Genomic DNA, 288,358 nt, shown 5'->3' with positions numbered 1-288,358 from the left:
TAACATGTATCAAGAGTAACAAACACTAGGAAAGTTTTGTTGTCCAGATTTGGACAGATTCAGTCTTCATACTTAAAACATCTATAACCTTAGCTTTAGACTACCAAAAAGGATGATCTAAGACTTTTCGGAAAACTTAGTAAAAGCACTACATAACTTTTATAATCACCAAGAAGTGATTCTATGTTTAACCAAATCAAACAATACAGCTTTCGAAATCTGTTCAGATAGTGGACAGAATACAACAATCATCTTATAAAATTCATAACTCTCAAACTATCGGGTTTATTGTCATGAAAATTTAACACAAGTACGATAAGTAAATTATCTATAACTTTCCTATAATTGAAGGACTGATTCTAAACTTAACTTAAGCAAACAATGCGATCTCTGAAATCTATGCCGAAATTGGACAGATTCAGTTACTGAACTTGTGAAAAGCATAGCTTCTAAACGATCAGACTTATAGATGTCAAATTTTAACACAAGTAAGATAAGAAAGTCATCTACAATTTTCTTGTGACCATCAATAACTGATTTCAACATTAACTTAAGCAACCATTGCAATCTCTAAAATCTGTTCAGAAATTGGATAGATTCGGTTACTGAAATTGTGAAAAGCATAACTTCTAAACTATCAATACGAAGATCATGAAATTTTAGGAAAACCTAGATTTTGAAGTTAACTACATCCTTTGTATAGAACACGTCTCCCTAAAAGATAACATGCTTTACTAAATCATCAACACAATAGAAAACATACATGCAGAAATTTCAGTTCATGGGCAATCCTACTTAACTTAGCTACCAAACAAGATTATGGTAAAGCACCACAAATTCTTTGCTCTAAACTACCATGACAAAACCATAAATTCTATAATTGTTATCAAGGTACAACTCAAGCATTCAAGAGTCACACATGATTTGACTTATTCATATTAAATGTTATTTTTAGCGTATAAATGTTATTTTTGGGTGGTGTCGTAAACATCTCATTTGGACTCCACATTATTACTAGAAATAGGTGATAAACAATCATGACAACTGTACAAATTTCACATGCCCAGGTTTTATATATTAATTTCGAGAAAAAGAACAAATTGTTAATGCAATAAAGCATGTGAGAGCAAGTTAAATCTAAAACTAATTATTTTCTGTGGATGCATGACCATATTAAGTTCTCTTAGGCTACTATAATATCATGCAAGGACAGTGGAACATCATTTTTCATTTTTACATTCATATATTATTTATAAATCATTTAAAACTACTTAATATGCATCAAAAAAGTTAAATAACTAACTCAGTGATACATCGACCATAAATGATGAACGTTTTACCAGTCACTAAGCATCACACAGAGGGTCTACTGTAAAAAGTTCAATCCATTTGGAGCACAAGAGCTACTGATCCAAAAATAACAAGCAAAACAATCATCTTTTTCCTATTTAACATATTTTAATTAACACACCAAGAAAACAGTGAACAACATATAAGTTTTATATTTTTCTTAGCTAGAGTATGACAATATCTAACTAACAAAACAAGTTTCATTATTTTTGGATTTTCATAATTAAAACTATGGAGAGAAGCAAGTTCATTTATTTTGTAAACCAGTTTCTAAATACGAAGTTCTACAGAAAAATTTTCCACTAAAACATACCAACATATAGATCCACTGCAAAGAAAATTTCTCAAGGATTCCAAAATGTTCTTATTTACCTTTTTACGATTTTTATACAGTTTTCTACGGATTTTCAAAGTTAAGCATAAAATCTGGAATTTGTGCACTCTTCAACTCACCCGAGGGCCGACATGTCATGGTCTCATGGTGCCTTCTTCCTCCTCACGAACAGCAGGGAGGCTGGTTTATTTTTTTGCCATGGCCGAGAGGGAAATGTGAGTTTGCTTTGGAATAGAGGTGAGGGAGAGTTGGGCACCGAGCTTAGCAGAGTGGAGGGTCGCACAGGACATGGCCCCTGGCAGCAGCCACGGGGGCGTCGGCCACCAGTGGCTCACCGGCCATGGAGTGCTAGGTGAGGAAGGCTGTCGATGCTTCCTACTGCTGAGCACTAGGGAGGACAGGGAGGGGCGTCGGTCTGCTGCTGAGCCATGGATGGTTGCTCTCTGCGTTGAACATAGTGGAGGGACGAGAGGTGGCGTGGGTGAGGGAGAAGGGAGAGGGAAGGTGCTGCCATTAATAGAGCAGGAGCTCTGGACATGTCAGACAACTCCAACAGGTGGCAGGTGGAAAAGTGTCGATATTTGGCGGCCAATTTTGGCATTTTCCCCTTAGATTCCGATCTCGGTCAGTGTACAAGATATTTTTCTTGATCTATACTCTACAATTTTTGTACAGAACTTCAGGTGATTCGGGAACTGGTTAGAGAGATAAAGACCCACGAAAAATGGTTTGTTAGTGGCTTAGAAAACAATGGAAACTTGCGAAAACTAGGTGTCGAAGCATTTTAAACAGAATCGAATGAATGCCATCTTTTAACATGTTGTGTCTCTATTAGTTATTAACAACTTTTATATTTGGAGAAACTCGAGTTGTTCAATAAAAATTTGGGAACGTGAGACGTCAACCCGAACGACACTGATTTCCGACTTATAAGGATTCGAAACCTCAAATCAAAATTTTATTCTGTCTTGAGGGCACTGTTTGAGATACTTAGAAATTGAATCAAGGCTAGGTGTAATTATAAAATTTGTTGTATAACACAGGTTCTACAACTTTTATTAAATCTCAAACCTCGTATCTTGAATATAAATTGAAGTTTCACTTTGGTCAAAGTAGTATCATTATAAAGCTTCAAATTATATTTTTAAGGCAATTAGGGTATTTTCTTGACATTTTCTTGGCATGGACCCTTAATAACTATTGTTGTAGAGTTCATATAGAGTTGTTTAAGCAAGATTGCAAGGCTTTGTTGAATTTTAGAATTTGCATTTGTTCAAACGAGCAGTTTCAAGCAAGCATATGATTTAAGTATTTGGTTCAAACTTTGAGAAAATATATAGAGTACACTTGATAGATAGAGATGAATGATGATATAGAGATAACAAGTTGATTTGCATAAGAATTAGTTAGAGGTTAACACAACAGAGATTCCGCTGGAGAATACGGATTCAGATCATGTATTTGGACATAGACTGAATATCAAGAAATCGAATTCAGATATAGATCAGATAACAACTGTCGAGAGTTTGAATAAATGAACTTTAGACGAGATTAGCAAGACGAGATTGACGTTCGAATTTACATTCATTTCAAGAAACAAAAGTTTTAAAAGGCTCCAAATTTGGCATTTCTCGACATCGAATAACTCCAAATTTGGTGAAACATTCATGAGTAACTTGATAAATGGAGACAGACGATCAAGAGATAGAAATTTTCACTGAGCGTCCGAGCTTAGGACAAATATCCCTACATAGCATGAAATAGACACCTGGGGTGTCACAAGGTACCTGCCCTAAAGTGGTGGGATCAGGGTGAAGCATGGAGCTATGGAGCGAGGGGGCTTCGTTCATCAATGTAGTTTAGTCCTAAAAAGTAGATGACGCAAGGACTGGTATGTGGAGAGGGTTCTGATGCTGGTGATGGGGGTCTTCGCCTTGCATATCTGCGATTTGTTGTTCTAGCTCTTTGGCTTTCTGCTCCTCATCTAGTATCATTTGTCTAACCTTGTCCTACATGGTGATGCGCTGGCGCTTGACTGCTAGTATTTCCTTTTGCTTCTGTAGGTGATTGTTTTTTATGCAAAGTGCGCGTAACTTGAGCTAGTCCTCAACTAAGATGCCTAGGACTTCATTGCCCTCGACTATATTGCCAGCCTTTGGGGGTGAAGCCTGGCGGAGGGGCCCGGGGTAGTCCCTCAGAGTTGCATGTGCGAACGGTGCCCTCTAGGGTGGGCGGATTCTCTTGGCGGTGTCGCTTGCTATTGACTGCCCCATCCTTGAGGGCCTCATGAGGGACGTCGCCAACAAGGGCTGCTTTGCCCTTCCTTTCAGCGAGAAGGGCTGCCTTCGATGTGTTATCGATGGAGGTGGTAGCCTTCGAAGTTGCTTTCTTGGGAGCCATCGCGAGAATGGTTTTTCGGAGCACGAACGGTGGGCGCCAAATGTTGGAACTCACAAACACGTGGCCGAGTGGGTCCAAGCAGTGGGAAACAGGAATACTTTGATGCTTAACAACACGATGGATTAGAGCAATAGTATTTTTCAACATGTCCCATCAGGTTACAGTGCGGGGGTATTTATAGGTAACCAGGGGACAGTCTCACCGTCGTAAATAGAGTTATGCCCTTGGTTACCTATGTTATCCCTAGAATATTTCCCCCTCAAGGGTTATTACAGGTCATTACAGTGTGGTTAAGTATAACCCGGACTGACACACCATCAAGACAGAGGCTTACATGTAGGGTCAAGAGATCCAGAATGCTAGCCGCACGGGCCCGCTTCAATAACATGTTCGGGTAGTGAATGCAGCCTTCGTTTTAGGGCGCCAGGTCTTCGGGAGCCGGCAAGGCCTTCGTGTGTTCTAGTCGATCCCTCTGTTCCAAGGCTTTCTCTTGGTTGACGTAGACTTCGCTCTCCATCTGTTGTGACATGTCCTGTTCACATTATAAATGAACCGAGCGAGGGGGTGGGCGACCTTTGCTACAACATATTGGTTTCCTAGTCAAACAGTGTCCAAACAAGTTCAAACTTCACTCAAGGTTTAAAACAAACATATTATGTCTACCCAGAAGCTTTTATGGTTTTTGGGACTATTAAACTATTTCTAAAATTCTAAGAGGCTCTACTTAAGCACCTTTAAATGCTACATAATTTATGGTTTGAAATAAAAATCTTGAAACTAGTTTTATTAAATACTATCTGATCTTAGGAGTCTAGTAAAATTGGTCCTATGATTTTATCATTTTTCTACTATTTTAAATGAATTTCATAAGTTACCAGTAAAAAGAAAAGAGAAAATAATGAATAGGACTGGGTCGAGTTCATCCCAAATCGGCCCATGGACAGGGAAACGCACTGTCACGGAACCTATCGAGATATTAGGCCCACCTACAGATGTCCTTGTCCCGAAGACCTTAGATAGTCATGCGGGTGCACCCATTGGCTCAACACATGTATCTCCTTCCCATCGCCCAAGAGCGTTCATCCCATATCGCAGACATTACATACCATCAGAGTAAAAGCGGAAAGAGATACAATAACTTAATATAGAAAGAGTCATTATTACATAACCAGGTTCGAGTGGTTGAATTTATTACATCACGGGAAGGTAAACACCCTTCATAAGTTTTTCTTATTTTTCTTCCTCCTGCTTTGGGACAACCTTGGAGCAGAAGCAGCAAAACTCAGCAGTTTCTTCACCTACAACAACATGGGTTTGGAAACCCTAAGTACGGAGTCAAGGTAAGGTTTAGCAAGAACCAATGGCTCAGTTTGCACAAAGCTTACAAAAGTCGGTCCTTGTGAATTCATTTTACTTGTTAGGTTAAGTATTTACCTGCATCTAGATTTCTTTCTATTCTATATCAAACACTTGTCCTATACTAGCCATCTTTTATCACCTCTTGAGTGCACTTGTCACTACGTGTAGGTCAGTGACCAAGTCTTCATATCCAAGAAGTAACAGCAATCCGAATCGATTAATACCAAGCTAGGGATCTTCAACCACACGACATATGTAGAACTTAAGCTTTGCATATGTCGACTCGCACCCGGGTTTCTCAAGGCCAGAATGGGTTCACGCCAACCGAGAGTATAGATGCTCCACTGTCAAGCCTCTTGCCACAGAGGGTACACGCTACTCTTGCCATCTCTCCACCCCCATTGCGTGGTAGCCTTTATGGTATTGGTCCGACAGAGGCAAAGCTTACCCATGATGAGGCATTGCGTGGTAGCCTGCATCGGCTCGGTCCTTAAACGACTCAAACGAAGACAGTACACCAAGACTTTCTTCTCGTTCAAGTCACCCAACTGGTCTCATCTTTATCATTTAAAACCCAAAGTTTGGTACCTGACAGAGGTACTCTTTTCAGATGTTGAACCCATCACGGTCGTGATGGATTCACCATCATAAGTCCTTTCTTTGTAAAAATCCACATCCAGTGTGAAGCATCATCTTTTGAAGAGAAAACATTTTGTTTTTCTACTCAAAGCTAAGCATCATAAAACTTTTTTGAATAAACCAGGTAACAAGGAATGGTATTCAAGTTCTCAAGAAATGCATCAATAGTTTACAACACAATTCCTATCACCTAATGCAGGATTAAAAGTTGGTAAGACTTTCAAATACAAGGAAAGGTAAATGCACCGGGGCTTGCCTTGTGTTGTAGGGGCTTCTGCCTCCTCACCACAGATGTCGAAGAAAAAGTTATTTTCTGCTGGAGGATTCTCGGTTTGAGGGACAACCTCCTCTTCTACTATGGATTCTTCTTCATGTTCTATACATGATAATACATGTACATGAATGCTGATGCTATGCCATGAATATGTAATTATATAACCAAAAATATAGTAAGTTGTACCTTGAATACAACTTTCCTTCATGGTGCTAATCAACCACTAAGACTTTCTAGTTAAATACTCTTCTAGGATTAACCTAGTTAGTATTAAAATGATTAATCAATGGAGCTATTTAATGGTTTTCTGGTCAAACAGTGTCCAAACAAATTCAAAATTTACTCAAAGTCTATAACCAACATTTTAAGTCTACCAAAAAGTTTTATGATTTTTGTGATTACTAAACTATTTCTAAAATTCCAAAAGGCTTTACTCAAGTACTTTTAATTCTACATAATTCAGAATTTGAAATAAAAATATTAGAAGTATTTTTAATAAATATTAATTGATTTTAGGAGCCTAACAAAGTTGGTCTCATGTTTTTACCATTTTTTACTATTTTCTACAGATTTCCCAAGCTAGTAGTAAAAAGAAAAAAAATAAAACTATGAATGGTACCATGCTAAATTCGGCCCAGTCGCCCCAAACCTACATAGAAACCACGCGCGTCCGTGCCCGCGCATGACTTTGCACAAAGGCCCTAGTGTTTTGAACATCCAGTAAAGTATCCTTGGGCACTATTCATATTTCTCACTGACAAATGCACATACGCCCTCCCCTTCTCTGGTCTTTACAACTCCATGCCCCCGACGACAGCGCTCTCTCGCTGACCACTCCTCACCGGGACACGCTACAAACGGCGACGACCATCGAACTCAAGCACCTAGTCATCATCCCTGAGCCAAGGTGACTCTAATCCATACATTCATTGAACTAATCAGGCTCGGATTCCTTCTGCCCATGACTGCGAAGAAACACCGAGGATTGGCGAAGCCGTTCCCGTCAACCCAGTGCGATAGCGTTCAATTACCAAGCATGGCAAGCCTCAGTGGCTCATAAGACTATTGTAACAACCAACGACATGACCGGAAAGAAGATATAATTAGCCGACCACTCTAAGGAAGGCCATGGCGGCGCATAAGGACAGCGAGGTAGTGTTCTCATCAATATACTATGGTAGCATTCAATCGAATGGGTTTACAAGCTATCAGGGACACTAGAGATACTTAGACATGAGTCAGAGAGGGGTGAGATCACCTAAGGAGCTTTGGCCACGGTGAAGCACCTCACGACGGAGATGGTGACCAGTTTTGGCCTTTGGGGAATTCCGGTGACTGGGGCTATGGTGCACGAGACGGGCTAGCTGAGGGTGGGATGGGCGCGTAACATAGAGGTGGAGTAGAGGGGAGTGCTCAGTTTATAGATATCGGCCATGGGTGCTACGAATTTGGGCAAAGATGAGCTCAGGGTGGTGAGGAGATGAGTCACCGGAGTTCATCTACCGTGGCGCTCGATGGGGTAAGGTCTCGGGGCAATAATTAGATGTCCACCACGACCTACCACGACATGGTAACACCATCAAGTATGTGGCATGATCGCGAGTACCATTAGCTCACGCGATGGTGAGTCTCATAGAAAATGCAATAAAGATGAAACCACAAAATAAAGTACTTGAGTTATTACATAAATCGGAGATTTGATAAAGATAGCATTGCTCTTAATGTTGCAGCAGATGATAATTAACGTCGATAACGAGGAATAGGGCAAGGTTTGGCCCACTACTTCTCCTGATCCTCTCCTGCCGAGGCGGCATCCCACCACTCGACCGTCCAACCCGGTTGGCTGGTCAAGTCACACCATCAACCATGTCTTGCAGTGAACCTGTAAAAATGATGCCACAAGCAAGGCTGAGTATACTAATACTCAGCTACACTTATCCAGTGTGAGGAGTCTACTCCTCTACCTCTAGACCATGATGATGTTTGGCTGAGGGGTTTTGGTTTGCCACAAGCACTAGTTGAGTCTAAAACAAGTTTTAGCTTTTTAAGATCTATAATTCTCTGGAGAACTAGGTTTTCTCCTTTGCATACATGGTAACAAACATTTAGTGCAAACAATATATTATCATAAGAAACCTCATTTGACTTCTTACTCGATATAGTAGCATGTATCAAGCAGTCTCATTAGCTGTGAGAAGCAGACGATTTGAATCGAGTTTTAACCTTGAAAGCTAAACTTAAACACACGACATGTAGGGGCACTCCGTCCCCACACACATCAACCGTCCCCATCGATCCCCTGTTCGCGGTCAGGGCTCACCGCCTTGGCATGCAATGCCCCACTAACCCTGGCTGCCGCTGTGCAGTGGCTGCACTTGCACCCACCATAGCTAGCATGGGAGACCATGTCTCAGGACAAGTGAGGGGAAAGTCCGCGCCCAGCTTCACTTAGGTACTAGGCTTACCGGTTACCATATTTCCCGACATGTGTTTAGTACATTCAAACGCTTGACACACGGTAGCACACATTAATCCTTATTCCAATTTCTGTCTCGTAGATAGGGCATCCCAATGGATCCATGTCCACCGACAAAATAATTCTGGTAACAAAGCGGATACAACTAATTCCTGATCTTGCGCGAGCGCTGGAAAAATCACTCAACTTCTACCGAGATCCTGAATTAGTAAATACTCGACCTAGCCTTCTAGTATCCATCTCAAACGGAGTCCTGAGTTCATGCAACTAGGGTTTCAAGCAAATCCTAAACTTAAGTGCACGATACAAACCTAAAAACAATAAGTGCAGTAAAATAGCATATATATAACAGTTATGCATAAAACCAGGCTTGCCTTCAAATGCGGGTGCGACGGAAGGTTCCTCGACGACAGGCTCTAGAGCTGGTTCCCGGGCTTCTTGTTGAGTCTCTTGCTCTTGGATCAACACGTACTCTCCGTCCGCGAGATTGCAATCTAATGAATGCCAATGCATAAGGATGTACGCAATATATAAACCCTTTGTGCATGCTAGGAATTAAAGCCTCTTTTTAGATAGTTGGTTTGTAAAGCTCCTTTATTGGTTAGCTCGGGAAGGTTCTTAAACTAGGTTGAGTTAGGAATGAAGGTTGAGGTCTTTAGATGGGTGTGGATCTCTTTTCCTTAACCGAGGGCTACTTAACTGAATCCTTGCTTCCCTCAATTTAAAAGGTTTTAAGGGCGGGTTGAACTATGCGTTTGCTCTAGATGTTCCCAAAAATTATACCGAAATTATAGTGGCTTCTTACTATCCCAATTATGTTTCTCTAAAAATTTGGGACGTAGAGCAGAAGCGGTTTAACTTGTACAAAAATGACAAGGTCTGGGGCAGAGAGGGCACTTTGAACTACAACCCTTGTGTAGAAGTGGCTTCTTCCCTAAGGCTCATTTTAGCTGTTGTTTATGTGTAATATTATGCCTCTATGCCAAGTTTTACTCCAGGAAAGCTAGTGGTTATTTAATGGCGATTTTCTAAAGTTTGGGGGTTTGGAGGCGCTTACCACTAATACTCCTTTTGAAAAATGTCAAACAACAGATTTCTCAATTTTTCTAGTTTCTTCTTTGCGCAAGAGAAATCACACTACTACAGATATGCTTATTTAAGACACACATTTTAAGATGGATATCAGTGCATTTTATAGAAGCGACTTTTATCATATGGTGATGTGTAAGGTAAGACGGTTTGTTGGAGATCCGTCTTTAATAAAGAAGTGCTTTGAGACAGTTACATCATAAGAACTGTCTTATATGGATTTAAGACAGATTGTTATTGGAATTTGTCTCAAATAAATATACCTTTTGAGTCATTAAGATTGCAAGAATTGTCTTAGATTCTGGTTAGTATATTAGACATTTCTGTATATGAAACATCTCAATTAAAAATATTATTAGAGTCACCATAAGAACTGTCTTTGATGTTAGTGAGTATACTAGACACTTCTAAATATGAAACCGTCTTCGTATGATATTTCTGATAAGATGTATTGTAAAAAACGTAGTAAATAGTGAATTCATCTTAGTTTGATGATATATATGATATAAAATGTAAAATTTAGCTCTGTAACTTGATATAGATGATAAATAGACCCACATGCAAACCGATAATTAATGTGTCACACAACGGACCTAAGTAATCATTTTGTTTTATTTCCTATCATTTAGTTACCAACTGTTGTATTTCCTATGATTTTGCTTTATTGAGGTGTAATTTTTTATTATTCTAATTCTTATTATAATTTCTATCATGCGCGTATATGTTCTAATAAATAGAAAAGTGTGAACATGTGGCAGAGTCTAAGTAATTCCCTATACATTATGTCGTGGGCCTATGATTGAATTAGAGAAATAAAGTCCAACCCTAGAAAACTCTGGCATCCTCATGCCAAATCAGCCGCTAGGGCTGCATTCATCCACCTCGTGCTTATCGCCTACCCTAGCTCTGACTCCTGCTCATCGCTTGCCGCCTCGTCCAGCTCTCTCCGCCCCTCCGGCCCAGCCTAGTCCCTCCCGCTCACCGCGTCGTCTCCAGAATCTGGCCTATGACCGTTGACGGCTGGTGCCCCCTCCGGCAATCGGCGGTCGTGGTCCGTCCTTGCTCACCCCGTTCGAATCAGCTATGCGCGAGGCGCAACTGCACCTATGGTATTCCTGTCTGCTCCCTCCCTCTCTACGTGCGACACGCCTCTCTAGGTTCTACCGGCGTCCGTCAGACCAGCGTCGAGCACGCCTTTGTAGGCTCCTTTCTCTGCCTTCAATGAGTGCATTTGGTGAGTGGTGACACAACTAGGTGGAGTGGTGAACTAGTGATTGATGCGCTTGCCGGCGACTTGCGAACTGGGTGAGAATCAGCTTCTCATCTTCCTATCCCTTCGTGTGATACTACTACTATGTATGTGGCAAAAATAATTATTCCCTGGTTTAATATTATCTCTACTACTTCTTAAGAATATAGTATAGCCGTCCATAGTACACGGTTCTGCCCTCTCCCCCGTCCCGCCGATCCGCCTCCCCCGTCCCACCGATCCGCCTCCCCTTCTCTAATCACGCGCCCCCTGCCTCGGCGATCCGCAGCTGCCGCCCCCTATCCCGCTGATCCGCGGCTGCCGCCTCATCCCTCCCCTAATCACGCCCCCTGTCCTGTCGATCCGTAGTTGTCGCCTTCCCCCAACCCCTAATCACGCGTGTCTCGCTCCCGCCGATCCGCGGATCGGCTCTGCTACAACCCTCCGTCCCTAAGATGCAAGCGAGCAAAATGGGGGATTTCTCCCTTGAGGTGTTGCCTAAGAGGTTGAGCATGCGAAAGGCAGCGTAGCACCCAGATTGCAGGTCGGAGAGCGAGTGGGACGGGAGGGCGAGCACGCGGAGCTCCCGCAATGCTGTGATGGTTGGGGACACCGTAGAGGAGGGGTCCGTAGGGCGGTCGTGGTCGCTGGCGCGGCTCCACGCGCGGAGGGACTTCTTGCGCGTGACGGCGTTGGTCACCGAGCGTGCGTTCCAGTCGCTGGATGCGCTCCTGGTCTTGGAGAGGGTGCTCGCCAAGTTCCTCATCATGTATCCTAACTACGCGTCCGCCTCAGATGTGGACCGCCTCCGCGCCGATGAGTACCTGCACTTGGACAAGGTATGCCTCCACTGCGGCTTTGGCCTCTTCTCCTACCTCTAAAGTTGCAACTCTCCAACTCGTCAGCTGAATTCACGCTCTCAGAATTCACCGCCAACCTCAGCAACCATGCACTCTACAGCACCGCTAATAAGGGCATCGTGGAGCACAACATCAAGAACTGCCTTCAACCTGAATTTGGTACCTGGCCATGCACTAGGGCCTAGAAGAAATAGGTATTCAAGAAATAAAAAACCAGTTGTCCATCAACCCCTCACAAAAGGTGCAGTTATGCAAGTATATATGGTCCCTTTCTGGCGCTCATATATGCCCAGGTAATTCATAAATAGTAGACGCATATCTGTTCCTGATTGTTTAGTTTTTTTAAATGTATAATGCACTTGCCTCTTTGATTTTACTTTTACTCCCTGCATCCGACCATGTTTGTTTTCTGAAAAGTGCCCATATTTGATTGTCCTGATTCTAATTTTCAGGGGCTACAAAAGGTTCTTTCGGTGTACTGCTCTTGAACAATTAGATTTTCTTAAAGATGATTGCTTCAAGATAAACCATATTGTGGGTGTTGTAGTATAACATATGGATTATTCTAGGCCACATTCAATAGAGGTTCCAGAGCCTGACATAGGCTATCATTTTGGAACGCTTTAAGATACTCAGTGTAGATGTTATTTTTAGTGTAGCAGGAGAGAAGTTTCATGCCCATAAATTAGTATTGGTTGTCCATCTCCCTTTTTTAGATTTGATTTTTTCGACCATGAATTGGGTGGAGAGAAGAATGAAACTGATACGATGACTTAAATCAAAGAGATCGTTATTGATAACATGGATCGTGTAGTGTTCAGTATATCTTTATATTTTGGTGTTAATGTCATCCATTCATTTCCCTGTCGAACAAACTTTGTGAGGGGCTTGTTTGATTAGACATTAGGAAATTCCACTTTCGCTTTGATGCATGATTTACCTAGGCTTGGTATGGCAAGTGCTTGCATGCTTGCCAAAATTCTGCGGTGCCCTCTCGTTCCAGAGTAAATTGCACGTACGATATGGCTCTTTTGTTATTCTTAGCATAAATGTGATAGTACTGTGCAAAAAACAGTACTGATGGTTGTGGTTATTGGATTATGAGTGATGATAACTCTCTAAACATAAGTCATTTCTTACTTATGTTTGCTCTGTCAGTAAATTTTGTGAGTATATTTTAGCTCGATCAATATATTGTGTACTATTTTTTAACTTCGCCCATTTGTTGCATGGTGGTGTTAGTGCCTAAATAGGTCTGTCGAGCTGTGTATAACTCTGTCTGAATGTAGGGTCAGTAGAATATGGGTTTAGGAGGAGCTGGTTCTCCAATTCACAAGTTCGAGGGGCACAAAGCTTCAGTTCTTTGTGCTCAAGCACTAGGCATGTAGAGGTATTTTTTGTTGTTATTTTCTCTTTATGTGGATGTGGTTACAAGGCTGTTGACAAAATATTACTACTCCATCGTCCTCCCTCTCACCCATAAGGTATTTGATATATTACTTTGTCCAGTCGATGCAGCTTACAAGGCTGTTGACAAAATAATCCAGGTTTGTTGGCACACTTTTAATCTTTCTTGTACGGGCACACTTTTAATCATATGTAGTTCTGGTGCTAATTTCTCTTCTATTGTTCAGGTTACTGAAGAAAACCTCGCAGCACTATTTATAAATTGCGGACAGGTACAAATTTATGGGACAGTTGTAAACCCTCTAACATGTATTTAGTTCCCCATTTGATTTTGATCCAACTGTGCATAATCTTGGATATGCTCTCTAAAGGTTGTGGACTGTCGCATGTGTGGGGACCCAAATTCAGTCCTTAGGTTTGCTTTCATAGAGTTCACTGATGATGGTAATATATCCATATCCAACCATGTTTCAGTTTGCTTACTATGTGTAATGGATCTACAGTTTATCGAGTGAAAAACATCGATGTCCAAGAGGGTGCAAGGGCTGCTCTGAATCTGTCAGGAAACATGCTTGGATATTATCCTGTCAATGTTCTACCGTCAAAAACTGCCATTGCACCAGTCAATGAAACATTCCTACCCAGGGTATGCAAATCTTCTAGAACCAACATGCATGTCTTAAGTTCATGGCTCAATGTTCATGCTCTATCTGATATGGTCTCTAAGAAAGTTGGTCGATTTTCTGTGCTCTCCAGTCTGACGATGAACGTGAAATGTGTGCAAGGACTATCTACTGCACAAACATTGACAAGATGGTTTGGTACCTGCACTCATGCTACTACCATTAGGTATTCATTATGTCATGGTTCTGTTTTAATACACGCAGGTCGCTCAAGCAGATCTAAAGTTATTCTTTGAGTCTATATGTGGTGAGGTTGGCCGTTCTTTACTCCAAACACAATCTCCCTTCTGTACAGCTAAAATTTGCAGAAATGGCAATTCAACCAACACAGTATATCGTTGGCTCATGGCAATGGCTGCTAACAGGTATTTCGGCTGAGGTTGCTTGGCGACTACCATCATTCTACCCGCATCGCTTTTGTGGAATTCGTGATGGTCAGCTAAGCATACCTTCGCCTTCAAATTTGTGCAGCTTCTTTTTTTAGGGAAGTATTTTTTGCGCAAAAGTTGCCTGGCTTTTAGCATCGTTTGATGGGTGAGGTCACACATCACCTCCAAATACTAGAACGCTAGGGATATTTGTTCTCTCAAATAATGCTTTACCTGTTATATTATATAATACTTCCGTAAGAAGAGCTGTTAGTGGCTGGAGTGAATAGATTTGGTTGGTTGGTGCCTCCAAGTTGTTTGGTCTGCCATTCAAATGCCTTATTATTCTTCGAGCTGTTTTAAGACTGGGCCTCAATTTTTTTTCCAGGCAGAAAGTGCTACTGCCGCTCTCAACTCTAGCGGTGTGGTACTGGGATCCTTGCCAATAAGGTAAAACTCTGACTGATCTTCTTACGCTTTGCATTGAGGAAGGAGCTCTTCTGGACGGTTGGATAACAGAGCCGTTCTAATGTGTTTTCAGGGTGAACCCGTCCAAGACGCCCGTGCGTCCCCGCGACCCTCGCCAGCTGATGTCATCCTAGGTATACATACAGGAGGTGCTGACAATGGCACTGCTCATATATAAGTAATAGAGATAGACATGTATGAAAAGGGTCTTTTGTTTTCAAGTTGTGGGCTCGACCTTTTTTTTCTCTCTCTCCTTGATTCACCGTTGGTCGAAGCTGTTCTTTTTTTTACCTTGCACATAGAGGAGAGCTTCAGGTTGGTCTTTTTTTTGTAGGCTCCCAAGCCATCTTCTGGACCTCACAAGTCCAGGGAGTGCCGGCCTCTGATCCTCATCATCAGGAACATTGACAGTTGTATGTTAGTTTAGATTTAGAGTACACTTATGTATGCGTTGTTTGACAATGCTTATTTATGATATATTGAATGGTACTTATTTATCTCTACTACTTATTAAGGCGGTAAGGGGTAGACTGCCATTCCGTGTTCTGCCATTCCCATTCCCATTCCTGGCTGTCATTCCGTGTTCTGCTAGTGTTCTGTCATTCCCATTACCCCCTCCCCCCCTCCCCGCAAATCCCATTCCCATTCCCACGTGCATCCCATGCCTAGCTAAAATTAAATTAAAAAAACAGAAATGTGGCCCCAATGGGATTCAAACCTGCGACCTCTCAAGCAAATGTGCTTGTAGCTACCACTACACCACATGTGTGTCTATGTCAATATCTGTTATAGTAAAAATATCTACTACATCTCTCCCAAAGCCCACCTGCTACCTTTGCACAATGTGTAGTAGTAGATAATTATCAACAAGATTCCTGAATTATATTTTTGGATGGAGGGAGTAGTATTTCAAGAAGAGTCTTGCATGCAATTTCTTTTGTTTGAATAATGTTTTCAACTTAAATTCTTTTTTATATGTGTGATATTTATTCTCCGTAATATTTTTTCCATGGATCTAACTTGTGAGTCATTTTCATAAACCAACGCCAAAGATGAATCCATGTTTCTTACTTGGAAACCCCGAACAAACACCACTGGCAGGAGGCGCTCGCGTTGGCGTTGCTCATCGACGACGAGAAGAAGCTTGGCGACTGCCAGTTCGACCTCTGGAAGCAGTACTACATGGCCACATGCGTCGCTGTGTTCGGCAAGCTCCGGGGCAGCCACCGCTTGGACGAGGTCTAGAGCGCCTGCACCGCGCTGTCCATCTTCAAATAGGGGGGACCTCATGGTCGTCGCCAACACCGGCGACTATCTGGTTGTTATGGGCGTCGCATCCGACAACGGCGCCGTCACACCGTCCGGCTCATCATCCACCTGAAGCTCAACCTCCCACGTAAGTCACTACTGACCGACCATGAATTCTTGTGCGCTGGGACGACGGCCGTTGCTGACATTGTGTGAGTGTCCTCCAACAAGATTTATGTAGAGGAGTAACACATCCAGTGGTGCAACGGCTAGGTATACTACCTCGCTGATGAGCCCAGGGTGCACTTCGTTTGGCAGCCCAGCCAAGAGTCATCGGTACTCGCCATGTCATGCGCGTTCGACGACTACTATATCAAGGACTATGGCCTCATCTTGGCACTAGAGGTTAGCAGAAGATGACCGACAGTAATGATCACTCGCCATCATTGGGGTAGCTTTTGTGTCGGCCTGCCTTTAATTCTCTTCGCAATCACATACAATTGCTTTTTTGTTTAAGCAAGCGTGTATGGTGGTGTGTACCTGATGACTGACAATGTACGAGGGAACTTCTACTGGCAGGTGTGACACGTGCTCTTCAATCATGAGACCATGCAAATCGTGGTATATATCGAAGTCTGCATGATACTGATGGTTGCAATGTTTATGTATGGCTAGGATTACAAATGAATTATGAAATATATTTTTATAACAATATAAGACACATTTTGTATATAAGTTATTATGTTATTATATGTTCCCTTTGCAACGCACGGGTACTCACCTAGTATTATATTAATTATAATGTTGTTCAATATATGTGTATGTATATTTATCTTTCAAATTATTATAACGTGATATCTGAAAAAATAATTATAAATTGAAGAATGTACTTCCATTTAAGTCATTTCGTTTAATTCTTAATAAGACGGTCACCAAAATGTCTAATATCAGTCTCCTAAATAAGACGGTTTCTAAAACGTCCATTATTAGTCACCTAAATAAGATGGTTTTCCTATTGTAATCGTCTATTATTGTAGGATATTGGAGACAGTTTCATAATTACTTTATGACTTATAATGTTTGTATTCTCTACGGTTCTTTAGAAGCAGTGTCTTAAATAAAAACCTAATTCAAGACGGTTTATCAGACAAAATCTCTACTACTTATTAAGGCGGTAAAGGGTAGGCTGCCATTCCGTGTTCTGCCAGTGTTCTGTCATTCCCATTACCCCCTCCCCCCCTCCCCACAAATCCCATTCCCATTCCCACGTGCATCCCACGCCTAGCTAAAATTAAATTAAAAAAACACAAATTTGGCCCCAATGGGATTCGAACTTGCGACCTCTCAAGCAAATGTGCTTATAGCTACCACTACACCACATGTGTGTTTATGTCAATATCTGTTACAGTAAAAATATCTACTACATCTCTCCCAAAGCCCACCTGCTACCTTTACACAATGTGTAGTAGTAGATAATTATCAACAAGATTTCTAAATTATATTTTTGGATGGAGGGAGTAGCATTTAAAGAAGAGCCTTGCATGCAATTTCTTTTGTTTGAATAATGTTTTCAACTTAAATTCTTTTTTATATGTGTGATATTTATTCTCCGTAATATTTTTTCTATGGATCTAACTTGTGAGTCATTTTCATAAACCAACGCCAAAGATGAATCCATGTTTCTTACTTGGAAACCCCGAACAAACACCACTGGCAGGAGGCGCTCTCGTTGGCGTCGCTCTTCGACGACGAGAAGAAGCTTGGCGACTGCCAGTTCGACCTCTGGAAGCAGTACTACATGGCCACATGCGTCGCTGTGTTCGGCAAGCTCCGGCGCAGCCACCGCTTGGACGGGGTCCAGAGCTGCTGCACCGCGCTGTCCATCTTCAAATAGGGGGGACCTCATGGTCGTCGCCAACACCGGCGACTATCGGGTTGTTATGGGCACCGCATCTGACAACAGCGCTGTCACACCGTCCGGCTCATCATCCACCTGAAGCTCAACCTCCCACGTAAGTCACTACTGACCGACCATGAATTCTTGTGCGCTGGGACGACGGCTGTTGCTGACATTGTGTTAGTGTCCTCCAACAAGATTTATGTAGAGGAGTAACACATCCGGTGGTCCAACGGCTAGGTGTACTACCTGGCTGATGAGCCCGGGGTGCACTTCGTTTGGCAGCCCAGCCAAGAGTCATCGGTACTCGCCATGTTGTGCGTGTTCGACGACTACTATATCAAGGACTATGGCATCATCTTGGCACCAGAGGTTACGCAGAGGAGGACCGACAGTAATGATAACTCGCCATCATTGGGGTAGCTTTTGTGTCGTCCTGCCTTTAATTCTCTTCACAATCACATATACTTGCTTTTTTGTTTAAGCAAGCGTGTATGTTGGTGCGTACCTGATGACTGACAATGTACGAGGGAACTTCTATCGGCAGGTGTGACACATGCTCTTCAATGATGAGACCATGCAAATCGTGGTATATATCGAAGTCTGCATGATACTGATGGTTGCAATGTTTATGTATGGCTAGGATTACAAATGAATTATGAAATATATTTTTATAACAATATCAGACACATTTTGTATATAAGTTATTATGTTATTATATGTTCCCTTTGCAACGCACGGGTACTCACCTAGTATTATATTAATTATAATGTTGTTCAATATATGTGTATGTATATTTCTCTTTCAAATTATTATAACGTGATATCTGAAAAATGATTATAAATTGAAGAATGTACTGCCATTTAAGTTATTTCGTTTAATTCTTAATAAGACGGTCACCAAAATGTCTAATATCAGTCTCCTAAATAAGACAGTTTCTAAAACGTCCATTATTAGTCTCCTAAATAAGATGGTTTTCCTATTGAAATCGTCTATTATTGTAGGATATTGGAGACAGTTTCATAAATACTTTATGACTTATAATGTTTGTATTCTCTATGGTTCTTTAGAAGCAGTGTCTTAAACAAAAACCTAATTCAAGACGATTTATCGGACAAAATCTCTACTACTTATTAAGGCGGTAAGGGGTAGGCTGTCATTCCGTGTTCTGCCAGTGTTCTATCATTCCCATTACCCCCTCCCCCCCTCCCCGCAAATCTCATTCCCATTCCCACATGCATCCCACGCCTAGCTAAAATTAAATTAAAAAAACACAAATGTGGCCCCAATGGGATTCGAACCTGCAACCTCTCAAGCAAATGTGCTTATAGCTACCACTACACCACATGTGTGTTTATGTCAATATCTGTTACAGTAAAAATATATACTACATCTCTCCCAAAACCCACCTGCTACTTTTGCACAATGTGTAGTAGTAGATAATTATCAACAAGATTCCTGAATTATATTTTTGGATGGAGGGAGTAGTATTTAAAGTAGAGCCTTGCATGCAATTTATTTTGTTTGAATAATGTTTTCAACTTAAATTCTTTTTTATATGTGTGATATTTATTCTCCGTAATATTTTTTCCATGGATCTAACTTGTGAGTCATTTTCATAAACCAACGCCAAAGATGAATCCATGTTTCTTACATGGAAACCCCGAACAAACACCACTGGCAGGAGGCGCTCGCGTTGGCGTCGCTCATGGACGATGAGAAGAAGCTTGGCGACTGCCAGTTCGACCTCTGGAAGCAGTACTACATGGCCACATGCGTCGCTGTGTTCGGCAAGCTCCGGCGCAGCCACCACTTGGTCGCGGTCCAGAGCGGCTGCACCGCGCTGTCCATCTTCAAATAGGGGGGACCTCATGGTCGTCGCCAACATTGGCGACTATCGAGTTGTTACGGGCACCGCATCCGACAACGGCGTCGTCACACCGTCCGGCTCATCATCCACCTGAAGCTCAACCTCCCACGTAAGTCACTACTGACCGACCATGAATTCTTGTGCGCTGGGACGACGGCCGTTGCTGACATTGTGTGAGTGTCCTCCAACAAGATTTATGTAGAGGAGTAACACATCCGGCGGTGCAACGACTAGGTGTACTACCTCGCTGATGAGCCCGGGGTGCACTTCGTTTGGCAGCCCAGCCAAGAGTCATCGGTACTCGCCATGTCGTGCGCATTCGACGACTACTATATCAAGGACTATGGCATCATCTTGGCACCAGAGGTTAGCAGAAGATGACCGACAGTAATGATCACTCGCCATCATTGGGGTAGCTTGTGCCGGCCTGCCTTTAATTATCTTCGCAATCATATACACTTGCTTTTTTGTTTAAGCAAGCGTGTATGGTGGTGCGTACCTGATGACTGACAATGTACGAGGGAACTTCTACCAGCAGGTGTGACACGTGCTCTTCAATGATGAGACCATGCAAATCGTGGTATATATCGAAGTCTGCATGATACTGATGGTTGTAATGTTTATGTATGGCTAGGATTACAAATGAATTACGAAATATATTTTTATAACAATATAAGACACATTTTGTATATAAGTTATTATGTTATTATATGTTCCCGTTGCAACGCACGGGTACTCACCTAGTATTATATTAATTATAATGTTGTTCAATATATGTGTATGTATATTTCTCTTTCAAATTATTATAACGTGATATCTGAAAAAATGATTATAAATTGAAGAATGTACTGCCATTTAAGTCATTTCGTTTAATTCTTAATAAGACGGTCACCAAAATGTCTAATATCAGTCTCCTAAGTAAGACGGTTTCTAAAACGTCCATTATTAGTCACCTAAATAAGATGGTTTTCCTATTGTAATCGTCTATTATTGTAGGATATTGGAGACAGTTTCATAAATACTTTATGACTTATAATGTTTGTATTCTCTACGGTTCTTTAGAAGTAGTGTCTTAAACAAAAACCTAATTCAAGACGGTTTATCGGACAAAATGACTTAAACAAATACCGTTTTCAGATGGTTATAAATTAAAAATTGTCTTATTTAATATCTTTTAAGACGGTTTATAACCATCTTAAATTTGGGACATCTTTTACGACTCCATCAAATTTGGACACTTCATAAGCGTCTTAAGAACTAAAAATTAACTGTCTCATATAACATGTTTTGTAGTAGTGTCATTCCCAATGTTGGTCATTTTTACTTATAGGGGATGGGCTATTGATTTCTCAAAGTTTTATATACTTTCTCATGGGGTAGGGGTGGGGCATGATCTTCTGTGCAATTATATCATTTTTATATTTTTTTTCTCCCAAAGTATATGACTTAGGTGTTCAGGGAAAAAACAAGGTTGTCCAATGCTTCCAACTTTTTCTTTTCTTTTTATTTTCTAATGATATTTGCAAAAATCCTAGAGTCATTTGTTTATCCCACTCACCTTACTGTTCTGAGGTGGCTAGTATTTTTGTAGTGGTTTATCCATGGTCAAGTAGCTACCAAAATTTTCTTAACCTTAGTGCATAGGTCCTATTATTTTTACCATTATCTTCTCTTAAATACTTAAGATCTAAATTAAATATTAATTCTAGAAACTGTACTAGACTAGGGATTTTCCTATTTTTCCTCTAAAGTTCAACTCATACAAATCCGAATAAAATTTGTTTGGTTGAATTTGCTAAAATATTTCTCCAGTTCCTCCGGTGAACTCACTTCCACGACCGCGACAATGACTTCGCAAGGCAACCAAGTTGTGGCACATTCGGCTACGAAGTTGGTGCTCCCAATCACAGGCGTCTCAAGTTCTGAACTAGCCAATAAGAAGCAAAAGAAGAAAGCACAGAGAAGGGTACAACATGTTGGATTGGAGGGACCCTTCATTAAGTCCAACTGGTCTCATATACCAATCACCTTCTCCCTAGAAGACCTTTAGCTCAAGGATTATCCCCACAATGATGCAATGGGTTTATGGTTCACAACGTCCTTGTAGACACAGGCAGTGCAGCATATATCATCTTTGCAAAAGGTTTTAGGCAGATGCTGGAGCAGGATGACAAGATACATGATGCAACACACCCCTTGTGTGGCTTCGGAGGAAGGCAGATAGTGGCACTCGGGAAGATAACAATGCCAATCACCTTCGGTTTTGTTCACAACACAAGGACAGAACAAGTTGTTTTTGAAATTGTTGATATGGATTATCCCTACAATGCAATCATTGGTCGAGAGACATTAAATGCCTTTGAAGTAATACAGAATCCATCATATCTATGCATGAAGATACCATCTAACTAGGGTCCCCATCGCTGTGCATGGAAGTCAAGAGGCTGCTAGAAGGGCCGAAGGGAACTGGATAGATTCAAAGGCCATCCATAAAATAGATGAAGTCGAAGCTCATCAACAGTATAAACATAAAAGGGATAAGGCTGCCTCAGCAGATCAACCAAAGCCCATGCTTCTGTGTGAACACATAGCTGAGCAGAAGGTGTTGCTGGGGTCCCAATTGTCTGGTGAATAAGAGAAAACTTTGTTGAAGTTCCTGTTCAACAACAAGGATGTCTTTGCTTGGTCAGCCAATGATCTTTGTGGTGTCAACAGAGATGTCATCGAACACTCACTCAATGTAGATCCGACTATCAGGCCAAGGAAGCAGAAGCTTCGGAAAATATCCGATGACAAAGTCGAAGGTGCAAGAAACGAAGTCAAGAGACTTTTGAGTGCCAGAGTAATCAGAGAGGTGACATATCTAGAGTGGCTAGCCAATACGGTGATGGTGAAAAAGGCTAATGGGAAGTGGAGAATGTGCATTGATTTTACGGATCTCAACAAAGCGTGTCCAAAGGGTGAGTTCCCCTTGCCAAGAATAGACTCCCTTATGGATGCAACAGCAACTTTGGAGCTCATGAGTCTATTGGATTGCTATTCAGGCTATCATCAAATCTGCATGAAGAAGGAAGATGAGCCTAAGGCAAGCTTCATAACCCGTAGTGGGACCTACTGCTATCTTCGGATGCCCGAGGGGCGTGAGGAAGCTTCAGCAGAATGACTTCCAAAGTCCTTAGCTCTCAGATTGGTAGGAATGTTCTGACATATGTCGATGACATCATAGTAAAAAGCACGAAGCAAGAAAACCACATTGCCGATTTACAAGAAACATTAGCCAATTTTAGGAAGGCCAGCCTCAAGCTCAACCCAGAGAAATTTCTTGGGTGTCTTGTGTCAACAAAAGGAATTGAAGTAAATCCAAACAAAATGGAAGCTATACTTCGGATGGAGCCACCAAGCACAAGAAAGGTGCTTAAAGATTAATAGGAAGACTGGAATCCCTCAACAGATTCATCTAAAGACCACCAGAAAGGAACTTGCCATTCTTCGAAGTGCTAAAATCAGCCGAAGTCTTTCAATGGGGACCAACTCAACAAAAGGCTTTTGAAGAGCTGAAGCAATATCTAATAGAATTGACAACGTTCATCTCCACCTTTGCCAGGAGCCCCATTGCTATTGTATGTAGCTGCTTCTCATGTTGCAGGCAGTGCAGCGTTGCTACATGAAAAACAAGATGGCCAAGCGAAGAAGCAAGTGCCAGTATACTTTGTCTCTGAAGTACTTAGTCCATCAAAAAGAAATTACACAAAGCTGGAGAAGGTGTTATATGTTGTATTGATGACCTCCAGAAAGCTAAATCAGCGGCACAGGCGCTCCCACTCCCTTTGGAAGTATTCTTTGAAACTATAAATCAACGGCACAGGCGCACCTTCAGTCGAGCTCATGGAGCGAGCGATGTTAACAATCTCACCAGTACATAGTGAAGATTGGAGGACTGAGATTGTATCTTTCTTGCAAGACAACTATCCTTCAGATGACGAAGTTTAATAAAAAGAATGCAAGCTAGGACAAGGCCTTACATGATCATAGAAGGAGAATTGTATAAATAGGGAGTTTGTTCTCCATTGTTGAAGTGTTTGTCTAGAGCCGAAGGCCAAGAACTAATGAGAAATATACATGCAGGGGTACACAGAGCTCATATTGGGTCTAGGCCATTGCTTGGAAAAGTTTTCAAACAAGGATTTTATTGGCCGAAGGAAACTTCAGATGCAGCGGATCTGATTCAAAATAAGAAAACTGCCAGAAGTGTGTTAGAGACCAAAAACAAGCCTCGTCTTTAACTCAGCTAATCCAGCCTACTTGGCCATTGCAAAGGTGGGGCCTAGGTTTATTAGGCCCACTTCCACTAGCACAAAGAAATTTAAAATATGTTGTGGTAGCGGTGGAGTATTTTTCAAAGTGGATCGAAGCTAAATCTCTAGCTACAATCACTTCGGCCACGGTCCAAAAGTTCTTTTGGTAGAATATTGTTTGCCGGTTCGGTGTGCCGAAGGCCATTACGGTTGATAACGGAAATCAGTTTGATGTTGAAACATTCAAAACTTTTTGTGACCAAATTAGTACAAAAATACATTTTGCATCTGTGAGGCATCCAGAATAAAATGGACTGGTACAACGAGCTAACGAAATTATTATAATAGGAATAATGAAGTCAACCTTCAATCTGCCAAAAGGAAAGTGGCCAGATGAATTGATAAAAGTGGTATGGAACCATAACACTATTGTCTCAAGGTTAATAGGATTTACCCCGTCCAAGCTTTTATTCGGTGATGAAGCAATAACACCGGAAGAAGCAAGAACAGGTTCAATAAGAACCTTAGCTTCGGCACAAGACAAAGAGGATTGTAAACTAACAAAAGACACCATAGAAGGGACCAGGCTTCAGGCAATAGATCACATCAATAAATATCAAGCCGAAACAGTTAAATGGCGGGATCGGAAGGTAAGATTAAAGAATATCAAGCCAGGACAATTGGTGCTTCGAAGAGTGGCCAACCCGAATACAGTGGGGAAGGTTTAGCTTAAGTGGGAAGGTCATTTCTTGGTGGTGTCTTTGTCAAGACCTAGATCATACATGTTGAAAGACATGGACGGTAATGAATTCCAAGATCTTGGAATGCGGATGAGCTTCGAAGATATTATGTGTAAACTTTGTAATTTTCTTACTTTTCCCTATGGCGCCATTTTCCTTTCAAGAGGGGAGAAAGGTTTTTAATGGAGCCATAGGGTATAATTTTCATTCTTTCTTGTGCAGCCCTATGCAATACAAGGGCCAGCTCCCCAAACATGTAAAATGTAAAGATTTTGGATTACACCATCGAGTGTAAAAAAGTATGAAGATTCTCCAAAGTCGTTCCTAAGGGATTGCAAAGCTTAAATGCCACCTAAGTGAAAGTGAAGAAGCTCCAAAGTCGTTCCTAAGGGGATGCAGAGCTTAAATGCCACCTAAGTGAAAGGTGAAGAAGCTCCAAAGTCGTTCCTAAGGGGATGTAGAGCTTAAATGCCACCTAAGTCAAAGGTGAAGAAGCTCCAAAGTCGTTCCTAAGGGGATGTAGAGCTTAGCTCCAAAGTCGTTCCTAAGGGAATGCAGAGCTGAAGTACCACCTAAGTAAAAAGGTGAAGACTCCAAAGTTGTTCCTAAGGGGATGCAGAGTCTGGGTGTGTATTCGCGTGAGTTTTTTACCTTCGCATACATTTGCATACTTCATCACATCATCTTTTGCATTCATATAAACATACATTACGCATCTGTAGATTCATCATCATGACATAAGGCATAAAGCATTAACCGGAAAGGCGAGGGTTTCTGCCTCCAATGAGAAAAAGCTTCGTATATACGAAGATGCTTCGTCTCAAATAAAGTTTCGTTGTATATGAGAGAATCAATCTTTGATTTTGCTCAAAAGGTGCTTCGATGTGAACGAAATGAAGGGAAGGTGTTTTTCGCCTTCGGCTCAAAAAGCTACGAGCATTGGTTTCATCCACAGCAAAGAAGACGACACACGGACGAAAGGTAAAATAGCATTACAAAGCATTTGCAAATATTTACAACTGTCTGCTCACATTCAATTACAATTCTTTGTCAAATAATACACTTCTTTGCACAAAGAACTTCCAAAAGTGTTTCTACAGATATTAACAAAGAGAACTTCCAAAGTCTTCTTCAATGCTTCAGATCTAGCTTTGGCTCACTAGCTTTTGGCATCATCACCCTGAAGAATGACAAAGGCAAGGGTATTGAGAAATATGGTAAGAAAAAATATAAAATAAAAGCGCAAAGGTAAAGAGGTTTTCTATACCTTATTGAGCAGGTATTGAGCTTCGTCTCCAGCCAGCTCTCGGCCGCCCTTGGCCTAGATTTGGGTGATAAATCTATTGCCAATGCTTCGGGCTTCGACCGAAATATCAATTAGGTCAGATGGCGACAAGCTGAAGTTTGGCCTATTAATGGCTCTTACATGATTGCATCCGGCCTTCATGAAAGCAGCAGCCGTACCACGAGAGGCCACTAGAGCATAGAAATCACCGTGGTCAGTTTTGACTTCGTTGAGGACGTCAACTTCTTTTTCAATACATTCAAGAGCTCCGGGAATATCTTTGGCAGAAGGTGTAACATCTTCAGATACGGCTCCGACAGAATTAAAGTTCCCCTTCAACCGAGCAATATATTGAGTAGTGAAACCAAAGCATTTATCCCAAAGACTTGTGACTGTTTCGCTCAGTTTAACATTCTTTTCAATTTCTGCTTTAATTCTCTCATTCAGCGCCTTGGACTCACGGTTGAAGTGATCCGAGTTATTTTCCATAACTATCCGAGCTTCTTCCAACTCTTTGCTCAATTTTTCATTTTGAGAATGCGCTTCGGCGAGTGAGCCTTCGGTTGAACGCAGCAGGCTGTCTTTTTCCTTCAAAGAATTTTCAAGTTTTTTACTCTTATCTTCAAAGCCTTTGATAACAATTACATTTGTTCCATCTTTGTCATCTTGCTGCATCTTCAAGGCCTTGCTCAGCAACAGACTCTGAAAAACGAATTAAAGTTAGAATACTTAAATGGACACGAAGATACAAAAAATGAGCCGTAAAGGAATCTTACTTTGAAGTTTGAGTAAACAAGCTGCCAATAATGTGTTGTCGTCTATAACAACTGATGTATTTTTCTAGCTTCGGGAATCCAATGCTTTTCAATAATGTGCTTATGATTTTAGCCCTGGTCCAGTCGCGAATGCATCCCAAAATCTCTTCATCGACCCCGCCGAAGAGCATGGATCCGGGCTAGTAACCGCAGGATATGGCAAACTCCTTCAATTCTGACATGTCCTCTTCAAAATTCTTATCTTCCGAAGAGGTCTCTTCAATTCGCTTTCCTTTATCAGAAGGCGTTGCGGCTACATCTTTCTCAGCAACCACATCCGATATAAGTCTGTCGATTTCCAACATTATGGTTGCATGATTATCGGCTTCGGCTGTGGCGGTATCTTCCGCACCGACAAGCATAATTTCTTTATCCGCCGAAGCTGGGGGCGGGGTCTGTTCAATAGCTTGCATCACATTCATCATTCGCCATTTCTTTTGTCCCCTAGCTTTCCCCTTGACAGCCGAAGCAGTTTCCTTTGACTGCAAGAGGCTAGTCAGATCTAACCTTAGAGGACTTAGCATTGCGAACGGGATGGGTTCAGTCATTACCTTCAAAATTTCTGAAACATCAGTAGAAGAAGGCTAGGAAGGACCTATAGTCTTGTCTGGCACATCTTGAACCTTCGTCTCCACAAAAGATATCTTGACGAGTTTTCATTTCTTGGGAGCTGAATCCTTTGGCTCCGATAGAGTTTTTTCTTCTTTAAAGCTTTCTAGTCTTCCTTCACTGACTGAATAGCTTGCTTATTTAGAATGCTGACGACTCTTTTCCTTTTAGCTCCTCCGGCCCATTCATCAATTCTCTCGTAATCAGGATACTCAAAATTCAGAGCGTCCATCATACGGTTCAACCTTCGTTTTGGACGGGTGCCGTAGGCAACAATCATCAATTGATCCTCTTTCTTCGTATAATTTCCAAGAATTTCATTACACATAGTTTCTTATAATTCCAGCCATTCATTGCACGGTTTGTTGAATCTTTTCTGGAACTTGAACCGGTAAGGAAGCCGAACAAGTTCATACCTTTTCCCTTCTTCTTTCTTTTTCGGCATTCCCCAACCACCAGAGGTCGGAAATGTCTTGTTCGCCAAGTATTCTTGCACCAAGTCTCTAGTGCTGATGTGCTCAGCCACGACCCTGAACTCCACTTCGGCCAACTTGCAAGGAGACCCTAACTGCATATTGCACAGGGGTCGAGTCATGCCAAAGTTCAATCTCAATGGACTCACCACCATGCTCATGAGCCCCTTTTCTTCTCGTCGGCTTTCAGGTAAAACCACTCGTTTGTCCACCCGGTCGGCCATTTGGTGTGGTAGCCTATCACGGGGGCCTTTGTGTCCTTCTGGTATGCAGAGTTGTAGCATCCGAAGTTCTTGTGCAGGCCGTCGGCTCTTTCCTTCATCTGATAATGAAGCTCGTGCACCCGACAAAACCCTTCGGTGTTGGCACTTTTTCCTTGGCTTCGAAGAGCCTGGATATACACGCTGAGCCTAACAATGGCGTTGGGGGTCAGCTAGTGTAGGTAGATTTCAAACTTTTCAAAACTTGACCAATCATTTCATAATGGGGGAAACGAAGTCCCATCCTGAAGAAGCTCTTGAATACTACAACTTCATCCTCTTTCGGCTCTAGAATCGTCTCCTCTCTAGCAAAACAAATCAGTTCATCATCATTTTCTCCAAAATATCCTAGTTTCTTCATTAGGACAAAATACACAGCTTTAACTGTGAATCTTCTGAATTCAATATAGCTGGGCTTAGTCGGACATAGGATGCTATCATCATCCTCACTTTCATTTTCACTTTCTGTTTCAGCAGCGGTCATTCAACAATAATTTCTTCCTGCACAACCAAACCAGAACGCCTCATCACTTCTGAGATGGGAGCTGTCTCAGTGATTTCAGTCTTATCTCCCTATCAGATCACCCTAGTAGTTGATCTTACTCTGGCCATTTCGATGTCCAGACTCTAGCAGACAAAGTTGCACTTCAGTACCGAAATGCTTGTTCAAAATGTAATGCAGAAAGCTTCGGCTTCAGTGAAAATTTTTAGCAGCACAATGATGCAATAGCAATGAATGATGTGGTAACTTCTCACCAACTTGTCTTTTATATAGCCCTGCAGGAGAAGAAGGCGAACTGCTAAGACACTTGTACTGACTGATTAGTGGACCAATAAACGATGTGACTATTTTATTCATTTATTAATAACAAGCTCAGGGAATGTGTTTTTCGGACCTTCGGCATTCCGAAGCCTTCGTACTTTTCGTGGATGGAGCTCATTATAAAAAAATGATCTAGCACCGCGAAGGGGCTACTGTTGGGGGCCTTCTTCTCTGCTGATGGTCCAAGAGACGAAGATCTTGTCTGGTAGCGACGACGATTACTGAAGCTGCCACCGAAGGGCGACAACTTCGGCTTAGAGCAATACCGAAGATCAAACATGAAGGCAAGTCGAGGAGGAAAACTGATAGTACATGAGACCCGGTCTTCCGTGAGATACGATAACTTGATTGAGTGGAGATCTCGACGTTGGTGATCCAAGGCTCCGACCGAACGGTTCCTCGCAATCACTACACCACGGCTCTGTTGGTTATCACCTATGACACATGAGTGACCTCACCATGAAGGCTTATCCCTGCAATCGCAATCAAGAACACAAGCAAGAACAGGAAAGAAACGCAACCAAAATTGTATTGATTACGGGATGGGGTCTCACAAACCGATGACGGCGACACTGTTCGATGACAGATTGATCTAAGCAAAACCCGAAACCTATTTTGGTGGCGGCTGCTGAATAAATATAGTATTAGGCATGCATGACCCCTGGTCTTGCCCCTAATGGGCTCCGACGCGATACACGGCCCAACGGCCCAATAGACGGTGACGCAACACCAAAACAGAATCTGAACGCTGAATTGTTTCAACGATTTCTATTGACTCCGGATGAGTTTTAAGGTGGAACCAGTTGGGTTGGTTAGATAATCTCCTTATCTTTCCAACCATATGAAGTCCATTGCAATCGGAGTCCGGATGCGTCCTAGGCGTCCATTTTAGTGCAGACTGGTCCTGGAACCCGAGATGGAGTCGCAGCCAAGTCGGACTTGATCTCTTTCCTGTTGTGGGCGCCCTTGCTGCTCCTCCTCAAGACCTTGGCCTTTCCCAAGTCCTTGCTGGTCCTCTCCAAGGTTCCTAATCATCAAAACATCTATGGCCCCAAGCATAAGCTCTGAAACACAATTGACTAGGGTAGAACGTACCTAGAGATTTAGCTGTCGTGCACGCGATCGTGTTATCGGTCCATTCATTGTTTGTATTGAAGTGATGTCCTCATCATCCTCACCCTCTTGAGTTGGAGTCATCCTCGATTAGATCTCATCTTCGTCACCCATATATGGCTTCAAATCTGAAATGTTAAAGGTGGGACTAACCCCAAAATCTGGAGGCAACTCAAGTGTATATGCATTATCATTAATTTTTGCAAGAACTTTATAAGGACCAGCAGCACGTGGCATGAGTTTAGACTTTCTCAAATCAGGAAACCTACCTTTCTCAAATGAACCTACACCAAGTCACCAGGTTCCAATTTCATTTCCTTCCTGCCTTTATTAGCAGCAATACGATACTTTTCATTCATATTTTCAATTTGCAACTTAGTTGTTTCATGTAACATAAGAATGAATTCAGAATGTTGTGTAGCATCCAAGTTCACTATTTCAGAAGTTGGTAAAGGTAGCAAATCAATTGGAGCACGAGGATTAAAACCATATACTACCATAAATGGACTAAGCTTGGTTGTGGAATGAATTGATATGTTATAAGCAAACTCAATATGTGGCAAACATTCCTCTCACAACCTCAAATTATCCTTCAAAATAGCCCGCAACATGGTAGATAAAGTGTGATTAACAACCTTTGTTTTCCCATCAGTTTGGGGATGACAAGTAGTAGAAAACAACAACTTTGTTCCCAATTTAAACCACAAGGTTCTCCAAAAATGGCTTAAAAACTTAGCATCCCTATCCGAAACAATAGTATTTGGCACACCATGCAAACGCACAATCTCAGTGCAGAACAAATCAGCAACATGTGAAGCATTATCAGTTTTGTGACAGGGTATAAAATGTGCCATCTTTGAAAAAAGATCGACAACGACAAAAACACTATCACTCCCCCTCTTTGTTCTGGGCAATCCCAAAACAAAATCCATAGAAATATCCTCCCACGGTGCACGAGGAATAGGAAGAGGCAAATAAAGACCATGGGGGTTAAGTCGGGACTTAGCTTTGTTGCACGTGGTGCAACGAGAGACGTAGCGCTCAACATCACGCCGCATCCGAGGCCAATAGAAATGAGTAGTCAACACATCCTCGGTCTTCTTAACACCAAAATGTCCCATCAAGCCACCTCCATGCGCTTCCTACAAGAGTAGAAGACGAACGGAGCTAGCTGGAACACACAGCTTGTTAGCACGGTAGAGAAGGCCTTCACGCAGCACAAATTTTTGCCACGTTCTTCCCTCTCTGCAATTTTCAAAAGCATCTTTGAAGTTCGAATCAGCAGCATATAATTCCTTTATAGTCTCCAAACCAAAGATTTTATGATTAAGTTGGGACATCATAGTATAACGTCTAGACAAAGCATCAACAATCACATTATCCTTTCCTTTTTTATGCTTAATAATGTAAGGAAATGATTCTATGAATTCAATCCATTTAGCATGTCGTTTGTTTAGATTAGATTGTCCCTTAAGATACTTCAAAGATTCATGATTCGAATGTATGACAAATTCTTTAGACCATAGATTATGTTGCCAAGTTTGTAAAACTCGTACTAAAGAATATAATTCTTTGTCATATGTAGAATAATTCAGAGTTGGACCATGCAATTTTTCACTAAAGAAAGCAACAGGTTTACCTCCTTGAATGAGCACTCCTCCAATCCCAATGCCACTTGCATCACACTCGACCACGACCAGCACCCAGCATAAGACTTCCCTAGTTATTTAGCCAAGGGCGTCCCATACCACCCTCATTGTAGTATTGTTTTCCCAGGTGGTCACTCCATGTTCCAATTAATATACAATAATCTTGTTTAACCAACGGGTTAACATTATAATACCAATTTCATTTACGGAACATTAATATCATAAACAGGAGTGACAATTATTAAGTTGAGCGGTAGCATCAATTTGCAAAGCATAATATTTTTCCAGGGTAATCAAGGAATACAGTTGGTAAATCTAGGAAATCCTTAATTAGGTAAATCTCATCAAATTATGCAGTATATCCAAAAAGTAAACATTATTATATGCATTAATTGCGTACAAATAGAATATGCAGAGGGAGAATCCACTTGCCTTGCTCAAACGTGTCCTGCGGGTCGTCCTCGAACGTGTTAGGCTCGTCTACCTCACAGTCCACTTCTAGCATCGATTTGCGTATCGCACATACAAAAGAATACGTACGCCAAATAAATAAACATACACCAGTACAGGGTAATCATTCATCATTACATACACATTAACACATGGCACTTATCACACACATAAATACGTCCTAATCTCGTAAATGCTTATTAATTCAATTATGACTATTATTGCGAGTCATAAATGGTGAAATTATGAGTAGGTGCTATAATAATAGTTTTAACTAGTATTAATACGTATTAACATCCTTTATGAAAATAAAAGCTAATTATTTTCTTTAACACTAATAAATAGACTAATAGATTTTATTCTTTTTATTTCTAACTTGAATTTATGTGTATATCTAAAAATGAATCTACTAACATAAAATATTCTACAAATCAATATAAATCACTAATTGGACTTTTATAACATAAACATGGTTATTATGACAAAAACAAGTATTTTACTAATTCTAAAAATTTAAGTGCTATACTTATGAGCATCTTTATTTTGGCTAGTAAAATCTATTTTCCATTACGACCAGTGGTATTCTTTTAGTTTTTCTACTTTCTTTCTAAAAGGAAGTATTATTAAAATAATCAGAGATAAACCATCTATTAACCTATAATATTTATATTGCCATGGATCATAAGAGTCTTGATTCTAAATCACACCTTAAGAGCAAAGGTAATTATATTTTATTTTTGGCTAAAAATTTGATCTACCTTTTAATTTGGAGAACTACGCTCGACCTAACAAGCATAATTCAAATTGCATAAAAGGAAATATAGAAATAATAGAATGACAAACTAAAATTTGCTTATCAAATAATTACAAAGCTAATTCCTCAAACATCATTTCATTTGAGATTAAATACATGACTTTAAAATGGATAGGTTGTTGCAGGGATCTAAACAAAATTAAATGTAGATCAAAGGGGGTAGATTGTAATTGAGTCATTTTCTACCTTTCTCTGATTCCTATGCGCAGAACATTGGGTGAGCAGGGAGGGTCGTCGAGCAGAGGGGTTTGGTCGGTGGCGGTCGCCCGGGGAACTCGTGGACGTCCTAGCCGGCGACGGGGAAGGAGCTGGGACCTCCAACGACGGCGAACAGCGGTGGCGGCGCAGACACACACAACTGAGGGGATGGGAGCACGAGGTGAGGGGCGAGGTGGCCTGGAATCGGCACCACATGGCAAGAAGCTACGCTTTATAGAGAATGGAGAGGAGAGAGGGTGCCGGGGAAGGGAGAGGGGCATCGGCGGTTCTTCAAGACGCCATAGAAGCGTCGGTTTCTCTCCATGGCATCAATGGAGAGCAATGGGGAAGGGAGTAACGGTCGCGGGTCTTCAAGGCGCGGTTGGCTCGGGGCTCAGACACGGCGTGCAGGGCGCCTGGGCTGGGGCGCGCTAGGCGGGTTGGGCGTGCAGGGGTGCGGGGCGCGTCCGGCCGTCGGGGCTCCTGGCGCGTCGGGTTGGGGCTCCTTCGGCGCGGCTGCTTGGCTTGGGGAAGTCTCTGGCCGCGCGCGCGTGGGTGCTTGGGGAAGTGACTGGGGGGCGCGGCTTGTGGAGCTTAGTTGGGCCCCTAGTGGGCCTAGGGTTAGGGTTTTTCCTTTTTTTCTTTTTTTTCTATTTCTTTTCTAAATTCGAAATACATTTTTAAATAACTCAAAAATTCATAATAATTAAACCAAAACTATTTATAAATAAAATATTTATTTTAGACTAATAATTATTATATATATATTTTACTAGGATTTTCCTATAAGAAGAAATGCTATTAAACATCCAATAATCAATCATGCGCAAATCAAAAAATTATTCAAAATGCAAATAAATAACAAGCACTTCAATAAAAATTTATTACCCTAATTACCATAATAACTAAATTCATTATTTTTAGTTGATGGTTTTTATAGTGTTACAAACCTACCCCTCTTAAAAGAATCTCGTCCTCGAAATTAAGAAACTTCCGAGAATAAGTGGGTGGAATGCTGCTCTGAGTTCATCTTCTCTTTCCCAAGTGGCCTCATCTTTCGAATGATGACTCCACTGAACTTTGCACATGTTAATGACTTTACTCCGTGTAATTCTGCGGGATGTTTCCAGAATTTTGACAGGGTACTCCGAATACGTCAAATCCTCATTAACATTCATTTCTTCCATGGGTAACTGTTCCTCCGGTACTCTCAAGCACTTCTTGATTTGTGACACGTGAAATACGTCATGCACATACGATAAACTATCGGGTAGCTCTAACTGGTATGCTACTTCACCTTTTCTTTCCAAAATCTTGAATGGGCCAATATAGCGAGGAGATAATTTTCCCTTAACCTTAAATCTTTTCATTCCTCTCATCGATGAAACTTTAAGGTATACGAAGTCTCCTACTTCGAATATCAATCCCTGTTGGACTAACCTTGGAACTTCCTTTTGTGGTTAGACAGTTCCCTTCTTTTACTTTCAAGGCCAATTGCCTTGTTCAACAAAGTCTAGAAGTTGGGGAAGGTATGACTCTGCAGTTGATAATTCAGAGGTCCAACTAGTCCTTCCAAGAAACTCTCTTGACGTTTCTCATCCGTATCCACCTCTTCTGGTGCGTAGGGTGAAAGCTGAGTGAAGAAATCACGGTACTCACTAATAGTCATATTCCCTTGAGTAAGGGAAATGAACTCTTTCTTCTTCAGCTTCATAATTCCCGAGGGAATATGATGAGCGTGGAAGTTCACATGGAACTCCTGCCAGGTTATGGTATCCGCATTGGGGTGTGCCGCTGTGAAGGCATCCCACCAATCGGACGAGTAACCCTCGAGTCTTCCCGAGGCATACAAGACCGTCTCCCGGTCATTGCACTGGGTGATATCCAACTTCTTTCCAATGACCTTGAGTCAGTCATCGGCATCCAAAGGATCAACCACGTGAGAGAAAGTTGGCGGGTGATGGCTCATAAAATCCTAGTGATTATCTCTAGCCGGGGGTGCATACTGTTGTTGCTGCTGCTGGTGTGGCAAAACCGCCCGAATTATTCCAGCTTAAGTGCCCATGTCACGCCTTAGAGGCCGCAACGCACTTAAATTGGAATAAGCCGTCAGTCCCTCAGATCTAGTCTAATAAAGCAAGTTATCCAGGATCAAATACCACAACCTCACTCAAAGGTGAGTCACGGAAGAAATACAATAAAACAGGAAAGCCTCAACTTAAAGTACTGGAATTATTACATAAATCCGAGTTTTTCAAGTAGCGGATATAAGTTCACAAAATAAACTGCAGTGGATAATCGATATCGTCAAAAGCGAGGAATAGGGTAAGGCCTAGCCCACTACTCCTCATGCTCCTCTCCTGCCGGAGCAGCATCCCACTCGACTGTCCAACCCGGTGGCAGGGTTGTAGGCAAAGTTACACCATCAACCATGTCCTGAAGCGTACCTGCAAAAATTATGCCACAAGCAGGACTGAGTATACTAATACTCAGCTAGACTTACCCGGTGTGAGGAATCTACTCCTCTACCTCTAGACCATGCAACTGTTTGGCTAAGGGGTTTGGTTTGCCAAAAGCACTAGTTGAGTCTAAAGTCATTTTTTAGCTTTTCAACTTCTAGTATCATTATTTTAGCTAAGTTTTCTCTTTCCAAGCAGACATGGTAACAAGCATTTAATACAATCAACATGTTATCTCATGTAAAACCTCATTTCACTTCTTACTCAATGTAGTACAAGGGGTCAAGCAGTCTCATTAGCTGCGAGAAGCAGACAATTCGAATCGAGTTTTAAACCTTGCAAGGTAAACCTAAACACACGACATGTAGGGGTACTCCATCCCCACACACGTCAATCGTCCCCATCGATTCCCCATTCGCGGCCAGGGCTCACCGCCTTGGCATACAATGCTCCACTGACCCCAGCTGCCGTTGTGCAGTGACCGCACTTGTACCCACCATAGCTAGCATGGGAGACCCAATCTCAGGACAAGTGAGGAGAAAAGTCCGCGCCCAGCTTCACTCAGGTACTAGGTTTACCGGTTACCATATTTCCCGACATGGTTTTAGTACGTTCAAACGCTTGACTCAGTTATCCACACATTAATCCTTAATTCCTTTTCCAGTCTCATGGACAAGGCATCCTCCCTGGATCCAAGTCCATAGACCATCATAGATCTCGTTATCAAGATGAATACAATCAATTCCTATGGATTCAAATGCCGAAGGTCCGAATACCACCTTCCCTGAGCTCGTTGCCGAGAAACGATTATAATATTCCGAGCGCTGAGTGGTCCACCGTTCAGCGAGTGCGGGTGACCTGGTGGTTCGTCTTCCCACCTGCAACACTATATAAACAGACGGGTTGGTGAGGAGTTACCACCGCATTCATTGCCATTGCACTATTGTGCTGTTAAAAAATTTAACCATAGCCGAAGCTTTCTGCACTGCGCTCTCTAGCGAGCATTCATCATTTAAAGTAAACTTCGTCAGACGAGTTAGCTTCGTCAACTTGTTAAAAACATCCAAATGGCCAGGGTGCGATCAACTATGAGGGTGTCTCGTGAGGGAGAAGAGACCGAGGTCGCTGAGACAGGACCAATTTCAGAAGTCATGGAACAATCAGGACTAGTTGTGACAGAGGGAGCTATTGACGAAGGTACTCCTGATGCCAAAGCTGAACAGGCTGTTGTTGAAGGAGAAAATGTTGATGAAGTTGAGGAAGATTACAATATTTTGATCCCCACAAAACCCAGCCATCTAGATTTTGAGAAATCTACTTTGTCCGAAGACGACATGCCCATGATGATGAAACTTGGCTACTTTGGGGAAACTGAAAGAAAACTTGTCCGATTTGCCAGAGAAGAGACTACCCCTGCACTGAAGAATGATGAAGTAGTGGTTTTTAAGAGCTTCTTCAGAGCAGGACTACGATTTACTCTGAACGAGATGATAGGGGAGGTGCTAAAGAACTTTGAAATATATCTTCATCAGCTAACTCCTAACGCTATCTTTAGGCTCATCGTCTTCATCTGGGCCCTCCGAAGCCAAGGGATGAACCTAGATGTTGAAGCCTTCTGCCGCGTGCACGAGCTGCACTATCAGACGAAGGCTAGGGCAGATGGCCTTCACGAAAATTTTGGATGTTATAATTTTGCGTATCACAAGGATACGAAGGCACCAGTCCTCAGCTACCGTACAAAGTGGCCGACTGACTGGAAAAATGAAAGGTTTTACATGAAAGGTGATGAGAAAAAGAGAGGGAAACTGATGACGATGGTCATGAGTCCGCTGTCTTTGAACTTCAGAATGACCAGGCCTCTATGCAACATGCAGCTGGGGTCGCCATGTCAGCTGGCTAAAGTGGAGTTCAGAGTGGTAGCTGAGCAAATCAGTACTAGGGACCTGGTGCAGGAATATCTGGCTAACCGGACATATCCAACATCGAGTGGCTGGGGAATGCGGAAGATGAAAGAAATGAAGAAGAATCATAAACTTGTTCGACTAGCTTATCATTTAAAGTTTGAAAAACAATTTAAAGAACCTTGCCAAGAATGGCTGGACATGATCAAAACAATGTGTAATGAAATACTGGGGAATTACACCAAGAAAGAAGACCAATTGATGACGGCAGCCTTCGGCACCCGGCCAAAACGAAGGTTAAACTAGATGATAGATGCCCTAAAATTTCAATACCCTGATTATGAAAGATTTGATAAGGGTGCCGAAGGTGCAAATAGAAAGAGAGTTATCAGTATTCTGAGCAGGCAAGCTGCTAGAATGGTGAGGGAGGATGAAAAGGCTTCAAAGAAAAGAAAAACCACTCCTGAGCCGAAGGCTTATGCTGCGAAGAAGAGGAAGCCTGAAAGTCGAGAGCCAAAGATATTCGAGGCAGCAGAGGAGACTCCTTCGACGCCTCCTGCTGCCGAAATAGCAGAAATTTTAAAGGTAATTACTGAATCTTTACCCGTCAAGCTGCTAAGTCCTCTGGGGCCAAAACTATTGAAACTTTTACCGAAGAAGGACGAGCCTTCGGCTACAAAGAAGAAAGCAGATGGGCAGAAAAAACGAAGAATCGTTACTGTTATGCAAGCCATTGAACGGACGCCACCGTCGGCCTAGGCATCCAAAATAACACCCGTTGCAAGCGCCGAGGCCTCTACCGAAGCTAAAACCTCTGCCGAAGTTGAAGCTACCACCGAAGCTACCAACTTGGAGAGCACACTGTCTGGAATTCATAAAATACTATTGGGTATAGCTGCGGAAGAAACAGCTGCAGCTACAGGGAAGGCCATGGCCACAGTGCCTGGTAAAGGGTAAAAGATTGCCGATGCCGCTTCGGAGGAAATGGACTTCGACCTTCGGAACCTGATCGGTCAAGAATTATCCGAGACTGAAAAGAAGGAGCTACAGGAATATGGTATATCCTGTGGCTACCAGCTAGGAGCCATGCTCTTTGGTGGAATCGATGAAGGGGGCCTAGGATGTATTCGAGACCGCGCCGGGGCAAAGATAATTGGCACTCTTTCGAAGAGTGTTGGATTTCCGAAGCTTGAAGCTGACATTAGCGGCTACCGGCGATAACATATCGTCGGCAGTCTGTTCTATTACAATTTCAAGGTAAAATTCCTTTTGCAGTTTCTTTCAATTTTATGATGAAGCAAAGTTTTCTGATGAAGGCTTATTTCTACAGAGTATGCTACTGAGTAAAGCACTGAGGATGCAACAAGACCTCGAAGACAAGAAAAACGGAATCATAATCGAGGGTTTCAAAAACAAGATTAAAGACTACAAAGCTTCTCTAGAGATAAAAGACTTCTTGCTCCAGGCAATGGTGGGTTCACTTGTAGAAATTCAAACCGAAAATGCTAAATTAAGCAAGGAACTTGTCCAAAAATCAGAGAGCTTCGAACAAGAGAAAAAAGATTTGCAAACAAAATACGAAGCCGAAGCTGACAAAAATACAAAGCTGCAACAATCTTTGAAAGAGCTTCGGAACATGTATTTAAATTTTGGCAGCCGCTGCATACAACGATTGAAAAGAGTCTTCAGCTCGGTTGGAGCTAGCTTCGGAGAGTTTACCCCTTCGGCTGAAGACATACCAAACACCTTCGAGCATATTGAAAACAAAGTTGAGGCGCTTGATGAAGCGATAGCCGGGCACGGTTACTTCTGTGCCTTGCTAGCTTCTCGCGGTACAGCTGTAGCATTTATGAAGGTTGGTTGCACGCACAGAAAAACGGTAGATAAACCAACCTTCAGCCTGTCTCCGACAGACTTGATTGGTATCCCCAGCGAAGCCCGAAGCATTGGAAACATATTTATAACTCAAATTTGGGCTAAGGGTGGGCGAGAGTGGCTGGTGACGAATCCCGAAGCTTGCTTAAGTCGGTATGAAACTTATACCTGTTGCTTGCCTTAGCTCATGTAATTACTTTTTACCTTATACCGCTTGTTTGTCTACAGGATGGTCGAGCCGAAGATTGATGATCCGAAGCACATTCCGAAGGATGTTGAAGCTACTCTTTAAGCCTGCCTGTATAGAGCTTAGAAGCATTTGTATTATCTTTGTAAAAGAAAATTGTGATCGAGAATTGAACTGTACTTTGTACACATGTCCATACCTTGTAATATATTTTTACCTTTCCATCCATGTGTAAGTTGCTTTGCTGTGGATGAAACTTTTATCTTTTGAGCCGAAGGCGAAAAATACCTTCCCTTCTTTTCGTACACAACGAAGCATGTCCTTGCAAAAAATGTGTATGTTTAAAAACGAAGCTTATTCGTGTTCATCGAAGCATTGTCATCGAAGATGGAGTGTTTCTGTTCATGCTTGATGTTATGATGATGATGATCCTACGAATGTCTAAATGAATGTCTGTGTGAATGCAATGAATGATGTGATGTAATGTGCAAATGAATGTCCCAAACACACACGAAGCCACACCCAGACTTTGCATCCCCTTTAGAACAACTTTTGAGTCTTTAAGCTCTGCATCCCCTTAGGAACGACTTTGGAGCTTCTTCACCTTATATTTCGGTGGCATTTAAGCTCTACATCCCCTTAGGAACGACTTTTGAGCTTCTTCACCTTCTATTTCGGTGGTATTTGGCTCTGCATTCCCTTAGGAACGACTTTTGAGCAGAAAACTTACTCTGTGCTCCCTTAGGAACGAATTATTGCCGCTTCGTCATGCTCTGCATCCCCTTGGGACGTCTTTTGAGCTTCTCCCTGTTTTTTTTCTTTTTTGCACTTGATGGTGCAAGCTCTGAATTTACATATTACATCTTTACGGGATTTTGTCCCTTGTATTATGTAGGGCTAAATAAGAATGAAAAATTACAAGCTATGGCCCCATTAAAAACCTTTCTCCCCTCCTGAAAGGTTATTCGGACCTTCGGTTACCATATTTCCCGACATGTGTTTAGTACGTTCAAACGCTTGACTCAGTTATCCACACATTAACCCTTAATTCCTTTTCCAGTCTCATGGACAAGGCATCCTCCCTGGATCCAAGTCCATAGACCATCATAGATCGCGTTATCAAGATGAATACAATCCATTCCTGACCTCACGCGAGTGCTAGAAAAATCACTCGACTTCTACTGAGATCCTGATTTAGCAAAGCAGCTACTCGACCTAGCGTACTAGTATCCATCTCAAAAAGGAATCCTGAACTCATGCAACTAAGGGTTTCAAGCAACTCCTACACTTAAGTACACATTACAAGCCCACAAACATTAAGTGTAGTAAAGTAGCATATATAAATTGGTTATGCATTAAACACGGGCTTGCCTTCAAACGCTGGGGCTACGGGAAGATCCTCGATGGCAGTCTCGGGAGCTTGCTCCTGGTCTTCCTCGTGGACATCTCCTTGCTCAGGGATGAGCACGTACTCTGCGTCAGCGAGATTGCAATCTAATGAATGCAATAAGTAAGATATATGCATGGCATGATATGTAATTTAGCAATTCAGATTTGATAGGGAATGATCAAATTAATAAGGTAGAGCTTATTCTTACTATTGGAGATTTTTGTGGTACACTCAGCAACTTAGGGTCAAGTTGATTACTGAAAGGTTAACCCATTTGAAGGTGTTATTCGGACCTTCGGCATTTCGAAGCCTTCGAGTTTTTCACGGATCGAGCTCATTACGAAAAACGATCTAGCACCACGAAGGGGCTACTGTTGGAGGCCTTCTTCTCCTCTGAAGGTCCTCTAAGCAAAAACACCTTAGGCAAGGCCATATGCAAGCAGACACAACACAAAGGTATATACCAAAGCTGTAATCAAGGGAGCTTTGGCATGATGACACGACTGAGACGAAGGACAGCACCGACTTAAAGAGGAAAGCACTGCTTAGTCCCTAATAATTTGTGTCATGATTATAATTAGTTATCAAGGAAATAAATGTACGTTTGACCGGGTTGCGTCCCATGCCTATAAATAGGTGAACAGTACCCCCGTACTGTTCACGTTGACTTGTGTTCACTTGCACGTCATTCTTGGATTTTTACCTTCTAACAAGCCGAAGGTATAAATGTAATACAATATCGTTAATGTTTATTCATGATTATACAATGAGAATATAAATAATCTAATGATTTGATATGATTATCCATATTCTTTATATGTATCACATGTTCCTGCTTTCATTATACATTGAGATGATGAAGGTTTGTCCTTCATAACCTTCGTCTGAAGACCATTATATCCTAAGGGATATAATGCTTCGGAGGACGAAGGTCTATAACCATTAACATTTGTGTTGCCTTGTTCTTAACTCGTAGCATTTGAGAACAAGTGACCAACAAAAACGATGTCTACCAGAAGAACACAGAAAGTTCCATGTGTGCAGTTTATTTTTTTCTGATAACACTGTACTATCTGAGTATGTTGGGCGAGCGGTAGATATGCGACTATACCCAAATAGAATTAGTTGCAACCTCTTGGGTAAAATATATCAAAAGAAATTTGTCGATAAATCGTCATTGGAAGTCCATAGCACACGGGACAGGTGTGGATGTCGAACAATACCACAGTTGACCCGTGGCTAGCCAGAAAATCCAAGTCCAATGAAGATAATGGAGACTCGAGGAAACATCAGTGAAGATTATCAACAAATGTTGGCTTCACGATTAATCCACCTCATCTTGCACTAATGCGACTCCGTCTAATCACACATGTTGGATAATCACTTGAAAGGCGATTGAGACACAACTAGAGCGATGATTAGGTGGTTATTGGCCGACTTAATCTCGATTCTTGAAAGTACTTCCTTAGGATGGGCTGAACTAAAATGAGTTTAGACAACTCGATAAAACAATCTCTAAACTCAATCTTTGTTCACAAAGCAATTACAAGTTAGTAAAACCAACTTGTTAAACTACTTTTGACATTTAGCAAGTCCTCTTAGTACCATCGACAAGCCAAGGGTTGAGAGTTCACATTTGCTAGCAGGAGATCATGCGTTTGGGTAGAAATCCATTTGGTTAGGTTGTTCATCCGTCTCTTCCTCGTGAGACAAACCACTCACTTAGAAGATGTATGAACCAAACAAAAGGGCGAATGGATAAACTCCTGCATTTAGCAGTGGAGAAAAATCAATCTCCATTTTGAGAATTAATCAGTTGTCTCTCAACACTAAAAAGCTTCAAGGCTTCACCTTTACACAAAGGATGTAAAGGGAACTTGTATGAGTAGTCACTACCAAGATCAAAAGAAAAGCGACCACACATGAAAGTGGTATGCTCTTTTGATCCAACAGAGATGATAGATGTTTCTTGATCACTTGACAAACAACATATAAATTGTTTCAAGGAAGAGATCTACGGAAGATAACATATCAATGTAGCTCCATAATGGATCATGACTAGAGACCTTGATACCAGCATCCGACAAGTAGCACAATCCCGTGTGCGCATTCATAGGGAGCTCTCAGTTTCGCTGCGGCACAATAAGTCCTTAATCACGACACCATCACCGAACTGGCACCAATAATGAACCCACGTGGTAAAACTAGATTATGCCAAGATGACACATTGATATAGTCTCATAATGGATTGCAACTACTAATCGTGATACCAGCGCGTGCCAAGCAGCACAACCATGTGTGTACATTCATAGGAGGCCCTCGGTTTCGTCGTGGCACCATCGGTCTTAGTCATAACACCATTGCCAGACGTAATCAATAAGAAATCTCACACGACACAAATAGACTGGGCAAGAATGACAATATACAAAAAGAGACTCCACCTGTAATTACAAGTAGAGAGCCAAGTAGATCATGGACCGATGAGACAAACAAGATATGGCCATAACCTAAACTTGTTGATGAATGAGTATGATAGGAGACTGTTAATTCAGCCCTAAGCATATTTCTATGCCCATCATAGAGATTACAAGGTCACAGATTGGTATCTGATTATATATGGAGGGAAAACAATCATAAGATTAAATTGATAAAGTTTCAAGAGATATGAGGAAACCAAAGACATATAGTTCAAGAAAATGGTCGGACATGCCTTTCCTGAGTTAGGTTGATAAAGCGACAATGCAATCCTCCAAGAGAGGCAAAATAGAATAGAGACATCAACTTGCACCAACTGAACAATGGAATGGTCTTGGAAGGAGACATAACTCGAGATTCTTGTTTTAAGCCCAGGTACACTTTATGTCCAACAAAGAAATTATCTAAGGATTTATTGGTATGAGTTTGGTCATGGAGGGATAACGGAAAAATCAACTTTGGGTCATGGTTCACTAAATAAAAACGTGGCCTAGTTTTGGGTTTAGGCAAATAGTTCACCAATATTGGAAGCCGCCAACGACTGTCTGTCAGATTCGATGTTTTCTGGGATTGGCTGGTTATTATCGAAGATTCATTCCAGATTTCTCTCGAATTGCGAAGCCCATAACTGAATTGTTGAAGAAAGAAGCCAAGTTTGTTTGGGGTCAAAAGTGTGAAGATGCCTTCCATACATTGAGGCAACATCTGACCACATCACCGGTGTTAGCGCAACCCGACAGCAGCAAGCCATTTGATGTGTATTGTGATGCCTCTGGCACTGGACTAGGTTGTGTCTTGATGCAAGACAACCGAGTCATTGCTTACGCATCAAGAATGAATAATTACAAGCTATGACCCCATTAAAAACCTTTCTCCCCTCCTGAAAGGAAAAGGGTGACATAGAAAAAATGGAAAAAGATTACATCAAATTACACATAGTACCGTCGAAGCTCATCCGCATTCCAAGATCTGGGTATGTCATTGCCATCCATATCCTTCAATCTATAAGAACCGGGTCTTGACGAAGATACAACCAGAAAAAGGACCTTCCCACTTCAGTTGTAACTTGCCCACTGTATCTGGGTTGGCCACTCTCCGAAGCACCATATGCCCTTGCTTAATGTTTTTCAATCGAACCTTCCTATCACACCACCTTATTGTTTCGGCCTGATATTTATTGATGTGTTCTATGGCCTGAAGTCTGGTCCCTTCTATAGTATCTTTTGTTGTTTGATAATCAACTTCGTCTTCCGCCAAAGTTGTTGTTCTTATTGATCATGGCCTTGCTTCTTCTGGTGTTATTGCTTCGTCACCAAACAGGAGCTTGAAGGGTGTAAATCCAGTTGACCTTGACACGGTTGTGTTGTGGCTCCACACCACTTTAACCAAACTCATCTGGCCATTTTCCTCTGGGTTGGTTGAAGATTAACTTCATTATTCCTGTCATTATAATGCCATTTGCTCTTTCTACCAGTCCAATGGGATCAGCCTAGAGAAAAGCAAGTGTTTGGGCCAGACATTTTGCTTGAAGCTGAAGAGAACATCAAGATGGTTCGGGAGAATCTGAAGATAGCGCAATCAAGGCAGTGAAGTTACGCAGACACAAGAAGAAGAGAGTTGAGTTTCGAAGTTGGAGATTTTGTCTATTTGAAAGTTTCCCCTATCAGAGGAGTCAGAAGATTCGGATTTAAAGGCAAGCTAGCACCCCGCTATATTGGTTTGTATCAGATTCTCGCAAAGCGCGGAGAAGTGGCCTATCAGCTCAGTCTGCAAGAAAATTTGTCTGCTGTGCATGATGTCTTTCATGTGTCTCAGTTGAAGAAATATCTGTGTGTGCCAGAAGAGCAGTTGCCAGTGGAGGGTCTCAAACTCCAGGAAGACTTGACCTATATCGAGAAGCCAACGCAAATTATTAAGAATGCAGACAGAGTCACCATAAGGAAGACTATCAGAATGTGCAAAGTCAGATGGGGTCATCACTCCGAGGAAGAAGCAACTTGGGAGCGTGAAGATGACCTGATGGCTAAATATCCCGAATTCTTTGCTAGCCAACCTTGAATCTCGAGGGCGAGATTCTTTTAAGGGGGACAGGTATGTAACGCCCCAAATTTTAGAGTTAAATTTTTTCTTCTCCAGCACTCACCAAATTCGGGCGTTACCTTTCCTTTTTCTTTTTCTTCTCGCTATGCCTTTCTTTTTTAAAGTTTTAGCGAGATTAGCTCGATATCTTGTTTAAGTAAAACCCTAGGATTAAATCTTTTGGTTGTTGCACCATGCCAGACCATGCATCTATTTTGTTTGTTGAGTGAATTTGTGAAACATGCATTTAGAAAATAGATTAAATAGGGAAAAACCTTTTTCCGTTCTCTTCCCTCCCCCTCTCCTTGTGGCCCAGCCAGGCGCACGGTCGAGGCGCGGCTTTCCCCCCCACCCCCTCTCCTTTTTCCTCACGCGGCCCACCCCCCATCCTGGGCTGGCCTCGTGGCGCGGCCCAGCCGCCCCAACGCCCCTCCACCCGCGTCCCCCGCACGCTGCGCCCGTGGGCAGTTACCGCCGCCCCTGGTGGGGCCCACCTGTCAGCCCCCACCCCAAAAACTTCCTCCCTGCTCATCTCCTCTACCCCCCCGATGCACGTTCTTTCTCTCTCTCTCTCTCCTCCAAGACGACCTCGCCGCCCGGAATCGCCACCTTCATGGTGCTAATCAACCACTAAGACTTTCTAGTTAAATACTCTTCTAGGATTAACCTAGTTAGTATTAAAATGATTAATCAATGGAGCTATTTAATGGTTTTCTGGTCAAACAGTGTCCAAACAAATTCAAAAATTACTCAAAGTCTATAACCAACATTTTAAGTCTACCCAAAAAGTTTTATGATTTTTGTGATTACTAAACTATTTCTAAAATTCCAAAAGGCTTTACTCAAGTACTTTTAAATGCTACATAATTCAGAATTTGAAATAAAAATATTAGAAGTATTTTTAATAAATATTAATTGATTTTAGGAGCCTAACAAAGTTGGTCTCATGTTTTTACCATTTTTTACTATTTTCTACAGATTTCCCAAGCTAGTAGTAAAAAGAAAAAAATAAAACTATGAATAGTACCATGCTGAATTCGGCCCAGTCGCCCCAAACCTACATAGAAACCGCGCGCGTCCGTGCCCGCGCATGACTTTGCACAAAGGCCCTAGTGTTTTGAACATCCAGTAAAGTATCCTTGGGCACTATTCATATTTCTCACTGACAAATGCACATACACCCTCCCCTCATCTGGTCTTTACAACTCCATGTCCCCGACGATAGCGCTCTCTCGCTGACCACTCCTCACCGGGACACGCTACAAACGGCGACGACCATCGAACTCAAGCACCTAGTCATCATCCCTGAGCCAAGGTGACTCTAATCCATACATTCATTGAACTAATCGGGCTCGGATTCCCTCTGCCCATGACTACGAAGAAACACCGAGGATTGGCGAAGCCGTTCCCGTCAACCCAGTGCGGTAGCGTTCAATTACCGAGCATGGCAAGCCTCAGTGGCTCATAAGACTATTGTAACAACCAACGACAGGACCGGAAAGAACATATAATTAGCCGACCACTCTAAGGAAGGCCATGGCGGCGCATAAGGACAGCGAGGTAGTGTTCTCATCAATATACTATGGTAGCATTCAATCGAATGGGTTTACAAGCTATCAGGGACACTAGAGATACTTAGACATGAGTCAGAGGGCGGTGAGCTCACCTGAGGAGCTTTGGCCACGGTGAAGCACCTCACGGCGGAGATGGTGACCAGCTTTGGGGAATTCCGGTGACTGGGGGCTATGGTGCACGAGACGGGATAGCTGAGGATGGGATGGGCGTGTAACATAGAGGTGGAGTAGAGGGGAGTGCTCAATATATAGATATCGGCCATGGGTGCTACAAATTTGGGCAAAGATGAGCTCACGGTGGTGAGGAGATGAGTCACCGGAGTTCATCTACCGTGGCGCTCGATGGGGTAAGGTCTCGGGGCAGTAATTAGATGTCCACCACGACCTACCACGACATGGTAACGCCATCAAGTACGTGGCATGATCGCGAGTACCATTAGCTCACGCGATGGTGAGTCTCAGAGAAAATGCAATAAAGATGAAACCATAAAATAAAGTACTTGAGTTATTACATAAATCGGAGATTTGATAAAGATAGCATTGCTCTTAATGTTGCAGCAGAAGATAATTAACGTCGATAACGAGGAATATGGCACGGTTTGGCCCACTACTTCTCCTGATCCTCTTTTGCCGAGGCGGCATCCCACCACTCGACCGTCCAACCCGGTTGGTTGGTCAAGTCACACCATCAACCATGTCTTGCAGTGAACCTGTAAAAATGATGCCACAAGCAAGGCTGAGTATACTAATACTCAGCTAGACTTACCCAGTGTGAGGAGTCTACTCCTCTACCTCTAGACCATGATGATGTTTGGCTGAAGGGTTTTGGTTTGCCACAAGCACTAGTTGAGTCTAAAACAAGTTTTAGCTTTTTAAGATCTATATTTCTCTGGAGAACTAGGTTTTCTCCTTTGCATACATGGTAACAAACATTTAGTGCAAACAATATATTATCATAATAAACCTCATTTGACTTCTTACTCGATATAGTATCACGTATCAAGCAGTCTCATTAGATGTGAGAAGCAGACAATTCGAATCGAGTTTTAACCTTGAAAGGTAAACTTAAACACACGACATGTAGGGGCACTCCGTCCCCACACACATCAACCGTCCCCATCGATCCCCCGTTCGCGGTCAGGGCTCACCGCCTTGGCATGCAATGCCCCACTAACCCTGGCTGCCGCTGTGCAGTGGCTGCACTTGCACCCACCATAGCTAGCATGGGAGACCATGTCTCAGGACAAGTGAGGGGAAAGTCCGCGCCCAGCTTCACTCAGGTATAAGCTTACCGGTTACCATATTTCCCGACATGTGTTTAGTACATTCAAACGCTTGACACACGGTACCACACATTAATCCTTATTCCAATTTCCGTCTCGTAGACAGGGCATCCCCATGGATCCATGTCCACCGACAAAATAATTCTGCTACCAAGAAGATACAACTAATTCCTGATCTTGCGCGAGCGCTGGAAAAATCACTCAACTTCTACCAAGATCCTGAATTAGTAAATAGCAGCTACTCGACCTAGCCTTCTAGTATCCATCTAAAACGGAATCCTGAGTTCATGCAACTAGGGTTTCAAGCAATTCCTAAACTTAAGTGCACGATACAAACCTAAAAACAATAAGTGCAGTAAAATAACATATATATAACAGTTATGCATAAAACCAGGCTTGCCTTCAAATGTGGGTGCGACGGAAGGTTCCTCGGCGATGGGCTCTAGAGCTGGTTCCCGGGCTTCTTGTTGAGCCTCTTGCTCTTGGATCAGCACGTACTCTCTGTCCGCGAGATTGCAATCTAATGAATGCCAATGTATAAGAATGTACGCAATATATAAACCCTTTGTGCATGCTAGGAATTAAAGCCTCTTTTTAGATAGTTGGTTTGTAAAGCTCCTTTCTTGGTTAGCTCGGGAAGGTTCTTAACTAGGTTGAGTTTGGAATGAAGGTTGAGGTCTTTAGATGGGTGTGGATCTCTTTTCCTTAACCGTGGGCTACTTAACTTAATCCTTGCTTCCCTCAATTTAAAAGGTTTTAAGGGCGGGTTGAACTATGCGTCTGCTCTAGATGTTCCCAAAAATTCTACGAAAATTATAGTGGCTTCTTACTATCCCAATTATGTTTCTCTAAAAATTTGGGACGTAGAGCAGAAGCGGTTTAACTTGTACAAAAATGACAAGGTCTGGGGCAGAGAGGGCACTTTGAACTACAACCCTTGTGTAGAAGTGGCTTCTTCCCTAAGGCTCATTTCAGCTGCTGTTTATGTGCAATATTATGCCTCTATGCCAAGTTTTACTCCAGGAAACCTAGTGGTTATTTAATGGCGATTTTCTAAAGTTTGGGGGTTTGGAGGTGCTTACCACTAATACTCCTTTTGAAAAATGTCAAACAATAGATTTCTCAATTTTTCTAGTTTCTTCTTTGCGCAAGAGAAATCACACTACTACAGATATGCTTATTTAAGACACACATTTTAAGATGGATATCGGTGCATTTTATAGAAGCGACTTTTATCATATGGTGATGAGTAAGGTAAGACGGTTTGTTGGAGATCCGTCTTTAATAAAGAAGTGTTTTGAGACAGTTACATCGTAAGAACTGTCTTATATGGATTTAAGACAGATTGTTATTGGAATCCGTCTCAAATAAATATACCTTTTGAGTCATTAAAATTGCAAGAATTGTCTTAGATTCTGGTTAGTATATTAGACATTTCTGTATATGAAACATCTCAATTAAAAATATCAATTGCCTCAGACGTGGACCGCCTCCGCGCCGATGAGTACCTACACCTGGACAAGGTATGCCTCCACTACGGCTTTGGCCTCTTCTCCTACCTCCAAAGTTGCAACTCTGCAACTCGTCAGCTGAATTCACGCTCTCAGAATTCACCGCCAACCTCAGCAACCATGCAATCTACAGCACCGCTAATAAGGGCACCGTGGAGCATGACATCAAGAACTACCTTCAACCTAAATTTGGTACCTGGCCATGCACTAGGGCCTAGAAGAAATAGGTATTCAGGAAATAAAAAACCAGTTGTCCATCAACCCCTCACAAAAGGTGAAGTTATGCAAGTATATATGGTCCCTTTCTGGCGCTCATATATGCCCAGGTAATTCATAAATAGTAGACGCATATCTGTTCCTGATTGTTTAGTTTTTTTAAATGTATAATGCGCTTGCCTCTTTGATTTTACTTTTACTCCCTGCATCCGACCATGTTTGTTTTCTGAAAAGTGCCCATATTTGATTGTCCTGATTCTAATTTTTAGGGGCTACAAAAGGTTATTTCGGTGTACTGCTCTTGAACAATTAGATTTTCTTAAAGATGATTGCTTGAAGATAAACCGTATTGTGGGTGTTGTAGTATAAAATATGGATTATTCTAGGCCACATTCAATAGAGGTTCCCGAGCCTGACATAGGTTATCATTTTGGAACGCTTTTAGATACTCAGTGTAGATGTTATTTTTAGTGTAGCAGGAGAGAAGTTTCATGCCCATAAATTAGTATTGGTTGTCCATCTCCCTTTTTTAGATTTGATTTTTTCGACCATGAATTGGGTGGAGAGAAGAATGAAACTAATATGATGACTTAAATCAAAGAGATCGTTATTGATAACATGGATCGTGTAGTGTTCAATATATCTTTATATTTTGGTGTTAATGTCATCCATCCATTTCCCTGTCGAACAAACTTTGTGAGGGGCTTGATTGATTAGACATTAGGAAATTCCACTTTCGCTTTGATGCATCATTTACCTAGGCTTGGTATGGCAAGTGCTTGCATGCTTGCCAAAATTCTGCGGTGTCCTCTCGTTGCATAGTAAATTGCACGTACGATATGGCTCTTTTGTTATTCTTAGCATAGATGTGATAGTACTGTGCAAAAAACAGTACTGATGGTTGTGGTTATTGGGTTATGAGTGATGATAACTCTCTAAACATAAGTCATTTCTTACTTATGTTTGCTCTGTCAGTAAATTTTCTGAGTATATTTTAGCTCGATCAATATATTGTGTACTATTTTTTTAACTTCGCCCATTTGTTGCTTGGTGGTGTTAGTGCCTAAATAGGTCTGTCGAGCTGTGTATAATTCTGTCTGAATGTAGGGTCAGTAGAATATGGGTTTAGGAGGAGCTGGTTCTCCAATTCACAAGTTCGAGGGGCACAAAGCTTCAATTCTTTGTGCTCAAGCACTAGGCATGTAGAGGTATTTTTTGTTGTTATTTTCTCTTTATGTGGATGTGGTTACAAGGCTGTTGACAAAATATTACTACTCCATCGTCCTCCCTCTCACCCATAAGGTATTTGATATATTACTTTGTCCAGTCGATGTAGCTTACAAGGCTGCTGACAAAATAATCCAGGTTTGTTGGCACACTTTTAATCTTTCTTGTACGGGCACACTTTTAATCATATGTAGTTCTGGTGCTAATTTCTCTTCTATTGTTCAGGTTACTGAAGAAAACCTCGCAACACTATTTATAAATTGCGGACATGTACAAATTTATGGGACAGTTGTAAAGCCTCTTACATGTATTTAGTTCCCCATTTGATTTTGATCCAACTGTGCATAATCTTGGATATGCTCTCTAAAGGTTGTGGACTGTCGCATGTGTGGGGACCCAAATTCAGTCCTTAGGTTTGCTTTCATAGAGTTCACTGATGATGGTAATATATCCATATCCAACCATGTTTCAGTTTGCTTACTATGTGTAATGGATCTACAGTTTATCGGGTGAAAAACATCGATGTCCCAGAGGGTGCAAGGGCTGCTCTGAATCTGTCAGGAAACGTGCTTGGATATTATCCTGTCAATGTTCTACCATCAAAAACTGCCATTGCACCAGTCAACGAAACATTCCTACCCAGGGTATGCAAACCTTCTGGAACCAACATGCTTGTCTTAAGTTCATGGCTCAATGTTCATGCTCTATCTGATATGGTCTCTAAGAAAGTTGGTCGATTTTCTGTGCTCTCCAGCCTGACGATGAACGTGAAATGTGTGCAAGGACAATCTACTGCACAAACATTGACAAGAAGGTTTGGTACCTGCACTCATGCTACTACCATTAGGTATTCATTATGTCATGGTTCTATTTTAATACACGCAGGTCGCTCAAGCAGATCTAAAGTTATTCTTTGAGTCCATATGTGGTGAGGTTGGTCGTTCTTTACTCCAAACACAATCTCCCTTCTGTACAGCTAAAAGTTTGCAGAAATGGCAATTCAACCAGCACAGTATATCGTTGGCTCATGGCAATGGCTGCTAACAGGTATTTCGACTGAGGTTTCTTGGCGACTACCATCATTCTACCCGCATCGCTTTTGTGGAATTCGTGATGGTCATCTAAGCATACCTTCGCCTTCAAATTTGTGCAGCTTCTTTTTTTAGGGAAGTATTTTTTTGCGCAAAAGTTGCCTGGCTTTTAGCATCGTTTGATGGGTGAGGACACACATCACCTCCAAATACTAGAACGCTAGGGATATTTGTTCTCTCAAATAAAGCTTTACCTGTTATATTATATAATACTTCCGTAAGAAGAGCTGTTAGTGGCTGGAGTGAATAGAATTTGGTTGGTTGGTGCCTCCAAGTTGTTTGGTCTGCCGTTCAAATGCCTTATTATTCTGCGAGCTGTTTTAAGACTGGGCCTCAATTTTTTTCCAGGCAGAAAGTGCTACTGCCGCTCTCAACTCTAGCGGTGTGGTACTGGGATCCTTGCCAATAAGGTAAAACTCTGACTGATCTTCTTACGCTTTGCATTGAGGAAGGAGCTCTTCTGGGCGGTTGGATAACAGAGTCGTTCTAATGTGTTTTTATGGTGAACCATCCAAGACACCCGTGCGTCCCCGCGCCCTCGCCAGCTGATGTCGTCCTAGGTATACATACAGGAGGTGCTGACGATGGCACTGCTCATATATAAGTAATAGAGATAGACATGTATGAAAAGGGTCTTTTGTTTTCAAGTTGTGGGCTCGGCCTTTTTTTTCTCTCTCTCCTTGATTCACCGTTGGTCGAAGCTGTTCTTTTTTTACCTTGCACATAGAGGAGAGCTTCAGGTTGTCTGATGCTTCAGGTTGGTCATTTTTTCTGTAGGCTCCCAAGCCATCTTCTGGACCTCACAAGTCCAGGGAGTGCCTGCCTCTGATCCTCATCATCAGGAACATTGACAGTTGTATTTTAGTTTAGATTTAGAGTACACTTATGTATGCGTTGTTTGACAATGCTTATTTATGATATATTGAATGGTACTTATTTATATTATATTAATTATAATGTTGTTCAATATATGTGTATGTATATTTCTCTTTCAAATTATTATAACGTGATATCTGAAAAATGATTATAAATTGAAGAATGTACTGCCATTTAAGTCATTTCGTTTAAATCTTAATAAGACGGTCACCAAAATGTCTAATATCAGTCTCCAAAATAAGACAGTTTCTAAAACGTCCATTATTAGTCACCTAAATAAGATGGTTTTCCTATTGTAATCGTCTATTATTGTAGGATATTGGAGACAGTTACATAAATACTTTATGACTTATAATGTTTGTATTCTCTACGGTTCTTTAGAAGCAGTGTCTTAAACAAAAACCTAATTCAAGACGGTTTATCGGACAAAATGACTTAAACAAATACCGTTTTCAGACGGTTATAAATTAAAAATTCTCTTATATAATATCTTTTAAGACGGTTTATAACCATCTTAAATGTGGGACATCTTTTACGACTCCATCAAATTTGGACACTTCATAAGCGTCTTAAGAACTAAAAATTAACTGTCTCATATAACATGTTTTGTAGTAGTGTCATTCCCAATGTTGGTCATTTTTACTCATAGGGGATGGGCTGTTGATTTCTCAAAGTTTTATATACTTTCTCATGGGGTAGGGGTGGGGCATGATCTTCTGTGCAATTATATCATTTTTATATTTTTTTTCTCCCAAAGTGTATGACTTAGGTGTTCAGGGAAAAAACAAGGTTGTCCAATGCTTCCAACTGTTTCTTTTCATTTTATTTTCTAATGATATTTGCAAAAAACCTAGAGTCATTTGTTTATCCCACTCACCTTAGTGTTCTGAGGTGGCTAGTATTTTTGCAGTGGTTTATCCATGGTCAAGTAGCTACGAAAATTTTCTTAACCATAGTGCATAGGTCTTATTATTTTTACCATTATCTTCTCTTAAATACTTAAGATCTAAATTAAATATTAATTCTAGAAACAGTACTGGACTAGGGGTTTTCCTATTTTTCCTCTAAAGTTCAATTCATACAAAACCGAATAAAATTTGTTTGGTTGAATTTGCTCAAATATTTCTCCAGTTCCTCCGATGAACTCACTTCCACGACCGCGACAATGGCTTCGCAAGGCAACCAAGTTGTGGCACATTCGGCTACGAAGTTGGTGCTCCCAATCACATGCGTCTCAAGTTCTGAACCAGCCAATAAGAAGCAAAAGAAGAAAGCACAGAGAAGGGTACAACATGTTGGAGTGGAGGGACCCTTCATTAAGTCCAACTGGTCTCATATACCAATCACCTTCTCCCTAGATGACCTTCAGCTCAAGGATTATCCCCACAATGATGCAATGGTTATATCTTGTGTCATCAATGGGTTTCTGGTTCACAACGTCCTTGTAGACACAGGCAGTGCAACATATATCATCTTTGCAAAAGGTTTCAGGCAGATGCAGGAGCAGGATGACAAGATACATGATGCAACACACCCCTTGTGTGGCTTCGGAGGAAGGCAGATAGTGGCACTCGGGAAGATAACAATGCCAATCACCTTCAGTTATGTTCACAACACAAGAACAGAACAAGTTGTTTTTGACAGTGTTGATATGGATTATCCCTACAATGCAATCATTGGTCGAGAGACATTAAATGCCTTTGAAGCAATACATAATCCATCATATCTATGCAAGAAGATACCATCTAACCAGGGTCCCCATCGCTGTGCATAGAAGTCAAGAGGCTGCTAAAAGGGCCGAAGGGAACTGGATAGATTCAAAGGCCATCCATAAAATAGATGAAGTCGAAGCTCATCAACAGTATAAACATAAAAAAGATAAGGCTGCCTCAGCAGATCAACCAAAGCTCATGCTTCTGTGTGAAGACATAGCTGAGCAGAAGGTGTTGCTGGGGTCCCAATTGTCTGGTGAACAAGAGAAAACTTTGTTGAAGTTCCTGTTCAACAACAAGGATGTCTTTGCTTGGTCAGCCAATGTTCTTTGTGGTGTCAACAGAGATGTCATTGAACACTCACTCAATGTAGATCTGACTATCAGGCCAAGGAAGCAGAAGCTTCGGAAGATATCCGATGACAAAGTCGAAGGTGCAAGAAACGAAGTCAAGAAACTTCTGAGTGCCGGAGTAATCAGAGAGGTGACATATCTAGAGTGGCTAGCCAATACGGTGATGGTGAAAAAGGCTAATGGGAAGTGAAGAATGTGCATTGATTTTACGGATCTCAACAAAGCGTGTCCAAAGGATGAGTTCCCCTTGCCAAAAATAGACTCCCTTGTGGATGCAGCAGCCACTTTGGAGCTCATGAGTCTATTGGATTGCTATTCAGGCTATCATCAAATCTGCATGAAGAAGGAAGATGAGCCTAAGGCAAGCTTCATAACCCGTAGTGGGACCTACTGCTATCTTCGGATGCCCGAGGGGCTCAAGAATGCTGGATGAAGCTTCAACAGAATGACTTCCAAAGTCCTTAGCTCTCAGATTGGTAGGAATATTCTGACATATGTCGATGACATCATAGTAAAAAGCACAAAGCAAGAAAACCACATTGCCGATTTACAAGAAACATTAGCCAATTTTAGGAAGGCCAGCCTCAAGCTCAACCCAGAGAAATTTCTTGGGTGTCTTGTGTCAACAAAAGGAATTGAAGCAAATCCAAACAAAATGGAAGCTATACTTCGGATGGAGCCACCAAGCACAAGAAAAGGTGCTTAAAGATTAACAGGAAGACTGGAATCCCTCAACAGATTCATCTCAAGACCACCAGAAAGGAACTTTCCATTCTTCAAAGTGCTAAAATCAGCCAAAGTCTTTCAATGGGGACCAACTCAACAAAAGGCTTTTGAAGAGCTGAAGCAATATCTAATAGAATTGACAACGTTCACTCCACCTTCGTCAGGAGCCCCATTGCTACTGTATGTAGCTGCTTCTCATGTTGTAGTCAGTGCAGCGTTGCTACATGAAAAACAAGATGGCCAAGCGATGAAGAAAGTGCCAGTATACTTCGTCTCTGAAGTACTTAGTCCATCAAAAAGAAATTACATAGAGCTGGAGAAGGTGCTATATGTTGTATTGATGACCTCCAGAAAGCTAAATCAGCAGCACAGGCGCTCCCACTCCCTTCGGAAGTATTCTTTGAAACTATAAATCAGCGGCACAGGGGCACCTTCAGTCGAGCTCATGGAGCGAGCGATGTTAACAATCTCACCAGTACATAGCGAAGATTGGAGGATTGTATCTTTCTTGCAAGGCAACTATCCTTCGGATTGTAACACCCCAAGTGTTACCATGGCTATGGCACATCTATGCACTAATGACTGTGATCACATGTGGAAGAAACTTAAGGAGAAGAGCATAAGAACCTTGGAGACCATGTATTAACCAAGAAAGTTAATGACCTAAAAGCATTACCCAAGCTTTTGTACAATTATCACCTTGGGCAAGAGGGGAGTAAACCCTAGACCCCTCTTGAAGCCCTATCTCCTAAAACCTTGGGTGAAGTGGGGGGAGATTAAGAAAATGTGCAAATCATGGACTAACCCTTGGCCAAAGTTAAGTAACATATTAATCAACAAATATAGAGAGGAAACATTGCAAAAAGACCCCTTAAGAAACCCCAAATTCATTCCTTAAGTAGAAAGAGAGCTAGAGCTCTCTAATTCTCTCTAAGTCAAATTCTACACCTAATCTAAAGATCCACCGTGTTCACCTTGTAGATGGCACCAAAACCACCTAAGTTGTATACCAAAAATGTGGCATACCACCTAAGGCACCCCCTGGAAAAAGTTGAGACCGAGCCCATGACATTTGACATGTCTTGGCATCACTTTTGTCGCGCAATGGGCAGGGAGACAAGCCAGATTTGGCGTCCGCATATCTTCTGACCTAGGGCTTATCTTCCCTTGGAACTCACATACAAGAGATAGCCATAGGTGCCAGGAAGAGGTCTGCGCCGGATTTTTGCCAAGATTCGCACGTATGCGATCTCAGCAAGCTTTTGAACATGGGAAGAAGAACACCTCCACGTGTTCGACGCGCTCTGCGCACGCCAGAGCACACCCGCGTGTCCCGCGCCACGCTAAGCCGCGCCCGCGTCTCCTGCTCGCGCCCGTGCGTATATATCACCCTCAGGCGTCGACCGTACTCCTCCGCGCACGCTCGACCTCACCGGAGCCCGAAACCACCGGCGTTTGCCCCGCGCACGGCGTGCCCGCGGCCACCCGAGCCCCTGCCACCGTAGACCGGCCAATAGAGCCCTTCCCAGCCACGCCCGACCCTTGGAAGAGACTGTGCATGCCTCGGTGAAGCTCCTCGAGCAAGGAATCGGACTTTGCTTCGCCGGAGAAGCTAGTCCACGGTCGCCGGACTTCGCCCGACCGCCGGTGAATGTAGACCGGGTAAATCTCTGCTCCATTCTTCGATTCCTTGTGCACATAGCCTCTACGTCACCCCGTGGAGCTCATCGTGCCATTTGATTGAACTAGATCACCGTGGTTTAGCCGGAACACCCGCCGCCGACGAGATCACCCGCTTGCGCACGTGGACCGGACGATTCCGGCCACCTCCGCCGTCGAGCCGTACACCGCTGTGACCGCCAGGACCTCCCGGAACCAACCCCGCCTCTCGCTGAATCTCTCTCGCCGCCGGTAAGCCGTGCCGCCCTTTTCTTTCCCACGGGTACTGTTTGCATTAGGGGAAGGACCTCGGGGAAGAAGAAGGAAAGGTCGGGGGGATTTTTGAACCGTCAGTGACTCAGGGGAATAGTGGCGCAGGGGTAGATTTGAGTGGGTTGATTTGGATTAAACCCAAGGTCCTCGGTGTAAACTGTTTTTCTAGGAAACCTTTTTATTAATCTGATTTAAATTCAAACAGAACTTGAATAATTCATATCTTCTGTTTTGTTCACCCAAATCGAGTCAAACCAATTTTGCCAGATCTTAAATAATGTAAACCACTTAGGAAAAATATAAAACCCCCCAGTGTTACAGAAAACTTTAGAATTTTGAATTAAATGAGTAAGTGGCCAAAAGCTAAAAGAAATAAGGAAAAATAGTTACACTATTTGACTGAGGTTAAGAAACTTTAGAGAAGTACTTGATCACCTACTAACCTATTTAAAAATGATAAACCCCTCTGTATACCCCATTAAGGTAGAGTTTGCCATTTATTTCACATTGTGCTTAAAGTTAAAGAAAATAGGAAAGGTAATTTAAATAGAGAACCAGGGAACACCCACATTTTTGTTAGTCTACTTATTCAGTATAGTTTACTAGAAAAATTTATTATACTCTGGTTTAGTATAAAATAATTGTGATACCTTTTATTTTAAGAAAACAAGGAAAACTTAGAAAAACACTAGAAAAATAACCCCAAGGTGAAAACACCCCAAACCTTGGGATAATTAATGTTTTGTTATTAAACACATAGGAAAAATATGACATCTGCTGTTTGACATTTTTCAAATAACAAGATAGTAGAAAGTGCCTTTTTGACATTAAACTTTAGAAAATCACAACTAAATAACCACCAATTAACTTTCTGTGATTTTTGGCACAGAAGCATGTGATTACTGTTAGATACCAACAAAAATGACCCTTAGGACAGAACCCACCCCTAGTTTAAAGTTGTAGTGCAAAGTGACCCCCTTTGCCCAACTTTTGTTATTTTTGTCCAAGGCATACTCTTTTTATTCTGGACCTCAAATTCATAGAACAGACTATAGTGACCAATAGTAGCCCACTGTAATTTTTACAAAATTTTTGGAAAAAGTTAAACCACTGTTGTAGTTCAAACCCACACTGGAATTCATAAATAGAAAATAAAGAAGGGCAAAATTAATGGTGCAAATTAGTGTCACCCTAACCCAACTAGCAAAACCGTTTTTAAATTGTCCACTGAAATATATAAGGGAAATACAAATCCACTATGCTTATCCTACAAAACCCAAACCTCGAGTGATAAGCATAAACCACTAAAGCCACATATGACCAAGAAACCCTAAGTTACTAACTAACCTAGTTTTTCTTCCTTTAGCATAACGTTTGTAAATCCTGCATAATCATGACATACATATTCCTATTCATTGCATTCGATAGACTGCAACCTCGCTGACGGAGAGTACGTCCTCGTGCCGGAGCAAGGAGTTGCTCAGGAGGTAGCCCCGGATCCAGCACCAGAGCCTACACCAGAGGATCTGCCTGCCCCATCTTTGGAAGGCAAGCCCCGGTTTTATGCATAACCTATTTTATATGCTATTTTACTACACTTAATGATTGTAGGCTTGTATTGTGCACTTAAGTGTAGGAGTTGGTTGAAACCCTAGTTGCATGAACTCAAGAATCCTTTTTGTGATGGATACTAGTATGCTAGGTCGAGTAGCTGCTTTACTAATTAGGGATCTCGGTAGAAGTCGAGTGATTTTTCTAGCACTCGCGCGAGGTCAGGAATTGGTTGTATCCATTTATATATCGTACTGATGAGGGTCTGTGGACAACGGTCCATGGGGATGCGTTGTCTACGAGACGAAAATTGGAATAAGGATTAAGGTGTGGTACCGTGTGTCAAGCGTTTGAACGTACTAAACACATACCAAGAAATATGGTAAATCGGTAAGCCTAGTACCTGAGTGAACCTGCTCGCAGATTGCCCTCCTCACGCGACCTGAGACGTGGTCTCCCATTCCGGATATGGTGGGTACAAGTGCGGTCACTACATGACGGCAGTCGGGGTAAGCGAGGCATTGTACGCCAAGGCGGTGAGCCCCTTTCTGTTGCCAGGGAATCGATGGGGACGGTTGATGTGTGTGGGGACGGAGTGCCTCGCCACATCGTGTGTTTAGGTTTACCTTGCAAGGATAAAAACTCGATCCGAATCGTCTGCTTCTCGCAGCTAATGAGACTGCTTGATCCATGCTGCTACATTGAGTAACAAGTGAAAATGTGATGAGGTGACAAAAGATGTTGATTGCTAAATTTGCTTGTTACCATGAATGAGTAGATAATACATATTTAGTCTTAAGAGAGTCACACTAAAACTTGACAAAGCTAAAACTTGATTTATGAACTCAGCTAGTGCTTTTGGCAACCAAACCCCACAACCAAACAGCTGCATGTCTAGAGGTAGAGGAGTAGACTCCTCACACCGGGTAAGTCTAGTTGAGTATTAGTATACTCAGCCTTGCATGTCTAGAGGTAGAGGAGTAGACTCCTCACACAGGTTCTTTGGAGGACATGGTTGTTGGAATGACTTGGTCGTCCATCTTGCCACCGGGTTGGACTGTCGAGTGGGACCCCGCCTTGGCTGAGGAGGAGCATGAGGAGTGATGGGACATGCTTCCCCATCTCTTTGTTTAATTATCGTTAGTTTTATTCCGCTGCACTTCGAACAATGATGACTACTTTTGTTAAAACTCTGATGATGATGTAATAAGTTTAATACTCCTTAATGTATGGTTTTATGCTTTATTGTATTTGCTCTGTGACTCACCATCAAGTGAGACTGTGGTACTTGATCCTGTCAGTGGCCTCATCGGACTAGATCCGAGAGATTGACGGGTTATTCCCATTTAAGTGTGGTCTAGCCTTTAAGGTGGGACTTAGGCACTTAAGTTGGAATAATTCGGGCAGTTCCGCCACAGCTGGTATCGGAGCTTGTACCACCACAGAGGAATCAATAAACTATAAATACCATCCTTTTCCAAAGTAAAACTTGATAGAAACAAATGTTGGATAGATCGTAGGCCGATCAGGATAGACCTAGGACTTGAAGCTTTAGGATGATAGAGGGGTAGCTAGGTGGCTCATTGAGTTAGCCCTACAGGCTACTATAAGGGATAGGAGTTCTTCCCTATTCCCTCTAAGATTGATGTGAGGTCGTTCAGGACGAGCATGCATGCATCATTAATTAAACAAATGGATAACGGGGTAAGAACTTTAATACAAAATGATGACAAACTAAGCACCCCAAGTGCCACTGTCGTGGTTATAGAGAGGCTGAGTTGTGGTCCCGTTTTCTTTTTTTATAATTCTTTTTCTTTTTACTTATGCTTAACCATACACAAATGACTTCTCACGGATTGTAGGACGAAGGGAATGCACTGTCCCACACTGACGGGCTTGCACGAGAGGGTTTTCCCCGTATTTTGTGGGAGGTACTTCAGGAAGCTGGTTACACTACGCCTCCCCAGTACGTGGTGCAGCAGTTCGAGAAGCACCGAGTGCCCCGCTGTAGGGTGATGATCACCCTGGAGCCTCATCCCCTGCAGCCCGACTGGCATTCGCTGGACTCTGAGTCCTTTGGATACCGGGCTGAGGATACGATCGAGGCGATTGCTCTTCACGGATTGACCACTTTCTGCGGATTCCACCCCTTGGAGCTGTCCACTCACCCCATTGGCTTGTTCCCCGCTGAGAAGGAGGACGACCCAATGTGGAACGACCGAGTGGAGCATGCCAAGGACATCTGGGCTATCTACCCAGGCCAGACTGCTCACTTGACGGTGCGGTGCATGAATGCCCTGTATCGTCTGCAAGTGATGCGTGGTGAGGCAATGTCCCATCTGATGGCATTGTTGGAGGCAACTAAGATCACCTTGGATAACAGAGAGGAGCTTGTGGTTGACTTATCCACTGAGATGGTGGAAAAGGACTTACAGGTGGAGCAACTGTCAAATGAGATCCAAGAGCTTGAGGAACTAGTGGGAACAAGGGAGAACACCATCGAGGTTCTCGAGGATCAGTTAATTAACACCTAGCAGCAGCTTGCCGAGGCTAACGAGCACCTGGATATGCATCACCAGGAGATCCAGGACATGGAGGCCAATGAGGATGTCGACATCGAGGGAGGAGAGGAGCCTGCCTCCAGCTTGGACACTGCTGGCTCAGGGAGACCCCCTTCCCCCGAGTCGAGTGTTGCCTCATTTGCTCACTATATCACAGGGATAGAGTTAGAAGTCGGTGATGGTAGAACTCCTCGAAGCTAGTTTAGCTTTTGCACCCTTAGGGTACTAGGCTAGATAGAGTTGAGTCTTTTGGGGTATTGATGTAATCGCGATGAACTCTTTTGGAAGCATGGTTGATGAATGATGTCAGTCTTAATTTAAGAAGAAAAGTTTATGCCATGTGAAATCTTTTATGATTATGTAAGAATCTATCAGTTTCGCATTTTGACTCTTCCACCGCGAGTGAACCTTGAACCACAAAGTTATTGAATATATATGTGATTTTTCAGATGGCCGGGAGAGCGCGTCGTGGTCAAAATGAGCGCATTCCTCCACCACCGCCACCGCCTCCTACTCTGCAGGAGCTGATGGCTCAGCAAAATGAGATTTTGAGACAGCTAGCTCAGCGTCAGCCACCACCTCAGCACTATGGTGGTGGTGATCATCAGCGTCACCCCGCGGCAGCCACCTATCAGGAGTTCCTCAGTACCCAGCCACCATTGTTCACCAGGGCAGAGGACCCCCTTGATGCGGATGTATGGTTGAGAGTAGTGGAATCCAAATTCCCGCTACTCCATGGAGTTTGCTCAGAGCTCACTAAGGTCAGGTTCGCCACCCAATAGCTTCGCGGACCCGCGCGGACATGGTGGGACCATTTTCTTGCTATGCAGCCAGAGGACCGAGAGGTGGAATGAAGAGAGTTCAAGGCAGCTTTCAGGGGGAACATATACCAGCAGGCATTATGGACCGAAAGCTCAACGAGTTCCTGGCACTCACTCAAGGGAACCGGACAGTGTTACAGTATGCTCAGGCCTTTAATGACCTGTGCCAGTATGCCGGGTATCATGTAGACATGGACGAGAAGAAGAGGGACAGGTTCAGGAGGGGGCTCAGCACTAAGCTCTGTGACCGTCTCAACACAGTCAGGGCCAACAGCTATAATGAGTTAGTCAACATGGCCATCTCCCAGGAGGACTGTAGCACAGCTCATCAGGCAGAGAAGAAAAGGAAGACCCCTGTGGCAGGACCTTCAGCTCAGCCACAGCGCTTCAGGATTGTGTCTGACACTCAGAACAGGGGACCTCAGCAGCAGCAAGGACGTTGGGTGATCCAACCACAGCAGCAGCAGCAGGCACCCAACCGCACCTAGTTTCCAGCTCAGAGGAACAATCAACAGCAACAACAATATCGACAGGCCAATGACAACAGGTGTTTCACTTGTGGCAACACCGGACATTATGCCAAGAATTGCCCCAGAAACCAGCAGAGGCAGGGACATAATGTTAACCAGAACCAAGGCAAGAGGCAGAAGGTGCAAGTGAGGCAAGGCAGGCTGAACTTCACTACCATGGCTGATATTCCAGAGGGAGCACCCATCATGACTGGTATCTTTTCAGTTTTGAATTATCCTGCTATTATTCTTTTTGATTCTGGTGCATCCCATAGTTTTATCAGTGCCAAATTTAGTGCCAAGTGCCAATTACCTTTTCACCACACCGATGGGGGTATTACAATTTCAACCCCAGGAGGTAGGGTTGCCACCTGTCAAATCAACAGGCAGGTGCCTATAAAATTGGGTAGTCTTGTGATTAGAACCACCCTTCTCATCTTAGGATTGGATAGCACGGACATCATATTGGGAACTGATTGGTTATCCAGGCATCAGGCAGTATTGGATATTGCAGCAAGGGACATTGAGATTCACTCCCCTACTTATGGCGAAACTACTTTATATTTGCCTGATCAGGGTTGTACCCGTTCTTGTGAATTCACTCTGTTAGAATCGTCAGTTGAAATAATCACAGTAGTCTGTGTGACACCCCAGTGTCACCTAGGGTTTATCTCAAATGCCAAACCAAGAACCATTATTTTATGTGAACCAAAGTAAGCATGAGCATCAAAATAACTTAAGTAATAAAGAATTCACCAAGTATATACTTAAAAGTATCATGATCAAAACAATTGAGTCCTTGAAAAGGGTAGAATGTGCAACCCAAATTAAAAACCCTAAGTGAGCCCCATGAGCAAAATTCAAGAAAATAAGAAAAAGGGGATGAAAAGTTTAAAGTTATGACTTGAGCCAATTATAAAAATTGAAGTATATATAATGAGCAACAAGAAATGTTGAGAAAGCTTAGCCAAAATAACTCAAATAAAACCCCAAACCAAGCTTCTCTTGTGGGGACTTAATGGGAATTCTGAATTTTAGAATTCTGAAATTCAGACCTTGAGCCAAAGATCAGGGATGTTCACCTTGATCCCTAACTGGAATCCTAATGGTCCCATTGACAAAATTGTGTCTAACTAACCCCTCTGTCGTGTGCCAGAAGATGGCATTGGGACGCGAGCCCTAGACACGACAAAACCTTGGATTTGCCTCGGGTTTGGGCAGGGAGACAGACCGGATTTCCTGGCTCCATATCTCTGCAACCAGTTGGCAAAATCCTATGACCCACACACAAGAATGGTAGCTTGTAGGGAGGAGAAGAGGTTTTGTGCACTGACCAAGGCGAGAGCAGGCTCGGATGAGCGACCACACGCGCCAGAACTTGGGCAGAACGCACGGGCACACGTGTTCGACCCTGGTCGGCACGCCAGAGCTCGCCCAACCCGCGCGCGCGCTGACCCCGGCGTCCGGTCAAGTCCGCCGCGCGCCCACGCCCTCGGCCGTGCCCGCCCGCGCCTATAAAGCCTCCCCGGGCGCACCTCACTTCGCCCCGCACTCACCCTCACCGGCCAGCCCCCTATCCTTAGCTTTGGCGAGCTCAATTCCGCCCGCCATTGCCGCCAGAGCTTCGGCCACCGTGGCCAGCCCACTCCAGCCACCCTCAAGTCGAGCCAGTGCTTCGGCTAGCTCCGCCAGTAGCCCGTGAAGCTTGCCAAGCCCTCGGACCCGGCCGGACTTCACCGAAGGCCCGAGATCGACCTCACCGGACTTCGGTCTTCCGCCGCCGCGCGTGGACCGAGCTATCCAGTGAGTCTCCGCCCAATTCCTTGCGCTCATATCTTCTCTGGCATCCCGTGAACCTCCCTGACCCATCCAATTGAACTATCTCGCCGTGACCAGGCCGGACTCCTCGCCGCCGACGAGCATCCCCGCCTGCGCGCGTGGACCGACCGACTCCGGCCATCTCCGACGGTGACCCGCACACCGCTGTGATCCCCTAGACCTCCCCTTCATCCTCGACCACTTCACCGGAGCAATCTCGCCGCCGGTAAGCCCCTCCGCCCTTTCTTCCGCCGTGGTTACTGTTTGAGGTAGAAGAAGGACCTCGGGTTAGGATTTGTAGAACCCGAGGGGTTTTCTGTAACGTCAGTGACTCATGTGAATAGTAGCTTAAGGACTGATCCGCGAAGAAAACTTAAAAACCCGCTAGGGACCCCAGTGCAAAGTGGATTTCCATTAAACCAATTCTGTTATTCTTTTTAAAATGACCAGAGAACTTAGAAAACCCATAACTTGATGAATTTTTCATAAAAAGTTGTCAAACCAATTTTGGTAGCTCCTGAATATTATGAACCATCATTTAAAAATGATAAACCCTATGATTCTGTTCTAGATTTTAGAGTTTAAAATTAAAAACAGAAACTTACCAAACCTAGTTTAATTAAGGAAAATTAGTTTTCCTTCTGTACTGAACCTAAGAAAATTTGTAGGTATTCAAACCTCATTTAGACACTGTTTAAAAATAGTAAGAACCCCAGCATTGGAAAATATGATGTAGATATTCAATTAAAGCTATTTTGCCCAAAACTTAGGAAAAATTAGAAAGGCATTAGAAATTAATGAACAATAATTAAAATTATTTTTCCTAGTTTGCTTAAGTAACAGAGAACCTAGGAATAATACAGAGACTATTAGTTCAGACCAGTTTTAAATTAAAATGTTTTATTTAGCCTTAATTGGACTGAAAATCAATTATTAGAGTTACAAAGCTATAACCAAAATGAGTAATAAAAATCCAGTGAACTTACAACCACCAGAGCCCCACTACAAAAATAAAGAACACCACAACCCAACTTTTTAAGTAAGGAAAATAAATACAAAGTGATAATAAGGCATTTTCCAAATAAATCATGAACAAACCCTATTAATGTGATAATGGGCAACCAAAAATTAGCTAAGTCCATGATGAGATAAACTACCAGATAAAAATGCCAACCCATGAAAAAGAAGCAAACTCATACCAATTGCTAATGATTTAAGAGAAAGGCCAATACCACCCCTTTCCTTAAGCAAAAAGAGGCCAAACTTCAGAATGATTGCTCTTGCACAAAACAATAACTAAGAAAAATAAGCACCCTATTGTTTGATGCTTTTCAAATATAGTGGTAGTAGAAAGGACCCCTTTGGCTAGAAACTTGAGAAAACCATAGAAAAATAATTAAAAGGTATTAATGATTAGAAATTTGTATCAAGTCATGTTATAACACCTAAAAGCCAGCAAAAATAAGTTTTGGAGAATTGCCCACTGTTAAAGAGTAGTTGTAGTTCAAAGCACCCCTTCTGCCCTAGAATTTCATAATTTTGTCCAGAGAAAACTATTCACTTTCTGATCCCCAAATTTTGAGACAGAGAAACACACACCAGTAACAAGCCACTGTAATTTTTGCACAATTTTTAAAATTTTATAAAAGCAACTTGTAGTTCAAACCTACTCCAAAACAATAAAGAGAATAAAAGAAAAGGAAAGAAGAAATAAACCCCACCTCAATAAATCTAACTTAAGTACTTATCAATTCTCAATAAAACTTAAAAAGGAATTCAGTGGAACCCCAAAAAATTTAATCTACTTACCTTAGCTAAGTTTAAACCAATTTACCAAGTATACCACCCAAGGGTCTTACATAAGTAAAGTTAACCTTGTTTAACTCAAGAAAGATCATGCACCTTTAAGTTGTGATTTCTAAAAGCACATGTCATATCATGCCTATATCTTACACATTGCATTCATTAGATTGTAATCTTGCCGACGGAGAGTACGTGCTCATCCCCGAGCAAGGATCTGTCCAAGAGGAGGACCAGGAGCAGGCTTCAGAGGCTGCTATTGAGGATCTCCCCGCAGCCCCAGCAATTGAAGGCAAGCCCCGGTTTTATGCATAACCTGTTAATTATGCTATTTTACTACACTTAATGCTTGTAGGATTGCAATGTGCACTTAAGTGTAGGAGTTGCTTGAAACCTCTAGTTGCATGAACTTAGGATTCCTTTTGAGATGAATACTAGTATGCTAGGTCGAGTAGTTGCGTGCTAATCAGGATCTCGGTAGAAGTCGGGTGATTTTTCTAGCACTCGCGCGAGGTTAGGAATTGATTGTATTCATCTTGATAATGGGATATATGTTAGTCTATGGACTTGGATCCAGGGAGGATGCCTTGTCCATGAGACGGGAAAAATGAATTAAGGATTAATGTGTGGATACCTGAGTCAAGCTTTTGAACGTACTAAGCACATGCCGGGAAAAATGGTAACCGGTAAACCTAGTACCTGAGTGAAGCCGGGCGGGGACTTTATCCCTCATGCGACCTGAGACTGGGTCTCCCATGCTAGCTATGGTGGGTACAAGTGCGGTCATTGCACGGCGGCAGCCGGGGTCAGTGGAGCATTGTATGCCAAGGTGGTGAGGACTGGACGCGAACGGGGAATCGATGGGGACGGTTGTCATGTGTGGGGTCGGAGTACCCTGACATGCCATGTGTTTAGGTTTACCTTGCAAGGTTAAAACTCGATTCAAATCGTCTGCTTCTCGCAGCTAATGAGACTGGTTGATTTCCTTGTACTGCATCGAGTAAGAAGTGAAATGTGGTTACATGAGATAACTTGTTGATTGAACTAAATGCTTGTTACCATGTATGCTTAGAAGGAGAAAATCTAGCTAAGTTAATGATGGTAGAATTTGAAAAGCTAAAAATTGATTTTAAAAACAGCTAGTGCTTTTGGCAAACCAAACCCCTCAGCCAAACAGCTGCATAGTCTAGAGGTAGAGGAGTAGACTCCTCACACCGGTTAAGTCTAGCTGAGTATTACTATACCACCGGGTTGGATGGTCGAGTGGTATGTTGCTCCGGCAGGAGAGGAGCATAAGGAGTAGTGGGCTAGGCCTTGCCCATTTCCTCATTACCGACGACATCGATTATCCGCTGCACTTTATTTTGTGAACTTTATTTGCTACGCAAAAACACCGATTTATGTAATAACTCCGCACTTAATTTGAGGTTTCCTGTTTTATTGTATTTCTTCTGTGACTCACCTTCGAGTGAGATTGTGGAATTTGATCCTGGTTAAGTGGCTCTATCAGACTAGATCTGAAGGACTGACGGGTTATTCCGATTTAAGTGTGTTACGGCCCCTGAGGCGTGACTTAGGCACTTAAGCTGGAATAATTCGGGTGGTTCTGCCACAGCTGGTATTGGAGCAAATTCCACCACAGAGAAGGACAATAAACCATGAATACCAATTTTCAAAATCTAAAACTTGCCTAGAAACTACTACAGATCGTCAGGACTAGACCGCTAGACCTAGGACGAAAGGCCTTAGGCATAGAGGGAGAAATAGGTGGCTAACTAAGTAGGCCCCGTGGGCCAGTACTTATCTTTTAAGGATGCCCTAAAAAGCACCCTATTTTCTTTTGAGAGGCAACGTTTCTTCCAGCATGCATGCATTATAAAACACAAAGAGGAATTAAAATTTGAGCTAACCCACTTTCCTTAAAACCATCCGGGCTCTCTTTTTCTTTTTCCTTCCACCATAATCTTTATCTTTGATTCCCTTCCGCAGATGAATTCACCCACCCCCGCCAGTGGAGGAGACTCTCGTTTCAGTTCTGACTTCCTTTCTCGCGATGGCTTTCCTTCCATCTTGTGGGAAGTGCTTAACTCCGCCGGTTACCCTACGCCCCCTTTGTACACGGTGCAGTTGTATGAGGAGCATCGGGTACCTCGTTGTCGGGTCTGGCTGACCTTGGAGGCTCATCCCCTTCAGCCGGGTTGGCGTTCTCTTGACTCTGAGACGATTGGACTCAGGACGGACGACAACGTTAAGGCAGCAGCCATGAAGACTCTTACGACTTTCTGTGGCTACCATCCCCTAGAGATGGTGATGCACCCTTTGGGACTCTTCCCTGCTGAGAAGAAGGATGATCCCATGTGGTGTAACCGCGTGAGCCATGTGAAGGATGTGTGGGCGATGTATCCTGACTTGGTTGGGAGGGTCACTATTCAGTGCATGAGTGCGCTGTACCGCCTTCAGGCCCTTTAGAGCGATGCTATGGCGCTTCTTGCTAACACCGCTCAGACTGCCAAGCTCACTCTCGACAGTCGGGAAGATTTTGTGGTCGACCTATCCACAGAGTTGGTGGAGAAGGATCTACAGGTGGAAAGGCTGAACCAGTGCATCACCACCTTGGAGCAGCAGGTGGAGATCCGAGACAACACTATCGATGTCTTGGAGAACCAGCTTCACGATGTGCAGAGGGAACTCGAAGAAGCAAATGACCACTTGGACATGCACCACCTCGAGATGGAGGCCAATGAAGCAGGAAGCGAGGGAGAAGAGGCTCCCGAGGAGCTAGGACCAGCCTCTGGTGCCAATGGGACTACCTCCGCGATGCCTCCTTCACCCGTATCCAGTGTCGCTTCCACCGCTCAGGGTTAAGCAGTCACTTCGACACTTTTAGGCGGATAGAAACCCATGCGAGCTTAGTAATATCACATTTTTGACTAGGCTTACGGGTACTTTCCTCTGATTGATGTAACCCTATAAACTTTTGAAATCTGTGGGATCTTTTGTCACCATGTTATCTTCATTTCGGACCTAATATTATGATTATGGCATTTTTTCTTCCATATGAGATGATATCTTGTCATTCGAAATTGTGAGTTGGGATAACAATGGCGACAATCTCTGTTTTCAGATGGCAGCTAGGCAGCGTCGCGGGCAGAACGAGCAGGTTCCCCCGCCACCTCCTCCAGCTCCCACAGTGCAGGAGCTGATGGCCCAGCAGAATGAGATTCTGCGACAGCTCTTGCAGCGTCAGCCCCACCCCCAACAGCATGGTGGAGGCCAGCATCAGCGACCTCCGGCTATGGCAACTTACCAGGAGTTTCTGAGCACGCAGCCGCCCTTGTTCACCAAGGCAGAGGATCCGTTGGACGCCGACGTATGGCTTCGCGTCGTCGAGTCCAAGTTTCCCCTCCTCACGGGAGATTGCCCTGATGAGGCCAAGGCTCGCTTCGCCGCACAGCAGCTTCGCGGCCCTGCTCGGACTTGGTGGGATCACTTTCGTGCTATGCTCCCCGCTGATCGTGAGGTATCTTGGGAGGAATTCAAGACTGCCTTCAGAGGACACCACATCCCAGCTGGCATTCTTGATCAGAAGTTGAATGAATTTCTGGCCCTTAATCAAGGAACCCGCACGGTACTGCAGTATGCGCAAGCCTTCAACGACTTATGCCAGTATGCAGGGTATCATGCTGATTCTGATGAAAAGAAGAGGGATCGCTTCCGCAGGGGTCTCAATACCAAGCTGCGGGAACGACTCAACACTGTCCGGGCTGATAGCTTCAATGAGTTGGTCAACATGGCCATCTCTCAGGAGGATTGCATTGCTGCTCACCAGGCAGAGAAGAAGAGAAAGGCACCAATGGCAGCACCATCCGCTCAGGCTCAGAGGTTCCGAATTGTTTCTCACAATCAGAGCAAGGGTTTTCAGCAGCAGGCAGGCAGATGGGAGATCAGGCCACCTCAGCAGCAGCAGCAGCCGGCACCCAACCGCTATCCAGCTCCCGCCCCAAGGAACAATCAGCCTCCGCAGCAGCAGCAGTTCCACCAGGGCAATGGGAACAAGTGTTTCACTTGTGGCAATGTGGGCCACTATGCCAAGAATTGTCCCAGGAACCAGCAGAGGCAGATGCCAACACCAAATCAAGACAAGGGAAGAAAGCAGAAGGTGCAAGTCAGGCAAGGGAAGCTCAACTTTACTACTCTCGAGGAAGTACCAGAAGGAGCTCCTATCATGACCGGTACTTTTTCAGTTTATAATCAACCTGCTTTAATTCTGTTTGATTCTGGTGCATCTCATAGTTTCATTAGCCAAAAGTTCAGTGCTAAATGCAAACTGCCATTCTCTCACTCAAAAGGGTCATTCATGATAGTCACACTTGGGGGTAAAATTGCAACTAATCAATTAAACCAAAGTGTGCCTATTCAACTGGGAAGCCACATTGTCAAAACCACTCTTCTTGTGTTGGGATTGGAAAATGTGGACATTATTCTAGGGGCAAATTGGATGACCTTGCACCAAGTTGTGATGGATGTAGCCAGCCGTACCGTGGAAGTTAATTCTCCTTTCTGCGGGAATTTCACTTTAATTCTGCCCAGTCAAGGTTCTACTCAGTCATGTGCTTTCTCTATGACGAAGTTACCCCTGAAGAAGATCCCAGTGGTCTGTGAGTATGCAGATGTCTTCCCTGATGAATTGCCAGGAATGCCACCAGACCGGGATATTGAATTCGCCATCGAGTTGCAACCGGGAACGGCCCCAATTTCCAAGAGGCCCTACCAAATGCCACCCGATGAGTTGGCAGAGTTGAAGAAGCAATTGCAAGAATTGCTGGATAAGGGTTTTATTCGCCCAAGCACTTCGCCTTGGGGATGTCCAGCACTGTTTGTGAAGAAGAAGGATGAAAGCTTGAGGCTATGTATAGATTACCGCCCTCTTAATGCGGTAACTATCAAGAACAAGTATCCTTTGCCTCGTATTGATGTTCTCTTTGACCAGTTGGTCAGGGCCAAGGTGTTTTCGAAGATAGACCTTCGCTCTGGCTACCATCAGATCAAAATACGAGCAAGTGATATTTCGAAGACGACATTCTCAACCAGATATGGGCTATATGAATTCTTGGTGATGTCATTCGGGCTGACAAATGCACCAGCATATTTCATGTATCTGATGAATTTTGTTTTTATGCCGGAATTGGACAAGTTCGTGGTGGTTTTCATCGATGACATTCTGGTGTACCCAAAGAACAAAGAAGAACATGTCGGGCATTTGCATGTAGTACTTCAACGTCTGCGAGAGCACCACCTTTATGCCAAGTTATCCAAGTGTGATTTTTGGCTAAAGGAAATCAAATTCTTGGGTCACACTATCTCTCAGGCTGGAATAGCTGTTGATCCTGATAAAGTGCAAGAGGTGATGAACTGGAGGCCACCAACAACTGTTCGCTAGATTCAGAGTTTTCTGGGATTAGCTGGTTATTACCGAAGATTTATTCCGGACTTCTCTCGAATTGCGAAGCCTATTACTGAGTTGCTAAAGAAAGAAGTCAAGTTTGTGTGGAGTCAAAAGTGCGAAGATGCCTTCCATGCATTAAGGCAGCATCTGACCACAACACCAGTATTGGCGCAACCCGACAGCAGCAAGCCTTTTGATGTATATTGCGATGCCTCAGGCACCGGGCTAGGTTGTGTCTTGATGCAAGACAACCGAGTCATTGCTTATGCCTCAAGAGCACTCAGGCCTCATGAGCAAAATTATCCCACTCATGACCTCGAGTTAGCAGCAGTGGTTCACGCATTGAAGATGTGGAGGCACTATCTAATGGGAACCCACTGCAACATCTTCACTGATCATAAGAGCCTTAAGTACATTTTTACTCATGCTGATCTCAACATGAGGCAGAGGAGATGGCTAGAGCTGATCAAGGATTATGACCTGGAGGTACATTATCACCCAGGAAAAGCTAAGGTGGTAGCAGATGCCTTGAGTCGGAAGTTGCAATGCAACTGTATTCTGATGGATTCTCGCATTAACACCTTGTGTGATGAGTTGAGCAAGATGCAAATTGAAGTGATTCCTTCTGGTTCTTTGTCTCACATTTCTGTTGAGCCAGCTTTGCAAGACCAGATTATCATGGCCCAGCTCAGTGACAAGGGAGTGCAGATTATCAAGAAGAATCTCCATCAGAAGGTTGAGAAGTATAATTGTTTCCGCCAGGATGAAAAGGGTGTGTTATGGTTCAAAAGCAGATTGGTAATTCCTAAAGACCAGGATCTCAAGAGGAAAATTTTGGATGAGGCTCATCTCTCCAAATTCTCTATGCATCCGGGAAGCACCAAGATGTACCATGATCTGAAGCCTTTGTACTGGTGGACCAGAATGAAGAGGGAGATAGCCCAGTATGTATCAGAATGTGACACCTGTTAGAGGATAAAGGCAAGCCACTTGAAGTCAGCTGGAGCTTTGCAACCCCTGTCCATACCTTCGTGGAAGTGGGACGACATCAGCATGGATTTCATTGTGGGTCTGCCCAACACCTCTCGTCATCATGATTCGATTTGGGTTATTGTGGACCGATTGACGAAAGTGGCACATTTTCTTCCTTTGCACACCACTGATAAGGCTCAGAAATATGCAGAATTGTATATCGACCGGATCGTGTGTTTGCACGGATTACCTCGGACCATTGTTTCTGACCGAGGAGCCCAATTTGTTGCCAGATTTTGGGAACAATTGCAAGAGTCTTTGGGAACCAAGCTAATCAGGAGTTCAGCTTACCACCCACAGACTGATGGTCAGACGGAAAGGGTAAACCAAATTCTGGAGGATATGCTGAGAGCTTGTGCGATCGATTGTGGCAAGAACTGGGATAAGCACCTCTCCTTGGCAGAGTTTGCTTATAACAATAGTTATCAATCCAGCCTAAAGATGGCACCTTTTGAAGCTCTATATGGAAGAAGGTGCAGAACACCACTCAATTGGTCTCAACCTGGTGAAAGAGAAGTTTTTGGACCTGATTTAGTGACTGAAGCCGAAAGGAAGGTCAAGCTAATCAGGAAGAATCTAGAAGTTGCTCAGGCCAGGCAGAAGCGTTATCATGATAGAAGAAGGAAACATCTCCAATTCGAGGTGGGAAGTTTTGTATACCTCAAGGTATCACCCACCAAAGGAGTGCAGAGGTTTGGGATAAAAGGCAAGCTAGCCCCTCGTTACATTGGACCTTATGAGATCATAGAAGCCTGTGGACCCGTGGCATACAAGCTGAAGTTACCTTCAAAGATGTCTGCCATTCACAGTGTATTCCATGTATCTCAGCTGAAGAAGTGTGTTCGATTGCCGACCGAGATCATAGCAGAGCCAGAATTGGAGATAGAGCCAGATCTATCATACCAAGAGTACCCCTCCAAGATTCTGGATTGCAAAGAAAGATCAACTCGGGCTAAATCGATCAGGATGTACAAGGTCCAGTGGAGTAATCACTCAGAGGAGGAAGCTACTTGGGAAACTAAGGAATTCCTGAGATCCAACTTCCCCGATTGCCTATCTAAGGAAGCTGGTACGTAATCACCCCCAACCCCTCCTCCTGCCCTTCGAACCTAATTTCCAAAAATATGATCTTAATTCAGAATGAAGTAACTATGAAGTAAAACTTAAAAGTACTTCCTTCTGAAGTTGCAAAGAGAATGACATTTGAAGAGCAGTTTTACCCTAATAATAACAATAATCACCCGATTCCTATAAGTCTCACCCTTCGCTTCACCCTGGGAGGACTCTGGCCCGAATCTCGGGACAAGATTCCTTTAAGGGGGGAAGGCTGTGACACCCCAGTGTCACCTAGGGTTTATCTCAAATGCCAAACCAAGAACCATTATTTTATGTGAACCAAAGTAAGCATGAGCATCAAAATAACTTAAGTAATAAAGAATTCACCAAGTATATACTTAAAAGTATCATGATCAAAACAATTGAGTCCTTGAAAAGGGTAGAATGTGCAACCCAAATTAAAAACCCTAAGTGAGCCCCATGAGCAAAATTCAAGAAAATAAGAAAAAGGGGATGAAAAGTTTAAAGTTATGACTTGAGCCAATTATAAAAATTGAAGTATATATAATGAGCAACAAGAAATGTTGAGAAAGCTTAGCCAAAATAACTCAAATAAAACCCCAAACCAAGCTTCTCATGTGGGGACTTAATGGGAATTCTGAATTTCAGAATTCTGAAATTCAGACCTTGAGCCAAAGATCAGGGATGTTCACCTTGATCCCTAACTCGAATCCTAATGGTCCCATTGACAAAATTGTGTCTAACTAACCCCTCTGTCGTGTGCCAGAAGATGGCATTGGGACGCGAGCCCTAGACACGACAAAACCTTGGATTTGCCTCGGGTTTGGGCAGGGAGACAGACCGGATTTCCTGGCTCCGTATCTCTGCAACCAGTAGGCAAAATCCTATGACCCCCACACAAGAATGGTAGCTTGTAGGGAGGAGAAGAGGTTTTGTGCACTGACCAAGGCGAGAGCAGGCTCGGATGAGCGACCACACGCGCCAGAACTTGGGCAGAACGCACGGGCACACGTGTTCGACCCTGGTCGGCACGCCAGAGCTCGCCCAACCCGCGCGCGCGCTCACCCTAGCGTCCGGTCAAGTCCGCCGCGCGCCCACGCCCTCGGCCGTGCCCGCCCGCGCCTATAAAGCCTCCCCGGGCGCACCTCACTTCGCCCCGGACTCACCCTCACCGGCCAGCCCCCTTTCCTTAGCTCCGGCGAGCTCAATTCCGCTCGCCATTGCCGCCAGAGCTTCGGCCACTGTGGCTAGCCCACTCCAGCCACCCTCAAGTCGAGCCAGTGCTTCGGCTAGCTCCGCCAGTAGCCCGTGAAGCTTGCCAAGCCCTCGAACCCGGCCGGACTTCACCGGAGGCCCGAGATCGACCTCACCGGACTTCGGTCTTCCGCCGCCGCGCGTGGACCGAGCTATCCAGTGAGTCTCCGCCCAATTCCTTGTGCTCATATCTTCTCTGGCATCCCGTGAACCTCCCTGACCCATCCAATTGAACTATCTCGCCGTGACCAGGCCGGACTCCTCGCCGCCGACGAGCATCCCCGCCTGCGCGCGTGGACCGACCGACTCCGACCATCTCCGACGGCGACCCGCACACCGTTGTGATCCCCGAGACCTCCCCTTCATCCTCGACCACTTCACCGGAGCAATCTCGCCGCCGGTAAGCCCCTCCGCCCTTTCTTCCGCCGCGGTTACTGTTTGAGGTAGAAGAAGGACCTCGGGTTAGGATTTGTAGAACCCGAGGGGTTTTCTGTAACGTCAGTGACTCATGTGAATAGTAGCTTAAGGACTGATCCGCGAAGAAAACTTAAAAACCCGCCAGAGACCCCAGTGCAAAGTGGATTTCCATTAAACCAATTCTGTTATTCTTTTTAAAATGACCAGAGAACTTAGAAAACCCATAACTTGATGAATTTTTCATAAAAAGTTGTCAAACCAATTTTGCTAGCTCCTGAATATTATGAACCATCATTTAAAAATGATAAACCCTATGATTCTGTTCTAGATTTTAGAGTTTAAAATTAAAAACAGAAACTTACCAAACCTAGTTTTTAAAGCTATTTTGCCCAAAACTATTTTGCCCAAAACTTAGGAAAAATCAGAAAGGCATTAGAAATTAATGAACAATAATTAAAATTATTTTTCCTAGTTTGCTTAAGTAACAGATAACCTAGGAAAAATACAGAGACTATTAGTTCAGACCAGTTTTAAATTAAAATGTTTTATTTAGCCTTAATTGGACTGAAAATCAATTATTAGAGTTACAAAGCTATAACCAAAATGAGTAATAAAAATCCAGTGAACTTACAACCACCAGAGCCCCACTACAAAAATAAAGAACACCACAGCCCAACTTTTTAAGTAAGGAAAATAAATACAAAGTGATAATAAGGCATTTTCCAAATAAATCATGAACAACCCCTATTGATGTGATAATGGGCAACCAAAAATTAGCTAAGTCCATGATGAGATAAACTACTAGAGAAAAATGCCAATCCATGAAAAAGAAGCAAACTCATACCAATTGCTAATGATTTAAGAGAAAGGCCACCTAATTCAAATAATGCATACCACCCCTTCCCTTAAGCAAAAAGAGGCCAAACTTCAGAATGATTGCTCTTGCACAAAACAATAACTAAGAAAAATAAGCACCCTGTTGTTTGATGCTTTTCAAATATAGTGGTAGTAGAAAGCACCCCTTTGGCTAGAAACATGAGAAAACTATAGAAAAATAATTAAAAGGTATTAATGATTAGAAATTTGTATCAAGTCATGTTATAACACCTAAAAGCCAGCAAAAATAAGTTTTGGAGAATTGCCCACTGTTAAAGAGTAGTTGTAGTTCAAAGCACCCCTTCTGCCCTAGAATTTAATAATTTTGTCCAGAGAAAACTATTCACTTTCTGATCCCCAAATTTTGAGACAGAGAAACACACACCAGTAACAAGCCACTGTAATTTTTGCAGAATTTTTAGAATTTTATAAAAGCAACTTGTAGTTCAAACCTACTCCAAAACAATAAAGAGAATAATAGAAAAGGAAAGAAGAAATAAACCCCACCTCAATAAATCTAACTTGAGTACTTATCAATTCTCACTAAAACTTAAAAAGGAATTCAGTGGAACCCCAAAAAATTTAATCTACTTACCTTAGCTAAGTTTAAACCAATTTACCAAGTATACCACCCAAGGGCCTTACATAAGTAAAGTTAACCTTGTTTAACTCAAGAAAGATCATGCACCTTTAAGTTGTGATTTCTAAAAGCACATGTCATATCATGCCTATATCTTACGCATTGCATTCATTAGATTGTAATCTTGCCGACGGAGAGTACATGCTCATCCCCGAGCAAGGATCTGTCCAAGAGGAGGACCAGGAGCAGGCTTCAGAGGCTGCTATTGAGGATCTCCCCGCAGCCCCAGCAATTGAAGGCAAGCCCCGGTTTTATGCATAACCTGTTAATTATGCTATTTTACTATACTTAATGCTTGTAGGATTGCAATGTGCACTTAAGTGTAGGAGTTGCTTGAAACCTGTAGTTGCATGAACTTAGGATTCCTTTTGAGATGAATACTAGTACGCTAGGTCGAGTAGCTGCTTGCTAATCAGGATCTCGGTAGAAGTCAGGTGATTTTTCTAGCACTCGCGCGAGGTCAGGAATTGATTGTATTTATCTTGATAATGGGATATATGTTAGTCTATGGACTTGGATCCAGGGAGGATGCCTTGTCCATGAGACGGGAAAAATGAATTAAGGATTAATGTGTGGATACCTGAGTCAAGCTTTTGAACGTACTAAGCACATGCCGGGAAAAATGGTAACCGGTAAACCTAGTACCTGAGTGAAGCTGGGCACGGACTTTATCCCTCATGCGACCTGAGACTGGATCTCCCATGCTAGCTATGGTGGGTACAAGTGCGGTCACTGCACGGCGGCAGCCGGGGTCAGTGGAGCATTGTATGCCAAGGCGGTGAGGCCTGGACGCGAACGGGGAATCGATGGGGACGGTTGTCATGTGTGGGGTCGGAGTACCCTGACATGCCGTGTGTTTAGGTTTACCTTGCAAGGTTAAAACTCAATTCGAATCGTCTGCTTCTCGCAGCTAATGAGACTGCTAGATTTTCTTGTACTGCATCGAGTAAGAAGTGAAATGTGGTTACATGAGATAACTTGTTGATTGAACTAAATGCTTGTTACCATGTATGCTTCGAAGGAGCAAATCTAGCTAAGTTAATGATGGTAGAATTTGAAAAGCTAAAAATTGATTTTAGAAACAGCTAGTGCTTTTGGCAAACCAAACCCCTCAGCCAAACAGCTGCATAGTCTAGAGGTAGAGGAGTAGACTCCTCACACCGTTTAAGTCTAGTTGAGTATTAGTATACTCAGCCTTGCTTGTGGCACCATTTTTGCAGGTACCATTCAGGAAATGGTTGATGGTGTGACTTGGCCTACCACCCTGCCACCGGGTTGGACGGTCGAGTGGGATGTTGCTCCGGCAGGAGAGGAGCATGAGGAGTAGTGGGCTAGGCCTTGCCCATTCCCTCATTACCGACGACATCGATTATCCGCTGCACTTTATTTTGTGAACTTTATTTGCTACGCAAAAACTCCGATTTATGTAATAACTCCGCACTTAATTTGAGGTTTCCTGTTTTATTGTATTTATTCTGTGACTCACCTTCGAGTGAGATTGTGGAATTTGATCCTGGTTAAGTGGCTCTATCAGACTAGATCTGAAGGACTGACGGGTTATTCCGATTTAAGTGTGTTACGGCCCCTGAGGCGTGACTTAGGCACTTAAGCTGGAATAATTCGGGTGGTTCTGCCACAGTCTGTGACTACCCAGATGTTTTTCCGGATGAATTACCCGGGATGCCACCTGATAGAGATATTGAGTTCGCAATTGAATTGCAACCCGGAACCGCTCCTATCTCCAAGAGACCCTATAGGATGCCTCCCGCGGAATTGGCAGAACTGAAAAAGCAACTGCAAGAGTTGTTGAACAAGGGGTTCATTTGCCCAAGTACTTCACCGTGGGGATGTCCGGCCTTATTTGTGAAGAAGAAGGATGAGAGTTTAAGAATGTGTGTTGATTACCGCCCTCTCAATGCGGTGACCATCAAGAACAAATACCCACTGCCCCGCATTGATGTTTTGTTTGATCAGTTGGTGGGAGCCAAAGTGTTCTCCAAGATAGACCTTCGCTCGGGCTACCATCAGATCAAGATCCGTGCCAGTGATATTCCGAAGACGGCCTTTTCTACCAGATATGGACTTTATGAGTTTTTGGTGATGTCTTTTGGGCTGACCAATGCCCCGGCTTATTTTATGTACCTCATGAACTCAGTATTCATGCCAGAGCTGGACAAATCCGTGGTCGTTTTCATTGATGATATTCTGGTTTATTCCAAGAATGAAGACGAGCACACTAAACATTTGCATACCGTACTCCAGAGACTGCGTGGCCATCAGTTGTATGCCAAATTGTCTAAATGTGATTTCTGGCTAAGAGAAATTAAATTCTTGGGTCACACAATTTCTCAGGATGGGATATCAGTTGATCCTGAGAAGGTACAAGAAGTAATGGTTTGGAAACCTCCTACCACAGTGCGGCAGATTCAGAGTTTTCTAGGATTGGCAGGGTATTATCGATGATTTATTCCGGATTTCTCCAGAATTGCCAAGCCAATGACTGAACTGTTGAAGAAGGGAGTCAAGTATAATTGGAGCCAGAAGTGTGAAGATGCCTTTGATACACTGAGGCAGCATTTGACAATAGCCCTAGTGCTCGCTCAACCTGACAACACCAAGCCCTTTGAAGTGTATTGCGATGCTTCCGGTACTGGGTTGGGATGTGTCTTAATGCAAGATAACAGAGTAATTGCTTATGCCTCCCGAGCACTTAGACCCCATGAGCAGAACTACCCTACCCATGATTTGGAGTTAGCAGCTGTGGTTCATGCTCTCAAGATATGGAGACATTACTTGATGGGAGCTCACTATAACATTTACACCGATCATAAGAGTCTCAAATACATTTTCACTCAGGCAGATCTTAATATGAGGCAGAGAAGATGGTTATAGCTAATCAAGGACTATGATTTAGAGGAGCATTACCATCCTAGCAAAGCCAATGTTGTGGCAGATGCCTTGAGCAGGAAGGCCCAGTGCAATTGTATGAGCAAGGATGCAAGAGTTACCACCCTGTGTGATGAGTTGTGCAAGCTGAACCTAGAAGTTGTTTCTTCAGGTGCCTTAAGTTATATCTCGGTGGAGCCCACATTACAAGAGCAAATAGTGAGGGCACAAATTGAAGACAAGGGTGTTCAGGTTATCAAGGAAATGATCAAGCAGAAAGCAGAAAAATACAAATGCTTCCGTCAGGATAGCAAAGGAATTCTATGGTTTGGAGATCGACTGGTTGTTCCCAAGAACCCTGACCTCAGAAAGAAGATATTGGATGAGGCTCACCTCTCAAAATTCTCCATGCACCCCGGCAGTAACAAGATGTATCATGATCTCAGATCCTTGTACTGGTGGACCAGAATGAAGAGAGAAATTGCCAAGTATATATCCGAATGTGACACCTGCCAGAGAGTCAAGGCCAGTCATTTGAAGGTAGCAGGCCCTTTGCAACCCCTCACCATACCATCCTAGAAATGGGAGGACATTTGCATGGACTTTATCGTGGGATTGCCCAATACCTCCCGGCACCATGATTCCATTTGGGTCATTGTGGATAGATTGACCAAGTCAGCTCACTTCTTGCCAGTGCACACCACCCACAGGACGGAGAAGTATGCAGAAATCTACATTGACCAGATAGTTCGTTTGCATGGAATACCAAGGACTATAGTATCAGACAGAGGAGCACTCTTCGTGGCACGATTTTGGGAGCAATTGTAGGAATCACTTGGGACCCATGTAATACGAAGCTCAGCATACCATCCTCAAACAGATGGCTAGACAGAAAGGTTAAATCATATTTTGGAAGACATGTTGAGGGCATGTGTGTTACACTATGGAAAGGATTGGGACAAGTGTCTTTCATTGGCATAATTCTCCTATAATAACAGCTACCAGTCCAGTTTGAAGATGGCACCTTTTGAAGCCTTATATGGGAGAAGGTGTAGGACCCTGCTAAATTGGTCTCAAGCTGGAGAGAGAGAGAGAAATATTTGGACCAGACTTGGTACTTGAAGCAGAGGAAAAGGTCAAAGTCATTAAGAAGAACTTAGAAGCTGCTCAGGCCAGGCAAAAGAGCTATCATGACAAGAGGCGGAAACCTCTGCAGTTTGAAGTGGGAGAGCATGTTTATCTTAAGGTGTCACCCACCAAAGGTGTCCAGAGATTTGGAATCAAGGGCAAGTTAGCTCCTCGCTACATTGGACCCTACGAGATCAATGAGACTTGTGGACCTGTAGCATATCAATTGAAGTTGCCATCCCACATGTCAGCTATTCATGATGTGTTCCATGTATCTCAGCTGCGGAAATGTGTCCGCTTACCCGCTGAAGTGCTACCTGAACCAGAAATTGAGATAGAACCAGACTTGTCCTATCAAGAGTACCCCGTCAAGGTATTGGATCAAAAAGAGAGATCAACGCGGGCAAGGTCGATCAGAATGTATAAGGTTCAGTGGAGTCACCATTCAGTAGAAGAAGCTACATGGGAGACTGAGGATTTTCTACGCTCTCGCTTCCCCGACTTTCTGCCCAAAAGAGTCGGTATGTAACCCAAAACCCCACCCCCACCTGCCCTTTGAACCTAAATATAAGAAAAACTTAGATGTTAAGGGTAGTGTAAGCTTTAGAATTGACTTAAAAAGGACTTCCTTCTGAAGTCGCAAAGAGAATGACATTCGAAGAGCAGTTAACTAGAGAAACTTGAATAAAAGAAGGAACAACACACCAACACACCTTCTCGGCACCCCTCCTGAGGACTCTACCTAAAATCTCGGGACGAGATTCCTTTAAGGGGGGAGGGCTGTAACACGCCAAGTTTTACCATGGCTATGGCACATCTATGCACTAATGACTGTGATCACATGTGGAAGAAACTTAAGGAGAAGAGCATAAGAACCTTGGAGACCATGTATTAACCAAGAAAGTTAATGACCTAAAAGCATTACCCAAGCTTTTGTACAATTATCACCTTGGGCAAGAGGGGAGTAAACCCTAGACCCCTCTTGAAGCCCTATCTCCTAAAACCTTGGGTGAAGGGGGGGAGATTAAGCAAATGTGCAAATCATGGACTAACCCTTGGCCAAAGTTAAGTAACCTATTAATCAACAAATATAGAGAGGAAACATTGCAAAAAGACCCCTTAAGAAACCCCAAATCCATTCCTTAAGTAGAAAGAGAGCTAGAGCTCTCTAATTCTCTCTAAGTCAAATTCTACACCTAATCTAAAGATCCACCGTGTTCACCTTGTTGATGGCACCAAAACCACCTAAGTTGTATACCAAAAATGTGGCATACCACCTAAGGCACCCCCTGTAAAAAGTTGAGACCGAGCCCTTGACATTTGACATGTCTTGGCATCACTTTTGTCGCGCATTGGGCAGGGAGACAAGCCAGATTTGGCGTCCGCATATCTTCTGTTCGGGGCTGTTGGGGGCCTTCGGCTTCCAAAGGTCCTCAAAAACAGGATTTAACAGTATTTCTGGAGTATAATGTGTGAACAGGTATCTTCGGACTCAAGTCGGCGTCACAGCAGACCAGAATAATACGAAGGTTGATACAGCGCCGAAGGTGTGAGCAGGAAAGCTTCGGCGTGGCAGCGAAAAATGAAACCGACTTAAAGATGAAAAGGCTATTCAGACCTCGATAGATTACTATAGAATTATTATCAAATGTAAAGGGCATAAATGTAATTTTACATAGGCTGTGTCCTGTGCCTATAAATAGGTGAACAGTACCCCCGTACTGTTCACACTGATTTGGCATTCGCTTTTGCGTCACGCTTTTACTCTCATCTCCTTCAAGTTGAAGGTACATTTGTGATTTGATGTCATTTCTGTTTATACATGATAATAATATATAATTGTCTATGTTATCCTTTATATTCCTTATAATTCATCCTTCGTCACTATATAGTGAATTTATGAAGGTATACCCTTCATAACCTTCGTCCGAAAACCATTATATCCTAAGGGGAATAATGCTTCGAAGGACGAAGGGCTTAACCGATTAACATTTTTTATGTTGCCTTGTTCTTAACTCATAGCATTTGAGAACAAGTTCCCAACATCTTCTGACCTAGGGCTTATCTTCCCTTGGAACTCACATACAAGACATAGCCATAGGTGCCAGGAAGAGGTCTGCGCCGGATTTTTGCCAAGATTCGCACGTATGCGATCTCAGCAAGCTTTTGAACATGGGCAGAAGAACACCTCCACGTGTTCGACGCGCTCTGCGCACGCCAGAGCACGCCCGCGCCCGACCCCGTGCGCCCCGCGCCACGCCAAGCCGCGCCCGCGTCTCCTGCTTGCGCCCGCGCCTATAAATCACCCTCAGGCGTCGACCGTACTCCTCTGCGCACGCTCGACCTCACCGGAGCCCGAAACCACCGGCGTTTGCCCTGCGCACGGCGTGCCCGCAGCCACCCGAGCCCCTGCCACCGTAGACCGGCCAACAGAGCCCTTCCCAGCCACGCCCGACCCTTGGAAGAGACTATGCACGCCTCGGTGAAGCTCCCCGAGCAAGGAATCGGACTTTGCTTCGCCGGAGAAGCCAGTCCACGTCGCCGGACTTCGCCCGATCGCGGGTGAACATAGACCGGGTAAATCTCTGCTCCATTCTTCGATTCCTTGTGCACATAGCCTCTATGTCACCCCGTGGAGCTCATCGTGCCATTTGATTGAACTAGATCATCGTGGTTTAGCCGGAAGTCCCGCCGCCGACGAGATCACCCGCCTGCGCACGTGGACCGGACGATTCCGGCCACCTCCGCCGTCGAGCCGTACACCGCTGTGACCACCAGGACCTCCCGGACCCAACCCCGCCCCTCGCCGGACCTCTCTCACCGCCGGTAATCCGCGCCGCCCTTTTCTTTCCCACGGGTACTGTTTGCATTAGGGGAAGGACCTCGGGGAAGAAGAAGGAAAGGTCGGCGGGATTTTTTAACTGTCAGTGACTCAGGGGAATAGTGGCGCAGGGGTAGATTTGAGTGGGTTGATTTGGATTAAACCCAGGGTCCTCGGTGTAAATTGTTTTTCCATGAAACCTTTTTATTAATCTGATTTAAATTCAAACAGAACTTGAATAATTCATATCTTCTGTTTTGTTCACCCAAATCGAGTCAAACCAATTTTGCCAGATCTTAAATAATGTAAACCACTTAGAAAAAATATAAAACCCCCCAGTGTTACAGAAAACTTTAGAGTTTTGAATTAAATGAGTAACTGGCCAAAAGCTAAAAGAAATAAGGAAAAATAGTTACACTATTTGACTGAGGTTAAGAAAATTTAGAGAATTACTTGATCACCTACTACCTGTTTAAAAATGATAAATCCCTCTGTATAGTTTGCCATTTATTTCACATTGTGCTTAAAGTTAAAGAAAATAGGAAAGGTAATTTAAATAGAGAACCAGGGAGCACCCATATTTTTGTTAGTCTACTTATTCAGTATAGTTCACTCGAAAAAATTATTATACTCTGGTTTAGTATAAAATAATTGGGATACCGTTCATTTTAAGAAAACAAGGAAAACTTAGAAAAACCCTAGAAAAATAACCCCAAGGTGAAAACACCCCAAACCTTGGGATAATTAATGTTTTGTTATTAAAAACATAGGAAAAATATGAAATCTGCTGTTTGACATTTTTCAAATAACAAGATAGTAGAAAGTGCCTTTTTGACATTAAACTTTAGAAAATCACAACTAAATAACCACCAATTAACTTTCTGTGATTTTTGGCACAGAAGCATGTGATTACTGTTAGATACCAAAAAAAATGACCCTTAGGACAGAACCCACCCCTAGTTTAAAGTTGTAGTGCAAAGTGACCCCCTTTGCCCAACTTTTGTTATTTTTATCCAAGGCATACTCTTTTTATTCTGGACCTCAAATTCATAGAACAGACTATAGTGACCAATAGTAGCCCACTGTAATTTTTACAAAATTTTTGGAAAAAGTTAAACCATTGTTGTAGTTCAAACCCACACTGGAATTCATAAATAGAAAATAAAGAAGGGGAAAATTAATGGTGGTAATTAGTGTTACCCTAACCCAACTAGCAAAACCCTTTTTAAATTGCCCACTGAAATATATAAGGGAAATACAAATCCACTATGCTTATCCTTAACAAAACGCAAACCTCGAGTGATAAGCATAAACCACTAAAAGCCACGTATGACCAAGAAACCCTAAGTTACTAACTAACTTAGTTTTTCTTCCTTTAGTATAACGTTTGTAAATCCTGCATAATCATGACATACATATTCCTATTCATTGCATTCGATAGACTGCAACCTCGCTGACGGAGAGTACGTCGTCGTGCCGGAGCAAGGAGTTGCTCAGGAGGTAGCCCCGGATCCAGCACCAGAGCCTGCACCAGAGGATCTGCCTACCCCAGCTTTGGAAGGTAATCCCTGGTTTTATGCATAACCTGTTTTATATGCTATTTTACTACACTTAATGATTGTAGGCTTGTATTGTGCACTTAAGTGTAGGAGTTGGTTGAAACCCTAGTTGCATGAACTCAGGAATCCTTTTTTTGATGGATACTAGTATGCTAGGTCGAGTAGCTGCTTTACTAATTAGGGATCTCGGTAGAAGTCGAGTGATTTTTCTAGCACTCGCGCGAGGTCAGGAATTGGTTGTATCAATTTATATATCGTACTGATGAGGGTCTGTGGACAACGGTCCATGGGGAAGCGTTGTCTACGAGACGGAAATTGGAATAAGGATTAAGGTGTGGTACCGTGTGTCAAGCGTTTGAACGTACTAAACACATACCGAGAAATATGGTAAATCGGTAAGCCTAGTACCTGAGTGAACCTGCCCGCAGATTGCCCTCCTCACGTGACCTGAGACGTGGTCTCCCATTCCGGTTATGGTGGGTACAAGTGCGGTCACTGCACGACGGTAGTCGGGGTCAGTGAGGCATTGTACGCCAAGGCGGTGAGCCCCTTTCTGTTGCCAGGGAATCGATGGGGACTGTTGATGTGTGTGGGGACGGAGTGCCTCGCCACATCGTGTGTTTATGTTTACCTTGCAAGGATAAAAACTCGATTCGAATCGTCTGCTTCTCGCAGCTAATGAGACTGCTTGATCCATGCTGCTACATTGAGTAACAAGTGAAAATGTGATGAGGTGACAAAAGATGTTGATTGCTAAATTTGCTTGTTACCATGAATGAGTAGATAGTACATATTTAGTCTTAAGAGAGTCACACTAAAACTTGACAAAGCTAAAACTTGATTTATGAACTCAGCTAGTGCTTTTGGCAACCAAACCCCACAGCCAAACAGCTGCATGTCTAGAGGTAGAGGAGTAGACTCTTCACACCGGGTAAGTCTAGATGAGTATTAGTATACTCAACCTTGCTTGTGGCATAATTTTTACAGGTTCTTTGGAGGACATGGTTGCTGGAATGACTTGGCCGTCCATCTTGCCACCGGGTTGGACTATCGAGTGGGACCCCGCCTCGGCTGAGGAGCAGCATGAGGAGTGATGGGACAGGCTTCCTCATCTCTCTGTTTAATTATCGTTAGTTTTATTCCGCTGCACTTCGAACAATGATGACTACTTTTGTTAAAACTCCGATGATGATGTAATAAGTTTAATACTCCTTAATGTATGGTTTTATGCTTTATTGTATTTGCTCTGTGACTCACCATCAAGTGAGACTGTGGTACTTGATCCTGTCAGTGGCCTCGTCGGACTAGATCCGAGGGATTGACGGGTTATTCCCATTTAAGTGTGGTCTAGCCTCTAAGGCGGGACTTAGGCACTTAAGTTGGAATAATTCGGGCAGTTCCGCCACACGGATGACGAAGTTTACATAAAAAGAATGCAAGATAGGACAAGGCCTTACATGATCATAGAAGGAGAATTGTATAAACAGGGAGTTTGTTCGCCATTGTTGAAGTGTTTGTCTAGAGCCGAAGGCCAAGAACTAATGAGAAATATACATGCAGGGGTACGCGGAGCTCATATTGGGTCTAGGCCATTGCTTGGAAAAGTTTTCAAACAAGGATTTTATTGGCCGAAGGCAACTTCGGATGCAGCGGATCTGGTTCAAAAATGTGAAAACTGCCAGAAGTGTGTTAGAGACCAAAAACAAGCTTCATATTTAACTCAGCTAATCCAGCCTACTTGGCCATTGCAAAGGTGGGTCCTAGGTTTATTAGGCCCACTTCCACTAGCACAAAGAAATTTAAAATATGTTGTGGTAGCGGTGGAGTATTTTTCAAAGTGGATCGAAGCTAAATCTCTAGCTACAATCACTTCGGCCACGGTCCAAAAGTTCTTTTGGTAGAATATTGTTTGCCGGTTCGGTGTGCCGAAGGCCATTATGGTTGATAACGGAAATCAGTTTGATGCTGAAACATTCAAAACTTTTTGTGACCAAATTAGTACAAAAATACATTTTGCATCTGTGAGGCATCCAGAATAAAATGGACTGGTAGAACGAGCTAACGAAATTATTATAATAGGAATAATGAAGTCAACCTTCAATCTGCCAAAAGGAAAGTGGCCAGATGAATTGATAAAAGTGGTATGGAACCATAACACTATTGTCTCAAGGTTATAGGATTTACCTCGTTCAAGCTTTTATTCGGTTATGAAGCAATAACATCGAAAGAAGCAAGAACAGGTTCAATAAGAACCTTAGCTTCGGCAGAAGACAAAGAGGATTGTAAAATAACAAAAGACAGCATAGAAGGGACCAGGCTTCAGGCAATAGATCACATCAATAAATATCAAGCCGAAACAGTTAAATGGCGGGATCGGAAGGTAAGATTAAAGAACCAATGGCCTTGCTCTCCACAGTGAAAACATGCTCTGCCTCCACCTTGAACTGGGGCTGCTTGACTGTTCTATTGGGTTGCTGGGGCAGGAAGACAAGGTGCCTGCTGATTCTGCCTCTGGAATTGATTTCCTCCTGACTGTTTGTTCTGGTGATTCTACTGCTGATACTGAGGGTACTGCTTCTGAAACTGCTGCTGCTGAGGCGGGCGCTGGTTCTATCTGAACTGCTGAGGTGGATTGCCCGAGAAACGAGAGCGATTGCTGCTCCCAGGCTGAGGTCCACTGATCTTGCGCTTGCGATCCTCCATCTCCTTGCGCTTCTTCTCCGTCATGATCACTCTGTCGGTCAGGTGCTAAAATGTAGGGAATTTGTGGTTCATCAGCTGATAATGCAGAGGGTCAACTAAGCCTCTCAGTAAACGATACTGCCTCTTGGCATCTGTGTTGATATCTTCAGGTGCATAGCGGGACAGCTGCAGAAACCTGTCTCGATACTCACTAACGGACATAGACCCTTGTTTGAGTGCCAGGAATTCCTCTTTCTTTACTATCATCAGACCTGTTGGAACATGATACTGACAGAAGTTATCTCTGAATTCTTCCCAGGTTATAGTGTCAGGGTTGGCATGGGTTGCAAGATAGGACTTCCACCAAGACTGAGCTACTCCTCTCAACAAACGGGGACCATACAGAACCTTCTCCCTGTCGTCGTACTGAGCGGTGTGCAATTCCCGCTCCACGGTGCGCAGCCAATCTTCGGCATCCATGGGGTCAGAAGAGTGAGCGAACACTGTGGGATTACCTCTCATGAATTCAGCACGCTTGTCCCTGGGCGTCTGAGGCATCTAGGGCTGAGGTGGGGGCTGATGCTGCTGCTGCTACATAGCGGCTAGAGTCTGACCGATGGCTTGAACCGCCTGAGTCTGCATTAGGAACATCTGCTCGATGGTCATCGGGGGCGGTGGTGGCAGCTGCTGTTGGGGTTCCTCATCCTGCGGTGATGCCTGCTCCTGCTGAGCACGCCTTCCTCGTCTGCGCCTATTTTCTGACATCTGCAGAATGCAATCACATATGAGAACAGATCTTGCAAGCTTGCAGCATAAGAAAAAAGTATAGAATCCTTCCACAATACTGAACTGACGAACATCTTCACTGATTTCCAACACAGGTAAGCACAACTTTTCAGATAAAGAGGAAAGTGGAATGAAAAAAGGCTTCTCAACTAGATAACTAATTTCATTAACATTTAATAGGTAAACCAAGGTGCAGGGGATACCCATACCCTAGCGACAGTCATTACAAAGATCTAAATTCATCATAGTTCATCATGACAAACATAAAAGCACAAGATAAGCAAACTACCCTGTCTAACTAAGACTAACTAAAAGTAAGACTAAGGCTAAGACTTATATTTTAAACTTTCATTACAGGACCCAACACTGACGATCTATGGTTCTAAATTTATCCTGGTCCTGCAGTCGGGGTTGCCATAAGCCTGGTGTCCATGCCGAGGTGAGCGGTACGGGTGCTGAGTCCCGACGGGAGCGGGGGAGCCATCCTCCAGGTGACGACGCTCCACGCGATCAGCCCGCAGCTGGGCGATCTCAGCACGAGCCCTACTTAGCTCGTCTAATGCATGGTCTAGCTCCGTGTTTAACACGGCGGCTAGGTTGACTGTGCTGCTCAACCTAGGATTGTCCTCACCGATAGGTGAGACAACCACACCTCCTGTGCTGCCAGATGGACGGCGGGGGTAATAATTCAGGTTGAGACCATCGGCTACCCCAGCAAACACTGAGCATTAGTGCGATAGCTTACGCCATGCTGCATCTTGCATGGCCGCCTCAGCTGAGTCCCGCTCAGATATAGAATAGTGCTCTGAGCAGACCTCCGCACCCCGGAGACTGTTCTTCGGACGACGCACCAAGCAAGTCGCCTCCCAGCGGTCCGGGTAAACCCCGCGACTGTGCTGGAAGACAACATAGCGATACTCGATGGACCAAGTACGCTGGTCGAGTGTCTGGCGCAGCAGGGTGTCGAGTGCGTCGTGGAAGTGACACCGGCGAGCGGCGTCGCGAGTGATGGGTCGAGCAACCCATCCTTCCGGCTCCTGCTCGGCTGAAAGGTCGGTGCTGAAGCTCGAGCTGCTGTCGCCACCTCCGTTGCCGGGGTCTCCTCCGACAGCTACTCCAGTGGCTGGGGCGCTCAGTGGTGGTGCAGGGGGCGCCTCCAGCGGGAGCACAGGGGAGCAGCTCCTCACAGACTCTATCTCCTGTTGAACGAGAAAGAAGAGCCCTGCTGCTCCAGCTCCTGTCGCTGACGCTCCTGCTCCTCGTACAGGCGGTGGTGCAGCCTCTCCAAATGGCTAGACTGACCAGTCACTAGACGGCGAAGCGGACGCTTGGCGAGACGAGAAGGCAAGAAGGGGATGACTGACTTTCGTGTTGTGTGTCTAAGACGAGCCATCTACAAAAGACACCGTAAGCATAAGAGTGAGAACAAAACTAATATGACCAGCAAGTAAACCATAAATAAATAAGGGATTAGAATAAAACAAAATTTTCAGCAAGGTATATTATATATAGTAGAACATAGGTTTGGTCGATATGACCAACTTTTGAAGGGATACCAAAGTCAAGGTGATAATAGTGGTCTATAATCCTTAGAACGACCATTCTACTCTAGGTCAGCGGTCCTACAGTCAACACGGCTTTGATACCACCTATTGGGGGCCTTCGTCCTCCGAAGGTCCTCAAAAACTTAATTTAACAATGTCTTCCAAGTATGGTTTATGGACAAGTATCTTCGGATTTATGATAAAAGCATACACGATGAGGAGCTTGATTGTGACGAAGGTTGCCGTCAGTCCGAAGCTGTGCGAAAGGGAGCTTCGACTAAACTGCAGAAAAGGGAACCGACTTAAAAGGGAAAAGGCTGTTCAGTCCTCGTAGATTTTTCTATAAGCCAATAGTAAATGTAAAGGGCATAATTGTAATTTCTCTTAGGCTGTGTCTTGTGCCTATAAATAGGTGAACAACACCCCCGTACTGTTCACGCTGACTTGTACTCGCCTGTGCGTCACGCTTGTACTTTTACCTTCTGTCAAAGCCGAAGATACCTTTGTAATTTGATACTTTACCTATTTTTACATGAATAAATAACGGTAAATATGTTGATAATGTCATATGATTATTTATGTTGTTTTTCATATGTCATATGCTTCTTCTTCTATTTATCGTATGCCATGATGATGAAGGTATGTCCTTCATGACCTTCGTCCGAAGATCATTATATCCTAAGGGGAATAATGTTTCGAAGGACGAAGGGTAGTAACATTTAATATTTTTGTGTTGCCTTGTTCTCTACTTATAGCATCTGAGAGCAAGTCCCCAACACCACCTATGTCACACCCGGTTTTAGAAGGCAAACTGAATGCCTGCCGCGACGGAATGAAGGCTCCAGCGGCGCCCTCACTAGCGGCAAGCCATCTCACACGCCAGAGTGTGGCACGAGCCTAACGCGAGGCTCCCCAAAGAGAAAACTACGGCGAACTCCGTGGTGGCATCAGTTCTGAGAATCGATGGTAGACTGGGCCGAACCACGGCAACACTCAAGCTAGGGAGGAGTTGCACGCTGGCCGGATGATTCTCGGTACCCTTCAACCCAATTGATCCAAGTATTCCTGCACACTAGGGCTACGCATAGAGGGGATGAAGGCAGACAGGACACGGGTCATCATACCAAGTATTTCACTATAGGGAGGTACGACCACGCCGTGGCGAGGTTCTGCGGTAACTTCGTAGCGACGATAAGAAATTGCGCCAGCACCAAGCCGCCTCCGCCCAATCACCAGGCACCGAATGGTTCCCACGATGCGCCAGCTGATTCCCAACACCAAACACCGACGTTGACCACACACGGGTGGCGGCACAGAATTTCCGCCATGGATGCGCACACCAGCTCCCTCGCCCACGCCCCCCTTATCGGTGCTTCGATTGTGTGAGGGCGGTTGCGAGCTAGGAGGGAGAAAGAAAGGCGTGTGATTTCCTTTTTACCGCGGCGAAGTGGTCACGACGGCCAACTTCTACGGCGAGCGATCGAGAGGAAAGAGCGCAGGGTCTGACAGTGGGGTCTAGTTACCAGTGCTTAAGCCACACTCGTGCGCCCGCGGCTCACTGGCCAATGGGCCCTATCGTTGGCGCGTGGCTAGGGAAGGAACGGGGCCGCGCGGATGAGTTGGACCGGCTGAAGCGTGCTGAGTGGGCCAAATGGGTGGAGTTAGGCCCAGCGCAAGGTTTTTTTCTTTTTCTTTTTATGTTTTCCCTTTCCTTTTTATTTTAAAATTCATAATTTGAATTCCCATTCAAATTCAAACTTCGTAGTAAATTTGTTTTCTCATCACATGTTCAACTTAAACATGGCATGGGTGAACTTATTTATTTTTAATATTTATTTTGTTAAATCTAGTGCTTTGTTTTTGTAACGCCCTGAATTTGGGGGTAGAATTTTTTCTTCTTTTCTCTCACCAAATTCGGGCGTTACTCTCTTTTCTCTTTCCCCGTTTGCTCCTTCTTCCCAATTTCAAACCAGTATAGCGGCAGGTGTCCGTGTCATGTATAAACCAAAACCTAAGTGTCATGGGTGTTGCATCATGCCGAAGCACATTTCTTTGTCTGATGTTGAGTGTTCGTCTCGTTCCGTTCCAGATTTCGATTCGCGATTTAATTCCGTTTAGTGGTCCGCGCTCGTCGTGGGTTTTCGATCCGCGAAGTGGCCTGGCCCAACCTAGTCCAGCCCAGCCCAGCCGGCCCGGCCCGCCCCGGCCTGCGCGCCCCTGGCGCCCAAACCCCCCATGCGCCCCCCTCCCCTCTCTCTCTCTCTCTCATTTGGATCTCCCGCGCAACAACCTCTCCTCTCCCTCTTCCACCTCTCTCTCCCCGTGGTGCCCTAGGATTTGGAGACGGCGATCACCGGATTTTGGACCCCGAGGTGAGCTCCCCTCCCCTCCCCTTCTCTTCCCTCTCTCTCTCTCTCCCTCCTCTTCTTCTCCCCACGCGCGCCCCCCCCCTTTCTCCCCCTACTCGCGCGCGCCCCTGCCCGCCCCTGCTCGCCGGCGGCGCGACGCCCCCTGCCCCCTGCCCGCCCGGCGGCGCCCGCCCGCCCCCTGCCCGCCCAGCGGCGCTCCCCGCCCCTGCTCGCCCGCGGCGGCGCTCCCCGCCCCTCCCCCGCGCGCGGTGGCGATCCCGCCCGCCCCAGCTCGCCGGTGCGCGGCCCCCGGCGCGGCCCCGGCCGACTCGGCCGCCCCTGGCCGGTTCAACCGCCCCGGCCCCGGCTCGGCCGCCCGTTCCCCCGTCCCGGCCTCGCCCGACCGTATCTTCGCTCGCCCGCGCTCGCGGTAATTATTTGTTAATTAGCGTGTTGCGTCGCGCGCTTCGCCGCGCGACGGATTTGTCTAAATTCAGATTCTATCTTGTGTTGCGTCGTGCGCTTCGTCGCGCGACTATCCATTTTTGTTTCAGGTTGTTTAAGGTGTAGCGCCGCGTGTGTATTCACGCGACATTCCACTTTGGACTCAGTTTAGCCGACGTATGCCGTCGTGCGCTTCGTCGCGCGACGCTTAACGTCTCCTCTTAGCTAAGGCGAAGTGTCTCGTTGCGTGCTCGGTCGCGCGACGAGTCGTTAACTTCTTAATTTGTTTTAGAGAGCTTTGTCGCGCGTCTCGCCGCGCGACCATCCTTTTATTTATCTCCACCTGCTTATAATAATTAGACATGAAACATGACTTTACCTTACACTAAACATAGTGTCTACATTAAATCTCCTTCCATTAAGCGAGTGGTTAATTTATAATCATGTAACGTGATCGTTTCTCGACTGTCTTTTCCTCTTTCTCTCTTAACCGTACTCGCGAGCCCGCGTGGAACGTCTGTTTACTTATTGCATTCTATTGTATGGTGTACTGTTCTTTGGTATTAAATATGTGGATGTATGTATGTTTGCGCTCGCATAGAGAACGATCCGGTTGAAGAGCCCGAGGAACTCGCAGGAGAAGCCCCTGAGCAGCAGTCGGTTGGTGGAGGCAAGTGTCCCTTGACCTATCTATGTCCTATTCATTATTTAATTCACCTCCCGCTTTACACATTTATGCCTAAGGATTGACTAGCTTTTGTTATCCATGTCCTTGTTTACCTATCTGGGTTGGATTATTACTGTTTAGCTTTATGCTATTGCTTAACTCTAATCAATGAACATGATGAGAATATCTATGATACGCTGTTTTCCCTTCTCTTATTATGATGTTGTACTTGTGGTCATCAAGGGGGCTCGAGCGGTTTCTCGAGTGCCTCTCCGTAAGGACCTGTTCTATGGATGACCGCCCGGGAAAACAGTGCAACCATGAGGGTGGAATGGGATGCCCTTAGCTGAATAATTAGAGGATCCGGGGTGTAGTTCACTTAGCTGTCGTGCCGTCAATGGGGCTTGGTGTATGCGGCTCGCTCTGCCAAGTTTGGGTTCGCACCTTGGAGAGGAGTGCGGTGCATTTAGGAAACCTAACGGGTGGCTACAGCCCCGGGGAATCTTTGTAAAGGCTACGTAGTGATGCCCTGCTGGGTCACCTTGGTAGTGATCAATGGAGAGTCATGATCTCCGGGCAAAATGGGAATCACGGCTTGTGGGTAAAGTGCACAACCTCTGCAGAGTGTTTGAAAACTGATATATCAGCCGTGCTCGCGGTTATGAGCGGCCAAGGGAGCTCCAGTGATTAGTGGTACTTGATCAGAGATACTTTGGTACAGGTGGCTATGAGATTGATGGTTTTGGTTATGACTATGGTGCTGGTAAGTGGTACTCTTTCCGTTTGGAAAGGAGTACGTTTGGGTTAATAACTTGGGTCAATGCTAAAACTTGGCTTCCTACTAGTAAGTAATAATCTGACCAACTAAAAGCAACTGCTTGACTTATCCCCCACATAAAGCTAGTCCACTACAGCCAAACAGGATACTTGCTGAGTATGTTGATGTGTACTCACCCTTGCTCTACACACCAAACCCCCCCCATCCCCAAGTTGTCAGCATTGCAACCACTTCTCAGGCGAAGATGAAGCTGTCGAAGGAGACTTCCAGGAGTTCCAAGACTACGATGAGTTCTAGGCGTGGGTTAGCGGCAACCCCCAGTCGGGTGCCTGTGAAGGCCGCGGTTATCTACATTTCTTTTCCGCACTTTGATTTATTGTAAGGACTATATGGACGTCTCAGACGTATGATGTAATCGACTATTTCCCTTATTAATACTATTTTGAGCACTGTGTGATGATGTCCATGTTATGTAACTGCTGTGTACGTGAATAACTGATCCTGGCACGTACATGGTTCGCATTCGGTTTGCCTTCTAAAACCGGGTGTGACATAAGTGGTATCAAAGTCGTGCTGACTGTAGGACCGCTAACCTAGAATAGAATGGTCGTTCTAAGGACTATAGACCTCTGTACCTGCCTTGACTTTGATATCCCTTCAAAAGTTGGTCATACCGACCACACCTATGTTCTACTATATATTATACCTTGCTGAAAATCATGTTTTATTCTAATCCTTCATTTACTTATGATTCATTATTTGCTGGTCATATGAATTCTGTTCTTACCCTTTTGCTTGCGATGTCTTTTGTAGATGGCTCGACTTAGACACACTGCACGAAAGTCAGTCATCCCCTTCTTACCCTCCCGCCTTGCTGAGCGTCCGCTTCGCCGTCCCGTGGCCGGACAGTCCAGCCACTTGGAGAGACTACACCACCGCCTGCGTGAGGAGCAGGAACGTCGACGACAGGAGCAGCAGGGCTCTTCTTTCTCGCTCCACCAGGAGATAGAGTCTGTGAGGAGCTGCTCCCCTGTGCTTCCTCTGGAGGCACCCCCTGCACCACCACTGGGCGCCCCAGCTTCTGGAGTAGCTGCTGGAGGAGACCCAGACGACAGAGGTGGCGACGACAGCTCGAGCCACGACACCGACTTCTCTGCTAACCCTGAGCCGGAAGGATGGGTTGCTCGACCCATCACTCGCGACGCTGCTCGCGGGTGTCACTTCCACGATGCGCTCGACACCCTGCTATGTCGGGCATTTAACCGGCATACTTGGTCCGTCGAGTATCGCTGTGTGGTCTACCAGCACAGTCGCGGGGTCTACCCGGACCGCTGGGAGGCAACCTGCTTGGTGCGCTGTCCGGAGAACAGTCTCCAGGGTGCGGAGGCCTGCTCAGAGCACTATTCTATGTCTGAGCGGGACTCAGCTGAGGCAGCCATGCAAGATGTTGCACGGCGTGCGCTTTCGCACTACTGCTCGGTTTTCGGTGGGGCAGCTGATGGTCTTGACCTGAAGTATTACCCCCGCCGTCCATCTGGCAGCACAGGAGGCGTGATTGTCTCACCTGTCGGTGAGGGCAATCCTAGGTTGAGCAGCACAGTCAACCTAGCCGCCGTGCTAAACACGGAGCTGGACCATGCATTAGACGAGCTGAGTAGGGCTCGTGCTGAGATCGCCCTGCTGCGGGCTGAGCGCGCGGAACGTCGTCACCTGGATGGTTGTTCCCCCGCTCCCGTCGGGACTCAGCACCCGTACCGCTCACCTCAGCGTGGACACCAGTCTTATGGCAATCCCGCCTGCAAGACCAAGATAACTCTAGAACCATAGATCGTTAGAGTTGGATCTTGTAATTAATACGAAATATATACATAGAAGCTACAGTCTTAGCGTTAGTCTCGGTCTTAGTTAGTCTTAGTTAGACAGGGTAGTTTGTTATATCCTGTGCATCTATGTTTGTCATGATGAACTATGTTTGGTTTGGATCTTTGTAATGACTGTCACCAGAGTATGGGTATCCCCTGCATTTTGGTTTACCTATTATGTTAATGGAGTTAGTTATATAGTTGGGAAGCCTTTTTATTCCACTTTCCTCTTTATCTGAGAAGCTGTGTGGTCTGTGTTGGAGATCAGTGAAGATGCTCATCTGTTCAGTGCTGTTGAAGAATTCTATACTCTTTTCTTATGCTGCAAGATTTGCCAGATCAGTTCTGATGTGTGGTTGCATTCTGCAGATGTCAGAGAACAGGCGCAGAGGAGGAAGGCGTGCTCAGCAGGAGCGAGCCGCTCAACAGGAGGAAGTGCCCCAGCAGCAGCACCTGCCGCCCCCGCCCCCGATGTCCATCGAGCAGATGTTTCTGATGCAGACTCAGGCAGTTCAAGCCATCGGTCAGACTTTGGCCGCCATTCAGCAGCAGCAGCAGCAGCAGCAGGCCCCATCTCAGCCTCAGATGCCTCAGATGCCCAGAGACAAGCGTGCTGAATTCATGAGAGGTCATCCACCAACGTTTGCTCACTCTTCTGACCCCATGGATGCTGAAGACTGGCTGCGCAGTGTGGAGCGGGAGTTGCATACCGCTCAGTGCGATGACAGGGAGAAGGTTCTGTATGGTCCCCGTCTGTTGAGAGGAGCAGCCCAGTCATGGTGGGAGTCTTACCTCGCCACCCATGCCCATCCTGACGCCATCACCTGGGAAGAGTTCAGAGGAAGCTTTCGTCAGTACCATGTTCCTGCAGGTCTGATGACAATAAAGAAGGAGGAGTTCCTGGCCCTCAAGCAAGGGCCATTGTCTGTCAGTGAGTACCGGGACAGGTTTCTGCAGTTGTCTCGCTATGCTCCTGAAGATGTCAACACCGACGCCAAGCGGCAGTACCGTTTCCTGAGAGGCTTGGTTGACCCTCTGCAGTACCAACTGATGAATCACACCTTCCCGACATTCCAGCACCTGATTGACAGAGCAATCATGACAGAGAGGAAGCGTAAGGAGATGGAGGATCGTAAACGTAAGATCAGTGGACCCCAGCCTGGAAGCAGCAATCGTCCTCATTTCTCAGGCAATCAACCTCAGCAGTTCAGGCAGAACCAGCGTCCACCTCAGCAGCATCAGCAGTTTCAAAGGCAGTATCCTCAGCATCAGTACCAGAACCGTCAGAGCAATCAGTCAGGAGGTCAGTTTCAGAGGCAGAATCAGCAGGCACCTCGCCTTCCTGCCCCAGCAAGCCAGCAGAACAGTCAGGCAGCACCAGCTCAGGTTGGAAACAGAGCATGTTTCCACTATGGAGAGCAAGGCCACTGGGTGATGCAATGCCCGAAGAAGGCAGCCCAGCAGCAGTCAGGCCCCAATGCCCCAGCAAAGCAGAATGTGCCTCAGCCTGGAGCAGGCAATCGCTCTCAGCCGCGCTATAATCATGGAAGACTGAACCACTTGGAGGCCGAAGCAGTTCAGGAGACCCCCGACATGATATTAGGTATGTTCCCAGTCGACTCCCATATTGCAGAAGTGTTATTTGATACTGGAGCAACACATTCTTTCATTACTGCATCATGGGTAGAAGCACATAATCTTCCAATTACTACCATGTCAACCCCCATTCAAATTGACTCAGCCGGTGGTAGAATTCGAGCCGATAGCATTTGTTTGAATATAAGTGTGGAAATAAGGGGGATAGCATTTCCCGCCAACCTTATAGTAATGGGTACTCAGGGAATAGATGTCATCCTAGGGATGAATTGGCTAGATAAGTATCAGGCAGTTATCAGTTGTGATAAAAGGACAATCAAGTTGGTGTCCCCACTAGGAGAGGAAGTGGTGACCGAGTTAGTCCCGCCTGAGCCAAAGAAAGGAAGTTGTTATCAGATAGCTGTCGATAGCAGTGAAGCAGACCCAATTGAGAGGATCAAGATTGTGTCCGAATTCCCAGATGTGTTTCCAAAGGACTTACCGGGTATGCCACCAGAGCGGAAAGTTGAGTTTGCTATAGAGCTTCTTCCTGGAACCGCCCCTATCTTTAAGAGAGCTTACAGAATATCTGGACCAGAGTTGGTTGAACTTAAGGAGCAGATTGATGAGCTGTCAGAGAAAGGTTACATTCGGCCAAGCACCTCGCCTTGGGCCGCCCCTGTCCTATTTGTGGAGAAGAAAGATGGCACCAAGAGGATGTGTATTGATTACCGAGCTTTGAATGAAGTCACGATCAAGAACAAGTATCCCTTGCCCAGAATAGAAGATCTGTTCGACCAGTTGAGAGGAGCCAGTGTGTTCTCCAAGATTGATCTGAGGTCAGGTTATCATCAGCTCAGGATCCGACCTTCGGACATTCCGAAGACGGCATTCATTTCCAAGTATGGGTTGTATGAGTTCACAGTGATGTCTTTTGGTTTGACCAATGCGCCAGCGTTCTTCATGAACTTGATGAACAGTGTATTCATGGATTACCTTGATAAGTTTGTGGTGGTATTCATTGATGACATTCTGGTTTATTCTCAAAGCGAAGAAGAGCACGCAGATCATTTGAGGATGGTATTGCAGAGATTGCGAGAGCACCAGTTGTATGCAAAGTTGAGCAAGTGTGAGTTCTGGATCAGTGAAGTCCTCTTCTTGGGTCACATAATCAACAAAGAAGGATTGGCTGTGGATCCGAAGAAAGTGGCAGACATTTTGAACTGGAAAGCGCCAACAGATGCTAGAGGAATCAAGAGCTTCATTGGAATGGCCGGATATTATCGGCGATTCATTGAAGGGTTTTCGAAGATTGCGAAACCAATGACAGCGTTGCTAGGCAACAAAGTTGAGTTCAATTTGACCCAGAAATGTCAAGAGGCCTTTGAAGCGCTGAAAGAGAAGTTAACTACAGCGCCTGTCCTAGTCTTGCCTGATGTGCACAAGCCCTTCTCGGTGTATTGCGATGCTTGTTACACAGGTTTGGGATGTGTGTTGATGCGAGAGGGAAGAGTTGTGGCTTACTCGTCCCGACAGTTGAAGGTTCATGAGAAGAATTACCCAATCCATGATCTAGAGTTGGCAGCAGTGGTTCACGCACTGAAGACATGGAGGCACTATTTGTATGGACAGAAATGCGATGTTTACACAGATCACAAGAGTCTGAAGTACATATTCACTCAGTCAGAGTTGAACATGAGGCAACGAAGATGGTTAGAGTTGATCAAAGATTATGAATTGGAGATTCATTACCATCCAGGCAAAGCAAACGTAGTGGCAGATGCTTTGAGCAGGAAGAGTCAAGTCAATCTGATGGTCGCTCGTCCGATGCCTTATGAGTTGGCCAAGGAGTTTGACAGGTTAAGTCTTGAATTTCTGAACAATTCGCGAGGAGTCACAGTTGAGTTGGAACCTACCTTGGAGCGCGAAATCAAAGAAGCGCAGAAGAATGATGAGAAGATCAATGAGATCCGGCGACTGATTCTAGATGGCAGAGGCAAAGATTTTCGAGAAGATGCAGAAGGCGTGATATGGTTCAAAGACCGCTTGTGTGTTCCCAATGTCCAGTCCATTCGGGAGTTGATTCTCAAGGAAGCTCATGAGACAGCCTATTCGATTCACCCTGGTAGTGAGAAGATGTATCAGGATCTGAAGAAGAAATTCTGGTGGTACGGAATGAAGAGGGAAATCGCAGAGCATGTGGCTATGTGTGATAGTTGTCGAAGAATTAAGGCAGAGCACCAGAGACCAGCTGGATTGTTGCAACCGTTGCAGATCCCTCAGTGGAAATGGGATGAAATTGGTATGGATTTCATAGTCGGATTGCCTCGCACTCGAGCCGGCTACGATTCCATTTGGGTAGTAGTGGACCACTTGACCAAGTCAGCCCACTTCACACCTGTCAAGACCAACTATAGCAGTGTCGTATTGGCAGAATTGTATATGTCTCGGATCGTTTGTCTTCATGGTGTGCCAAAGAAGATAGTATCAGATAGAGGAACGCAGTTCACCTCTCATTTCTGGCAGCAGTTGCATGAAGCTTTGGGCACGCATCTGAATTTCAGTTCAGCTTATCATCCGCAGACAGATGGCCAGACCGAAAGGACCAACCAAATTCTTGAAGACATGTTGAGAGCCTGTGCGTTGCAAGATCAGTCCGGATGGGACAAGAGATTGCCTTATGCAGAGTTTTCCTATAACAACAGTTACCAGGCCAGTTTGAAGATGTCACCATTTCAGGCGCTCTATGGAAGGAGTTGTAGAACTCCGTTGCAATGGGATCAGCCTGGAGAAAAGCAGGTGTTTGGGCCAGACATTCTGCTTGGAGCCGAAGAGAACATCAAGATGGTCCGAGAGAATCTGAAGATAGCGCAATCAAGGCAGCGAAGCTATGCAGACACAAGAAGAAGAGAGCTGAGTTTCGAAGTCGGAGACTTTGTCTATCTAAAAGTGTCACCGATCAGAGGAGTTAGAAGATTCGGAGTGAAAGGCAAGCTAGCACCCCGCTACATTGGTCCGTATCAGATTCTTGCAAGACGTGGAGAAGTGGCCTATCAGCTCAGTTTGCCCGAGAATTTGTCTGCTGTGCATGATGTCTTTCATGTGTCTCAGTTGAAGAAGTGCTTGCGTGTGCCAGAAGAGCAGTTGCCAGTGGAAGGTCTTGAAGTCCAGGAGGACTTGACCTATGTTGAGAAACCAGTGCAAATCCTTGAGGTTGCAGACAGAGTCACCCGAAGGAAGACCATCAGAATGTGCAAAGTCAAATGGAATCATCACTCTGAGGAAGAAGCAACCTGGGAGCGTGAAGATGATCTGACGGCTAAATACCCTGAGCTCTTTGCTAGCCAACCCTGAATCTCGAGGGCGAGATTCTTTTAAGGGGGATAGGTTTGTAACGCCCTGAATTTGGGGGTAGAATTTTTTCTTCTTTTCTCTAACCAAATTCGGGCGTTACTCTCTTTTCTCTTTCCCCGTTTGCTCCTTCTTCCCAATTTCAAACCAGTATAGCGGCAGGTGTCCGTGTCATGTATAAACCAAAACCTAAGTGTCATGGGTGTTGCATCATGCCGAAGCACATTTCTTTGTCTGATGTTGAGTGTTCGTCTCGTTCCGTTCCGGATTTCGATTCGCGATTTAATTCCGTTTAGTGGTCCGCGCTCGTCGTGGGTTTTCGATCCGCGAAGTGGCCCGGCCCAACCTAGTCCAGCCTAGCCTAGCCGGCCCGGCCCGCCCTGGCCTGCGCGCCCCTGGCGCCCAAACCCCCCCATGCGCCCCCTCCCCTCTCTCTCTCTCTCTCATTTGGATCTCCCACGCAACAACCTCTCCTCTCCCTCTTCCACCTCTCTCTCCCCGTGGTGCCCTAGGATTTGGAGATGGCGATCACCGGATTTTGGACCCCGAGGTGAGCTCCCCTCCCCTCCCCTTCTCTTCCCTCTCTCTCTCTCTCTCCCTCCTCTTCTTCTCCCCACACGCGCCCCCCCCTTTCTCCCCCTGCTCGCGCGTGCCCCTGCCCGCCCCTGCTCGCCAGCGGCGCGACGCCCCCCGCCCCCTGCCCACCCGGCGGCGCTCCCCGCCCCTCCCCCGCGCGCGGTGGCGATCCCGCCCGCCCCAGCTCGCCGGTGCGCGGCCCCCGGCGCGGCCTCCGGCCCCCGGCGCGGCCCCGGCCGACTCGGCCGCCCCTGGCCGGTTCAACCGCCCCGGCCCCGGCTCGGCCGCCCGTTCCCCCGTCCCGGCCTCGCCCGACCGTATCTTCGCTCGCCCACGCTCGCGGTGATTATTTGTTAATTAGCGTGTTGCGTCGCGCGCTTCGCCGCGCGACGGATTTGTCTAAATTCAGATTCTATCTTGTGTTGCGTCGTGCGCTTCGTCGCGTGACTATCCATTTTTGTTTCAGGTTGTTTAAGGTGTAGCGCCGCGTGTGTATTCACGCGACATTCCACTTTGGACTCAGTTTAGCCGACGTATGCCGTCGTGCGCTTCGTCGCGCGACGCTTAACGTCTCCTCTTAGCTAAGGCGAAGTGTCTCGTTGCGTGCTCGGTCGCACGACGAGTCGTTAACTTCTTAATTTGTTTTAGAGAGCTTTGTCGCGCGTCTCGCCGCGCGACCATCCTTTTATTTATCTCCACCTGCTTATAATAATTAGACATGAAACATGACTTTACCTTACGCTAAACATAGTGTCTACATTAAATCTCCTTCCATTAAGCGAGTGGTTAATTTATAATCATGTAACGTGATCGTTTCTCGACTGTCTTTTCCTCTTTCTCTCTTAACCGTACTCGCGAGCCCGTGTGGAACGTCTGTTTACTTATTGCATTCTATTGTATGGTGTACTGTTCTTTGGTATTAAATATGTGGATGTATGTATGTTTGCGCTCGCATAGAGAACGATCCGGTTGAAGAGCCCGAGGAACTCGCAGGAGAAGCCCCTGAGCAGCAGTCGGTTGGTGGAGGCAAGTGTCCCTTGACCTATCTATGTCCTATTCATTATTTAATTCACCTCCCGCTTTACACATTTATGCCTAAGGATTGACTAGCTTTTGTTATCCATGTCCTTGTTTACCTATCTGGGTTGGATTATTACTGTTTAGCTTTATGCTATTGCTTAACTCTAATCAATGAACATGATGAGAATATCTATGATACGCTGTTTTCCCTTCTCTTATTCTGATGTTGTACTTGTGGTCATCAAGGGGGCTCTAGCGGTTTCTCGAGTGCCTCTCCGTAAGGACCTGTTCTATGGATGACCGCCCGGGAAAACAGTGCAACCATGAGGGTGGAATGGGATGCCCTTAGCTGAATAATTAGAGGATCCGGGGTGTAGTTCACTTAGCCGTCGTGCCGTCAATGGGGCTCGGTGTATGCGGCTCGCTCTGCCAAGTTTGGGTTCGCCCCTTGGAGAGGAGTGCGGTGCATTTAGGAAACCTAACGGGTGGCTACAGCCCCGGGGAATCTTTGTAAAGGCTACGTAGTGATGCCCTGCTGGGTCACCTTGGTAGTGATCAATGGAGAGTCATGATCTCCGGGCAGAATGGGAATCACGGCTTGTGGGTAAAGTGCACAACCTCTGCAGAGTGTTTGAAAACTGATATATCAGCCGTGCTCGCGGTTATGAGCGGCCAAGGGAGCTCCAGTGATTAGTGGTACTTGATCAGAGATACTTTGGTACAGGTGGCTATGAGATTGATGGTTTTGGTTATGACTATGGTGCTGGTAAGTGGTACTCTTTCCGTTTGGAAAGGAGTACATTTGGGTTAATAACTTGGGTTAATGCTAAAACTTGGCTTCCTACTAGTAAGTAATAATCTGACCAACTAAAAGCAACTGCTTGACTTATCCCCCACATAAAGCTAGTCCACTACAGCCAAACAGGATACTTGCTGAGTATGTTGATGTGTACTCACCCTTGCTCTACACACCAAACCCCCCCCCATCCCCAGGTTGTCAGCGTTGCAACCACTGCTCAGGCGAAGATGAAGCTGTGGAAGGAGACTTCCAGGAGTTCCAAGACTACGATGAGTTCTAGGCGTGGGTTAGCGGCAACCCCCAGTTGGCTGCCTGTGAAGGCCGCGGTTATCTACGTTTCTTTTCCGCACTTTGATTTATTGTAAGGACTATACGGACGTCTCAGACGTATGATGTAATCGACTATTTCCCTTATTAATACTATTTTGAGCACTGTGTGATGATGTCCATGTTATGTAACTGCTGTGTACGTGAATAACTGATCCTGGCACGTACATGGTTCGCATTCGGTTTGCCTTCTAAAACCGGGTGTGACAGTTTTCTCTAATTTCTAGGATTCCAAATTTAGGTTAAATGCCCATCTCAACTCTAGTATATTTCTGTTCGGGGTCTGCTTCGTCGCCGAAGGTCCTGTAAGAAGAAACACCTTCGGAAGATCAGCACAGAAGTAACGCCGAAGCTACCATCCAGAGAGCTTCGGCATAGCGACACACCCATAGACGAAGGGTTGCACCGACTTAAAGATGAAAATACCGATCGGCCCATGATAATTTGTGTCATGATTGTAACTAGTTGTAAAGGACATAAATGTAATTTTGACCGGGCTGTGTCCCGTGCCTATAAATAGGTGAACAGTACCCCCGTACTGTTCACGCTGGCTTGTATTTGCTCATGCGTCACGCTTAGAATTTTACCTTCTGTCAAGCCGAAGGTATTAATGTAATTCAATATTGTTCTTATTCATTTGTGATGATATGATAAAGATATATTAAAGACCACATAATTACTCATGTTATTTCTCGTGTTTCATATGCTTCTTCTTCCATTAACATATACTGTGATGATGAAGGTACGTCCTTCATGACCTTCGTCCGAAGATCGTTATATCCTAAGGGAAATAATGCTTCGAACGACGAAGGGTTGTAACCATTAACCTCTTTTTTGTGTTGCCTTGTTCTTAATTCATAGCATTTGAGAACAACTCCCCAACATTGGCGCCCACCTCGGGTGAACTCACTTCCACTTTTGAGCTAATGGCTTCGTTCTACAACCAAGTCGAAGCACCTTCGGCTACGAAGCTGGTGCTCCCGATAACAAGCAGCTCAAGTTCAGAGCCGGCTAACAAGAAGCAGAAGAAGGAAGCACAAAGAATGGTACAACACGTTGGGGTGCAGGGACCCTTCATCAAGTCAAAATGGTCCCACATCCCAATCACCTTCTCCCAGGATGACCTTCAGCTCAAAGATTACCCTCACAATGATGCCATGGTCATATCTTGTGTCATCAAGGGATTTCTGGTCCATAATGTTCTGGTTGATACAGGCAATGCAGCTGATATCTATTTGCTAAAGCCTTTAGACAGATGCAAGAACCAGAAGATAAGATTCATGATGCTACACACCCCCTTTGTGGTTTCGGAGGAAGGCAGATTGTAGCACTCAGCAAAATCACAATGCCAGTAACCTTTGGCTTCGTCCACAACATAAGGACTGAGCAGGTTGTCTTTGACATTTTTGACATGGAGTACCTGTAACGCCCTGAATTTGGGGGTAGAATTTTTTTCTTCTTTTCACTCACCAAATTCGGGAGTTACTCTCTTTTCTCTTCCCGTTTCGCTCCTTCTTCCCAATTTCAAACTAGTATAGTGACGGGTGTCCGTGTCATGTATAAACAAAACCTAAGTGTCATGGGTGTTGCATCATGTCGAAGCACATTTCTTTGTCTGATGTCGCGTGCTCGTCTCACCCCGTTTCGGATTTTTGGTTCGCGATCGGATTTCGTTTAGTGGTCGTGCGTGTCGTGGGTTTCGATCCACGATGTGTCACAACCTGGCCCAGCCCGTCCTAGCCCAGCCCACGCGCCCCTGGCGCCCCCTACCCTCCCCATGCGCGCGCCGCCCCTCCCCCTGATCCATTTGTCTCATTTGATTTCTCCTGCGCAGTAACCTCTCTCTCCCTCTTCCCCCCTCTCTCTCTCCCCCCATGGTGCCCTAGGGTTTGGAGATGTGAACGCCGGAGTTTGGATCCCCAGAGGTGAGTTTTTCCCTCCCCTTCCCTTCTCTTTCTCTCCTCCCCCTCCCCTTCTTCTCCCCCGCGCGGCCTCCCTACCCACGCCGCCCTCGGCCGCGCCCGCGCTGCCCTTCGACCACGCGCCCTGCGCGGCGCCCTCGGTCGCGCCCCGCATCGCCCCCTCGGCCCGACCCAGCGCCCGGCGGTCCGCGCCGCTCCCTCGGCGAGCCCCCTCCCCGGTGAGCCCGCCCCGACCCCACGCCCCGCGCCCGGCCCCGCGCCTCGGCCACGCCCTGGTCGTGCGCCCTGGCCGCGCGCCCCCGTGCCGCTCCCTCGGCCACGCCCCCGGTCGTGCCCCTGCCCGCGCCCTCGGCCGCGCCCCTGCCCGCGCCCGTGCCCCGGCGACTCGCGTGCCCTCGGCACGCGCAGTGCGCTCTCGCGCGTGCAACCGTAGTCACGCTGTGTTTAGCCCTCGTTTTAACCTATCTTAATTTTAGTTTAGTCGATGTGCTGCGTCGCGCGCTTCGTCGCGCGCTTCGCCGCACGACGGTTCATTCTAAATTCGTCTTTATTAATGTGCTGCGTCGCACGCTTCGTCGCACGACGATTCGTTTAAATGCAGTTTTGTTGACGTAAGCTGTCATGCGTTTCGTCGCGCAATGCTTAACGTTTATCTATAATTAATGCAAGAATCTCGTTGCGCGCTCTGTCGCGCGGCGAGTCGTTTACTTCTTAATTCAATCTAAATGCTATGTCGTACGTCTCGCCGTGCGACCACTCCCTTTCATTCATCTTTATCTATGTATAATGATTAAATGTGGAACATGACTTTACTTTATGCTAAACACAGTGTCCAAATTAATGCCCTTTTGTTAAGCGAGTGGTTTAATTTATAATTATGTAACGTAATCGCTTCTCGACCATAGACTCGACTGTCATTTCCTCTTTCTCTCTCTTAACCAAAATTGTGAGCCCCGCGTTGAACGTCTGTTTATTTATTGCATTCCATTGTATGGTGTACTGTTCTTTTGTATTAAATGTGTGGAATGTATGTGTGAACTCGTATAGAGAACGATCTGGTTGAAGAGCCCGAGGAACTCACAGGAGAAGCCACTGAGCAGCAGCTGGTTGGTGGAGGCAAGTGTCCCTTGACCTATCTTTGTCCTATACATTCTATAATTCACTTCCCGCATTTACCCAGTTATACTTAAGGATTGACTAGCTTTTGTTATCCATGTCCTTGTTTACCTATTTGGGTTGGATTATTATTGTTTAGCTTTATGCTATTGCTCAACTCTAATCAATGAACATGATGAGATTTATCAATGATACGATGTTTCCCTTCTTATTTATGATATCCTTGTGGCATTCAAGGGGGCTCAAGCGGTTTCTCGAGTGCCTCTCTGTAAGGACCTGTTCGTTGGATGACCGCCCGGGAAAACAGTGCAACCATGAGGGTGGAATGGGATGCCCTTAGCTGAATAATTAGAGGAACTTAGGTGTAGTTCGCTTAGCCGTCGTGCCGTTAATGGGGCTCGGTGTATGCGGCTCACTCTGCCAAGCTTGGGTTCGCCCCTTGGGGAGGAGTGCGGTGCATTTAGGAAACCTAACAGGCAACTACAGCCCCGGGGAATCCTTGTAAAGGCTACATAGTGAAGCCCTGCTGGGTCACCTTGGTAGTGATCAATGGAGAGTCATGATCTCCGGGTAGAAAGGGAATCACGACTTGTGGGTAAAGTGCGCAACCTCTGCAGAGTGTATGAAAACTGATATATCAGCCGTGCTCACGGTTTTGAGCGGCCAAGGGAGCTCCAGTGATTAGTGGTAATTGAGCAGAGATGTTCGGATTACAGGTGGCAATGAGATTGATGGTTTTTGGTATTGGCACTGGTAATGGTAAGTGGTACTCTTTCCGTTTGGAAAGGAGTACGTTTGGGTTAATAACGTGGGTTAATTCTAATACTTGGCTTTCTCTACTAGTAATAATAATCTGACCAACTAAAAGCAACTGCTTGACTTACCCCCACATAAAGCTAGTCCACTACAGCCAAACAGGATACTTGCTGAGTATGTTGATGTGTACTCACCCTTGCTCTACACACCACACCCCCCCAGGTTGTCAGCATTGCAACCACTGCTCAAGAGAAGATGAAGTCGTGGAAGGAGACCTCCAGGAGTTCCAAGATTACGACGAGTTCTAGGAGTGGGTTAGCGGCAACCCCTAGTCGGCTGCCTGTGAAGGCCGCGTGTATCTACGTTTCTTTTCCGCACTTTGATTATTGTAAAGACTATGTGGATGTCTCAGACATATGATGTAATCGACTATTATTCCCCTTTTATATTATGATTTGAGCACTATGTGATGATGTCCAGTTATGTATCTCCTGTGTACGTGAATTGCTGATCCTGGCACGTACATGGTTCGCATTTGGTTTGCCTTCTAAAACCAGGTGTGACAGTACCCCTATAATGCAATCATTGGTCGAGGGACACTTAATGCTTTCAAAGCGATACTTCATCCAGCATATTTATGCATGAAGATACCTTCGGAACAAGGGCCCATTGCTGTCCATGGGAGTCAAGAAGCTGCCAGAAAAGCTGAAGGAAACTGGACAGATTCAAAGGCAATCCATAATATAGATGGAGCCGAAGCCTGTGAGCAGTATAAATACAAAAGAGAGAAGGCTGCTTCGGTGGATCAGCCGAAGCCTATGCTCCTATGTGAAGACATAGCAGAATAAAAGGTACTGCTGGGGTCTCAGCTATCTGAAGAGCAAGAGAAGACTTTGCTAAGATTCTTATTCAACAACAAAGATGTCTTTGCTTGGTCAACCAATGATATTTGTGGTGTCAACAAAGATGTCATTGAACATTCACTCAATGTGGATCCATCCTTCAGGCCAAGAAAGCAAAGGCTTCGGAAAATGTCTGAAGACAAAGCTGAAGGTGCTCGGAACGAAGTGAAGAGAATTCTTAGAGCTGGTGTTATTAGAGAGGCGAAATACCCAGAGTGGCTAGCCAACACTGTTATGGTAAAGAAGGCCAACGGCAAATAGAGAATGTGCATTGATTTTACAGATCTTAACAAGGCTTGTCCAAAGGACGAGTTCCCAATGCTAAGAATAGACTCTCTAGTAGATGCAGCAGCTTCTTCAGAACTCATGAGTCTATTGGACTGTTACTCAGGATACCACCAAATTTGGATGAAGAAGGAAGATGAGCCGAAGACTAGCTTCATAACCCCCAGTGGCACATATTGCTATCTTTGAATGCCTGAGGGGCTTAAAAATGCTAGAGGAAGCTTCAGCAGAATGACAGCCAGGGTCCTTCATTCTCAAATAGGCAGGAATGTACTGACCTATGTTGATGATATCATAGTGAAAAGCACGAAGCAAAAAAATCACATTGCTACTTTGCAAGAGACATTTGCCAATTTCAGGCAAGCTGGCCTGAAGTTAAATCCAGAAAAGTGTGTTTTTGGGGTAAAGAAGGGCATGTTCCTTGGCTATTTAGTATCAATGAAGGGAATCGAAGCCAACCCAAGCAAGATTGAAGCTATCCTTCGGATGGAGCCACCAAGCACAAAGAAAGGGGACCAACATCTGGCAGGTAGACTAGCATCATTAAACAGATTCATATCCAGATCAGGAAAAAGAAATCTGCCATTCTTTGAAATACTGAAGTCAGCCGAAGTTTTTCAATGGGGCCCGGCTCAGCAAAAAGCCTTCGAAGAGTTGAAGCAATACTTGATTGATTTAACAACACTAACTCCACCTTCGCCAGGGGATCCATTGCTCTTATATGTGGCAGCTTCGAACTCTGCAGTAAGTGTGGCGCTTGTACAAGAGAAGCTAGATGGCAAGCTCCAGTGTACTTCGTCTCCGAAGTTTTAAGTTTGTCAAAGAAAAATTATACAGAATTGGAGAAGGTGTTGTATCCTGTGTTAATGGCCTCCAGAAAGCTTCATCATTATTTTCAAGCATATCGCATAATTGTTCCTTCGTCACAGCCTCTAAAGGACATAATGAGGAATAGAGAAGCTACTGGAAGAATTGGAAAATGGGCTACGGAGCTTAATGAATTCACCATTGACTATGTGCATAGATCCTCAATTCAGTCCCAGGCGTTAGCAGACTTTATCGCTGACTGGATGCTAGGGGCTCAGGAAGAAGAAATAAACAAAGACGCCGAAGCTTGGACAGTGTTCTGTGATGATTCTTGGGGAACCTTCGGTGCAGGAGATGCTGCTGTCCTAGTAGCACCTTCGAAAGTCAGAACATGTTATGCAGCCAAGCTTGACTTTAGTTGTACAAACAATATTGCTGAATACGAAGCACTTCTGTTGGGGCTTCGGAAGTTGAGGGCAATGGGAATAAGAAGAGCCATCCTGAAAACTGATTCTCAAGTCATTTCTGGCCATATAGACAAAAGTAGAAAGGCAATAGACCCGAAGCTAGAAAAATATCTTGACACAGTTCGAAGGTTGGAGGCTTCTTTCGAAGGTTTTTCTGTCAACAATATTCCAAGAGGAGAAAATGAGCATGCAGATCTGCTAGCCAAGTCAGCAACATAGGGGCTCCCTCTACCTTCGGAAGTATTTTTTGAAACAATAAAGGCACCTTCGGTTGAACTCATGGAGAGAGCAGTGCTTGCTATTTCCCTAGTACATAGTGAAGATTGGAGGACTGAAATTATATCTTTCCTTCAAGGTAATTGTCTTTCTGATGATGAAGCTTATAATAAGAGAATGGAAGCAAGGACAAGACCGTATGTAATAATAGAAGGGGAATTATATAAACATGGAGTCTGTTCTCCACTCCTCAAGTGTTTATCAAGAGCTGAAGGTATCGAATTAATGAAGGAGATACATGCAGGTCTGTGTGGATCTCATATTGGTTCTAGGCCCTTGTTTGGGAAAAGAGTTTAGACAAGGATTTTACTGAAAAGTGTTTAGACAAGGATTTTACTAGCCGAAGGCAGCTTCGGATGCAGCAGAGCTAGTTCAAAAATGTGAAAATTGTCAAAAATGTGCAAGAGACCAGAAACAACCTTCATCTCTCACTCAGCTAATACAGCCCACCTGGACGTTGCAAAGATGGGGCCTCGATTTGTTAGGCCTGCTTCCACCAGCGCAAGGCAATTTTAGATATGTTGTGGTGGCTATAGAATATTTTTCTAAGTGGATTGAAGCGAAGCCTTTGGCTACAATAACTTCAGTTACAGTCCAGAAATTCTTCTGGCAAAATATTGTTTGTCGCTTTGGCGTGCCGATGGCTATAACTATGGACAATGGAACATAGTTTGATGCCGAAACTTTCAAGGATTTCTGTGATCAGATTGGTACGAAGATTCATTTTGCATCAGTTAGGCATCCAGAGTCAAATGGGCTGGTCGAAAGAGCAAATGGCTTTATAATGACGGGAATAATGAAGCTAATCTTCAATCAGCCCAGGGGAAAGTGGCCAGATGAGTTGATTAAAGTGGTGTGGATGAGAGCACCTAGAGGGGGGTGAATAGGTGATCCTGTGAAGCTTGAAACTTAATCCACAAAAACTTGATTAGGCGTTAGCACAATAATGCCAAGTGGCTAGAGAGGAGTCTCAACAAAACACAATAACCACAGGAGATCAATCACAGAGATGGCACAGTGGTTTATCCCGTGGTTCGGCCAAGACCAACGCTTGCCTACTCCACGTTGTGGCATCCCAACGGACGAGGGTTGCAATCAACCCCTCTCAAGCGGTCCAAAGACCCACTTGAATACCACGATGTTTTGCTTGCTTTACTATATCCCGTTTGCGAGGAATCTCCACACTTTGGAGCCTCTCGCCCTTACACTTGAAGTTCACAAAGAAGCAAAGAGTAAGGAAGGGATGAGCAACACACTCAAGACAAGAAATCACAGCAACACCATGCACACAAGTCGCAACAAGAGCTCACAACACAACTCAATGAGTTCACAACTCAACTAGAGCTCTAATTGCTATTGTAAGGAATGAAAAGCGCGGAATTGATGTCTTAGTGCTTAGGAATGCTTAGAGAATGCTTGGTGTGCTCCTCCATGCGCCTAGGGGTCCCTTTTATAGCCCCAAGGAAGCTAGGAGTCGTTGAGTGCATTCCAGGAAGGCAATTCTTGCCTTCTGTCGCCTGGCGCACCGGACACTGTCCGGTGCGGATTTCCTTCCTTATTTGGCGAAGCCGACCGTTGGCAGCCTTGGAGCCGTTGGCGCACCGGACACTGTCCGGTGCACACCGGACAGTTCGGTGCCCCCTACTAGCCGTTGGCACGGCCACGTGTCCCGCGCAGATCGCACGGCTGACCGTTGGCCCGGCCGACCGTTGGACCGGCCGACCGTTGGCTCACCGGACAGTCTGGTGCACACCGGACAGTCCGGTGAATTTTAGCCGTACACCGTTAATTTCTTCCCGAGAGCAGCTAGTTCGCCTGAGCCAGCATGGCGCACCGGACACTGTCCGGTGCACCCAGACAGAGCTGACTTTTGCTGATCAAGGCCATCTCTTCTTCAATTCGATTTCTCCTGTTTCCAGCACTTAGACACAATACATTAGTCTCTAAAACAATGTACTAAGTCTGAGAAACATACCTTTATACTTGATTTGTACTTTGTCCACCACTTTGCATAGATCAACACTTAGGCACTTGTGTTGGATACTAAATCACCAAAACACTTAGAAATGGCCTGTTGGGGACTTGTTCTCAAATGCTATGAATTAAGAACAAGGCAACATAAAATGTTAAATTTCGATGTCCTTCGTCCGCTGAAGCAATATTTCTCCAAGGATGAACTTCGGACGAAGGATATTATGTCAAAATTACGAAGGTTATACCTTCGTAATTCGAATCACCAAGATAATATAAAATAACGTAATACATAAGGCATTAAAGAAAAGTAAATTGTAGATAAATATCATCATTCACATACTATAAATTTAAGATGTTTAGACATAATATTTAGACACATTTATACCTTTGCCTTGACAAAGGGTAATCTCCGAGTGATGCAGTTGCAATTACAGGAATGCGTGAACAGTAAAGGAATATTGTTCACTATTTATAGGCACAGGACACAGCCCGTTAGGAATTACAATCATACCCTTCATAAAAGTTTACAACAATGACTCGGACTCTCATGGACTAAAAGGTCATTCTATCTTTAAGTCGGTTTGTAACTCCGAAGCTTCACGAAATGGCACCTTCGGCATCACGTACGAGCAGCTTCAGCGAAGGCTGTTTCTTTCTGCAGGACCTTCGGCGACGAAGCATGGTCCTAACAGTAGCCCCTTCGCGGTGCTAGATCGTTTTTCGTAACGAGCTTGATCCGTGAAAAAAGTCTCTTAGGCTTCAGGAAGCCGAAGGTCCGAAAAACACCTTCCCTGAGCTCGTTGTCGAGAAACGATACAGCTTTCAAGCGTGCAGCGGTCCCACCATGCAGATTCACTGTTCTGGTTCTTGCGGCCCACCGTTCAGCGGGTACGAGCAACTGTTTGCCTGGTGTAAAAATCCTGACGATTCACCTTCTTACCTGTAACACTATATAAACAGACGGGTAGGTGTGAAGTTACCACAGCATTCATTGCTATTGTACTGTTTTGCTGCCAAAATTTTCGATCATAGCTGAAGCTTGACTTTCGCATTCAAACGAAGCTCCAATTTAGAATTTGCTTCGTCAGAAAAATAGCTTCGAAAGAGAAGACTATTATTTTCCAAGAAATTTTTCAAGAAATTCAAAATTAAATGGCCAGAGTGCGCTCTACCGCTAGAGTTGAGCGTGAGGGAGATGAAGCCGAAGGTGTGGAGACTGTTCCTATCTCGGAAGCAATGCAACGATCTGGATTGGTGACATCGGAAGAAGTTCCCGCTGCCGAAGCAGAACAAGTCGCTGCCGAAGCAGAGCAAGGAGATATTGAGGAGGCTAACTCTGACGATGATTACAATATCTCAGTACCGAGCAAGCCTAGCAATCTGGACTTTGGAAAGTCGACGATCTCCAAGGTTGATCTTCCCAAGATGGTGAAGTCGGGCTACTTCAGCGAAGATGAGAAAAAGCTGATTCGCTTTGGTGGGGAAGAAACTACCCCGAAGCCAGAGAAGGATGAGATAGTGATTTTCAAGAGTTTTCTTAAAGCTGGCTTGAGATTTCCTTTGAATAGGATGATTGCTGATGTGCTTCAAAAGTTTGGAATTTATTTTCACCAACTGACTCCTAACGTCGTTGTTAGGCTTAGTGTTTATATTTGGGCTCTCCGAAGCCAAGCAGTGGAGCCATTTGCCTAAGGTTTCTGCCGAGTACACGAGCTACACTACCAAACAAAGGCCAGAAAGGATGGGCTACATGAAAATTTTGGTTGTTACAACTTTGCATATCGAAAAACCACAAAATTTCCTGTCATCAGCTATCGAAGCAAGTGGCCGGCAGGCTGGAAATCAGAATGGTTCTACGTCAAGGTTGATGACGACAAGGAGAAGCTTGTGCAGAGTCCGCTTGAACTAATCTTCGGAGAAACCCGACCTCAGTGCAATATAACACCAGAAGGTCCAACCCAAAAAGCGTTGGCTAAATTCAGAATTATTGCAGAGCACATTTGCACTAGGGATTTAGTGCAGGAATTTCTTGCCTTCAGAGTATTTCCAACTATGAAGGAGTGGACTATGCCGAAGCCTACAGGGGAGAAGAAAGAGGGGGAGCTTGTCCGGCTGCCCTACCATTATAAGTTCAAGAAATATTTTAAGGCTCCTTGCCAAGAATGGCTCGATACAATCGAAATAATGAGTACTGAAATTCTTGGAAATTACTCTAAAAAGGAGGACCAATTGATGACAGCAGCCTTCGGCACCCGGCTGAAACGAAGGCTAAACAGAGTACTTGATGCTATAGGCTTCGAATATCCTGACTATGGGCGATTGGGCGGAGATGCTGGCGGCCCGAAGAGAAAAAGAATTGCCAGCGCTGTTGACGAAGAGAGCACCAAAGTGGCCAAAAAGAAAAAGGAGATTTCTGAAAAATTGAGTCCTGAAAAGCTGAGCCCTGAGTCGAAGGTGGCTGCTAAAAGAAAGAGAAAAATTGCATCTCTAGAACCAAAAACGCTGGTTCGGGAAGAAGATACTCCTACAACGCCTTCTACTGCCGATGTAGAAGAGATTATGAAGGTAATGACTGAACCCTTGCCTGTCAAGCTAAGTCCACTGGCACCGGAACTGACGAAGTTTTTTCAGAAGGACAAAGCAGCTTCGGCAGAAGAAGGTCCTGCACTGCGGAAAAAACAAAGAATTATTCAGATAGCAGATGTGATTCATCAGACGCCGCCACCGGCGACAGTGTCAAAAGTTGCTTTTGTCGAGACCGCCAAAACAAAAGGCGCCGCAGCCGAAGCCACCAGAGTGGAAACCCCCGAAGCTAAAATCGGCGCAACCGAAGCTACCGGGGCCAAAACCGGGGCCACAGAAGATCTGAACCTAGAAGACACACTTGAAGTTATTGATAATATACTCCTGAAAATGGCTGAGGAAGAAGCTGCTGTGGTTACAGCGAGCTCAGCTACTGAAAAGGGGAAAAAACAAGTTGAAGAGACTTTGGAAGAAAAAGATTTTAACTTTCAAGATTTACTTGGGCAAGAATTGACAGATGCTGAAAAAGAAGAGCTTAAAAAATATGCCATATCCTGCGGATATAAGCCAAGGGCTACAATGTTTGGCGGGGTTAACGAAGGAAAGCTGAGATGCCTTCGAAATCGGAGTGAAGATAAAATTGTTAGAACCCTCTCCAAAAACATTGGCCTGTCGAAGCTGGAAGCGGACCTCTGCCGCTACCAACGACACCATATCGCCGGAAGCTTACTTTATGCTAATTTTAAGGTAACAAATATTAATGCTATGTTATTATTATTATTATTTAGGTCGTTTTTTAACGAAGATTGTTTTGACAGAGCATATTGTTAAGTAAGGTTCTAAAAATGCAACAAGATCTCGAAGACGAGAAGAACAAAGCCATCATCCAAGATTTGGCTGAAAAAGTTGAAAATTACGAAGCTGATCTGAAAAAGAAGGATTTCATCATCCAAGATCTTGAAATGATGGTTAAGGAGCACGAAGGTGCATTAGAAAAGAAAGACTTTGTTATCCATTCTATAGAAGGCTCCTTGACTGAAGTCCAAGCAGAGAACGACAACTTAAAGAACGAATTGCTGAAACAATCAGAAAAACTTGAGCAAGAAAAGAAACACCTTGAAGCAAGCCTTAAAACCGAGGTGGACAAAAATTCAAATTTGCAAAAATCCTTGAAGGAACTTCAAGAAAAATGCCTAAGCTTTGGCAACCGATGCGTGCAGCGGCTGAAGGATGTGTTTCATTCTGTCGGAGCCAGCTCTGCAAAATTTACACCTTCAGCTGAAAATCTGCCCAGCACATTAGAATATATTGAAGGCGAGGTTGATGCCCTTGACGAAGTTATTGGTGGGCATGCCGACTTCTGCGCCTTGGTAGCTTCTCGGGGCACAGCTACCGCTTTTCTGAAGGCTAGCTGTACGCATGGAAATATTGTGAATAGGCCAAACTTCAGCTTATCAGCATCAGATCTGATAGATATCCCAAGCCTAGCCCGAAGCATTGGAAATAGATTCATGACCCAGATCTGGGTAAGTGGCGGGCGAAAAATGGCGGGTGACGAAGCTCGAAGTCACCTTAAGCCGGTAAGAAACTTATATTTGTTACTTTTACCTTCTCCTTGAAATTTATACCTTTCTTATTCTGCTGTTTGATATACGCAGGATGACGAAGCTGAAGAATGACGAAGCTGAAGTTTGACGAAGCCTAGCCTGAAGCTTGATAGTTGCTTACAATATACTTTCCTGTAAAAATTCTGGAGAAACTTTTGTAATATAGTTATGGAACAACTCATGTAAATTTGTACATACCTTGTAATATATTTTGTTTCTGCTATCTATGTACAATCTGCTTTGCTGTGGACGAAACTTCTCTTTTGAGCCAAAGGCGAAAAACACCTTCCCTTCTTTTCGTACACAACGAAGCATAAAAATTTTTCCTTCGAAGTTTTTCCTCATTGCTGAAGCACCTGCCTTTTTTGTGTGGTATGATGATGATTCTATATATGTCTAAATGAATGTTTATGAATGCAAATGACATGATGAAATGTACTGTGCAAACAAATATCGGGACACATGTTCAAAAACCATAAGCACAGCCCTTCATCCCCTTAGGAATGATTCAAATCTTTTTGCCGTTTACTTTTCGGCTTCACCGTTTACTTTTCGGTGTATCAGCGTTGACTTTTTGCTGTAAGCCTCCCTTGGGAGCTTCTTCGCCTTTTACTTTCAGCGGAATCAGCGTTTATTTTTCGCTGTAAGCCTCCCTTAGGAGCTTCTTCGCCTTTTACTTTCGGCGGAATCAGCGTTTATTTTTCGCTGTAAGCTCTGCATTCCCTTAGGAACGACTTTTGAGCTTCTCCCTGTTTCCTTTTCTTTTTTCCTTTGCATTTACACTTACATTTTTTGGGGGATATCACTCTCATAGAATTGAAATAAGGAAAATTACATGTTGTGGCCCCATTAAAAACCTTTCTCCCCCTTTGGAAAGGAAAAGGGTGCCACAAAAAAGAATAGAAAAAATTACATCAAGCTAAACATAATATTGCCGAAGCTCATCCGCATTCCATGATCTAGGAATGTCGTTGCCATCCATATCCTTCAATCTGTAGGAACCGGGTCTTGACGAAGATACTACCAAAAAGGGGCCTTCCCACTTCAGCTGTAATTTGCCTACTATCTCAGGGTTGGCTACTCTTCGAAGTACCAAGTGTCCTGGTTCAATGTTCTTCAGCTTGACCTTTCTGTCACGCCATTTTATTGTTTCATCTTGATATTTATTGATGTTTTCCACAGCTTGAAGTCTGATCCCTTCTATAACATCTTTTTCTATAGAGCAATCAACTTCGTCTTCGCCTTCTGCCGAAGCTACTGTTCTTATTGATCCTGCTTTGGCCTCCTCCGGGGTTATTGCTTCGTCACCAAACAATAGTTTGAAGGGCGTAAAACCTGTTGATCTTGACATGGTTGTGTTATGGCTCCACACCACTTTGATTAACTCGTCTGGCCACTTTCCCCTGGGCTGATTGAAGATTGACTTCATTATTCCTGTCATTATGATCCCATTAGCTCTTTCGACAAGTCCATTTGACTCCGGATGTCGGACTGATGCAAAATGGATTTTCATGCCAATTTGATCACAAAATTCTCTTAAGGCTTCAGAATCAAACTGTGTCCCATTGTCCACAGTAATGGCCTTCGGCACTACGAAGCGACAAACAATGTTTTGCCAAAAAAACTTTTGAATAGTAAATGAAGTTATTGTGGCTAAGGGCTTTGCCTCAATCCACTTGGAAAAATATTCCACTGCCACTACCACATATCTTAAGTTCCCCTATGCTGGTGGCAATGGGCCTAGCAAATCAAGGCCCCACCTTTGCAATGACCAAGTGGGTTGTATTAATTGAGTTAAAAACGAAGGTTGTTTTTGATCTCTTGCACATTTCTGACAACCTTCGCACTTTTGGACTAAATCCGCTGCATCTGAAGCTGCCTTTGGCCAATAAAATCCTTAACGAAATACTTTCCCAAGCAAAGGCCTAGATCCAATGTGAGATCCACACAGGCCTGCGTGTATTTCCTTCATCAATTCTATGCCTTCGGATTTGGATAAACATTTGAGCAACGGGGAACAGACCCCTCGCTTGTATAGTTCCCCTTCTATTATGACATATGGTCGAGCTCTTGCTTCTATCCTCATGTTATAAGCTTCGTCATATGAAAGAAAATTACCCTGAAGGAAAGAGATGATTTCAGTTCTCCAATCTTCACTATAGACAGGGGATATGTTAAGAACCGCTCTTTCAAGAAGCTCGACCGAAGGTGCTTTTATTGTTTCGAAAAATACTTCCGAAGGTAAAGGCAGCCCCTGTGCTGCTGACTTGGCCAATAGATCAGCGTATTCATTTTCTCCATGAGGAATATTTTTGACAGAGAATCCTTCGAAAGAAGCCTCAATCCTTCGAACTGTATCTAAATATTTTTCAAGCTTCGGGTCTCTTGCTTTATAGCTCTTGTCAATATGACCAGAAATAACTTGGGAGTCAGTTTTAAGAATGGCCCTTCTGATTCCCATTGCCTTTAACTTCCGAAGACCCAAGAGCAGAGCTTCATACTCAGCGATATTATTTGTGCAACTAAAATCAATTTTGCCGCATAACAAGTTTTAACTTTGGAAGGTGAAACCAACACAGCAGCCGCTCCTGCTCCGAAGGTTCCCCAAGACCCATCGCAAAACACTGTCCATGCTTCGGCATTTTTATTCGTTTCTTCCTCCTGAGCCCCTGGCATCCAGTCAGCAATGAAGTCTGCCAACGCTTGGGACTGAATCGAAGATCTATGGACATAATCAATACAAAATTCATTGAGCTCTGCAGCCCATTTTCCAATCCTTCCAGTAGCTTCTCGGTTTCTCATAATATCCTTCAGAGGTTGTGAAGAAGGAACAATTATGTTGTAAGCTTGAAAATAATGCCGAAGCTTCCTGGAGGCCATCAAAACAGCATACAGTACCTTCTCCAATTCTGTATAATTTTTCTTTGATAAACTAAGAACCTCGGATACGAAATATATTGGGGCCTGCCTCTTAACTTGGCCTTCAAGCTTCTCCTGGACAAGTGCTGCACTTACCGCTGAGTGCGAAGCTGCCACATATAATAACAAAGGAGCCCCTGGCGTTGGTGGAGTTAATGTTGTTAAATCTATCAAATATTGCTTCAGTTCTTCGAAGGCTCTCTGCTGGACTGGTCCCCATTGAAAAACTTTGGCTGACTTCAGCACTTCGAAAAATGGTAAATTTCTCTCTGCTGATCTAGATATGAATCTATTGAGAGATGCCAGCCTTCCTGTCAATCTTTGGGCCCCCTTCTTTGTACTTGGTGGTTCCATTCGAAGTATAGCTTCGATTTTGCTTGGATTAGCCTCAATTCCCTTTGTTGAAACTAAGCAACCAAGAAATTTCCCCTTCTTTACTCCGAAGACACATTTTTCTGGATTCAGCTTTAAGCCAGCCTGTCTAAAATTAGCGAAGGTCTCCTGCAGATCAGCAATGTGGTTATCTTGCTTCGTGCTTTTTACAATGATATCATCAATATAAGTTAGCACATTCCTGCCTATCTGAGAATGGAGAACCTTCGCTGTCATTCTGCTGAAGCTTCCTCCAGCATTTTTAAGCCCCTCAGGCATCCGAAGGTAACAATATGTCCCACTAGGGGTTATGAAGCTGGTTTTCGGTTCGTCCTCCTTCTTCATCCAGATTTGATGATAGCCTGAATAGCAATCCAGCAGACTCATAAGCTCTGATGAAGCTGCTGCATCGACTAAGGAATCTATCCTTGGCAAAGAAAACTCGTCCTTCGGACAGGCCTTACTGAGATCAGTAAAATCGATACACATTCTCCATTTACCATTGGCCTTCTTCACCATAACAGTGTTAGCCAACCATTCTGGGTATTTTACCTCTCTAATAACTCTGGCACTGAGGAGTCTTTTTACTTCATTCCGAGCACCTTCGGCCTTGTCATCAGACATCTTCCGAAGCCTCTGCTTTCTGGGTCTGAAGGATGGATCAACATTGAGCGAGTGCTCAATAACATCCCTGTTAACTCCACAAAGATCATTAGCTGACCAAGCAAAAACATCTTTATTGTTGAACAAAAACCTTATCAAGGTTTTCTCCTGCTCTTCGAACAATTGAGATCCCAATAGCACCTTCTCCTCTGCTATATCCTCACATAAGAGCATGGGCTTCGGCTGATCAGCCGAAGCAGCTTTTTCCCTTCTGAACTTGTATTGCTCACAAGCTTCAGTTCCATCTATATTATGGATTGCTTTTGAGTCTGTCCAATTTCCTTCGGCCCTTCTGGCAGCTTCCTGACTTCCATGAATAGCAATGGGCCCTTGGTCCGAAGGTATCTTCATGCAAAGATAAGCTGGATGAAGAATTGCTTCGAAGGCATTGAGAGTACCACGACCAATGATTGCATTGTAAGGGTATTCCATGTCAACAATATCAAACACAACTTGTTCAGTCCTTGTGTTGTTGATAAATCCAAAGGTCACTGGCATTGAGATTTTGCCGAGTGCTACAATCTGCCTTCCTCCGAAGCCGCAAAGGGGATGTGTGGCATCAAGAATTTTATCTTCGGGCTCTTGCATCTGTCTGAAGGCCTTAGCAAATATGATATCAGCTGCACTGCCTGTATCAACCAAAACATTGTGGACCAGAAATCCTTTGATAACACAAGAGATAACAATAGCATCATTGTGTGGGTAATCCTTGAGTTGAAGATCCTCTTGGGAGAAGGTAATAGGAATGTGAGACCATCTTGACTTGATGAAGGGTCCTTGCACCCCGACGTGCTGTACCCTTCTCTGTGCCTCCTTCTTCTGCTTCTTGTTGGCTGGCTCTGAGCATGAACCGCCTGTTATCGGGAGTACCAGCTTCGGTGCCGAAGCAGCGCCAGCTTGAATGTTGAACGAAGCCATCAGCTCAAAAAAGTGGAAGTGAGTTCACCGGAGGTGGGCGCCAATGTTGGGGACTTGTTCTCAAATGCTATGAATTAAGAACAAGGCAACATAAAATGTTAAATTTCGATGTCCTTCGTCCGCTGAAGCATTATTTCCCCAAGGATGAACTTCGGACGAAGGATATTATGTCAGAATTACGAAGGTTATACCTTCGTAATTCGAATCACCAAGATAATATAAAATAACGTAATACATAAGGCATTAAAGACAAGTAAATTGTAGATAAATATCATCATTCGCATACTATAAATTTAAGATGTTTAGACGTAATGTTTAGACACATTTATACCTTTGCCTTGACAAAGGGTAATCTCCGAGTGATGCAGTTGCAATTACAGGAATGCGTGAACAGTAAAGGAATATTGTTCACTATTTATAGGCACAGGACACAGCCCGTGAGGAATTACAATCATACCCTTCATAAAAGTTTACAACAATGACTCGGACTCTCATGGACTAAAAGGTCATTCTATCTTTAAGTCGGTTTGTAACTCCGAAGCTTCACGAAATGGCACCTTCCGCATCACGTACGAGCAGCTTCAGCGAAGGCTGTTTCTTTCTGCAGGACCTTCGGCGACGAAGCATGGTCCCAACATGGCCCAAGGGCACATTTCCCTTTCAATCTCCCCCTTTTTGGTGATTTATGCCAACACAACATAAAGCAAGTAGAACAAGTACAAAAACAATTCAAATAAGAACTCAAATTTGTTTTGAATCAAATTTGGCATATATGGATCATTCTTTGCCACCACTTGGTTTGTTTTTGCAAATCAACCTCAAATTCCTATCTCTAAGTCAAAAACACTTGTTGACATAACAAGAGTTGTTCCAAGAGATTTGATCAAAGATTTCAAAAACTCCCCCTTTTTCCCATAATTAAGCCTTCTCCCCACAAGAGACCAACTTTTGACAATAAGAGGCAATCAAGAGACCAAACAAAAACTACTTTTTTCAAAAATTCTCAAGTGGTAGCTGATCCATTATTGCTTTGGCCTTATTTTCTCCCCCTTTGGCATCAAGCACCAAAACGGAATCAATTTTGGCCCCTTAACCCCATTGCCTCACCAAAAATCTTCAACTAAGAGTAAAAGGCAATAAGAGTACTAAGATGAACTTGGAAGAAGTTACTCGTTCATCGGAGTGCAGTGGAAGTCTTGCATGGTCCAAGTTCACATTTTCCCTTTCAATCCTCCTTTGAGACTAAATTAAGAAACTCAAGCACATAGTTAGTCTCAAAGGGTCAAGTTGTAGCACATCTCCCCCTAAATTTGTGCATTACTTGAGCAACTTGAGCAACTTGTAAGGTCCGGGGAGTGCTTGTACAACTTGAGCACCATAAATAAACAACAAAATGCATAAGGAACATGATCAAAGGCATAAACACATGTATGCTATAAATCAATCCAAGTTCCGCGAATCTAAGACATTTAGCTCACTACGCAACTTGCAAAAGGTCTGCTCATCTAAAGGCTTGGTAAAGATATCGGCTAGCTGGTTCTCGGAGCTAACATGAAACACTTCGATATCTCCCTTTTGCTGGTGGTCTCTCAAAAAGTGATGCCGGATGTCTATGTGCTTTGTGCGGCTGTGTTCAACAGGATTATCCGCCATGCGGATAGCACTCTCATTATCACATAGGAGTGGGACTTTGCTCAGATTGTAGCCAAAGTCCCTGAGGGTTTGCCTCATCCAAAGTAGTTGCGCGCAACACTGTCCTGCGGCAATGTACTCGGCCTCAGCGGTGGATAGGGCGACGGAGGTTTGTTTCTTAGAACTCCATGACACCAGGGACCTTCCTAAGAATTGGCACGTCCCCGATGTACTCTTCCTATCGACCTTACACCCAGCATAGTCGGAGTATGAATATCCAATCAAGTCAAAGGTAGACCCCTTTGGATACCAGATCCCGAAACAAGGCGTAGCGACTAAATATCTAAGAATTCGCTTCACAGCCACTAAGTGACACTCCTTAGGATCGGATTGAAATCTAGCACACATGCATACGCTAAGCATAATATCCGGTCTACTAGCACATAAATAAAGTAAAGACCCTATCATAGACCGGTATGCTTTTTTATCAACAGACTTACCTCCTTTGTTGAGGTCGGTGTGTCCGTCGATTCCCATCGGAGTCTTTGCGGGCTTGGCATCCTTCATCCCAAACCTCTTGATCAAATCTTGTGTGTACTTCGTTTGGGAGATGAAGGGTCCATCCTTGAGTTGCCTCACTTGGAACCCAAGGAAGTAGCTTAACTCGCCCATCATCGACATCTCGAATTTCTGAGTCATCACCCTGCTAAACTCTTCACAAGACTTTTGGTTAGTAGAACCAAATATTATGTCATCAACATAAATTTGGCACACAAAAAGATCACCATCACAAGTCATAGTAAAAAGAGTTGGATCGGCTTTCCCAACCTTGAAAGCATTAGCAATTAAAAAGTCTCTAAGGCATTCATACCATGCTCTTGGGGCTTGCTTAAGTCCATAGAGCGCCTTAGAGAGCTTACACACGTGGTCGGGGTACCGTTCATCCTCGAAGCCAGGGGGTTGCTCCACGTACACCTCCTCCTTGATTGGCCCGTTGAGGAAAGCGCTCTTCACATCCATTTGGAACAACCTGAAGGAATGGTGAGCGGCATATGCTAGCAAGATACGAATGGACTATAGCCTAGCCACAGGAGCAAAAGTCTCCTCAAAGTCCAAACCTGCGACTTGGGGTTAACCTTTTGCCACAAGTCGTGCCTTGTTCCTTGTCACCACCCCGTGCTCGTCTTGTTTGTTGCGGAACACCCACTTGGTTCCAACAACATTTTGCTTGGGACGAGGCACCAGTGTCCATACTTCATTTCTTTTGAAGTTGTTGAGCTCCTCCTGCATGGCCAATACCCAGTCCGGATCTAGCAAGGCCTCTTCTACCCTGAAAGGCTCAATAGAAGAGACAAAGGAGTAATGCTCACAAAAATTAACTAATCGAGATCGAGTAGTTACTCCCTTGCTAATGTCACCCAAAATTTGGTCGACGGGATGATCCCTTTGAATCATCGCTCGAACTTGGGTTGGAGGTGCCGGTTGCGCTTCTTCCTCTATTACATGATCCTCTTGTGCTCCCCCTTGATCACACGCCTCCTGTTCATCATCTTGAGTTGGGGGATGCACCATTGTTGAGGAAGAAGGTTGATCTCGTTCATCTTGTTCCTGTGGCCGCACATCTCCAATCGCCATGGTGCGTATTGCGGCCGTTGGAACTTCTTCTTCATCTACATCATCAAAATCAACAACTTGCCCTCTTGGAGAGCCATTAGTCTCATCAAATACAACGTCGATAGAGACTTCAACCAAACCCGATGATTTGTTGAAGACTCTATATGCTTTTGTATTTGAGTCATAACCTAACAAAAACCCTTCTACGGCTTTGGGAGCAAATTTGGAATTTCTACCCTTCTTCACTAGAATGTAGCATTTACTCCCAAAAACTCGAAAATACAAAACATTGGGTTTGTTACCGGTTAGTAGCTCATACGACGTCTTCTTGAGGAGGCGATGAAGATAGACCCTGTTGATGGCGTGGCAAGCCGTGTTCACGGCTTCCGACCAAAAGCACTCGGGGGTCTTGAACTCTCCAAGCATCGTCCTCGCCATGTCTATAAGCGTCCTGTTCTTCCTTTCTACCACACCATTTTGCTATGGTGTGTAGTGAGCGGAGAACTCGTGCTTGATCCCTTCCTCCTCAAGGTATTCCTGCACTTGAAGGTTCTTGAACTCGGACCCATTGTCGCTCCTTATCTTCTTCACCTTGAGCTCAAACTCGTTTTGAGCTCTCCATAGGAAGCGCTTGAGGGTCCCTTGGGTTTCAGTTTCATCCTGCAAAAAGAATACCCAAGTGAAGCGGGAAAAGTCATCAATAATAACTAGACCATACTTACTTCCTCCTATGCTTAGATAGGCGACGGGTCCGAAGAGGTCCATATGTAGCAGCTCTAGAGGTCTTGACGTGGTCATCACATTCTTGTTGTGATGCGCTCCTCCCACTTGTTTACCTGCTTGACAAGCTGCACAAGGTCTATCTTTTTCGAAAGTAACATTGGTTAGACCTATCACGTGTTCTCCCTTTAGAAGCTTGTGAAGGTTCTTCATCCCCATATGTGCTAAGCGGCGATGCCACAACCAGCCTATGCTAGTCTTAGCAATTAAGCATGCATCTAGACCGGCCTCCTCTTTTGCAAAATCAACTAAATAAAGTTTGCCGTCTAATACACGCTTAAAAGCTAATGAACCATCACTTCTTCTAAAGACAGACACATCTACATTTGTGAATAGACAATTATATCCCATATTGCATAATTGACTAACAGATAACAAATTATATCCAAGAGACTCAACTAAAAACACATTAGATATACAGTGCTCGGATGAAATAGCAATTTTACCTAACCCTTTTACCTTGCCTTGATTCCCATCACCGAATATTATTGAATCTTGGGAATCCTTGTTTTTGACGTAGGAGGTGAACATCTTCTTCTCCCCCGTCATATGGTTTGTGCATCCGCTGTCGATAATCCAGCTTGAACCCCCGGATGCATAAACCTGCAAGGCAAATTTAGGCTTGGGTCTTAGGTACCCAACTCATGTTGGGTCCTACAAGGTTAGTACAAATATCCTTAGGGACCCAAATGCAAGTTTTGTCTCCCTTGCATTTTGCCCCTAATTTTCTAGCAACTATCTTTCTATCCTTTCTACAAATAGCAAAGGAAGCATTTAAAGCATGATATATTGTAGAAGGTCCATTCACAACTTTCCTGGGAACATGAACAATATTCTTTCTAGGCACATGATGAATATTTTTCCTAGGCATATCTCTACCATGCATATAGGAAGAACCAGAAGCAAACATGGCATGAGAGTCAAAGGCATCATAAGCATTACAACTCCTATAAGACTGTCTTCTATCATGGTACATAAAAGCACGGTTCCTTTTAGCACTACTAGCCATAGGGGCTTTCCCTTTCACCATTGCGGAGATGGGAGCCTTATGGCTTGTTAAGTCCTTGGCTTCCCTCTTGAAGCCAAGTCCATCCTTAATTGAGGGGTGTCTACCAATCGTGTAGGCATCCCTTGCAAATTTTAGCTTGTCAAATTCATTCTTGCTAGTCTTAAGTTGGGCATTAAGACTAGCTAATTCGTCATTCAATTTGGAAATTGAAACTAGGTGTTCACTACAAGCATCAATGTCAAAATCTTTACACCTATTGCAAATCATAACATGTTCTACACAAGAGTTAGATTTACTAGCTATAACTAACTTAGCATTTAAATCATCATTTATGCTCCTTAAGCTAGAAATTGTCTCATGGCAAGAAGATAGTTCACAAGAAAGCATTTCATTTCTCTTAACTTCTAAAGCATGAGATTTTTGTGCCTCTACAAATTTGTCATGCTCTTCATATAAAAGGTCCTCTTGTTTCTCTAAAAGTTTATCCTTTTCATTCAAGGCATCAATCAATTCATTAATCTTATCTATTTTAATTCTATCCAATCCCTTGAACAAACTAGAGTAATCTATTTCTTCATCACTGGACTCATCATCACTAGAAGAATCATAAGTGGCATTGTTTCGAGTACATACCTTCTTCTCCTTCGCCATGAGGCATGTGTGACGCTCGTTGGGGAAGAGGGATGACTTGTTGAAGGCGGTGGCGGCGAGTCCTTCATTGTCGGAGTCGGATGACGAACAATCCGAGTCCCACTCCTTTCCAAGGTCTGCCTCGCCCTTAGCCTTTTTGTATGCCTTCCTCTTCTCCCTCTTGTTCCCCTGTTCCTGGTCACTATCATTATCGGGGCAGTTAGCGATAAAATGACCAATCTTACCACACTTGAAGCATGAGCGCTTCCCCTTTGTCTTGGTCTTGCTTGGCTGTCCCTTGTGACCCTTTAGTGCCGTCTTGAAGCGCTTGATGATGAGAGCCATTTCTTCATCATTTATCCCTGCCGCCTCAATTTGTGCCACCTTGCTAGGTAGCGCCTCCTTGCTTCTTGTTGCCTTGAGAGCAAGGGGTTGAGGCTCGTTGATTGGACCATTCAATGCACCGTCCACGTATCTTGCCTCCTTGATCATCATTCGCCCGCTCACGAACTTCCCAAGAACTTCTTCGGGCGACATCTTGGTGTACCTAGGATTTTCACGAATATTGTTCACCAGATGTGGATCAATTACAGTAAAGGACCTTAGCATTAGGCGAACGACGTCGTGGTCCGTCCATCGTGTGCTTCCGTAGCTCCTTATTTTGTTGATGAGGGTCTTGAGCCAGTTGTATGTTTGGGTTGGCTCCTCGCCCCTTATCATTGCAAATCTCCCGAGCTCGCCCTCTACCAACTCCACCTTGGTGAGCAAGGTGACGTCGTTCCCCTCATGAGAGATCTTGAGGGTGTCCCAGATTTGCTTGGCATTGTCCAAGCCGCTCACCTTATGGTACTCGTCCCTGCACAAAGAGGCTAACAACACAGTAGTAGCTTGTGCATTTTTATGAATCTGTTCATTAATAAATATAGGACTATCCGAGCTATCAAATTTCATTCCATTCTCAACAATCTCCCATATACTTGGATGCAGAGAGAACAGGTGACTACGCATTTTGTGACTCCAAAATTCGTAGTCCTCCCCATCAAAGTGTGGAGGTTTGCCAAGAGGGATGGAAAGCAAATGTGCATTTGAGCAATGCGGAATACGAGAGTAATCGAAAGAAAAGTTCGAATTAACCGTCTTTCTTTTGTCGTAGTCATTGTCGTCGTTGTCCTTTTGGGAAGAAGTGGACTCATCGCTGTCGTCGTAGTAGATGATCTCCTTGATGCGTCTTGTCTTCTTCTTCTTCCCATCTTTTTGTTTGTGGCCCGAGCCCGAGTCGGTAGGCTTGTCATCTTTGGGCTCGTTGACGAAGGACTCCTTCTCCTTATCATTGATCACAATCCCCTTGCCCTTAGGATCCATCTCTTCGGGCGGTTAGTCCCTTTCTTGAAGAGAACGGCTCCGATACCAATTGAGAGCACCTAGAGGGGGGGTGAATAGGTGATCCTGTGAAGCTTGAAACTTAATCCACAAAAACTTGATTAGGCGTTAGCACAATAATGCCAAGTGGCTAGAGAGGAGTCTCAACAAAACACAATAACCACAGGAGATCAATCACAGAGATGGCATAGTGGTTTATCCCGTGGTTCGGCCAAGACCAACGCTTGCCTACTCCACGTTGTGGCGTCCCAACGGGCGAGGGTTGCAATCAACCCCTCTCAAGCGGTCCAAAGACCCACTTGAATACCACGGTGTTTTGCTTGCTTTACTATATCCCGTTTGCGAGGAATCTCCACACTTTGGAGCCTCTCGCCCTTAGACTTGAAGTTCACAAAGAAGCACGGAATAAGGAAGGGATGGGCAACACACTCAAGACAAGAAATCACAGCAACACCACGCACACAAGTCGCAACAAGAGCTCACAACACAACTCAACTAGAGCTCTAATTGCTATTGTAAGGAATCAAAAGCGCGGAATTGATGTCTTAGTGCTTAGGAATGCTTAGAGAATGCTTGGTGTGCTCCTCCATGCGCCTAGGGGTCCCTTTTATAGCCCCAAGGCAGCTAGGAGCCGTTGAGTGCATTCCAGGAAGGCAATTCTTGCCTTCTGTCGCCTGGCGCACCGGATAGTCCGGTGCACCACCGGACACTGTCCGGTGCGGATTTCCTTCCTTATTTGGCGAAGCCGACCGTTGGCAGCCTTGGAGCCGTTGGCGCACCGGACAGTCCGGTGCCCCATACTAGCCGTTGGCACGGCCACGTGTCCCGCGCAGATCGCGCGGCCGACCGTTGGCCCGGCCGACCGTTGGCTCACCGGACAGTCCGGTGCACACCAGACAGTCCGGTGAATTTTAGCCGTACACCATTAATTTCTTCCCGAGAGCAGCTAGTTCGCCTGAGCCAGCATGGCGCACCGGACAGTCCGGTGCACCCAGACAGAGCTGACTTTGGCTGATCAAGGCCATCTCTTCTTCAATTCGATTTCTCCTGTTTCCAGCACTTAGACACAATACATTAGTCTCTAAAACAATGTACTAAGTCTGAGAAACATACCTTTATACTTGATTTGTACTTTGTCCACCACTTTGCATAGATCAACACTTAGGCACTTGTGTTGGATACTAAATCACCAAAACACTTAGAAATGTCCCAAGGGCACATTTCCCTTTCAGTGGAGCCACAAAACAACTATATCAAGGTCAACAGGTTTTACACCGTTTAAATTATTATTTGGTGACGAAGCTATAACCCCAGAAGAAGCAAAAGCAGGGTCAATAAGAAGAGCAGCTTCGGCAGAAGATGAAGTTGATCATCACGTAGCAAAAGATACTATAGAAGGGACCAGACTTCAGGCTGTGGAGAACATCAATAAATATCAAGCCGTAACAATAAAATGGCGTGACAGAAAAGTTCGGTTGAAAAATATTAAGCCAGGGCATTTGGTGCTTCAGAGAGTGGCCAATCCGGACACAGTAGGCAAACTAAAGCTGAAGTGGGAAGGACCTTTTCTGGTGGTATCTTCGTCGAGGCCCGGTTCTTACAGATTGAAGGACATGGACGGCAACGACATTCCTAGATATTGGAATGCGGATGAGCTTCGACGATATTATGTGTAATTTGATTTAATCTTTTTTTCATTTTTCCCTATGGCACCCTTTTCCTTTCCAAAGGGGGGAAAGGTTTTTAATGCGGCCATAGCTTGTAATTTTTCCTTTCTTATTTAGCTCCACGAGAGCCCAATCCTCTAAAAGAATGTAAAATGTAAAATCTGAGCATGGACCATCGAGTGCAAAAAAGAAAAAAAAGCAGGGAGAAGATCAAAAGTTGTCCCCAAGAGGATGAAGAGCACGAGGAAGCTACAAAAAGTCGTTTCTAAGGGAGCGCAGCGTAAGTTTTCTGCTCAAAAGTCGTTCCTAAGGGAATGCAGAGCCAAATACCACCGAAATATAAGGCGAAGACGTTCAAAAGTCGTTCCTAAGGGGATGCAGAACTTATACCACCAAAATAGAAGGCGAAGAAGTTCAAAAGTCGTTCCTAAGGGGATGCAGAACTTACACCGAAAAATAAACGGTGGACACCAAAAAATAAACGGTGAAGAAGACTCCAAAGTCGTTCCTAAGGGGATGGAGAGTCTAGGTGTGGCTTCGTAAGCGTGTGCTTGGACATTCATTTGCACATTACATTACATCATTCATTGCATTCATACACATTCATTTAGACATTCGTAGGATCATCATCATATCATAGAGTACAGACAGTTGCTTCAGCTCTGATGACAACGCTTCAATGAGTATAAAAGAAGCAAATTTATGCTTCGTTGTGTACGAAAAGAAGGTAAGGTGTTTTTGCCTTCGGCTCAAAAAATACAAGTTTCGTCTACATCAAAGCAATTCATACACGGATGAAAAGGTAAAAATATATTACAAGGTATGGACAAATTTACAAAGCAGTGTTTGATTCCTAAATTACAATATCTTTTACAAAGTTAATTCAAAATTTCTCTAGAGCTTTTTGCAGCAGCTTCATCAGTACCCATCAAGCTTCGGATCATTGATCTTCGGCTTCGTCATCCTGTACATAACAAAGCGGTATAAGGTAAATAGAAATCTCAGGAGAAGGTAACTGTTGGGGGCCTTCGGCTTCCGAAGGTCCTCAAAAACATGATTTAACAATGTTTTCCAAGTGAAATATGTGTACAGGTATCTTCGGAATCGGGTCATGAGTATACAAGAGTATGGTCAGGACGAAGCTTGAACGAGACGAAAAGCGATTGTGACGAAGGATAAGATGATCACGAAGCTGTGCGCAGAAAAGCTTCGGCATGATAGCAGAGAAGGGGAACCACTTAAAGATGAAAAGGCAAATTAGACCCCGAAGAATTACTATAGAGTTATTGATAAATGTAAAGGGCACAAATGTAATTCTACACGGGCTGCGTCCCTTGCCTATAAATAGATGAACAGTACTCCTGTACTGTTCACGCTGACTTGGCATTCGCTTTTCACATCACGCCTGTACCCTTACTTTCTGTCGATCCGAAGGTACTTTTGTAATTTGTCATTCTGAATATGATAATGAAAATAAAAATAAATTGATGATAATATCTTTATTATTCTTTGTATTCCACATATGAATTCTTTCTTATCATTTATCGAGCTTACGAAGGTTTCTTCCTTCATAACCTTCGTCTGGAATTCATTATATCCGAAGGGATATAATGTCTTGAAGGACGAAGGACTTTTATATTTTAACACCTTTTATGTTGCCTTGTTCTTAACTCTTAGCATTTGAGAACAAGTCACCAACATTGGCGCCCACCTCCGGTGAACTCACTTCCATTTTTTGAGTTTTGAACACCTTCGGCAAGCATCACCTTCGTCATGCCGCCGAAGAAAGCTCCAGCAACAGGGGCTGCCACTCTGCAGCCGCTGGACCCCAATCAGGATGTTCTTTCTCTTAGGGAGGCCCGAAGCCAGAAGAGGAAGGCCACCAGTCCAACGCCTCCGAAGGATGACTTGGATCAAGAAATCCAAAACTTGGAGATGCTCCATCAACAGGTTCAACGGAAGAAGGAAAAGATGGCTCGTCTAGCTGACCTGCAAAGGCAGATAGACGAAGCCTCTGAAGAGGTTCGTCATCTTGCTCAAGATGACCAGAACCGAAGGCCTCCGCATAGAGAGCTTCATCAGGAGGGCTTTTACAACGAGGACGACTGGTATGAAGATTTCCATCATGGAAATTTTGCTTTTGATGATACTTCTCCTCTGTTAACAGAACTGCAGGCTACACCTTGGCCCCAGTCTTACAAGCCACCCCAGCTCCCCATGTACGACGGTCATTCAGACCCGAAGCAATTCTTGATGAGTTATGAAGCAACCATATCTTCGTATGGTGGCAACACTGCAGTTATGGAAAAGTCTTTCGTCATGGCTGTCAAGAGTGTTGCACAAACCTGGTATTCCTGTCTTCGGCCAGGAACAATCACCTCATGGCAAAAGCTGAAGGACATGCTGATAACCAGCTTCCAAGGGTTTCAAACGAAGCCGGTCACTGCTCAAGCTTTATTTCAGTGTACCCAGGACCACGAAGAATACCCTCAGGCGTATGTCCGAAGGTTCCTGCGTCTGAGGGCTCAGGCATTAACAGTGCCCAATGAAATTGTCATTGAGGCCATGATTAAGGGGCTTCGGCCGGACCTTCAGCCCAATACTTTGCCAGGATGCCTCCTCAAACTTTGGAGAAGCTGCTCCAGAAGATGGACGAGTATATTCGAGCTGACAATGACTTCCGCCAAAGAAGGGAGGAAGCATACAGGTTCTCTGAAATGACAGGGGCTTCGGAGGAAGATTCCATCCGAGGCATGTCAGGTCAATTCACAACTCTACTCAGAGTGATGACAGAGGGAGTCAACAACAAAGGCCAAAGTACTCCTCGCAAGCTTCGGGGCAGCAGCAAAGCTCTTTCCGGTCGCCAGCTCCAAGGGGCAGAGCCGCTAGGGGCTTCGGAGGAAGATTTGGGGATCAGCCAAGGAAAATTTATTATCTATTCTGTGGTGAGGACAAGGGCCATACCACTAGGATGTGCCACGTTACCATCCAGAAGCAAAAGGAGATAGCAGAAGCTGCAGCACAACAGGGTCAGCCAAAGCAAGTCATGCATACTGCTTCGTACCATTCGCCTTACATTCCAGAATATGTAGGCAACCACCCTGCAGCTTCTGTTGCTTCGGCAAGCCAACCCCAAGCATCTTGGCAACAACCTCCACCTCCACCACCAACGCAGCGCGGTCAGCAGCCAGAAGGGAGTCAGCACACTCACCTCCAACGGGACTTCAGAGAAGAGTCCGAAGCTCGCACAGTCAATAGCACTGTGCCAGAGTCGAAGCATATTTACTGATAAATATCCTACCCCGACAGCAGTTTTTCGCATTCAGTATTATTTTCTTTTTAATAAGGAACACTTATGGGAGGCTTAAGTGCTTTTTTGTCGTTTTTAATCTCTTGTAACAGCTTCGCTTTTTACTATAATGAAAACATATCTTCTCCATAGGCTTAAGTTGCCGAAGCATAAGAATTTATGGTGGCAAGGAGGACCTTCGAATTATCGAAAATTTTGTTCTAAGGAATGCAGCGTAATTTTGTCAAAGCAGCAAAAAGTCGTTCCTAAGGGAGCGCAGTGTAAGTTTTTTGCTCAAAAGTCGTTCCGAAGGGAATGCAGAGCTTACAGCGAAAAATAAACACTGATTCCGCTGAAAGTAAAAGGCGAAGAAGCTCCTAAGGGAGGCTTACAGCGAAAAATAAACGCTGATTTCGCCGAAGTAAAAGGCGAAGAAGCTCCTAAGGGAGGCTTGCAGTGAAAAAATGTCGACCTTCTGCAATTATCATATTGAACAACATCACATCATTACATCATTTGCATAGCATAACATCATATATCATATTGCATCAATAACGCAAGAAGGGGGTTTCAGTATTGATATTCGAAGATTGTTTCGAAGAAATAGTGACAGGCACAAAAAATAGCTATTGAAGAGTTATACCTTCGTCAAATTCTGAAATGGAAGGATCTATTAGTTATTGATTTTACGAGGATTGGTTACTGATCTTATGAGAACGCGGATATTGTTTACGAAGCATGAAAAGAAGGGAAGGTGTTTTTTCGCCGAAGGCTCAAAAATGGTATGTATAAGAAGTTTCATGCATCGTAAAAAATAAAACCATAAACAGCTAATATATTACATTCAAAATCATAAAATATTACACATGCTTCTCAACAAATGTTACATTCTAAATGTTTTTACAATAACATTTAATCTTCCCTTAGAACTATTTCTGCAGCTTCGTTTAGTAGCTGATCAACAACTTTATCCATGATGGCTTCGGCCATTTTTCTAATTTCGTCGTCCCCCTTCGCGGGGGGTCCGCCGATGACTCTGTAGGCTCCGAGGGAGGAGAAAGTACGGCTTTATTACAAAACGTAACCAAGTCTGAAATTAAAAATTACAACAAAGAGCCAAAAACCATTAGTTAGTACCTAATTGCTCTTCGGGATCCACACTTTTTTCAGTAGCCTCTGCTACTTTCCTAGCGTCATGAATGCCTTTCTCGCTTTTTCTAATAATTTCTTGGGCCATTTCCCGACCACCATTGTCCCAGATGCCGGTGAAAACTTTTCCACCGACCAGGCTTGCTTCGGCCGAGGGGTCTTTTATATCTTCGGAGTATAAGGCGGCTTCGGATTGTGCCAAGAATTTCACATGCTCACAGCCTTTCCTCTCCAAAATGGTAGCAATCCCCCTGGCACCCGAAAAGGCACATATGTCTCCGCGGCTATTCAAAATTTCTTCAAAGGCCTCAGCTTCGTGACTGATCCATTCGATTAGCTCCTCGGGGTCACCCTTTATGAAGTTCTCTTCACTTGAAAAGGCGCCAACGCTGGCGAAGCTGGTTTTTACTTTTTTAACACATTCTGTAGATTTCTCATAGCATCTTTTCTTTGATGCGCGAAGCTCTTCGACATTTTTCTCCAAATGATTTGCCCATTGTTCACTGAGTTCTCGTTTTGTTTCTTCAAGGGTGCGCTCCTCTTTAGCTCTGGCTAGTTGTTTTCGAAGATCTTCAATTTCACGCTTCTGAGCCTCAGCTTGAGCTTTAAAAGTAGTTTCGTCTTCTTTTATTCTATCTATCAATGAATATAATATTTTATCTTTTTCAAGACCTTCGTTCCTTAGTTCAATTACTTCGGAACAAAGGTTGCTGAGAGCACCTAGAGGGGGGGTGAATAGGTGATCCTGTAAAACTTAAAACTTAATGCCACAAAAACTTAGTTAAGCGTTAGCACAATAATGTTAAGTGGATAGAGAGGAGTCTCAACAAACACAATAACCACAAGAGATAAATCACAGAGATGGCACAGTGGTTTATCCCGTGGTTCGGCCAAGACAAACGCTTGCCTACTCCACGTTGTGGCGTCCCAACGGACGAGGGTTGCAATCAACCCCTCTCAAGCGGTCCAAAGACCCACTTGAATACCACGATGTTTGATTTTCTTTTCTATATCCCGTTCGCGAGGAATCTCCACAACTTGGAGTCTCTCGCCCTTACAAAGATGTTCACAAAGAATCAAGGAGTAAGGGAGGGATTAGCAACTCACACAAGACACAAAGATCACAGCAGATACGCACACACAAGACCCAGACTTAAGCTCAAAAGACTAGCACACTAGAACGGGGCTCAAATCACTAGAATGTCGAACAAGTGCGCAAGAATGGAGTGTGAGTGATCAAGAGTGCTCAAGGAATGCTTGGTTTTCTCCTCCATGCGCCTAGGGGTCCCTTTTATAGCCCCAAGGCAGCTAGGAGCCGTTGAGAGCAATCTGGGAAGGCAATTCTTGCCTTCTGTCGCCTGGCGCACCGGACAGTCCGGTGCACACCGGACACTGTCCGGTGCGGATTTCTTTCCTATTGTGGCGAAGCCGACCGTTGGCGCCTAAGAGCCGTTGGCGCACCGGACACTGTCCGGTGCACACCGGACAGTCCGGTGCCCCCTCCCGACCGTTGGCTCGGCCACGTGTCTTGCGCAGATCGCGCAGCCGACCGTTGGCCCGGCCGACATTTGGCTCACTGGACAGTCCGGTGCACACCGGACAGTCCGGTGAATTATAGGCGTACGCCGCCGATGAAATCCCGAGAGCAGCGAGTTTGCACGAGCCAGCCTGGCGCACCGGACACTGTCTGGTGCACCACCGGACACTCTCCGGTGCACCACCGGACAGTCCGGTGCTCCCAGACTGAGCAGAGTCTTGGCTGCTCGAGCCAAGACATTTGCAATTGTTCTTTTCCTGTTTCCAGCACTTAGACATAATACATTAGTCTCTAAAACAATGTACTAAGTCTAAGAAACATACCTTTATACTTGATTTGTACTTTGTACATCATTTTACACTTAGGCACTTGTGTTGGACACTAAATCACCAAAACACTTAGAAATGGCCCAAGGGCACATTTCCCTTTCAATCTCCCCCTTTTTGGTGATTTATGCCAACACAACATAAAGCAAGTAGAACAAGTACAAAATCAATTCAAATAAGAACTCAAATTTGTTTTGAATCAAATTTGACATATATGGATCATTCTTTCCCACCACTTGGTTTGTTTTTGCAAATCAACCTCAAATTCCTATCTCTAAGTCAAACACACTTGTAGAGACATAAAGAGAGGTATTCCAAAAGAAATTGATCAAGGATTTCAAAAGCTCCCCCTTTTTCCCATAACCAACCATTCTCCCCACCAGAGACTAACATTTGAAAATAAGAAGCAAACACGAGTATTTTGACAAACAAAAACTCTAACTCTACTTTTTCAAAATTTCTCAAGTGGTAGCTGATCCATTTATTGCTTTAGCCTTATTTTCTCCCCCTTTGGCATCAAGCACCAAAACGGGATCAATCTTGGCCCTAGAACCCCATTGCATCACCAAAATCTTCAAATAAGAGTACAAAGGCAATAAGAGTATAAGAGATGAACTTGGAATAAGTTACCCTCTCATCGGAGTGCAGTGGAAGTCTTGCATGATCCAAGTCCACCTTTTCCCTTTCAATCCATCTTTGAGACTAAATCAAGCAAACTCAAGCATATGGTTAGTGTCAAAGGGTCAAGTTGTAACACGTCTCCCCCTAAATATGTGCATCACTTTGCAACGGACTTGTGAGGTCCAGGGAGTGTTTGTACAACTTGAGCACCATAACTAAGCAACAAAATGCATAAGGAACATGATCAAAGGCATAAACACATGTATGCTATAAATCAATCCAAGTCCCGCGAATCTAAGACATTTAGCTCACTACGCAACCTGCAAAAGGTCTTCTCATTTAGAGGCTTGGTAAAGATATCAGCTAGCTGGTTCTCGGTGCTAACATGAAACACTTCGATATCTCCCTTTTGCTGGTGGTCTCTCAAAAAGTGATGCCGGATGTCTATGTGCTTTGTGCGGCTGTGTTCAACAGGATTTTCCGCCATGCGGATGGCACTCTCATTATCACATAGGAGTGGGACTTTGCTCAGATTGTAGCCAAAGTCCCGGAGGGTTTGCCTCATCCAAAGTAGTCACGTGCAACACTGTCCTGCGGCAACATACTCGGCCTCAACGGTGGATAGGGCAACGGAGGTTTGTTTCTTAGAATTCCATGACACTAGGGACCTTCCTAAGAATTGGCACGTCCCCGATGTACTCTTCCTATCAACCTTACATCCAGCATAGTCGGAATCTGAATATCCAATCAAGTCAAAGGTAGACCCCTTGGGATACTAGAGCCCGAAGCAAGGCGTAGCAACTAAATATCTAAGGATTCGCTTCACTGCCACTAAGTGACACTCCTTAGGATCGGATTGAAATCTAGCACACATGCATACGCTAAGCATAATATCCGGTCTACTAGCACATAAGTAAAGTAACGACCCTATCATTGACCAGTATGCCTTTTGATCAACAGACTTACCTCCTTTGTTGAGGTCGGTGTGTCCGTCGGTCCCCATCGGAGTCTTTGCGGGCTTGGCGTCCTTCATCCCAAACCGCTTCAGCAAGTCTTGCGTGTACTTCGTTTGAGAGATGAAGGTGCCGTCCTTGAGTTGCTTCACTTGGAACCCAAGGAAGTAGTTCAACTCGCCCATCATTGACATCTCGAATTTCTGCGTCATCACCCTGCTAAACTCTTCACAAGACTTTTTATTAGTAGAACCAAATATTATGCCATCGACATAAATTTGGCACACAAAAAGATCACCGTCACAAGTCTTAGTGAACAGAGTTGGATCGGCTTTCCCAACCTTGAAAGCATTAGCAATTAGAAAGTCTCTAAGGCATTCATACCATGCTCTTGGGGCTTGCTTAAGTCCATAGAGCGCCTTAGAGAGCTTACACACGTGGTCGGGGTACCGTTCATCCTCGAAGCCAGGGGGTTGCTCTACGTACACCTCCTCCTTGATTGGTCCGTTGAGGAAAGCGCTCTTTACATCCATTTGGAACAACCTGAAGGAATGGTGAGCGGCATATGCTAGCAAAATACGTATGGACTCTAGCCTAGCCACAGGAGCAAAAGTCTCCTCAAAGTCCAAACCTGCGACTTGGGCATAACCTTTTGCCACAAGTCGTGCCTTGTTCCTTGTCACCACCCCGTGCTCATCTTGTTTGTTGCAGAACACCCACTTGGTTCCCACAACATTTTGCTTGGGACGAGGCACCAGTGTCCAGACTTCATTTTTTTGAAGTTGTTGAGCTCCTCTTGCATGGCCAACACCCAGTCCGGATCTAGCAAGGCCTCCTCTACCCTGAAAGGCTCGATAGAAGAGACAAAGGAGTAATGCTCACAAAAATTAACTAATCGAGACCGAGTAGTTACTCCCTTGCTTATGTCACCCAAAATCTGGTCGACGGGATGATCCCTTTGAATCATTGCTCGGACTTGAGTTGGAGGTGCCGGTTGTGCTTCTTCCTCCATTACTTGATCATCTTGTGCTCCCCCTTGATCATACGCCTCCTTTTGATGAACCTGTTCATCTTCTTGAGTTGGGGGATGCACCATTATCGAGGAAGAAGGTTGATCTTGCTCCTTTTGTTCCTGTGGTCGTACATCACCAATCGCCATGGTTTGTATAGCGGCCGTCGGAACATCTTCTTCATCTACATCATCAAGATCAACAACTTGCTCTCTTGGAGAGCCATTAGTCTCATCAAATACAACGTCGCTAGAGACTTCAACCAAACCCGATGATTTGTTGAAGACCCTATACGCCTTTGTATTTGAATCATAACCTAACAAAAACCCTTGTACAGCTTTGGGAGCAAATTTAGAATTTCTACCCTTCTTCACTAGAATGTAGCATTTGCTCCCAAATACACGAAAGTAAGATACATTGGGTTTGTTACCGGTTAGAAGCTCATACGAAGTCTTCTTGAGGAGGCGGTGAAGGTAGACCCGGTTGATGGCGTGGCAAGCCGTGTTCACGGCTTCCGACCAAAAGCGCTCGGGGGTCTTGAACTCTCCAAGCATCGTCCTCGCCATATCGATTAGCGTCTTGTTCTTCCTCTCTACCACACCATTTTTCTGTGGTGTGTAGGGAGCGGAGAACTCGTGCTTGATCCCTTCCTCCTCAAGGTACTCCTCCACTTGAAGGTTCTTGAACTTGGACCCATTGTCGCTCCTTATCTTCTTCACTTTGAGCTCAAACTCGTTTTGAGCTCTCCTTAGAAAGCGCTTGAGGGTCCCTTGGGTTTCAGACTTATCCTGCAAAAAAGAATACCCAAGTGAAGCGGGAAAAGTCATCAACAATAACTAAACCATACTTACTTCCTCCAATGCTTAGATAGGCGACAGGTCCGAAGAGGTCCATATGAAGCAGCTCCAGGGGTCTTGATGTGGTCATCACATTCTTGCTGTGATGTGCTCCTCCCACCTGTTTACCTGCTTGACACGCTACACAAGGTCTTCTTTTTCGAATTGCACATTAGTTAAACCTATCACGTGTTCTCCCTTTAGAAGCTTGTGAAGGTTCTTCATCCCCACATGTGCTAAGCGGCGATGCCATAGCCAGCCCATGCTAGTCTTAGCTATTAAGCATGCATCTAGACCAGCCTCTTCTTTTGCAAAATCAACTAAATAAAGTTTGTCGTCTAGTACACCCTTAAAAGCTAGTGAACCATCACACCTTCTAAAGACAGACACATCTATGTTTGTGAATAAACAGTTATATCCCATATTGCATAATTGACTAACAGATAGTAAATTATATCCCAGAGACTCAACTAAAAACACATTAGAAATAGAGTGCTCATTTGAGTTTGCAATTTTACCTAACCCTTTTACCTTGCCTTGGTTCCCATCACCGAATATTATTGAATCTTGGGAATCCTTGTTTTTGACGTAGGAGGTGAACATCTTCTTCTCCCCCGTCATATGGTTTGTGCATCCGCTGTCGATAATCTAGCTTGAACCCCCGGATGCATAAACCTGCAAGGCAATTTTAGGCTTGTGTCTTAGGTACCCAACTCATGTTGGGTCCTACAAGGTTAGCACAAATATCCTTAGGGACCCAAATGCAAGTTTTGTCTCCCTTGCATTTTGCCCCTAATTTTCTAGCAACTATCTTCCTATCCTTTCTACAAATAGCAAAGGAAGCATTTAAAGCATGATATATTGTAGAAGGTCCATTAACTTTCCTAGGAACATTAACAACGTTTCTCCTAGGCATATGAACAACATTTCTCCTAGACATATCTCTATCATGCTTATAGGAAGAACTAGAAGCAAACATGGCATGAGAATCATAAACATGGAATCAAAAACATCATAACTTCTATTTGCATTTCTAGCATGTCTCCTATCATGATACATAAAAGCATGGTTCCTTTTAGCACTACTAACCATAGGGGCCTTCCCTTTCTCCTTGGCAGGAATGGGAGCCTTATGGCTTGTTAAGTTCTTGGCTTCCCTCTTAAAACCAAGTCCATCTTTAATTGAGGGGTGTCTGCCAATCGTGTAGGCATCCCTAGCAAATTTTAATTTATCAAATTCGTTTTTGCTAGCCTTAAGTTGGGCACTAAGACTAGCTACTTCATCACTTAATTTTGCAATAGAAGCTATGTGTTCACTACAAGCATCAATGTCAAAATCTTTACATCTATTGCAAATCATAACATGTTCTACACAAGATTTAGATTTACTAGCGATCTCTAACTTAGCATTCAAATTATCATTAACACTTCTTAAATTAGAGATGGATTCATGACAAGTAGATAATTCACAAGAGAGCATTTCATTCCTTTTAATTTCTAGAGCAAGAGAATTTTGTGCACTAACAAATTTATCATGCTCCTAATATAAAAGATCCTCTTGTTTTTCTAGTAATCTATTCTTGTCATTCAAAGCATCAATCAACTCATTAATCTTATCAATTTTAGATCTATCTAGGCCCTTGAATAAGCATGAGTAATCTATCTCATCATCATCACTAGACTCATCCTCACTTGAAGAAGCATAAGTACTAGTATCATGAGTGCTTACCTTCTTCTCCCTTGCCATGAGACAAGTGTGATGCTCGCTGGGGAAGACGGATGACTTGTTGAAGGCGGTGGCGGCGAGTCCTTCGTTGTCGGAGTCAGACGTGGAGCAATCCGAATCCCACTCCTTTCCAATATGTGCCTCGCCCTTTGCCTTCTTGTAATTCTTCTTCTTTTCCCACTTTCCACTCTTCTTTTCCTGGTCACTATCATTATCGGGACAATTAGCGATGAAGTGACCAATCTTACCACATTTGAAGCATGAGCGCTTCCCCTTCGTCTTGTTCTTGTTTGGATGCTCCTTGCGACCCCTTAGCGCCGTCTTGAAGCGCTTGATGATGAGGGCCATCTCTTCATCATTGAGCCCGGCCACCTCAACTTGTGCCACCTTGCTAGGTAGTGCCTCCATGCTCCTCGTTGCTTTGAGAGCAATAGTTTGAGGCTCTTGGATTGGGCCATTCAATGCGTCATCCACGTATCTAGCTTCCTTGATCATCATCCGCCCGCTTACGAACTTTCCAAGTATCTCCTCGGGCGTCATCTTGGTGTACCTAGGATTCTCACGAATATTGTTCACAAGATGAGGATCAAGGATAGTAAAAGACCTTAGCATTAGGCGGACGACGTCGTGGTCCGTCCATCGCATGCTTCCATAGCTTCTTATCTTGTTGACAAGGGTTTTGAGCCGGTTGTACGTTTGGGTTGGCTCTTCTCCCCTTATCATTGTGAATCTCCCGAGTTCGCCCTCCACCAACTCCATCTTGGTGAGCATTGTGACGTCGTTCCCCTCATGAGAGATCTTGAGGGTGTCCCAAATTTGCTTGGCGTTATCCAAGCAGCTGACTTTGTGGTATTCATCCCTGCATAATGAAGCTAGAAGAACAGTAGTAGCTTGTGCATTTTTATGAATTTGCTCATTAATGAACATGGGACTATCCGTACTATCAAAGTGCATTCCACTCTCTACAATCTCCCAGATACTAGGATGGAGAGAGAACAAGTGACTACGCATTTTGTGACTCCAAAATCCATAGTCCTCTCCATCAAAATGAGGAGGTTTACCAAGTGGAATAGATAATAAATGAGCATTTGTACTTTGAGGAATACGAGAGTAATCAAAAGAAAAGTTCGAATTGACCGTTTCCTTTTTCTCGTAGTCGTCGTCGTCCTTTTGGGAAGAGGAAGATTCGTCGCTGTCGTAGTAGACTATCTCCTTGATGCGTCGTGTCTTCTTCTTCCTCCCATCTTTTCGTTTGTGACTCGAGCCCGAGTCCGTAGGCCTGTCATCTTTCGGCTCATTGAAGATAGACTCCTTCTCGTTGTTGTTGACCACCATCCCCTTTCCCTTAGGATCCATCTCTTCGGGCGATTAGTCCCTTCTTGAAGAGAACGACTCTGATACCAATTGAGAGCACCTAGAGGGGGGGTGAATAGGTGATCCTGTAAAACTTAAAACTTAATGCCACAAAAACTTAGTTAAGCGTTAGCACAATAATGTTAAGTGGATAGAGAGGAGTCTCAACAAACACAATAACCACAAGAGATCAATCACAGAGATGGCACAGTGGTTTATCCCATGGTTCGGCCAAGACAAACGCTTGCCTACTCCACGTTGTGGCGTCCCAACGGACGAGGGTTGCAATCAACCCCTCTCAAGCGATCCAAAGACCCACTTGAATACCACGGTGTTTACTTTTCTTTTCTATATCCCGTTCGCGAGGAATCTCCACAACTTGGAGTCTCTCGCCCTTACAAAGATGTTCACAAAGAATCACGGAGTAAGGGAGGGATTAGCAACTCACACAAGACACAAAGATCACAGCAGATACGCACACACAAGACCCAGACTTACGCTCAAAAGACTAGCACACTAGAACGGAGCTCAAATCACTAGAATGTCGAACAAGTGTGCAAGAATGGAGTGTGAGTGATCAAGAGTGCTCAAGGAATGCTTGGTTTTCTCCTCCATGCGCCTAGGGGTCCCTTTTATAGCCCCAAGGCAGCTAGGAGCCGTTGAGAGCAATCTGGGAAGGCAATTCTTGCCTTCTGTCGCCTGGCGCACCGGACAGTCCGGTGCACACCGGACACAGTCCGGTGCGGATTTCTTTCCTTTTGTGGCGAAGCCGACCGTTGGCGCCTGAGAGCTGTTGGCGCACCGGACACTGTCCGGTGCACACCTGACAGTCCGGTGCCCCCTCCCGACCGTTGGCTCGGCCACGTGTCTTGCGCAGATCGCGCAACCGACCGTTGGCCCGGCCGACAGTTGGCTCACCGGACAGTCCGGTGCACACCGGACAGTCCGGTGAATTATAGCCGTACGCCGCCGATGAAATCCCGAGAGCAGCGAGTTCGCACGAGCCAGCCTGGCGCACCGGACACTGTCCGGTGCACCACCGGACAGTCCGGTGCTCCCAGACTGAGCAGAGTCTTGGCTGCTCGAGCCAAGACATTTGCAATTGTTCTTTTCCTGTTTCCAGCACTTAGACATAATACATTAGTCTCTAAAACAATGTACTAAGTCTGAGAAACATACCTTTATACTTGATTTGTACTTTGTCCATCATTTGACACATAGGCACTTGTGTTGGACACTAAATCACCAAAACACTTAGAAATGGCCCAAGGGCACATTTCCCTTTCAGCTGCTCAAGGCCATAACACACCCTTCATCTTCAGCATCTTTTTGAGCCCTGAGGGCATTGCTAAGTATAAGACCCTGCAAAAAGTTTGATTTCAGGGAATAATACAAAAACCTTATTTTCGCACCTTTAAGCTATTATACGCCAAGCTGTCGGCTAGTTCGTCTTTTGATAGCACCGAGAGCCCGTTTTCTAGCGTTGGGAATCCGAAGCTCTTGCTCATCTCCCGACAGATAGAAATCTCCTTGTTGTCAGGGAGACAATACAAAAAGTCTTCTTCTCCACTGCCGTTGAATATCAACGCGCCTTTTGGATATTTCAGTTTGTGGGCGTAAAACTGGGCCTCTTGCTTTTCTTTTTCAGTCAATTTTTTCCCCGAAGCATGACGTAAAATGTAATCGAAGGTTTCGGAAGATGCTTCGGGGGCGGCAGTGTCAGTTTTTTCAGCCGAAATTTGTTCTGTTATTTCTGTTCCTTCGGTTTCCAAGGATTTCACCTTGGTGGGCTCTGAAGGCCCAGCTTCAGTCTCGGACTTATGTTTTGAAGTTTCGGCATCAAATTCTTCAATATGCACTTCGGAAGATTCAACAAGTTTCTTTGGAGTTGTGCTTGAAGACTTAATTGTCTCCAAAACATCCAGCACATTAACCATCCTTTTTCTTTTGGGGGTCACTGCTGGACCCTTTTGGCTTTTTGCTGCCTCAATTTTTGCTGAAGGACTTAGAACTTCTGATGTCTTTGTTTCTTCAGCCCTCGGTTCTTCTATTTTTTCCGTCGTCGGCACTTCGGCCAGCCCTTCAATATTTGGCAGGGGAGTTTGTTCTTTAGCTTCGGTGGCCGAAGAGGTCTCACCAACAAACTCAGGCACTGTGGCCAGTTCAATATAACGTGGCCGGTGTGTGAGAACCTTTACCCTTTTCCTCTTCAGCACCGGCTCGCTAGGAGCGGCTGAAGCAGCTTCCTTCGCAGAAGATGTATTCTTTCTTTTTTGACCCTGTTGGGGACTTGTTCTCAAATGCTAAGAGTTAAGAACAAGGCAACATAAAAAGTGTTAAGTGTTAAAGTCCTTCGTCCTTCGAAGCATTATGTCCCTTCGGGAAATAATGAGTTTCGGACGAAGGTCATAAGAGACATACCTTCGTAAACATAACAAGTAATGACGAAGGATTCATATAAAGCATGAAATATAATATAAGCGTCATCATAGAATCATTTCTATTTTATTAACATGGAAAAATAGAAATGATTTCAAATTACAGATGTACCTTCGGTCCTGAGAGAAGGTAAAAAGTACAAGCGTGACGCAAAAGCAAATGCCAAGTCAGCGTGAACAGTACGGGAGTACTGTTCATCTATTTATAGACGCGGGACGCAGCCCACGTAAAATTACATTTATGTCCATTACATTTGTCAATGACTTATGGAAATCTGACAAGGCCCACGTAGTCTTTTCATCTTTAAGTCGGTTCCCCTCTCTGCTATCGCGACGAAGCTTCCCTGCGCACAGCTTCGGCTGTGCACCATCCTTCGTGGAGCTTGGTAATCAGCCCGTCCTTCGTCTGGTTCAGGCTTCGTCCTGACCGCACTTCATGTTCGTAATTCTGAGTCCGAAGGTACCTGTTCACATAATCCACTTGGAAAACATTGTCAAATCATGTTTTTGAGGACCTTCGGAGGACGAAGGCCCCCAACAGTAGCCCCTCGCAATATTAATTTGTTAATGATAAATTCAGATTGCGATATGGACGAAGGCCTTGAGCCGAAGGTCCGAAAAAACACCTTCCCTTTGCTAGAATAGCAACTTTCACTGACAAGCGGGGTCTTTCAATTTTCAACGCCCTGGGCGTATAAATAAGATCATACCGCAAACTCATTTGGTACGCACACTTGCCATCTGCTTCGGCCCACTAAATTTTTAGCTCTTGTGCACTAAGATTTGCTGATCTTTTTGATTTTGAAGCTTCGGCCTTGAAAACAGTTTTTTAGTGTTTCCGAAGATGTCTGAAGGTAAGAAGATCCCTGCTGATACGAAGCTGAGTCTCGACGAGGAGAAGAACTTGGGATTCCTTATAGCGATGGCGGAGACTAATACGGAGAAAATCACCAAGGAGATTCTTGAAGGTTTGTCCGAAGATACTGGTGACAGCGACAGTTATGATATAGAAAGTGAAGGGGAAGAATCCGAAGATCGACCATGGCGGCCAAGTCACACGGTTTTCGGGAAAACCACCATTAAGCAGAGTCACATTGATAACATGAGAGGGAGATATTTTCGTGATATATCTATCGTGAGGGTTGATGCTGGAGAAAAAACTTCTCCCACCCCCGAAGAAGATGAAGTCGTGATCTTCCGAAGCTTTCTCAAGGCAGGGCTTCGATTCCCCCTAAGCAACTTTGTCATTGAAGTCCTGAAGACATTTCAAGTCTACCTTCATCAACTTACTCCCGGAGCTATCATAAGAATGGGGATGTTTGTCTGGGCTGCGAGAAGCCAAAGTTTAGAACCAAATGCTAAAAGCTTTTGCAACATTCATGAGTTGTTATATGAGACGAAGCCCTGGGGGAAGGAACAATATCACAACAACTTTGGGTGCTACAGCTTCGGTGCCCGCTCCGGGTCAAGCCGCCTTGTGCCAACTTTTCGGAAGAGGTGGCCCGGAGCCTGGATGACTGAATGGTTCTATGTAAAGAATGACTTAACAGCGCAAGAAAATGTCAAGAGTATCATTATGCGCCCCATCTGGCAACGCTTCGGACTTCGAAGGCCGAAGGTTGAAATGGATGAAGCGGCCGAGGAATGCCAAAGAGCCTTCGGCGTAGTCTGCTCTTTTATTGGGACAAGGGACTTGATTCAAGAACATATTGCCTTCAGGGTGTGGCCACTTGCAGGAAAGTGGGAGATGCCGAAGGAGACCATCAAAGAGTCCGACGAAGGCGGACTGGTCAGGCTGAAATACACATTCAAATACGGGGATAAATTTGTTGAACCCGATGACGACTGGTTGAAAAACATTGAAACATTAAGTGACGAACTGCTTGGGGCATATTCGAAGGCCGAGAACACTGCGTTATCAGCAGCCTTCGGATGCCGAAAGAAGAAAAGACTGAACCGGGTATTTGACGCAGTCGGGTTTGTCTACCCTGATTATCACTATCCGATACTGGGTCGCAAAAGAAAGAATACTTCTCTTGCAACAGAAGCTACCACAAGTGCCACTAGTGAGCCAGCGCCGCAAAGGAAAAAGATGAAGGTGCTCACCCACCGAGCGCGTTTTATTGAGCCGGCCACAGTGCCAGAATTTATTGATGAAGTCTCTTTGGCCTCTGAAGCTACAGAACCAGCTCCAGTGCCGAAGATAGAAGAGAAATCTGAAGCGCCTTCAGCAGAGAAGGCAGAAAAACCGAGAATTGAAGGACAAAAAATATTGGAAATCTTAAGTCCTTCAGCAAATGTCGAAACAAGAAAAATCCAAAAAGGGCCCATTGGTGACCCCAAAAAGGAAAAGAATGGTGAACGTACTAGATGTCTTGGAGACAATTAAGTCTTCAAGCACAACTCCAAAGAAGACTATTGATCTTGCTGAAGCGTCTACTGAAGCTTCGAAGCAACAAGCTGAAGCTGGGCCTTCAGAGCCCACCAAGGAACAATCTTTGGAAACCGAAAAAAAAAAAAACATCAGAACCATTTTTGGTTGAGGAAATTGACACTGCCGTCCCCGAAGCTCCTGCCAGCACATGCGATTACATCATACGACATGCTTCGGGGAAGAAATTATCTGAAGAAGAGACTTATGAAGCCAACTACTATGCCAGAGAGCTAAAATATCCGAAGGGGGCAGTAGTATTCAACGGGACAAATGAGGATGACTTCCTATACTGCCTGCCTGATAATAAAGAACTATCTGTCTGCCGAGAGATGGCTAGGAGTATGGGGTTCCCAAAGCTCGAAGCTGGATTATGTGCTATGACAAAGGAGGATCTCGCGGACAGTCTTGCGTACAATAGCCTAAAGGTATGGGAATTAGTCGCTTGAAAAAACTTTTTAATACGTAATTCATTCTTTTATTCTTATATGGATACTTTTTCGTATAGGGCTTAATCCTAAGCAACGCATTAAGAGCACAAAAAAGCACCGAAGATGAAAGCCATGAAATTGCGTTCGACAATTTACGCTCCGAAGTTATTAAACTGAGAAACGAAACTCTAGAAAAAGATAAAATTCTGGTTACATTAGTAGACAAGATAAAAAAGGACGAAGCTGCTGCAAAGGTTCAAGCCGAAGCTCACAAACGCGAAATTAAGGACCTTCAGAAGCGATTGGCCCGGGCGAAAGAAGAACGCATACTTGAAGAAACAAGACGTGAATGCAGCGACCAATGGGCTGATCATTTGGAAGCAACCATGGAAGAGCTTCGGTCTTCTAAGAAAAAATGCTACGAAAAATCCATGGAAGGCGTAAAGAAAATCAAAACCAGCTTCGCTAGCGTGGGCGCATTTTCCAGTGAAGAGAACTTCTCAAGAGGCGATCCCGAAGGTCCAATAGAATGGAACAGTCACGAAGCAGAGGCCTTCGAGGAAATCCTGAGTAGCCGCGGTGACATCTGCGCTTTTTCGGGCGCCAGAGGAATTTCTACTGTCTTGGAGAAAAAAGGTTGTGAACATGTAAAATCTTTAGCTCAGTCCGAAGCTGCCTTATCCTCCGAAGACATCAAAGACCCCTCGGCCGAAGCAAGCATGGTTGGCGGTAAATTCTTCACTGATATCTGGGACAACGGCGGCCGAGAAATGGCGCAAGAAATTATTCAAAGAAGTGAAAAAGGCATCCATGATGCCAGGAAAGTGGCAGAAGTTGCCGAAGGGCAAATAGGTATTAATTAGTCGCACTTATTGTGTTGTAATTTTTATTTCAAACTTTACTCGCAGTTTGTAATAGTAATGCAAAAATATTCTGTTTCCTCAGAACCTACTGGATCGTCTAATGACCCTCACATCAAAGAGGATGACGAAATCAAACAAATGGCCGAAGCTATCATGGATAAAGTTGTTGAACAACTTCTAAATGAGGCTGCCGAAGTAGTATTAAGAGAAGACTAGATGTTATTAGAAAAAACATTTGAAGTGTGATCTATGTAATATTTTGTACATTTGAATGTAATATATAAGTCCCTTTTCATTATTCAATTCTTTACGATGCATGAAATTCTACATACATACCATTTTTGAGCCTTCGGCGAAAAAACACCTTCCCTTCTTTTCATGCTTCGTGAAGAAGACATTCTCCGAAGCTGTACAATTTCGATATTACTCTGATGAAGCTCATCCATGCTTCGTAAAAACATTCTCCGAAGCTGTATTCCGAAGATTATCATTGTATTTCCTCATGACTTTACACAATTTTCACTTTCTCAAAGCGTCCTTTCGAAGGTTGATACGGTGTCCCCTTCTTTTGCCATATGCAACATGATGTATGATGCTTATGCTATGCAAAATGGTGTGATGATGTTATGTTATGCAAATGACGTTTGTTCCGAAGATACACACAAAATATCTCTGTAAACTCTGCATTCCCTTAGGAACGTCTTTGGAGTTTCTTCGCCTTTTACTTAGGCGGTATCAGCGTTGACTTTTCGCTGTAAGCCTCCCTTAGGAGCTTCTTCGCCTTTTACTTAGGCGGTATCAGCGTTGACTTTTCGCTGTAAGCCTCCCTTAGGAGCTTCTTCGCCTTTTACTTAGGCGGTATCAGCGTTGACTTTTCGCTGTAAGCTCTGCATTCCCGTAGGAACGACTTTTGAGCAGAAAACTTACACTGCGCTCCCTTTGGAACGGCTTTTTGTGACTTCATCAACTTACTCTGCGTTCCTTAGAACGACTTTCTGTTGCTTCGAAGGATTTTTAATAATTCGAAGGTCCTCCTTGTTAGCGCAAAAAAAAATTTTAAGCTTCAGGGACTTAAGCCTGTGAAGAAAATGGGTTTTCCTCGTGGGAAACAACATGAAAACTAACAATGTTCTTTGTTTCACAGAAAATAAAACTGAATAGAAAAGACTGCTATCAAAGGTAGGATATGTGTCAATAAATGTGCTTCGACTCTGGCACAGTGCTGTTGACTGTGCGAGCTTCGGATTGTTCTCTGAAGTCCCTTTGGTGTGGGGCATATTGACTCCCTTCTAGCTGTTGACCCTGTTGCAGTGGAGGTGGAGGCGGAGGCTGCTGCCAGGAAGCTTGAGATTGACTTGCCGAAGCTACAGAAGCTGCAGGGTGGTTGTCTATGTATTGTGGGATGTAAGGTGGATGATACGAAGCAGTATGCATGACCTGCTTCGGCTGAGCTTGTTGAGATGCAGCTTCGGCTATTTCCTTTTGCTTCTGGATTGTAATATGGCACGTCCTGGTGGTATGGCCCTTGCTTTCTCCACAGAACAAGCAAAACAGTTTCCTTGGTTGATCTCCGAATCTTCCGCCGAAGCCCCTGGCGCCTCTGCCTCTTGGAGCTGATGGCCGGAAGAAAGTTTGTTGTTGCCCCGAAGCCTGTGAGGAGCACTGCGGTCTGTTCTGCTGACTCCCCTTATCATCATTCTGAGTGGAGTTGTGGATGGACCTGACATGCCTCGGATAGGATCTTCCTCCGAAGCCCCTGGTCATTTCAGAAAATCTGAAGGCCTCCTCCCTTCTTTAGCGAAAGTCATTGTCAGCACGAATGTACTCGTCCATCTTTTGGAGCAGCTTCTCCAGGGTCTGAGGAGGCTTCCTAGCAAAGTATTGAGCAGCAGGTCCAGGACGAAGCCCCTTGATCATGGCTTCGATGACAATTTCATTGGGCACCGTTGGTGCCTGCGCCCTCAAACGCAAGAACCTTCTGACATACGCCTGAAGGTATTCTTCATGATCCTGAGTGCACTGGAACAAGGCTTGAGCAGTGACCGGCTTCGTCTGAAATCCTTGAAAGCTGGTCAATAACATATCCTTCAGCTTCTGCCATGAAGTGATCGTTCCTGGCCGAAGGGAGGAATACCAGGTCTGAGCAACACTCCTGACGGCCATAACGAAAGACTTTGCCATTACTGCAGCATTGCCACCATACGAAGACACTGTTGCTTCGTAACTCATCAAGAACTGCTTCGGGTCCGAATGGCCATCGAACATGGGAAGCTGGGGTGGCTTATAGGACGGAGGCCAAGGTGTAGCCTGCAGCTCAGCGGACAGAGGAGAAGCATCGTCGAAAACAAAATTTCCATGATGAAAATTGTCATACCAGTCATCTTCATTGAAGAAGCCCTCCTGATGAAGGTCTTTTTGTTGAGGCCTTCGGTTCTGCTCATCGTGGGTAAGATGACGGACTTCTTCAGAAGCTTCGTCTATCTGCCTCTGCAGCTCAGCTAGCCTGGCCATCTTCTCCTTCTTTCTCTGCACCTGTTGATGTAGCATCTCCATGTCCCTGATCTCTTGGTCTAGTTCATCCTCCTGAATCGTCGGGCTGACAGCCTTCCTCTTCTGGTTTCGGGCCTCCCGGAGAGAGACGGTCTCCTGGTTGGGGTCCAGCGGTTGCAGTGCTGCAGCCCCAGTCGCTGAAGCTTTCTTCGGCGCCATAGCGAGGGTCTATAGCTTCCGAAGGTGTTCAAAAAACTCAAAGTGGAAGTGAGTTCACCGGAGGTGGGCGCCAATGTTGGGGACTTGTTCTCAAATGCTAAGAGTTAAGAACAAGGCAACATAAAAAGTGTTAAGTGTTAAAGTCCTTCGTCCTTCGAAGCATTATGTCCCTTCGGGAAATAATGAGTTTCGGACGAAGGTCATAAGAGACATACCTTCGTAAACATAACAAGTAATGACGAAGGATTCATATAAAGCATGAAATATAATATAAGCGTCATCATAGAATCATTTCTATTTTATTAACATGGAAAAATAGAAATGATTTCAAATTACAGATGTACCTTCGGTCCTGAGAGAAGGTAAAAAGTACAAGCGTGACGCAAAAGCAAATGCCAAGTCAGCGTGAACAGTACGGGAGTACTGTTCATCTATTTATAGACGCGGGACGCAGCCCACGTAAAATTACATTTATGTCCATTACATTTGTCAATGACTTATGGAAATCTGACAAGGCCCACGTAGTCTTTTCATCTTTAAGTCGGTTCCCCTCTCTGCTATCGCGACGAAGCTTCCCTGCGCACAGCTTCGGCTGTGCACCATCCTTCGTGGAGCTTGGTAATCAGCCCGTCCTTCATCTGGTTCAGGCTTCGTCCTGACCGCACTTCATGTTCGTAATTCTGAGTCCGAAGGTACCTGTTCACATAATCCACTTGGAAAACATTGTCAAATCATGTTTTTGAGGACCTTCGGAGGACGAAGGCCCCCAACAGACCCCGCGTCGGATAACGGTAGTCGGGGTAGACAAACCCAATTGCATCAAATACTCGGTTGAGTCTCTTCTTCTTTCGGCCTCCGAAGGCCGCTAATAGTGCAGTGTCTTTGGCCTTCGAGTATAATCCAAGCAATTCATCACTTATGGCCTCAATACTTCTTAGCCAGTCATCATCTAGCTCGACGAATTTATCTCCATATTGGAATGTGTATTTTAGCCTAACCAACCCACCTTCGTCAGTTTCTCTAACGGTCTCCTTCGGCATTTCCCACTTTTCTACAAGTGGCCATATTCTGAAGGCAATGTGTTCTTGAACCAAATCCCTTGTCCCAATAAAAAGCAAACCACGCCGAAGGCTCTCTAGCATTCTTCGGCTGCTTCATTCATTTCCACCTTCGGCCTCCGAAGGCCGAAGCGTTGCCAGATAGGGCGCATAATGATATATTTAATATCTTCCCGTGTTTTCAAGTCATTCTTCACATAAAACCATTCCGTCATCCAGTCGCCGGGCCACCTCTTTCGAAAGGTTGGCACGAGACAGCTTGACCCAGACCGAGCGCCGAAGCTGTAGCAGCCAAAGTTGTTGTGATACTGCTCTTTACCCCTGGGTTTTGTCTCATACAATAGTTCATGTATGTTGCAGAAACTTTTTGCATTTGGTTCTAAACCTTGGCTCCTCACGGCCCAGACAAAGATACCCATTCTTATGATTGATTCGGGAGTAAGTTAATGAAGGTAGATTTCAAATATCTTCAGTACTTCCACGACAAAACTGCTCAAGGGAAACCGCAGTCCAGCCTTTAAGAAGCTTCGGAAGATTACGACTTCATTCTCTTCGGGAGTAGGCACAGTCTTCTCCCCGTCATCTGCCCTCATAGTAGACATGTCTCGAAAATATCTTCCCCTCATGTTATCAAGATGACTCTGTTTAATGCTCGATTTTCCGAAGACTGTGTGACTTGGTCGCCACGATCGATCTTTGGAGTCTTCACCCCCACTTTCTACATCATAGCTGTCACTGTCACCAGTGTCTTCAGATAAACCCCCGAAAATCTCCCTAGTGATCTTCTCTGTATTGGTCTTTGATATTGATTGAAGAAACCCGAGATGCATCTCCTCAGAAAGGCTCAGCTTCGATTGAGCAACAACTTTCTTATCTTCAGACATCTTCGCAAGCGCTGAGAAAGTGCTCTCAAATCCGAAGCTTAAAAATTTAAAAAGCCAAGCAAGTGTTGCTGCGCACAGGCTAAAAGTTGAGTGAGCAAGAGCAGATAGCAAGAAAGCGTGCCAAATAAACTCGTGGTAAGCTCTTATTTATACACCTAGTGCGTGGAAAACTGGAGGGTCCCGCTTGTCAATGAATGTTGCTATTCTAGCAAAGGGAAAGTGTTTTTTCGGACCTTCGGCTTAAGGCCTTCATCCATGTCGCAATATGAATTTATCATTCTAGCAAATTAATATTGCGAGGGGCTACTGTTGGGGGCCTTCGGCTTCCGAAGGTCCTCAAAAACATGATTTAACAATGTTTTCCAAGTGAAATATGTGAACAGGTATCTTTGGAATCGGGTCATGAGTATACAAGAGTATGGTCAGGATGAAGCTTGAGCGAGACGGAAAGCGATTGTGACGAAGGATAAGATGATCACGAAGTTGTGCGCAGAAAAGCTTCAGCATGATAGCAAAGAAGGGGAACCGACTTAAAGATGAAAAGGCAAATTAGACCCCGAAGAATTACTATAGAGTTATTGATAAATGTAAAGGGCACAAATGTAATTCTACATGGGCTGCGTCCCTTGCCTATAAATAGATGAACAGTACTCCCGTACTGTTCACGCTGACTTGGCATTCTCTTTTCGCATCACGCCTGTACCCTTACTGTTGGAGACTTGTTCTCAAATGCTTCGAGTTAAGAACAAGGCAACATAAAAAGTGTTAAATGTTAAAGTCCTTCGTCCATCAAGACATTATGTCCCTTCGGATATAATGAATTCAGGACGAAGGTTATGAAGGAAGAGACCTTCGTAAGCTCGATAGATGATAAAGAGGAATGCATATATGAAATACGAATAACAATACAGATATTATCATCAACTTATTTTTTATTTGCATTATCATATCCATAATAACAAATTATAAATGTACCTTCGGATTGACGGAAAGTAAAGATACAGGCGTGATGCGAAAAGCGAATGCCAAGTCAGCGTGAACAGTACGGGAGTACTGTTCATCTATTTATAGGCACGGAGCACAGCCCGTGTAGAATTACATTAATGCCCTTTACTTTTATCAATAACTCTATAGTAATTCTTTGAGATCTAATTTGGCTTTTCATCTTTAAGTCGGTTCCCCTTTTCTGCTGTCATGCCGAAGCTTTTCTGCGCATAGCTTCGTGATCATCTTATCCTTCGTCATAATCGCTTTTCGTCCCACTCAAGCTTCGTCCTGACCATACTCTTGTATACCCGCAACCCATTTCCGAAGATACCTGTTCACATATTTCACTTGGAAAACATTGTCAAATCATGTTTTTGAGGACCTTCGGAAGCCGAAGGCCCCCAACAGTAGCCCTCGCAATATTAATTTGCTGGAATGATAAATTCATATTGCGACATGGACGAAGGCTTTAAGTTGAAGGTCCGAAAAAACACCTTCCCTTTGCTAGAATAGCAACAGTCTTTGACAAGCGGGACCCTCTAGTTTTCAACGCACTAGGTGTATAAATAAGAGCTCACCACGAGTTTATTTGGCACGCTTTCTTGCCATTTGCTCTTGCTCACCGGACATTTAGCCTGTGCGCAACAACACTTGCTTGGCTTTCTAAACTTTTAAGCTTCGGTTTCGAGAGCACTTTCTCAGTGTTTGCGAAGATGTCTGAAGATAAGAAAGTTGTTGCTGAATCGAAGCTGAGCCTTTCTGAGGAGATGCATCTTGGCTTTCTTAAGTCAATAGCAAAGACCAATACAGAGAAGATCACTAGGGAGACCTTGGAGGGCTTATTTGAAGACACTAGTGACAGTGATAGCTATGATGTAGAAAGTGGGGGTGAAGACTGCGAAGATCGACCGTGGCGACCAAGTCACACAATCTTCGGAAAATCGAGCATTAAACAGAGTCATCTTGATACCATGAGGGGAAGGTATTTTCGAGACATGTCTAATGTGAGGGCAGATGACGGGGTGAAGACTGTGCCTACTCCCGAAGAAAGTGAAGTCGTAATCTTCCGAAGCTTCTTGAAGGCTGGACTGCGGTTTCCCTTGAGCAGTTTTGTCGTGGAAGTACTGAAGATATTTGAAATCTACCTTCATCAACTTACTCCCGAATCAATCATAAGAATGGGCATCTTCGTCTGGGCCGTGAGGAGCCAAGGTTTAGAACCAAATGCAAAAAGTTTCTGCAACATACATGAGCTATTGTATGAGACAAAACCCTGGGGTAAAGAGCAGTATCACAACAATTTTGGCTGCTACAGCTTCGGCGCCCGGTCTGGGTCAAGATGTCCCGTGCCAACCTTTCGAAAGAGGTGGCCTGGAGACTGGATGACGGAATGGTTTTATGTGAAGAATGACTTGAAAACACGGGAAAATATTAAAGATATCATTATGCGCCCTATCTGGCAATGCTTCGGCCTTCGGAGGCCGAAGGTGGAAATGAATGAAGCAGCCGAAGAATGCCAGAGAGCCTTCAGCGTGGTTTGCTCTTTTATTGGGACAAGGGATTTGGTCCAAGAACATATTGCCTTCAGAATATGGCCACTTGTAGAAAAGTGGGAAATGCCGAAGGAGACTGTCAAGGAACCTGACGAAGGTGGACTAGTCAGGCTAAAATACACATTCAAATACGGAGATAAATTCGTTGAGCCAGATGATGACTGGTTGAAAAGTATTGAGGCCATAAGCGATGAATTACTTGGATTATACTCAAAAGCCGAAGACACTGCACTATCAGCAGCCTTCGGAGGCCGAAAGAAGAAGAGACTTAACCGAGTATTTGATGCAATTGGGTTTGTCTATCCCGACTACCGTTATCCAACGCGGGGTCAAAAAAGAAAGAATACACCTTCTGCGAAAGAAGTTGCTCCGGCCTCTCCTAGCGAGCCGGCGCCGAAGAGGAAAAGGGTCAAGGTTCTCACACACCGGCCGCGCTATATTGAACCGGCCACAGTGCCTGAATATGTCAGTGAAACCTCTTCGGCCATCGAAGCCAAGGAGCCTACTCTCCTACCGTATGTTGAAGAGCCAATTGTAATTCCGGAAATGAAGAAAATAGAAGAACCGGAGGCTACGGAAACAAGGACATATGAAATTTGAAGTCCTTCAACAAAAATTGAGGCAGCAAAAAACCAAAAGGGTCCAGCAGTGACCCCCAAAAGAAAAAGGATGGTTAATGTTCTGGATGTTTTGGAAACAATAAAATCTTCAAGCACTACTCCGAAGAGAATTGTTGAAACTTCCGAAGTGCAAATTGAAACCCTTGGTGCCGAAGCTTCTAAGCACCAGGTTGAAACTGAAGCTGGGCCTTCAGAGCCCGCCAAGGTTAAATCCTTGGAAGCCGAAGAAACAGAAACTGCAGAACAAATTTTGGCAGAAGAAACTAGCACTGCCGCCCCCGAAGCATCTTCCGAAGTACTTGATTATATTGTACGACATGCTTCGGGAAAAAGATTATCTGAAGAAGAGATTTTTGAAGCTAATCACTATGCCCGAGAACTGAAGTATCCGAAGGGGGCCTTAGTATTCAACGGCACAGACGAAGATGACTTCTTATACTGCCTTCCAGACAACAAAGAATTATCTGTCTGCCGGGAGATGGCTAGAAGTATGGGGTTCCCGAAGCTTGAAGCTGGCCTCTGCGCTATGTCAAAGGACGATCTTGTAGATAGCCTCGCATATAATAGTCTGAAGGTATGAAAATTGTATATTTGGAAGTTTATAAATTTTGAATTATTCTTTTATTCTTACACTAATTCTTTCCATATAGGGTTTAATACTCAGCAACGCTTTGAGAGCGCAAAAGAATGCCGAAGACGAGAGCTATAATATTGCTTTCAACAACCTACGAACAGAGGTTATTAAGCTGAGGAACGAAGCTTTGGAAAAAGATAAAATTCTGCTTACATTGGTGGATAAAATAAAGGAAGACGAAGCTACTTCTAAAGCTCAAGCTGAGGCTCAGAAGCGTGAAATTGAGGATCTTCGGAAACAGCTAGCCAGAGCTAAAGAAGAACGCATACTTGAAGAGACGAAACGAGAACTTAGTGATCAGTGGGCAAATCATTTAGAAAGAAACGTTGAAGAGCTTCGTGCATCCAAGAAAAGGTGCTATAACAAATCTATAAAATGCGCTAAGAAAATAAAAACCAGCTTCGCCAGCGTTGGTGCATTCTCGAGCGAGGAAAACTTCACAAGGGATGACCCCGAAGGCTCAATTGAATGGATTAGTCACGAAGCTGAGGCCTTTGAGGAAATTTTGAATAGCCGCGGAGACATATGTGCCTTTTCGGGTGCCAGGGGGATTGCTACTATTTTGGAGAGGAAAGGCTGTGAGCATGTGAATTCTTTGGCACAATCCGAAACTGCCTTATCCTCCGAAGATATAAAAGACCCCTCGGCCGAAGCAAGCCTGGTCGGTGGAAAATTTTTCACTGACATCTAGGACAATGGTGGCCGGGAAATGGCCCAGGAAATTATTCGAAAAAGCGAAAAAGGCATCCATGATGCTAGAAAAGTAGCAGAGGCCGCTGAGAAAAGCGCAGAGCCCGAAGGGCAAATAGGTATTGATTAGTGGTTTTTGACTCTTTGTTGTAATTTTTTGATTTCGAACTTATTCACGGTTTGTAATATTCATGGTTTGTAATAGTAATATAGCCGTATCTTCTCCTCCCTCAGAACCTGACAAGCCATCTGCGGACCCCCACGCGAAGGGGGACGACGAAATTAGGAAAATGGCCGAAGCTATCATGGATAAAGTTGTTGATCAACTACTAAACGAAGCTGCAGAGATAGTTCTAAGGGAAGACTAGCTGCTATTGTAAAAAACATCTAGAATGTAACATTTGTTGTGTGTAATATTTTTTAACTTTGGATGTAATATGTTAGCTGTTTATAGTTCTATTCTTTACGATGCATGAAACATCATATACATACCGTTTTTGAGCCTTGGGCGAAAAAACACCTTCCCTTCTTTTCATGCTTCGTGAATAATATCCGTGTTCTCATAAAATCAGTAACCAATTCTCGTAAAATCAATAATCAATAGATCTCTCCATTTCAGAGTTTGACGAAGGTATAACTCTTCAATTGCTATTTTTTGTGCCTTGTCACTATTTCTTCAAAACAATCTTCGAATATCAATATCGAGACCCCCCTTCTTGCGTTGTTGATGCACTATGATGTATGATGTTATGCTATGCAAATGATGTAATGATGTGATGTAATGCAAAATGATACTTGCCGAAGGTTGACATTTATTTTTCACTGTAAGTCTCCCTTAGGAGCTTCTTCGCCTTTTACTTCAGCGGAATCAGCGTTTATTTTTTGCTGTAAGCCTCCCTTAGGAGCTTCTTCGCCTTTTACTTCAGCGGAATCAGCACTTATTTTTCGCTGTAAGCCTCTCTTAGGAGCTTCTTCGCCTTTTACTTTCAGCGGAATCAACGCTTATTTTTCGCTGTAAGCTCTGCATTCCCTTCGGAACGACTTTTGAGAAGAAAACATACACTGCGCTCCCTTAGGAACGACTTTTTGCTGCTTCGAAGAAATTGCACTGCGTTCCTTAGAACAAATTTTTGATAATTCGAAGGTCCTCCTTGCCACCATAAATTCTTATGCTTCAGCAACTTAAGCCTATGGAGAAGATATATTTTCATTTTGGTAAAAAGCGAAACTGTTACAAGAGATTGAAAAACCATAAAAAGCACTTAAACTTCCCATAATTGTTTCTTATTAAAAAGAAAGTAATACTGAATGCGAAAATGCGAAAAGCTGCTGTCGAGGTAGGATATTTGTCAGTAAATATGCTTCGACTCTGGCACAGTGCTATTGACTGTGCGAGCTTCGGACTCCTCTCTGAAATCCCGCTGGAGGTGAGTGTGCTGACTCCCTTCTGGCTGCTGACCTCGTTGCGTTGGTGGTGGCGGTGGAGGCTGTTGCCAAGATGCTTGGGGTTGGCTTGCCGAAGCAACAGAAGCTGCAGGGTGATTGCCTACATATTCTGGAATGTAAGGCGAATGGTACGAAGCAGTATGCATGACTTGCTTCGGCTGACTCTGTTGCGCTGCAGCTTCTGCTATCTCCTTTTGCTTCTGGATGGTAACATGGCACATCCTGATGGTATGGCCCTTGTCTTCACCACAGAATAGGCAGTAAATTTTTCTTAGCTGATCCCCAAATCTTCCCCCGAAGCCCCTGGCGCCTCTGCCCCTTGGCGCTGGCGGCCGGAAAGAGCTTTGCTGCTGCCCCGAAGCTTGCGAGGAGTACTGTGGCCTTTGTTGTTGACTCCCTCTATCATCACTTTGAGTAGAGTTGTGAATTGACCTGATGTGCCTAGGATGGAATCTTCCTCCGAAGCCCCTGGTCATTTCAGAGAACCTGAATGCTTCCTCACTTCTTTGGCGAAAGTCATTGTCAGCTCAAATATACTCGTCCATCTTCTGGAGCAGCTTCTCCAAAGTTTGAGGAGCCTTCCTGGCAAAGTATTGAGCTGAAGGTCTCAGCCGAAGTCCCTTGATCATGGCCTCAATGACAATTTCATTGGGCACTATTGGTGCTTGTGCCCTCAGACGTAGGAACCTTCGGACATATGCCTGAAGGTATTCTTCGTGGTCCTGGTTGCACTGAAATAAAGCTTGAGCAGTAACCGGCTTCGTTTGAAACCCTTGAAAGCTGGTTATCAGCATGTCCTTCAGCTTTTGCCATGAGGTGATTGTTCCTGGCCGAAGAGAGGAATACCAGGTTTGTGCAACACTCTTGACAGCCATGACGAAAGACTTTGCCATGACTGCAGTATTACCACCATACGAAGATATGGTTGCCTCATAACTCATCAAGAATTGCTTTGGGTCTGAATGACTGTCGTACATGGGGAGCTGGGGTGGCTTGTAAGACTGGGGCCAAGGTGTAGCCTGTAGTTCTGTTGACAGAGGAGAAGTATCATCAAAAGCAAAATTTCCATGATGGAAATCTTCATACCAGTCGTCCTCGTTGTAGAAGCCCTCCTGATGAAGCTCTCTGTGCGGAGGTCTTCGGTTCTGGTCATCTTGAGCAAGATGACGAACTTCTTCAGAGGCTTTGTCTATCTGCCTTTGCAGGTCAGCTAGACTAGCCATCTTTTCCTTCTTCCGTTGGACCTGTTGATGCAGCATCTCCAAGTTTTGGATTTCTTGATCCAAGTCGTCCTCCGGAGGCGTTGGACTGGTGGCCTTCCTCTTCTGGCTTCGGGCCTCCCTAAGAGAAAGGACATCCTGATTGGGGTCCAGCGGCTGCAGAGTGGCAGCCCCTGTTGTTGGAGCTTTCTTCGGCGGCATGACGAAGGTGATGCTTGCCGAAGGTGTTCAAAACTCAAAAAATGGAAGTGAGTTCACCAGAGGTGGGCGCCAATGTTGGAGACTTGTTCTCAAATGCTTCGAGTTAAGAACAAGGCAACATAAAAAGTGTTAAATGTTAAAGTCCTTCGTCCATCAAGACATTATGTCCCTTCGGATATAATGAATTCAGGACGAAGGTTATGAAGGAAGAGACCTTCGTAAGCTCGATAGATGATAAAGAGGAATGCGTATATGAAATACGAATAATAATACAGATATTATCATCAACTTATTTTTTATTTGCATTATCATATCCATAATAACAAATTATAAATGTACCTTCGGATTGACGGAAAGTAAAGATACAGGCGTGATGCGAAAAGCGAATGCCAAGTCAGCGTGAACAGTACGGGAGTACTGTTCATCTATTTATAGGCACGGGGCGCAGCCCGTGTAGAATTACATTAATGCCCTTTACTTTTATCAATAACTCTATAGTAATTCTTCGAGGTCTAATTTGGCTTTTCATCTTTAAGTCGGTTCCCCTTTTCTGCTGTCATGCCGAAGCTTTTCTGCGCATAGCTTCATGATCATCTTATCCTTCGTCATAATCACTTTTCGTCCCACTCAAGCTTCGTCCTGACCATACTCTTGTATACCCGCAACCCGTTTCCGAAGATACCTGTTCACATATTTCACTTGGAAAACATTGTCAAATCATATTTTTGAGGACCTTCGGAAGCCGAAGGCCCCCAACACTTACTTTTTGTCGATCCGAAGGTACTTTTGTAATTTGTCATTCTGAATATGATAATGAAAATAAAAATAAATTGATGATAATATCTATATTATTCTTTGTATTCCACATATGAATTCTTTCTTATCATTTATCGAGCTTACAAAGGTTTCTTCCTTCATAACCTTCGTCTGGAATTCATTATATCCGAAGGGATATAATGTCTTGAAGGACGAAGGACTTTTATATTTTAACACCTTTTATGTTGCCTTCTTCTTAACTCTTAGCATTTGAGAACAAGTCACCAACAGTAAGCAACAGGTACAAGTTTAATACCGGCTTGAGATGACTTCGAGCTTCGTCACCAGCTAAATTCCGCCCACCCTTCGTCCAAATTTGAGTTATGAATCTATTTCCAATGCTTCGGGCCAGACTGGGGATGTCAGTTAAATCCGTTGGTGATAGGCTGAAGTTTGGCCTGTTTACGATCTTCCCATGCGTGCAACTAGTCTTCATGAAAGCAACAGCTGTGCCGCGAGAAGCTAGCAGGGCACAGAAGTCACTGTGCCCAGCTATAACTTCGTCAAGCGCATCAACTTTGTCCTCAATATGTTCGAAGGTGCTTGATAGGTCTTCAACCGAAGGTTCAAATTTTTCAGAACTGGCTCCAACTGAGTTGAAGACCTGCTTCAGCCATTGCACGCACCTGTTGCCGAAGTTTAGGCATTTCTCCTGAAGCTCTTTCAAGGATTTTTGCAAATTCGAGCTCTTTTCGACTTCGGCCTCAAGCTTCGCATCAAAATTCTTCTTTTCTTGCTCGAAGCTTTCTGACTTCGGGAGGAGTTCACTGTTTAATCTGGCAATTTCAGTTTGGGCTTCTGCCCATGAACCCTCCATTGTTTGAAGAACAAAATCTTTCTTCTCAAGAGCAGCTTCATGTTCTTTGATTTTACTTTCCAAGCCTTCAATTGTAACCTCATTTTTCTTATCTTTGAGGTCTTGTTGCATCCTCAAGGCTTTACTTAGTAGCATACTCTGTGCAAAACAACCTTCATCAGAAATCACCTTCATCGTAAAACAATAAAAAGTTGAGGGAAAAATTTTACCTTGAAATTAGAATAGAATAAACTGCCGGCGATATGTTGCCGTCGGTAGCGGCTGATGTCAACTTCAAGCTTCGGAAAACCAACACTCTTCGACAGAGTGATGATAATCTTTGCTCCAGTTCGATCTCGAATACATCCTAAGGCTTCTTCGTTAATTCCGCCGAAGAGCATTGCTCCTGGCTGGTAGCCACAGGATATGGCATACTCCTGCAGCTCCTCTTTTTCAGCCTTGGATAATTCTTGACCAATTATATTTTGAAAATTGAAGCCTTTTTCCTCTGAAATATCTTCAGCGATTTCCTTCCGTTTTTCAGGCACTATGGCCAGGGTTTCTTCGGCAGCTGCACCAGCTTCTTCCGCGGCCATCTCCAAGAGCACTTTATCAATATTAGATAATGTGCTCTCCAGATTGGTAGCTTCGGCAGTTGTAGCTTCGGTAGTAGCAGCTTCGGTAGGAGCAGCTTTGACAGAAGAAGCAACTTCGGTGGCTGGTGTTATTTTTGATGCTGAGGCCGGTGGTGGCGTTTCCTCAATAGCTTGCATAACAGTAATAATCCTTCGCCTTTTTGGCCCAACCATCTTCTTGGCTGTTAAAGTGATAGGAACGAGGGTGCCCGATCTTCCGTCAGGTGAAGATAACTATCGATTTGGTGGAGATGTCACACAGACGATCCAACTTCCAATCAACACGACTAGAACCCCGCAATCGCAGCACCACTTCTCCTCTGGTTATCAACCGTGCACTACGCGATTGACCTCGCCACGAGGGCTAATTCCTGCCTGAGAATCAAAGACACAAGCAAGAACAAGAAAGAACACAAACTAGAATATTGCGGATGAATGATTAATCTCACAAGTTGGGGTCTCACAAACTGATCTACGGCGGCTGTTCTCGACAGATCTAAACTTAAGCAAAACCCAACCCTAATGTGGCGGCGGCTGCTGAATAAATAGAGTATTAGGGCGTGCGTGACCCCTGGACTCGCCCCTAATGGGCTCCGACGCGATACACGGCCCAACGGCCCAACAGACGGTGTCGTAGCACCAAAACTGAATCTAAATGCTGACGTGTTTCGACGATTCCCGTGGACTCCGGACGAATTTTAGGGTGGAACCAGATGGGTTGGTTAGATAATCTTCTTATCTTTCCAACCATGTCAAGTCCGTCGCAATCGGAGTCCGGATGCATCTTGGGAGTCCATTTTAGTGCAGACTGGTCTTGTAACCCGAGATGGAGTCGCAGTCGAGTCGGACTTGATCTCCTTTCTGTTGTGGGCGCCCTTGCTGCTCCTCCTCAACACCTAGGCCTTTCCCAAGTCCTTGTTGGTCCTCTCCAAAGTTCCTGATCATCAAAACATCCATGGCCCCAAGCGTAAGCTCTGAAACACAATTGACTAGGGTAGAACGTACCTGGAGATTTAGTTGTCGTGCACGCGATCGTGTTATCGGTCCATTCATTGTATGTATAGAAGTGATGTCCTCATCATCCTCCTCCTCTTGAATTGGAGTTGTCCTCGACTCAATCTCATCTTTGTCACCCATATATGGTTTCAAATCTGAAATGTTAAAGGTGGAACTAACTCGAATATCTGGAGGCAACTCAGGTGGTAATCCAGGGGGTATCTCAGAGGGAAACACATCCATGTCCTCATCATCCTCCCCCTCTTGAAGTGGAGTCGTCCTCGACTCAAGCTCATCTTCTTTTCCCAAATATGGCTTTAAATCTGAAATATTAAATGGTCCAGCAGCATGGTTGGGCATGCTCGCTCTAGGAATCAAATCAATCTGGTGCTCAATCCCACGAATAGGAGGAAGTCCTAGAGGTAACTCAGAGGGAAAAACATCTCGGAACTACTGCAAAAGGTTAGTCACAGATGCAGGCAAAGTGCTAGCAATATCATCAATAGAAAAGAAAGCATCTTTGCAAACCAAGGCATAGCAACAAGCATCAGTAGCATGAGTTTCAAGAAGATCAGATTTAGTAGCAAGCATGACAGGAGCTTTCAATTTAATTTATTGCTGAATTTCTATCTCATTAGTTGGTTCTTTATGGGTACTTGCAGCTATATCTTTATCAGCTTGTACAATTTCATTAAGGGTCAAAGGTAGCAAAGTAATGTTTTTATCTTTATGCCTAAAAGTGTATGTATTACTCCTACCATGGTGACATGCATCAGTATCAAATTCCCAAGGTCTACCCAACAAAAGAGAACAAGCTTCCATAGGTACTACATCGCAATCCGCATAATCAGAATACATACCAATGGAGAAATGCACTCATACCATGTGTGTTACCTTAACCTTGCCTAAATCATTGATCCACTGAATGTGGTATGGATGTGGTCGTGGACGTGTGGTCAAGCCAAGCTTCTTAACCAAATCTGAACTCACCAAATTATTGCAGCTTCCACCATCAATAATAACACGTGCACGCCGATTCTCGATGGAGAAGAAAGTCTGGAAAAAATTATGGCGTTGCTGCTTCTCTGATGATTGAGGCTGAGAACTAAGAACACGCTGCACCATGATGCTTCAAAGGTTCGCCGTAGCATCACCACCAAGCATGGCATCATCATTAGAAGCAACATCACTGGAGTCATAATCGTCACCCTCACCGTTGGAAGCACTAATGTAGCCATCATCCGTAGCAATGTATGTTCGCTGACTCGGGCAATCCTTCTTCACATGACCAATCCCATGACAGCGGTGGCAAACAATACCCGAAGAACGACCACTGGAAGGTGCTGCAGGTGCTGGTAAATTCTGTTTCTTGGTGGGTACCTGCAAAGGAAGGTTACCAACATGTGCAGCAGGTGTCGAGGGAGTATGACTCGAGGCAGGTGTGTGCGTCCGTGATGCAGAGGAGGCGCCAAAAAGTAGCCCTAGGTCGATGTTGGCGTCCCTGCAATTCCTTCTCTGCAAGCATGGCAAACTGGAACAACTTGTTGACAGTGTTAAATTCTTTGTACTCCACAATGTCCTGAATGTCACGATGCAAACCTGAATAAAAACAGCAAAGAGCGTCCTCATGTCCCTCTACTATCCCACAACGCTGCAATCCCTTCTGAAGCTCAGCATAATAATCTTGAACAGATTTATCCCCTTGCTCTAAACGCATCAATTTCTTACGCAATTCTCTATGATAAGATGGGGGAATAAATCTATCACGCATAGCTATCTTAAGATCTTCCCAAGTCGTAGGTGCTCTACCATCCCCAACTAGACCAGTCCACCAGACAATAGCAAAATCTTTAAATTCACTAGTGGCTTGTCTAAATTGATGTCGTTCAGGTACAAGGTGGGCAGCAAATTTCTGTTCTATCGTCATCTCCCAATCAAGATATCCCTCAGCATCATAATGACCCGAAAAAGATGGTATAGAAAATTTAATCTTAGAATAAGGGTCGTCAGGAGCACGATTGTTATTACCTTGCTGGCGGTGTTGGTGTGGCATACCTTCTGTGTTTTGATGAAGACGACGACGTAGGCGCAAATCTCTGGTGGTCGCTTCATCATAATTACCTTCTTCATCAAACACGACATCATCGGGAAGACGTGGACGAGGAGGTGGTGGTGGAGGTGCTTGTTGTTGCGTCTCCAACACAGCAAGTCTGTCGACGATCTGGGACAATCGTCGATCTGGTCGCTCGTAAGTCCTGCCAAGGTCCATGTTAATGAAGGCATCATGCACTGACTTGTGGACCGTCTCCTCCATTTGCTCCTTCAGGAGCTTGTTGTTTGCCTCAAGATCTTGGCGGCTAACACATTCATCGAAGTCTGTAGGAATCCTTGCTTCTTCGTCGTCACCTTCCATCGAAACACAAAAACAGGAAACAAACGGTGACGGTTATCCCTAATAATTTCACTACACGCTCCTCTCAGGTGGAACACAGGAACACGCTCTAATGTATCTTACCAAGCTCTTACAAGTATCTGACGAAATACGAGCAAAGGATGGTACAATCGGAGGCTGAGTCATGATACTTACCAAGAGGTAGTGAAACGCGATTGCAATGTCATAGTTGTATTGATCAGAAGAAAATATGTGGAGCTTGGGAGGCCAAAAATTAATATCAAGGATTAGCAAAAATCGAGTGCAGATTAGCGAAGTTCAATAAGTATCCAAATCACAAGTCACAATTGCTGGCTAAGACGTGTCCTATCGAAGCACAACAAGATAAAAGTAACAAACTAGCAGAATGACAGTTCTGTAAATAGCGCAGATTTTTCAGCACTAGTAGAAATCAAAGGCGCGTTTCCAAAGTAGTACCAGCAAACAAGCTCGAAATATTCTGAATTTTTTATCACAGATCCAAAATCACAGTTGATGGAAGCACACAAAATTTCACTTGAAACAGAGTTGTATTGTGGCCTAGAGAAAATCACAAAGGATCTCTAAAATTCCTGAAAACACTTAAACAAATTTTTTAATTATCTTCCCGATTTTTTTTTTCAATTTTTTGACCGAACCAAACTGGCCGTAGGCGAGTTTGGGTCACCCCAGAATGGAGTCAGGAATCTGCTGTAAAAATTTGAGCTCAAACGGAGCACCAAGCGAAAAGTTATGCCCGTTTTATGGAAGGTACCTCAAGTTATGGTTTTTCAGGGCACAAATTGGTACGAACCGTAGCGGCGGCTATAGAGCACAGGGGCACAAACCTCCCTGGTATAAGCAATAGGTAAGCGCCAGATGATGAAACAAGGAGGGGCTGCAATGTAATGCGGCTTGCAACCTAATCTAGGGCTAGCGTGGCGAGAATTCAGACAAGGCGGCTAGCGAGGGCAAATCGAGTAATGTGGTGTCTCGACTTGTAATCTAGGTAAGGTGGATGAGATAGCGGCGGAAACAAATAACAGCGATGGAGCAGTTGAACTACGATTATGACACGACCTAAACCAGCAACAAGACTCGACACGGACACAAATTCAACAAAGCAATCTGAAACGAAATAGCAAGGCTAAAGAGGGTTATAGGACAGCGGAATTTTTTTTTGTATCACAATTATCTGTAGTTATAGGATGAAAAACCTAAACTAAACTAGGGTAAGCCTAACAGTAATATCTGAGTCTTTGAATACCACTTGATAGGAACGGGGGTGCCCGATCTTCCGTCAGTTGAAGATAACTATCAATTTGGTGGAGATGTCACACAGACGATCCGGCTTGCAATCAACACGACTAGAACCCCGCAATCGCAGCACCACTTCTCCTCTGGTTATCAACCGTGCACTGCGCGATTGACCTCACCACGAGGGCTAATTCCTGCCTGAGAATCGAAGACACAAGCAAAACAAGAAAGAACACAATCTAGAATATTGCGGATGAATGATTAAGCTCACAAGTTGGGGTCTCACAAACCGATCTACGGCGGCTGTTCTCGACAGATCTAAACTTAAGCAATACCCAACCCTAATGTGGCAGCTGCTGCTGAATAAATAGAGTATTAGGGCGTGTGTGACCCCTGGACTCGCCCCTAATGGGCTCCGACGTGATACACGGCCCAACAGACGGTGTCGCAGCACCAAAACAGAATCTGAACGTTTACTTGTTTCGACGATTCCCGTTGACTCCGGACGAATTTTAGGGTGGAACCAGATGGGTTGGTTAGATAATCTTCTTATCTTTCCAACCATCAAGTCCGTCGCAATCAGAGTCCAGATGCATCTTGGGAGTCCATTTTAGTGCAGACTGGTCTTGTAACCCGAGATGGAGTCGCAGTCGAGTCGGACTTGATCTCCTTCCTGTTGTGGGCGCCCTTGCTGCTCCTCCTCAACACCTAGGCCTTTCCCAAGTCCTTGCTGGTCCTCTCCAAAGTTCCTAATCATCAAAACATCCATGGCCCCAAGCGTAAGCTCTGAAACACAATTGACTAGGGTAGAACGTACCTGGAGATTTAGCTGTCGTGCACGCGATCGTGTTATCGGTCCATTCATTGTATGTATAGAAGTGATGTCCTCATCACGAAGGCTCCTCCTTCTTATGTAAAAGCTTCGTCAGTTGCGGCCCCAGTGAACTTAGCAGCTTGATAGGTAAGGATTCGGTCATTACCTTTAGAATTTCTTCTACTTCAGCAGCCGAAGGCGTTGAAGGAGTTTCCTCCTCTATCTCAACTGCTTTTGGCTCCGGAGCTGCAGTTTTCTCTTCTTCGAAGCAGCCACCTTCGGCTCAGGACTGGATTTTCTCTTTTTTCAAAGCTTCTTCATCTATTTTCACCATCCTAGCAGCCTGTCTGCTCAGAACACTAACAATCTTTTTTCTCTTTTGCCCTTCGGCACCCTTGTTTAATCGTTCATAGTCAGGGTATTCAAAGTTCAAAGCATCCATCACCCGATTCAACCTTCGTTTTGGTTGGGTGCCGAAGGTTGCAGTCATCAGCTGATCTTCTTTTTAGTGTAATTGCACAAAATTTTGTTGCACATAGTTTCTATCATTTCTAACCACTCTTGGCATGGCCCTTTGAATTGTTTCTCAAATTTGAAGCGATAGCGCAGTCGGACAAGTTCGTCCTTCTTCTTCGTTCCTTTCAGCTTCGGCATACTCCAACCACTCAATGTTGGAGATACCTTGTTGGCAAGGTACTCTTACACCAAATCTCTAGTGCTGATCTATTCGGCCACCACCCTAAATTCTGCTACAGCTTGTTGGCATGGTGACCCCGACGACATGCGGCACAGGGGCCTGGTCAGCCCGAAGCTTAAACTTAGCGGGCTCATCACTACCGTCTTCAACCTCTCCCTCTTCTTCTCATCGGCCTTGATATAGAACCACTCACTTTTCCAACCGGTTGGCCACTTGGTGCGATAGCTAAGCACCGGGCCTTCATATCCTTGCGATATGCGAAGTTATAATAGACAAAGTTTTCATGCAGCCCGTCTTCTCTGGCCTTCGTCTGGTAATGCAGCTCATGCACTCGACAGAAAGCTACAGCATTCGGGTCCATTCCATGGCTTCGAAGGGCCCAGATGAAGACGCTGAGCCTAACAATAGCGTTAGGGGTCAGCTGATGAAAATAGATTTCATAATCATCAAAAACTTCTCCAATCATTTCGTTCAAGGGAAACTGCAATCCCGTTCTGAAAAAGCTTTTGAAAACCACTACTTCGTCATTTTTGGGCTCTGGAGTGGTCTCTTCTCTGGCAAAACGATTAAGTTTCTTCTCAGCTTCTCCGAAGTAACCCAGCTTCATCATCATGGGTACATCAGCCTTAGACACAGTAGATTTTTCAAAGTCCAAGTGGCTGGGTTTTGATGGGGTCAGAGTGTTGTAGTCTTCCTCTTCCTCATCAACGTTTTCTTCCTCAACGTCAGCCTGTTCAGCCTCGGTAGTAGGTGCACCTTCATCAATACCTCCTTCCGTAACAACCAATCCCGATTGTCTCATAACTTTGGAGATCGGGGTTGTGTCGATGGCTTCGGCCTCTTCTCCTTCACGAGTCACCCTTGCAGTTGAGCGTACTCTGGCCATCTGACCTTGAAGTCCTTACAAGTTTTTACGAAGCTGATGATTTTTACAGTTTTGACGAAGCTTTCTCTTATGATGAAGCTAAATCAAGTTGATGCTTTGCTCGAGAATGCGATGAAAAAGCTTCGGCTATGGTTAAATTTTTCAGCAGCACAACAGTGCAATGGCAATGAATGTTGTGGTATCTTCACACCTACCCGTCTGTTTATATAGTGTTGCAGGTGTGAAGGTGAATCGTCAAGTTGCCCGCACCCGCTGAATAGTTACCTGCACCCACTGAACGGTGGACCACTCGGCGCGTGGGAGGTGAATCGCCAGATCACGCGTATCCGCTGCATGTTGGGCCACCTCGTGCTCGGAATATTTTAATCGTTTCTCGGCAACGAGCTCAGGGAAGGTGTTTTTCAGACCTTCGGCATTCCGAAGCCTTGGAGATTTTTTTTCGCGGATCAAGCTCGTTACGAAAAATGATCTAGCACCGCGAAGGGCTAATGTTGGGGGTCTGCTTCATCGCCGAAGGTCCTGTAAGAAGAAACACCTTCGGAAGATCAGCATAGAAGTAACGCCGAAGCTACCATCCAGAGAGCTTCGGCATAGCGACACGCCCTGAGACGAAGGGTTGCACCGACTTAAAGATGAAAAGGACGATCGGCCCATGATAATTTGTGTCATGATTGTAACTAGTTGTAAAGGTCATAAATGTAATTTTGACCGGGCTGCGTCCCATGCCTATAAATAGGTGAACAGTACCCCCATACTGTTCACGCTGGCTTGTATTTGCTCGTGCGTCACGCTTGGACTTTTACCTTCTGTCAAGCCGAAGCTATTAATGTAATTCAATATAGTTCTTATTCATTTGTGATGATATGATAAAGATATATTAAAGACCATATAATTACTCATGTTATTTCACGTGTTTCATATGCTTCTTCTTTCATTAACATATACTGTGATGATGAAGGTACGTCCTTCATGACCTTCGTCCCAAGATCGTTATATCCTAAGGGAAATAATGCTTCGAAGGACAAAGGGCTGTAACCATTAACCTCTTTTTTGTGTTGCCTTGTTCTTAAATCATAGCATTTGAGAACAAGTCCCCAACAATTTCTTTTCTCATTATCTTCATGAGTGAATGCACAAACAAATAACCACAACATGATGCACAAATTATTTTAGGTGTCATTAGTTAATTAATGACTTTTGAGGTATTTGTTCACATGTTATAATAAATGGAGGCAAACACATATATGTGAGTCAACTATATTTTCATTCTACATTTTTGGGTATTACAAATCCTACCTCCCTTAATAAGAATCTCGTCCTCGAGATTTAGGAAGGAATAGGGAAAATATGGGGAAATTCTACTCGAAGCCCTTCTTCTCTCTCCCAAGTAGCTTCATCTTCTCCATGTTGACTCACTGACTCCATTGCACTTTGCACATCTTTATCACTTTATTTCTTGTAACTCGAGTCAAAGTATCAAGAATCTTGATAGAATATTGAAAGTCGCCTAGAGGGGGGTGAATAGGGCGAATCTGAAATTTATAAACTTAAGCACAACTAGAAGTCGGGTTAGCGTTAGAAATATAAACGAGTCCGAGAGAGAGGGCGCAAAACAAATCATGAGCAAATAAAGAGCAAGAAATGATGATTTGTTTTACCGAGGTTCGGTTCTTGCAAACCTACTCCCCGTTGAGGTGGTCACAAAGACCGGGTCTCTTTCAACCCTTTCCCTCTCTCAAACGGTCACTTAGACCGAGTGAGCTTCTCTTCTCAATCAAACGGAACACAAAGTTCCCACAAGGACCACCACACAATTGGTGTCTCTTGCCTTGGTTACAATTGAGTTTGATCACAAGAAGAATGAGAAAGAAAAGAAGCAATTCAAGCGCAAGAGCTCAAATGAACACAAATGTCGCTCTCTCTAGTCACTATTTGATTTGGAGTGATTCCGGACTTGGGAGAGGATTTGATCTCTTTGGAGTGTCTAGAATTGAATGCTATAGCTCTTGTAATGTGTTGAAGGTGGAAAACTTGGATGCCATTGAATGTGGGGTGGTTGGGGTATTTATAGCCCCAACCACCAAAATATGGTCGTTGGAAGGCTGCTGTTGCATGGCGCACCGGACAGTCCGGTGCGCCACCGGACACTGTCCGGTGCGCCAGCCACGTCAGCAGACCGTTGGGGTTCGACCGTTGGAGCTCTGACAGGTGGGGCCTCTGGGCTGTCCGGTGGTGCACCGGACAGGTCCTGTAGACTGTCCGATGCGCCAACTACGCGTTGTGACACCCTAGTGTCACCTAGGGTTTCTCTCAAATGCCAAACCAAGAACCATTATTTCATGTGAATCAAAGTAAGCATGAGCATCAAATTAACATAAGTAAGAAAGAATCCACCAAGTATATACTTAAAAGTATCATGATCAGAACAATTGAGTCTTTTAAAAAGATAGGAATGTGCAACCCTAATAAAAACCCTAAGTGGGCCCTATAAGCAAAATGCAAGAAATAAGAAAAAGGGGATAAAAAGTTTAAGATTTTGACTTGAGCCAATTATAAAAATTAAAGTATATTTAATGAGCAACAAGAAAGATTGAGAAAGCTTAGCCAAAATAACTCAAATAAATCCCCAAATCAGCCCTTGAACTATGAACCCTTAGAGAAATTCAGATTTCTGAATTTCTGAATTTCAGACCTCTTCCCAAAGATCATCTGCGTACTCTGTTTTTCAAAACTCAAAACCAGGAGATCCAAATATCAAAGTTGTGCCGAATTCCCTTGAACACATCCTGGAAAAGTTTGAACTCAAACCAAATTCATTTGACACGGTTTTGGCGCAGTTTGACCTCGGGACCAGGCATTCTGACACTGGCACCTTGGTGACACTACAACTCCCTGTCCCTAGCCTAAAACCGCGCGACGTCCATACACAAAAGACAGAGCTTGGTCAGGTGAACAAATCCTTCACAGCGATCTTGCCCAAATTTGCGAAGATTTGCTCCCAATCGGCGCTTGAACAGGGGCAGAGGCAACGGGAACACGTGTTCGACCGTGGCTAACACCCCCGGTTCACGCCCGTTCGCGCACCGCGCCTCCCATGCACGCCCGCGCGCACTCGTCGGTCCACGACCGCCCGTGCACTGCGTCGTGCCTATAAAGCCTTCCCAGGCGCGCCCCACTTCGCCCCGCACTCACCCTCACCGGCCAGCCACTTTCCCTTAGCTCCGGCGAGCTCAATTCCGCCCGCCATTGCCGCCAGAGCTTCGGCCACCGTGGCTAGCCCACTCCAGCCATCCTCTGGGCAAGCCAGTGCTTCGGCTAGCTCCGCCAGTAGCCCGTGAAGCTTGCCAAGCCCTCGGACCCGACCGGACTTCACCGGAGGCCCAAGATCGACCTCACCGGACTTCGGTCTTCCGCCACCGCGCGTGGACCGAGCTATCCAGTGAGTCTCCGCCCAATTCCTTGCGCTCATGTCTTCTCTGGCACCCCGTGAACCTCTCTGACCCATCCAATTGCTCTATCTCGCCGTGACCAGGCCGGACTCCTCGCCGCCGACGAGCATCCCCGCCTGCGCGCGTGGACCGACCGACTCCGGCCATATCCGACGGCGACCCGCACACCGTTGTGATCCCCGAGACCTCCCCTACGTCCTCGACCACTTCACCGGAGCAACCTCGCCGCCGGTAAGCCCCTCCGCCCTTTCTTCCGCCGCGGTTACTGTTTAAGGTAGAAGAAGGACCTCGGGTTAGGATTTGTAGAACCCGAGGGGTTTTCTGTAACGTCAGTGACTGATGTGAATAGTAGCTTAAGGACTGATTCACGAGGAAAACATAGAAAACCCGCCAGGGACCCCAGTGCAAAGTGGATTTCCATTTAATCAATTCTGTTAATCTTTTTAAAATAACTAGAGAACTTAGAAAATCCATAACTTGATGAATTCTTAATCAAAAGTTGTCAAACTAATTTTGCTAGATCCTAAATATTATGAACTGTCATTTAAAAATAATAAACCCTATGCTTTCTGTTCTAATTTTTAGAGTTTTAAGTTAAAAACAGAAACCCACTAAACCTTGTTTAATTAAGGAAAATTAGTTTTTCTTCTGTGCTGAACCTAAGAAAATTTGTAGATGTTCAAAACTCATTTAGACACTGTTTAAAAATAGTAGGAACCCCAGCATTAGAAATTATGATGTAGTTATTCATTTAAAGCTATTTTGTCCAAAACTTAGAGAAAATCAGAAAGGCATTAGAAATTAATGAACAGTGATTAAGATTATTTTTCCTAGTTTACTTATGTAGTAGAGAACCTAGGAAAAATACAGAGACCATTAATTTGAACCAGTTTTAAATTAAAATGAATTATTTAGCCTTATTTGACTGAGAATCAATTATTAGAGTAGCAAAACTAAAACCAAAATGATTAATAAAAATCCAGTGGACTTACAACCACCAGAGCCCCACTACAAAAATACAGAGCACCCCAGCCTAACTTTTTAAGTAAGGAAAATAAATACAAAGTGATAATAAGACATTTTCCAAATAAATCATGAACAACCCCTATTAATGTGATAATGGGCAACCAAAAATTTGCTAAGTCCATGATGGGATAAACTACCAGAGAAAAATGCCAACCCATGAAAAGGAAGCAAACTCATACCAATTGCTAATGATTTAAGAGAAAGGCCACTTAATTCAAATAATGCATACCACCCCTTCCCTTAAGCAAAAAGAGGCCAAACTTCAGAATGATTGCTCTTGCACAAAACAATAACTAAGAAAAATAAGCACCTTGTTGTTTGATGTTTTTTAAATATAGTGGTAGTAGAAAGCACCCATTTGGCTAGAAACTTGAGAAAACCATAGAAAACTAATTAAAAGGTATTAATGATTAGAAATTTGTATCAAGTCATTTTATAACACCTAAAAGCCAGCAAAAATAAGTTTTGGAGAATTGCCCACTGTTAAATAATAGTTGTAGTTCAAAGCACCCCTTCTGCCCTAGAATTTAATAATTTTGTCCAGAGAAAACTATTCACTTTCTGATCCCCAAATTTTGAGACAGAGAAACACACACCAGTAACAAGCCACTGTAATTTTTGCAGAATTTTTAGAACTTTATAAAAGCAACTTGTAGTTCAAACCTACTCCAAAACATTAAAGAGAATAAAAGAAAAGGAAAGAAGAAATAAACCCCACCCCAATAAGTCTAACTTGAGTACTTATCAATTCTCACTAAGACTTAAAAGGAATTCAGTGGAACCCCAAAATTTAATCTACTTACCTTAGCTAAGTTTAAACCAATTTACCAAGTATACCACCCAAGGGTCTTACATAAGTAAAGTTAACCTTGTTTAACTCAAGAAAAATCATGCACCTTTAAAGTTATGATTTCTAAAAGCACATGTCATACCATGCATATATCTTACGCATTGCATTCAATAGATTGTAATCTTGCCGACGGAGAGTACGTGCTCATCCCCGAGCAAGGACCTGTCCAAGAGGAGGACCAGGAGCAGGCTTCAGAGGCTGCTATTGAGGATCTCCCCGCAGCCCCAGCAATTGAAGGCAAGCCCCGGTTTTATGCATAACCGTATTATTATATGCTACTTTACTACACTTAATGCTTGTAGGATTGAAATGTGCACTTAAGTGTAGGAGTTGCTTGAAACCTCTAGTTGCATGAACTTAGGATTCCTTTTTGAGATGAATACTAGTATGCTAGGTCAAGTAGCTGCTTGCTAATCAGGATCTCGGTAGAAGTCGAGTGATTTTTCTAGCACTCGCGCGAGGTCAGGAATTGATTGTATTCATCTTGATAATGGGATATATGTTAGTCTATGGACTTGGATCCAGGGAGGATGCCTTTCCATGAGATGGGAAAAAGGAATTAAGGATTAATGTGTGGATACCTGAGTCAAGCTTTTGAACGTACTAAGCACATGCCGGGAAAAATGGTAACCGGTAAACCTAGTACCTGAGTGAAGCCGGGCGCGGACTTTATCCCTCATGCGACCTGAGACTGGGTCTCCCATGCTAGCTGTGGTGGGTACAAGTGCGGTCACTGCACGGCGGCAGCCGGGGTCAGTGGAGCATTGTATGCCAAGGCGGTGAGGCCTGGACGCGAACGGGGAATCGATGGGGACGGTTGTCATGTGTGGGGTCGGAGTACCCTGACATGCCGTGTGTTTAGGTTTACCTTGCATGGTTAAAACTCGATTCGAATCGTCTGCTTCTCGCAGCTAATGAGACTGCTTGATTCCTTGTACTGCATCGAGTAAGAAGTTAAATGTGGTTACATGAGATAACTTGTTGATTGAACTAATTGATTGTTACCATGTATGCTTAGAAGGAGCAAATCTAGCTAAGTTAATGATGATAGAATTGGAAAAGCTAAAATTTGCTTTTAGAAACAGCTAGTGCTTTTGGCAAACCAAACCCCTCAGCCAAACAGCTGCATAGTCTAGAGGTAGAGGAGTAGACTCCTCACACCGGTTAAGTCTAGCTGAGTATTAGTATACTCAGCCTTGCTTGTGGCACAATTTTTGCAGGTACCATTCAGGAAATGGTTGATGGTGTGACTTGGCCTACCACCCTGCCACCGGGTTGGACGGTCGAGTGGGATGTTGCTCCGGCAGGAGAGGAGCACGAGGAGTAGTGGGCTAGGCCTTGCCCGTTTCCTCGATTCCGACGACATCAATTATCCGCTGCACTTTATTTTGTGAACCTTATTTGCTACGCAAAAACTCCGATTTATGTAATAACTCCGCACTTAACATGAGGTTTCCTGTTTTATTGTATTTCTTCTATGACTCACCTTCGAGTGAGATTGTGGAATTTGATCCTGGTTAAGTGGCTCTATCAGACTAGATCTGAAGGACTGACGGGTTATTCCGATTTAAGTGTGTTACGGCCCCCTGAGGCGTGACTTAGGCACTTAAGCTGGAATAATTCAGGTGGTTCTGCCACAGCTGGTATCGGAGCAAATTCCACCACAGATGAGGACAATAAACCATGAATACCAATTTTCAAAATCTAAAAGTTGCCTAGAAATTGCTATGGATCGTCAGGACTAGACCGCTAGACCTAGGACGAAAGGCCTTAGGCATAGAGGGAAAAATAGGTGGCTAACTAATTAGGCCCCGTGGGCCAGTACTTATATTTTAAGGATGCCCTAAAAAGCACCCTATTTTCTTTTTGAGAGGCAACGTTTCTTCCAGCATGCATGCATTTTAAAACGTAAAGAGGAATTAAAATTTTGAGCTAACCCCCCTTTCTTTAAAACCATCCGGGCTCTCTTTTTCTTTTTCCTTCCACCATAATCTTTATCTTTGATTCCCTTCCGCAGATGAATTCACCCACCCCCGCTAGTGGAGGAGACTCGTTTCAGTTCTGACTTCCTTTCTCGCGATGGCTTTCCTTCCATCTTGTGGGAAGTGCTTAACTCCGCCGGTTACCCTACGCCCCCTTTGTACACGGTGCAGTTGTATGAGGAGCATCGGGTACCTCGTTGTCGGGTCTGGCTGACTTTGGAGGCTCATCCCCTTCAGCCGGGTTGGCGTTCTCTTGACTCTGATACGATTGGACTCAGGACGGACGACACCGTTGAGGCAGCAGCCATGAAGACTCTGACGACTTTCTATGGCTACCATCCCCTGGAGATGGTAATGCACCCCTTGGGACTCTTCCCTGCTGTGAAGAAGGATGATCCCATGTGGTGTAACCGCGTGAGCCATGTAAAGGATGTGTGGGCGATGTATCCTGACTTGGTTGGGAGGGTCACTGTTCAGTGCATGAGTGTGCTGTACCGCCTTCAGGCCCTTCAGAGCGATGCTATGACACTTCTTGCTAACACCGCTCAGACTGCCAAGCTCACTCTCAACAGTCGGGAAGATTTTGTGGTCGACCTATCCACGGAGTTGGTGGAGAAGGATCTGCAGGTGGAGAGGCTGAGCCAGCGCATTGCCACCCTGGAGCAGCAGGTGGAGATCCAAGACAACACTATTGATGTCTTGGAGAACCAGCTTCACGATGTGCAGAGGGAACTCGAAGAAGCAAATGGCCACTTGGACATGCACCACCTGGAGATGGAGGCCAATGAAGCAGGAAGCGAGGGAGAAGAGGCTCCCGAGGAGCTACGACCAGCCCCTGGTGCCAATGGGACTACCTCCGCGATGCCTCCTTCACCCGTATCCAGTGTCGCTTCCACCGCTTAGGGTTAAGCAGTCGCTTCGACACTTTTAGGCGGATAGAAACCTATGCGAGCTTAGTTAATGTCAGATTTTGGACTAGGATTATGGGTACTTTCCCCTGATTGATGTAACCTTGTAAACTTTTGAAATCTGTGGGATCTTTGTCACCATGTTATCTTTCTTTCGAACCTAATATTATGATTATGGCATTTTTTCCTTCCATATGAGATGATATCTTGTCATTCGAAACTGTGAGTTTGGATAACAATGGCGACAATCTCTGTTTTCAGATGGCAGCTAGGCAGCATCGCGGGCAGAACGAGCAGGTTCCCCCGCCACCTCCTCCTGCTCCCACAGTGCAGGAGCTGATGGCCCAGCAAAATGAGATTCTGCGACAGCTCTTGCAGCGCTAGCCCCACCCTCAGCAGCATGGTGGAGGCCAGCATCAGCGACCTCCGGCTATGGCAACTTACCAGGAGTTTCTGAGCATGCAGCCGCCCTTGTTCACCAAGGCAGAGGATCCGTTGGACGCCGACGTGTGGCTTCACGTCGTCGAGTCCAAGTTTCCCCTCCTCACGGGAGACTGCCCTGATGAAGCCAAGGCTCGCTTCGCCGCACAGCAGCTTCGCGGCCCTGCTCGGACTTGGTGGGACCACTTCCGTGCTATGCTCCCCGCTGATCGTGAAGTATCTTGGGAGGAATTCAAGACTGCCTTCAGAGGACACCACATCCCAGCTGGCATTCTTGATCGGAAGTTGAATGAATTTCTGGCCCTTAATCAAGGAACCCACACGGTACTGCAGTATGCGCAAGCCTTCAACAACTTATGCCAGTATGCAGGGTATCATGCTGATTCTGATGAGAAGAAGAGGGACCGCTTCCGCAGGGGTCTCAATACCAAGCTGCGGGAACGACTCAACACTGTTCGGGCTGATAGCTTCAATGAGTTGGTCAACATGGCCATCTCCCAGGAGGATTGCATTGTTGCTCACCGGGCAGAGAAGAAGAGAAAGGCACCAATGGCAGCACCATCCGCTCAGGCTCAGAGGTTCCGGATTGTTTCTCACAATCAGAGCAGGGGTTTTCAGCAGCAGGCAGGCAGATGGGTGATTAGGCCACCTCAGCAGCAGCAGCAGCCGGCACCCAACCGCTTTCCAGCTCCCGCCCCAAGGAACAATCAGCCTCCGCAGCAGCAGCAGTTCCGCCAGGGCAATGGGAACAAGTGTTTTACTTGTGGCAATGTGGGCCACTATGCCAAGAATTGTCCTAGGAACCAGCAGAGGCAGATGCCAGCACCAAATCAAGACAAGGGAAGAAAGCAGAAGGTGCAAGTCAGGCAAGGGAAGCTCAACTTCACTACTCTGGAGGAAGTACCTGAAGGAGCTCCTATCATGACCGGTACCTTTTCAGTTTATAATCAACCTGCTTTAATTCTGTTTGATTCTGGTGCATCTCATAGTTTCATTAGCCAAAAGTTCAGCGCTAGATGCAAACTGCCATTCTCTCACTCAAAAGGGTCATTCATGATAGTCACACCTGGGGGTAAAATTGCAACTAATCAATTAAACCAAAGTGTGCCTATTCAACTGGGAAGCCACATTGCCAAAACCACTCTTCTTGTGTTGGGATTGGAAAATGTGGACATTATTCTAGGAGCAAATTGGATGACCTTGCACCAAGTTGTGCTTGATGTAGCCAGCCGTACCGTGGAAGTAAATTCTCCGTTCCGCGGGAATTTTACTTTAATTCTGCCTAGTCGGGATTCTTCTCAGTCATGTGCTTTCTCTATGATGGAGCTACCTCTGAAAAAGATCCCAGTGGTCTGTGAGTATGCAGATGTCTTCCCTGATGAATTGCCAGGAATGCCACCAGACCGGGATATTGAATTCGCCATCGAGTTGCAACCGGGAACGGCCCCAATTTCCAAGAGGCCCTACCGAATGCCACCCGCTGAGTTGGCAGAGTTGAAGAAGCAATTGCAGGAGTTGCTGGATAAGGGTTTTATTCGCCCAAGCACTTCGCCTTGGGGATGTCCAGCACTGTTTGTGAAGAAGAAGGATGAAAGCTTGAGGCTGTGTATAGATTACCGCCCTCTCAATGCGGTAACTATCAAGAACAAGTATCCTTTGCCTCGTATTGATGTTCTTTTTGACCAGTTGGTCGGGGCCAAGGTATTTTCCAAGATAGACCTTCGCTCTGGCTACCATCAGATCAAGATACGAGCAAGTGATATTCCGAAGACGGCATTCTCAACCAGATATGGGTTATATGAATTTTTGGTGATGTCATTCGGGCTGACAAATGCACCAGCATATTTCATGTATCTGATGAATTCTGTTTTTATGCCGGAATTGGACAAGTTCGTGGTGGTTTTCATCGATGATATTCTGGTGTACTCAAAGAACGAAGAAGAACATGCTGGGCATTTGCATGTAGTGCTTCAACGTCTGCGAGAGCACCACCTTTATGCCAAGTTATCCAAGTGTGATTTTTGGCTAAAGGAAATCAAATTCTTGGGTCACACTATCTCTCAGGCTGGAATAGCTGTTGATCCTGATAAAGTGCAAGAGGTGATGAACTGGAGGCCACCAACAACTGTTCGCCAGATTCGGAGTTTTCTGGGAATAGTTGTTTATTACCGAAGATTTATTTCGGACTTCTCTCGAATTGCGAAGCCTATTACTGAGTTGCTAAAGAAAGAAGTCAAGTTTGTGTGGAGTCAGAAGTGCGAAGATGCCTTCCATGCATTAAGGCAGCATCTGACCACATCACCAGTATTGGCGCAACCCGATAACAGCAAGCCTTTTGATGTGTATTGCGATGCCTCGGGCACAGGGCTAGGTTGTGTCTTGATGCAAGACAACCGAGTCATTGCTTATGCCTCAAGAGCACTCAGGCCTCATGAGCAAAACTATCCCACTCATGACCTCGAGCTAGCAGCAGTGGTTCATGCATTGAAGATGTGGAGGCACTATCTAATGGGAACCCACTGCAACATCTTCACTGATCATAAGAGCCTTAAGTACATTTTTACTCAGGCTGATCTCAACATGAGGCAGAGAAGATGGCTAGAGCTAATCAAGGATTATGACTTGGAGGTACATTATCACCTCGGAAAAGCTAATGTGGTAGCAGATGCCTTGAGTTGGAAGTTGCAATGCAATTGTATTCTGATGGATTCTCGCATTAACACCTTGTGTGATGAGTTGAGCAAGATGCAAATTGAAGTGATTCCTTCTGGTTCTTTGTCTCACATTTCTGTTGAGCCAGCTTTGCAAGACCAGATTATCATGGCCCAGCTCAGTGACAAGGGAGTGCAGATTATCAAGAAGAATCTCCATCAGAAGGTTGAGAAGTATAATTGTTTCCGCCAGGATGAAAAGGGTGTGTTATGGTTCAAAAGCAGATTGGTGATTCCTAAAGACCAGGACCTCAAGAGGAAAATTTTGGATGAGGCTCATCTCTCCAAATTCTCTATGCATCCGGGAAGCACCAAGATGTACCATGATTTGAAGCTTTTATACTGGTGGACCAGAATGAAGAGGGAGATAGCCCAGTATGTATCGGAATGTGACACCTGTCAGAGGATAAAGGCAAGCCACTTGAAGTCAGCTGGAGCTTTGCAACCACTGTCCATACCTTCGTGGAAGTGGGATGACATCAGCATGGATTTCATTGTGGCTCTGCCCAACACCTCTCGTCATCATGATTCGATTTGGGTTATTATGGACCGATTGACGAAAGTGGCACATTTTCTTCCTGTGCACACCACTGATAAGGCTCAGAAGTATGCAGAATTGTATATTGACCAGATCGTGTGTTTGCACGGATTACCTCGGACCATTGTTTCTGACCGAGGAGCCCAATTTGTTGCCAGATTTTGGGAACAATTGCAAGAGTCTTTGGGAACCAAGCTAATCAGGAGTTCGGCTTACCACCCACAGACTGATGGTCAGACAGAAAGGGTAAACCAAATCCTGGAGGATATGCTGAGAGCTTGTGCGATCGATAGTGGCAAGAACTGGGATAAGCACCTCTCCTTGGCAGAGTTTGCTTATAACAATAGTTATCAATCCAGCCTAAAGATGGCACCTTTTGAAGCTCTCTATGGAAGAAGGTGCAGGACACCACTCAATTGGTCTCAACCTGGTGAAAGAGAAGTTTTTGGACCTGACTTAGTGACTGAAGCCGAAAGGAAGGTCAAGTTAATCAGGAAGAATCTAGAAGCTGCTCAGGCCAGGCAGAAGAGCTATCATGATAAAAGAAGGAAACCTCTCCAGTTCGAGATGGGAAGTTTTGTATACCTCAAGGTATCACCCACCAAGGGAGTGCAGAGGTTTGGGATCAAAGGCAAGCTAGCCCCTCGTTACATTGGACCTTATGAGATCATAGAAGCATGTGGACCCGTGGCATACAAGCTGAAGTTACCTTCAAAGATGTCTGCCATTCACAGTGTTTTCCATGTATCTCAGCTGAAGAAGTGTGTTCGATTGCCGACCGAGATCATAGCAGAGCCAGAATTGGAGATAGAGCCAGATCTATCGTACCAAGAGTACCCCTCCAAGATTCTGGATTGCAAAGAAAGATCAACTCGGGCTAAATCGATCAAGCTGTACAAGGTCCAGTGGAGTAATCACTCAGAGGAGGAAGCCACTTGGGAAACCGAGGAATTCTTAAGATCCAACTTCCCCGATTGCCTACCTAAGGAAGCTGGTACGTAATCACCCCAACCCCTGCTCCTGCCCTTCGAATCTAATTTCCAAAAACATGATCGTAATTCAGAATGAAGTAAATGTGAAGTAAACTTAAAAGGACTTCCTTCTGAAGTTGCAAAGAGAATGACATTCGAAGAGCAGTTTTACCCTAATAATAGCAACACTCACCCATTTCCTATAAGTCTCACCCTTCGCTTCACCCTGGGAGGACTCTAGCCTCAATCTCGGGACGAGATTCCTTTAAGGGGGGAAGGCTGTGACACCCCAGTGTCACCTAGGGTTTCTCTCAAATGCCAAACCAAGAACCATTATTTCATGTGAATCAAAGTAAGCATGAGCATCAAATTAACATAAGTAAGAAAGAATCCACCAAGTATATACTTAAAAGTATCATGATCAGAACAATTGAGTCTTTTAAAAAGATAGGAATGTGCAACCCTAATAAAAACCCTAAGTGGGCCCTATAAGCAAAATGCAAGAAAATAAGAAAAAGGGGATAAAAAGTTTAAGATTTTGACTTGAGCCAATTATAAAAATTAAAGTATATTTAATGAGCAACAAGAAAGATTGAGAAAGCTTAGCCAAAATAACTCAAATAAATCCCCAAATCAGCCCTTGAACTATGAACCCTTAGAGAAATTCAGATTTCTGAATTTCTGAATTTCAGACCTCTTCCCAAAGATCATCTGCGTTCTCTGTTTTTCAAAACTCAAAACCAGGACATCCAAATATCAAAGTTGTGCCAAATTCCCTTGAACACATCCTGGAAAAGTTTGAACTCAAACCAGATTCATTTGACACGGTTTTGGCGCAGTTTGACCTTAGGACCAGGCATTCTGACACTGGCACCTTGGTGACGCTACAACTCCCTGTCCCTAGCCTAAAACCGCGCGACGTCCATACACAAAAGACACAACTTGGTCAGGTGAACAAATCCTTCACAACAATCTTGCCCAAATTCGCGAAGATTTGCTCCCAATCGGAGCTTGAACAGGGGCAGAGGCAACGGGAACACGTGTTCGACCGTGGCTGACACCCCCGGTTCACGCCCGTTCGCGCACCGAGCCTCCCAGTGCACGCCCGCGCGCACTTGCCGGTCCACGACCGCCCGTGCACCGCGCTATGCCTATAAAGCCTTCCCAGGCGCGCCCCACTTCGCCCCGCACTCACCCTCACCGGCCAGCCACTTTCCCTTAGCTCCGGCGAGCTCAATTCCGCCCGCCATTGCCGCTAGAGCTTCGGCCACCGTGGCCAGCCCACTCCAGCCATCCTCTGGGCAAGCCAGTGCTTCGGCTAGCTCCGCCAGTAGCCCGTGAAGCTTGCCAAGCCCTCGGACCCGGCCGGACTTCACCGGAGGCCCGAGATCGACCTCACAGGACTTCGGTCTTCCGCCGCCGCGCGTGGACCGAGCTATCCAGTGAGTCTCCGCCCAATTCCTTGCGCTCATGTCTTCTTTGGCACCCCGTGAACCTCTCTGACCCATCCAATTGCTCTATCTCGCCGTGACCAGGCCGGACTCCTCGCCGCCGACGAGCATCCCCGCCTGCGCGTGTGGACCGACCGACTCCGGCCATCTCCGACGGCGACCCGCACACCGTTGTGATCCCCGAGACCTCCCCTACGTCCTCGACCACTTCACCGAAGCAACCTCGCCGCCGGTAAGCCCCTCCGCCCTTTCTTCCGCCGCGGTTACTGTTTATGGTAGAAGAAGGACCTCGGGTTAGGATTTGTAGAACCCGAGGGGTTTTCTGTAACGTCAGTGACTGATGTGAATAGTAGCTTAAGGACTGATTCGCGAGGAAAACTTAGAAAACCCGCCAAGGACCCCAGTGCAAAGTGGATTTCCATTTAATCAATTCTGTTAATCTTTTTAAAATGACCAGAGAACTTAGAAAATCCATAACTTGATGAATTCTTAATCAAAAGTTGTCAAACTAATTTTGCTAGATTCTAAATATTATGAACTGTCATTTAAAAATAATAAACCCTATGCTTTCTGTTCTAATTTTTAGAGTTTTAAATTAAAAACAGAAACCCACCAAACCTTGTTTAATTAAGGAAAATTAGTTTTTCTTCTGTGCTGAACTTAAGAAAATTTGTAGATGTTCAAAACTCATTTAGACACTGTTTAAAAATAGTAGGAACCCCAGCATTAGAAATTATGATGTACTTATTCATTTAAAGCTATTTTGTCCAAAACTTAGAGAAAATCAGAAAGGCATTAGAAATTAATGAACAGTGATTAAGATTATTTTTCCTTGTTTACTTATGTAACAGAGAACCTAGGAAAAATACAGAGACCATTAATTTGGACCAGTTTTAAATTAAAATGAATTATTTAGCCTTATTTGGACTGAGAATCAATTATTAGAGTAGCAAAACTGAAACCAAAATTATTAATAAAAATCCAGTGGACTTACAACCACCAGAGCCCCACTACAAAAATATAGAGCACCCCAGCCCAACTTTTTAAGTAAGGAAAATAAATACAAAGTGATAATAAGGCATTTTCCAAATAAATCATGAACAACCCCTATTAATGTGATAATGGGCAACCAAAAATTTGCTAAGTCCATGATGGGATAAACTACTAGAGAAAAATGCCAACCCATGAAAAGGAAGCAAACTCATACCAATTGTTAATGATTTAAGAGAAAGGCCACTTAATTCAAATAATGCATACCACCCTTTCCCTTAAGCAAAAAGAGGCCAAACTTCAGAATGATTGCTCTTGCACAAAACAATAACTAAGAAAAATAAGCACTCTGTTGTTTGATGTTTTTCAAATATAGTGGTAGTAGAAAGCACCCATTTGGCTAGAAACTTGAGAAAACCATAGAAAAATAATTAAAAGATATTAAAGATTAGAAATTTGTATCAAGTCATGTTATAACACCTAAAAGCCAGCAAAAATAAGTTTTGGAGAATTGCCCACTGTTAAATAATAGTTGTAGTTCAAAGCACCCCTTCTGCCCTAGAATTTAATAATTTTGTCCAGAGAAAACTATTCACTTTCTGATCCCCAAATTTTGAGACAGAGAAACACACACCAGTAACAAGCCATTGTAATTTTTGCAGAATTTTTAGAATTTTATAAAAGCAACTTGTAGTTCAAACCTACTCCAAAACATTAAAGAGAATAAAAGAAAAGGAAAGAAGAAATAAACCCCACCCCAATAAGTCTAACTTGAGTACTTATCAATTCTCACTAAGACTTAAAAGGAATTCAGTGGAACCCCAAAATTTAATCTACTTACCTTAGCTAAGTTTAAACCAATTTACCAAGTATACCACCCAAGGGTCTTACATAAGTAAAGTTAACCTTGTTTAACTCAAGAAAAATCATGCACCTTTAAAGTTGTGATTTCTAAAAGCACATGTCATACCATGTATATATCTTACGCATTGCATTCATTAGATTGTAATCTTGCCGACGGAGAGTACGTGCTCATCCCCGAGCAAGGACCTGTCCAAGAGGAGGACCAGGAGCAGGCTTCAGAGGCTGCTATTGAGGATCTCCCCGCAGCCCCAGCAATTGAAGGCAAGCCCCGGTTTTATGCATAACCGTATTATTATATGCTACTTTACTACACTTAATGCTTGTAGGATTGAAATGTGCACTTAAGTGTAGGAGTTGCTTGAAACCTCTAGTTGCATGAACTTAGGATTCCTTTTTGAGATGAATACTAGTATGCTAGGTCGAGTAGCTGCTTGCTAATCAGGATCTCGGTAGAAGTCGAGTGATTTTTCTAGCACTCGCGCGAGGTCAGGAATTGATTGTATTCATCTTGATAATGGGATATATGTTAGTCTATGGACTTGGATCCAGGGAGGATGCCTTTCCATGAGACGGGAAAAAGGAATTAAGGATTAATGTGTGGATACCTGAGTCAAGCTTTTGAACGTACTAAGCACATGCCGGGAAAAATGGTAACCGGTAAACCTAGTACCTGAGTGAAGCCGGGCGCGGACTTTATCCCTCATGCGACCTGAGACTGGGTCTCCCATGCTAGCTATGGTGGGTACAAGTGCAGTCACTGCACGGCGGCAGCTGGGGTCAGTGGAGCATTGTATGCCAAGGTGGTGAGTCCTGGACGCGAACGGGGAATCGATGGGGACGGTTGTCATGTGTGGGGTCGGAGTACCCTGACATGCCGTGTGTTTAGGTTTACCTTGCAAGGTTAAAACTCGATTCGAATCGTCTGCTTCTCGCAGCTAATGAGACTGCTTGATTCCTTGTACTGCATCGAGTACGAAGTGAAATGTGGTTACATGAGATAACTTGTTGATTGAACTAATTGATTGTTACCATGTATGCTTAGAAGGAGCAAATCTAGCTAAGTTAATGATGATAGAATTGGAAAAGCTAAAATTTGCTTTAAGAAACAGCTAGTGCTTTTGGCAAACCAAACTCCTCAGCCAAACATCTGCATAGTCTAGAGGTAGAGGAGTAGACTCCTCACACCGGTTAAGTCTAGCTGAGTATTAGTGTTGGGACTATGCTTCGTCGCCGAAGGTCTTGTAGGAAGAAGCAGCTTTCGGCTGAAGCTGTTCGTATGAGATGACCGAAGGTTCCTCCTCATGAAGCTTCGGTATTACAAACCGACTTAAAAGTAGAATGACCCTCTAGTCCATAAGTGCTTAGGTCGCTGTTGTAATCCTTTATGAGGGGCATAATTGTAATTTCTCATAGGCTGTGTCCTGTGCCTATAAATAGTGAACAGTATTCCCTTACTGTTCACGCATTCCGGTATTGGCAATCGCGTCATTCGGGAACCAATCCTTGCCAAGGCAGAGGTATAACTGTATTCAATAATTAAATATATTGAGTAAATATAATATGGTTCGTTTATGATTCATTTACCTTTGATACTCTTTATTTTATGTTATCTTATACAATCTATTAAAATCCAATTACGAAGACTTAACCTTCGTAATCGTATTGTCATCAACCTTCGTCCAAGGTCCATTATCCTCAAGGGAATAATGCTTCGTGGATGAAGGACATTAACATTTAACATTTTATGTTGCCTTGTTCTTAATTCATAGCATTTGAGAACAAGTCCCCAACATTGGCGCCCACCTCCGGTGAACTCACTTCCACTTTTTTGAGCTGATGGCTTCGTTCAACGATCAAGCTGGAGCTGCTTCGGACCCGAAGCTGGTGCTCCCGATAACAGGTGGTTCATGCTCAGAACCAGCCAACAAAAAGCAGAAGAAAGAGGCGCAGAGAAGGGTACAACATGTTGGAGTGCAGGGACCCTTTATCAAGTCAAGGTGGTCCCACATTCCAATCACCTTCTCCCAGGAGGACCTTCAGCTCAAGGATTTTCCTCATAACGATGCTATGGTTATTTCTTGCGTTATCAAAGGGTTTCTGGTCCACAATGTCTTGGTTGATACAGGCAGTGCAGCTGATATCATATTGGCTAAGGCCTTCAGACAAATGCAAGAGCCAGAAGATAAGATTCATGATGCTACACACCCTCTCTATGGCTTCGGAGGAAGACAGATTGTAGCACTGGGCAAGATCACCATGCCAGTGACCTTCGGATTCATCAACAACACCAGAACTGAACAAGTTGTATTTGACATTGTTGACATGGAATACCCTTACAATGCAATTATTGGTCGTGGCACCCTCAATGCTTTCGAAGCAATTCTTCATCCTACTTACCTTTGCATGAAGATACCTTCGGATCAAGGACCCATCGCTATTCATGGAAGTCAGGAAGCTACCAGAAGGGCCGAAGGAAACTGGACTGACTCAAAAGCAATCCATAACATAGATGGAGCTGAAGCTTGTGAACAGTACAAATTCAGAAGGGAGAAAGCAGCTTCAGCAGATCAGCCGAAGCCCATGCTCTTATGTGAGGACATAGCAGAGCAGAAGGTGCTGTTGGGCTCTCAATTATCCGAAGAACAGGAGAAAACCTTGATAAGGTTTTTGTTCAACAACAAAGATGTTTTTGCATGGTCAGCCAATGATCTTTGCGGAGTTAACAGGGATGTTATTGAACACTCGCTCAATGTTGACCCATCCTTCAGACCCAGAAAGCAGAGGCTTCGGAAAATGTCTGATGATAAGGCCGAAGGTGCTCGTAATGAAGTCAAAAGACTCCTCAGTGCAGGAGTTATCAGAGAAGTAAAGTACCCAGAATGGCTAGCTAACACTGTTATGGTAAAAAAGGCCAATGGCAAATGGCGAATGTGTATCGATTTTACAGATCTCAACAAGGCTTGTCCGAAGGATGAATTCCCATTGCCAAGGATAGACTCCTTAGTTGATGCAGCAGCTTCGTCAGAGCTTATGAGTCTTCTCGATTGTTATTCAGGCTATCATCAAATTTGGATGAAGAAGGAGGATGAGCCAAAGACCAGTTTCATAACCTCTAGTGGAACATATTGTTACCTTCGGATGCCTGAGGGGCTCAAGAACGCTGGAGGAAGTTTCAGCAGAATGACTGCGAAGGTTCTCCAATCTCAGATAGGCAGAAATGTGCTAACTTATGTTGATGATATCATTGTAAAAAGCACGAAACAGGAAAATCACATTGCTGATTTGCAGGAGACCTTCGCCAGTTTTAGACAAGCTGGCCTAAAGTTGAATCCAGAAAAATGTGTCTTCGGAGTAAAGAAGGGGAAATTTCTTGGATGCTTGGTTTCAACAAAGGGAATTGAAGCTAATCCAAGTAAAATTGAAGCTATACTTCGAATGGAGCCACCAACTACAAAAAAGGGGGGCCAAAGATTGACAGGGAGGCTGGCATCTCTTAATAGATTTATATCCAGATCAGCAGAAAGAAATTTACCATTCTTCGAAGTGCTGAAATCAGCCGAAGTCTTTCAATGGGGACCAAGCCAACAAAAAGCCTTCGAGGAACTGAAGCAATATTTGATAGATTTAACAACATTAACTCCACCAACGCCAGGGGCTCCTTTGTTATTATATGTGGCAGCTTCGCACTCAGCGGTAAGTGCAGCACTTGTCCAGGAGAAGCTTGATGGCCAAGTCAAGAAGCAGGTCCCAGTGTATTTTGTATCTGAAGTTCTTAGTATATCAAAGAAAAACTATACAGAATTGGAGAAGGTGTTATATGCTGTTTTGATGGCATCCAGGAAGCTTCAGCATTACTTTCAAGCATACAATATTGTTGTTCCTTCTTCGCAGCCGTTAAAGGATATTATGAGAAATAGGGAAGCTACTGGACGGATTGTAAAATGGGCTGCAGAGCTCAATGAATTTTGCATTGATTATGTGCATAGATCTTCGATCCAGTCTCAAGCGTTGGCAGATTTTATCGCCAATTGGACGCCAGGGGCTCAGGATGAAGAAACAAATAAAGATGCCGAAGTATGGACAGTGTTTTGCGATGGGTCTTGGGGAACCTTCGGAGCAGGAGCAGCTGCTGTGTTGGTCTCACCATCCAAAGTTAAAACTTGTTATGCGGCAAGACTCGATTTCAGTTGTACAAACAATATTACTGAGTACGAAGCCCTGCTTTTGGGTCTTCGGAAGTTAAAAGCAATGGGAATCAGAAGGGCCATTCTTAAAACTGATTCCCAGGTTGTTTCGGGTCATATCGACAAGAGTTGCAAGGCTAAAGATCTGAAGCTTGAAAAATATCTAGACACGGTCCGAAGAGTCGAAGCTTCCTTCGAAGGATTTTCTGTCAAAAATATCCCTCGAGGACAAAATGAGCATGCTGATTTGCTAGCTAAGTCAGCAGCACAGGGGCTGCCCTTACCTTCGGATGTGTTCTTTGAAACAATAAAAGCACCTTCAGTGGAACTTCTTGAAAGAGCAGTCCTCAATATATCTCCTGTTTATAGCGAAGACTAGAGAACTGAGATCATCTCTTATCTTCAGGGTAAATTCCTTTCAGATGACGAAACTTATAACAGGAGGATAGAGGCAAGAGCTCGTCCATATGTCATGATAGAAGGGGAGTTGTACAAGCATGGAGTTTGTGCCCCACTACTCAAGTGTTTATCTAGAACCGAAGGCATAGAATTGATGAAAGAAATACATGCAGGCCTGTGTGGATCTCACATTGGATCTAGGCCGTTACTTGGAAAAGTTTTCCGTCAAGGGTTTTATTGGCCGAAGGCAGCTTCGGATGCAGCGGAACTAGTTCAAAAGTGCGAAGGTTGTCAGAAATGTGCAAGAGATCAAAAACAACCTTCGTCCTTAACCCAGCTCATACAACCCATCTGGCCATTGCAAAGGTGGGGCCTTGACTTGTTAGGTCCGTTACCACCGGCCCAAGGGAACTTAAGATATGTTGTAGTGGCTGTGGAATATTTTTCTAAATGGATTGAGGCAAAGCCTTTAGCCACAATAACTTCGGCCACCATTCAAAAGTTTTTCTGGCAGAATATTGTTTGTCGTTTCGGGGTACCAAAGGCCATCACTGTAGATAATGGAACACAGTTCGACTCCGAAGCTTTCAGAGATTTCTGTGATCAAATTGGTACGAAGATCCATTTTGCATCAGTCAGGCATCCGGAGTCAAACGGACTCGTTGAAAGAGCCAATGGCATTATAATGACAGGAATAATGAAGTTAATCTTCAATCAACCGAGGGGAAAGTGGCCAGATCAATTAATCAAAGTGGTGTGGAGCCACAACACAACAACATCAAGGTCAACAGGCTTTACTCCATTCAAGTTATTGTTCGGTGACGAAGCAATAACTCCGGAGGAAGCTAAAACTAGATCAATAAGAGTAGTAGCTTCGGCAGAATCAGGTTCTGAAGCTGCTTATTCTGTGGAAAAGGATGCTTTAGAAGGGATCAGGCTTCAAGCTGTGGAGAACATCAATAAATATCAAGCCGAAACAATCAAGTGGCGTGATAGAAAGGTTCGGCTAAAGAATATTGAGCCAGGACATTTGGTGCTTCGGAGACTGGCCAACCCAGATACAGTGGGCAAGTTGCAGTTGAAATGGGAAGGACCTTTTTTGGTAGTATCTTCGTCAAGACCCGATTCATACAGATTGAAGGATATGGACGACAACGACATTCCTAGATCTTAGAATGCGGATGAGCTTCGGCGATATTATGTATAACTTGATGTAATTTTTTATATTTTTTATTTTTTCTTTCATGGCACCCTTTTCCTTTCTGAAGGGGGAGAAAGGTTTTTAATGGGGCCATCATATGTAATTTCCTTTTTTAGTTCTATAAGAGCAAAATCCCCCAAGGATGTAAATGTAAAAGCTGAGAACGCACCATCGAGTGCCGAAAAGTAAAAGGCGAAGAAGCTCCAAAGTCGTTCCTAAGGGAATGCAGAGCTTACAGCGAAAAGTCAACGCTGATTCCGCCGAAAGTAAAAGGCGAAGAAGCTCCAAAGTCGTTCCTAAGGGAATGCAGAGCTTACAGCGAAAAGTCCGAAAGTAAAAGGCGAAGAAGCTCCAAAGTCGTTCCTAAGGGAATGCAGAGCTTACAGCGAAAAGTCAACGCTGATTCCGCCGAAAGTAAAAGGCGAAGAAGCTCCAAAGTCGTTCCTAAGGGAATGCAGAGCTTACAGCGAAAAGTCAGCGCTGATATGTGATTGTTTCTAACGAAATAACGGCTGTGATTATGGCTTCGGATATGTGTCTGGACATTCATTTGCACATCACATTACATCATAACATTTGCATTCATAAACATTCATCCAGGCATATGTAGGATAACCATCATCATAACATAAGTGGTTGCTTCGGCAAAAAGAAAAAACAGTCTTTTGTACTTCTTCGTGTACGAAAAGAAGAGCTTCGGAAGAAAGGGAAATGTTGTTTTTTATGCTTCGCTGTGTACGAAAAGAAGGGAAGGTGTTTTTTCGCTTTCGGCTCAAAAAGATAATTTCGTCCACATCAAAGCACCTCTCATACATTAATGGAAGGGTAAGAACATATTACAAGGTATGAATAGAATTCATTAATCACAAGTTTAGTCACATTTACAAAAGTTATCTCAAAAGTTTCTTGAGTCTGTCTACAGTCTACTCCTATTTAATCTTCAAGAGACCTCAGCTTCGGCGCCATTCTCTTTAAGCATCGGCCTCGGCTTCGTCATCCTACATGAATTAAGTTGTTGTAAGTCAAAATCGAGCTTGAAGGAAGAGGTAAGCACAAGGTATGATTTCTTACTGGTTCAAGATGACTCCGAGCTTCGTCTCCAGCCTTTTCTCGCCCGCCTTTTGTCCATATCATCTTTACAAATCTATTAGAAATGCTTCGGGCGAGATCAGGAATGTCATCTAGAATTGATGGTGACAGAGTGAAATCGCAGCCAGCTTTTAGGAAAGCTGCAGCAGTGCCCCGAGAAGCTACCCAGGCGCAGAAGTCACCGTGCCCGGCTATAACTTCGTCAAGCTCGTCAATTTCACCTTCAATATGTTCGAAGGTCTTTGGTAAATCTTCAGCTGACGGGGTGAATTTCTCACTGCTAGCTCCAACTGAGTGGAAAATTTTTCTTAGTCGTTGAATACATTTGTTGCTAAATTCCAAACATTTGTCTTGAAGGCCCACCAATAGTTTTTTCAAATCTGAATTTTGTTGAACTTCGGCTTCAAGTTTTGCATTAAGTTCTTGCTTTTCTTGTTCAAACTGCCCAGATTGGCAGAGAAGCTTCGTGTTCAGTTCTGTTATTTTAGCTTCGGCTTCCGCCAATAAGCCTTCAGTTGCTTGAAGCTCGAAGTTCTTCTTTTCAATAGCAGCTGATTGCTCCTTTATTTTGCTTTCTAAATTTTCAATTATAACCTCGTGTTTCTTGTCTTCCAGATCTTGCTGCATTTTCAAAGCTTTGCTCAACAGCATACTCTGCACGAAAACAACCTTCGTTAGACATGTCTTCATTATTAAAAACAATAAAAATCAAGGGAAAAGTAGTTCACCTTGAAATTGGAATAAAATAAACTACCAACGATATGTTGTCGTCGGTAGCGGCTAATGTCCGTTTCTAGCTTCGGAAAACCGATACTCTTTGACAGAGTACTGATAACCTTAGCTCCAGTCTGATCCCGGATACAGTCTAATTTTTCATCATCAATACCTCCAAAGAGGAGTGCTCCTGGTTTATATCCGCAAGATTTGGCATACTCTTTAAGCTCTTCTATTTCGGTTTTTGACAATTTTTCTCCAACTAAATTTTGAAACTTGAAGGCCTCGTCCTCTGAAGCTTCGTCAGCAATTTCCTTTTCTTTCCCCGATACTGCGGCCATGGCCTCTTCGGCGGCAGTAGTAGCTTCTTCTGTAGCCATGTCTAGCAGCATTTTGTCGATGTGTTCGATTGTGCTTTCCAAGTTCAAATCTTCAATCGAGGTAGCTTCGGCGGCCGCGGCCGCGACCTCCAAAGCAGTGATTTCAATATTTGTTATTTCCTCAGCCGCCGGTATCTTCTGAGCTGAAGCTCTCGGTGGTGTCTTGTCAATGACCTCTGTCACAGCGATGATTCTTTGTCTCTTTGCTTTAGTCGTTTTCTTCGTTTTTTCGGGCTCCTTTTCCTTCTGAAAAAACTTTGTCAGTTGGGGTCCCAATGGACTTAGCTTCGCAGGCAGGGATTCAGTCATTACCTTCAAAATTTCCTCCACGTCAGTGGCAGAGCGTGATGCGGGACTTTCTTCTTCGTCGGATACTTTTTGCTTCAGAGAAGACACTTTCCTCTTCGGAATTTTCTTCTTTGATGGTTCTTTCTCATCTTCATTTAAGGCTTCGGTTATCCTTTTCCTTTTCCGGCCTCCGACACTTTTATTCAGATTTTCGTAGTCAGGGTATTCAAAACCCAAGGCGTCTAGCACTCGATTCAGTCTTCGCTTCGGACGGGTGCCGAAGGCCGCAGTCATCAACTGATCTTCTTTCTTGGAGTAATTGCCAAGTATTTCATTGCACATTATTTCAATTGTTTCCAACCACTCTTGGCAAGGTGTTTTAAAGTATTTTTAAAACTTGTAATAGTAAGGTAACCGCACAAGTTCACCTTCTTTCTTCTCCCCCTCTAGCTTCGGCATTTCCCATTCTTTTAAACTAGGGAAAACCCTGAAAGCCAAAAACTCCTGAATCAGGTCTCTTGTACTGATATGCTCTGCAATAATTCTGAATTCATCCAACGCTTGTTGGGTTGGACCTTCTGGTGTCATGTTGCAACGAGGTCGGGTTTCTCCGAAGATTAGTTCAAGTGGACTTTGCACAAGCTTCTCCTTGTCGTCATCAACCTTGACATAGAACCACTCCGACTTCCAGCCTGCTGCCCATTTGCTTCGGTAGCTGATTACAGGAAACATTGTGGTTTTCCGATAAGCAAAATTATAGCAACCAAAATTGTCATGCAATCCATCTTTTCTAGCCTTCGTCTGATAGTGCAGCTCGTGAACTCGACAAAAGCTGTCCGCAAAGGGCTCCACCGCCTGGCTTCGGAGGGCCCAGATATAAACACTAAGCCTAACGATGGCGTTAGGAGTCAACTGATGAAAGTAGATACCAAACCTCTTCAATACCTCTGCAATAATCCCATGCAGGGGGAATCTTAATCCAGCCTTTAGAAAGCTCTTGAAAATGACTATTTCATCTTTCTCCGGCTTTGGGGTAGTTTCTTCCCCGCCGAAGCGTAGTAGCTTCTTCTGATTTTCATTGAAATAACCCGACTTTACGATCTTGGAGAGATCAGCCTTTGAAACAGTAGACTTTCCGAAGTCCAAGTGGCTGGGCTTGCTTGGCATGGCAATACGATAATCATCTTCGGGATCAGTTTCCTCAATATTTTCTTCTTCTGCTTCGGCAGTTGCTTGTTCTGCTTGTTCTGCATCATCACTGGGGATTTTTTCCGAAGTTACCAGCCCGGATCGTTGCATCGCTTCGGAGATGGGAACAGTCTCCGAACCTTCAGCTTCGCCTCCCTCACGATCAACCCTAGCGGTAGAACGCACTCTGGCCATTTAATTCTGAATTTGTGGCAATTAAATACTTTTTCTTCGGAAGTTTTTCGTCTGACGAAGCAGGCTTCAAGCTGGAGCTTCGTTCGATTCCGAGAGTCAAGCTTCGGCTATGGTTAAAAATTTTGGCAGCAAAACAGTGCAAATAGCAATGAATGCTGTGGTAACTTCACACCTACTCGTCTGTTTATATAGTACTGCAGGTAAGAAGGCGAAGCGCCAGGATTTTTACACCAGGCGGACAGCCGCTTGCACTCGCTGCGTGGTGGACCGCAGAGACCAAACAGTAACTCTACAAGGTGGGACCGCTACGCGCTGGGAAACTGAATCGTTTCTCGACAACGAGCTCAGGGAAGGTGTTTTTTGGACCTTCGGCTTCCCGAAGCTTAAGAGACTTTTTTCACAGATCAAGCTCGTTACGAAAAATGATCTAGCACCGCGAAAGGGGCTACTGTTGGGACTATGCTTCGTCGCCGAAGGTCATGTAGGAAGAAGCAGCTTTCGGCTGAAGCTGTTCGTATGAGATGACCGAAGGTTCCTCCTCATGAAGCTTCGGTATTACAAACCGACTTAAAAGTAGAATGACCCTCTAGTCCATAAGTGCTTAGGTCGCTGTTGTAATCCTTTATGAGGGGCATAATTGTAATTTCTCATAGGCTGTGTCCTGTGCCTATAAATAGTGAACAATATTCCCTTACTGTTCACGCATTCCGGTATTGGCAATCGCGTCATTCGGGAACCAATCCTTGCCAAGGCAGAGGTATAACTGTATTCAATAATTAAATATATTGAGTAAATATAATATGGTTCGTTTATGATTCATTTACCTTTGATACTCTTTATTTTATGTTATCTTATACAATCTATTAAAATCCAATTACGAAGACTTAACCTTCGTAATCGTATTGTCATCAACCTTCGTCCAAGGTCCATTATCCTCAAGGGAATAATGCTTAGTGGATGAAGAACATTAACATTTAACATTTTATGTTGCCTTGTTCTTAATTCATAGCATTTGAGAACAAGTCCCCAACAATTAGTATACTCAGCCTTGCTTGTGGCACAATTTTTGCAGGTACCATTCAGGAAATGGTTGATGGTGTGACTTGGCCTACCACCCTGCCACCGGGTTGGACGGTCGAGTGGGATGTTGCTCCGGCAGGAGAGGAGCACGAGGAGTAGTGGGCTAGGCCTTGCTCGTTTCCTCGATACCGACGACATCAATTATCCGCCGCACTTTATTTTGTGAACCTTATTTGCTACGCAAAAACTCCGATTTATGTAATAACTCCGCACTTAACTTGAGGTTTCCTGTTTTATTGTATTTCTTCTGTGACTCGCCTTCGAGTGAGATTGTGGAATTTGATCCTGGTTAAGTGGCTCTATCAGACTAGATCTGAAGGACTGACGGGTTATTCCGATTTAAGTGTGTTACGGCCCCCTGAGGCGTGACTTAGGCACTTAAGCTGGAATAATTCGGGTGGTTCTGCCACACGCGTGCTCTGACCTCTGCGCGCAGGCGCGCATTAAATGCGTTCCAGTCGACCGTTGCGCGTGAAGTAGCCGTTGCTCCGCTGGCACAACGGACAGTCCGGTGCTTCACCGGACAGTCCGGTGAATTATAGCGGAGCGGCCTCCCAATTTCCCGAAGGTGGCAAGTTCAGCGTCGAGTGCCCTGGTGCACCGGACACTGTCCGGTGGTGCACCGGACCAAGGTGCCTTTGGGTTGTCTTTTGCTCTCTTTGTTTGAACCCTTTCTTGGTCTTTTTATTGGCTTATTGTGAACCTTTGGCACCTGTAAAACTTATAGACTAGAGCAAACTAGTTAGTCCAATTATTTGTGTTGGGCAATTCAACCACCAAAATCAATTAGGAAAAAGGTGTAAGCCTAATTCCCTTTCAGATACTCTGTATAAGTCAAATCACCCTGAACACTGAGCTCTACCATTGGTAATTGTTCCTCGGGGACACGGAGACACTTCTTAAGTTGAGACACGTGAAGTACATCATACACATGAGATAGATGATCAGGTAGCTCGAGTTGGTAGGCCGTCTCCCCAACTCACTTAAAGATTCTGAAGAGTCCAATAAAGCGAGGGGATAATTTGCCTTTAACTTTAAATCTCCTCATTCCATGAAGTGGTGACACCTTGAGGTACACATGATCACCTTCCTCAAACTCCAGTGGTCTTCTTCTATTATCAGCATAGCTCTTTTGCCTGGTTTGAGCTACCCTCAAGTTCTCCCGGATTATACGGACTTGTTCTTCTGCCTCTTGAATAAGTTTAGGCCCAAAGAACTGTCTTTCCCCAGTCTGATCCCAATATAGAGGAGTCCTGCACTTCCTGCCATATCAAAGCTTCGAATGGTGACATCTTCAGACTGCCCTGGTAACTATTATTATAGGAGAATTCAGCATATGGTAGACTCTTGTCCCAACTCCCTCCATGCTAAAGGGCACAAGCTCTCAACATATCTTCCAGTACGTGATTGGTCCTTTCAGTCTGGCCATCAGTCTGAGGATGATAGGCCGATCTGAAACTCAACTTTGTATTCATATTCTCATGAAAGTTTTCCAAAATCTGGAGGTAAACTATGAGCCTCTATCCAAAACGATCTTCTTTTGTACTCCATGTAAACACACAATCTGAGCCATGTATAACTCTGCCAGATGAGAGCAATTATAAGTAGTATCGACCAGAATGAAGTGAGCCACTTTGGTGAGTCTATCCACAATCACCCATATGGAATCATATCCTTTCAGGGTGCGAGGCAACCCGACAATGAAGTCCATATCAATCTCTTCCCACTTCCATTTGGGTATCTTTAGCGGGTGCAATAGTCCAGCTGGTCTTTGATGTTCAGCCTTGACTCTTTGACACACATCACACATAGCCACATGTGCAACAATATCTCTCTTCAGGCCATACCACCAGTACTTCTGCTTCAAATCCAGATACATCTTAGTGCTACTAGGATGAATAGAATAATCAGAGTCATGGGCCTCCTTCAATATAGTTTCACGAAGGCTATCAATCTCAGGAACACATATCCCGTCCTTGAACCATACTGTGCCTTGCTCATCCTCCGTAAATTCTGGACCTCTACCTTCAGTAATCAGATCCTTGATCTCTTGGATTTTAGCATCACCAATCTGACCCTTACGGATTTCTTGCTCCAAGGTAGGTTCCACATCAATAGTGACTCCTTCAGTGTGTGCAACAATTCCCAGGTTGAGTCTCCTAAAATTCTCAACAAGCTCATCATGTAGCTAGGCAACAATAGCTGCATGGACGTGCCCCTTCCGACTCAAGGCATCCGCAACCAGATTCGCCTTGCCCGGGTGATAGTGAATCTCCAAATCATAATCCTTAATGAGCTCCAACCAATGGTGTTGCCTAAGGTTTAGATCCTTCTGAGTGAATATATATTTCAAACTCTTGTGATCGGTGTACACTTGGCACTTGGTTCCCATAATATAATATCTCCATATCTTGAGCGCATGCACTGCGGCTACCATTTCTAAATCATGAGTGGGGTTGTTCAACTCATGTTTCCGCAACTGACGAGACACGTAGGCAGTCATGTGTCCTTCTTGCATAAGCACATATCCCAAGCCTTGGCCGCATTCATCACAGTAGATATTAAACCCCTTCTGTAGATCTGGCATAACCAACACTGGGGGTGACATCGATCTCAACTTCAGTTGATTAAAACTATCTTGACACTTCCAGTCCAACTTAAACTCTCTCCCCTTCTTTAGAAGTGAGGTCATAGGCTTAGCAATCTTTGAAAACCCTTCAATAAATCGCCGATAATAGCCTGCAAGTCCCAAGAAACTCTGGACCTCAGTAACTGTATTGGGTATGCTCCACGCCACAATCTCCCTGACTTTGGCAGGATCCACTGAGATTCCACGATTAGAGACGATGTGTCCAAGGAATAGCACTTCGTAAATCTAGAACTCGCATTTGCTGTACTTGGCGTAGAGTTGATTATCCCATAGCTTTTGTAGCACCAACCTCAGATGTTCTTCATGATCAATATCACTCTTGGAATAAATCAGGATATCGTCGATGAATACCACGACGAATCTGTCAAGATACTCCATGAACACCTTATTCATCAGATTCATAAAATAGGTTGGTGCATTAGTTAGTCCAAATGACATAACAGTGAATTCATATAAACCATATCGGGTTGAGAAAGCCGTCTTGGGAATATCAGATGACCTAATCTTCATTTGATGGTAACCCGATCGGAGATCAATCTTCGATAAAACTCTAGCACCCCTCATTTGATCAAATAAATCCTCAATGCGGGGTAATAGATACTTATTCTTCACAGTAACATCATTAAGGGATCTATAATCCACACACATCCTCTGTGATCCATCCTTCTTCTGTACAAACGGAACCGGCGCTCCTGCAACTCCGTCAACTCCTTCTTAAGTTTTTTAACTCTTCTACGGACATCTTGTATGGCCGTTTAGAAATAGGAGCAGTCCTAGGTAAGAGATCAATGACAAACTCAACTTCCCTATCTGGTGGCATCCCAGGTGACTCCTTTGGAAAAACGTCGAGGAAATCCCTAACCACACGGATGTTGTCAACAACAAACCTCCCATCTACTAAAAACACAGCAGGGCTAGAAGAGGCAGTTACTATAATTTCAAATTCAAATCTTTATCCTTTAGAGCTGGTGAGTTCTACAGTACCCCTGGCACCGTGTATAACTGCTTTGGCCTTCCTTAACCATGACATACCAAGGATCAAATCTATACTGCTTTCCTCTAATACTATAGGGGTAGCCCAAAATTCTCTTCCCATAATTGTCAAAGTCAATCTATGTGTCATATAATTTGCCTCAACAGGCCCTTTAGGTGTAATTACTACCATTGGTGTTTTCATATTTTGCAGTGGTAACTCATTTGTGTTGGCATATCGAGCAGACATAAAAATGAATGTGTAGCACCAGAATCAAATAATATTGCTGCAGGAATTGCATTAATATAAAACATACCAAGTGTGATGTCAGCTCTTTTTGCAGTAGCATCAGCGCTGACTTGATTAACCCTGGCAATAGTGAATCCCTTGCTAGATCCTAGAGTCTGTTGCTTGTTCTGCACAGGTGTAGTAGCAATCCTCTACAGACAAACATTAGCATAATGCCCTGTCTTACCACACTTGTAACATGTGGTACCAGCACTCTGTCCTGAGAATTTTGCCGAGGTGCCAGTGGGGGCAACTTGACGAGTCGGTAGAGTCACGTGTGGTGTGTATTGAGCTGGGCGCTGGCCTCCTCCTATGCGAACCGATGTACCCTGGGGTGGAACATAGCAAGGGCGAACGCTGCTGATCCCCTGACCCTGGGATATCACCTTCCTCTTCATGTCCCCCAGCTAAAACGCTTGTGTTCAATGGCTAGGGCCTTGTCAAGCAGCCTTTGGAATGATGGAAATGTATGAGCCACCAGAGCATACTGCTGAGGTCCATTAAGTCCTTCGATGAAGTGTTCTTGCTTTCTCTCATCTTCAGCTATTTCATCAGGTGCATATCTTGAGAGTTGAATGAATCTATCGCGGTACTCGTTGACTGGCATGCTCCCCTGCTTCAGCGACAAAAATTCCTTCTTCTTGATCTTCATTAGTCCAGCAGATATATGATAATTTTTGAACTGAGTAGCAAATTCCACCCATGTGATAGTATCAGCAACATCGTGGGCAACGGTGTAGGAATCCCACCAATCAGCAGCAGGACCAGTCAGACGACCCAAAGCATATAGAACCTTCTCCCGGAGCACTATGCAATAATCAACATCTTCTCCACAGACTTCAACCAATCATCAGCGTGCAGAGGATCTGGAGAGTTGGTGAACTCCCGGTGCTTGTCCCGGGGTGGAACTGGTGGTGGTGGAGGAGGCTATGATGTGTGCTGTTGTTGCACCCTTCGCTCTTGGCGCATCTCCTCCCTCTCTTGGCGCATCTCCTGACGCTCCTGTCGCATCTGTGCATGTATATCTGCCATAGTATCAGCCATTTGTTGCATTATCCGCATCTGGGCCGCAACTGCTGGATCAGCTCCGGCTGGTGGAGGACTTGGAGGATTCTGAGGATTCATCTCGGCTTGGTGTTGTTGTTGTCTAAGTACCCTCCAATTGTTTCGATTGGGGGGTAGATCAATTCCTCCTCCCTTCCTGGTAATGACCATCTGGGTTAGAAATACATGGTAAGATAGAATTATAGAATAGACGAGTAATTAAGAGGTACGTTACTTTGGGGGATTTATTAGCTAAGTAGATTAGTGTGTCACCTACTAAAGCTAATCCATTACCTTATGGTGGTACATACTAAGATGTCCTTCTATAATATTCCAATCAATCAAAGAAGCAAATTAGGCATTTATCATCAGAAAAATCTACCAACATTTTAAATAGGAAAATAATTTTAATTTTGTCTTAGGTCTCCTTTCTCTTAAGAAGGTCATAAATGTAGGATTTCCAAGGTGTGAAATCCATCTTGTCTTAGAGTAGAAAAGATAAGAGTAATCAGAGTATAACAGCGTAAGGTGAGACAAGATCAAAATAAGTGTAGAAAGAATCAGAGTAAGATAAGTAGGTAAGGGTTTGTCCATGTTGGGGACTTGTTCTCAAATGCTATGAATTAAGAACAAGGCAACATAAAATGTTAAATGTTAATGCCCTTCGTCCACTGACGCATTATCTCCCTTAGGATATAATGAACTTCGGACGAAGACCATAAGCAAAATATCACGAAGGTCTTACCTTCGTGATCAACTCTATAAAACAATATAAGCAATAACAAAACATGAAACATTAAAGAAATTTATACCAAAGATAAATATTATTATACATATATTTTATTATACAAACCTAAATATTAAAACATAATATTTAGGTACATTTATACCTTTGCCTTGGCAAAGAGCAATAATTCTAGTGTAATGTGTCGATGATTACAGGATTGCGTGAACAGTAAAGGAGTACTGTTCATCTATTTATAGACACAGGACGCAGCCTGTGAGAAATTACAATCATGCCCCTTACAAAATATTACAATTATGACTCAGACCCTTATGGACTAAGAAGTCATTTCATCTTTAAGTCGGTTCGAACCTTCGTCTTCATATACGTTATAGTACCGAAGCTTCATGAGTGGTAGCTTCAGCACTGCGTTTAAACGGATTTGCCGAAGGTGTTTCTTCCTGCAGGACCTTCGGCGACGAAGCTTGGCCCCAACAGTAGCCCCTTCGCGGTGCTAGATCGTTTTTCGTAACGAGCTTGATCCGTGAAAAAGTCTCTTAGGCTTCGGGAAGCCGAAGGTCCGAAAAACACCTTCCCTGAGCTCGTTGCCGGGAAACGATAAAATTTCCGAGCGCAGAATGGTCCCACCATGCAGATTCACCTTCTCGGGTTTTTTGGCCCACCGTTCAGTGGGTGCGAGCGACTGTTTGTCCGGTGTTGGAGACTTGACGATTCACCTTCTTACCTGCAGCACTATATAAACAGACGAGTAGGTGTGAAGTTACCACAGCATTCATTGCTATTGCACTGTTTTGCTGCCAGGAATTTAACCATAGCCGAAGCTTGACCCTTGCACTTCAAACGAAGCACCACTTCGGATTCTTCTTCGTCACAAGAAGAGCTTCGGAAAAAAGGTCGTCAATTTCAAAAAACTTCTAGAAATTCATAATCAAATGGCTAGAGTGTGTTCCACTGCCAGGGTTGAGTGTGAGGGAGATGAGACCGAAGCCACTGAAACTGTTCCGATTTCTGAAGCAATGAGGCGTTCAGAGCTAGTAACATCAGAGGACACACCTGCTGTCGAAGCAACACAAGCTGACGTTGAAGAAGATGAATTTGAAGATGAGTACAGTGCAATGCCATCTAAACCCAGCCACTTAGAGTTTGGGAAGTCTACTATTACTGAAGGTGATATGGCTAAGTTACTAAAGCTAGGCTATTTTAGCAAAGACAAGAGGGAGCTAATTCGTTTCGAGGGATAGGAAGTTACCCCGAAGCCCGAAAAAGATGAGATGGTGGTTTTTAAAAGCTTCTTCAAAGCAGGGTTAAGATTTCCCCTACATGGGATGATTGCATATGTTTTAGAGAGATTTGGGATTCACCTTCATCAGTTAACTCCTAACGCCATTGTTAGGCTTAGTGTTTACATCTGGGCACTCCAAAGCCAGGAGGCAGAGCCACTTGCCGAAGGTTTTTGCCGGGCACACGAGCTTCATTATCAGACAAAAGCTAGAGAAGATGGGCTGCATGATAATTTCGGCTGCTACAATTTTGCATATCGGAAAGATGCCAAGTATCCAGTTATCAGCTATCGTACGAAATGGCCAGCTGGCTGGAAGAGTGAATGGTTTTATGTCAAAGTGGATGAGAAGAAGGAAAAGCTGGTTCAGAGCCCTTTAAGTTTAACCTTCGGAGAAACTAGGCCCCGATGCGTCATGGATCCAGATAGTCCATGCCAGATTGCACTGGGCGAATTTCGGGTTGTTGCAGAGCACATTGGCACCAGTGATCTGGTCCAAGAATTCTTAGCCTTCAGAGTATTCCCAACTTTGAAGGAATGGGACATGCCGAAGCTGAAAGGGGAGAAGAAGAAGAAAGAGCTTGTTCGGCTACCTTATTATTTCAAGTTTAAAAAACATTTTAAAGCACCTTGCCAAGAGTGGTTGGACACAATTGAGGTTATGTGCAACGAGATCCTCGGCAACTATTCTAAGAAAGAAGATTAGTTAATGACTGCGGCCTTCGGTACTCGTCCGAAGCGAAGAATGAATCGGGTGATGGATGCTTTGAATTTTGATTATCCTGACTATGAGCAATTGGGCAAAGTTGCCGAAAGCCAGAAAAGAAAAAGAGTTGCTAGCGCCCTTGACAAAGAAGCTACTACTAAATTGGCTAAAAAGGACAAAGAAATTTTTGAGAAAAGAAAACTGAGTCCTGAGCCGAAGATAGCTACTTCAAAGAAAAGGAAAGCTACGGCCCCAAAACCAAAAACGTCGGGCCATGAGGAAGAAGCTCCTGTGATGCCTTCTGCTGCCGATGTGGAAGAAATTCTAAAGGTAATGACTGAACCTTTGCCTATCAAGCCAAGTCCGCTGGCGCCACAACTGACGAAGCTTTTTCAGAAGGAAAAGGAGCCTTCGGCAACGGAAAGTCCTGCTAAGCTGAAAAAACGGAGAATTATCCGAGTGGCCGATGTTATTAATCAGACACCACCACCGGCATCAGCGTCAAAAATACCAATTGCTGAAGACGCTGGCGATGCCGAAGCTGAAGTCGCCGAAGCTTCTGATCTAGAAACCACTCTTAGTGATATTGATAACATGCTTCTAAAAATGGCTGAGGAAGAAGCTGCTGCAGCCGCGGTGGACACAACAATTGAGAAAGGAAAAGAGCAAATTGAAGATACTTCGGAAGAGGAAAACTTCAATTTTCAAGATATACTAGGGCAAGAGTTATCAGAAACTGAAAAGGAAGAACTGAAGAAATATGTTGTATCCTGTGGGTACAAACCAGGGGCTTTGCTGTTTGGCGGAGTCAATGAAGGGAAATTGAGGTGCCTTTGGAATCGAACCGAGGCAAAGGTCGTTAGGACTTTCTCGAAGAATGTTGGCCTACCGAAGATTGAGGCGGACCTCTGCAGATACCGGCGACAGCATATCGCCGGTAGCCTGTTCTATGCTAATTTTAAGGTAAAACTCTTAACATTTTATTATTTTTTAAATTAAGATGTTTTCTGATGAAGGTTGTTTTGGTAGAGTATATTAATAAGTAAAGTGCTGAGGATGCAACAAGATCTCGAAGACGAGAAAAACGAAGCTACAATTAAAGATCTAGAAAATAAAGTCTAAGATCACGAAGCTACTTTGGAGAAAAAGGACTTCGTCATCCACTCTATGGAGGGTTCGCTGGCAGAAGCTCAAGCCGAAATTGACAGATTAAACAGCGAATTACTCATGAAATCAGAAAAATCTGAGCAAGAAAAGAAAAATCTTGAAACGAATCTCAAAACCGAAATTGAGAAGAGTTCAAATTTGCAGAAATCATTGAAGGAGCTTCAGGATAAATGTTTAGACTTCGGCAACCGATGTGTGCAATGGCTGAAGGATGTCTTTCACTCAATTGGAGCCAGCTCTGATAAGTTTACACCTTTAGTTGAAAACCTTCCAAGCACCTTTGAATATATTGAGGGCGAAGTTGATGCACTTGACGAAGTTATCACTGGGCATGCCGATTTCTGCGCCCTGTTAGCTTCTCGAGGCACAGCTACTGCTTTCCTGAAGACTGGCTGCACGCACGGGAAAATTGTTAATAGGCCAAACTTCAGTTTGTCACCAGCAGATTTGATTGACATCCCCAGCCTAGCTCGAAGCATAGGAAACAGGTTTATGACTCAAATTTGGATAAACGGCGAGCGAAAAATGGCTGGTGACGAAGCTCGAAGCCACCTTAAGCCAGTGAGAAACTTATACTTGTTACTTTTACCTTCTTCTTGAACTCTGCGCTTTTCTCATTCCGTTTTAATATGTACAGGATGATGAAGCTAAAGAATGATGAGCTGAAGCCTTAACAGATATTCCGAAAGACTTTTGCTGCAGAAGACTCTAGAGAAAATTTTGTAATATGATTGTAAAGAAATTTATGTAAATTTGTGCGTACCTCGTAATATATCTTTACCCCTTTGTTTGTGTACGATCTGCTTTGCTGTGGACGAAATTTTCTTTTTGAGCCGAAGGCGAAAAACACCATCCCTTCTTTTCGTACACAACGAAGCATGAAAATTTCTTCTTTCTATTTTTCCCCGAAGCTTTATCCTCATTATCGAAGCATATGCCTTCTCTGTATGATATGATGATCCTATGTATGTCTAAATGAATGTTTATGAATGCAAATGTCTTGATGTAATGTATCGTGCAAATGAATGTCCAAATACATATTCAAAGCCATAATCATAGCCTTCATTCCCTTAGGAATGACTCAAATCTCTTTGCCGTTTATTTTTCGGCTTCACTGTTTATTTTTCGGTGTATCAGCGCTGACTTTTCGTTGTAAGCCTCCCTTAGGAGCTTCTTCGCCTTCTATTTCGGCGGAATCAGCGTTTATTTTTCGCTGTAAGCCTCCCTTAGGAGCTTCTTCGCCTTCTATTTCGGCAGAATCAGCGTTTATTTTTCGCTGTAAACTCTACATTCCCATAGGAACGACTTTTGAGCTTCTCCCTGTTTTCTTTTTCTTTTTTGTTTGCACTCGATGGTGCGTTCTCAGCTTTTACATTTACATCTTTGGGGGATATTGCTCTTATAGAGCTGAAATAAGAAAAAAAGGGAAATTACATGCTATGGCCCCATTAAAAACCTTTCTCCCCCTTTGGAAAGGAAAAGGGTGCCATAAGAGAGAATAGAAAAAATTACATCAAGCTAGACATAATATCGCCGAAGCTCATCCGCATTCCATGATCTAGGAATGTCGTTGTCGTCCATATCCTTCAATCTGTAAGAACCGGGTCTTGACAAAGATACTACCAGAAAAGGTCCTTCCCACTTCAGCTGTAGCTTGCCTACTGTGTCTGGGTTGGCCACTCTCCGAAGCACTAAATGTCCTGGCTTAATATTCTTTAGCCGAACCTTTCTATCACGCCATTTTACTATTTCGGCTTGATATTTATTGATGTTTTCCACAGCCTGAAGCCTGATCCCTTCTATAGCATCTTTGTCTACACAGTAATCAGCTTCGTCTTCTACCGAAGCCACTGTTCTTATTGATCCTGCTTTTGCTTCTTCCGGAGTTATTGCTTCGTCACCGAATAATAACTTGAATGGTGTAAAGCCTGTTGACCTTGATGCCGTTGTATTGTGGCTCCACACCACTTTAATTAATTCATCTGACCATTTTCCTCTGGGGCTCTGGGCTGGTTGAAGATTAATTTCATTATTCCCATCATTATGATGCCATTAGCTCTTTCGACAAGTCCATTTGACTCTAGATGCCTAACCGATGCAAAGTGGACCTTCGTGCCAATTTGTCCACAGAACTCTTTAAAAGCTTCGGCATCAAACTGTGTTCCGTTATCCACAGTAATGGCCTTCGGCACTCCGAAGCGACAAACGATATTCTGCCAGAAAAATTTCTGAATGGTAACCGAAGTTATTATGGCTAAAGGCTTCGCCTCAATCCACTTGGAAAAATATTCTACTGCTACTACAACATATTTTAAATTTCCTTGTGCTGGTGGTAGCGGACCTAACAAATCAAGGCCCCACCTTTGCAATGGCCAAGTGGGTTGTATTAACTGAGTCAGAGACGAAGGCTGTTTTTTATCTCTTGCGCATTTCTGACAGCCTTCACACTTTTGGACTAGTTCCGCTGCATCCGAAGCTACCTTTGGCCAATAAAATCCTTGATGAAAAACTTTTCCCAGCAAAGGCCTAGATCCAATGTGAGATCCACACAGGCCTGCGTGTATTTCCTTCATCAATTCTATACCTTCAGCTCTGGATAAACATTTGAGTAGTGGAGAACAGACTCCATGCTTGTACAGCTCCCCTTCTATTATAGTATATAGTCGAGCTCTTGCCTCTATTCTCTTGTTATAAGCTTCGTCATCTGAAAGGAAATTACCCTAAAGGAAAGAAATGATCTCAGTTCTCCAATCTTCACTATGAACAGGAGAAATATTGAGGACTGCTCTTTCAAGAAGTTCAACCGAAGGTGCTTTTATTGTTTCAAAAATACTTCCGAAGGTAAGGGCAGCCCCTGTGCTGCTGACTTGGCTAGCAAATCAGCATGTTCATTTTCTCCTCAAGGGATATTTTTGACAGAAAACCCTTCAAAGGAAGCTTCAATCCTTCGGACCGTTTCTAAATATTTCTGAAGCTACGGGTCTCTTGCTTTACAACTTTTGTCAATATGACCAGAAATAACCTGGGAATCGGTTTTAAGAACCGCCCTTCTAATCCCCATTGCCTTTAACTTCCGAAGACCCAAAAGCAAAGCTTCGTACTCAGCAATATTATTTGTGCAACTAAAATCAAGTCTTGCTGCGTAGCAAGTTTTAACTTTGGAGGGTGCAACCAACACAGCAGCTGCTCCTGCCCCGAAGGTTCCCCAAGAACCGTCACAAAATACCGTCCATACTTCAGTATCTTTAGTTGTTTCTTCTCCTTGAGCCCCTGGCGTCCAATCGGCAATGAAGTCTGCTAACGCCTGGGATTGTATTGAGGATCTGTGCACATAATCAATGCTGAACTCATTGAGCTCTGCAGCCCACTTTCCAATTCTTTTAGTAGCTTCTCTGTTCCTCATGACATCCTTCAAAGGTTGTGACGAAGGAACAGTTATATGATATGCTTGAAAATAATGTCGAAGCTTCCTGGATGCCATTAAGACGACATATAAGACCTTCTCCAATTCTGTATAATTCTTCTTTGATAGACTAAGGACTTCGGAGACGAAGTATATTGGGGCTTGCTTTTTGGTTTGTCCCTCAAGTTTTTCTTGAACAAGTGTCGCACTCACTGCTGAATGCGAAGCTGCCACGTACAACAACAGAGGAGCCCCTGGCGTTGGTGGAGTTAACATCGTTAGGTCTATCAAATATTGCTTCAGCTCTTCGAAGGCTCTCTGCTGAGCTCATCCCCATTGAAAGACTTCGGCTGACTTCAACACTTCGAAGAATGGTAAATTTCTCTCTTCTGATCTAGATATGAATCGATTGAGAGATGCCAGTCTTCCTGTCAGTCGTTGAGCCCCCTTTTTGTGCTTGGCGGCTCCATCCGAAGAATAGCTTCGATCTTATTTGGATTAGCTTTGATTCCCTTTGTTGAGACCAGACATCCAAGGAATTTCCCCTTCTTTACTCCGAAGACACACTTCTCTGGATTCAGCTTCAGACCAGCCTGTCTGAAATTAGCGAATGTCTCCTGCAGATCAGCAATGTGATTTTCTTTCTTGGTGCTTTTTACTATAATATCATCAACATAGGTTAGCACATTTCTGCCTATCTGAGAATGGAGAACCTTCGCTGTCATTCTGCTGAAGCTTCCTCCAGCGTTCTTGAGCCCCCTCAGGCATCCAAAGATAACAATATGTTGCACTAGGGGTTATGAAGCTGGTTTTTGGCTCATCCTCTTTCTTCATCCAAATTTGATGGTTGCCTGAATAACAATCTAGCAGACTCATAAGCTCTGACGAAGCTGCTGCGTCAACTAGGGAATCTATCCTAGGCAATGGAAACTCATCCTTCGGACAAGCCTTGTTGAGATCAGTAAAATCAATACACATCCTCCATTTGCCATTGGCCTTTTTTACCATAACAGTGTTGGCCAGCCATTCTGGATACTTCACTTCTCTGATGACTCTGGCACTGAGAAGTCTTTTTACTTCATTTCGAGCACCTTCGGCTTTGTCGTCAGACATCTTCTGAAGCCTCTGCTTTCTGGGTCTGAAGGATGGATCAACATTGAGCGAGTGTTCAATAACATCCCTGTTAACACCACATAGATCGTTAGCTGACCATGCAAAGACATCTTTGTTGTTGAACAGAAACCTTATCAAGTTTTTCTCCTGTTCCTCAGACAATTGGGATCCCAACAGCACCTTCTGCTCTGCGATATCTTCGCATAAAAGCATAGGTTTTGGCTGATCGGCCGAAGCAACCTTCTCCCTTCTGTACTTGTACTGTTCATAAGATTCGGCTTCATCTATGTTGTGGATTGCCTTTGAATCTATCCAATTCCCCTCAGCCTTTCTGGTAGCTTCCTGACTCCCGTGAATAGCAATAGGTCCTTGATCCGAAGGTATCTTCATACAAAGATATGCTGGATGAAGAATTGCTTCGAATGCATTGAGTGTTCCGCGACCAATGATTGCATTGTAAGGATACTCCATGTCGATAATGTCAAACACAACTTGCTCAGTCCTTGTATTGTTGACAAATCCGAAGGTTACTGGCATGGTAATCTTGCCAAGCGCTACAATTTGTCTTCCTCCGAAGCCACAAAGAGGGTGCGTAGCATCATGAATCTTGTCTTTTGGCTCTTGCATCTGTCTGAAGGCCTTAGCAAATATAATATCCGCTGCACTGCCTGTGTCAACCAAAACATTGTGGACCAGAAATCCTTGGATAACACAAGAGATAACCATAGCGTCATTGTGAGGGTAATCCTTGAGTTGAAGATCCCCTTGGGAGAAGGTCATCGGGATGTGAGACCATCTTGACTTGATGAAGGGTCCTTGCACCCCTACATGATGTACCCTTCTCTGTGCCTCCTTCTTCTGCTTCTTGTTAGCCGGCTCTGAGCATGAACCGCCTGTTATCGGGAGTACGAGCTTCGGAGCCGAAGCAACTCCAGCTTTGAACGAAGCCATCAGCTCAGAAAGTGGAAGTGAGTTCACCGGATGTGGGCGCCAATGTTGGGGACTTGTTCTCAAATGCTATGAATTAAGAACAAGGCAACATAAAATGTTAAATGTTAATGCCCTTCGTCCGCTGACGCATTATCTCCCTTAGGATATAATGAACTTCGGACGAAGACCATAAGAAAAATATCATGAAGGTCTTACCTTCGTGATCAACTCTATAAAACAATATAAGCAATAACAAAACATGAAACATTAAAGAAATTTATACCAAAGATAAATATTATTATACATATATTTTATTATACAAACATAAATATTAAAACATAATATTTAGGTACATTTATACCTTTGCCTTGGCAAAGAGCAACAATTCCAGTGTAATGCGTCGATGATTACAGGATTGCGTGAACAGTAAAGGAGTACTATTCATCTATTTATAGGCACAGGACGTAGCCTGTGAGAAATTACAATCATGCCCCTTACAAAATATTACAATTATGACTCAGACCCTTATGGACTAAGAAGTCATTTCATCTTTAAGTCGGTTCGAACCTTCGTCTTCATATACGTTATAGTACCGAAGCTTCATGAGTGGTAGCTTCAGCACTGCGTTTAAACGGATTTGCCGAAGGTGTTTGTTCCTGCAGGACCTTCGGCGACGAAGCATGGCCCCAACAGTCCATTTCTATCGAGGTTTCGTCCTACAGTCAACATTTCCTCTGATACCACTTCTGTCACACCCAGATTTAAGGGATAAAGCCGGGTGCATCTCATATATGCGCCAAAGAAGACAACACATATAATAACAGAGTGTATAGAGATAAATGTCACAATATCATAAAAGTATTTATTACATAGTAAAAGTCTTACAAAATAAAAGATAAATATAAAGCGAACTAAAGTCCATCCTTGGCACCATAAAGTCGATTGGGAGACACCACCTAGATTAAGTCGAACTCCTCATTGTGCGGCTCCTCCCGGCCACCTGTTCTTCTCCTATGGGGGCATTTATATATCGCAAGTGTGAGCTCACAAAAGATAATAGCTCAACAAGTCGCGGGGAATAATGTGCATGAACTCACCAAAGGTGGGAGTTCATGTGATGTGTAACGCTGATCAACAATAAGGGTTAAAGCTGAGCATTGCTTTTAAAAAGTAGGTCAAATTTTATTAGCAGTTACTAAATGTAAGTAATTACCAAACTATTGGGGACTTGTTCTAAAATGCTATGAGTTAAGAACAAGGCAACACAAAAAATATTAAACGTTAAAGTCCTTCGTCCTTCGAAGCATTATTTCCCTTGGGATATAATGATTTTCGGACGAAGGTTATGAAGGACATACCTTCATCAGTGCAACATATAATAATGAAGAGAGAATCATATGAAATATAAAAGATAACATGAACAATTATGTATTATTATCAACTCATTTCTATTTTATTATTATGGAAAAATAGAAATGATATCAAGTTACAAATGTACCTTCGGCTCGAAAGAAAGTAAGAGTACAAGCGTGACGCAAAAGCAAATGCCAAGTCAGCGTGAACAGTACGGGAGCACTGTTCATCTATTTATAGGCACGGGACGCAGCCCATGTAAAATTACACCATGCCCTTTACATTTGCTAATGACTCTATAGTAATCCATCGAGGTCTAAATAGCCTTTTCCTCTTTAAGTCGGTTTCCTTTTCTGCTATCATGCCGAAGCTCCCCTGCGCATAGCTTCGGCTCTGTGCCAACCTTCGTATTCTTTGTGCTTCTTCACACTGTGGTTCTGATCCGAGTCCGAAGGTACCTATTCATGTATTTTACTCCAGAAACATTGTTAAATCATGTTTTTGAGGACCTTCGGAAGACGAAGGCCCCCAACAGTAGCCCCTCGCAAGGTTAATTTGTTAGAATAATGAATTCAGATTGCGATATGGACGAAGGCCTTAAGCCGAAGGTCCGAAAAAACACCTTCCCTTTGCTAGAATAGCAACAATCAATGACAACCGGGGCCCTCCATTTTGCAACGCACTAGATGTATAAATAGGAGCACACCACGAGCTCATTTGGCACGCTTTTTGTCGTCTGCTCTGCTTGCTCAATTTTTAGCTCTTGCCTACCAACGCTTGCTTGGTTTTTTAGATTTTCTAAGCTTCGGCCTTAAGAACTCATTTTCATCATTTTCGAAGAGAAGATGTCTCAAGACAAGAAAACTGTTGCTGAGACGAAGCTGAGCGAGGAGGAGAAGCTCTCTGAGGAGAAGACTGCTAGGTTTATTGAATCAATAGCAAAGACAAATACAGAAAAGATTACTAGGGAGATTTTAGAAGGCTTATCTGAAGACACCGGTGACAGCGATAGTTATGATGTGGAAAGTGGGGGCAAAGACTCCAAAGATCGACCCTGGCGACCAAGTCATGCAGTTTTCGGAAAATCAACTATTAAACAGAGCCATATTGATAATATGAGGGGAAGATATTTTTGAGATATGTCTATTGTGAGGGATGACAACGGAGACATGACTTCTCCTGTTCCCGAAGAGAATGAAGTCGTGATCTTCCGAAGCTTTTTCAAAGCTGGGCTTCGGTTCCCCTTAAGCAGATTTGTGGTTGAAGTTTTAAAGATATACCAGATTTTCCTTCACCAAATTACTCCCGAAGCAATCATAAGAATGGGAATCTTCGTCTGGGCCGTGAGGAGTCAGGGCTTGGAGCCAAGTGCAAAAAGTTTCTGTAGTATGCACGAACTTTTATATGAGACGAAGCCCTGGGGTAAAGAGCAGTATCATAACAATTTTGGTTGCTATAGCTTCGTTGCTCGTTCTGGCTCAAGCTGCCCAGTGCCAACTTTTCGGAAGAGATGGCCCGGGGACTGGATGAAAGAATGGTTCTATGTGAAAAATGATTTAAAGGCACGAGAAGACATTAAAGAGATCATCATGCGCCCCATCTGGCAGTGTTTCGGCCTCCGAAAACCGAAGGTAGAGGTTGATGAGACAGCCGAAGGATGCCAAAGGGCCTTCGGCACGGTTTGCGCTTTCATCGGGACAAGGGATCTAATCCAGGAGCATATAGCCTTCAAAGTATGGCCACTTGTAGAAAAGTGGGAAATGCCGAAGGAGACTGTCACTAAGACTGGCGAAGAAGAGATGGTTCGACTGAAATACACCTTCAGATATGGAGATAAATTTGATGAGCCAAATGATGACTGGCTGAAATGTATCGAAGCTACAAGTGATGAACTGCTTGGGCCGTACTCCAAAGCGGAAGATAATGCATTATCTGCGGCCTTCGGGAGCCGGAAAAAGAAAAGACTAAATAGGTTTTTTGATGCTATCAGATTTATGTATCCTGACTACCACTACCCGCCAAGGGGGCAGAAGAGAAAGAGTGCAACTTCTGGGAAGGATGTTACTTCAGCTGTTCCGAGTGAGCCCGCGCTGAAGAGGAGAAAGGTGAAGGTCCTTACTCACCGACCACGCTATATTGAACCAGCCACAATGCCCGAATTTGGTGGTGAGACCTCTTCGACTATGGAAGCCAAAGAACCTGCGCTTACGCAGAAGATTGAAGAGTCGGCTGCAATGCCGAAGGCATCCTCTGCCAAATTAGCTGAGCCAAAGGCCGATAATATTGAATAGATAGAGGTCGAAAGAACAAAGATATTAGAAGTTATAAGCCCTTCGGCAGAAGTGACAGTGCCGAAGGCACAAAGAGATCTTACAGCGACCCCTAACAGGAAAAGGATGGTCAACGTACTAGATGTGCTGGAGACGATAAAGACTTCAAGCTCTACTCTAGGGAAACCTGCCGAAGCTTCAAAAACGCAGACTGAGACAAAACTAACCGAAGCCGAAGCTGCAAAGAGCCAGGTCGAGACCGAAGCTGGGCCTTCAGAGCCCGCCAAGGAGAAATCCTTGAAAACCGAAGAAAAGAAAACGGAAAAAGAAGCTGCAAAACAAATTTTGCCTGAAAAAACTACCGCTCCTACTCCCAAAGCTTTGAAAGAGAATACTGAGTATATTATCCGTCATGCTTTGGGAAAAAATCTTTCTAAATAAGAAAAGCGAGAAGCTCAATACTATGCCCAGAAACTGAAATATCCAAAGGGGGCATTGGTATTCAACGACAGCAGAGAAGAAGATTTCTTGTATTGTCTCCCAGACAGCAAGGAGATTTCTGTCTGCCGGGAGATGAGCAGAAGCTTCGGATTCCCGACACTAGAAGACGGGCTTTCGGTGTTATCAAAAGATGAATTGGCCAACAGTTTAACATATAATAGTTTAAAGGTGTGAGAATGAATTTTTTGTACTTAAAAACGAAAATTTGTTTTATTTGCTTATACTTAATACCACACTTCTTAGCAGGGCCTGATTCTTAGCAATGCCCTCAGGGCGCAGAAAAATGCCGAGGATGAAGGATGTACTATAGCTCTGAACAACCTTCGTTCCGAAGTAATTGAACTAAGGAACGAAGGTCTTGAAAAAGATAAAATACTAAATTCATTGGTGAACAAAATAAAAGAAGACGAAGCTACTTCCAAAGCCCAAACTGAAGCCCAAAAATGCGAAGTTGAAGACCTTCGGAAACAGCTGGCTGAAGCAAAATTGAAATGTGCTCTTGCCGAAGCTGACCGAGTTGCCAGTGATTACTGGAAAAATTATTGGGAAAAACAACTGTAGAACTTCGCTCCTTAAAAGAAAGATGTTATGAAAAATCTGTAGAGTGTGTGAAAAAGATAAAAACTAGCTTCGCCAATGTTGGCGCAAATTCGAGTGTAGACAACATCGTACAGGGCGACCCCGAAGGCCCAATTGAATGGATCAGCGGCGAGGCCGAAGCCTTTGAGGAGATTTTAAATGACCGTGGAGACGTATGTGCCTTCTCTGGCGCGAGGGGAATTGCAGCTATTTTGGAGAAGGCAGATTGCGATCATGTGAAAACTTTAGCGCAAGCCGAAACTGCTTTTTCTATTGATGATACGAAGGACCCCTCGGCCGAAGCAAGCTTAGTTGGTGGAAAATTCTTCACTGACATCTGGGAAAATGGCGGCCGAGGGATGGCCCACGAAATAATAAAGAAGAGCGAAAAATATACTCACGATGCTAGGGAAGCATCGAAGGCGGCTGAAAAAGCTGCGGAACTCGAAAGGCGGATAGGTATTGCTTAATAGCTTTTAAATTTATTGTTTATTTTTGTGACTTCGAACTTATTTATGTTTTCTACCGTAGCCGAACTTTCTCCTCCACCAGGGCCCTTCGAGTCATTGGTCGATCCAGAGACAAAGGAATCAGCAGAAATTATTAATATGGCAAAAAGCATTATGGACGAAGTCGTTACTCAACTGTTGACCGAAGCTGCAGACAAAGTTTTGAAAGAAGAAGAATAGATATTGTAAAAATATTGCTAGAATATTATTGTAACATTTGCTAGACTATGTTTGTAATATTTGGTGCTCATGGATTTTGAATGTAATATATAAATAGTTTTGTAATTCATTTCTTTGCGATGCATGAAATTTTTATGTACATACCGTTTTTGAGCCTTCGGCGAAAAAACACCTTCCCTTCTTTTCATGCTTCGTAAAGAAGAGCTTTTATGCTTCGTGAAAAATCCTCCAATCGTCGCAAAAAACTTTAATGCTTCGTCAACAATAGATTTTTTCCTCCATATAATAGTGCTTCGTAAAGAATCCTCCAGACGTCGCCAAAAACATTAATTCTTCGTCAACAACAGATTTTTTTCCTCCTGAACAGAGCTGATGAAGTTGTATTTCTTCAAAACTTATTTTGTGCCTTTGCACAATTTCACTTTTTCAAAGCATTCTCCGAAGATTAACATTGCATTCCCTTCTTGTGCCATGGATGCAACATGATGTATGATGTTATGTTACGCGAATGATGTGATGATGTTATGCTATGCAAAATGATATTTGTGCCAAAGACACACACACATCCCCACAGTGGAATACACAATCTCTTTGTCGTTTATTTTTCGGCTTCACCGCTTATTTTTCGGTTTATCAGCGCTGACTTTTCGCTGTAAGTTCTGCATTCCCTTAGGAACGTCTTTTGAACTTCTTCGCCTTCTATTTCGGCAGTATTCGCGTTGACTTTTCGCGCTTCGCCTTATATTTCGGCGCTATTTGGCTCTGCATTCCCTTTGGAACACTTTTGAGCAGAAAACTTACACTGTGCTCCCTTAAGAACGACTTTTTGTAACTTCAGCAACTTACACTGCGTCCCTTAGAATGACTTTTTGTAGCTTCGGTGATTCTTATGTTGCGTTGCTTAGAACGACTTTTTGTAGCTTCGGCAAGTCTGCGGAGAAGATATATTTCACTATGGCAAGAACGAAGATATTACAAGAAATCGAAAATGACGAGAGAACTATGTTTTCAACAATTGTTCCTTATTAAAAAAGAAAATGGCAATGAATATGAAAACTGTTTCAGGGGTAGGATATCTCTCAGTAGATATGCTTCGATTCTGGCACAATACTGTTGACTATGCGAGCTTCGGACTCCTCCCTGAAATCTCGCTGTTGTCGGGTCTGTTGGCTCCCTTCTGGCCGCTGGTTTCGTGAATACACAGGTTGTAATGGTGGCGGGGGTTGTGGCTGTTGCCATTATGCTTGTGGCTGGCTAGCTGAAGCAACAGAAGCTGCAGGATGGTTACCCACATATTCTGGTATGTAGGGTGAATGATACGAAGCAGTGTGCATGACCTGCTTCGGCTGGCTCTGTTGGGCTGCAGCTTCTGCTATTTCCTTCTGTTTCTGAATGGTGACATGGCACATCCTTGTAGTATGGCCCTTGTCCTCACCACAGAATAGGCAATAAATTTTTCTGGGTTGATCCCCAAACCTTCCTCCGAAGCCCCTGGCGTCTCTGCCCCTTGGAGCTGGCGGCCGAAGATAGCTTTGTTGCTGCCCCGAAGTTTGCGAGGAATATTGTGGCCTCTGTTGCTGACTTCCTCTGTCGTCATTCTAGGTGGAGTGGATTGATCTGACGTGCCTTGGGTGAATTCTCCCTCCGAAGCCCCTGGTCTTCAGAGAACCTGTAGGCTTCCTCCCTTCTTTGATGAAAGTCATTATCAGCGCGGATGTATTCATCCATCTTTTGAAGCAGCTTCTCCAAAGTCTGTGGAGGCTTTCTAGCAAAATACTGGGCAGTAGGTCCTGGACGAAGCCCCTTGATCATGGCCTCAATGACAATTTCATTGGGCACTGTAGGCGCTTGTGCTCTCAGGCGCAAGAACCTTCGGACATATGCTTGGAGATACTCCTCGTGGTTTTGCATGCATTGAAACAAAGCTTGAGCTGTAACTGGCTTCGTCTGAAAGCCCTGGAAACTTGTTACCAGCATATCTTTGAGCTTCTGCCATGAAGTAATAGTTCCTAGCCGAAGAGAGGAATACCACGTTTGGGCCACATTCTTAACTGCCATGACGAAGGATTTGGCCATGACAACTGCATTGCCTCCATATGAAGATATGGTTGCTTCATAACTCATCAAAAACTGCTTCGGGTCTGAATGCCCATCATACATTGGAAGTTGGGGTGGCTTGTATGATGGGGGCCACGGGATAGCCTGCAGTTCTGCTGCCAAGGGAGAAGAATCATCAAAAGTAAAGGTATCATGATTAAAATCATCATACCATCCATCGTTGTTGAACAAGCCCTCTTGATGAAGCTCCCTGTGCTGGGGCCTTCGGTCTTGCTCGTCTTGAGTAAAGTGACGTACTTCTTCAGTAGCTTCGTCAATCTGCCTTTGAAGGTTAGCTAGTCGAGCCATCTTCTCCCTCTTCTTTTGCACTTGCTGACGAAGCATCTCCATATTTCTGATTTCTTGGTCCAACTCGTCCTCCTGGGGTGTTGGACTAGTGGCCTTCCTCTTCTGGCTTCGGGCCTCTCGAAGAGAAAGGGTCTCCTGGTTCGGGTCTAGCAGCTGCAGGGCGGCAGTCCCTGTCGCTAAAGCTTTCTTCGGTGGCATGACGAAGGTCAGTGCTTGCCGAAGGTGGTCGAAAAGAGTTCACCGGAGGTGGGCGCCAATGTTGGGGACTTGTTCTCAAATGCTATGAGTTAAGAACAAGGCAACACAAAAAATATTAAACGTTAAAGTCCTTCGTCCTTCGAAGCATTATTTCCCTTGGGATATAATGATTTTTGGACGAAGGTTATAAAGGACATACCTTCATCAGTGCAACATATAATAATGAAGAGAGAATCATATGAAATATAAAAGATAACATGAACAATTATGTATTATTATCAACTCATTTCTATTTTATTATTATGGAAAAATAGAAATGATATCAAGTTACAAATGTACCTTCGGCTCGAAAGAAAGTAAGAGTACAAGCGTGACGCAAAAGCAAATGCCAAGTCAGCGTGAACAGTACGGGAGCACTGTTCATCTATTTATAGGCACGGGACGCAGCCCATGTAAAATTACACCCATGCCCTTTACATTTGCTAATGACTCTATAGTAATCCATTGAGGTCTAAATAGCCTTTTCCCCTTTAAGTCGATTTCCTTTTCTGCTATCATGCCGAAGCTCCCATGCGCATAGCTTCGGCTCTGCGCCAACCTTCGTATTCTATGTGCTTCTTCACACTGTGGTTCTGATCCGAGTCCGAAGGTACCTGTTCATGGATTATACTTCAGAAACATTGTTAAATCATGTTTTTGAGGACCTTCGGAAGACGAAGGCCCCCAACACAAACCATAATAAGAATAGTACAAAATTAATAAATAATCCCATGCAATGCAAATGACAAATTGAATTTAGTTCCATAATTTAATCATGTGAGAGTCCTGAGCTGCTCATGACCGCGAGCACGGCTAGTATACCAGTTATACACTCTGCAGAGCTTGTACCTTGTACCCACAACTCATGTTACCCATCTGCCACGGGGTTGTACGGACCCCATACACCTCTACCAAGGATGTGAGGCAGGGTAGCACTACGAGGCCCTTACCTAGTTCCACTAGCTTCAGAAAATCCGCTACAGTTTCTAGGAAGAGCAATACAGGAATCCCCCGTCTGATCGCCATTGTGGAAAAATCAACCAGGGAACCTCCCTACACGCCTACTCCCCTAGTGCCCTTGCCCCACTAGTTTTCCAAATTAGTCAGCCAAGGGCGTCCCATTCCACCCTTGTGGTGGCACGTGTTTCTCAAGTTAACCACCATGTTCCAATTAAAAATAATGATCTTGACATGAACATAAATAAAATAACAGAATAATTGGAACATGGACATAATTTAATATTAAGCCGAAAACATATAGAGCAATAGCAAAACTACCCAAATGATTCAGGGGTAAACATGGTAAAAGGATAACCAATCTAGGGTGACCTATTGGGTCCCATCAAAATTAAACCTATGCATTGATAAGTGATAATAAAGAACATTATTGGGTTATAAAAGTGGTCAAGGGCACAACTTGCCTTCAATGAGCTCCTGCTCAGCAACTTCTACCTGCTGAACACCGGGATCCTCAGCCACTGGCTCTTCTACTCGCCACAATACAAACAAGCATAGTACAAAGGATAAATTAACATCACACCAAACATGTATACAAAATACATATTAATAATCTACATATTAAAATAAGATCATATGAACATGAATCATTAATTTTAGAGTTATAGATTTTAAGTTATGAACTTATGAAGGTTTTATGTATTTGATACAAGATTAATTAAGAGATAAACTTTAATACAGTTTTCATGCCAAAACAAAGACTAGGTGATGCACAACATCATTACAAAATTTTAGGAATTGGAATGGATCAATTTGGACTAAATATGAATTTTCTTGGGATTAAATAAGTTCTAACAATTAAAAATAAATTTCTATTTCATTTTCCCTTAATTTTCTATCTCCTGGACTGGGCGCAAGATTAAACCAAAGTCCAATGGCTGTTACGGAAATGTTCCTAAGACATAGAGCGCCCAGCCATGGACTATGGGTTCATTTGCAAAGATTACAGGGACTCTTCAATAATTTTACCAGGGCCGAAAGGGTATGGGGCTGTTTGGGACGCTCGATCTGAATTCTACGGTCGAGATTAGGAGGGTTAGGTTGAAACGGTATGTATGGTAACCGTTAGATCCTAAGATCTCGGCCAAGATTTAATGAGTTAAGAGTCCATCCCGATCGTTCGTTTTCGGATCAGTGGCCCAGATCTGTTCACGCGAAAGGGTACGCCTGGTTTAATCTCAACCATTCAGTGGACAACCAACGAGCGAACCCCATCATCAACCTCTACACCACCTGCCGCGACGGAATGAAGGCTCCAGCGGTGCCCTCACCGGCGGCAAGCCATCTCTCACGCCAGAGCGCGGCACGAGCCTAACATGAGGCTACCCAAAGAGAAAACTAGGGAGAACTCCATGGTGGCATCAATTTCAAGAATCGACGGTAGACCGGGCCGAACCACGGCAACACTCAAGCCGCGGCAGAGTTGCACGCTGGCCGGATGATTCCCTGTACCCTAAAACCCAATTGATCCAAGTATTCCTGAACACTAGTGCTACGCATAGAGGGGACGAAGGCGGACACTAGTGCTCAAGCCACGCTCTTGCGCCCGCGGCTCACTGGCCAATGGGCCCCTATCATCGGCGTGTGGCTGGGGAAGGAATGGGGCCGCGCGGATGAGTTGGGCCAGCCGAGGCGTGCTGAGTGGGCCAAATGGGTGGAGTTAGGCCCAGCGCAAGGTTTTTTTCTTTTTCTTTTATGTTTTCCCTTTCCTTTTTATTTTAAAATTCATAATTTGAATTCCCATTCAAATTCAAACTTCGTAGTAAATTTGTTTTCTCATCACATGTTCAACTTAAACATGGCATGGGTGAACTTATTTATTTTTAAAATTTATTTTGTTAAATTTAGTGCTTTGTTTTCACCAATTTCTAGGATTCCAAATTTAGGTTAAATGCCCATCTCAACTTTAGTATATTTCTTTTATCATTATCTTCATGAGTGAATGCACAAACAAATAACCACAACATGGTGCACAAATTATTTTAGGTGTCATTAGTTAATTAATGACTTTTGAGGTATTTGTTCACATGTTATAATAAATGGAGGCAAACACATATATGTGAGTCAACTATATTTTCATTTTACATTTTTGGGTATTAAAAAGACTCCACCCTAGGCATGTCAGGTCGATCCATAATCCTAGCTCAAGCGACGACAAAGGGAATCACACCCATGGGCAACATCACAGCTCTCAATCATCAAGGGCACAACAAAGTTCTTTCAGGCCACCAGCTCCAAGAGGCAGAGAGGGGAGAAGCTTCGGAGGAAGATATGGTAATCAGCGCAGGAAACTATTATGCCTGTTCTGTGGCGAAGATAAGGGACATACCATGAGGATGTGCCAAGTCATGATCCAGAAGCCGAAGGAAATCGCTGAAGCCGAAGCACGACAGAACCCACCGAAGCAAGCCTTGCATACTGCTTCGTGCTACTCTCCGTATACCCTAGAGTATGTGGGCAATCAACAGCCTACGACTTCTGTTGCTTCGGCAAGTCACTCCCAAGCTTCCTGGGCTCGGTTGTCACCACCGCCACCGCTGGCGCCTGCCCTGGTTCATAATCAATAGTCAGAAGGGCATCGTCAGGCTTAGCAACAGCGCGACCTTCGGGAGGAGTCCGAAGCTCGCACAGTCAACAACATTGTGCCCGAGTCGAAGAGTGCCTTGACCCAATGTATTTTTGCTCTTTTTTGCCTTTACATTTTCTTTTAAGACAATACAAGAAGGTCTAACCTTCAGTTTGATGTAATAAGTCTGTGGTTACACCATCCTGTGTACCAAAAACGGATCAAGAAGCTCCAAAGTCTTTCCTAAGGGAATGCAGAGTAAGTTACGAAGCTCCAAAGTCGATCCTAAGGGAATGCAAAGCTAACATACCACCTAAGTAAAAGGTGAAGAAGCTCCAAAGTCATTCCTAAGGGGATGCAGATATTAGCTACAAAGTCGTTCCTAAGGGAATGCAGAGCTAAAAAACGACCTAAGTAAAAGGTGAAGAGACTCCAAAGTCGTCCGTAAGGGGATGCAGAGTCTGGGTGTGTACTCGTGTGGGTTTTTATCTTCGGCATAAACATCATTTTGCATCATACCATCTTATCATATCGCATATCATCATATCATACATCATTTCGCATCAACAAAATGTCGTGGAGAAGAAGGAAATTTGCTCCTTCGAAAGTACCTGTTGGATCATGAAAGAATGTGTTGTAGCACAAAATATGCCTTCGGCAGATATATTTTTACTCAAGAGAGGAATCTTCGTCAGCAGTATTACTATGCAGAAATCGTGGTAAAATACGCACTATTGATTCGATAGAAGGGGAATCTTTTTTCGTAAAGGATGAAAAGAAGGGAAGATGTTTTTTCGCCAGCGACTCAAAAACGGTATGTACAAAAGTTTCATGCATCACAAAGAAATATATTACATCAATATACATAAATTGTTTACATGTGTTTCTTGCAAGACCAGAGATCATGTTCAACGATATCAAACTAGCAAAAATAAAAGTTCTAGTCTTCCTTCAGGACCTTCTCGACAGCTTCGTTTAATAGCTTATTGACAGCTTCGTCAACAGCTTCATTGGCAATTTCGATAGTCTCGAGTGCTTCCTTCGGGAACGGGTCGGCTTCTGGATCATATGGCTTCGGAGGCGGAAATAGTTCAGCTGCACCATAGTATATGCTTGTTAGTTTTGAAGCTAGAATGGATTATGAAGCTAAACCACAACAGATGCATACCTATAAGCCTAGCTCACTCGGCAGCTTCTTCGGCCCTTTTTGCCTCTTCCGAAGCATCATGAGTTTCCTTCTCTTTTCTTCTGATGGCTTCTTCAGCTACTTCTCGCTCGCCCTTCAGCCATACCTCAGAGTAAAATTTACCACTTAGCGCAGAAGCTTGGGCTGAAGGATTTTTCATGTCGTCAGCTGAGAGAGCAAACTCTGGCTGAACAACAGCCTTAACTCCATCTTGGTCACCGCGGATGAATTTTTGCTCAGAGGAGAAGGCTCCAATTTTAGCAAAGCTGCTCTTTAAATTTTCTACGCATTCCATGGATATCTCATAACATTTTTCTTTGGTAGCACGAAGCTCATCAGCATTCTTCTGTGCTCTTCATTTTTTGATTTCGCATATCTCATGCTTCACCACATCAACTTCAAATTTTTCAGTTGCTTCAGCAACCTTCCTCTTTAGCTCTTGTACTTAGGCTTTGTGAGCTTCGGCTTGGGCGGCATGCTTGGCCTCGTTAGATTTCCGTTTACCTACTAAGGAGAGTAATATTTTGTCTTTTTCAAGAGCTTCGTTTCTTAGCGTGATAACTTATGAGCGCAGGTTCCCAAGAGCTATGTGATAGCTCTCATCCTCTGCATCCTTCTGGGCCTTCAAATCCTTGCTTAGAATTAATCCTTGGAAATCAAAGAGTGAGAATGTAACAGCGGCAAGAAAAGCCAGAAAATTAGACAAGTCAAAGTGCCCACACCTTCAGACTATTGTAAGCAAGACTGTCTGCAAGTTGATCTTTCGACATTGCAGATAGGCCAAGTTCAAGCTTTGGATACCCTATATTGTCCGATATTTCCCGGCAGACATGTATTTCTTTACTGTCTGGTAGACAGTAAAGGAAGTCATATTCCTCATTGCCACCATATACCAAGGACCCTCGGGGGTATTTTAGATCCTTGGCATAGTGTTGCACTTCGGTAACCTGCTCTTCCGATAGATGTTTTCCGAAGCATGTCGAATAATGAATTCCATCTCTTTAAGGGGTGCTTCAGGAGCAGGAGATTTAGATTTCTCAGGAACACTCTCTTTCTCCAGTGCTATCGGTGCAGTTTCTGAAGGTCCAGTTTCAGCAGGAACATTGGCTACGCTCGCGACAGCAGTCTTCCTTGCATCCTTAATCTGTGTGTTGAGAGCTTCGGCAGAGGCAGGAGTTGATGTCTCTACAGATTACAAAACAGCATCTAGCACGCTAGCCATTCTCCTTTTTCTTAGAGTCACTGCGAGAACGCTTGATGGCTTCGGCAATCCTATTGTACCTGGTGGGCTCAACACCTTTAACTGATGTGCTGCCTTCTCTAATTTCGGCTCTTCGGCCGGGTTTGTACTAGCCTCAACTAACATAGCAAGACCTAGTTCTATGCCAGAATGGGCAACTCCTACACGTTCAATAAACTCTGGCACATCGACCGTCTCAATGCGTCGTGGTCTACGTGTTAAGACCTTCACTTTCTTCGCCTTCGGCGTGCTAGAAGATGTCGAAGCAGCAATTTCCTTTTCCCCTTTTGTTTCCGAATAGGAAAATAGTAGTCAGGGTAGATAAACCCGATAACATTGAAAACCCTATTCAGCCTCTTTTTCCCTCGAGCGCCGAAGGCGACTGTCATAGCTTCGTCTTCATCCCTCGAGTAGGCTCCAAGCAGCTCATCACTTGTCGTCTTTATAGCATCCAACCAATCATCATTTAGCTCGTCAAACAGATCCCTGGACCGAAATGTGTACTTCAGATAAATCAGGCCACTTTGGCTGGAGCCAGCGGCATCCTCCTTTGTCATTTCCCATCCACTTGCAAGGGGCCATTCTCTATAAGCAATATGCTCTTGGACCAAATCCCTCATGCCGATATAGGTGCATATAGTATTGAAAGCCATCTGGCACACTTGCACATCATTTCCGAGTGCGGCTAAAGGTCTTCTGATGCCGAAGCAGGACCATATAGGACATTGAATGATGCCCCTTATATCCTACCTCTGGTCTAGGTTGTTCTTCACATAAAACCACTCCTATATCCAAGAGCCCGACCACTTATTCCGAAAGGTAGCCACAGGATAACATGCCTCAGAGCGGGGCACGAAGCTATAGCAGCCGAAGTTGTGGTGGTATTGTTCTTTCCCAGTCGCTTTCGTCTGATAGGATAATTCGTGAATATTATAGAAGCACATGGCGTCTGGCTCTAACCCTTGGCTCCTCATGGCCCATATGAAAACCCCTACTTTGATAAGAGCCTCGTGGATAAGTTGATGAAGGTACATTTCAAAAGTTTTCAGAACTTTGACCAACATTTTATGCAATGGGAAACGAAGTCTAGATTTCATGAAACTTCTGAAAACTACTACCTCATTAGCTTCGGGAAAATGAACGGTATTCTCCCCTCCGGCCCTCACCATAGAAATATCGTGAAAGTATCTGCCTTTCATCGCTTTGATCTGCCCTTGCGTAACAGATGACTTTCCAAAAACAACATGACTAGGCCTCCACGACTATTGGGGGCCTTCTCCTTCCAAAGGTCCTCAAAAACATAATTAATCATTTGTTTTCAGCATAAGCTATTACAAGAAACTTCATCTTCAAGATACAAGCTTCTCCCTTATGACGAAGGCACACAAGATGAAGACATATCCAAGGAGGATAAGAGTGAACATCGAAGCTATCACCAGATGGACAGCTTCGGCTCGCAATGAAGATGATGAATAATGATGATTATCGAAAGAGGAAAAGACTACTTAGTCCTTAATAACTTGTATTACGATCATGTGTAAATGTTGAGGACATAAATGTACTTTTGCTCGGGCCACATCCCATGCCTATAAATAGATGAACAGTACCACCGTACTGTTCATGCTGATTTGTAATCGCTCTCCCGCATTCACGCCTTCAAACAAGCCGAAGGTACCAATGTAATATCAATACCATTGCATATTCATTTATGTCTAGTGGAATACAAATATAAATGAATTAATAAGATCTAATCTTCATCTTTGTCCCTCCATACTCTTATTTGTGTATGATATAATGAAGGAAAATCTCTCATGATCTTCATCTGATGGGTATTATCTTCACGTGGAGATAATACTTCGGAAGACGAAGATCCTTAATATTTAACAATTGTGTTGCCTTGTTCTTGATTCATAACATTTGAGAACAAGTGATCAACATTGGCGCCCACCTCTGGTGAACCTGAACGACCACCTTCGGCAAGCATCCACCTTCGTCATGCCACCGAAGAAGACAACAGCGCCAGGGGATGCTTTGCAGCCACTAGACACAAATTAGGACACGCTCTCCCTATGAGAAGCTAGGAGCTAGAAGAGAAAGGCTACTATCCCAACGCTTCATGAGGAGGAGCTTGACCAAGAGATCAGGGGCTTAGAAGCAATTCACCAGTAAGTTCAGAGGAAGAAGGAAAAAATGCTTCGGTTGGCCGACCTTCAGAGGATGATTGACGAAGCAGCTGTGGAGATGCGTCATCTCACTCAAGATGACCAAGACCAAAGGCGCCAACATAGGGAGCTTCGTCAAGAAAGCCCAATCAACGAAGTTTAATGGTATGGCGATTTTCACCATGGTAACTTTGCTTTCGATGATGCTTCTCCTCTGGCAGCAGAATTGCAGGCTACCCCATGGCCACCATCCTACAAGCCACCTCAGTTACCCATGTATGATGGGCATTCAGATCCAAAGCAGTTTCTAATGAGCTACGAGGCGACAATATCCTCGTATGGGGGCAACACTGTCGTCATGGCAGTTAGAAGTGTTGCTCAAACATGGTATTCCTCTCTTCGGCTAGGGACAATTATGTCACGGCAGAAGTTGAAGAACATGCTAGTCACCAGCTTCCAGGGCTTTCAGACAATGCTAGTCACTGCTCAGGCCCTGTTCCAATGCACGCAGGACCATGAGGAGTACCTGCAGGCGTATGTCCAAAGGTTCTTGCGTTTGAGAGCTCAAGCTCCTACAGTTCCCAATGAGATTGTCATTGAGGCCATGATCAAGGGGCTTTGACCAGGACCCACGGCTCAATATTTTGCAAGGATGCCACCACAGACCTTGGAGAAGCTTCCTCAGAAGATGGATGAGTACATCCGATCAGATAATGATTTCCGCCAAAGAAGGGAGGAAGCATATAGGTATTCTCAGATGCCTAGAGGCTTTGGTGGAAGACTCCATCCCAGGCATGTCAGGACAATCCATAATCCCAATGCCAGCAATAACAGGGCCAATAATGCTTAGAGCAGTCAGCATAGCTCAAAGTCTTCGGGCATGCAGCAGACTTCTTACAGACCACCAGCCCCGAGAGGTAGAGGGGGAGAAGCTTTGGCGGAGGAAGGTACGGTAATTAGCCTAGGAAATTGTTCTACCTGTTCTGTGGAGAGGACAAGGGACACATAGCGAGGACGTGCCAAGTCACGATCCAAAAGCAGATGGAAATTGCTGAAGCCGAAGCATGGCAGAGTTAGCCGAAGCAGGTCTTGCATACCGCTTCGTGCTACTCTTCATATATTCCGGAGTACGTAGGCAATCAACAGCCTACAGCTTCTGTTGCTTCAGTAAGTCACTCTCAAGCTTCATGGGCTCAATTACCACCACCCCTACCACTGGCGCCTGCCCCAAGTCATGATCAGCAGCCAGAAGGGCATCTTCTGCCTCAACAGCAACGTGACCTTCGGGAGCAGTCTGAAGCTCGCACAGTTAATAGTACTATGCCTGAGTCCAGGCATATCTACTGAATATGGCACAATGTTTTGACCAAAAGAGAGCTCCGATTTGTTATATTTTTACTCTTTTTGTTTTTATATTTCCTTCTAAAAAGACAATACAGGAAGGTTTAACCTTCATCTTGATGTAATAAACCTATGGTTACACCATCGAGTGTGACAAGAGTAAGTTCTGAAGATCCAGAGTCGTTCCTAAGGGGGCGCAGAGTAAGTTCCGAAGCTCAAAAGTCGTTCCTAAGGGAATGCAGAGCTAAGATACCACCTAAATAAAAGGTGAAGAATCTCCAAAGTCATTACTAAGGGGATGCAGAGCTTAAATACCACCTAAATCAAAGGTGAAGAAGCTCCAAAGTCATTCCTAAGGGGATGTAGAGCTGAAATACCACCTAAGAAAAAGGTAAAGAGGCTCCAAAGTCGTTCCCAAGGGGATGCAGAGTCTGGGTGTGTGTCCGTGTGGTTACTTACTTTCGGCACAAATAACATTCTGCATCATATCATCATATCATATTACATAGCATCGCATCATACATCATTTTGCATCACCAAAAAGATGTGGAGAAACAAAGGAAAGTTGCTCTTTCGAAAGAATTCACCGGATTATGAAAGGGAATACTATAGCACAAGGCATGCCTTCGATAGATATATCTTCCTACACAAAGTTAATCTTCGTCAGCAGTGAAATAAGGAGAATCTTTTTCTTCGCAAAGCATGAAAAGAAGGGAAGGTGTTTTTTCGCCAACAGCTCAAAAATGGTCTGTACGAAGATTTCATGCATCACAAAGAAATATATTACATTAATATACATACAAAAACTTGATGTTTGTTTCTTACAAAAGACGAAAACAATACACAAGCATTAACTTTTAAGAATACAAAATTTTAGTCTTCCTTCAGCACTTATTCAGCAACTTCATTTAGTAGTGTGTCGACGGCTTCGTCAACAGCTTCATTAGAGATTCTTATTATATATAACGCTTCCTTCATGGTCGGGTCAGCTTCAGGGTTATATGGCTCCAGTGGAGGTGAAAGTTCAGCTACAATAAAAAAAATATTGGTTAATTCCGAATTTGAAAACGAACACCGAAGCTAAACCTCAATAAAAGTACTTATAAGCCTTGCACGCTCAGGAGCTTCTTCAGCTCGCTTAGCTTCTTCTTGAGCGTCGTGAGATTATTTTTCATTTTTTTCTATGCTTCATCAGCCATCTCACGACTGCCCTTCATCCACACATCGGAGTAAAATCTCCCGCCCAGCGTAGAAGCTTTAGTCGAAGGGTCTTTGGTGTCATCCATCGGGAAAACAAATCTCGACTGAGCTGTAGCCTTAACGTGTTCGCAACCGGCTTTCTCTAATATCGTCGCGACTCCCCGTGCGCCAGTGAATGCGCAGAAGTCTCCCCGGTCACTTAAAATTTCATCAAAGGCTTCGACTTCTTCGTTGATCCACTAGACGACTCCATCAGGGTCGTCATGAATGAATTTTTGCTCAGAAGAAAATGCCCCAACTCTACAAAAGTTGTCTTTCAATTTCTTAGCACATTCCAAAGATATTTCATAACACTTTTATTTTGAAGCACGAAGCTCGTTGCAGATCTTTTGAGGTCTAGACCTTTCAATCTCACAAATTTCATGCTTCACTGCTTCGACTTCAAATTTTTCATTAGCTTCAGCAACTTTCTTTTTCAGCTCCTCTACTTCTGCTTTATGTGCTTCGTCTTGCGCAGCAAGACTACAATGGCGGAACTGCCCAAATTATTCCAACTTAAGTGCCTAAATCCCGCCATGAAGGCTAGACCACACTTAAATAGGAATAAACCGTTAGTGCCTCAGATCTAGTCTGACGAGGCCACTAATAGGATCAAGTACCACATACTCACTCGAAGGTGAGGCACAAAGAAAGTACAATAAAGCATAAACCATAAGTTAAAGAGGTACTTAATGTTATTACAACATCATCGGAGTTTTGCAAAAATAGTAACCATTGTTCTCAGTGCAGCAGAAATTAACTAACGGTAAATAAAAGGGAGGATGGGGAAGCCTGGCCCATCACTCCTCATGCTCCTCTCCTGCGGAGGTAGGGTCCCACTCGACTGTCCAACCTGGTGGCAAGGTGGTCGGCCAAGTCACTCGAGCAACCATATCCTCCGGAGAACCTGTAAAATTTTTGCCACAAGCAAGGCTGAGTATACTAATACTCAGCTAGACTTACCCAGTGTGAGGAGTCTACTCCTCTACCTCTAGACATGCAGCTGTTTGGCTGAGGGGTTTGATTTGCCAAAAGCACTAGCTGAGTCCAAAATCAAGTTTTAGTTTTTCAAGTTTTAGTATGACCTTTTAAAATAGATATATACCTGTTGGGGACTTGTTCTCAAATTCTATGAGTCAAGAACAAGGCAACATAAAATGTTAAATATCAAAGCCCTTCGTCTTTCAAATCATTATTTCCCTTCGGATATAACGAATTTAAGACGAAGGTCATGAAGGACATACCTCCAATATCATAATAAAAGATGAAGAACATTCAAATAAAGTACAGAAAATAATGTAATTCGTGTAAACATTATTATTAATCTATTTCTATTTATATTACTCATGCAAACAATAATAAATTGCAAATATACCTTCGGCTTGAAGGAAAGAGAATATAAGCGTGACACAAAAGTGAATGCCAAGTCAGCGTGAACAGTACGGGAATACTGTTCACCTATTTATAGGCACGGGTCGCAGCCCATGCAAAATTACATTAATGCCCTTTACATTTATCAATAACTCTATAGTAATTCTTCGAGGTCTAGTTTGGCTTTTCATCTTTAAGTCGGTTTCCCCTTCCCGCCGTGATGCCGAAGCTCTTCTACATATAGCTTCGTGATCATCTTATCCTTCGTCGTGATCGCCGTCCCAGTCAAGCTTCGTCTTGACCATGCTTCTGTATATCCGCAACCTGATTCCTGATTCCGAAGATACCTGCTCGCATACTTAGAAAACATTGTCAAATCACGTTTTTGAGGACCTTCGGAAGCCGAAGGCCCCCAACAGTAGCCCCTCGCAATATTAATTTTGCTGTAAAGATAAATTTATATTGCGAAATGGACGAAGGCTATGAGCCAAAGGTCCGAAAAAACACCTTCCTTTTGCTAGAATAGCAACAGTCATTGACAAGCGGGACCCTCCATTTTCCGACATAATGGGTGTATAAATAGGGGCTCGCTACAATTTATTTGGCACGCTCTCTTGCCAACTGTTTTGCCTGCTCAAACAACTTTCTGCCCACAAATATTTGGTTGCCTCCCTAGTTTTAAGCTCGGAAGCGAGAGGCAGGAATTCCGAAGAGATGTCTGAGGAGAAGAAGGTTGCTGCCGAAATGAAGCTGAGCCTTTCTGAGGAGAAAAATCTGGGCTTCATTGAATCAATAGCAAAAACAAATACAGAGAAAATTACTAGGGAGATTTTGGAAGGCTTATCTGAAGATACTGGTGAAAGTGATAGTTATGATGCAGACAGTGGGGGTGAGGATTCCGAAGATCGACCATGGCGGCCAAGCCATTCAGTCTTCAGAAAATCAATTATTGGGCAAAGTCACCTTGAAAACATGAGGGGGAGATATTTTCGAGATATGTCCATCGTGAGGGCAGATGACGGAGAGAGGACTGTGCCGACTCCCGAAGATAATGAAGTCGTTATCTTCCGAAGCTTTTTTAAAGCTGGGCTACGATTTCCTATAAGCAGGTTTGTGGTAGAAGTTCTGAAAATATATCAGGTTTACCTTCATCAACTTACCCCTGAAGCAATAATAAGAATGGGAATCTTCGTCTGGGCTGTGAAGAGCCAGGGCCTAGAGCCAAGTGCGAAAAGCTTTTGCAATATACATGAATTATTATACGAAACGAAACCCTGGGGTAAAGAGCAATATCATAACAACTTTGGTTGCTACAGCTTCGGTGCTCGCTCTGGATCAAGCTGTCCCGTGCCAACCTTTCGGAAGAGATGGCCCGGAGAGTGGATGAAAGAATTGTTCTATGTAAAAATGATTTGAAGGTTCGGGAAGATATTAAGGATGTCATCATGTGCCCCATTTGGCAGCGCTTCGGACTCCGGAAACCGAAGGTAGAAATGGATGAAGTAGCCGAAGAATGCCAACGGGCCTTCGGCGTAGTCTGCTCTTTTATTGGGACAAGGGATTTAATACAAGAACACATTGCCTTCAGAGTGTGGCCTCTTGCAGATAATTGGGAAATGCCGAAAGAAACTGTTAAAGAAACTGACGAAGGTGGGCTAGTCAGGCTGAAGTATACATTCAAGTACGGAGACAAGTTCGTTGAACCAGATGATGATTGGTTAAAGAGCATTGAGACTATAAGTGATGAATTGCTTGGGGTATATTCGAAGGCCGAAGACACTGCATTGTCAGCGGCCTTCGGAGCCGAAAAAAGAAAAGACTCAACCGAGTGTTTGATGCAATCGGGTTTGTCTACCCCGACTATCGCTATCCAGTGCGGGGGCGAAAAAGAAAAGGCACAACTTCTGCAAAAGAAACTGTTGCAGCTGCTCCTAGCGAGCCAGCGCCGAAGAGAAAAAGGGTAAAGGTTCTCACACACCGGCCACGCTATATTGAACCAGCCACGGTGCCTGAGTTCGTCGGTGAGACCTCTTCGGCGACCGAAGCTAAAGAGTCAACCCTGCTGCCAGAAGTCAAAGAAATGGCCGAAGTGCCAGCGACAGAAAAAGTGGAAGAACCAAAGACGGAAGAAGCGAAAGCATCAGCTGAGGGAGTGAAAATATCAAAAATTTTAAGTCCTTCAGAAGAAATTGAAGCAGCAAAAATTAAAAAGGGGCCAACAGTGACCCCAAAAAGAAAAAAAATGGTTAATGTGTTAGATGTTCTGGAAACAATTAAACTTCCAAGCACAACCCCAAAGAAGACTGCTGAAACCTCTGAGGCGCTTGCTGAAGCCATTGGTGCGGAAGCTTCGAAGCAACAAATTAAAACTGAAGCTGGGCCTTCAGAGGCAGCCAAGGTAAAACCTTTTGAAACCGAAGAAACGAATATTGCAGAGGCGACTGAAGAAATAAAAATACCAGAACCAATTTTGGTTGAAGAAACTGACACTGGTGCCCCCGAAGCACCTTCCAAAATATGCGATTATATTGTACGACACGCTTCGGGGAAGAAATTGTCCGAGGAAGAAATTTTTGAAGCTAATCACTATGCCAGAGAATTGAAATATCCGAAGGGGGCACTAGTGTTCAATGGGACAGACGAAGATGACTTCCTATACTGCCTCCCGGACAACAAAGAATTATCCGTCTGCCGGGAAATGGGTAGAAGCATGGGGTTTCCGAAGCTAGAGGCTGGATTATGCGCTATGACGAAGGAGGATCTTGCGGATAACCTTGCATATAATAACCTTAAGGTATGAGAACTGTGTGTTTGGAAATTTTATAATTTGCAACTCATTCTTTTATTCTTATACCAACTCTTTTACATACAGGGTTTAATACTAAGCAACGCGTTAAGGGCGCAAAAGAATGCCGAAGACGAGAGCTATGAAATTGCTTTCAACAACCTATGATCAGAGGTTATTAAACTGAGAAACGAAGCTCTGGAAAAGGATAAAATTCTGGTTACATTGGTGGACAAGATAAAAGAAGACGAAGCTGCCTCAAAGGCCCAGGCTGAAACCCAAAAGCGCGAAATTAAAGATCTCCAGAAACAGCTAGCTAGAGCTAAAGAAGAACGTATACTTGAAGAGACAAAACGAGAGCTTAGTGATCAATGGGCCGATCATTTGGAAATAAATGTTAAAGAGCTTCGTGCATCCCAGAGAAAATGCTATGTTGAATCCATAGAATGTGTTAAGAAGATAAAATCCAGCTTCGCCAGCGTTGGCGCATTTTCTAGCGAAGAGAATTTCTCAAGGGGCAATCTTGAAGGTCCGATTAAATGGATCAGTCACGAAGCTGAGGCCTTCGAGGAAATTCTGAATGGCCGCGGTGGCATATGTGCTTTTTTGGGTGCTAGAGGAATTGCTACTGTTTTGGAGAAGAAAGGTTGTGAGCATGTAAAATCCTTAGCGCAGTCCGAAGCTACTTTGTCCTCTGAAGACATTAAAGACTCCTCAGCCGAAGCAAGCATGGTTGGCGGAAAATTCTTCACCGACATCTGGGACAACGGCGGCCGAGAAATGGCGCAAGAAATTATTCAAAAGAGTGAAAAAGGCATCCACGATGCTAGAAAGGTAGCAGAAGCTGCCGAGAAAAGTACAGAGCCCGAAGGGCAAATAGGTATTAATTAGTGGTTTTTTATTATGTTGTAATTTTTAATTCCAGACTTTGTTCGCGGTTTGTAATAGTAATATAGTCGTATCTTCTCTTCCCTCAGAACCTGCTGAGGCATCTCCAGGCCCCCACCCGAAGGGGGACGATGAAATTAGAAAAATGGTCGAAGCCATTATGGACAAGGTTGTCGACCAGCTATTGAATGAAGCTGCAGAAATAGTGCTTAAGGAGGATTGAATGTTATTGTAGAAACATTTGGAACGTAACATGTGTAATATATGGTAACTTTGAATGTAATATATAATCTATAGTTTAAGTCTTTACGATGCATGAAATTTTGCATACATACCATTTTTTGAGCCTTCGGCGAAAAAACACCTTCCCTTCTTTTCATGCTTCGTGAAGAAAATCCTTTCTATATCACAAAAATTTGCTTACTTCTCTGATGAAGAATATCCAAGCTTCGTGAAATATTCTCCGAAGCTATAAAAAAGTTTTGTGTTGCCTCTCTACTGAAGCTGCACTTCGTGTCGATTTATCTTGTGCCTTAGCACGATTTTCTCTTTTCCAAAATATTCTCCGAAGATCAACACTGTATCCCCTTCTTGTTCCACATGCAATATGCTATATGATGCTTATGTTATGCAAAAATGATGTGATGATGTTGTGTTATGCAAAATGATATTTGTGCCACAGACATAAGTCCCTGTAATAGAGCGCGCATACTTTTTATATCAGCGTTGACTTTTCGCTGTAAGCCTCCCTTAGGAGCTTCTTCGCCTTTTACTTTCAGCGGAATCAGCGTTTATTTTTCGCTGTAAGCCTCCCTTAGGAGCTTCTTCGCCTTTTACTTTCAGCGGAATCAGCGTTTATTTTTCGCTGTAGGTTCAGAAAACTTACACTGTGCTCCCTTAGGAACGACTTTTCACTATTTTGCAGAATTTGTACTGTGTCTGTTAGAACAAATTTTTGATAATACAAAGGTCCTTCATGCCACCATAAATTCGTATGCTTCGGCAACTCAAGCCTATGGAAAGGACATATTTTTCTTATGGTAAAAAGACGAAAGTGTTACAAGAAATTGAAAAATGATAAAAGACACTTAAACTTCTCATAATTGTTCCTTATTAACAAAAAGGTAATACTGAATGTAAAAATGCGAAAAAATTGTTGTTGAGGTAGGATATTTATCAATAAATGTGCTTTGACTCTGGCACAGTGCTATTGACTATACGAGCTTCGGACTCCTCTCTGAAGTCTCTCTGAAGATGATTGTTTTGACTCCCTTCTGGCTGCTGTCCTCGCTGCGTCGGCGATGGTGGTGGAGGGTGCTGCCAAGATGCTTGGGGTTGGCTTGCGGAAGCAACAGAAGCTGCAGGGTGGTTGCCTACATATTCTGGAATATAAGGCGAATGATACGAAGCAGTATGCATGACCTACTTCGGCTGATTTTGTTGCGCAGCTGCTTCTGCTATCTCCTTCTGCTTCTGGATGGTAACGTGACACATCCTGGTGGTATGGCCCTTGTCTTCACCACAGAATAGGCAATAAATTTTTCTTGGCTGATCTCCAAACCTTCCCCCGAAGCCCCTGGCGCCTCTGCCCCTTGGCGCTGGCGGCCGAAAAGAACTTTGCTGCTGGCCTGAAGCTTGTGAAGAGTATTGTGGCCTTTGCTGCTGACTCCCTCGATCATCAGTTTGAGCAGAGTTATGAATTGACCTAACGTGCCTCGGGTGAAATCTTCCTCCGAAGCCCCTGGTCATTTCAGAGAACCTGAATGCTTCCTCCCTTCTTTGGCGGAAGTCATTGTCAGCTCGAATGTATTCGTCCATCTTCTGGAGCAGCTTCTCCAACGTTTGTGGTGGCTTCCTGGCAATGTACTGCGCCGAAGGTCCCGGCCGAAGCCCCTTAATCATGGCCTCAATGACAATTTCATTGGGCACTTTTGGCGCTTGTGCCCTCAGACGTAGAAACCTTCGGACGTACGCCTGGAGGTTTTCTTCGGGGTCCTGGGTACACTGAAATAGAGCTTTGAGCAGTGACTGGCTTTGTCTGAAACCCTTGGAAGCTAGTTATCAGCATATCCTTTAACTTCTGCCAAGAAGTGATTGTCCCTGGCCAGAGAGAAGAGTACCAGGTCTGAGCAACGCTCTTAACGGCCATGACAAAAGATTTTGCCATGACTGCAGTATTGCCACCATACGAAGATATGGTTGCTTCATAGCTCATCAGGAATTGCTTCGGATCTGTATGACCGTCATACATGGGGAGCTGGGGTGGCTTGTAAGACTGGGGCCATGGTGTAGCCTGCAATTCTGTTGAGAGAGGAGAAGCATCATCGAAAGCAAAGTTTCCATGATGGAAATCTTCATACCAGTCGTCCTCATTGTGGAAGCCTTCCTGATGGAGCTCTCTTCGTGGAGGCCTTCGGCTCTGATCATCTTGAACAAGATGATGAACCTCTTCAGAAGCTTCGTCTATCTGTCTCTGAAGGTCAGCTAGACGAGCCATCTTCTCCTTCTTGCGCTGCACCTGTTGCTGAAGGATCTCCAGGTTTTGGATCTCCTGATCCAAGTCATCCTCTGGAGGTGTTGGACTAACAGCCTTCCTCTTCTGGCTTCAGGCCTCTCTAAGAGAAAGGACGTCCTGATTGGGATCCAGCGGCTGTAAAGTACCAGCCCCTGTTGCTGAAGTTTTTTTCGGCGGCATGACGAAGGTGATGCTTGCCGAAAGCGTTCAAGACTCAAAAAATGGAAGTGAGTTCACCGGAGGTGGGCGCCAATGTTGGGGACTTGTTCTCAAATGCTATGAGTCAAGAACAAGGCAACATAAAATGTTAAATATCAAAGCCCTTCGTCTTTCAAATCATTATTTCCCTTCGGATATAACGAATTTAAGACAAAGGTCATGAAGGACATACCTCCAAGATCATAATAAAAGATGAAGAACATTCAAATAAAGTACAGAAAATAATGTAATTCGTGTAAACATTATTATTAATCTATTTCTATTTATATTACTCATGCAAACAATAATAAATTGCAAATGTACCTTCGGCTTGAAGGAAAGAGAATATAAGCGTGACACAAAAGTGAATGCCAAGTCAGCGTGAACAGTATGGGAATACTGTTCACCTATTTATAGGCACGGGTCGCAGCTCATGCAAAATTACATTAATGCCCTTTATATTTATCAATAACTCTATAGTAATTCTTCGAGGTCTAGTTTGGCTTTTCATCTTTAAGTTGGTTTCCCCTTCCCGCCGTGATGCCGAAGCTCTTCTACATATAGCTTCGTGATCATCTTATCCTTCGTCGTGATCGCCGTCCCAGTCAAGCTTCGTCTTGACCATGCTTCTGTATACCCGCAACCTGATTCCTGATTCCGAAGATACCTGCTCGCATACTTAGAAAACATTGTCAAATCACGTTTTTGAGGACCTTCGGAAGCCGAAGGCCCCCAACAGTACCTAACTAATCATATATGGTATCAAACATTTTTACAAATCAACATCTTTTGAATGTTACCTCATTCCACTTCTTACTTAATGTAGCAGCATGGATCAAGCAGTCTCATTAGCTACGAGAAGCAGACGATTCGAATTGAGTTTTAGCCTTGCAAGGTAAACCTAAACACACGACGTGGCGAGGCACTTTGTTCCCATACACACCAACCGTCCCCATCAATTCCCTGGCAACAGAACAGGGCTCACAGCCTTGGCGTACAATGCTTCAATTGTCCCCGGCTGTCGCCGTGCAACGACCGTACTTGTACCCACCATAATCCAGCATGGGAGACTCCGTCTCAGGTCCAGTGAGGGGTAAAGTCTGCGGGCAGGTTCAATCAGGTACTAGGCTTACCGATTTACCATATTTCTCGGCATGTGTTTTGTACGTTCAAAAGCTTGACACACGGTACCACACCTTAATCCTTATTCCAATTTTCATCTCATAGACAATGCATCCCCATGGATCGTTGTCCATAGACCATCATCATTCTGATATAAAAAATGGATACAACCAATTCCTGACCTCGCGCGAGTGCTAGAAAAATCACTCAACTTCTACCAAGATCCCTAATTAGTAAAGCACCTACTCGGCCTAGCATACTAATATCACCTAAGTAAGCCAAGAAAAATATGGTTGCCCTCTGGTTCTCATTTTAATGTCCCTTTTTCATTTTCTTAAGGTTTGTTTCAATACATGTTTTAATGGTTAATCTCTTCTTATCCTAGTATACTAGGGAGTTTAACATTTTTAAATAATGTAGTTGCTAGCTAAGTACATCTCCAAATTTTATTAACCTTAGTCCTAAATTATTTTATTTTCCCTTTGTTTATTTAGTTTTGGGTAGTATACTTATTTAAATTAGAACTGTAAAACGTATTGCAGAAACTAGGGTGTTTATTATTTTTGATGAATAGTCACAAAATTTAGGACCTAGCAAAATTTGTTTGACGAAATTTGGTTGCATAAAACCCAAGTTATGAATTTTTCAAGTTCTCTGCTTATTTAAAAAGAATGAATATTAAAGATTTAAGAAAAACACCTTTGCGTTGGGGCCCTGGGGTTTTCCTTAACTAAAACCTTAAATCCGTGCCCCTGGGAACTATTCACCAAAGTCACTTACATTTCTGATAACCCCCCTGGCTTTTCTCTCTCTTAACCCGAACTCCCTCCTCGTCGGAACAGTAGCCGCAGAGAGGAAAAGTGGTGGGGCGGCTTACCGGTGGTAGGAGAGGTCTGATGGAGGGCCGGGTGAGGTCGTGGAGCTCCAGGAGGTCACGTCGAGGGGCGGATCGCCGGTGGTGATAGCCGGAATAGGGCTAGCCACGTGCGCAGACGGTTGGGCTCGTCGGCGACGCGTGCTCCGGCCTGCTCATGGTGGTAGAGCTCAATCAAACCGCACGAGGAGCTTCACTGGAGGTCTGGGGTGATCTGTGCACAAGGAATCGACCAGTGGCTCACCGTGTAGCTCGGTCTTCGTTCGCCGGTGGTCGGGCGAAGTCCGGCGACGTCAATCTGGCGCCTCCGGCGATGTGAAGTTCGGTCCAAGGGCTCGAGGAGCTTCACGGAGGTCTGGGGAGGCTAGCCAATGGATTGGTTGGGGTGGAGGAGGGCTGGAGTGGCCAGTCTACGGTGGTCGGGGCTCTGGCGGCCGCTGGCACGCCGTGCGCAGAGGGAACGCCGGTGAACTGGCGCTCGAGCGGGGTTGGGAGTTAGCGGGGGTGTACGGTCGAGGCCGGGGTTGGCTTTATAGTCGCGGGCGCGGCGTGGGCATGGGGTTAGCGCGGCGCGGCGCGTCGCGCGTGGGGCCGAGTGTCGGGGCGTGCTCTGGCATTGCCAGGGCGCGTCGAACACGTGGTCGTGTTATTCTGCCCAAGTTCTTGCGCCTACGGAGCAGCCAAACATGCGAATCTTTCCATAAGACTTGTGTAAGGTTTCTTCCCTGCACCTAGAGCTACCTAGTTCATGTGAGTTCCAAGGGGAGATCGGGTCTGGTTTGGAAGATATGGTGGCGCCAAGTCATGTCTGTCTGCACTGTTCAAACCGAGACAAATTCGTGTCAAACCGTGTCAAACAATTCTGGTTTGGGTTCAAACTTTTCAGGGGTGTGCCTTGGGTAGTTTAGCTTCTTTTTGTCATTTGGATCTTAAGGATTTGGCGCCAACAACTTAATGAACATCTCCAGTCTTTGGGAGTGGGCTGATTTTTGACTTAGAAAAAATGTGAGTCACTATATAGTGTTCTCCACTTGGGGGCTAATTTTGGGGGTTTTGTGGGACCTTTTTGGAACAATTTCCTTACTATTTCCCGTAGATATATAAGTGTACTTCCGTTTTGGTATAGGGTTCAAGTCATGAAATGGTCATTTGCTTCTCCTTCTCACTAATCCAATGCTTGGGGGTTTAATGGCTCAAGGGGGTGCTAGGGTTTTAGAGTCTTTTTCAAAGTGAAGATACATGAAAAGCCAGGGTATCCATCCCATCATGATCATCACTTAGTTAAGCCATGGTTTCTAAAGTTTTGGTGCCCCTTCTTCCCATCTAAACACATGTGATATTAGGCTATAGGTGCATGCATTGAGCTAGGGCCTTGGGTAACACCTTGGGTGTTACAGCCCTCCCCCCTTAAAGGAATCGTGCCCCGAGATTTAGGGTAGGGGTCCTTTAGAGGGATGCTAAGAAGTTGCGTGCTTGCGTGGTGCGGTTCCTTTCATCACGACTCTCTATTAAACTGCTCTTCGAATGTCATCCTCTTTGCAACTTCAGAAGGAAGTCCTTCTAGATTTAGCCTCACAGTTTACTCAGCTCAGGTTAACTCTATTCTTCCTATATTTAGATTCAAAGGGAAGATGGGGGTGTGCTTCGGATCCGATTTACTTACCGATCACCTGGGGCAGAAAATCGGGGTAGTGAGAGCGCAGAAAATCCTCTGTTTCCCAAGTAGCTTCTTCTTCTGAATGGTGGCTCCACTGGAGCTTATACATTTGGATTGACTTGGCTTGAGTTGACCTTTCCTTGTGATCCAATATTCTGATGGGGTGCTATTGATATGACAAGAATGGTTCTATCTCTAGTTCAGGTTCTGACAACACTTCTATTGGTAGGCGAACACACTTCTCTAGCTGAGATACATGGAACACATCATGAATTACTGACATACGAGGTGGTAGCTTTAATTTGTAAGTTACGGGTCCACAAGTCTCCTCGATCTCATAGGGCCCAATATAGTGAGGAGCTAATTTGCCCCTGATCCCAAATCTCTGAACACCTTTGGTGGGTGATACTTTGAGATACACATGATCTCCCACTTCGACTTGTAGAGGCTTCCTCCTTTTATCATGATAGCTCGTTTGCCTAGCCTGAGCAGCTTCCAAGTTCCTCTTAATGACCCTGACCTTATCCTCGGCGTCAAGCACTAGGTCAGGTCCAAATATTTCCCTTTCTCCAGCTTGTGACCAATATAGTGGTGTTCTACACCTTCTCCCATATAAGCTGGATTGGTAGCTGTTATTGTAAGAGAATTCTACCAGAGAAAGACATTTGACCCAATCTTTGCCATAATGTATCACACATGCTCTCAACATGTCCTCGAGAATCTGATTCACTCTTTCTGTTTGACCATCAGTTTGGGGATGATACACTGAGCTTCTAATCATGGTTGTTCCAAGTGATTTTTGTAGCTGCTCCCAGAAACGTGCTACGAACGGTGCTCCTCTATCTGACACGATAGTCCTTGGTATTCCATGCAAGCGTATTATTTGGTCAATATAGATTTCTACATATTTTTCCGTCCTGTGGGTGGTGTGCATGGGCAAGAAATGATCTGTCTTGGTTAGCCTATCCACAATGACCCAAATAGAATCGTGGTGCCGAGAGTCCTGTGGGTGGTGTGCACGGGCAAGAAATGATCTGTCTTGGTTAGCCTATCCACAATGACCCAAATAGAATCGTGGTGCCGAGAGGTGTTTGGCAACCCCACAATGAAGTCCATGCAAATGTCCTCCCACTTCCAAGATGGTACGAGGAGAGGTTGTAAGGTACCTGCTACCTTTAAATTACTAGCTTTGATTCTTTGGCAAGTGTCGCAGTTGGATATGTACTTAGCAATCTATCTCTTCATCCTGGTCCACCAATATAAGGATCTGAGATCATGATACATCTTGTTACTTCCGGGGTGCATGGAAAATTTGGAGAGGTGAGATTCATCCAAAATTTTCTTCCTGAGTTCTGGATCTTTGGGAACAACCAGTCGATCTTTGAACCATAAAATACCCTTGCTGTCTTGACGAAAGCATTTATACTTATCCACCTTTTGATTGAGCATTTCCTTAATGACTTGAACACCCTTGTCACCAATATGTGCCATGATTATCTGCTCTTGTAAGGTTGGCTCAACTGAGATATAATCCAAGGTACCTGGGGAAACCACTTCCATATTCAGCTTGCGCAACTCGTCGCATAGAGCGGTGACCTTAGAGTCTATGGTTAGACAGTTGCATTGGGCATTCCGACTCAAGGCATCTGCCACAACATTTTCCTTGGCCGGATGGTAATGTACTTCTAGATCATAATCCTTGATCAATTCTAACCATCTCCTCTGCCTCATATTAAGATTAGCCTGAGTGAAAATATATTTGAGACTCTTGTGGTCAGTATAAATATTACAATGAGCTCCCATTAAATAATGTCTCCAGATCTTCAGAGCATGAACTACCGCTGCTAACTCCAGATCATGTGTGGGATAATTCTGCTCATGAGGCCTGAGTGTTCTGGATGCGTAGGCAATAACTCGGTTGCCTTGCATCAAAACACAACCTAGTCCAGTGCCCGAAGCATCGCAATTTACATCAAATGATTTGGTGTTGTCAGGCTGTGCTAACACGGGTGATGTTTGTCAGATGCTGCCTCAGTGCGTGAAAGGCATTTTCACATTTCTGACTCCAATCAAATTTCACTCCTTTCTTCAATAACTCAGTCATTGGTTTAGCAATCCTGGAGAAATCCGAAATGAATCGCCGATAGTATCCTGCCAAACCAAGGAAACTCCGAATCTGCCGAACGGTGGTAGGAGGCTTCCAATCCATCACTTCTTGTACTTTCTCAGGGTCAACTGCTATCCCATCCTGAGAAATATGTGACCTAAGAACTTGATCTCCCTTAGCCGGAAATCACATTTGGCGAATTCGGCGTACAAGCGATGATCGCGCAGTCGCTAAAGTACGATGTGCAAGTGCTTTGTATGCTCGTCTTCACTTTTTGAATATACTAGGATAACATCAATGAAGACCACCACAAATTTGTCCAGTTCTGGCATAAATACTGAATTCATCAAATACATGAAATATGCCGCCGCATTGGTCAGCCCGAAAGACATTACCAAGTACTCATAAAGCCCGTATCTAGTAGAGAAAGCCGTCTTCGGAATATTGCTGGCCCTGATCTTGATTTGGTGATATCCCCAGCGAAGGTCGATTTTGGAAAACACCTTGGCTCCGACCAATTGATCAAACAAAACATCAATGCGGGGTAAAGGATACTTGTTCTTAATAGTCACCGCATTAAGATGGCGGTAATCAACACATAATCTCAAGCTCTCATCCTTCTTCTTTACGAACAAGGCCGGACATCCCCATGGTGAAGTACTTGGGAGAATGAACCCCTTGTCTAGCAACTCTTTCAATTGCTTCTTTAGTTCTGCCAATTCTGCTGGAGGCATCCTATATGGCCTTTTAGAAATAGGTGCGGTCCCTGGTTGCAATTCTATGGCAAATTCTATATCTCCGTCGAGTGGCATCCCTGGCAATTCATCTGGGAAGACATCAGGGTACTCACAAACTACGAGAATCTTTTCCACGGGGAACTCTACCATGGTGAGTGCACAGGAACGGGTATAGCCCTGGCTAGGTAGGTACAATGTCATTTCTCCACAAAAAGGTGATTGTATTTCAATGGCTCTTGCGGCGACGTCAATCAATGCATGATGCCGTGATAACCAGTCAGTTCCCAAGATGATATCCACATGCTCCAATCCCATGATCAGGAGGGTGGTTTTAAATATAAGACTACCCAATTTTATTGGCACATGCCAGTTTAGTTGATAGGTGGCAACCCTGCCTCCCGGTGTTGTAATCATAATGCCCCCATTTGTGTGGTGAAAGATTAGCTGACATTTGGCACTAAATTTTGCGCTAATGAAACTATGTGATGCACCAGAATCAAAAAGAATGATTGCAGGGTAATTTAAAACGGAAAAGATACCAGTCATGACGGGTGCTCCCTCCGGAATATCAGCCAATGTGGTGAAGTTCAGCCTGCCCTGCCTCACTTGCACCCTCTGCATCTTGCCTTGACTCTGATTTGCATTCTGACCTTGCCTCTGCTGGTTTCTGGGACAGTTCTTGGTATAGTGTCCAGTGCTGCCACAAGTGAAGCATCTATTGTCATTGCCATGACGGTACTGTTGCTGTGGCTGGTTGTTGTTCCTCTATGTTGGGATTTGAGAGCGGTTGGGTGCCTGCCGCTGCTGTTCTGGTCGGATCATCCATCGCCCCTGCTGCTGCTTTGGCCCACTGCTCTGAGTGTCGGACACAATCCTGAAGCGCTGAGGCTGAGCTGATGGTCCTGCCATAGGGGTCTTCCTCTTCTTCTCTACCTGGCGAGCTGCGATGCAATCCTCCTAGGAGATGGCCAAATTGACCAACTCATTGTAGTTGTGGGCCCTAACTGTGTTGAGACGGTCACAGAGCTTAGTGCTGAGGCCCCTCCTGAATTTGTCTCTCTTTTTCTCATCAGTGTCAGCATGGTAGCCTGCGTACTGACACAGGTCATTGAAAGCTTGGGCGTACTGCAGCACGGTACGACTCCCCTGAGTGAGTGCCAAAAACTCATTGAGCTTGCGGTCCATGATGCCTGCTGGTATGTGGTGCCCTCGGAATGCTGCTTTGAACTCTCCCCACTCAACCACATGGTCAGCCAGCTGCATGACGAGGATATGGTCCCACCATGTCCTAGCGGGCCCACAAAGCTGCTGGGCCGCGAAACGGACCTTGGCCGCATCTGAGCAATCTCCATTAAGCAGTGGGAACTTTGATTCCACCACCCTGAGCCAAACATCAGCATCGAGTAGATCTTCTGCCCGGGTGAACAACAGTGGCTGAGTACTGAGAAACTCCTGGTAGGTGGCCGTTGCCGGGGCACGCTAGTGGTGATCACCACCCTCATAGTACTGCGGCGGTGGCTGCCGTTGAGCGAGCTGCCGCATAATCTCATTCTGCTGCGCTATCAGCTCCTGCATGGTAGGAGGCTGTGGTGGCGGTGGAGGAATGCGCTCGTTCTATCCACAGCGCGCTCTTCTTGCCATCTGAAATTTAGGAGGTTCTATTATCATACTTAAAATTCGTGATTGCATACAATAAAAGAACTTAATCAACAAAGTTTGCAGGATTCCAAGTTTTGCCTCACTTTTCACAACTGGTACCAACAAGATGAATTTAAAGAAACTTGAAACCATTCATCATTCATTTCGCCAAAAGAGTTTGCACCAGTTACATCAGGCCCAAAAGACTCAAATTTCTAGCCTAGTACATCCAAAAGCTAAGCTAGTTTCGAGGAAAGCTACTGCTGAACACTTCTACCCTAACCCTAAAATTTAACGAGCAAACAAGGCAACACTAGACTCGGGGGAAGGTGGTCTTCCTGAGCCAGCAGTGTCCAAGCTAGATGCAGGCTCCAGCTCCTCTCCTCCCTCGATATCTACGTCCTCATCAGCCCCTTCTGCCTCCATGTCGTCAATCTCTTGATGGTGCAGATCTAAATGTTGGTTGGCTTCCTCAAGCTATTGCTAGGTGTATTGGAGTTGGTCTTCCAGAACCTCAATAGTGTTCTCCCTGGCTTCCACCTGATCCTCGAGTTCTTGTATGTGGTTGGCCATTTGTTACACTTGAAGGTCCTTTTCCACCAGCTCAGTGGACAGATCTGTGGCGGAACCGCCCGAATTATTCCAGCTTAAGTGCCCAAGTCGCACCCTTAAGGGCAGCAACACACTTAAACAGGAATAACCCGTCAGTCCCTCGGATCTAGTCCGATAAAGCCACTTACCAGGATCGAATACCACTAGCTCACTCGAAGGTGAGGCACAGAGAAATACAATAAAACATAATACCACAAATTTAAATAAGTATCATTAGTGATTACATTATCGGAGTTTCAGAAACAATAACCATAAATTTTAATGCAGCGAAAATAACTAACGGAGAAACCGAGTAACATGGCGAAGCCTGGCCACGCTACTCCTCCTGGTCCTCTCCTGCGGAAGCAATAACCCACTCGACCATCTATCCCGGTGGCAGGGATGAAGGCCAAGTCACACCAGCAACCAATCATCCTAAGGAGTACCAGCAAAACTTATGCCACAAACAAGGCTGAGTATACTAATACTCAGCTAGACTTACCCAGTGTGAGGAGTCTACTCCTCTACCTCTAGACATGCAACTGTTTGGCTGAGGGGTTTGATTTGCCAAAAGCACTAGCTGAGTCTAAAAACAAGTTTTAGCTTTTCAAGTTTTAGTAGAATCCTTTAGACTAGATGTGTACCTAGCTAATCATACATGGTATCAAACATTTTTACCAATCAACATCTTTTGCCAGTCATCACATTTCCACTTGTTACTCAATGTAGCAGCATGGATCAAGCAGTCTCATTAGCTGCGAGAAGCAGACGATTCGAATCGAGTTTTTTAAACCTTGCAAGGTAAACCTAAACACACGACGTGGCGAGGCACTCCGTCCCCACACACATCAATCGTCCCCATCGATTCCCCGTCAACAGATCAGGGCTCACCGCCTTGGCGTACAATGCCTCACTGACCCCGACTGCCGTCGTGCAGTGACCGCACTTGTACCCACCATAACCGGAATGGGAGACCACGTATCAGGTCGCGTGAGGGGTAAAGTCTGCTGCCAGGTTCACTCAGGTACTAGGCTTACCGATTTACCATATTTCTCGGTATGTGTTTAGTACGTTCAAACGCTTGACTCACGGTACCACACCTTAATCCTTATTCCAATTTCTGTCTCGTAGACAACGCATCCCCATGGACTGTTGTCCACAGACCATCATCATTCCGATATAAAAATGGATACAATCAATTCCTTACCTCGCGCGAGTGCTAGAAAAATCACTCGACTTCTACCGAGATCCCTAATTAGGAAAGCAGCTACTCGACCTAGCATACTAGTATCCATCTCAAAATGAATCCTGAGTTCATGAAACTAGGGTTTCAGGCAACTCCTACACTTAAGTGCACAGCACAAACCTACAATCATTAAGTGCAGTAAAATAGCATATATAAACGGTTATGCATAAAACCGGGGCTTGCCTTTAATTTAACACTTAGATAGTGTTTGCTGGGGGAGGTACTCGCTTGGCGAGCATCCACTGGTTAAGTCCATCCTTCCTTGGGTCGTCCACCGACTGCATCTTGTGGTTGGCACCACATCACTAGCTCGATCATCATCTCTCGGTCCTATATGAGGTGCAAGATGCATATGTATGAATATAATGAAAGTAGCACAAAAATAGCACAAGATATACAAAGACACAGTGACAAACTAAACATTAAAGTGGAAGACACCGTAGATAACTACATGTTAGCTTTAGTTATCTACACGTCGTCGGCGTTCAACATTAACACCATTAAAAATATGACAACATTTTATTTATTTACGCAACATGACCACGACATCACAAGTACACGCATTTACTACGCTCGCCTTAATCGTTCATTTGTTCTTCTATTGACCGTACAAGAGCAACCAATACAACGTAAGTTTAAATAGGACCTAGGCATTCATGTCTATGAACTCCTATATCACAATCAACTAGAGAAGAAACATATAAAAAAGGACACTTAGGCAATATTAAGCTTAGTCATGGCAAGTCTACATTTATTTAAGTACTAACCAAACCTTTTTAGCCAAAAGGGTGAACTAACAATCAAATGAGCACTAGCAGAAATTTTTTGGACAGAAATACAGCAGTTGCTTGTTTTAATCATAACTCTTCAATGGTTAGTCCAAAAATATCAAACTAGGACTTTCTGGAAAGCTTAAAAAGTGCTCTACAACTTTGGTATTGTCATCACAACCTGATGAAACACTTAGCAAGGTCGAATTGTGCAAACACAGCTAGCTCTGTCCAGATTTGGACAGATTCAGACTTGCAGCTTCAAAAATTCACAAAAAAAGATTCAGACATCCAAACAAAGTGATCCTAGACTTTATGGAAAGCTAATTAAATGTTCTATAAATTATTTATAAACATCACTGGCTGGTTTAGCATGTATCAAGGGTAAAATATACTATGAAGGCTGTGCTGTCCAAAACTGGACAGATTCAGTCTTCACACTTCAAACACATGTAACTTAATCTTCAGACCACCAAAAATAGTGATCTAAGACTTTTTGGAAAGCTTGGGAAAAGTACTACATAACTTTTATAATCACCAAGAAGTGATTCCAGGTTTATTCAAATCAAACATTACAGTTTTTGAAATCTGTTCTGACAGAGGACAGAACACAGCAACCAGTTTGAAAAATTCATAACTCTTAAACTATCAGTCCTATGGTTATGAAATTTTAACACAAGCAAGATCAGAAAAGCCTCTACAACTTTCTTATAATCGATAAGGACTGATTCTAACATTAACTTAAGCAAACAATGCAGCTTCTGAAATCTGTACAGAATTTGGACAGATTCAGTTACTGAATTTGTAAAAAGCATAACTCCTAAACTGTCAGACCTATGGCTGTCAAATTTTAAAACCAGCAAGATAATAAAGTTGTCCACAACTTTCTTGTGACCACCAATCACTGATTTCAACATTAACTTAAGCAACCATTGCAATTTCTGAAATCTGTTCAGAAATTCGACAGATTCAGGTGCTGGGCTTGTGAAAAGCACAACTCCTAAACGATCAGGTTTATGGCTGTCAAATTTTTGTACAAGCAAGATAATCATGTTATCTACAACTCTTATATATGACCTTTCTACAGAAAACATGATTTGGTTTATCAAACAAACAGCACAACAAAAACAATGCGTGCAGCCCAAAACAGCAATCAATAAATTCCAGTTTCTATATAATTCAAGAATTGCAGCATTCTAGAGACTTGAATCATTCTAGCACTTTACCACTTCTTAGAGTTAAATTAATTACATGAGGACTAGCAAGTAGGCTTACAAATTTTATCCAAATCATTTAGTGCACTAAAATTACTACAACCAATTAACAACGCATTCTTCACGACAATCACTCAACAATTTGCGTTTTAAATTAGACATCACATGAGCACTACTACTTTTCATCCGTGACCATAAACATACACATTTAGACTACAATAAGAAAATCATCGTGACTACGAGCTTAACCAAGTCATCTATTAATTCGGCTAACTAGCGCAACAACATAGGCTGCTATACATCCTACACGTCGGCTTGCCTCTTATCATCGCAATCCGAGACAACACATATATAACAAACACTTAACGAAATCGACTCCTATTTAACATGAGTTGGCTAATCACAGTAGAAGGCCTAGCGAACCATTTTAGACATCGTAACTCAAGAACATGGGTTGGAGCCGATTGATCAGTGTTTCTCAACCACTGCTCAACTTGAATTAGTTAACACGCAAGTCACCTAAATAGCACATTTTTGGGGTCTATCGTGGAGGCATTTACACATGGCATAAAACTCCATAAGACTACATTTGCTACTGGCATCAACAATACCTACCGACCTATTATTCACCATACGAACGCAGTTACACGCCGCCTACTAGTTTTTAATATAATCCTCATATAGCTCGGAATTCCAACTACTCACTAACAATAAATCACGCACGACCACTACCACATCGACCGGTTAATTTATTTGGACACCGCCTAGCGTACCACTAGCACCCCGCATTTTGACTCGACATATAAACATAGAGGAAGCGATGACTACTTCGGCATGTCGCCACCTCTCTATTTAAGCAAAGACAATTTCCACCTACAACGACTGAACATTCGTGTCGAGCACACCTTATGTTACCTTGTCTCGCATACAACCATATTGTGGCGTGCACTCGAGACACTACCGATTAACTTAACGCAATTACCACTACAATGCACTTCGATATACACATTCGACATCACAGTGCTTCGACAAACCCCACACTTCCAATTTACTTGTCGCATCCAAACACACCACGTGCCCACTACATTCTCATGTCAAATTTTAGCATAATTATTTATGTCAACAATTATCGACTAGACGAGTGAAACACCAACTGATTATTCACATATCTCATCGTCAAACACCAATCATAAGTGGCATAATTTATATTTTTAACCCACTTTAACCTACATCAACGATGAATACATAAAATATATTTAACATAGACTAACCCCTTAGCCGACTGCGGAAATTACCAAGCATGCTTTATGCTTTATTAAACTCACCACAACTAACACACTACTTTACGACGAAGTGTTTTTAACAACCAATTAATACTCCCGCGAACCACTCTCGTGACACATAAATGAACTTTCACAATCACACATATTCAACACCAATATACACCACATCGACCAAAACGTAATTAGACAAACTACAAATCGCACACATCAACAACCTCTTGTTTTCTAACCGCAAATGCGATCCTACCAACGTGTATAGCCGAAACATATTACACACATTCACAAATATACGTGCACTGCCCAACATCAACCAAAGCATATGTATTATTATAAATCAATCAACCTGAACGGGTCGTGACTAGATGCATGGGCTGTCCACATGGCTCGGCATTTCGTCGAACGGGCAAGGCGCGAAGCGCAACATCGACGGCTAGCTGCTATTAGACACACACAACGGTTCAACATTTTTTTACCAAGCACACAAAAAAATGGGATAGCAGCAAGGGGAGCGGGGTGTCTCACCACGGTTTTCGACCGCGTCGCGGATGGGCTGCGCAAAACAGCAAACCACGGTGAGCGTCGGTGGCGTGCTGTCCACTGGGCTTCACGAAACAGCGAGCCGGCAGCGCGTGGCTTGCTGCGCATTTTGACGAACAACCGGCGGGCACCACGACGAACAGCGAGGAGGGGTTCACCACTGTTCTCAGAGGAGGGCGCAGGAACAACAAAAATGGAGCAGGGAGGGGCACTGTTTGGGTGCTCGGATGGGGGAGCCGAGGGGAGAAAGTCTCCTGCTGCTGGGCAGCCATGGTCGGCAACAGCAGGGAGCTGGCCACCCTTGACGCGAGCAGGGGGGCGTGTCCATGGCAGCTTCTGCCACTGCGCAAGGGAAGCCAGGGAGAGGGCGCCATGGAAGAGGAGTCAAGCTCCTAGCTGCAGCCGTGGGAAGAACATCTCCCTGCTGCCAAACGCCGTGGAGAAGGGGACGAAGAAAGGCACTCGGCTAGAGCAGGCCTGCGCGAGGGAGAAAGAGCAGGGAGAGCGCTCAGCCGTGGAGGGAAGCTTGGCTGCTTGAGCTTCGCCGGTGCCATGGGAGGTGCTGCTGTCATGTGCCATGAAGAGAGAAGAAGGAAGCTGCGCGTGAGAGGAGAAGAAGGCAGGGAAAATGGCTTGTGGCGGCTAGGGGGGTAGGTGAAAAATTGCCAAGTGCAAGGGGAGAGGGCTCCTATTTATAGGCATGTGCTAGGGTTAGGGTTTCAAATGGGCCAAATGGGCTGGGTTGGGCTGGCCCAAACACGTAATCGGGCCGCGCTAATTTATTTTCCGGAATAAAAATGTTCCTGCGGATTTCTTCTGTACGCAAAACAGAGTGAACTAAAGTTCAGACGAACGGACGAATGGACGATTGAGCGGTTAATTTGGCCGAGAGTCTAATTTGATTTCGCTCGAAAATAATTTCCTACGCGTGATTCGAAAATAAATCATCCTAAGATTTGATCGGCTTTCGGATATTTAGTCGAAGAAGGCGAATCGTGACATTTTAAAATCGTCGCCGATGTTGAATTTTGAAATCGGATTGGACACAGAGGTGTTAACAGAGTCGGATAAGAATTAATTAGAGGGCGACATCCTGAGTATCTCGTTGGAGAATACGGACCCGGATAAAATAGTCAAACATAGATCGAAGTTTCGTGGAATTAGATTCGGGCTCAGATCAGATAACAGTCGTCGAGAGTTTGATTTTAAAGAGCTTCAGATGAGATTTATAATTCGAGAATGATCTTCGAGTCTGCATTAGTTCCGGGAATTAAAAGTTTTAACACGCTCCAAAATTGGTTGTTTCTCGCGATCGATTAACTCTGAATTCGGTGAACTTCCAAGTGAAAGCCTGATAAACAGAGATAGGCGCGATCGAGAAATAGAAATTTTTACTGAGCATCTGAGATTAGGATATTTCTCCCGACATAATGCGAAATTGACACCTGGGGTGTCACAAGATCCACTACAAGGTCCTCCCGGTTATCCAGGGTGATCTTGGTGGACTCCACTAGGCCCATAAGCTGGGACATCACCTCTCCTCGTAAGGCCTGCAGATGATATAGGGCACTCATGCACCGAATCGTCAGGTGAGTGGTGTGCCCAGGTAGAGAGCCCACACATCCTAGGCGTGCTCAACCCTATCCTTCCACATTGGGTCGTCCTCCTTCTCAGCGAGGAACAAGCCAATGGGGTGGGTCGACATCTCCAAGGGGTGAAATCCACAGAAGGTTGTCAGCACATGCAGAGTTGTGGACTCTATAGTGTCATCAGCCCTGAAACCGAAGGACTCCGAGTCCAAAGAACGCCAGCCTAGCTGCAGGGGATGAGGCTCCAAGGTCATTCTCACCCTACAACAAGGCACTCGGTGCTCCTCGAACAGCTGCACCGCGTACTGGGGAGGTGTAGTGTAACCTGCTCCCTGCAGTACCTCCCACAAAATGCGGGGAAAGCCCTCTCGTGCGAGACCGTCTGTGTGGGATTGTGGGTTCCCTCCGCCAGTGGGTACATGAGAATTCATCTGTGCAAGGGCAAGTGTAAGCGAAAAGAAAACGAACCAAAAATAAAGGAGCTGGTGCAAAAGTCTAGCAAATTTCTGCGGACTTGGCTTTTCTAGGGTTAAGTTGAGATCTTCGAGATATAGATTTTAAATCTTGTCTTAGGTGTCTCTTTATTTATGTAGCATATTTATAATGACATTTTACTAAGATGGTAAAATAAGAAAAATGATGCTTGCATGCTCGTCCTAAGTGTCCTCACATCGAACATAGGGGTACATAATTCCCCTATCTATATTGTAGTAGCCTGTACGACATATTTAAATAGCCACCTAGCTACCCATCTAATATCCTAAGGCTTCACATCCTAGGTCTATCCTTATCATCCTGACCGCTATCCAACTTGGTTCCTAAGCAAGTTTTACTTTTGAAAAGGTAGGTAAATATGATTTATCGATTTCTCTGAGGTGGTACAAGCTCCGATACCAGCTGTGGCGGAACTGCCCAAATTATTCCAACTTAAGTGCCTAAATCCCGCCTTGAAGGCTAGACCACACTTAAATAGGAATAAACCGTCAGTCCCCCTATCTAGTCCGACAAGGCCATTAACAGGATCAAGTACCACATACTCACTCAAAGGTGAGGCACAGACAAAGTACAATAAAGCATAAACCATAAGATAAAGAGGTACTTAATGTTATTACAACATCATCGGAGTTTTGCAAAAATAGTAACCATTGTTCTCAGTGCAGCGGAAATTAACTAACGGTAAATAAAAGGGAGGATGGGGAAGCCTGGCCCATCACTCCTCATGCTCCTCTCCTGTGGAGGTAGGGTCCCACTCGACTGTCCAACCTGGTGGCAAGGTGGTCGGCCAAGTCACTCCAGCAACCATATCCTCCGGAGAACCTGTAAAATTTTTGCCACAAGCAAGGCTGAGTATACTAATACTCAGCTAGACTTACCCGTTGTGAGGAGTCTACTCCTCTGCCTCTAAACATGCAGCTGTTTGGCTGAGGGGTTTGGTTTGCCAAAAGCACTAACTGAGTCTAAAATCAAGTTTTAGTTTTCAAGTTTTAGTATGATCCTTTTAAACTAGATGTATACCTAACTAATCAAACATGGTATCAAACACTTTTACAAATCAACATTTATTGAATGTCACCTCATTTTAGTTCTTACTCAATGTAGCATCATGGATCAAGTAGTCTCATTAGCTACGAGAAGCAGACGATTCGAATCGAGTTTTAACCTTGCAAGGTAAACCTAAACACACGACGTGGCGAGGCACTCTGTCCCCACACACACCAACCGTCCCCATCGATTCCCTAGCAACAGAACAGGGCTCACGGCCTTGGCGTACAATGCTCCAATTGTCCTCGGCTGTCGTCGTGCAACGGTCGCACTTGTACCCACCATAATCCGGCATGGGAGACTCCGTCTCAGGTCCAGTGAGCGGTAAAGTCTGTGGGCAGGTTCAATCAGGTACTAGGCTTACCAATTTACCATATTTCTCAGCATGTGTTTAGTACGATCAAAAGCTTGACACACGGTACCACACCTTAATCCTTATTCCAATTTCTGTCTCGTAGACAACGCATCCCCATGGATCGTTGTCCACAGACCATCATCATTCTGATATAAAAAATGGATACAACCAATTCTTGGCCTTGCGCGAGTGCTAGAAAACCACTCGACTTCTACCGAGATCCCTAATTAGTAAAGCAGCTACTCGGCCTAGCATACTAGTATCCATCTCAAAAGGAATCCTGAGTTCATGCAACTAGGGTTTCAGGCAACTCCTACACTTAAGTGCACAGTACATGCCTACAAATATTAATTGCAGTAAAATAGCATATATAACGGTTATGCATAAAATCGGGGCTTGCCTTCAAAAGCTGGGGCAGGTAGATCCCCAGTAGCAAGCTCTGGTGCTGGCTCCTGGACTACCTCCTGAGCAACTCCTTGCTCCGGAATGAGGATGTATTCTCCGTCGGTGATATTACAATCTATCGAATGCAATGAATAAGATACATGTATGTCAATGAGATGCAAATTTATTAACACGATGTAGGGTGAAATAATATTAAGGTAGTGGGTAAACTAGGATTTCTTTATCGTATGGTGCTCTTAGTGTTTTATACTCACCCGTTTTAGGGTCTTGAGGGGAATTAAGATTTTAGTCATCTCCTTTATGTTTTAGTGGACACTTAGAGAGATTTAGTTGTGTAATATTAATACCTTCCACAATTCCCTTTTTTCCTTTCTATTTATGCTTTTTCGAGTGATCTTGAACTACCATAGTGATTTAGAATTTTCCAAAAGATGTTGCAAAAATTACAGTGGGTAAACATTGGTCTCTGAAGTCTATTCTACAAATTTGATGTTAAAAATATTTAAGATAATCTTTGGGAAAAAATAACAAAAGTGAGGGTAGATGGTCACTTTGTACTACAACTCTGATTTAGGTGGGGGATTCTATACTAAAATTATTTTTGCTAACATCTATGGGTAATAACATACATCTATGCCAAAAATCACAGATGGTGACTTAATGGTTATTTAGTTGTGATTATCTAAAGTTTAATGTCAAAAAGACACTTATAACTAACTTGTTATTTGAAATATATCAAACAACAGAACTTGTATTTTTCCTAGATTCATACTAGCAGAATATTAGTTATCCCTAGGGTTGGGTTGATTCCTCCTAAGGGTTAATTTTCTAGGATTTTTCTAAGTTCTTACTGTTTTAGTCAATAAAATGTGGTGCATTTTCTTTATACTAACAGAGGGTTCAACAAATTTTTCTTATGAACTATATCATCTAAGAAAGCCAAGAAAAATGTGGTTGCCCTCTGGTTCTCATTTTAATGTCTCTTTTTCATTTTCTTAAGGTTTGGGTAATTACATGTTTTAATGGTTAATCTCTTCTTATCCTAGTATACTAGGGAGTTTAACATTTTTAAACGGTGTAGTTGCTAGCTAAGTACTTCTCCAAATTTTATTAACCTTAGTCCTAAAGTATTTTATTTTCCCTCTGTTTATTTAGTTTTGGGCAATATACTTATTTAAATTAGAACTCTAAAAAGTATTGCAGAAACTAGGGTGTTTATTATTTTTGCTGAATAGTTCACAATATTTAGGACCTAGCAAAATTTGGTTGGATAAAGCCCAAGTTATGAATTTTTCAAGTTCTCTGCTTATTTAAAAAGAATAAATCTTAAAGGTTTAAGAAAAACAGCTTTGCGCCGGGGCCCCTGGGGTTTCCTTAACCAAAACCTTAAATTCGTGCCCCTGGGAACTATTCACCAGAGTCACTGACATTTTCGATAACCTCCCTAGATTTTGTCTCTCTTAACCCGAGATCCCTCCTCGTCGGAACTGTAGCCGTAGAGAGGAAAAGTGGTGGCACGGCTTACCGGTGGTAGGAGAGGTCCGGTGGAGGGTCGGGTGAGGTCCGGGAGCTCCTGGCGGTCACGTCGAGGGGCGGATCGCCAGCGGTGATGGCTGGAGTAGGGCTGGCCGCGTGCGCAGGCGGTTGGGCTCGTCGGCGACGTGTGATGCGGCCTGCTCACGGTGGTAGAGCTCAATGAAACCGCACGGAGAGCTTCACTGGAGGTCAGGCGTGATTTATGCGCAAGGAATCGACAAGTGGCTCACCGTGTAGCTCGGTCTTCGTTCGCCGGCGGTTGGGCGAAGTCGGGCGACGTCAATCTGGCGCCTCCGGTGATGTGAAATTCGGTCCAAGGGCTCGGGGAGCTTCACGGAGGTCTGGGGAGACTAGCCAAGGCATTGGTTGGGGTGGAGAAGGGCTGGAGTGGCCGGTCTACGGTGGCTGGGGCTCAGGCGGCCGCTGGCACGCCGTGCGCAGAGGGAACGCCGGTGAACTGGCGCTCGTGCGGGGTTGGGAGTGAGCGGGGGTGTATGGTCGAGGCCGGGGTTGGCTATATAGTCACGGGCGCGGGGTTGGTGCGGCGCAGCGCAGCCCGTGCGAGGCCGAGCGTCGGGGCGTGCTCTAGCATTGCCAGGGCGCGTCGAACACGTGGTCGTGTTATTCTGTCCAAGTTCTTGCGCCTACTGAGCAGCCAAACGTGCGAATCTTGCCATAAGACTTGTGTAAGATTTCTTCGTGCACGTAGATCTACCTAGTTCATGTGAGTTCCAAGGGGAGATCGGGTATTGTTTGGAAGATATGGTGGCGCCAAGTCATGTCTGTCTACACTGTTCAAACCAAGACAAAATTCGTGTCAAACCGTGTCAAACAGTTCTAGTTTGGGTTCAAACTTTTCAGGGCTGTGCCTTGGGTAGTTCAGCTCCTTTTTGTCATTTGGACCTTAAGGATTTGGCGCCAGCAACTTAATGAACATCTCCAATCTTTAGGAGCTGGCTGATTTTTTACTTAGAAAAAATGTGAGTCACTATATAATGTTCTCCACTTGGGGCTGATTTTGGGGGTTTTGTGGGACCTTTTTGGAACAATTTCCTTACTATTTCTTGTAGTTATATAAGTGTACTTCCACTTTGGTATAGGGTTCAAGTCATGAAATGGTCATTTGCTTCTCATTCTCACTAATCCAGTGCTTGGGGTTTAATGGCTCAAGGGGGGTGCTAGGGTTTTAGAGTCTTTTTCAAAGTGAAGATACATGAAAAGCTAGGGTATCCTTCCCATCATGATCATCACTTAGTTAAGCCATGGTTTCTAAAGTTTTGGTGCCCCTAGGCTATAGGTGCATGCATTGAGCTAGGGCCTTGGGTAACACCTGGTGTGTTACAACTAGCCTCGCTAGATTTCAGCTTTTCCACTAACGAAAGTAATATCTTGTCCTTTTCAAGTGCTTTGTTTCTCAAAGATTCCCAAGGGCTATTTTGCAGCTCTCATCTTTCGCATCTTTTTGAGCTTTTAAAGCCTTGCTCAGAATCAGACCCTAAAAACGATGAATGAACATGAAATAAGGGTAAGAAAAATCATAGAAATGTTTTATTCTGGAAGAATGGCATACCAAAATATACACACCTTCAGACTGTTGTAAGTGAGGCTGTCTGCAAGTTGATCCTTCATCATCACACATAAATCGAGTTCAAGCTTCGGGTAGCCTATATTGTCCGCCATTTCCCGGTAGACATTTATCTCTTTATTGTCTCACAGACAATAAAGGAAATCATCTTCGTTAGCGTCACCATAAACCAAGGACCCTCATGGGTACTTTAGATCCTTGGCATAATGTTGTGTCTCGGCAATTTGCTCTTCTGATAATTGCTTCCCCGAAGCATGTCGAACAATGAATTCCAACTCTTCGGCAGGTGCTTCGGAAGCAGGAGATTTGGATTTTTTAGAAGCGGCCCCTTTTTCTAGGATCATCGGTGCGCTTTTCGAAGGTCTAGCTTTGGTGGGGTTTTCTGAGGGCCCAATTTCAGAAACGGTTTGCACCATGTCGGCCTCGTCAGATTTATTTGAAATTTCACCTTCTGTGCTAGGCGCTTCAGTAGAAGCAGGAGTTGATGTCTTCATAGATTCCATAACAACATCTAGCACACCGTTATTCTTCTTTTTTTTGGAGTTGTTGTAGGGATCCTTGATGGCTTCGGCAGTTCCGTTGTGCATGGTGGACTCAATGCTTTCAACTGCTCTGCCGCTTTCTCTAGTTTCGGCTCTTCAGCCGGTTCTGTCCTAGCTTCGGACGACATAGAGCGAGTTGGGTCTGCAACAACAACGGCCCCTAAAAGGGAAATAGGCTCACACCTTTTTCTAAATGATTTTGGTGGTTGAATTGCCCAACACAAATAATTGGACTAACTAGTTTGCTCTAGATTATAAGTTCTACAGGTGCCAAAGGTTCAACACAAACCAATAAAAAGTCCAAGGAAGGGTTCAAATAAAAAGAGCAAAATACAACCGAAGACAGCCCTGGTCTGGCTCACCGGACTGTCCGGTGTGCCATCGGATAGTGTCCGGTGCACCAGGGAGATCAAATCCGAACTTGCCACCTTCGGGTTTCTGGGATTGCCTCTCCGCTATAATTCACCGGACTGTCCGGTGTAGCACCGGACTGTCCGGTGTGCCAAGCGGAGTAACGGCTAAAGTGCCAACGGTGAGCTACAGTGCCCAACGGTGAACAGTGAGCTGCAGTACGCGGAACGCGCGCGCAAAAGTCAGAGCATGCACAGAAGGCGCACCGGACAGTGAACAGTGCTATCCGGTGCACCACCGGACTGTCCGGTGGCACCACAAGTCAGAGCTCCAACGGTCGAACCCTAACAGTTGGGTGGCGTGGCTGGCGCACCGGACAGTGTCCGGTGGTGCACCGGACTGTCCGGTGCGCCATTCGACAGCAGCCCCTCCCAACGGCCACTTTGGTGGTTGGGGCTATAAATCCCCCCCAACCACCACACCTCAAGGCATCCAAGTTTTTAGCCAACACATTCAATACAAGAGCTAGTGCATTCAATACAAGACACAAATAGAGTGAATCAAAATCTCTACAAGTCCCAATTCCACTCAAAGCAATAGTTACTAGAAGAGAGAGTTTTGCCGTGTTCATTTGAGCTCTTGCACTTGGATCGCTTTTCTTCTTCCTCTTTCTTGTTCTCAACTCAATTGTAATCAAAGCAAGAGACACCAAGTTGTGGTGGTCCTTGTAGTGGACTAAGTGTCCCATTTGATTGAAGAGAAAAGCTCACTGGGTCTAGGTGACCGTTTGAGAGAAGGAAAGGGTTGAAAGAGACCCGGTCTTTGTGACCACCTCAACAGGGAGTAGGTTTGCAAGAATCGAACCTCGGTAAAACAAATCACCGTGTCATCCGTTCTTATTTGCTTGTGATTTGTTTTCGCCCTCTCTTTCGGACTCAAATATATTTCTAACGCTAACCCCGGCTTGTAGTTGTGCTTAAACTCTATAAATTTCAGATTTGCCTATTCACCCCCCCTCGAGGCGATTTTTAATTGGTATCGGAGCCCTGTACTTCATTAGAGCCTAACCGCTCGAAGTGATGTCAGGAGATCACGCCAAGAAAGAGATGGTGACCGGCGAGAAGCCCGCCACAAGCCACGGGAAAGCTCCATCGGGAGAGTCCAGCAACAAGAAGAGGGAGGAATCACCTCCACGTGTCAAGTCGCACCGGAGTGGCGACAAGAAGAAGAAAATGAAGAAGGTGGTCTACTACGAGACCGATTCTTCGTCGCCTTCCACCTCCGGCTCCGACACGCCGTCCATCACTTCTAAGCACCATGAGCGCAAGAAGTTCAGTTAGATCCCCTTACGCTATCCTCGCATTTCCAAACACACTCCTTTACTTTCCGTCCCACTAGGCAAACCAATGGTTTTTTACGGTGAAGATTATTGTATGTGGAGTGATAAAATGAGGCACCATATAACCTCACTCCACGCTAGCATTTGGGACATTGTTGAATTTGGAGCGCAGGAACCATCCGTGAGGGATGAAGGCTATGACTCGGACGAGGTAGCCCAAATCCGACACTTCAACTCCCAAGCCACTACTATACTCCTCGCCTCTCTAAGTTGAGAGGAGTATAATAAGGTGCAAGGGTTGAAGAGTGTCAAAGAGATTTGGGACGTGCTAAAGACCACGCACGAAGGAGACGAGGTGACCAAGATCACAAAAAGGGAAACGATCGAGGGGGAGCTCCGTCGCTTCATGCTTCACCAAGGGGAGGAGCCACAAGCCATGTACAACCGGCTCAAGACCTTGGTGAACCAAGTGCGCAACCTCGGGAGCACCAAATGGGATGACCATGAAATGGTCAAGGTTATTCTAAGATCACTCGTTTTTCTTAACCCTACCCAAGTTCAATTAATTCGTGGTGATCCTAGATATAAACTAATGTCTCCCGAGGAAGTGATAGGAAAGTTTGTGAGCTTTGAGTTGATGATCAAAGGCTCTAAACAAATCATCGAGCGAGGCGCCACCTCCACACGCGAGGTGCAACCCGTCGCCTTCAAAGCGACGGAGGAGAAGAAAGAAGAGTCTACATCAAGTAGGCTCCCCATCGACGCCTCCAAGCTCGACAATGAGGGGATGGCTTTAATCATTAAAAGCTTTCGCCAAATCCTCAAGCAAAGGAGGGGAAGGACTACAAGCCCCGCTCTAAGAAAGTCTGCTACAAGTGTGGTAAGCCCGGTCATTTCATTGCAAAATGTCCATTATCTAGTGATAGTGTCAGGGGCGACGACAAGAAGGGAAAGAGGAGGGAAAAGAAGAAATACTATAAGAAGAAGGGCGGCGATGCCCATGTTTGCCGGGAGTGGGACTCCGATGAGAGCTCCACTGACTCCTCCTCCGACGAGGACGCCACAAACATCGTCGTCAACAAGGGTCTCGTCTTCCCCAACGTCGACCACAAGTGCCTCATGGCAAAGGATGGCAAAAAGAAGGTAAAATCTAGAGCCTCCACTAAATATGCAACATCTAGTGATGAGGATAACTCTAGTGACAATGAGGATAACTTGCTTGCTCTTTTTGCCAATCTAAAGATGTAACAAAAAGAAGGAGCTATTCATGAGAAGGATGAACTTTTGGATACCCAAGAAGACTTCCTTATTAAGGAAAACAAAAAGCATGTTAAGGTTAAAAATGCTTATGCTCAGGAAGTAGCAAAATGTGAAAAATTAACTAGTGAGCTAAGCACTTGCCATGATATTATTTCTAACCTTAGAAATGAAAATACTAAATTAATTGCTAAGGTTGAGAAGTTAGATGTTTATGATGATTCAATTGTTAATCTTAGAAATGATAATGCTAGTTTAATTGCTAAGATTGATAAGTTGAATGCATCTCTCTCTAGCCTTAAAATTGAGAATGAAAAATTAATTGTTAAGGCTAAAGATTTAAATGTTTGCAATATTTCTATTTCCAATCTTAGAAATGAAAATGCTATGTTACATGCTAAGATTGATGAATTAAATGTTTGCAAACCCTCTACATCTACCGTTGAGCATGTTACTATTTGCACTAGATGTAGAGACATTAATGTTGATGCTATCCATGATCACCTAGCTTTAATTAAACAACAAAATGATCACATAGCTCAACTTAGTGCTAAAATTAATGAGCATGACTTAGAAAATGAAAAATTCAAATTTGCTAGAAGCATGCTCTATAGTGGGAGACGCCCCAGGATTAAGGATGGCATTGGCTTCCAAAAGGGAGACAATGTCAAGCTTAATGTCCCTAAAAGATTGTGTCATTTTGTTAAGGGTAAGGCTCCCATGGCTCAGGATAATGAGGGTTACATTTTATACCCTGCAGGTTATCCCGAGCAAAAATTAGGAGAATTCATTCTAGGAAGTCTCACTCTGGCTCTCATCATGCTTTTATGTATAAGAGTGAGGCATCTAGTTCTAGGAAATCCACTCATGTTAAATTGCCTAAAAGGAAATCTCCTATTGCATCAAATGAGCCTAATATTTCATTTAAGACTTTTGATGCTTCTTATGTGCTCACTAACAAATCAGGCAAAGTAGTTGCCAAATATGTTAGGGCCAAACACAAGGGATCAAAGACTTGTGTTTGGGTACCCAAGGTGCTTGTTTCTAATGTGAAAGGACCCAAGACCGTTTGGGTACCTAAGAACAAGGCCTAAATTTGTTTTGTAGGTTTATGCATCCGGGGGCTCAAGTTGGATCATTGATAACGGGTGCACAAACCACATGACTCGGGAGAAAAGGATGTTCTCCTCCTACGAGAAAAACCATGATCCCCAAAGAGCTATTACATTCGGGGATGGAAATCAAGGTTTGGTCAAAGGACTTGGTAAAATTGCTATATCTCCTAACCATTCTATTTCCAATGTTTTTCTTGTAGATTCTTTAGATTACAACTTGCTTTCTGTTTCTCAATTATGCAAAATGGGTTACGACTGTCTTTTTACAGATTTAGGTGTTACTGTCTTTAGAAGATGTGATGATTCAGTAGTATTTAAGGGAGTGTTAGAGGGTTAGCTATACTTAGTACATTTTAATAGAGCTGAACTCGACACTTGCTTAATTGCTAAGACTAACATGGGTTGGCTCTGGCAACGCCGACTAGCCCACGTTGGGATGAAGAATCTTCATAAGCTTCTAAAGGGAGAACACATTTAGGGACTAACAAATGTTCATTTTGAGAAAGACATGATTTGTAGCGCATGTCAAGCAGGGAAGCAAGTTGGTGTTCATCATCCACACAAGAACATCATGACGACTGACAGGCCGCTTGAGCTACTCCACATGGATCTTTTCGGCCCGATCGCTTACATAAGCATCGACGGGAGTAAATACTGTCTAGTTATTGTGGATGATTATTCTCGCTTCACTTGGGTGTTCTTTTTGCAGGAAAAATCACAAACCCAAGAGACCTTACAGGGATTCTTGAGATGGGCTCAAAATGAGTTCGGCTTAAGGATCAAAAAGATTAGAAGCGATAATGGGACGGAGTTCAAGAACTCACAAATAGAAGGATTTCTTGAGGATGAGGGCATCAAGCATGAGTTCTCTTCTCCCTACACGCCACAACAAAATGGTGTAGTGGAGAGGAAGAATAGAACTCTACTTGACATCGCGAGGACCATGCTTGATGAGTACAAGACTTTGGACCGGTTTTGGGCGGAAGCAATCAACACTGCTTGCTACGCCATCAACCGTCTCTACCTTCATCGAATCCTCAAGAAGACATCATATGAACTCCTAACCGGTAAAAAGCCCAATGTTTCATATTTTACTTGTTAAAAGAGGTAGAAAATCTATATTTGCTCCTAAGGCTGTAGAAGGCTTTTTACTTGGTTATGATTCAAACACAAGGGCATATAGAGTCTTTAACAAGTCCACTGGACTAGTTGAAGTTTCTTGTGACATTGTGTTTGATGAGACTAATGGCTCTCAAGTATAGCAAGTTGATCTTGATGAGCTAGATGATAAAGAGGCCCCATGCGTCGCACTAAGGAACATGTCCATTAGGGATGTGTGTCCTAAGGAATCCGAAGAGCCTCCACAAGCACAAGATCAACCACCTTTCTCCATTCAAGCATCTCCACCTACCCAAGATGAGGATCAAGCTCAAGATGATGAAGATGAAGATCAAGATGAGCCGCCTCAAGAGGAGGTCAATGATCAAGGGGGAGATGCCAATGATCAAGACAAGGAAGATGATGAGGGTCCAAGACCACCACACCCAAGAGTCCACCAAGCGATACAAAGAGATCACCTCGTGAACTCCATCCTCGGCGATATTCATAAGGGGCTAACCACTCGATCTCATGTTGCTCATTTTTGTGAACATTACTCCTTTGTGTCTTCTCTTGAGCCATATAGGGTGGAAGACGCATTAAGGGATTCAGATTAGGTGTTGGCAATGCAAGAGGAACTCAACAACTTCACGAGGAATGAGGTATGGCATTTAGTTCCACGTCCTAACCAAAATGTTATAGGAACCAAGTGGGTCTTCCGCAACAAGCAAGATGAGCATGGTGTGGTGACAAGGAACAAAGCCCGACTTGTGGCCAAGGGATATTCACAAGTTGAAGGTTTGGATTTTGGTGAAACCTATGCACCCGTAGCTAGGCTTGAGTCAATTCGTATATTACTTGCCTATGCTACATGCCATGGCTTTAAGCTTTACCAAATGGACGTGAAAAGTGCCTTCCTCAATGGACCAATCAAGGAGGAGGTCTATGTTGAGCAACCTCCCAGCTTTGAAGATAGTGAGTACCCTAACTATGTCTATAAACTCTCTAAGGCGCTTTATGGGCTCAAGCAAGCCCCAAGAGCATGGTATGAATGCCTAAGAGATTTTCTTATCGCTAATGGCTTCAAAGTCGGAAAAGCCGATCCTACTCTCTTTACTAAAACAATTGCAAATGATTTGTTTGTATGCCAAATTTATGTTGATGATATCATATTTGTGTGACAACCTAGTGTCACTTAGGGTTTCTTCCTTAAGCTAACCCCAAACTATTATCACATGCAATCTCAATGAAGGAATAAACATAAAAAATGAGAACAAAGATTTATATTGAGTCTTCTCAAACTCTCCTTAATCTTGTCATGAATCCTAAGGAAGGAAAACTCTCAAACCCTAATTAATCCTAAGTGAACAATTTAAGCATAAAGGGTAATTGGGACAAAATCTTGGGAGAAAAATACAAATTTTGGAGAAAAATAAATTACAAAGTTTTAGTTCACTAATTAACTAACAAAGCATAGTAAGGAAGTTTTGCCATTTGAACCTTTTTAAAATCCCCAAATTAGCCCCTAAACTAATGCACTTGGGGGAAATTCAGAAATTCAGAAATCTGAATTTCAGCCCCTTTCCAAAGATCAATCGCGTTCTCTGTTTTTCAAAACTCAAATCAAACAAGTACAAATATCAAAGTGGCGCCAAATTCCCTTGAACACGTCGTGGCAAAGTTTGGAAACCTCTCTCCACCGTTTGACACACCCTCGGCATGGTTTTACCTCAGGACTCAACCTTGTGACACTGCCACCTTTGTGACACGACAACTCTCTATACAGTGCCCCAAACCGCTCGACTTCCACACACAAACGACAAAGCTCTGTCGGGGGAGCAAATCTTGCGCAGTGATCATGCCCAAATTCGTGAACATCTTCAACCTATGAGCGCTTGAACTCGGGCAGAAGCAAAAAGCCACGTGTTCGATCGCTTGCCTGACCGCCGAGTAAGGACTGGCCGCGGCAGTGCGCCCCCCACGCGTGGTCGCCCTGCCCTGTGCGCCTGTGCCATGCCCTCGCCTATAAATGCCTCTAGAGGCCTTAGTCGTTGGCACTTGCACACCCCGAGCCTCGCTCGAGCCAGAGATCACCGGAGCTCGCCGTGAAAAGCGAGCACCGCCGCCCGCCATCTCTGCCCAAGCACTGCCATCGTGGCCAGCCTTTTCTGTTGAACCCTAGCCTCGCCCTAGCCCCTGGATCGCTTCCCAGTGAATCCGTGAAGCTTCTCCAAGCTTGAGCCAAGGCATTGCCTCATCGGAGAGGCGGTTTCACCCTCGCCGGACTTCGGTTTTCCGCCGCCGTGCGTGGATCGAGCTAACCAGTAAGTCTTTTTCCAATTCCTTGCACACACGTCTTCCCTAGCATCCCGTGAAGCTCTCTGACCCGTTCAATTGACCTGTCACGCCGTGAGTAGGCCGGATTCCTCGCCGCCGACGAGCATCTCCGCCTGCGCACGAGGACCGACCGACTTCGACCATCCCCGACGGCGACCCGCACATCGCCGTGATCCTCGAGACCTCCCCTACGTCCTCGACCAGCTCACCGGAGCAACCTCACCGCTGGTAAGCCCCTCCGCCTCTTTCTTTCTTCGCAGCCACTGTTCCATTAGGGAGGGACCGCGGGTTCGATTTCCAGAAACCCTAGGGGGTTTTCTGCAGAGCCGTAGACTCAAATGAATAGTGCCTCGGGGGCCTGTCTGTAATTCCTTTAAGATCATTCGCCAGGGACCCCAGCGCAAAACTGCTTTTCTTTAAACCATTTCTATTTAATCTTTTATTATTCAGCAAAGGACTTAGGAAATTCATAACTTGAGGAATATTTAACCAAAAATTGTCAAACCATTTTTTCTAGATTCCAAATATTATGGACTATCAATTAAAAATACTGAACCCTATGCTTTCTGCTTTAATTTTTTGAGTTTGAAATTAATAACAGAAACTGACCAAACCTTATTTAATTAAAGAAAATTAGTTATGCTTCTTTGCTGAACTTGAAAAAATTTGTAGATGTTTAAACCTCAATTAGACACTGTTTAAAAATACTAGGCACCCCAGCATTGGAAGCTTAAGTATAGTTATCCAATAAAAGCCATTTTTGCCCAAAACTTAAAAAAATTTGAGGAATATTGGAAAATAATGAACAGTGAATGCAATTATTTTTCCTAGCATACTTAAGCAATAGAGAACCTAGGAAAAATAAAGAGACCCCTAGTCCATAATGGAATCATGGTGAAATGTTTTATTTAGCATTATTCCAATACAAAAATGATAACCACCCCAGCCCATCATTTTAAGTAGGGTAAACAAATAAAACTTGATATTGGGTCCTATTTTAAATAAATCATGAACAACCCAAAAAAATGCAATAATAGGCAAATAAAATTATACTAGATCAATGATAAGATAAGCCACCAGAGAAAAATGCAAAACCCAATTGAAGGCTGCAAAATAATACCCATTGCCAATGCTTCATGAAAAAGGCCATTTAATCCAAATAATTCCTACCACCTTTCCCTTAAGCAAAAAGTTGCCAAACTTCATAATGATTGCTCTTGCACAAAGAAGAAGCTAGGAAAAATCAGAAATCTGTTGTTTGATATTTTTTGAATATAGTGGTAGTAGAAAGCACCCCTTTGGCTAGAAACTTTGGAAAATCATAATAAAATAACTAATAAGTATTAATGGCTAGAAATATGTGCAAAGTCATGTTATAACATATAAATACCAGCAAAAATGAGTCTTAGAGAATAACTCTGTAAAAAGAAGGTTGTACTTCAAAACACCCCTCCTGCCCTAATATTTAATAATTTTATCCAGAAAGAACTACTTACTTTTTAAACCCCAAATTTTGAGAGAGAATTATACACCAGTAAAAAGCCACTGTATTTTTTGCAGAATTTTTGGAAATTTATTATTATAACTTGTACTTCAAACCCACCTTAAAAGCATAAAGGAAATAAGAAGAAGAAAGGAAAATAATAAACCTCGCTTCAATGAGTTCAACTAGAAATATTATTAAATTCTCACTAAGACATTAAAAGGAAATCAGTCGAACATCAAAATAGACTTACCACTTAGTTTAACCAAGCTTAGCCCTAAATTACTAAGTATACCCCTAAGGGATCTTCAAATAACAAGATTAAGCCCTACCTTATTAAATTGATCCTTCACCATCCAAGTCTAATTGCCAAAATTTCATATCATACCATGCATGTATCTTACTCATTGCATTCATTAGATTGCAATCTCGCTGACGGAGAGTACGTGCTCATCCCCGAGCAAGGAGCTGTCCACGAGGAAGACCAGGAGCAAGCCCCCGAGACTGCCACTCAGGATCTCCCCGCAGCCCCAGCATTTGAAGGCAAGCCTCGGTTTATGCATAACCATATTTATATATGCTACTTTACTACACTTAATGTTTGTAGGCTTGTAATGTGCACTTAAGTGTAGGAGTTGCTTGAAACCTGTAGTTGCATGAACTTAGGATTCCTTTTTGAGACAAATACTAGTATGCTAGGTCGAGTAGCTGCTATGCTAATCAGGATCTCGGTAGAAGTCGAGTGATTTTTCTAGCACTCGCGCGAGGTCAGGAATTGATTGTATTCATCTTAATAACGGGATCTATGATGGTCTATGGACTTGGATCCAGGGAGGATGCCTTGTCCATGAGACGGGAAAAGGAATTAAGGATTAATGTGTGGATACCTGAGTCAAGCGTTTGAACGTACTAAACACATGTCGGGAAATATGGTAACCGGTAAACCTAGTACCTGAGTGAAGCCGGGCACGGACTTTTCCCCTCACTCGTCCTGAGACTGGGTCTCCCATGCTAGCTATGGTGGGTACAAGTGCGGTCACTGCACGGTGGCAGCCGGGGTCAGTGGAGCATTGTATGCCAAGGCGGTGAGCCCTGGCCGCGAACGGGGAATCATTGGGGATGGTTGACATGTGTGGGGATGAAGTGCCCTGACATGTCGTGTGTTTAGGTTTACCTTGCAAGGATAAAAACTCGATTCGAATTGTCTGCTTCTCGCAGCTAATGAGACTGCTTGACCCCTTGTACTACATTGAGTAAGAAGTGAAATGAGGTTTACATAAGATAACTTGTTGTTTGCACTAAATGCTTGTTACCCTGTATGCTTAGAAGGAGCAAACCTAGCTAAGTTAATAGTACTAGAAATTGAAAAGCTAAAATTGTTTTTAGAATCAGCTAGTGCTTTTGGCAAACCAAACCCCTCAGCCAAATAGCTGCATGGTCTAGAGGTAGAGGAGTAGTTTCCTCACACCGGGTAAGTCTAGCTGAATATTAGTATACTCAGCCTTGCTTGTGGCATAATTTTTGCAGGTACGCTTCAGGATATGGTTGATGGTGTGACTTGGCCTACAACCCTGCCACCGGGTTGGACGGTCGAGTGGGATGCTGCTCCAGCAGGAGAGGAGCAAGAGGAGTAGTGGGCTAGGCCTTGCCCGATTCCTCGATACCGACGATATCAATTAACGCTGCATTTTATTTCGTGAACTTTTATTAGCTATTGAAAAACTCCGATCTATGTAATAATTCAGTAGTTTAATTTGAGGTCTTCCTGCTTTGTTGTATTTCTTCTGTGACTCACCTTCGTGTGAGATTGTGGTATTTGATCCTTGTTAAGTGGCTATATCAGACTAGATCTGAGGGACTGCGGGTTATTCCGATTTAAGTGTGTTACGGCCCCTGAGGCGTGACTTAGGCACTTAAGCTGGAATAATTCGGGTGGTTCTGCCACAGCTGGTATCGGAGCAAATACCACCAAAGAGAAGTACAATAAACCATGAATACCAATTTTCAATATCTAAAACTTGCTTAGAAACTGATAAGAATCGTCGGGACTAGAACGCTAGACCTAGGATGAAAGGCCTTAGGAATAGAGGGGGAAATAGGTGGCTAAGTAAGTAGGCCATGTGGGCCAGTCCTTAGCTTTTAAAGGATGCCCTAGGAGCACCCTTTATTTTGGAGAGGAGCCGTTATTTTTCAGCATGCATGCATTATAAAATTTGAAGGATTAAGAAGTAAAGAAGTAAAAAATTCGAGCTAACCCGCTTCTTTTCAAACCATCGAGGCTCTTTTATTTTCTTCCTTCCACCATAATCTTTACATCTGATACCCTTCCGCAGATGAATTCACCCACCCCCGCCAGTGGAGGAGACATTCGTTTCAGCTCTGACTTCCTTTCTCACGATGGCTTTCCTTCCATCTTGTGGGAAGTGCTTAACTCCGCTGGTTACCCTACGCCACCTTTGTACACGGTGCAGTTGTATGAGGAGCATCGGGTACCTCCTTGTCGGGTCTGGCTGACTTTGGAGGATCATCCCCTTCAGCCGGGTTGGTGTTCTCTTGACTCCGAGACGATTGGATTCAGGACGAACGACACCACTGAAGCGGTAGCCATGAAGACTCTGATGACTTTCTGTGGCTACCATCCCCTGGAGATGGTGATGCACCCCTTGGGACTCTTCCCTGCTGAGAAGAAGGATGACCCCATGTGGTGTAACCGTGTGAGCCATGTGAAAGATATGTGGGCAATGTATACTGACTTGGTTGGGAGGGTCACTGTTCAGTGCATGAGTGCGCTGTACCGCCTCTAGGCCCTGCAGAGCGACGCTATGGCACATCTTGCTAACATCGCTCAAACCACCAAGCTCACCCTCGACAGCCGAGAAGATTTTGTGGTCGACTTGTCCTCCGAGTTGGTGGAGAGGGATCTGCAGGTGGAAAGGCTGAGCCAGCGCATTACCACCTTAGAGCAGCAGGTGGAAATCCAAGACAACAATATTGATGTCTTGGAGAACCAGCTCCATGATGTGCAGAGGGAACTCGAAGAAGCTAATGACCACATGGACATGCACCACCTAGAGATGGAGGCCAATGAAGCCGGAAGCGAGGGAGAAGAGGCTCTCGAGGAGTTAGGGCCAGCCCCTGGTGCCAATGGGACTACCTCCGCGATGCCCCCTTCACCCGCATCCAGTGTCACTTCCACCGCTCATGGTTGATCAGTCGCTTTGACGTTTTAGGCGGATAGAAACCTACGCGAACTTAGTTAATGACAGATTTTGGACTAGGCTTACGGGTACTTTCCCCTAATTGATGTAATCCTTGAGAACTTTTGAAATTTGTGGGATGTTTGTAACCACGTTATCTTCATTTCGAACCTAATATTATGATTATGGCATTTTTCCTTTCATATGAGATAATAGCATGTCGTTCGAAATTGTGAGTTGGGATAACAATGGTGACAATCTATGTTTTCAGATGGCAGCTAGGCAGCGTCGAGGGCATAACGAGCAGGTTCCCCCGCCACCTCCTCCAGCTCCCACAGTGCAGGAGCTGATGGCCCACCAGAATGAGATTCTACGACAGCTCTTGCAGCGCCAGCCCCACCCCCAGCAGCATGGTGGAGGCCAGCAGCGGCAACCTACCAGGAATTCCTGAGTACGCAGCCACCCCTGTTCACCAAGGCAGAGGATCCGTTGGATGCTGACGTGTGGCTTCGCATCGTTGAGTCCAAGTTTCCCCTCCTCACGGGAGACTGCCCTGATGGTACCAAGACCCGCTTCGCCGCGCAGCAGCTTCGTGGCCCTGCTCGGACTTGGTGGGACCACTTCTGTGCTATGCTACCCGCTGATCGTGAAGTGTCTTGGGAGGAATTCAAGACTGCTTTCAGAGGGCACCATATGCTAGCTGGAATTCTGGATCGCAAGTTGAATGAATTTCTGGCACTCAATCAAGGAACCCTGAGAGCACCTAGAGGGGAGGTGAATAGGTGATCCTATACAACTTTAAACTTAAGCCACGAAAACTTGGTTAGGTGTTAGCACAATAATCGCCAAGTGGCTAGAGAGGAGTCTCAACAAAACACAATAACCACAAGAGATCAATCATAGAGATGGCACAGTGGTTTATCCCGTGGTTCGGCCAAGACCAACGCTTGCCTACTCCATGTTGTGGCGTCCCAACGGACGAGGGTTGCAATCAACCCCTCTCAAGCGGTCCAAAGACCCACTTGAATACCACGGTGTTTTGCTTGCTTTACTTTATCCCGTTTGCGAGGAATCTCCACACTTTGGAGTCTCTCGCCGTTACAAAGATGTTCACAAAGACGCACGGAGTAAAGGAGGGATTAGCAAATCACACAAGACACAAAGATCACAGCAAATGCGCACACACAAGACCCAGACTTAAGCTCAAAAGACTAGCACACTAGAACGGAGCTCAAATCACTAGAATATCGAACAAGTGCGCAAGAATGGAGTGTGAGTGATCAAGAGTGCTCAAGGAATACTTGGGATACTCCTTCAAGCGCCTAGGGGTCCCTTTTATAGCCCCAAGGCAGCTAGGAGCCGTTGAGAGCAATCTGGGAAGGCAATTCTTGCCTTCTGTCGCCTGGCGCACCGGACAGTCCGGTGCACACCGGACACTGTCCGGTGCGGATTTCTTTCCTTCTGTGGCGGAGCCGATCGTTGGCGCCTGGGAGCCGTTGGCGCACCGAACACTGTCCGGTGCACACCGGACAGTCCGGTGCCCCCTCCCGACCGTTGGCTCGACCACGTGTCTTGCGCAGATCGCGCAGCCGACCGTTGGCTCGGCCGACCGTTGGCTCACCGGACAGTCCGGTGCACACCGGACAGTCCGGTGCACACCGGACAGTCCGGTGCACACCGGACAGTCCGGTGAATTATAGCTGTACACCGTCGATGAAATCCCGAGAGCAGCGAGTTCGCACGAGCCAGCCTGGCGCACCGGACACTGTCCCGTGCACCACCGGACAGTCCGGTGCTCCCAGACTGAGCATAGTCTTGGCTGCTCGAGCCAAGACATTTCCAATTGTTCTTTTCCTGTTTCCAGCACTTAGACACAATATATTAGTCTCTAAAACAATGTACTAAGTCTGAGAAACATACCTTTATACTTGATTTGTACTTTGTCCACCATTTGACACTTAGGCACTTGTGTTGGACACTAAATCACCTAAACACTTAGAAATGGCCCAAGGGCACATTTCCTTTTCAATCTCCCCCTTTTTGGTGATTTATGCCAACACAACATAAAGCAAGTAGAACAAGTACAAAATCAATTCAAATATGAACTCAAATTTGTTTTGAATCAAATTTGGCATATATGGATCATTCTTTGCCACCACTTGGTTTGTTTTTGCAAATCAACCTCAATTTCCTATCTCTAAGTCAAACACATATGTTGAAACATAAAGAGAAATATTTCACGAGAAATTGATCAAGGATTCAAAAACTCCCCCTTTTCCCATAATTAAGCCTTCTCCCCACAAGAGACAAACAGAGGCAAATAAGAGTATTTTGACAAACAAAAAAAAACTCTAACTCTACTATTTTCAAAATTCACAAGTGGTAGCTGATCCATTTATTGCTTTGGCCTTATTTTCTCCCCCTTTGGCATCAAGCACCAAAACGGGATTAATTTTGGCCCTTTAACCCCATTGCCTCACCAAAATTTTCAACTAAGAGTAAAAGGCAATAAGATCATAAAGATGAACTTGGAATAAGTTACCCTCTCATCGGAGTGCAGTGGAAGTCTTGCATGGTCCAAGTCCACCTTTTCCCTTTCAATCCTCCTTCGAGACTAAATCAAGCAAACTCAAGCACATGGTTAGTCTCAAAGGGTCAAGTTGTAACACATCTCCCCCTAAATATGTGCATCACTTTGCAACGGACTTGTGAGGTCTAGGGAGTGCTTGTACAACTTGAGCACCATAACTAAGCAACAAAATGCATAAGGAACATGATCAAAGGCATAAACACATGTATGCTATAAATCAATCCAAGTTCCGCGAATCTAAGACATTGAGCTCACTACGCAGCCTGCAAAAGGTCTTCTCATCTAGGGCTTGGTAAAGATATCGGCTAGCTGGTTCTCGGTGCTAACATGAAACACTTCGATATCTCCCTTTTGCTGGTGGTCTCTCAAAAAGTGATGCCGGATGTCTATGTGCTTTGTGCGGCTGTGTTCAACAGGATTTTCCACCATGTGGATAGCACTCTCATTATCACATAGGAGTGGGACTTTGCTCAGATTGTAGCCAAAGTCCCTGAGGGTTTGCCTCATCCAAAGTAGTTGCGCGCAACACTGTCCTGCGGCAACGTACTCGGCCTCAGCGGTGGATAGGGCAACAGAGGTTTGTTTCTTAGAATTCCATGACACCAGGGACCTTCCTAAGAATTGGCACGTCCCTGATGTACTCTTCCTATCGACCTTACATCCAGCATAGTCGGAATCTGAATATCCAATCAAGTCAAAGGTAGACCCCTTTAGATACCAGAGCCCGAAGCAAGGCGTAGCAACTAAATATCTAAGAATTTGCTTCGCCGCCACTAAGTGACACTCCTTAGGATCGGATTGAAATCTAGCACACATGCATACGCTAAGCATAATATCCGGTCTACTAGCACATAAGTAAAGTAACGACCATATCATTGACCGGTATGCCTTTTGATCAACGGACTTACCTCCTTTGTTGAGGTCGGTGTGTCCGTCGGTCCCCATCGGAATCTTTGCGGGCTTAGCGTCCTTCATCCCAAACCGCTTCAGCAAATCTTGCGTGTACTTCGTTTGAGAGATGAAGGTGCCATCCTTGAGTTGCTTCACTTGGAACCCAAGGAAGTAGTTCAACTCGCCCATCATCGACATCTCGAATTTTTGCGTCATCACCCTGCTAAACTCTTCACAACACTTTTTATTAGTAGAACCAAATATTATGTCATCGACATAAATTTGGCACACAAAAAGATCACCGTCACAAGTCTTAGTGAAAAGGGTTGGATCGGCTTTCCCAACCTTGAAAGCATTAGTAATTAGAAAGTCTCTAAGGCATCCATACCATGCTCTTGGGGCTTGCTTAAGTCCATAGAGCGCCTTAGAGAGCTTACACACGTGGTCGGGGTACCGTTCATCCTCGAAGCCAGGGGGTTGCTCTACGTACACCTCCTCCTTGATTGGCCCGTTGAGGAAAGCGCTCTTCACATCCATTTGGAACAACCTGAAAGAATGGTGAGCGGCATATGCTAGCAAAATACGAATGGACTCTAGCCTAGCCACAGGAGCAAAAGTCTCCTCAAAGTCCAAACCTGCGACTTGGGCATAACCTTTTGCCACAAGTCGAGCCTTGTTCCTTGTCACCACTCCGTGCTCGTCTTGTTTGTTGTGAAACACCCACTTGGTGCCCACAACATTTTGCTTAGGACGAGGCACCTTTGTCCAAACTTCATTCCTCTTGAAGTTGTTGAGCTCCTCTTGCATGGCCAACACCCAGTCCGGATCTAGCAAGGCCTCCTCTACCCTGAAAGGCTCAATAGAAGAGACAAAGGAGTAATGCTCACAAAAATTAACTAATCGAGACCGAGTAGTTACTCCCTTGCTTATGTCACCCAAAATCTGGTCGACGGGATGATCCCTTTGAATCATCGCTTGGACTTGAGTTGGAGGTGCCGGTTGTGCTTCTTCCTCCATTACTTGATCACCTTGTGCTCCCCCTTGATCATACGCCTCATTTTGATGAACCTGTTCGTCTTCTTGAGTTGGGGGATGCACCATTGTTGAGGAAGAAGGTTGATCTCGTTCATCTTGTTCTTGTGGCCGCACATCTCCAATCGCCATGGTGCGTATTGCGGCCGTTGGAATTTCTTCTTCATCTACATCATCCAAATCAACAACTTGCTCTCTTGGAGAGCCATTAGTCTCATCAAATACAACGTCGCTAGAGACTTCAACCAAACCCGATGATTTGTTGAAGACCCTATACGCCTTTGTATTTGAGTCATAACCTAATAAAAACCCTTCTACAGCTTTGGGAGCAAACTTAGAATTTCTACCCTTCTTCACTAGAACGTAGCATTTGCTCCCAAATACACGAAAGTAAGATACATGGGGCTTGTTACCGGTTAGAAGCTCATACGAAGTCTTCTTGAGGAGACGGTGAAGGTAGACCCTGTTGATGGCGTGGCAAGCCGTGTTCACGGCTTCCGACCAAAAACGCTTGGGGGTCTTGAACTCTCCAAGCATCGTCCTCGCCAAGTCTATAAGCGTCCTGTTCTTCCTCTCTACCACACCGTTTTGTTGTGGTGTGTAGGGAGCGGAGAACTCGTGCTTGATCCCTTCCTCCTCAAGGTACTCCTCCACTTGAAGGTTCTTGAACTCGGACCCATTGTCGCTCCTAATCTTTTTCACCTTGAGCTCAAACTCGTTTTGAGCTCTCCTTAGGAAGCGCTTGAGGATCCCTTGGGTTTCAGACTTATCCTGCAAAAAGAACACCCAAGTGAAGCGGGAAAAGTCATCAACAATAACTAAACCATACTTACTTCCTCCTATGCTTAGATAGGCGACGGGTCCGAAGAGGTCCATATGTAGCAGCTCCAGGGGTCTTGATGTGGTCATCACATTTTTGCTGTGATGTGCTCCTCCCACTTGTTTACCTGCTTGACAAGCTGCACAAGGTCTATCTTTTTCGAATTGCACGTTAGTTAAACCTATCACGTGTTCTCCCTTTAGAAGCTTGTGAAGGTTCTTCATTCCCACATGTGCTAAGCGGCGATGCCACAACCAGCCCATGCTAGTCTTAGCAATTAAGCATGCATCTAGACCGGCCTCTTCTTTTGCAAAATCAACTAAGTAAAGTTTGTCGTCTAGTACACCCTTAAAAGCTAGTGAACCATCACACCTTCCAAAAACGGACACATCTACATTAGTGAATAGACAATTATATCCCATAGTGCATAATTGACTAACAGATAACAAATTATATCCAAGAGACTCAACTAAAAACACATTAGAAATAGAGTGCTCATTTGATATTGCAATTTTGCCTAAGCCTTTCACCTTGCCTTGATTCCCATCACCGAATATGATTGAATCTTGGGGATCCTTGTTTTTTACGTAGGAGGTGAACATCTTCTTCTCCCCAGTCATATGGTTTGTGCATCCGCTGTCGATAATCCAGCTTGAACCCTGGATGCATAAACCTACAAGGCAAATTTAGGCTTGGGTCTTAGGTACCCAACTCATGTTGGGTCCTACAAGGTTAGCACAAATATCCTTAGGGACCCAAATGCAAGTTTTGTCTCCCTTGCATTTTGCCCCTAATTTTCTAGCAACTATCTTCCTATCCTTTCTACAAATAGCAAAGGAAGCATTTAAAGCATGATATATTGTAGAGGGTTCATTAACTTTCCTAGGAACATTAACAACATTTCTCCTAGGCATATGAACAACGTATCTCCTCGACATATCTTTACCATGCATATAGGAAGGACTAGAAGTAAACATGGCATGAGGGTCAAAAGCATCATAAGCATTACATCTCCTATAAGACTGTCTTCTATCATGGTACATAAACGCATGGTTCTTTTTAGCACTACTAGCCATAGGGGCCTTCCCTTTCTCCTTGGCGGGGATGGGAGCCTTATGGCTTGTTAAGTTCTTGGCTTCTCTCTTGAAGCCAAGTCCATCCTTAATTGAGGGGTGTCTACCAATAGTGTAGGCATCCCTTGCAAATTTTAACTTATCAAATTCGCTTTTGCTAGTCTTAAGTTGGGCATTAAGACTAGCTACTTCATCACTTAATTTTGCAATAGAAACTATGTGTTCACTACAAGCATCAATGTCAAAATCTTTACACCTATTGCAAATCATAACATGTTCTACACAAGAGTTAGATTTACTTGCTATTTCTAACTTAGCATTCAAACCATCATTTATGCTCCTTAAGCTAGAAATTGTCTCATGGCAAGAGGATAGTTCACAAGAAAGCATTTCATTTCTTTTAACTTCTAAAGCATAAGACTTTTGTGCCTCTACAAATTTGTCATGCTCTTCATATAAAAGGTCCTCTTGTTTTTCTAAGAGTCTATCCTTTTCATTCAGGGCATCAATCAATTCATTAATCTTTTTAGTTCTATCCAATCCCTTGAACAAACTAGAGTAATCTATTTCTTCATCACTAGTTTCATCATCACTAGAAGAATCATAAGTAGTATTGTCTCGAGTACATACCTTCTTCTCCTTTGCCATGAGGCATGTGTGACGCTCGTTTGGGAAGAGGGATGACTTGTTGAAGGCGGTGGCGGCGAGTCCTTCATTTTCGGAGTCGGATGACGAACAATCCGAGTCCCACTCCTTTCCAAGGTGTGCCTCGCCCTTAGCTTTCTTGTTTGCCTTCTTCTTCTCCCTCTTGCTCCCTTGTTCCTGATCACTTTCATTATCGGGACAGTTAGCAATAAAATGACCAATCTTACCGCATTTGAAGCATGAACGCTTCCCTTTTGTCTTGGTCTTGCTTGGCTGTCCCTTGCGACCCTTTAGCGCCGTCTTGAAGCGCTTGATGATGAGGGCCATCTCTTCATCATTGAGCCCGGCCGCCTCAACTTGCGCCACCTTGCTAGGTAGCGCCTCCTTGCTCCTCGTTGCCTTGAGAGCAATGGGTTGAGGCTCATGGGTTGGACCGTTCAACGCGTCGTCCACGTACCTTGCCTCCTTGATCATCATTCGCCCGCTTACGAACTTTCCAAGGACTTCTTCGTGCGACATCTTGGTGTACCTAGGATTTTCACGAATATTGTTCACCAAATGTGGATCAAGTACAGTAAAAGACTTTAGCATTAGGCGGACGACGTCGTGATCCGTCCATCGCGTGCTTCCGTAGCTCCTTATTTTGTCGATAAGGGTCTTGAGCCGCTTGTATGTTTGGGTTGGCTCCTCGCCCCTTATCATTGCGAATCTTCCAAGCTCGCCCTCCACCAACTCCATTTTGGTGAGTAAGGTGACGTCGTTCCCCTCATGAGAGATCTTGAGGGTGTCCCAGATCTGCTTGGCATTGTCCAAGCCGCTCACCTTATGGTACTCGTCCCTGCACAAAGAGGCTAACAACACAGTGGTAGCTTGTGCATTTCTATGAATCTGTTCATTGATAAACATAGGACTATTCGAGCTATCAAATTTCATTCCATTTTCCACAATCTCCCATATGCTTGGATGGAGAGAGAACAGGTGACTACGCATTTTGTGGCTCCAAAATCCGTAGTCCTCTCCATCAAAGTGAGGAGGTTTGCCAATTGGAATGGAGAGCAAATGAGCATTTGTAGTTTGCGGAATACGAGAGTAGTCAAAAGAAAAGTTCGAATTAACCGGTTTCCTTCTCTCGTAGTCGTTGTCGTCGTTGTCCTTTTGGGAAGAAGTGGACTCATCACTGTTGTCGCAGTAGACAATCTCCTTGATGCGCCTTGTCTTCTTCTTCTTCCCATCCTTTCGTTTGTGGCCTGAGCCCGAGTCGGTAGGCTTGTCATCCTTCGGCTCGTTGACGAAGGACTCCTTCTCCTTATCGTTGATCACGATTCCCTTCCCCTTAGGATCCATCTCTTCGGGCGGTTAGTCCCTTTCTTGAAGAGAACGGCTCTGATACCAATTGAGAGCACCTAGAGGGGGGGTGAATAGGTGATTCTATACAACTTTAAACTTAAGCCACGAAAACTTGGTTAGGCGTTAGCACAATAATCGCCAAGTGGCTAGAGAGGAGTCTTAACAAAACACAATAACCACAAGAGATCAATCACAGAGATGGCACAGTGGTTTATCCCGTGGTTCGGCCAAGACCAACGCTTGCCTACTCCACGTTGTGGTGTCCCAACGGACGAGGGTTGCAATCAACCCCTCTCAAGCGGTCCAAAGACCCACTTGAATACCACGGTGTTTTGCTTGCTTTACTTTATCCCGTTTGTGAGGAATCTCCACACTTTGGAGTCTCTCGCCCTTACAAAGATGTTCACAAAGACACACGGAGTAAGGGAGGGATTAGCAACTCACACAAGACACAAAGATCACAGCAAATGCGCACACACAAGACCCAGACTTAAGCTCAAAAGACTAGCACACTAGAACGGAGCTCAAATCACTAGAATGTCGAACAAGTGCGCAAGAATGGAGTGTGAGTGATCAAGAGTGCTCAAGGAATACTTGGGATACTCCTTCATGCGCCTAGGGGTCCCTTTTATAGCCCCAAGGCAGCTAGGAGCCGTTGAGAGCAATCTGGGAAGGCAATTCTTGCCTTCTGTCGCCTGGCGCACCGGACAATCCGGTGCGGATTTCTTTCCTTCTGTGGCGGAGCCAACCGTTGGTGCCTGGGAGCCGTTGGCGCACCGGACACTGTCCGGTGCACACCAGACAGTCCGGTGCCCCCTCCCGACCGTTGGCTCGGCCACGTGTCTTGCGCAGATCGCGCAGCCGACCGTTGGCTCGGCCGACCGTTGGCTCACCGGACAGTCCGGTGCACACCGGATAGTCCGGTGAATTATAGTTGTACGCCGCCGATGAAATCCCGAGAGCAGCGAGTTCGCACGAGCCAGCCTGGCGCACCGGACACTGTCCGGTGCACCACCGGACAGTCCGGTGCTCCCAGACTGAGCAAAGTCTTGGCTGCTCGAGCCAAGACATTTCCAATTGTTCTTTTCCTGTTTCTAGCACTTAGACACAATACATTAGTCTCTAAAACAATGTACTAAGTCTGAGAAACATACCTTTATACTTGATTTGTACTTTGTCCACCATTTGACACTTAGGCACTTGTGTTGGACACTAAATCACCAAAACACTTAGAAATGGCCCAAGGGCACATTTCCCTTTCAAACCCGCACGGTATTGCAGTACACTTAGGCCTTCAATGACCTGTGCTAGTATGCAGGGTATCATGCTAATTCTGACGAGAAGAAGAGAGACTGCTTCTGCAGGGGTCTCAACACCAAGTTACGAGAATGTCTCAACACTGTCCGGGCTGATAGCTTCAATGAGTTAGTCAACTTGGCCATCTCCCAGGAGGACTGTATTGTAGCGCACCAGGCAGAGAAGAAGAGAAAGGCACCAATGGCAGCACCATCCGCTCAGGCCCAGAGGTTCAGGATTGTTTCTCATAATCAGAGCAGGGGATTTCAGCAGCAGGCAGGCAGATGGGTGATCAGGCCACCTCAGCAGCAGCAGCAGCCGGCACCCAACCGCTTTCCAGCTCCCGTCCCAAGGAACAATCAGCCTCCGCAGCAGCAGCAGTTCCGCTAGGGCAACGGGAACAAGTGCTTCACTTGTGGCAATGTGGGCCACTATGCCAAGAACTGCCCCAGAAATCAGCAGAGGCAGATGCCAGCACCAAATCAAGACAAGCGAAGAAAGCAGAAGGTGCAAGTCAGACAAGGGAAGCTCAACTTCACTGCTCTAGAGGAGTTACCTGAGGGAGCGCCCATCATGACTGGTACCTTTTCAGTTTTTAATCAACCTACTTTAATTCTGTTTGATTCTGGTGCATCTCATAGTTTCATTAGCCAGAAATTCAGTGCTAAATGCCAATTGCCCTTCTGTCATACAAAAGGGTCATTCATGATAGCCACACATGGGGGTAAAATTGCAACCAACCAATTAATATGAAGTGTGCCTATCTCCATGGGAAGTAAAATCTTCAAAACCACACTCCTAATTCTGGGATTAGAGGGTATGGACATCATGCTGGGAGCCGACTGGATGACTAATCATCAAGTAGTGATGGATGTAGCTGCCAAAGCTCTGGAGATTCGTTCCCCTACCTCCGAAGACCTGATGTTATATCTACCTAGCCAAGATTCTACCCGATCATGTGCTTTTGCTATGATGGAGTCACCGATGAAGAAGATTCCAGTGGTCTGTGAGTATGCAGATGTATTTCCTGATTAATTGCCAGGAATGCCACCAGACCAGGACATTGAATTTGCCATCAAGTTGCAACCGGGAACGACACCCATTTCCAAGAGGCCTTACCGGATGCCACCCGCTGAGTTGGCAGAATTGAAGAAGCAATTGCAAGAGTTGCTAGACAAGGGATTTATTCACCCAAGTACTTCGTCTTGGGGATGTCTAGCTTTGTTTGTAAAGAAAAAAGATGAAAGCTTGAGGCTGTGGATAGATTACCGCCACCTTAATGTGGTGACTATCAAGAACAAGTATCCATTGCCTTGTATTGATGTTCTTTTCGATCAGTTAGTCGAAGCCAAAGTGTTTTCTAAGATAGACCTTCGCTCCGGCTACCATCAAATCAAGATACGGGCAAGTGATATTCCGAAGACAGCCTTCTCAACCAGATATGGGATGTATGAATTCTTGGTGATGTCTTTCGGGCTGACCAATGCACCAGCATATTTTATGTATCTGATGAATTTGGTTTTCATGCCTGAATTGGACAAATTCGTAGTGGTTTTCATCGATGACATCTTGGTGTACTCAAAGAACGAAGAAGAACATGCCGGGCATTTGCATGTAGTGCTTCAACGTCTGCGAGAGCATCGTCTTTATGCCAAATTGTCAAAATGTGATTTTTGGCTAAAGGAAATCAAGTTCTTGGGTCACACTATCTCTCAGGCAGGCATAGATGTTGATCCTGATAAGGTGCAAGAGGTGATGAACTGGAAGCCACCAATGACTGTCCGTCAGATTCGAAGTTTTCTGGGATTGGCCGGTTATTATCGAAGATCCATTCCGGATTTCTCTCGAATTGCGAAGCCCATAACTGAGCTATTGAAGAAAGAAGTCAAGTTTGTTTGGGGTCAAAAGTGCGAAGATGCCTTCCATGCATTGAGGCAACATCTGACCACAGCACCAGTGTTAGTGCAACCCGACAGCAGCAAGCCATTTGATGTGTATTGTGACGCCTCTAGCACTGGACTAGGTTGTGTCTTGATGCAAGACAACCGAGTCATTGCTTATGCATCAATAGCACTCAGGCCTCATGAGCAAAATTATCCCACTCATGACCTGGAGTTGGCAGCGGTGGTTCATGCATTAAAAATGTGGAGGCACTATTTGATAGGAACCCACTGCAACATCTTCACAGATCATAAGAGCCTTAAGTATATCTTTACTCAGGCTGATCTCAACATGAGGCAGAGAAGATGGCTAGAGCTGATCAAAGATTATGACCTGGAGGTACATTATCACCCAGGGAAGGCCAATGTGGTAGCAGATGCCTTAAGTCGGAAGTTGCAATGTAACTGTGTTATGATGGATTCTCGCATTAACACCTTTTGTGATGAGTTGAGCAAGATGAAGATTGAAGTAATTCCTTCTGGTGCTTTGTCTCACATTTCTGTTGAGCCAGCTTTGCAAGACCAGATCATCATGGCCCAGCTCAGTGACAAGGGAGTGCAGATTATCAAGGAGAATCGCTGTCAGAAGACCGAGAAGTATAAATGTTTCCGCTAAGATGGAAAGGGTATATTATGGTTTGAAAGCAGATTGGTGGTTCCTAAAAATAAAGATCTCAAGAAGAAAATCTTGGATGAGGCCCATCTCTCCAAATTCTCCATGCATCCAGGGAGCACCAAAATGTACCATGATATGAAGCCCTTGTATTAGTGGACCAGAATGAAGAGGGAGATAGCCCGATATGTATTGGAATGTGACACATGTCATAGGATAAAGGCAAGCCACTTGAAATCAGCTGGAGCTTTGCAACCCCTGTTTATACTTTCATGGAAATGGGATGACATCACCATGGATTTCATTGTGGGTCTGCCCAACACCTCCCGTCATCATGATTCGATTTGGGTTATTGTGGACCGACTAACGAAAGTGGCACATTTTCTCCCAGTGCACACCACTGATAAGGCTCAAAAGTATGCGGAGTTGTACATTGACCGGATCGTGTGTTTGCACGAATTGCCCTCGACCATTGTTTCTGACCGAGGAGCCCCGTTTGTTGCTATATTTTTGGAACAACTGCAAAAGTCTTTGGGAACCAAGCTAATCAGAAGTTCAGCTTACCACCCACAGACTGATGGTCAGACCGAGAGGGTAAATCAAATTCTCGAAGATATGTTGAGGGCTTGTGCAATCGATTGTGGCAAGAACTGGGATAAGAACCTCTCTTTGGCAGAGTTTGCTTATAACAACAGTTATCAATCCAGCCTAAAGATGGCACCCTTCGAAGCTCTCTATGGGAGAAGATGCAGAACACCACTCAATTGGTCTCAGCCTAGAGAAAGAGAAGTTTTTGGACCTGACTTAGTGACTGAAGCCGAAAAAAGGTCAAACTAATCAGGAAAAATTTAGAAGCTGCTCAGGCCAGGCAGAAGAGTTACCACGATAAGAGAAGGAAACCTCTCCAGTTCGAGGTGGGAGATTTTGTATATTTGAAGGTATCACCCACCAAGGGAGTGCAGAGGTTTGGAATCAAAGGCAAGTTAGCCCCTCATTACATTGGACCTTATGAGATCATGGAGGGATCTGGACCCGTGGCATACAAGTTGAAGTTACCTCCAAAAATGTCTGCCATCCACAGTGTGTTCCATGTATCTCAGCTGAAGAAGTGTGTTCGATTGCCGACCGAGATCATAGCAGAACCAAAATTGGAGATAGAGTCAGATATATCGTACCAAGAGTACCCTTCCAAGGTTCTGGATTGCAAAGAAAGATCAACTCGGGCTAAATCGATCAAGATGTATAAGATCCAATGGAGTAATCACTCAGAGGAAGAGGCTACTTGGGAGACCGAGGAATTTCTGCATTCCAACTTCCTCGATTGCCTACCTAAGGAAATTGGTACGTATCTATGCCCAACCCCTCCTCCTGCCCTTTGAATCTAAATTTCAGTAATATAATCTTGAAGTGGAAAGAGTAAGTTATAAAACAAAATTCAGAAGGACTTCCTTCTAAAGTTGCAAAGAGAATGCCATTCGAAGAGTAGGTGCCCTAATAAATAAAGCATCCACTCCAAAGTAAGTCTCACCCTTCGCTTCACCCCAGAAGGACTCCAGCCCGAATCTCGGGACGAGATTCCTTTAAGGGGGGAAGGTTGTGACACCCCAGTGTCACTTAGGGTTTCTTCCTTAAGCTAACCCCAAACTATTATCACATGCAATCTCAATGAAGGAATAAACATCAAAAATGAGAACAAAGATTTATATTGAGTCTTCTCAAACTCTCCTTAATCTTTTCATAAATTTCCTAAGGAAAACTCTCAAACCCTAATTAATCCTAAGTGAACAATTTAAGCATAAAGGGTAATTGGAAGAAAATCTTGGGAGAAAAATACAAATTTTGGAGAAAACCAAATTACAAAGTTTTAGTTCACTAATTAACTAACAAAGCATAGTAAGGAAGTTTTGCCATGTGAACTTTTTAAAATCCCCAAAACAGCCCCTAAACTAATGCACTTGGGGGAAATTCAGAAATTCAGAAATCTGAATTTCAGCCCCTTTCCAAAGATCAATCGTGTTCTCTGTTTTTCAAAACTCAAATCAAACAAGTCCAAATATCAAAGTGGCGCCAAATTCCCTTGAACACATCGTGGCAAAGTTTGGAAACCTCTCTCCACCGTTTGACACACCCTTGGCATGGTTTTACCTCGGGACTCAACCTTGTGACACTGCCACCTTTGTGACACAACAACTCTCTATACACTGCCCCAAACCGCTCGACTTCCACACACAAACGACAAAGCTTTGTCGGGGGAGCAAATCTTGCGCAGTGATCATGCCCAAATTCACGAAGATCTTCAACCTATGAGCGCTTGAACTTGGGCAGAAGCAAAAAGCCATGTGTTCGATCGCTTGCCTGACCGGCCGAGCACGAACTGGTCGCGGCAGCGCGCGCCCCGCGCGTGGTCGCCTCGCCCTGCGCGCCTGCGCCGTGCCCTCGCCTATAAATGCCTCCAGAGGCCTTAGCCATTAGCACTTGCACACCCCGAGCGTCGCCAGAGCCAAAGATCACCGGAGCTCGCCGTGAAAAGCGAGCAATGCCGCCCGCCATCTCTGCCCAAGCACGACCATGGTGGCCAGCCTTTTCTTTTGAACCCCGCCTCGCCCTAGCCCCTGGATCGCTTCCCAGTGAAGCCGTGAAGCTTCTCCAAGCTTGAGCTGAGGCATTGCCTCACTGGAGAGGCGGTTTCACCCTCGCCGGACTTCGGTCTTCCGCCGCCGTGTGTGGACCGAGCTAACCAGTAAGTCTTTTTCCAATTCCTTGCACCCACGTTTTCCCTAGCATCCCGTGAAGCTCTCTGACCCGTTCAATTGACCTATCGCGCCGTGAGTAGGCCAGATTCCTCGCCGCCGATGAGCATCTCCGCCCGCGCACGTGGACTGGCCAACTCCGACCATCCCCGACGGCGACCCGCACATCACCGTGATCCTCGAGAACTCCCCTACGTCCTCGACCACCTCACCGGAGCAACCTCGCCGCCGGTAAACCCCTTCGCCTCTTTCTTTCTCCGCGGCCACTGTTCCATTAGGGAGGGACCGCGGGTTCGATTTCCAGAAA

General features: G+C 44.3%; 2 protein-coding genes across 2 annotated transcripts; both read left to right on the top strand.

Annotated features, from left to right (window-relative positions):
• Positions 1-11,769: 11,769 nt before the first annotated feature.
• Positions 11,770-15,090, top strand: LOC103638760 (polyadenylate-binding protein-interacting protein 11). The gene is made up of 9 exons (XM_020542260.1): positions 11,770-12,009; positions 13,665-13,709; positions 13,809-13,881; positions 13,971-14,083; positions 14,194-14,253; positions 14,325-14,372; positions 14,486-14,554; positions 14,877-14,938; positions 15,030-15,090. Exons 1-9 carry the CDS (start codon positions 11,770-11,772, stop codon positions 15,088-15,090), a joined length of 771 nt encoding a protein of 256 aa, XP_020397849.1.
• A 35,153-nt stretch (positions 15,091-50,243) lies between these two features.
• Positions 50,244-247,696, top strand: LOC109941392 (polyadenylate-binding protein-interacting protein 11). The gene is made up of 12 exons (XM_020542254.1): positions 50,244-50,421; positions 51,553-51,583; positions 51,699-51,810; positions 51,898-51,942; positions 52,042-52,114; positions 52,204-52,316; positions 52,427-52,486; positions 52,558-52,605; positions 52,720-52,788; positions 53,112-53,173; positions 63,083-63,119; positions 247,625-247,696. The coding sequence occupies exons 1-12, from the start codon at positions 50,244-50,246 to the stop codon at positions 247,694-247,696; spliced, it is 900 nt and encodes a 299-aa protein (XP_020397843.1).
• The last annotated feature ends 40,662 nt before the right edge of the window (positions 247,697-288,358 follow it).

The sequence above is a fragment of the Zea mays genome, chromosome 1 (assembly GCF_902167145.1).
Source record: "Zea mays cultivar B73 chromosome 1, Zm-B73-REFERENCE-NAM-5.0, whole genome shotgun sequence".
NCBI classification, from domain to species: Eukaryota; Viridiplantae; Streptophyta; class Magnoliopsida; order Poales; family Poaceae; genus Zea; species Zea mays.
This window is presented reverse-complemented; position numbering and strand designations above follow the sequence as displayed.

What these genes read in the sequence shown, in the direction of transcription:
- LOC109941392 (XM_020542254.1), top strand. Translation starts at nt 50,244, where the DNA reads ATGCCTCCACTACGGCTTTGGCCTCTTCTCCTACCTCCAAAGTTGCAA. An exon ending in TATGGGTTTAGGAGGAGCTG is followed by an intron (nt 51,584 to 51,698) that starts GTTCTCCAATTC and finishes TGTGGTTACAAG; the next exon opens with GCTGTTGACAAAATATTACT. An exon ending in TATTTATAAATTGCGGACAT is followed by an intron (nt 51,943 to 52,041) that starts GTACAAATTTAT and finishes TGCTCTCTAAAG; the next exon opens with GTTGTGGACTGTCGCATGTG.
- LOC103638760 (XM_020542260.1), top strand. Translation starts at nt 11,770, where the DNA reads ATGGTTGGGGACACCGTAGAGGAGGGGTCCGTAGGGCGGTCGTGGTCG. An exon ending in AGTACCTGCACTTGGACAAG is followed by an intron (nt 12,010 to 13,664) that starts GTATGCCTCCAC and finishes TCTATTGTTCAG; the next exon opens with GTTACTGAAGAAAACCTCGC. An exon ending in TATTTATAAATTGCGGACAG is followed by an intron (nt 13,710 to 13,808) that starts GTACAAATTTAT and finishes TGCTCTCTAAAG; the next exon opens with GTTGTGGACTGTCGCATGTG.